Genomic DNA, 217,280 nt, shown 5'->3' on the forward strand with positions numbered 1-217,280 from the left:
ATAGTACACTACCATTTATTTGCCAGAAGTGTCTGAAAAATTCAGGGAAACCAATTGCAGAAAACGAAGCATTCTCCACCACGACAATGTGAGCTCTCACACATCAGTTCAAACAAAAACGTTTTTGAATAGTTAAAACATCGAATTTATGGGTTATCCGCAGTACAGTCCTCTTTGGCACCCAAGGATTTCTTCTTATTCCCACAGATCAAAAATAAATTGCGAGGCCAACGTTTTTCTACACTGAAGAAGCGATTAATGCGTTCAAATCACTTTTTGGAGGTACCTCAATCGGAATGGAAAAAATGCTTCCACAATTGGTGATTTTTCAAACTTGTAGACAATTCTTTAAGAAAAGAATATTTCCTATAGAATATAAATATATCTATCTATATTCGGAATTTGTACGACTTTCATTTAGCTACGTTTCGTCAAGGTAATAAATGGGTCTCTGTTTGATGGATCTAGGTAATTACTTCTCCATCTTACAATATAATTGAATTCTATTAAAATACTCTTTCTATTTCTTTTCACGTATCTAAAAAAATATGTCTTAGGACATAACATGAAATAAATAAAGGAGTTTTCAATTCATATAAAAATTAGTATAATTTATGATTTACTTGAAATTTATTTCTTTCATAATTTTGTGTAATGATTAACGATAACTTTGTGTTAAATTTGGGTATTTTTCTTATTTCATCTACAATTTAATTCAAAGTTTCATTTTTAAAAAGAAACTATGAACTATGCGTCAATCATATTTTTTTTGTATTGCCGAAGGTTTCTACAATTCCTTAACGACCTCTACGATGGTTGGAGAAACAATTATTCCTGTATTTCTATATTCTTTAAATAATTCGAAAGACAGTCGATCTAGCAACTCCTTAAAAAATTAGATTGGTATCCGTTAATTTCGTACTAAAGTGCTATTTTTGATGACTCATCCATTGTTTCTACAGTTTTGAACACAATGGCATTTACCTTTGTGTCTGGTCATCATTAGAGATTGGTTTATACAAATTCAAAATGTTTTGCTTCTCTGTAGCCGATAAGTGACCTAAGATTACAGAGTTCCTTTTTTGGGAGGCAAATGATGTCTGCTAGTACTTGGAATATTATCCGAGTCCATTTTCAAATTAGTCCTGACAAGAACTGTTTTTATATTTTAATAAAAGAATAACAAGAGCGCAAGAAAGAACAAAATAAACACTATTTGTTTGCAATTTATACAATTATCAATGATAATACATGTTGTGTTGTGTAAAACCGGCAGCAATTTTACCAATCAGAAATCTACAAGATTGCCAACCTAAATACAAATCAGTCCTCCTAGTTTAAAAACGGGGTATAGCACATGCCCATAGACAGATCATAAGGATTCTTTTTGTTGTAGTTGCTGCTGGACTGAAGGTATAACTCAGATATTGCCACTAAATAATGCAGGTCTGATTGATAATTAAATGTTAAAAAATTAAATCAATAAAGATTCTACTCTACAAACCATTACATATTTTGGTAACAATGTTAAAAACTTCACCAAACTTTTGTATACTGTATTTCAGACATTGTTATTTTTATTGTTTCAGCCACACAAAAAATGAGATATGAAATAATGCACATACCTTAAGAAATAATTTGGGCCTTTACCATTATATTCTCTCATGATGCTGATCTGTGCCGGAGTTATTAAAAAAACACAGTATAATGAGTATTTGTTTGTAGCATTTAAAAATATCTTTTGTCTAGAAAACCCAAAACTATCTTTTCTGCTCGTATTGTATTGTTCAATTCTTATTTTTTGATGAGGGAAGTCATTAAGCTAACGCAAAAAGAATCTTCCAAGAAAAAATTAATTTTCAGGATACATTTTGTAATATTCACAGTAATAGCTTTGATAGTACATTTTAACACAATGTTTTTCCATCGCAAATTTCAAGATGACAGGAGAACATAGATTTAATTTTTTATCTCCTTCGCATTGTAGGAATATATTGCAAGAGTATTACAACACTGTTCTTATTAATGAGTAATAGAGTTGGCCAAAAAACGATTTTTTTGGAATATATTTCTTTGATTTGAGCTCCTTTCGGCAAAAAAAACTTTTTTATAGCAAATGGTCAATATGATATTGTAATTCAACGACATCGGTGGTTATAAATGTACACGTGACTAAAGTATTTATCATTTAAGAAAATTTGTTTTTTTTTTACTAAAATAGTGGACAACCAATAAATAGATCTGGATGTTTACAAGGAAAAATAATTCAGGTGCTTAATTTGGGGTTAAAGATCTTCCGGCGGGTTTACGATAGAATTTCAGGAAAATATATTAGTTATGAAACACAATTTATGTAGAAATTCAAGGACTATTTTCCAAATATTTATATTACAGAATAGTGTGCTCACTCGCAGACTGAGATCTATAAATATGGAGTTTTCCAATTTCAAATAATGATTTATTTAATGTACAGTAAATATACAAATGAAATGAAAACTGTATAGTTATACAACATATTGATTTCTTTTCATTAAAATTTAATACTTATATTCATACCTGGAAGAAATTCGAGCAAAATCGCCCGCTAAACTTCCAAATTTGATTAATTTTTAAAATAATTGTGTGAACTGGTTCGCATCACAAGGTATTTTGAGTATTTATTTCAATAATTGACTATAAACCTAAACTTTCTGTAAAAATGTACTATTTGATTTTGATCATTAGATGTCGTCAATTTTTTATATTTTAATGGTATACCTAGAATTTTTTTTCATTACAGTACTCAGTCTAATAAAGTACAATAAATAAATAACAAAATAAATATTTAATTTTGACATTTTAAAAAACATATTATTAATTTGAGATTTTTGGAGTTGGAGGCTTTGCATGGCTTCCACAACTGATTTATTTTTTTAGTAGACCAAACTATAGTTTTATAACCTAAATTGATAATTATTTGATACTTGTTATGAAATAAATGTATTCTTATATTTATATATATTTAACATATTTTACCAATGTATTTCTATTTAAATGTGGAAAAAATTAGATTCACCATATTAATTAGTGCTGAAGGAATCAAGCTCCATTGATAGTTTCTTATTAAATGCCTAAGAAAATTTGAAAAACGAAACAATGAGCAAAAATTATATCCATTATTATTAACACTTATAAACGGATAATTGGTTTGAAGTGGTGAAAACCAGTAAAAAGATTATTTCCTTCAGTCTGTAAAGACGAGAGCTTGGTTATCGAAACGCGCGTTAGACAGTATAATTGTGAATTTTGGTGTAGTGGTAGTGTAAATAGTGTGTTCAGCACAAAGATTATTAATATTTTCTAATTGTATGAAGAAAAAGAATAGAGATACAGTACAACTTTGATGAATCTTGAATGAGAAAGGTTTTCCTTAAAAATTTTGACAAGCGGATGAAAACATAGCAGTGATTATTGGTATATATTGGTCCAGAATTGGATGTATACTAATTTCTAGAGTTGATAGTTTGATCAAAAATCGGGGTATTATAATAAAATCACTTTTTTCTGAATCTGATAAAAAAGGATAAACGATGCTTTAAAGAAATGAAAAGAGAAAATGTTTCCTTCAAATATCTACCTGTAGGTTTTAATAACAGAGTTTATATTTCTTGATAATAAATTTAATGTTACCAACTACCACAAGCAGAGTAGTTTTTCAAGGTAAATGAGGGTTACATCATATTTTTTTCAATTTCGATTAAGTCAAAATCATTTATTTTCATAATCCTTTTCCAGACTTTTCTATGCAACAAGGTGCTCTTATAATAATTCTATAGATATCCCTGTTTTCTATTCAATTCAATACATTCACTTTTAAGGTAATCAAACATTTGTTTTGGTTATTCTCACTTACCATAGAAAATTACCCTGTATTCATATGGGATAGGGTAGGAGATAACATAAAATTAATTATCCAAAAACCTTAAAGTCACTCCCAAAATATGAACTCATTAATCATTGAAAGGTTATATATATATATATATATATATATATATATATATATATATATATATATATATTATATTAATGCATCTAAATGTTTTTGATTTTAGGTCTCTCCTGTTTCAAATTAGTTTTTTTTGATACTTTTTAAAATTATAAATTTTGACGTTTCGACTTTTCTTTAAGTCTTTATATATATATATATATATATATATATATATATATATATATATATATATATATATATATATGGGTGGGTGTGTGTGTGTATATATATAATACATTTCTTTGAAAGAGAAATAATAAAAATATAAAAATAATGAACAAATATGAGGTGTTCTCTTTGTACATAAATTTCGTCATTTCGTCCAGTTCTATGCTTCTTCCAAAACGCCACATTATTGTTTGTGAATTGTATCTTGTTTTTGTGATGTATTGTATTGTAACACACCTTACTACTTCTTCACACCGTAGAATATACCAAATAATCAGACGGAATGGATCAATTGCGATTGTCATACTCAAAAATATTTCAGACACGAAAGAATATAATGAGAATTTTTTTAAACCTCTGAACAAGTATAGTATTGTTACACTCTCTTTTGTTCTCGAGTTTTTAGTTGCACGTAGGCAATAAGAATTGTTTAAGTATGGTTTTGAAAGTTAGAATATCGATATTTTAGTCACTCGAAAACACATTTTTTTGGTGCCTATTTACTGACAGTTATATGTGATTAAATATCCAATAAATTACCAGAGAAATTACTAAAGTTCTTAATATTGTATGCCATATTCTGTTTAATTTTTTCAAAATATAATAAAAAACTACTTCTTATAACATTCTAAAATTCGAATAAACTGAGAAATAAATCAAATCTGTGATCATATTCTGAACCATGAGAATATAATTCGATGGCAAGGGATTCAATGTCGCATAAGCACCGAAGGTTATCTTCTAAAACAAATTTGAACAGCAAATATAGAAAACCAATTTATTGGATTCATTAAACTCATTCTCAATGAGTTTATATCAATTTTTTCTCGAATTGGGCCAAATAAGTGAAAAATTTTTTGCATTCTGACATGTAGAAAAGAATCTTTTAATACCTATTTTTCGAGCTTTTATGAATTCAGTAACGTTTTTAAACCAGTTGTCCATTCAAATTAAAATGAATTTGTTAAATACGACAGTTACAATTACTGTTTTTTGTAATGAAATACCTTATGAAGTAACTAACAATTCTTGTTTTTGATCCTTAACCACTTTTTCAAAACTGTTATAGGATTCGTAGCATTTGTGATATAGAAATAAATAGTATCAAAGTTTTAACTAAAAATTTTTATGTGAATTTTAATAATTTGATCATGGAAATTTTATTTGAAAAATATTAGAAAGAGGTTAAATCTTTTTTTTTAGTCAGAGACAATTACCTTGTGTCAATTAATCTAGGAAGTGTTCCACTTCTGGCATCTGAATATGACTACTTCACGCAACAAATAATCCTCCAGTGCGGGGTAAGCAGGAGTTCAAAATTTGTAATTTCTTCTCGATAATGGTACAAAGTGAAAGTCAAAACGTCTTAAAATACAAATTTCAACCATATATGTTGTTCTTTGTAGAACTGTCTTATCCTGACAAAACATGAACATACTTTCCAAAAGCTCAGTTCTATTTGAAATTTTAATGCCATTACAGTTTTACCGCCGACATACTCTATTATTAATAAAAAAGACTTTGAAATCATCAAAAATGTCTTCATATAAAGAAATGGTATATAATTGTATTAAAAATTTCATCTTCAATTTACAATAATAAGGATTTTGTAAAAAAATCAATATAAAGAAAATAAACTTATAGAATAAATTATAATTTTTATATTGCCAACTACACTTTTGACTAGTTTCCTAACCAAATGTGTCATCCTTTGACTATTTTGAAAGTGCATTCATAATACCTTAGGAAGGAACCAGATCTTTTTGAAAAATATTTATACACTTTTCATTTATTCATAGTCATACAGGTGGTGTCATGGTTAAGGACTTTCATGAATTATGATGTAAGCTTTGATTCATGACTGGTCGGCCTTCAAGTTTACTATAATCCAAGTAGAATTCTTTCGCGACTTTTCGCCAATTTTGGGCATCGAAAAAGTAGTAAGTCCCCCGTTCGTACGTCGATGTCTTTTCCATTAAAACCATCCCTGGTACTTGCATTATCCAAACTTTTTCCTCTGTGTGATACCTCCACTGTCGACTGTAGCTGAAAAAAAATTGAATTATCTAAAATATTTCAAAATACCTACATTGATTTATTAAATTTGAGTTTTCACTTCAAAAAAAGACAGAAATAATTTAAATATCTAAATTTCAGTTATGTTCACTGAATTTGTATCGCTTATATGAAGATATACAAAATTTACACAAAGCAAAGTATTCTCTTATTTATATTTATAATTGAGCTTAATGAACAAACAAAATCCAAAGAGGAGGTCCAAATATTCAAGGAAAAAATCGATATATAAAAATTTTTATAAGAATCTAAAAAAATATCAAGAAAACCTATTATGTCATTATTTATCGATAAAAAATTGAGTTTTACAAAAGCTTCAGCACCAAAGTGCTTCATATTACCGTTGACAACAACGTAAGTATTTTAGTATTCAGAATGTGGCAAATTAAACATGAACACTAAAATATACTAACTTTAATATATTCCGAGCTTTCTATTACTTATGTATTCATCGTCTGGGAAATAATTAATTAAGCTTTGCGGCAGTTTTAAATTGTGTAATTTCTTACAAAAAACATTAAATTCATAGGTTCGAAAATTCAATAATCAAATTGGCGCTTGATTTAATATTTTGACAAGAAATTACGATGATGTATACATAAGTTATCGAAAAAAGCTCGGAATATATTGTTATTGTTATGTATATGTTAGATGAAAACAAGATTAATTAAAAAATATCCCCATGTGACTTTTTTGTGGTTCTCGATTTTTTTAATTTTCTTTTTTACTATAAAATTATTCAAATTTTTGTTTGATTAACTGCATTTGATGTAATTTCATGGTTTTTTAATACAGTTTTATTTTTTTTCGTATAGATGATATTTTAATCTGTTTGTTAAATTTTGACATTTCTTTCCTACATATACAGCATCAGATAGTTAAATAGCTGTATCATCCATCCTAATCACTGTTTTTTTGTGTCATAGTTTGGCTTTTACTAAAATTATGAAAACAGACAAGATAATATTTGTGACACATATTTATATGACCTTTAGGTCTTGAAACTGAATAATGATTCGCATTAATAATACTCAAATTACTCTCGAAATTTGTTGTTCATGTTACCAATTAATAATTATAGTAAAACTGAGGTAATGGATGGCTTAATGGATACTGTAGAAGCTTACTATTTAGGGTACAATTCCTGTCTCTGTTCTGGCAGAAATATTTTCTAATTATAATTGAACTAGAAATTATTTTCGAATACCTACGTGTGTGAATACATATTGAGTTGTAATTATTAGTACTGCCTAATGGGTCTTAAAACGATGTTGGGTTTACATTTTTAAATGATTAACATAAATTCTGAAATATAACGCATATTTTTAAAGTGGAATATTTTTATTCCGCCTTCAGCAGGATCCGCACCACGTTGTTTTACCATCCTATAGCATAGTATTTTTTGTCAAGATATCGAAGTTTGGATCGATAATGATTCGTTATAAATATTGTATTGCACCAAAATGTGTCAACATCACTATTCCTGCATCAAATAAAGTATTTTTAAGTATCCATAAGGGAGAAAAATTACGGAAAAATGGTGTGATGCAATGAAAAGGGACAGTAAAAGGAATACTGTTTTATCAAGTACAATTAATGGGTTTTCTTGTGAAGATCATTTTGAGGTGAGTAGGTACTTTCATTTTTTAAATAAAATTTACGATGCAGAGTAGCTTGATGTATTATTAACAATAGTGTAGTTTTGAGGTGTTACCTGTGATTTGATTTTTTTGTTTTTTTACATTGGCGTGGCCTCCGTACCTGAATATTGTTAAGGAAAAAAAAAGAGCACCATAGGTTTTTCAGAACTGACACATTTTTAAAATTTACGTTAAGTATATAGCAAATTTAACCTCTACAGAATTTTTAAATGAAAAATAAAATCGGTCTGATTTTCATGACGAAATAAAATAAAACTACATACTATTATAACTTTTAGAAAATAATAGTATTTCCCTATCTCATTTTAACTATTTTGTATTGAAAATTAGATAGTCGAATTTGCTTCAAATATCTTTCTTTGGGAGGTTGGAGAAAACTACTAGCTTACTCTAAGTGACCTTTTATTAATAGTAACGCCAACTTCCATTCTTACTATTCACTCAGGTTCATAGTACTTATGAAAGAATATTTTCTATTAATTGTAATAATCTTGAATAAATATGATATAACAATAATACTAATGTCTAAAGTGGAACCCTCTTACTATCTATATACAAATAAATATAAATAGTTGATATTTAATACGAGACTTTTGGTGTATTTTTACACGTCGAATTGCATGGTATTCTTATTTAGAAATGCTTTGTAAATATAATGTAATCTAGGACGATTGGATTAATATAAATCTCATGGATCATATCACAATACCTTTGCAGTTGATCTAATTAACAGAAACATACCAATTTTTCCAATTTGAACTTTTGATTCTATTAATTAATATATGCAGTTCTACACACAGCAAAAATAATCCATATGCAGTTATTAAAAAATAACTTACAGTTCGGAGGCAGCTGCTATTTGAAGTACATCACCGACATTATTGTAAAACATAAAAAATAACAAGTCATCTTTATATCGACTTAATTGCATCGACGCCAGCTTATCCCTAAAACCAAAAATTCCATTAGATACAAAAAACATTAAATTTAATGTGATAGAGCTGATAGTACATCCAAACATATTTCTTTCAAATATCTTCCCAATGATTTTGTTTACAGAATTCATATCTGATTGTAATGATTAAAAATATTATGATCAATAATTTAATATTTTCTGGGTGAATCTTCTCTTATACTTCTTGTCTAATGTTAATTTCATTTGAGGTTATGATATTTACATGTATGCCAGTGGCTGGGCCCAGAATGTTTTCTTAAATTCTTCTATTATTTTCTAATGAACTCTTAACATAGCTACACGGTTGTATTTCCATCCTCCAGTTTGTATTAATTTCAGAATGCCATCTCCTGAGACTGTCAGGATAGACGCTAATAAGCGTCTGAAAAAATGTCCTGTGTATCCTTTAACATTAGGTAGATCCAGGTATTAAACAATCTCTGCTGGTAATTTTTCAATGGTATTTGTGTCCACGGGTTATAGTCACATTTTCCATTATAATATCGCACAAAAAATTTGTCGTGTTTTACAGCGGGAGGTCTAATATTTCTATACTTTTTGAGAAGGTCAACAAGATTGATATCAGCAATATATCCAGCAGTGAACACAACATAACGCAAATAACGTGTACTTTGTTTTCTGGGATTGTAATTTTAGAAAAGTTGCCTTCATCAAATACGTCTTCTTCTCGTAGGAACGTCAGTTCAGCCTTCCTGCAGGCTTCCACAATCCCTATTATCATTGCGACCTAAGGAACAGATTTATTTAATAATTTATGACATATAAATCTTTCTACATTTTTTGGGATGGTATCCTGCTGACCGGTTTTTCAGCCAAGCCAAAAGCATAGTGTACTTCTTGAATATGGACATTTTTGCGGACAGTGAGTTCAGATCTCAACATTGAATATGTAATAATGTTTTTAAATTTTCAAAATAAGCAAGTAGCACGTTTTCGTTGATGTTCGGGCCTGAATTTCACATTCACGTTTATTATAATTTATGTAAAATTTCAAATTTGCTAATTTGCAAAACGTGAATATCATTGTTAAATAAGCAAAATAGTAATATTACCTTATCGCGTGATTTATAAGATATTCAGGAGGTACGTGAAAATCTATATCTTGCGGCCGGCATGGGTGCTCCGCCCAGGGTCCAGCGAAAGTGGGATACAAATTGTCGGGTGAATTGAGATTCAGTCCTAGCGCAGTTAAATCTTGGCCCAGCGCTAGTGACACAAGATTTGGATCAGTCTCAGCTGCCCTGATAAAGGTTAATAAGCCGACTATACCGAATTGATCGTTAACCATACTTCCTGGAATATTCGTTACTCTACCATCGGGTGATGTTTGGATACCTAAAACAAAAAAAGTTGTTTTCAATATTTTCATGGATATTGAATGTAATAAACATTTTAAATCAGATCGAATGGGCAACTAAGCGCAACGTAGTGATTAACCAGTTTCTGTTCAGCAAAATTGTCTGTCATTTTTGGAATGTAAGCAACTTTAAGAATCATATTAATCGATTTATTTTTTCCTAATAATTTTTTTAGGTTAGTTACTTGTAGAATACAGAGTTTCAAAGTTTTGACCATAGATTAATACTGTAGATAAAAGTTGTTGATGGGGATTTAGTTTAAACAAATTATCTAATAGAAAACGAAAACCATATATGTATGTAGCACCCGTGATGTAAATATATTATAAATAAATATATAAATATAAATATATTTATAATAAAGTTTCCAACCAGATTTTTGTTTATTTTTAGTATTTAGCGATCGCACGTCCGCTTTCAATTAGCAGCATTGCATTCCTATATAACTAACACAACTGAATATAATCAAATTGTACTGAACACACTGTTTACACTCCTAATATCACCAACAGTTCCAGAAATTCCAACTTAATAATCATATTGATCCGAAGTTATATTTTTACATATAATATTAAAAATAAATTGTTATTTGTTGTACTCTTAATCAAGTAATTTAAATAAATGATTTAACCTTATAAAGCGGGCTCTACAGTCACTTACCATAAATTATCCGCAAAAGAATTGAACAACGAATGAAGAATATTTACAACATCAACGGCAGATGGCCTACATTGAGCTTCATTTTATATTTCAAAATACAAGCTTTTTATAACAGAAAATTGTTAAATTTTCTCAAAGCTCAAATAAAAACAAATTTTATCATATCCACTACAATTTTAGGATAAATAATTTAAAACCGTTGACAATTAAGAAATGTTTTGAAATCTTTTTCATTTTTCATATTGGGAACATTTTTGTAGCATATTGCTTGATAATTATTGATATATACTGAAAATAATTTTTTATTTCATTTTCGAGTTTTATTAAATAATGATCATTACAATATTTATTGTTATATTTGTTACCAAAGCGAGTTTAAATAAGTTTATCTCTTAGATAAATACTGGAGATACATACTACTAACTTGAAGTTTATTCAACTTTTATATCGGATGTTAATTAATACTAGTTGATAAAAAACATCATTGTAAGTTGATTTAAATCCAAATAGATACGAAATGATATTAGTATACCATTAGTATACCACAGTCTATAATGTTTGAAATTAAAAAAAATCCTAATAGACAAAAGATACAGTTTTGTTTAGGTCCAATTAACGAAACTTAGAGGACTATTATTTCAAACTTAACTAAACTCGGTAACTTTGATGAATTATCGGTGTTACTTGGATATTTAGAGACATTTTAAATCTATTCACTGTTAGCAACAAATGATTAAATTGAAACGAAATTCGGGAACCTTTAAAAGGCTACAGGGACTATCGACACCTCCTAGAAGTTCTCGACACGAGTCTGGGTAAACGGAGGAGATAGGAGAGTTAGTTATCCACACTCTCCATTTACTCTATATTCAGACCGTCACGTCCTTTGACTGGCGTTCAAAAATCTACACGGAGCGGAGCGACAGGGAGCCTACGCAAGTGAAAGCAAGCTCACCGCCCAAACTCTAGCATTCGTGTTCCTCCTTATAACTTGGTAGAGAATGTGAATGGAACATAATATTGTAATAAAGAAGAATAAAAGCTTAGAATGTTAACACTGAGAAGAAAACATTCCATACACCTAACCGTATATGTTATGGGTCATTATACAACATGCTAAAAATTCTGGTGTATTGACTAAAATAAATAGCGAGGAAAAGTGGAAAATAAGGGTGAATTGGACACTTCATTAACAGGTAATGGTCTTCAAATTTAATGTATACAGTGTTACGAATCAAATCCGCATTATATTGAAAATTATTTGTGTAACTAACAAAAAAATATCCTTTGATGACTTTAGTTTCAATTTTTTGAATATTTAGTAATAAATAGTATAGCTTATAACTGATATATTTTGAAGAATAGAAGTGAAATGATTTATTTGTTACAGGTGTTTCAATAAAAATTATATTGAAAGAAAAATTTCAGAAGGTTAGTACCTGCTCGATACAAACGGTGAATTAAGCTTTTAATCTTTCAAAAAACGAGTCGAAAGGGCACCCGTTACATCTCTACCCCAATATCAAATTGGCGAATAGTACGAGGGTTGTTACTTAAGTTTTGAGATATGGCGATACTGATGTGAATATGTTAAATTTGACATTGCCATCGTAAGTTTGACATTGTTAATGGTGGACGTATTCAGAACGTGTAGGCATACGAGTGCTATTTAAGATGTTTACAGATATTTGGAACATTCACCTCGGTCAAATAAATGGAATTAAATTACGAACATTTTCGTGCGTTTATTTTTTATGACTTACGACGTGGATTGAACCAACAGCAGTGTGCCGATCATCTCGCTACGACTTTTGGTAATGAGGCACCAAATCCATCGACCGTATTATCTAGTAGAAAATGAATATCATATATGTATGTAGCACCCATGATGTAAATATTTTATTCAAATTTCCAACCAGATTGTTGTTTATTTGTAGTATTTATCGATCGCACGTGTCGGAGGCATACTTGGTCAATAGTTCCACTCGCATATATTCAACATTGCATGAACATTTGGCTGACAAAAATATTTGTTCGCGTTGGATACCACATAATTTGACAATCGCTCAAAAAAGGTGTCGATTGGTGCACATAAATGCTGAAAAATTTAATCCCAGTGCTTCAAAAGACGTCTAAAGGATCGTGACAAGCGACGAATCATGGATCTATGTATATGAACACGAAACTAAACAACAATGGGTCTTTCAAGACGAGCTAAATCGGTTTTTTCGGAATAACAGGACATGTTGCCACCGTTCCATTAGAGCTTCGTAGAACGGCCAAATTTGAATGGTATACCAGCATTTGTTTTCCAGAAGACGGATCATTCTCCATCACAATGTAAGCTCTCACACATCAGTTCAAACTAAATGTTTTTGAAAAGTAATAACATCGAATTGGTGGATCATCCGTCGTACAGTCCTTGTTTGACACCCAATGATTTCTTCTTATTCCCGCAGATCAAAAATTAATTTAAAGGTCAACGTTTTTCTATACGTGACGAAGCGTACAAATCACATGTTTTGGAGGTACCTCAATCGGAATGGAAAAAATGCTTCGTAAATTGGTTCAAATACAAATGTATTGATATTAATGGGGAATATTTTGAAAAATAATAAAGTTATATCCAATTATAAATATTTGTTTTCATTTATCTACCTCAAATCATCAGTAGCAGCCCTCGTATACGATTTTCATAAAACATAAAAGTTTGTGCCAAGAAATTAAAACTTGAAGATGATTTGAATCCTGTCAGAAACCTGAAGATTTATTTCTATTGCTTGTTTGATATTTGAATCAGGTACCAAAACTTTATGCTGAGTTGGAAATGCTTGAATAGAAGCTAACTAAAGATGGTTAGCTAATTAGTTAATTAAGTTTCTAGATGGTGGGAAATGAAGGTTAACACATTGGGCCTCAGGCCGCCGAGTGAACCAAGAGCAATCAAGATCGAGGTTGCCCTTATTAAACTACCTAAGTTTCATCAGTGTTTATAATCTTAGATATGAGAGCGAAACAAAACACCAATGGCTCTTCTCAGACGAGTAAACCCAAGAAAAGTTGTTAGCGGGAAAAAACATCAAAGAAAATGGTCCCCTGTTACATCGAATTTGTCAAGCGACAACAATGGCATAAGAGAAACTATTTCGGTATATTTTGGAATTTCAAATAAGCAAAAGAAGAGGCGAATCATTGATTATTTATTGATATATGATATCAGATACTTTCAATGGAATCAAAGGATTTGTTTAACAATTCATTCATTCGAAAATATAAATAACTGATTATATGCAGGCAGTTTCAAATTATTAAATTTATTTCAAAACAATCGGTTTTATGCTTCGAGAACTACCAAACTAACTATGTGAAATATTGGAGCTTGTCGCGTTGAAAAAAAAATTCTCTTACCTGATTTTGACCCGCTTTTATCTCCTTCTTTCGAATTAACACCATCTCCTGCACCACTACTCACTCCTTTATCCCCTGAGGTATTACTGCCAGGAGATGCACCTTCTCTATTTTGTGTACCAGGTAAGGCAGGAAAGTCTTCAGATGACATGGTGAACTCACTCGCTTCCGAAGTGGGTTGCTTCACCATACCTACATAGGGTTTACCACCAGGCATCGGACTTGGTTGGGGAACGTTATCACCAGAATTTCTGTTTGTTAATGAAGGAAATTCGCTAAGGTCTAAGAGAGATGGAGTGTTCGTATCACCAGAACCAAAAACGGAATTAAAGGAACTATAACCTCCTAAGGTACTCATGTGACCCATTTGATTAGAATTTCTAGAAGATAAATAAGATTATGATAACAAAGCATCTACGTTAAACATATAGTTTGGATTGAAACGGATACAATGACGTTTTGAAAAATTTTGATTAATAATAAAGCCGTGTTTGAAATAATTTTCCAAAAAAAAATTGTATTGGTTAACTAATTTCTTATTATAATTGTTCTTTTTGCAGTACTTGTACTAATATTGATTATGATTATTATTAATAAGATGTATTCTGAGCTATGAAATTACTTTCGGTATTACCGGGTTTTTTTGCCTAATATATGAAATTTGTTGCAGTTACGTATTTAGATGAAATTCGATCTTTACCCGATAATTTTTGTGTAAGTTATATAAAATATACAGATAAATAAATATATGGAACATTGAAAATGGTTTATGGCCAAAATATGATGAATCATTCCAATATGCTTCGTTAAAATATTCAGATGTGAGTTTAAAATTTATACTTGGTTTTAAAATATCCAATATTTCAAAACCAAGTATAAATTTTATATATATAATAGTACATTTGCATACTCTAGAAGTACGAAACCAAAGGTTAATTGTAATAATTTCCAAAATAATGAAGACTCGATATAAAAAAAAAGATAAACGACATTTTTTCTTACTTCACTCATTTAGATCATTAAATTTATATAAATTTTCGACTTCGAATTTCAGACGTTTGCTTACTAGGTAGAAGAAAATTGTTATTAAGTACGTAAAGTCTTATACGACGTTAATTATAGAAAATGCATACATCAGGATTGTTCCAAATAAAATATTAATTAAAAAAATGAGCTCTGAATATTCACAGATGTTTTAATGCCCTCCATACGGATCCCCCAACAAAGCGAAAAAATGATTTGGTTAAAAAATCTTGAAAAACAAGCAGAAATTGTGGTGGACAATGGAATTTGGAAATAAATTTGTACATATTTTTTTACATCTTAATTTAAAAAAAATGCTTATCAGATATTCACCTTAGAAACTAATTTATGATCATTTATGATCCAAATGATTTTTCTTTGTTGAACGAATAAGTATCAAACAAATAAGGAGAGGAAAAGATGGTATACCGGTATACCAACTTTTGCAAATGACTATCTGCAAACAAGTGAAATTGCTCTTAACTACAATCACACGTGCGCACGCTTATCGTCTCAAATTATTTGCGCTTCATGCCAAACGGTTTAGTATTGAAAAAAATTGGCTGCAAGTGGAACTTGCTCGGTAGTCAGTAAATTGAATGAACGACAATACAGAAATTTCTGTCAAGATAGAAAAATGTTAGACAGTTGTGGTGAAACGTAAAGGTTATGCTTACTATGCTCTTTGATTTTAATAACATATTAGTCAATTAGTACTATCTACAAATTCAACGCCGTTTGCCAGAACCAAACCGAAAAAACCGATTTATTGAAAAACAATTCATATCTTTTGCACTACGATAATGCATGTGCTCCCCCTAACCAATAAAAATTCACAACAATTTGAATGACAATCATACTTTGGACATATTCTTAAATTGTATTTTGACCATAATTTTAGACTCCGATGATGGAAACATAAGACTCCGAAAGCTTGGAATATGTATTGTTGACGGGCCACAGGATCTCAGCTGTTTCCAAGACATCGCCGAGGACATCTTCAGTTCGACTACTTATGAATGAAGAACTGAGCAATGGACTAAAATACTTTTCATGGATGAGTCGCGATTTTGACGACCTGTTTTACCCGATAGCCTTCATACTTTCGAATTGCACTTCAAGAATTAGTTACAAGCCTTATTGATTCCATGCAACATCGAATGAATGCAGTAATTTTGGCTTAGAAAGATATTAAATATTAGATTAAAACTTAAGTATCTTTCGATGATTATTCTAATCCTTTCCAATGTAATTTATTGTATTCCTTTTACTCCGCTTCAGACCCACTTCTCCAAGAAAGTTAACACATTTCTACCAAATTTTAAAAGAAAGATTATTTAACCTCTGCAAACCACCGATTTACCGCACATATGACTTATAAAGGGTCTCGAACGAGACAGACACCGCAACGTAGAGACGTTTTTTCCCATAAGAACTGTCCATATAGGTGTATTATATATATGCTTGTCAATATTCCGTTAAAAGACGACAGCAAATAAATATCTTTCGATTTTGTTTGTAGGCGTCTGATGGTGATACCCATCGTTCTGATACTGATGTATCCACCAATTCTTTGTGAATTGGCATCTGCATTTTATGTACCAAAATTTACTCTGGCATAATGAGATATGACTGTACAATTAGAGATTTTTTATAGATGGTCTATGGTAACATGTCTCTATATAATAAGTTCCATAATATACATAATAAGTAACAACGTAGGGTGATGATAAATAATTGTTTGCTGGATCAGGGGCGCAGAAAGGGAACAGGCTTCTTGTGTAGGTTTTACTAGTCAAAAATTAAAAACCCGCATTTCTTTAGACAAAAGTGATGATATTAATTTCCAACAGAATTTCTTTAGCGAAACATGCGGTAGACAAAGCCCATTTTATAGATTTTTATTAAGTCAGTATTCGTCTCACATATCTCAAGAGCAAAATATCTATAACAAACAAGTGAACATAATAAATTTAACAACTTCTTGTTTCTTAAACTTTCCAGTTTAAGATTTTGATATTGATAGAAAGAAGACACAGTAATGAATAATACATACTAAAAACAAGTGGTATTGGTAACCAAGGGACACAAAAGAATTTTTTGTATAACTGCCATTAAAAGTCAATATTGTTAAAAGTGGAAGCGTGTTGAAATAGTTATTTTCCTAACAAGAGCGGAAAGTGATACTTTCTCGCACGCGACTGCAGTTGTCAAGTTTGACTGCAAGCGGTCAAGTGCGGGAAAGACACTTTACGCATGAGTTAGGAACATTATTTTTTCTACGACCGTATATACAAAAAAGTATACCAACCCATTTTTCAAAAATTATTTTATTCCAACAAACATAATAATATACAAAACTTTAACTAAAAACTACTAATTATTATAAGTATTAATATTGAAAACACAATTTGTTGTATTCTGTAGACTAGTAAGAATTGCCGGTCCAGTGGAGTTATTTGGTTTCAACTGGAAGGTAGATGACGTCGATGAGGATGGCATCGGTTGCAGGTCGCATAAAGATGACGATGTCGGCAACGGTTTTAAGTCATTTGGCAGGTAACAGTTCGGAATTAGTTTCATTTGCAGCCTTCAAAATGGCTTCGGGAAGTTCTTCGTCGGATGAATCCATTAATATTATTGTAAGGATTCGGTTTAATGTGGTTTAATTTAGAAGAAGATTGCACTTATTCGGTCACTTCCAAGACGTTTTGAACAACTTTGACGTTTTAGTAACAATTACAAGGTTATATAAAAAATATCTGTATTATTTCATATTTTCAAAAAATTAAAAATGCTACAAAAAGCTAGAAAAAGTTTAAATTTTATTTGATGGACTATTTCGTAAATATTTATTTACATGTAGTAACAATAGTTATAATCTCAGAAGTAAAAAACTATCTAATAAGGTCAAAATTTGTATAATTTTACTTTCCCGCACTAGTGCGGGAAAGTGACACTTTCAAAACTAAAATGCGTGCGGTAAAGTGGGTTAAAACGCACGGTCGTAGAAAAAATATTTTTAACACAGTTTTGTGATTATTTGAACATAGAAATGCATTTTGAAGGTTAATTAAAATAGGGGAGTTATACAAAAAAAATTGTATGACATTTGTGTTAGAAGTGTTCGTGAAATTGTTCAAGTATTCATAAACTGTTTCACTCACAAAATAAAACATAACTTTAAACACTCATACCATAAATAACTAGGCTGATTATTGAGAAGTAAGAAATTGGTAGCAATATTTAGAAAAAAATTTGTAGATTAGGATTAACAGAAGACAAGTGAATGAAAGAGAAGAATTGGAAACCTGGAATGAAAGTACATAGGAGAAAGGGGTGTCGGTAGACAAGAAATTTGTCTAATAAACTGTTAATTGGAAAGTAAGTTAATACTTTGATTTGAAATTTATTTTATTTTATATACTTGTTAGTAACAAGTGTGTAACATAGTCTTTTTTCGATGAATGTGAATATTACATGATTGTCAATATTTTTTCTACTACCGAAAGTTTTATCAAAGTACAAAAGTGTAATAGTAATTTTTTTACGCACTATTTAGTAATAGTATATTGTGCAACAAGTGGAAAAAGTACTTTTCCTACATATTGCACACCATACTTTTTCTACAACTGCACAAATTGAAATAATAAAAGTAATGGAAATTAATTTTTATTTTTATGATTAGTAAAACCAAATTAATACTTAGTAGCCTCTTAACTGTTAAATAATATTCAATTATTAGCAACGTTAATTTTATTTTTAATAGACTCTTCTACGCATCCTTCTGCCATGGTACTGGATTGCCATCCTCCATGGCGCTTCAAAGATAATTTGTCCCCTGCATTTTTTAAAATTGTTGCCGAAAAACGTCTGAAGTAGTGGCCTGTGTATAGCCTGTGTCTTAGCCATACTACCGAATTTGTTAATGCCAACTACCTGTCTACATTTTCCGTGCTGGTAATTTAAAAAGAAACGTTTTTCTAGCAAATCAATTGGTCGAAGAGCAGCATATTTTTTATATATCTGATAAAATTCCCCCGTTACTGTGAACATTCTTGGCTTTTTTGTTTTCGTGTTATCTAATTTCACAAGTAAAGCTGAATTTAAATCTTCCAAATTATCTAAATATTGAAATTTTGAATTTCAAGCGGACACACAATCATCCACTGCACCATTGACCATTGATTTAAATGTATTGGTTAAAAGTACAAATATCTATCTACCATAATTTGAAATAGAATTTTTAATTATTATTTGATTCTTTTATCTACTAAAATACTCTGCAAATGGGCTGCTGTCAATATGTTTTTTGGGGACGTAATTGTAGGACTTTTCAAAAATGAACGTAATTTCTGATACGTGGATATATCGATGCTATTTTTTATAGTGATAGTACTTCGCAACATTGAATATTGTGACCAAAGTGTAGACGCCTTTGAAGTTTTCGACAACTTTTCAAAGTATACCAAAAATACAGTTTCCGAAAAAGATCTGTTTTTTGTATTCCTTCTCCATTCCACAAATTTCTCGTATGCTAATTAATATTTTTTTCTTCAAATTTCCGGTAACAAATGTAAAGTTACTTTCGCTGCTTTTTTCGGTATCTCTGGCGGAGTATTATCAAAATCGTCACTACTGTCATACATATTATTAGTCGAATTTTTCGAAGAAAAATTAGACTATTACGATAGGTATGACTAGAAGAAAAATGGGGGGCACATCATTTTTCCCATGTTTTGAGACCTCCTGAACACGATTATGATGGTTTTTCGAATGTCTGTTGCTATGGGTCCGATTTGGTTCAAAATTAGCATACATGGCTTTTTTGACGGCGAATTGATGTTATTAAAGTTTGGTTGAAAACAAATGAATATTTCGAGTGGTAGCAGTGCAAAAAAGTGGTTTTTGACCTTTGCTCACCTCTGCAGTTCAAACGAAAAGCGACTAAAAAATGAAATTTCACATGTAGGTTCAATTAGTTGCGAGATGATTTCCTGTCTAAGGTCGAAACCTTCCATCTCCACCCCTCTCCATTTTATGGTCATTTTTGTTATATTTTCTAATTTTTTGGCCAGATAAAGTTTAACTAAAGGGTTCGAACTTCGCATGCAAGTAGGGGTGATGTTGAAGAATTGTCTTTCTCAAGTTCAAAGTTTTCTTCTTCAGTACTTCTAGCACAAAAAGCCCGAAATCATTTTGATCGTTGTAATTGTTGAACTAGACCGCCTCCTATTTAATGAATAATACGAGTATGATCGTTGCTAGGGTGATTTTTTTTACTTCCCATTTTCGAAATTTCTTGTCATTATGACAAATTTTTCTTTGTTGTCAATTGGAATTGAACAAGAGGGTTCGAGACCACCGGGTCTATAGAAATTATGAATTTTCATTCGAGAGAGAGAGAGTTAACTTGTGAAATGAAAAGTTATTGAGGAATAGCAAATTTTCCATATAAAGAAATAAGATTGAAAATTGATATCATTTCCAAGAAATTCATTTTATAGAAAGATTTGTTTGTGTAGTTAAATTCTTCATTTGACGAAAAATTCGACTTTCGTGATGGAGCTCTGCTGCTCACGGCTTTTTTATTATAAATTGGTATAATTATGTCCTAAGAATTTAAAAAACTTCTATAATCCGACAGTTGTGTCAACTATTTAAAGTTGACAATAGCCAACTAAGTTTTCAACGATATTTGTTGATTCTCCATATAAATTTATGTGGTGTGGGCAAAGTGCTGTGAGAAATAATATTTCTCACAGTGTGAGCAAAACGTGGTTTTGAAATTTAAGTTACTAGTGCGTTTAATTTTTCCTTACAAGAAACTATAACACTTCTATTGATCCCTAATAAAACATATTATATATTGAATAATATTTTGAGAATTTTAATCAAAATTAGAACAAATTAATAAAACATTAGATGATTTCAATAATTAACAATACTAATATTAAAGTTTTGCAATTATTAAATTTTATGTTCGATATCTTCGAAAAACCAAAAAATTGGATGGGAGCGACTTGAACCCGGGACCTCCCGAGTGTGAGTCTCTCACTTTAGCTATTACGCTAGGGAACCTTTAATAATAATTTTTTTACTTACCAATACGTAAAGTGAAGTGTGTCTTTACAGTGTGTAGTTTACACATGGTAGTAGAGAAAATTATTATTAAAATGTCAGCCCGTAATGTCACCAGATATGTCAGTGAAATGTGAAATTAGACATCAGTTTATCTATCTTGAAAATTTTTTAATTCTTGTTTATCTTTAGCTAATAATAATTCAATTTGTTGTAAACAACTCATGCCATTCATTGTTAATTTTTGGTTATATTTATCTTGAGATGATATTTTTGTTTTAAAAATCAAATTCGTGCTTGTGTAAAGCAGTTGATGAATTTTTAGTAAACTTGTTCCGTATTTTAGTTTTTAATTATTGCATAGTAATTTTTTTTTAAATTTTGTTAATAACAGGGGAGAGGTTAGCGTATCCTCTGATTTTTTACATACGGTGACGTTGTGTTTAGATAAGATATATTTCAGTTTTTTTTATTATTGACTAGTGTAAGGTACAACGGTATATGATTTATTTTTTTCTTGGTTTGGATTTGTTTGAAAATTTGCTATTTAGTTATTATTATTGTGAAATCCATATAGACGTTGTTAAATGATTCAATTATTTTAAGAATGTTATTTACAAAATTATAAAACAAAACTAAGGATACAAAAAATCACATGGTGTATATTCCATACTATCTTATAATATATACTAATATTTTTTGTAAACCTGAAATATTGATAAGGTACGAAAATTAATGAAAAACCGGTATGAATCAATTTTCACATCGTAAACAAGAAAAAATTAGCTAGTCGTTTCAATTCCGGGAATACTAGCTTACCATATTTTGGGATCTGGAGTTGGGTCGAGAACTTTCAATATATTAAATGCTTGTTCTTTTATGTACATTATAGTTGCCACTGACGGTCATAATAGAAAAATATTTATCATTGTTGATATTATTGTCCTTACTAGTATGTAATTTCGAATGGTGTTGCGGGTTGAGGACACAAAATAAAACCGTCCAAGAATTTTTTAAAATGCCAATGTTTCGATCTTTTATTTGATCTTTATCAAGGCTAAAAATATATGGTACATAATAACTGAAACGTTGATGAAAATAAACAAGTAAACAAAAAAATGTGAAATTAACAGTAAAACAAACACACATACACAAATAGTGTATCAATATAAATATCTATAACATGTATATATAAACGAATAGGACACACTGCATCTAAGACAAACTATATAACATAAACAAACAAGAACATTGTTAAATAAAACAACAGAACAATGAAAATGTTATTTAGAGAAACCAATACATACACATATAATTAAAACCTATGCAAATAACATACCTTTTTAAATTATTAGACGTTAGTCAAAAGATAAAATACCTAACCTAAAATACTTATATACAAATTCCGCACGAAGAGATAATTCTCCTGTTAAGATACATCTATCAGTAAAATACTTGCAAATATTTTCTAATAATAACAAAAGCATTAACGGTAGAAACTGTTGGAATTATTCTAATAATTATTACCATCCAATACTAGTCCGGTCATAGTGGGTTGTCTTATAAACATTCAAAAGATGGTTATATTGAACCCCGAGATTGGCCACATCCGCACGGTTATTAACTGTATCATTCAGTTTTAAGTATATCATTTCGCTGATAGTTCTTTTTGCATTTTTATGTTCTTTATCTAGAATTTTCACATCATCAAAATTAAAAATGTGACAATCGGTGGAATAATGTTGAGCCAGAGCTGTTTTATCTTTTTTGTTCTTATTATGTTCTCCACAATCATATTCATTCTGGTATATTCTGGATTTCAAGTACTGTTTAAAGGGTAGAAAATATTTATACAACATTGATGTTGTCACCTTCTATATAGTCTCAATTAGATAAGATACAATTGTGCTATCGGTTTTTCCAATCCTTGTAACACTTCAAATCATTTAGAATTTAGCCATTAGCCCTTTCGTATGCTTTTAGTATCATGTATGCTTATAAAACTACTATCCTTCAACATTTCCTTTGTTTTGGAAAATAGGAAAACCTTTACGTTTTATAAGACTTGTCGAGACTTTATCCCTTTTGGCGAGTCCGAATGACTCCACGGGGAATATTAAGTTTTAGTTAGAATATCGTATCCATCTTTCGTAAAACACGTGATTCTGTATCGTCGTTGATTTTATTTGTTGACATATAAGCACCTTCCATTAGCTGCTAATTTTATTTAAAATTCATATTTCAAAACAAACTTAGTTTTTACATGTTTCATTCACAAAAACATTCTAATAAATCCATGGTATGAACCTATTGATCATCAACAATTGATTGTGATCGGATGATTTTTCATTAAGATTAATTTCAGTTTTACCACGATTTTATCGGTTGTTGATGTGCTAGGTCGTCCAAGGCTTTCGTCACCATTATCTTGAAAGCTTTCATTTACCTACATACTAAATGCAAATTCGCTATAGGCTTTTGAGCACCCTCTAATTCTTCAAAAACAAAACATATATTTGTATAATAAAAAAAATTTAAATACAGCTAAGTTCGCAAATTATAAAAATTCTTTTTTTTTCTGAACATATCTCGTCGATTCATTCACCCACAAGCTATTGTTTTGAAAAACATGCCAAAAATTTTAATTGAAAAAAAAATTTCATATTACGTATATATTGACTTGTTGAGGGATTTTTCCTATGTATTCATAATTACGTAGAAAATGAATTTAAACCGTTACTTCACTAGCCCATTGTATATATTTACTTACGATATCATCTATTTTCCATAACACTGCTTGTTTTGATTTGTGTGCTTGAGATATTTATAAAGCTAATGTTCTACAAATCACTCGTTTAACAAATTTATTAATTTCATATAAAGTAAATATCTCGTTAAAAAATCAATTATCGGCTACAATTACGATTTACATTTTAATATTCGGAAATATTCTGGGACGAATGTTAGGAAAATATTTTTGAATATTTATTGCATGATTCGATTAAATTGTTGGAATTTCGTTTAAAAAGGTGTACTGAATGGATAAATATTGACATGTACGTATTAATCTTAATTATATGTCAACTCAGATGGGTAGTTCGTACCATTTAGGGAAATATGTTCTTTACGTGTTTACGTGAAAAGTAACTCACATAAATACAGCCTAGAAATTAAGGCAAAAACTAATACTAAAAATTCATATAGTATGAAGTTACAAGTTTATATAAAATGTATGCAATAAACTTAATTTTAGCGGTATTATGTGAAACAGGTAGATTTTTATTTTTAAATTGACAATTTAAAGTATGATAATATTATCCCCCTCCTTAATAAGAAAGGGGATCGTTTGGCACCTTATTGGAAAGAAATTTTAACCTCCTGTTCAGCAATATAAAGTTTTTTTTAAATTTGTTGCAATCATAACTGAAAAATTAATTTCTATAATGTAAAATTTTGATGTCACAATCACAAAACTTTACATGGAATGAAAATAATAATGTCGCATAATATTTAGAATGTATTTTGCAATGTACTTACAATTAAATGTTCAAAATTAAAAATTACTTTCGTTATCCTATATTTTAAATCAGCAAGATTGTCTGGTCTATTGAAATATACTTTAGAAATAATAAGATATTTTCGTATCTGTTCTGCTAAACATCAGGAAAAAATTTTTGAAAATACTAAAATATTAGTCAAAAAGCCAAATAAACAATTGATATGAATCTAGTAGGCTGCTGTCATTTAGGTATTTAAAGTTACTAAAAGACGTCAGTATAATATTTGTGCGCGTATTTAATTTAATTACGGCTCATTTGTCTGAGACTCAAAGAATAGTCATTTTAATTATGATTAGTTGTGGTAATAAAACAAAAGCAAAAGAGATATTGTCAACTTTTTAATAATAAATACTCTGGTCAACACGTTTCGTAGTCTACAGTTAGCAGAATTAAAAAAATATGTTTCGTGAAACTGGAAATGGAAAAAATTATTGAAAAACCATGTAGAAATGTTCAATTTACTGATGAAAAAAAGTTACATGTAGGTACATTTAGATATTGAGGAAAATCCGCATAAAACAACTCGAGAACTTGCCGCCGACAATGATGTAAGTAAATCATCTATTTTGAGAGTTTTGCATAAAGAAAAGTACCACTCTTACAAAGTTTAGTTGGTTCAGGAAATAAATGAAGATAATCCTGATAGAAGACAAGAATTCTGTAAATTGATGATGGACAGAATGAACACAGATTCATAAACGAAATACTTTTTTCTGATGATGCGACGTTTCATTCAAACGGAACACTTTACAAACAAAATTGTAAATATTGAAGGAGAGAAAATCCTCACTGAATGTGTGAGACTCATACTCAATATCCTAAAAAAGTGAACGTTTGGGCTGATATCATAAACAATAAAATTATTGGAGGTTTTTTTTTGAGGACACTGTTAATGGTGAGGTTTATCTAGATTTTTTGATTATCTTCTTAGTACCTACATTAAAAAGCCTTTTTCCTGATGTTCATCATCCAAATGAGATAGATCAATCTATTTACTACCAACATGACGGAGCTCCACTGCACGTACAGTTACATATTATTTAAACGAGGTTTTTCCCAGCAAGTGGATTCGAAGAGGTGGAGCGATCGAATGACCGGGTAGATCCCCCGATTTGACTTTTGGTCATTTTGAACATTTAATTTAATTGTAAGTACATTGCAAAATACATTCTAAATATTATGCGACATTGTTATCTTTATTATACGTAAAGTTTTGTGATAAGGACACTATCACAATTTTACATCTTAAAATCAATTTTGTTAGTTATGATTGCACCAAATTAAAAAAAAAAACTTTATATTGCTTAACAGAGGACTGAAATCCCTTTCTAACAAAGTGCCACACGACCCCCCTTCTTTTTTTGAAATTTTCGAGGGAGTGCTGGAGGGGGATAATATTTTCAAACTGTAAATTGTTAATTTAAAAATAAAAATCTACCTGTTCCAGGTTTTTTGTTCTGTTTGTACTTATACATTCTACGATGATGAGGATAAACCATTTAAATAACCATACTTTAAACTTCGCTAAACGTTACAAAGGTGTAGATAAAATTGTGAACCAATATTCTACACGAAAGATTTGCATTTGCAATACATGACCAACTGCCATTTTTGGCCTATTATTAGATATTGCTTGTATTTTATGGAGATATTCTAAACCGAATGACCAATGACACTAACTTTTACTTCAACTAGGAAAACCGATTACAGAAAATGTCACATTAGATATAATAATCTAGGATACTTGAGCAACACAGTAAAACGATGTATGCGGGACATTTTTACTAACTTGGGTCCCAATTTAAACACAAAAACTCAGACTTGTAAGTGGGCGTTGTCGCGGAAGTCGGATGATGTCGAGGAAGTAAAGGTTATAAATCTATGTAATTTTGTGAAATGGGTCAAAGTTCGTATGCACACATTGGGTAAAAGTAAAGATTTTTTCGCCATGGGAAGTATTTAGGGTTGTTGCATTTTGTTGCCTTTCTAAGTTAGAGGTTCTCTATATTCATGTTCCTAGCCCCTAAATTTTCGCACGAGCACATTAAAATCAATTTTTGATTTATACTCGTGTTTATATTCCACAGTTTAGTTTCTTTTCTATATTTTTCATTCTAATGTAGTCACTATAATTCATTATTTTACTGTTTTGCCTTTGCTTTCATCTTCCTTTATCATTTGTTTGTCAACACCTATTATTTTACTTTGCTTTATTTTCTATTAAACCATACTTTATTAAAAAAAAAAAAATTCAGGAATTTAGAGTTTAATTTAATTTAATATCCATTATATTGGATCATATTAACCTGAAGGATACAAACATTACAAAGAGAAATTTGTGGGAAATAGAGCAACTTATCGAATATTTTTAACAATAGAATAAAATTTTCGAGTTCTAATGATCTAAATATAGGATTATAAATATGTTAGAAATATATTGAACATTACAAAATAATAAATTAAAAAAAATTGAATTATAAGGCGATTCGAACGACGTGAATATAAACATTTGTAAATTCTAGGTTACTACTATAACTTTTTAACGACATCAAAGGATGACCCCAATAGCCTGCCATAAACAACAATTCGAGCTAAACCTCTACTCACAATTAGACCGTCTCAATTTATTGTATCTAGAGATCGAAGATAAACTAAACCTTCTGATATGACTAAGTTGGTGATATTCATACTGAACCACTATTAACACTACCACTACACCAAAATTCACAATTACACGCCTGACGTACGTTTCGATAATTAAGTTATCGTCTTCAGAGACTGAAGCTGTATGTTCAATATTACTGAATTAAACTACCTATACGAGGATTGTTTGAAAAGTTTCCGACCTAACACAGAAGTAAGAGTTTGTTCCATAATCTTTTTCATTTTTCAACATGGTTCTCGTCTGATAAAAATATTTCTACTGTAAAAGCAACTGTAAGATTCGTTGTATTCTCCTGTTATTTTACCTTTTTGATAGACGATGAACATAATCCAATGAATATACCAAAAAAACGGTCGAAAACTTTTCGGGCCCATGAAACCGTCTTTGCCTTTTTCGGAGCAAATTGGACCTTTGCAATATACTGTCTTGACTGTTTTTTGCTTCAAGAGTGCAGTAGGCGAATCAGGTTTCACCTACTAGTTCTAGTTATGAAGTGAGCAAACGCGACACCTAACACGTGGATAGTTTACGCATGCATTATTCTTTAGTAAGTATATGGCAAATATTTGATATTCCGATAGCCTGTTCTATATCTCTAGCCTTGAAACGACAGTCGCTCAATAACATTTGGTGAATTCTTTCGATGATATCGCTGATTGCCGCAGTTTGTAGCCGTCTACCTGATACGACCGCGTTTGGCTCCGTATACTATTGTCTAACTCCTTTTTCATTTTTGTATGGGTATTGCCTTTCCAATTAGATGGAATAGTCGTCGAGTTTCTGTTCGTTGAAATCTCTACTTTCTGATGGTGTAAGAAATTTTATCATCACCATGATAAATTTCTTAGAAAAGACAAAAAAAATCGAAAAAAAAAACTGGCATCTGGAAACTTTCTTTGATCATTATATACAGTTTTTAGATATTTATGAAATTTTTAGACTCTCAATTATTCATGTTCTTCTATGTAACATGGAATTCCACGTTTTTCTATATATAAATTTAGAGAGAAATAAAAAATCAAAAACTTGGTTTTTTGAATTTTTCACATAAATTTTAAGGTTATGTGAAAAAAGTTTAAATACAAAAGTTATAGGTCTTTTGCCATTCAACTAGCGTAGAAATTGTAGTTTCGCTGGGAATCGAGATAAATCGTTTTTTATTTTTTATAACTTACCCTCTCTCCCGACCTGAGAATAAAATTAATACAAAGTTAAAAGTATCTAGTCATGTGTGAATCATCACATTTGAATTTCACAAAACGGTTATACTTCTGAAACAATACATTGAATCAAATAGTAAAGGAGGCAGAAATCAAAATCAATTAAAATTCTGAAAACTTTTGTGAAGTGAATTGGAAGTTGAAATTATGAAAGAATAATATTTCTCAAAAATATAGGAATATTCATTTCTAACAAAAATTTTATTGGTTTTTTATGGATCATTAAGAAAGAAGTGAGTGAAATTAGTGTGCAGCTTATAGTTTTTCAAATGGGCAAGTAGTAAAAATGAAAAGAAGGAAGGAAAAGGCCAGTTCTTTGAACAACTCGAGTTTTATTTCTTAATTACCCACTATTATGTTTATAAATATGCCTGAAACGGATTTGTCAGGAGAGAGACGCTTGGAAAAAATAGTTAAAATATATTATTGATGTTAAAATGATGGAGTCCCTCGTCTCCAGCAAACAATAAAATAAATAAAACAATTGAAAACCACGTTTTTATGGGGCCTAAAAAAAATTAAATAAGCAAAGAAAAAAAAATCAAATAAATGAAAAATTTTTCAAAGATTACATTTTTATAACGTTTAAAAAGGAAAAAAAAATAAAATTTTTGTTTTTGAATCTACCGAAACCTTCAATGCTTTTTACCTGCTACAATCCGATTGGAAATATTGAATTTTATATGATTAATTGACCATATAATGGTACAATTGTAGTTATCATATTGATAGATAGAGAAATGCCAGTCGCATTGTGGCACCATCTTCATCATTAAATTTTAGGACAATTTCCTCATTTTCAGTCCTCATACTTTTTTGTCTAACATGAAATACGATCCTGTGAATACACATAAAGTGGCCTAATAATTCGACGGAAAATCCATTTATCATCCAAACACCCGTAGCTTTTATCGTTTTATCACCATCGCTCCAGCCACCCAGTTTCTGTTCCCTTTTAATTAGTTGCCCGTCCTCCAAATTTGCTTCGATCTTCTTTGTTGCTTCGAACAGTCACCTTTGGACGTTTTCCGTTCTGGAGCTCCCCGCAGCTTCTAGTCTCTTTTCCAATTCATCCCTGGTATCCTCAAGATCTTGTTCAATTCTCTTGCTTCTTTGATTATCAAGTGCTTTATTTACCCTTAAGCATCAATTTATCTACTGCTTCGTCATTCAACACTAAAACGTAATGTTTTTCGGGTAAACGTGCGTAGATAAAATTGTATAAGTTAATTTTATTAATTCTTCAGAAATATTTAGAACTTAGTTCATGGCTACCCAATAATAAAGGGAATCGCCCGCCATATTTTATAGTTTCCATTATATTAAAATAAGACTTTCGACTTTTGATGGCGTGCAGCTGTGTATTCGTCACACTAGTTTTAACTACATTTAGTTTTGACCGGAGCCGGTGCGGTTGTCTATCCACAATATAAATTTCATATTAGTAATCTGATTGTGACACCGAAAAAATTTAACATTCTGTAAATTCATAAAAAAATTTCTCCTTTCGTCATGCAAACAATTGCTCGATACGAAATTTCATTTTTGCCTCTAAAAATTGGTTAAATATCTGGTCAAATGTTCAGGCAGACAAACTAAATCTGTATGTTTTGGCAAAATATGGACCGTTTATTTTGAAAGTGGTGTGAGTTCATTTTTCTTGATCGAGAAAGGTTTGCATATCAATTATATGACGTCTGACAATCTTTCTATTGTTTATCAATAGGTACTTTGGTTATATAAATTTGTTTTAGAGGCACTTTACTGAACTAATGTATACTTACATCTGCTGCAAATGTAGCTAAAGTACTTTCACCATTAGAGCATTGTAAAAATCGTTTAATTTCAATTTGGAAAAATCTAATATCATTTTAATTACTTAATCCAACGATACACAATTTATATATATAAAATAGAAGTAGTATTTCCAATTACACTGTCAAACTTATAAGATATTTTAATGGGATTTATGTATGCTCTTTAAGTGGCAGCACACCGGGCGTATATTAGGTAATAACTCCTTTAAAGGCGAGTTTTTCAAATTTTAGCAGTGTTTCAGGAAGTGTCATTATATATAATAGATTTAAATATTTGTCCTTCATATTTTATGTAATAAAGTACACTTTTGAGATTCTCATACATATTAAGTTTGTTGTCCAGTAAATAGTGAAAACTCTTGTTGAACATTTCGCTTATACTCGTAATATGTGATTGATCCACTCATTAACTGAACTCAATTTATTCACCTTGCATTATATTATTATACCGATTATAAATTTATACTTTTACTAAACAATATCGGAATATCTAGCTCACTAAATTTTTTACTATAGCGATTCATTTTTCTATGTATATCTTTCGAAGTATTTTCACGAGTTTTTAGGATACGATCAATTCTGCAGTAGATTTATAGGTGTATCTCTTTTAATACACGAATTATTTATACGCCTTCTTTTGACAAATTTACATTGAACATTACAATAAAGATTATACATTTTGCTTATTAAAATCACCTATATTTCAAAAATTATCAAAAATTTTTATGTCATGTTTAACAAACACGTTCTTTACATTTCTATGAACAATTACAATTTCCACATTGAAATTTTTTGCTGGAATTTATCTCTTTTTGTAAAGTACACTTGTCTATTATTTTGCATAATTTTGTCTATTTGTTACAAACATTTTTCCTAATTTTGTTCGGAAGAAACTAGTCAGTAATAATATTGTAATTTGATGAAGATTCTATCTCTATCCTCTTCTCTTTTCATTCTTCAATTTGTTATTCATAGTGAAATTATCTTCATCCTCTAAATATAAGATTACTCTTTGTGTTATATTCATCGCCCTATTAACTGTATGAATATTTATAATTAAATAAATAAATATTTTTTAAGACAAACAAAAATTTGTAATCTAAATTAGCAACTCTTGACACGTAATATAAAACAAATGTCAAATAACAGGCTACTGGTTGGCAACCATCTGTAATGCCACCTCAATTAATTACACCACTTTCATAGTCAATGATTATAAAATTTTATTTACTGATCAGTGCTAAGTTATACAAAACATGGTATTTTTTAAGAAAGTAAACAAGAACTAGTTATACCTGAAAAATTTGGATTAAATTAAGCATGGATTATGTTATATGACATTTTTTCCAGAAATAGACTAGCGTGGGTATTTTATGGAAATTAATCAAAATTTCATAAAAGGAATCTCATAATAAATATAAACAGCTTTCAGATAAAAATAGAAGTTTCAAATGAAACAAATAGCAAAGTTATAGCAAATAATATGGGAGAAAACCTGTGGTTTCACTACAGTACGTGGTTTTCAGCATGCTAACTTTAATATTTACGAAACTCAATTAGATTTTTATGTATAGGGTAGGATAATAAATATAACCAGCTTTAAAACGAAAAAAATAACCTTTCATTAGTTTCTTCTTTGATGGTAATTTCAAAATCTAAGTTCATACATAATACAAACTGCTGTTTTTTATTCTAATCACAATTTTATTTTTGGTATTATTTTAGATTTTCCAACTAACTTCGCTATATTTCCAAATATTTCTACAACTATTAAAATATATTAATGTATGTTTAATTCTGCATGTGCTATTGTATTCATGTATCTTTACACTAAAATGTGTAATATTATACAGTATACACTTATTTTTATGTTTGTGACATGTTTATATCTTATAATTTTATATGCAAAAATGAATAGCACATTTCTTGAGCTTATTGGTATTTAATTCTATTTTTTTGAGGATTGATTAAAATTATCATTCATGGGTAAGTCATCCCAATCACCTATTTGAAGCACCCATAAATCTCAAAGCCCCCAACTACTTATTAAATGTTCTCACATTTTTGGATCTAGCTAAAATCATTTGTAATTTGTGTTAAGCATTCACTTTCTCAAATACTTCATTTTAATATACAATTCTTAATTCTCCAGAGCTATTTTGTCTCTTCAATTGTTTTTTCCTTAATTTTCCCTTATAATGTTGTGTGGTGAGTGTTGTTATGGTCATATATCAAGTAATAAATATTTCATAATTTAGCAAAAGGAACTCATACAAACTAAAATATGAACATTTTTTCCCTTTTCAACATATTTACTATCAAAATCTAAATATTTGTTATATCGTTACACCAGTTTTTCATAATAAACGGTTTTATTTTATTATCTATTTTTGTGATTTACAGATTTTACCTACTAAAGATATAACTATTTATTTGATAATAATTTATAAAGGAATACTATGAAATTGACCGGGCTATTACAGTTGCCTTAATTAAATAAATGCTCCAAAATAATAAATTTTTGCGACTTTTCCAAAACCAATTCCATTAAAGTAATATTAAAAGATAGTGAACAATAAACATTATTCAGAGCTTACTTATAGTCTTCTATTGTCAAATGATTAAAAATTGAGTTATTACTTAGGGTAATCAGTGATGTTTAACAATAAAAATTCAATCTTGTAGAGGAAATCGAGTAGATCTATGAGTCATACTGACACAGACCATAATTTTACGTTTAAAATAAGACCCTACTACCTTTTTTAACAATTTTTGGGCACTTTTCAATCACACTCTCGTTCACTTGGTTTCTTCGATTCCGAATATTTTAATAGTGCGGTGGCTTTCGTTTCGTTTTGGTCAATTTTTTATTTAATTTAATATATTCAATAATTACTATTCTCAGATTAATTTAGTGGACGTTCGTAAACAATAATTTGTCTAGGCAGTGGATTAAGTTACTTGACAGTAAGGTATGTAACAATAAGTTTTAAATAAAATAAAGTTTGATTTATAGTCAAGTTATAGTCAATATACTTCAGCTGTTACTTCAAATGGTTTAAAAAATGGGTATATGAATTTTGTATATTAAAATAAAAAAAAATAATTGGAAAGTAATTTTTTTTTAATTTTCATATTCACTTTTAAATGTTAAAATGTATGTTCATTAATTCTTGCAATCTTTTGTTTCAGACAAATTCTGAAGCTCGACAATAGTGTATATCAATTTATGAAAATAGAAAAAGAACAGAATACCCTAAATCTCTGATCGCCTCGAAAAACCCTCGAAAACCTTCAACTTTCAAAGGATCAATGATGAATTTGAGGAATTTGTTTCATAATAGAAAGCCTATCATGAAAAGAATCTTCAAATCAGTAAAAAATGGGATAAATTTTACTGGCAAATTTGATTCGTTTAAAAGATTAAATTGGTTAAAAGAATAGGATTCAAATGAAAAAAAAAAACTAAAGATAACAGGAAAGTTTTAACGGAGAAATTATTCATAGAAACAAAAAGAATTGAATAGTTAAGAAAGTTACGAAAATATATAAAAAAGTCGCTCAGCTAATTCATACCTAGGCGCTTACAATTTTTAAATTGGGAATGCAAGCCCGAGACTATCACGACGATATGAGCAATACAAATTTTGTTTAGTGGTTGGAACAAAAATTAATTACTAATGCTCAAAAAATACGTTCTGGTATTGGGAAAGGATAGTAGTGACAGTGAAAGTGAATTTTAATATAATGGAGCCGACGACGATGACGACTTAAAATGCAAGCCCATCGTGAGCACTGTTATGTTTTTACTTTAATTTCAGCTTTTATTATTTAATTAATTATTATTAATATTTTCCATTCTCTATAAGAACAAACTCGTTTCGTTGAGATTGTATCATGTATGTTACCAAGAAGTTTAGATCATTTAGTGCAATATAAATTAATATCAGAATCTAGAATAAAATTTGATATTTAGTTATTGGTGTAATAATACTAAATAAACAAGGTCTTCTTCACACACTAATGCGTACAGAATTTTTTAGCACTAGTGCGTGGAATAGATTTTTTATTTTCTATAGTAATGGACAACACCTACAGTAAGTAGAAAAATAATGTATGAAACTTTTCTGTAAAGACCTTTTTTTGGAATCATGTGGAAGCACATTCGGTTTGGTGTATGGAAAAATATTCATATTGGTAAAAAAATTTAATTTCAACTTAAACTTTTATCTCCAATTCTAATCATGAACTGGAGATTAAATTTTTATCTTAGATAGTGTGTAATATAAGCTTAAGGCTGTAATAATCTAAATGATTTGTGAATAATAAATAAATCAATGTTTTAAATTCTATTTTTAAATAACATTATAATCTAATTTTTAACCCGCTTCTCCTGGGCTATAAGATGCAAACCCATTTTATGGTAACTTCAAACGGACATTTTCAGGCCTCACTTTAATAATTCTGTGCATTCTTGCCATTTAGTTTTGCACAACTATTTCCAAGATTATAGCTCAAGACGTTTTCCAATACCTCTACTCATATCAAGAATACTTTACAATAACTTCAATCAAGCATCTGTAGAGCTTGTTTTCAGTCCTCGCTTTTGGCCATAGCCAAGGCGCAAAAATTTTCAAGGTCACATATTAATTAAGTCAAATACTTGCTAACACTTGAAACCCTTTAGTTGAACTACTTTGATATGTAAAAATAAATAGAAGTGTAGAAAAGAGCGCCAAACAGTAGTATTTACAACATTTAGAAATAATTATCTTAAATAATGATATTAATAAACTCAAACTGCACTTTTTGTTATCGTAATTATGTTACCCTAGCAATTAAATATAATATCATTTGTAATTACTTTGTAAACATATTATTTTGTAACAAAATAAAATATAAATTACCTAATGAGAAACAATAAACTGGATTTCATATTTATATAAATGAATATAATAAATTATACTAAGAATACGTGAAATATGTAATATACAGGGACATATTTAATTTACCTTCAGTTGATATTCACAAGATAGTCGGCTATAAAAAATTAAATAAAGAAACAGAATCTAGAAACTTACTCAATTCTTCCTTCCACAATCCCAGATTCACCATTTGCCTTAAATCTAATATTTTTAGATGCCCTAAAGTTTGTATTATTTTCAAGTTATAACAAGCTAAATAACACTTTCAAATGGTGCATAAATTTGTGAAACATTAATTCAATTAACACTATATGGAAAACCAAATATCAACAAACTGGAACTATATCAAAGATATATAAAGCTGTTATAAAACCTTCACTGCCAGATAAACCCAAAATCCTCTATTAGATATAAAGCAAAGTGAAAACAGAGAAACATTATGGGGTCCATATTTATGAATGGATTGTAAATAGAAACCAAAAATTGAATACACAAAAATTGAATGGTCTGAAAAAACATTGTCAGAATCAAAAAAAATATGTTTGAATCCACAATTGCAAGAGCAAAGTAGTGAGTGTGAATTTATGACACTAGTTTGGAACAAACAGTTCAGTCAAATGTAGTGAATAACTTATGATTATTTTTAATAGAACTTTTTTTGAATTTATTTTATTATCTATATATGAATCTATATATACATTTAGGAAAGTAATTGTTTTCTACATTGAAGAACAGTAAGCCAACATTTCGAATCATGAAATTTGAAATAATAGGTGTAAATAGATATGATGATTATTTAATTATTTATCTTCTAAAAATTAGGTTAGGTGTTGTTGTAGGTAATCTCCTGATTACTATAGTTGTCAACGTCAAGTCATATTTTGATAAAAATTGAAATATGTTGAAATATCCATATTTTTGCTTTTGTAAATAACTAATTTTAAATCAGATGAAACCTATAATCAAGATGATTTATTAATAAAAAATATATACTGACTACAATTTCACATTAGTATTCTTAGTTAAATAGTAGAGTAGTTGTTTTACTTTTATTTCTTCTGCTGTTATTATAATTATAAAATCTGCCTAGTAGTGCATATATTTGGATAGTTGATTGTAAAATATCATCAAAGCTGCTTTATTTAATTCATATTCTAGAAGACAATTCTTCAATGTTTCAATCTCGCCAGATTGACAGTTTTTGTTTTCTGTTAATTAAAAATTTTACATGTAAGGCAATGTCCTGACCTTATTCTCCTGAGTGTTCTCATAAATTTTCTATTGCTTCCCTCATGGAACCAAGGTTTGTTTTTTACTCTGGGCTGAATAATGGTATATATTCATCCACCAGCACTGTGTTTACCAATGTTCTTTTAATTTTGTTTTTATTTGCATGTGTCTTATATATATATATATATATATATATATATATATATATATATATATATATATATATATATATATATATATATATATATATGTATATATATATATATATGTATATATATATATATATATATATATATATATATATATATGTATATATATATATATATGTATATATATATATATATATATATATATTATTTTTTGTTTTGTTTTGTTTTTGCAAAGATTTTATTTTTTGGTATTCCACAATGTCCTATCTTCAGATCCTTATTAACATTTGTCAAACGTCTGAAAAGTTCCCAGATATTTGTAGCAATATGTTGTGAATTTGCATAGAATATTGTTTCATTACTGCAATTTTGCTGACAGTAAAAATAAAAAATATATTATGTTCAAACTCTATACAGTATTCCAGTGCTTGTTTAATTCCCATAATTTCTGTATTTTAAATTTAGACTAAGCAGGGGACAGCCTACTTTCTTATTAAAGCATTAACCATCTGTAAAAATTAGTTCATAGTCCTCCCATTTTCTGCGTGGTAAATAGTAACAAATTCTAAGATAAGGAGAATTTTCATTTTCAAAAATGTTGCCTACATAGCTGTTTACCCAGTTATAGCTGTCTAATACGATAGGTATTTTTTTCTTTCCCAAGATATGTACAAATTGTCTGAATTTTTCTTGCTATTGTTTATTCATATATATCTCTTCTTATGTCTAGTAGTGGTTCTGCTCATTCAACTTTTGATACGTTTAATGGAATGCTATTCAGAGCACCAGTAGATTGTCTTAAACATTGGTTTTTAATTTTTTCTCTTTTTTGGATCAATATAGTACTACCTTATTCCATTATTCATCTTATAAATGATTTTTAAAATATTAAGTAACCTAATATTTGAGTTAGTACCCCATTTATGATGACTGAAAACGTTTATGCGTTTATTGCATTTTCCCGTTATTTGTTTATTTGATCATTCCAATTCAATTTTTTGTATAAAATGATAAGTACTTCAGTATGTTACAAATTATTTTTATGTAAATTGTAGGTCTCTGGAAAGTAACAAAATTGGGATATCTAAAAATGACAACAGAAATACATAAAAAGAAACATTTGTTTTATAAAAGCATATACATTGTTTTAGAGAAATAAACATCTAAAATGTATTAACACTTGTTGCAGGTCCTCATATTGTGAACATGTTTTTAAAAGGAGTATTCCTAAAAGTCTTGGATAAATTTTACATGAATCTCTCAATTCTTTTTCATTCATATCAGATCAGTTCTTATTCTTCTTAGTTCATGCCAAGTATTATTGTTGTGTTGATTTGTAAACAATTCTGGCATGAAATAAGTATTTATCAGTTATTTATCAGTAGTTATCAAATACCTTTGGTAACAATAGAATTCTAAAAGATCTGATACCTTTAACATATATTTGTGAGAATGTTTAGGTTATTTGATAAAATGAATATATTCCTTTTTATTTGTTAGCTATACAATAGGATTGGCTTGAGCATATTTACATAGTGACACCGATCTAAAATATTTAACACTATTATTTATTGTCATTGTAGACCTCAATATTTATCAATTATAAGTATTTCTAGTAATTCTAGTTCAACATTTTTAAATATAAATACTATCAGGATAATTATTTTTTTTCTTTAAATTGAGAGTAATATCTCTACTTGGTGCAATATTGAATCCTTATGTGATTGTTATTTACAAAAAGTATACATCGAAAAAATTCAACAATGTTAAATGTTAGCAAAAATTCCATGTTTAAATTTCGACCCATAAGTAAATATTTATTTTAAATAATTACAGAAAATAGCGACAACAATTTTTTTAATGCATAGACAAAACTTACAATATTGAATTTTTAACTGTAATATATATTAGCAATATTTACCCCATTGAAGCTAAGTTTCTCCTTTCCGAAGGTGCTCTTTGTCCAAACACTGGGGTAACATGTCCTGACATAGAATTACTACCAAAACTAACACTTGTTCTGCCAATATTGCCTCCTCCAATGTTCCTTGTGAAATTTAAATTCGCCATGTTACCTTTGGAGTAAATTACATTCAAGCATAACGAAAATAAAAAAGTTTTTTGATTTATATGCACAAAACCTTGTAGGAACTACTAGCACAAAAAAGATATAACTAATTCTTCCTAATGTTCTTCGACTAACTTCCAATTTTAAAAACAAACGAACTATTGAGAATATTCTCAGAATAAAATACTTGTAGAAATAATGATTTTAACTAAAGAATGAAAGTCTAAACACAATATTTTTACAAATTGTTTGTTAAGATGTTATTGTCTTCAACAATACGCGATAATGGATCCATCAGATTCAAATGTCACTTATGATATGACAATTGACATAATTATATTAAAGCAGTTTTTAGTAATTGAATTAAATTTGTTATTTTTTTGTCGTTACTTTTTGTTAATTGCTAACATTTCAAAAGCTACGGTGACTTAATGAACCAATAATAACAATTAATTAGATTAGATTAGTGATGGCTGAAATTTTTGAGCATAAGCAAATTTATTACATTATGAACGGTAGTGAATTTGTAAGCAATTGAAAAATTTTATAATGTGCACCTCTAGTAAAACAATACATAATTCTATATTGCAAATGGGTGCCATGATATAAAATGAAAACTGTTGAATTGACAAAAACAATACTATTGAGTTTTTTCTTTATTCAAAAAATTCAATAAAATTCAGTTTGAATTAGCTGGTCTGGAAAAATTATGTAGACGAAGCTAGAAAATAATTGAATTTCTAAATATTATCTTAAAATCTACAAAAAAATCATTTACAATAACTCCATTACTCTTCATCATTAGAAAATGCCTCACTAATTTTACTTCACTTTAGTCATTGTCAGTTTCTACAATGCTGCCAATACAATATTATGAATTTATAAACAATGATTTTTTTAATAATTGTTTGGAAGCGTCAGCAATTCAAGAGATAACAAGGGCTTGCATTCTTAAAAATTAGTGGCTTATATATATTTGTAACACTTATTGTAAAGAAAAGTAATATGTTTTTATAATATTTATAATACATATTATATACCTGCCTCCATCTAAAGGTAATTTTAATTAATTGCTTTAATCAGGAAATTGTATGTCCTTGAAGACGTTTATATATTCATAAGATTTCAGTAGATAATTGAAGTGGGTTTTTACAATAATCTATTTATAATTACCAATAATTTATATCTACAGGTATCAAGAAGAGGTTCACCTGTCCTATAAACTTGATAACAAAATGTTATTATCAGGAAGAGCCTTGCATTATGTTTTCAAAATACCAAATAGAAAGGAATCTATGAGATTCTATTTAAATGTTTTGGGAATGAAATTACTTAGACATGAAGAGTTTTCAGAAGGATGTGAAGCTACATGTAATGGGTGAGAAAGGCTATAACTCAATTATTTTAAAGGTTTATTTGAACTACTCAGTTACAAATTGATATTGTAATTTCAGGACATCAATCCTATAATTCCGAAATTATGACCACAAATATTTTCTTTCTTTAAGAAAAGTATACCTGTCATATAATTAATGTTGATAAAATAATTAAAGGTCAGAAGTATTTAAGTGTAAACTCTTGTTCTATGTAAAATACTCGAGAAATTTCAAAGTAATTTCTTATCAGAAAAATTAACTACCAAATAAAGATCTTCAAGTTTGTATACATTATAATTCGTTCTTCTTTTCTAATATATTTCTAAAACCATTATGGTTTTTAGATAACATACAATTTTAAAATTTAGGTATATTTTGCATCTACTAGAACAATAAGAAAATATGAGAACAAAATCACTTTTGCCTAAAAAGTAAACTGTATCTGAATTAATATTAACTGTATAGTAACAAGTTTTTCAAGAGGGATTTCACTGCAATACAATTGCTAGGGTGATTAATAATTGACAAAAGTTTCATTAAAGGTTAAAGCAAAGCCAAAGCAATCTTATTATTTTTAAATATAGTCTCAGAGCTAATGAGGCTGTTATTATAAATTTGTTTTTTCCTAGTTTCTATTGTAATACTATTATTAAATTTACATTATCTATCACGTCTGAATTCTGTTTTTTTCAAAGTTTTTCTGTGTGGTTTGTTTTCCTTTCTTAGCTTTCTGCTGTGTTCTCTGAACTGCCTGGATGTACTTAATTGAAAAGTAATGTATCTTTTTGACAATGCTACTTGTGTGTAAGGAACAGAATGAAACCCAGTATTTAACTATGCACAGATTGATTTTGAGACAAATGACTGAAAATATTGGTTATAACTGATCTTTGAGGCATGAACCTATGTTAGCTATTTGGGATTTATTGATGTGTTACAGTATAAATTTTGTGAAGATTGTTCCCATTATCTTTTAAATACAGCTAGTTAAACTCACAAGCCAGTAGTTTGTAGGGTTGGGTTTGTCACCTTTTTCATATATGGTTGTGGTGATAGCTCATTTCCAGCTATTGGATACCCCAACTTCACTTATTGAGCTGTTTTAGATGAGTAGCACATGTTTAAATAAGTAAGGGTGGCATTCTTAACTATTTCTGATTTAAGTGTCTATAGAATCCTTTACATTTTCTTCTGTAAATATGATTGTAGTAATACTGTTTTTGATCCTATCAAAATATTGAAGTATAAGTGGTTGGTTAAGTGGTGTATACTTCTCCAAACTGACCATCAATCTCTTTTAATCCTTTAATATCTCTTAGTGTGATTTTAGAATACTTACATTTCAGTGTTCTTTTCATAAACATATGAAATGTTTTTATTGCCATTATCTAAGAGATCTATATCGTATGCTTTTCTGGATTTACATAACGTTAAACTATTGTTTTGAACACAATAAACTGCATAGTAGTTTTTTGGTAACCTGCATGGATTCCACTGTTTACTTGGCTTTTAGCTTATTTTCTTACACATTCGAGAAGTATAGTTATCATTTACTTTATTTATCATATCCATTGAATACAAAATCTGGGTCATATTGAGAAACTATTGTTCACTCCTTTATTTTTCAAATATATGTCCAACAGCTTTGATTGAGAAGTCAAAATTATGGGAGAATTAAGACATAGGGGTAATTAATGTCACGACCTATCCAATCCTTTATGAATATATATTTATTTATTTAAGTAAAAAATAAGCACAAGAGGGTAATCTCTATTACACTCGATTAGTTCTAGTGGTGCTTGCCGCGTGGAGATGCCTGTAGATATTGAACTTGACTTCTGTAGGTTGTATTCTTCGGGAAAGATGTACCTTGTTAGCTGATTCCACAGGTTACACAGGCAAAGAATTGAGTCCTGATAAATTACGTTCTGGGCGTCTGCAGGTGAAATAGGTGTTCATGAGTCACGTTTGCCTAGGTTTAGGTGGTATTATGTTGTACAGCTCGGAAGAGCATCTGCTGTAGTAGTATTGGTAAAACAGAATCAGGTCGGCAACCTTTCTTCTATGCTCTAAGCTGTCCAAGTATGGATCTACCAAAACTACTCAAATATAAATGTGTTAGAATTGGTGACATTTTATAGTCCTTTGAAAAAGTAAGATTGTCAATTCACCCTTTTAAAGGATTGTAGATCTCTTATTAACAACATTTCAAAAAATTTTAGAATGAAGTATTTTTGATCTATTAGCTGTAGAAATTGATGTACATAAATCTGGACTACTTTGTATAGTCTATAAAAAAATTACTTGCATTTGCATAGATTACTATAATATAAATATTTTCAGACCCTATGACGGAAGATGGAGCAAAACAATGGTTGGATATGGACCTGAAGATAATCACTTTGTCATAGAATTAACATATAATTATGGCATTTCTAACTATAATAGAGGAAATGATTTTGCAAAGATTTCAATAAGAGACAAAGAAATTTTACAAAGAGCCATTGAACAGAAGTGGCCTGTAGAAAATGGAAATGTTGTAGTCGCACCAGGTGGATACCGTTTTGAGATTATTGATGAGCATCAACCAATTGACAGAGGTAAAATGTTTTTATTGTGAAGAGTTACAAATATTTTTTCAATCATTTGTAAATTGTATCTAATTTCTTACCTTATTATATTAACCTATAATGATTTTGTTTTCAACATATTTTTACTTATGTTTATCCTCATGTGGGAATAAATTTAAAAATTTAGACACACGTTATATTGCCTTATATCAAATTAATTTATACACTTTATTTAAATTACACAATATTTAATATGTTAAGCAAAATATCAATTAATTCACATTCGCCATTCTCGAACCGAATTCTTATTCTTCATGAGGATTTGAATAATTTACTCTACTCCACTGTTGACTGTTTTTTAAACTTGTAATCGAAAGTATTAATTTATATAATGAGGATTAAACAAGAATGTACTTTTCTGAGAAAAAACTACGCCTTTTAAATGAAGTTCATCTTAGGAACCATTTCTACATTTTTCTGTGGTATTTTAGAATATCGCGTTGTTTTATGCTAGATTCCATCACATGGTCTTGAAAACTTCATAGCATACATCACATTTGGAGGATTGATTTTGACCATGTAGAAAAAGTACCACAAATTTTGTTTTGAGTTTGTGTTTTGTCAGGAATGTCATTTATGGAGTTTTTAGTCTGATAAAGACATTAATATTAGTAACTTAATTGGAAAAACTTCTTTTGCAAGCCTTGTACATTGTTAATAACATACATGTTAAAATTTTATTGTTGGATACATTTTTTCACAATTTTACATTATTTTTATGTATTCTATGATTATGACTGACAGGTGCTCTTTAAAACGGACATCAATATAGTAGTAGTAGAACCCCTGGAAGTCTTATCACGTGACTCGATCTATTTATCAAACACATATTTTCTACGTATCTTATGGGACTAGTACTGGTTATAAGGGTAAAAAATGACGCATAATTAAATATGTTTTTCTCGATTTCTTTATTATTATTCCATATCAAACTTTTTGTTTATTAATTTTTGATAATATTTTTTTTTGTTGATACGGTGAAAATGATAGCCTCCCACTGCGCTGGAATAATCTCGATTTTGGTAAATTTTCTACTTCATCAAAAAAATATGAAATCACTTGTTTAACGGCCAACAATGTTGAGTTTAATGAAAACCTTTCAAGACCTGGAGTATTGCTAAAATGAACTGAAAAGAAAATGTATATGTCATTATTGAATTGTTCCAATATGTATATGGAAAGAGGCATTGGAAAAATTTAATGCAAATGTTGGGATAATTATGTTAGACACACCAAAAAATAATTGAAAACTGGTTTATTCGAGAATGAAATTTGGTGAATATAGATATTGAACTTGTGAAAGACAGCTCAGGTCCCGAATCGGGTGAACTCTAAAGCAAAATTTGCTGCTGCAATTTCACAGTCTTAGTCAAATATTCTGCTATCAACATTACATGAGTATAAATCTTCTAAGCCCCTAATATAAATTAGTTTATAAAGTGTAATTTTGATTTAGTTAAGAGGATACAGAGTTAATAGCTTAAATATTATGTTATTTTTGTGAACTACATAAATATGTACCTACTTATATAAAATCCTCGTTATTCTGCACAAAATCAGCTCTCCAGTGATAAGCTGACCTAGCTAATATTAATTTTGTTTTTTTAATTTATTCAACCAGTATATCAATATTTTTATCAAACGAGTTATGCTGAATATGTTGATGCTAACCATATTAATAAAATTCAAACAACTAAAAAAAATGAATTTATTTTTTACTTGCCAATTCGTAAAAGGCCGACCTTTGGAATATTAGTCATAACGATTATTTGTTCACTGAGCTCACAAAAATTTTTATTTGATTCAGATGAATATTGGTGCTGACGTATTAGTCATGTGATGGAAGGCCTCCACCTTTTTCTACCAGTGATAGAATTAGGCTTACTGCTGCACTAGGCAGCGTTCGATGCTCTTTTTTCATAAAATGGACTTCATTAATTTTTGATATATTATATATTTTTATTTGAAAATAACTTTATACTATTGAAATATAATTTTTGAGTATGATGGATAGATAAGTTGTAAATCTCAGCAACATACATAATATGTTTTTTAATATTAATCAATTTTATTTTCCTGGCTTTTGTCCGGGCAAAGCCTCGAGTATATCATTGAAATTAATTTCTTGGACTAGTTGAACTTCAATAGACAGTAATGCAAGAGCATTAAGTTTATATTGGCCCATTCATAGGCGGATCCAGCTTTGGCGCTAGGAGGGGGTCACATAGTCGTGGTCAAGTCAAGAACTTATAATTTAATTTTGATAACAATAGATACAAGTAAAAAGTAGGTATTTTATTAATGTACGTAAGTACTGTACTTAAAAATATTTATTCTTTATTGTACACTTGAAAAACTTAACACATAATAAATTGTACATATACACGTTCTCTTGAAGACATCCAGAAAAGCACTACCACGCAAGGAATGAGGCAACCTATTTATATTCCATAACCGTGGTGAATAATGTGTCATAACATCTAGAGGTATGTTGAGGAATATGACGCACAACTCCGCAAAAGTGAAGAGGTGGTACGACAAGGGTTTCCAACAAACAAAATAGAAACAGACAAAATAAATATATTTAAATAACAAAATCAATTTTTCTTTTACGTCTTCTCCCGATACGTGGTATTGCGTCATTTACATCAATGGGTACGTTTTTCTGAACGTGGAGAAGTACCAGTTCGGTTAGGCAATCTTCAACCATTGAAAATCTTAGCCACGATTTAATTCTGCACAACGCAGAGAAAGACGTTTCTGCTGTCGCTACACTGACAGGTAGTCCTGGAGATCACTTATTATTGAATGTAGAAGAGGGATGTATATAGCTCTGTGAAAATACTCTCAGCAGATTGAGCAGGTTGGTTATTGGCTCTATGTATTTGTTTTGATACTATTCTGGGGCATTTAATTTCTATATCTAGCTGCTCAGCCACTTCTTTGGCCTCTTCAAAAAGCTGTCGGTAGATTACGTCTACATTTTATATAAATAAAATCATTATGCTCAATTAGTGGTCCACCTAAGTCCTGGAACCAGCTCGGGGGGGGGGTCATGACCCCCGTGACCCTCCTTGGATCTGCCTTTGGGCCCATTCTTGTGCGTAAATATGTTTTTACTCTTTTTATGGTGTGAAAAGATCTTCCTTTTGAACCAATTGTAGTCGGGATATCAAAGAAATTTGGATAAACATCTCGAAGACTTCGTGAATGCAATACATTGCATATTTTTTGTACATAGCGTACATCTTCTATTTTTGCTAAGGAATATTTCTCTTAATAATGGAAATAAATAACTTCATTGGATTTTTTATGCAGAATTTCCAAGAATGCTCTCTCTACAAGGACGCCAGGGGATTCATGTTTATTGTAGATGGTTAGTGAGGTATCTACTATGGGAATGTTTTTTATCCAAGGGGGAGAAGAAGGCAAAGAAAGTGGAAAGGTCAACGAGAGGCTGCTATTTTGGAGTAGAGGTGCGAGCAATTGAGGGATTGAATTTACAATTGTTCGTGAGTTAGTACGTACGGAAGTGGTGGTAAGTAGCGAATGGACAGGATTAGAAGGATTGGAAGATACTTTAACAGCATATGACAGGAGAAGAGATGGTCGTCTTAAGGATAGTGGTGGCTCATTAGCTTAACATTGACACTAGCGGCGGGGCTTGAGCGAAAGGCACCGAGGCAAAGGCGAAGAGCGGTGGTGTGTACAGAGTTCAATAAATCAGTTTTAGACTTGGAAGCCGACATATAGATAAAACAACCATAGTCAAGCTTTGAGCGTATGAGAGCTCTGGAAACTCGTAGCAGTATATATATATATATATATATATATATATATATATATATATATATATATATATATATATATATAATTTTTTAATTTACTTCAAAAATGGTCAAAAATTCCGTATACTGTTGAATATTTTATTTAAAATTATAGTTTGTACAATTTTGTACCCCCAACTCGGAATGTTATTACTCCTAAGTAAAGTCTCTGTTATTATATTAATTCCAGAGGCTGACGGTTAATTCATATAAGTTCAATTTTCTGACTCCATTTTAGTATACATTCTATTAGAAACGTTAGTATTATTTTTATTATTATCACACTGTTCTCGTGCACGATTTTCAGCGTGCGAATTCTTTGAGCTGCATTTCTTTCTACTCTTTGTTCGACTGATTCATGAGCTCTTTCAACACGTGCACATCGAGTCTTCTTGCTTCGGGCATTAAGGTTGGATTTTTTGGGTGGCATTTTACTATATTTTACTTTTAAAAGTGAATGAATTTCGCTGTTCTCTGAATAACTGTAACTTAGAGGTAAAAAAAAATATTCGAAGTAATGTATGCAATGAAGGCAAAATGAAGAATGATTTGAAAGAAGCTACGTTAAGTGGTATAGGCAAAAGAAAACATATATAGTGTATAGTTTAAGGAAATACATCACATTAAAGTGTGGCGCCATCTATGACAAAGGACATCTATGAGATTCCAGACTTATGGAAACTACGATTAATAACAACAATCAACGTTGATGATCAGTTTATTATCAATTATTAATTATTGAGACCATTAATTTAAATAATAACTATCATATCATTCAAGTTGAACCAAATTACATATATATGCCAACTTTCATGAATATCAGTTGACTCGTTCTTGAGTTCATTCGGAACATACAAACAGACACTGAATTTTTATATAAAGATTAATTTAAAATTATTTATAATATTATTTGCATTTCAGATCCAGTAGAATCAGTAACTCTAAACGTATCTAATTTGAAAAGCTCTCTGGATTACTGGAATGGAATTTTGGGTTTGAAAATTTTCAAACGTGGTGATAAATCAGCACTAATTGGTTTTAAAGATAATGAAGCGAAATTAGGATTGCAAGAGATAGGTAAGACAATAGACAAGTATATTTTAGGTGTATGATATTACATCTATTTACATTCTTAAAACTAATTTCATATATCAGCAATATATTTCTTATGTTATATTAACAATTTAGTTCAGTACAGTACTTTCCATAATTTTGTCATCAAAAGTTTTCAAGGGTACTAGTGTGTAATCACGAGTAAAATGTAGGTTTTTTCATGTTTTAAGATTTATAAAATGTATTGATGTAAATCATGACATTCAACTTTAGTCCATCAAAGCTGTAACGAGGAGCTAAATTTGGTGTATTCTAACAATTTAATATATCTTTTATTGGTCAAGTTAATACTAACTTTTCTGTCTCTCTATGTCCATCTGCTCTAAGAGCTATTTGGAAATAATGCTCTTTGCTTCAATTTTATATTATTGTTTTGTTTTCTCCCGAAGGAGAAGCTGCTACCTAATTGATTGATTTTTAGCATTATAGGAAATGTATGGAATCTCATTTCTGATTTCATTTTGGACAATAGCATTCTTTATTTAAATGAATATAAGAAATTTCTCATGTAAATTGAAAGGAAAATTTGATCTGATCAATTACATCCAAGAAGCTGTATTAAATTGAGGTCATCAAGGCTGTTAGCTGGCAATACGATTGTTGGATTTTAAAGTCTTTAAGGTAATTTTGGACAACCTTTGTGATATGACGACCGGTGTTCATGAACAAAGAGACATTTTTCTCATATATGGAGAGTAAAAGGTATGATTGGTATTTCTAATCAACAATATACCAGTGAGTATCAAGGTGACCTCTTTCAATGATCATGCTTGTGTGGACCTCCATTTGTCAACTTTTCTTTCACTCTTATGTATCCGGAATAAAGCCACAACACAAAATCTTGGCAAAGTGCAGGTGATCAGTTGAAAAGTTGATAAAACTTGATCCTAATTTTCGTCACTTACATGTCCACAGCGCCGGTCTTGGTCTTCTTTGACTTCTTTCTATCTTTTTTTTTCCTAAATAGATGGCACTGAATAAAGCCAAAAAGCCAGTCAAATTATTTATGTATTGCTAAGGCTTTTTTAACGCTGTATTTTAATTAAATTGTCACTTATTTATTTTATCGATACAAATTTGTAACCTTTTAATTAATTTTATTGTGGTGTTTCCTGATTTATATATTTTTAATTTTTTTTATTTTGTCATCTTTTCATCATTATTCTTTATGACATTTTTCTCCTTTTTACTGTTATTCTCTTTCATTATTTTTTAAAAATTTCGACAATGGCCTTTTTTTTATCATTTTTCAATCTTCCTGTATTTTCTACTCAGGTGTACACACTTAGATTTAAACTTGTCGTCATGAATGTATTAAAAACTAGTTTTTTTGTACTGGGCTTTTGGTGTAACGTATTCATTTCTATAATTGGAAGTAGACATTCCAATATATGTTGAGAATCAACGATTTCATCACAAAAGCAAAATTTGTTATCTAATAAATCAATTTTGTTCTTACATTGATGTAAAGAGGGTATGATTACTTCTCAGACAGCTGATTGTTCCAATAAATAGTCTATGTGTGAAATGGCTATATAATATTTTCCATTATCACTTTGTAAGTAAGCTTGCTACCAATCTTATGTTCTCCTAGTAATTGTATATATATATATATATATATATATATATATATATATATATATATATATATATATATATAGTTTTTTCTACAACGATAACTTCAGATTCTGTAGCTTCTTTTACTAAAGGTGTGCACAATATCTCACATCTAAGCCTGATGGCTAAGTTGGTTGTGTGATGGTCCTTGTAACAGATGATTTCATATAACCTGTATATAATTCACTGGAAATGAGTTGATAACACTGGATAAGCGTAAAAATATGAAATATCTATATATCACTGAAAATGTTAAGTGACTCCTTCAGTAACATGAATTATCCAGTGTTGATAAAAATTTTGAGGTCATAAAAAGCAGTTTTAATAAAGATGTTTTGGTAAATATGGTCAAAAATGGTCGAGAATAAAGTTCACGAACTGCAATATGTAATAAAAAAAAACTGCTATTGTACCCCTGTTAATATAGGCGTCCTTAAAAAATTCTAGTTCTAAAGTTATTATGATCAAACTCAAAGATTCAACTCAAACTAACTATATATTGCAACAAATAAATTAAGATCTTGACTTGGTAAAAATTAAGAATATACGAGATGGTGACGTGATCGTTGGGAGCACGACAAATGAAGAAATTGGGAAGCTTAAAGGCTTGCAAATGAGGAATCATCTTTGTCTATTAAAGAACTTTGTTCAATTTATCCCCTAATAAGGATCTCTGAACTGATAGAGAAGCACGGACCTGATAGCATACTTTTTCCTGTTCTGTTATATACCATACCTCCTAGAAAAAAAGAATAAGATTTTTCAAGCAATCATGTAATATGGGATGTCAACTTATGTTAACGATTTAGTTGTCTATTTGTTTTTCAACATGATTTTACTTATATACAGTTGAAATATAAAAATTAATAGCTATAACAAAAGTAAAATCCACGAAAAATGTGTTTCACTTACCTGAAATTCAATTTAAAAGAAGGCACACTTTCACTTTACCGATTTTAAAACGGTAAACAGCGTATTGTACACTGCTTCTTCGAGCATTACGGGAGCTAAGTCCTTTGGTTGTAACTGATAGTTTGTTGTCAAGTTGTAAAGTGTAGGGAAACGAGCGCGCCGGCACGCTCTTCGTCATTGGTGAAGGGAAAGGATAATGTGCCGGCACGCGTACCTTCAGTGGGTAAGGAATCGAAGAGCGCGTCGGCACGCTCTCCGTCTTTAATGGGATTTCCAGCATTTATTATAAATCGTATTACATTTTACATCTTTACTGTTTCCCACTGAATTTATTTAAAAAAGTATAAATGACTTTGTTTACTATTTTCTCTTCAGCTATTGGTTTTGGGAAAAAATTTAGGAATAAAAAATATTTTTAAATAAAATAAGGATTTTAAGTATTAATTTTATTTCATAAAAAACATTTTTATATGAATTAAAGGGTGTAGTAATTTACGAGTGCAAGAAAATAACAGAATGTCAAGTTTCCAGCTTTACTGAAATTTTAGAAAAAAAAAACTCAATTTTAGTCATTACTTCCAATCTTCCGAATACGTATGTAATCATCGTCTGGGACAGAAATTATAATCAAGTATAATATAAAAATGTATATGTGGTATAAAAAATTATATGTTGTATAAAAGTATAACAATAATAGAAATTGAGAATTGCGGCGTTATAAATTTGGTTATTTCTTTTAAAAACCATTCAAAATAACGCTTGATAGAAATATTAAGCTTATTGATCCTGGTTGCTATCGAAATCGTTGTTAATTTTCATTGGTTAGATTATGAATAACATTCAATTTTTATAGACTAGGTTGTTATGAATGGAGCTGAATATTTATTGGTTTGATTATTAATGACACTAAATTTTATTAGTAAAGTTGAAATTCATAGGTTAGTTAAGGTTATTTGGTTGCCGATTGCGTTGAATTACTTTCATATAATTTGTTTTTCAAAACCACAAAAAAATATTCATAAAGTTAATCAAATCAGTTTTTTTATTAATACATTGATCATTTTAGATAATATATGTTGTTTCCAAAAATAAGCGTTAGGAAATTTATTGGCTAGAGTTTTATCTTTTTATCATATTTGAATCATTTAGAATTGATGGAAATGAAAAAGCTACATTTTATTAAATTATTTATTTCCATTTACAGGTAAAGCTATCGACCGGGGCCAAGCATTCGGACGTATCGCATTTTCGATTCCATATAAAGAACAAGAACCACTGGCAAAGAAAGTTGATGAAAAAAAATGTACTGTTTTAACTCCTCTTACTGTTCTACCAACACCTGGAAAATCTGATGTCCGGGTTTTAATTTTGGCTGATCCTGATGGTCATGAAATATGCTTTGTAGATGATGAGGGTTTTAGACAACTGTCACAACCAGACTATGAAAGTGAAAAAATACTTAACATTCAAATGAACAAGGACCAATTTGATAAATCAAAGTGAGCGCGTATTTACATTACAATAAGTTTAAAATAATATATACACATACTATATTCTTATGTTACATGGTTTTGGAGGTATAATAAACGTTTATTTAATAATTTGTTTCTAATATATGTTGACTAGTTAGAACTACAACTAGAATATTGGGGAGTGCAGCAAATTTGAAAATAAGAATTCTTAACTAAACTATAATTCCAAGCTTTCGGTAAATGTTCTTTCCATCATCAGGGAAACTACAATATAGAATGAAAATCATGAGACTTAATCATCATGATCCAAAACATATCTGAAAAAGAAAAAATATATGGATTCTAAAATGAATTTGAAAAATCTTTAGTTATGTAAGTAAATGGATTACGTTCAATTTTAGGATGGTTTCCTAGATATTGTATTACTACGTTAGCTCATGATTGTTGAATGGTGCACGTGATAAATAATTCAAATTAATTTTGAATCTCAATATCGCTTAATTAATTAAAACATGTAAAAACATTTAAAATATGTGAGAATATGGATAAAATACCAAATTAACTGAATAAAATTAATTAACCTTTTTCCCAAAATAATGTGCTGTAAATATTTCACAATTATAAAATAAGATTAAAATTAAAATGGATTGCCGGTTCCGGAACTATGGTAGTGACATTTGGCCTTCTTTGAGGGAGGATGTTGACTATGACAATATTTTTTACAAAACACAATTTAAAACAGCTGCAAATTTTAATTCTTTCTCAGACAATGATTACATGAGTATACGAAATCTCCGAATATATTAGATGTAGCACACTGCGCGGAAATCTATCCGCGGTTAGGATTAAGAACAAAACAACTATGTTCATAGGTTGAACCGCGTGAGAATTTTGAAAATTCTCAATGTTTCGGCTCCCAATTTGAAGCCATTATCAAGAGAAGGGTGGGAATATGCTGGTTATTCGTTCACTGGTAAGAAGTGATCCGATTCCGTGGTCTCATCTGCCCACTCCATGCAGTGAAACACCTTTTTTTTTTCGTTGATTGCAAGGTCTCACTCTGCATACTCCTTAGAATTTCAACGAGGAAATGAGAAGCTGAAACCAAAAAAATATAAAATGAGTAATATAGAATTAAAATGTAATATAGTTACCATCGAAAACAAAGGTGGACACTAACACTATCACTGCTGCTGAGTTGGCTCAAGACTGGTGAAATTCGAAGGAGTGGGTAGATTGATGCCATGACACTTCAGGTAAATATGGAGTTGGTTGGTTTTATAGATTAGATTATGAACGACATTGAATTTTTATAAGCTAGATTATGAAAGACAAGAAATGTTTTAAGCTTAGATTATGAATTACATTAAATTTTTATAGGTTAGGTTGTTTTACTGATGAATTTTTGTAGAATTTGTTTTTTCATGGGTATTTTTTGACGTTATTTTCTATTGTAAACACTTTGACCGATTTATAAGACATGGAATGGCCTTCATAGAAAACGATTTCGGTAAGTGAGCATCTGTCAAGTTATCATTTTGGTGGCGCTGTTATGAGAGTTTATTCGATTGGTTATTGACCTCTAAGATTAACCAATTTATTTTTGTTACAATTTGAACCAGGAATTTCATAAACTATTTTGGGGAATTTATTGGGTGGTATTTTATCTTTTATTTTACTGAAAGTCGATTGAACTATGTGGTATTGTGTATTTGATAATTTTATATAAAATCTTTTGAAAATATAGGTAGGATATGGAATATAAGTTTTTATGTAGTTGATAGAGTATTTTCAGGTTCTTTTAATGTTCTGTTTTGAATCATATCAATTAATATTTTATTAGAAAATTAAAATGCTACAATGCTCATTTACTACTTCCCCCATGATGAATACATAGTTATTCGAAAGCTTAGAATATATATTAAAAGGAGTATTTACTCTTTTAAGTATGTATTCATCATTGGGGACTGGAGTTATAGCCAAAGTATAGTGTAAAATAGGTACCTTGTACATGAGTATAAAAAATTCCTTACATTAATAAATCGAGAATTGTGACATCTCAATTTTGTTTAATATATTAATTTCAAATATCCCAAAATACAACATATGACACTAGACATAAATTTTGAGTTTGTTAAATTTTTAGATTTCATTTGTTTTTGAAACTAAAAACGGCTCTGTTAAGTCGTTATAAATCTAGGACTAAATAAGAAAGTTTACATAACTAAACCTATTAGAATGTATTTTTTTCGTCACAAATTACCGGATATCTCACTTTATAGAATGTGAACAAACAACGTAATAATAAATAATGTGATTTTTTTCTGGTGCACATCACTTATAAGGTGAATAAAATGTGAGTAGCTTCTTAAGTTTGAAAACATTATAAGCACATCAGAAACTGACCACAAAAATTATAGGGAAAAAATATATCATTAATATATCATTTAATAAGTGATTAATAATTAACTTAATTAGTTTGCATTCGCTAAGTCTTTTTTATAATGAATTAATTGTACATTTTGTTTATTGAAAGTATAGTTTAATGATCGAATAAGAATGGTTACATATTCTCTTCTTTACAACCATAGATCAACCAGATTTTACAACTACCCTAACCGATAGAGATCCCCTCCTACATCTAAGTGTCAGAGATGTAACTCCCACTTGTTTTATAATATGTACTGCATATATTTGTCTCTGTCCTTGAGAAACAATGACGAATATGTTCTTATGGCAAAAATTAAGATTAAGAAAACTACATATGATAAGATCTTGGGTTTTTATTAACAATATTCTATAATAATTTTTTGAATGAAGTTATTGAATGTCTCTCATTACTAAATGTTAATTGGATATTTAAATATTTTCTTTTCTTTGGGAACTTTTGCATTATAATCACTATAAACTCTACTCGATTATTATCATCTATAACCTAAAATTCCTCAGCAGGAGACTCTTCCTCAGGAAGTAGTATTCGACCTCAGTTAAACTATATAAATAACCGGTACTCAGATGGGGTGAACAATTAATATTAAATTGGATGCCACCAGCTTTTTAACAAACGATTAATAAAAAAAGGCGGAAAAGCTGAAAACACTTCAACACTGAACACACTGAAAACTTCGCATTAACTGTGTATCCGAAAGAACACAACGTCTATGTATTAAATATAAGGGTGGGACTTATCTATCCGGGATAGTTGCATCCTTCAACTAGATTCCCAGATGTTGGAGTGAATTGAATTTGTAGTCTGGTGGTTGGATCCTTGGTTGTTGAAACTCCCAACCTGGCAGCTGTAGAACTGCGGGGAAAAATGAAATGAGGAATGAAGAAATAACAGATTTTAACAAAATGTGCTTCGTTCGTTTATTCGTTCTGTACCCCAAATAAATAGAAAATACGAATTTATATGATAACTATCATATAAAATTTGCTTAAAACAAAAGGAAAGAAAAAATTACCAGCGAATATAAAGATTAAAATTACCACAAATTTCCTAAAATTTATTTTGATAGTTGTATTGTAGATATGCAGAAGAAGAAGTCGAATCAATTTCAAGGTTTTATTGAATTTCTCGAATGCAGTGGAAGTTCAATAACAAATTAATTTCTTCAAAAATTCGAATGTTAGAATGAATAAATTCGAAGTGACTGTGCCACAAAACGTGATCAAAGGAATATTCAAAATGTTTGAAGACAAACGTAACAAGTTGATGTTACACATCATACAAAATTTTAAAATATATATGATAATAGGAATCAGGTATGGAGGTAGCTGTGGCAGTGATAGTACTAAGAAAATTCTATAGAAGGGGCTTAAAGAAAGGATATATAGGTATTTTGCTTTAACCTGTACACTGTGAGAAATTTCTTGGGCAATTTTAAAAAAAAAATGTGTGGTAATAATTATATTCAGTTTGAGACAATCACAAAGCATTTTATACAATGTACTAAGCAGTAATAGAAAATTTGATTAGTAATTTTATTTATCATAAAGATACTAAGTAAAATTACTATACCACTCAATTAATTTGAAATTAGTTTGGAAAATGAAAATATTTTTTTAAATTACGATACAATGATCGACTGTCTTTCTCTGACCAGCTATAATGTAATAGGAAATCTTACGGAAAAATGATGAATAGCTCCGTATAAATACTATTCAAGTAAGATTTATACTCAAAGATCATAAAATTACACCTCATCTTAGTAAATTTTCTCAATTGTCTAAGAAAATTACTAAAACTGTATTATAATTTGAATTTGAGCACACTGAATAATAATTTTAACCATTATATACTTAGCAACATAATAGTAATTTTACAAAATTGTTTTAATAGTAATGTAATAGGTTAGGCGGATGTAAATTTGCTATGTGTATATATGTTTCTAAATGTTCTTGATTTTAAGTCTCTTCTGTTTCAAAATTGGTTTGAAAAGACAGATAAAAATTGACGTTTCGAATAAATTGAATAATTGTAAGTCAATGTGTATCAATATATATATATATATATATATATATATATATATATATATATATATATATATATATATATATTACGAGCGGTTACTTATTAGGAAGGTGGCAAGGAAACACCAAAATGGACTAACTTCAATATATTTTCCGAGCTTTCGAATATTTATGTATTTATCGTCTGGGAAATAATTAATTAAAATTTTCGGTACTTTTGGATAGTATTAATGCTTGTATAAGAACGAAAATGCTATAAATGATAAAAACGACCTAAATAATTTAAGTAAAATTTATGACTCTATTTTTAAAATTTTAATACAACTACAAATAATTTGATTGATGGCTGCTACATATTTTTGAGTTGTGAAATTATTTTTTCCTGTTAAAATCGAATTCTATTTTGATATTGATGATGTAGGTGATCTAATGATTAATACGCAAATTGTCAGTGCCAAATCATATTTTGATAAAGATTGAAAGTAGTATAATATATAAATTTCTTCAATTTCTTAATTCTTACACCTTTTCTATATGTTTATATTTCTAAATCGTCTTAATTTTAGGTCTCTTCTGTTTTAAAATTAGTTTTTATCATAATTTTTGAAAGAAAGATAAAAATTTGACGTTTCGACTACTTTAAGTCTTTATCAAAATATGATTTGACACTGACAATTTGCGTATTTATATTAATCAATAGATCACTTACACCATGAATATCAAAATAAACATAAACTCAAAATAGAAAACTGCTTTAAGAAGAAAAATTAATTTTGCCTTATTTTTTACATCTCAAAAATATGTAGCAGAACTTGAATCAAATTATTTGTAGTTTTATTAGAATTTACAAAATAGAGCTATAAATTTTACTTAAATTATTTAGATTTTATCATTTATAGCTTTTTCGTTTTCATGAATGTGAACCATTTCTAAAAATTCTCTTTTTCGTGTATTAGATTCCGTTCCTAGAATTTATGTTTTTTGGTATTTCATGGTTCATAAATGCAATTTAGTCTATTTTCTAAATATTGAGAGGTCTGTCCTATGTACACAGCGTCACAATTAGTTGAAGTCACTTGATACATAATATTACTTCTCTAGTTTTTTGGTGTTATAAATTTTGATTCAGTGAAATATTTGGATAACTTATTATGTCCTTTATGACTTACACTAATATCATGGTTATTGAAATTATTCGATAGTTGTTGGGAAAACTACTACCGCTATATCTAGGCGGTAGTAGGTAGTATATCTATATCTAGGGTACTTATTGGATTCTGATTTGATGAAGGTTTTTTCCCTTTTTAAACAATGCCATATCACATTTACTGAATGTATGCAAACTAAAATGTTCATTTTTCGGAAGGCAAAATTTTTTCTCAACTTTTGAAGAATAGATTTGTGTATTAACATTACCTCTGTCAACTTTTTAAAAGAAAATGTCTTCTTGGTGTTATTGGAAGCGTTTATTTAATTATAAAATTTAGGTTTTCTCTTATAATGATGGCAATTCTCCTGTTTCGATTCTTTTATAGCTGTTGCGATAACTAGAACACCAGCATCATCTCTCGTTTGGTCAGTTCTAATATTTAACCTCTCACACTTTTCAAAAAGCGTACTAATAAGTTTCTTATTATTATATCATTTTAACAAAAGCTGATCTGGGGTTTATTGAGTTCAAACACTCGTCCATGTATAGACTTAATATAAAAAAGTCGTACTACAGGGTACGTTTTAAAGTTATATAAACCAATGAAATATTGACAAACATTATGATTATGCTTAACTTAGTTCGAACGCTATAACCAGTGCCGAACCAAGGGTATCCGCCGCCCGGGTGCAAGAACAAAATATGCCGTCCTATTAGCGTACCTAGTCGAAACTTGATTAGTGAGGCGAGATATGAAATAAAAGTCGTGTCTATCTAGCAAATGTGTCTAGATCTTATTGGAGATAGGAGTAGTTGGATAATTCAATGCCGATTTTGAGGTGTATGTATGACACACCTACAGTTGACATTTTAGATTGGGAAAATTAATAAAAACATTTTTTTGCATGATGCGGGTTCTGTTATTTTTTTTTTGCCGCACAGTGTTAGTGCCGCCACCCGGGTGCCATGCACCCCCGGCACGGCTCGGCCCTGGCTATAACTTTTCTGACCTTTGATTTTCAATAATCTCAATCTAATCTAATCTCAACTCTAAAACCCTAAAAGAAAGTTTCCACCAAAAATCAGCCTATTATTTCGTATTTCGAAGCTAATCGTTAATGAGTGATTATTATGTCACGAGTAGTCAATGAGCCAATTTTCCTACCTATACCAAACGATTCGAAATTCGGGAGTCTCACAAAAAGATATGTTTGTTATTAGTAAAAAAAAGTTTTATTTTGTAGCAAAAATAATAGGAAAAATATTACGTAGTAACACTCTCTTACCCTCAAAAATTACCCTGGGTTTGTATGGAACGGGGTAGGGGGCTATAATTTTTTATGGTATTTTCTTACAATCTCTACTTAATATGAATACCACAACCAAACAGTTTGGCAGATATTCGAAAAAAAAAAGGTTTTCAATTCACTGTTTTCAGGGTTTACAACTTTCTTATTATTCAGTTTTATGAAATAGTGTAGATAGTTTAATTATTTTTATTTTTGGAAGTATTAGATAATTAGATAAGATTAGATTATATGAGCTGATTGTAAATCTACTTCGCTAACACTTTGACCTATTGATCTATTGTGTACCCCGGACTGTTCACCAGTCAGGCAGTAACGACTTTGCAAAGTGAGCTATCTATCGGGGGACTATACAGCTTACCTCTTCTGGCTATAAAAAGCTTGAATGTAAGTACAGTAGTTTTGGTTTATGGATTGTCTCGCATTCAAAAAGGAGGTTTCCTTTGGTTCTTTACCGAAATGAGCTTTCTGTGTTCAATGAAAGGGCCTTTTCAGAATAATTGGTGGAATAGGATAGAAATCTTTTCGATTGTTTCAGACCAAGGGTCTTATTCCATATTTCTGATTTCTTCTCATTTTTCCAATTCTTTATGACCATGACTTGATGACTTCTTGGGAAGCATATGAAATGTTGTAGTACTATCAAAGGAATAGTCCCACTTTTTTCATCAGATGATCGGATTGTTTATTGCCGTTGTTCATTGCTATCGATTTGTTGTTTATAGTTTTTGATAAGGCATAGTTTGGAAGACATGGTGTACGTGATTATATCTATGGGCGACTTACTTTCCTTTAGAATGCTGAGATGCCCAGTCAGGTTGCCGGGCTTCATGTTCTCTTCCTTGTATGCCTTTATTACCCACTTTGTTGCTTAACTTTCTATGAAGGTCTTCGAAGGGGACAAGTCTAAAATGACTTGTAGTGTTACTGTGCTACTTTGCAACTTATCTAAGGTTATTTCCTCAATTTTGGTTTTTGTACTTGGCCACCATATGAAAGCTGCAGAGCTTTTGATAAGCTGCACAATGGATTTGTACATCCAGTTCGTCATTTTGGTTTTTAAGCCCCATGTTCCTCCGACTATTCCACAGCAGTTGTAAAAAGCACTTCATGCCTTATGGCTTACTACTTGAAGACGTTGTTTCCATGTTTTCCTCGGATTGAATATAGGGTGTAGTCTGGTTAGTGCAGTGGATAACAATATGGCTCGGTCTGAAGCTAGTAGTTAGCTGGAGTAATTCTTTTCATCACACATGGAATGATAAAGAAACGGTATTTTTATTCTCTTTGAAAGTTTGAAACAAATATTTGATAATTCGCAATATTGACGGGTTTTTAAAACGTTTCAAAACTATACAATCATAAGTAAATAGAACTGTCATTGCTTGAAATTTGAAATTCCATAGGTGACCTGATTTATTGTATAATAATAACTACAACTCCAACATAATGAAGTCATTATTTAATCAGGTAAAGAAATGAAATTGAAGACGTACAATGTACCTCATTTATCTATCAAGAACAGTTAAAATAGATCAGTTTTGTGTAATAGCAGTAGAAAAAGGTTGTTATCCACATAGAAAGTATCTATCTATCAAGATTTCATTCAATTGCTTTGAAACTTAGTTTATCAGTTTCAATTCTAAGTATAACTTCGATCAGATTAAACTGATAACCACTACCGATCACATGAATCATCAAGGTCAATTCTTGTTGACAATTATTCTGGATATTGTCGGTCTGTCTTTGTTGCGAACTTGACATTTGCTAATTGATTGCGAATTTATATGTTATTCAGATTTATATAATTATCTAAATAGTTTTAAGTTGACAGTGATTAAGTGTTTGTCAGTTGTCGAGATATACGAAATGGATGATCATTTAGGTATGTAATATATATTTATTGTAAACTTAACCTCATTGTTAGGTGGTGCTTCATGTTTTTTCGAATGGGAGACATAAGCTGTTTATTTTTGTATTTTTCTACACATTTTTTCTTCTCCGTTTTAAAGAATAATATGGTTTATATGATTATGACAATAATTTATTAAATCGAATCATATTCATGTTGTAAATTGAAACTATCTGTTGAAAATGGTCTCAAAGGATTGTTCTTAAACGATTTCGACGTTTTGAACTAATAAAACCTTAGTCTACATTATTTTTTATTGTATATGAATAGAAATAAAATATGAATTCACACGCGGTTCCAATACAAATGATATTATAGGTAGAATGAGTCTATGTGAAAATATTGTGTTCAACTATCTAGAGTAAAGATAAAAAGTCTTAAGATTATATCCTATCAAATGAATAATAGTTCAAGTTGCAATATAAGATTCAGTGTTTAAATATAAGTCCCTTCCTTGTTTATTAAAGTTTCATGTTTCTATGAAAAGTAGTTTCTTTAAAATATCAAAATATGTTTGCTACCTCTAGTAGCATCGATAAATAATGATTTAAAGAGAATCACCTAGTATTTTATTTATCAAAATGCATTTATTAATTGATAATTGCATCTGCTTGTCTGTATTTTCAAAATTAATGTTTATTCTACAAAGATATTAATTATTAATAAACATTTTTATTTTCCTTTGTGTTTGTTGATAAATTTTTATAACCTTGATTGTATTGTCTACATACATGTTAAATTAAAGCAATTTAGCAAGATAATCAAATATAAATTAAAAACACTACATCTAATACTAGAACAAATGAAGATGGTTCAAAGTCAATTATACCATTCAAAAAATTAAAATGTTTACCACTACCTTTGAACTATATTTTATACACACTAATAACATACTTGTTATTCAGAATGTAGGGAACAAACTTCAAACTATTTAAGGCTTCCTGACTCATTTTTAGGAGTGGTAGTTCCTGTTATTGGTTTTAGTTAGGAGTTGAATCTTACTTTTTTCAAAGAATCCAAGCATTTCACATAATAAACATTTTATCTTTTGTTACTGATAAAAATATGAAAACACTTACAAAAGTCAAATTTTCCTTGTAATAAAAAATAATCCACAAATAAAATTGTGTTATATTTGTGAGGTTAAATGAAATAGTTCATTAACTTGATACATTTTTTAAGGAATTGTTATAAATGTCATGGTGACCTTAAACTATCCAATTTTTATCAAAACAAATATATTAAATAAAACATGTTTCAAATGCAAAAACAAAGTATTTAAAAACTGTAATATATAATATGAAAGTATAAATATCATTTTTTTAATGTAAATTTAAATGTAAATGTCCCTACTCTTCTTTTGACTGGATTCAATTGAACTTGTTAATATATATCTTTGGTATCATCAATCAATCTATCCCATTTTAAAAAATTATTTGGGAAACACGGTAAGTAATGCAATCCTAATTTTGAACATACTTCTGTCCAAAACTTACAAATCTATCAAATAACAACTATGTTTCGTTGACATGGCCGTAGGCCACCATTTATTCTTCACGAATTTTGAATCCGCAAAGACTGAACTTGATATCTGAAAATATGCTTGAATAATTTTTCATAGGGTCTATACTTTGACACTGTTACCTTGTAAAATAAATCCACCCACACTTTCTCTGTTGTTGGATATATTTAGTAATTAATGGGACTAATCACTGATATTTTTCATTACTAGGTAAGGGGCATTTTAAAGTCTTCATAGGGGCCTTTATTGTTGGATGAGATCCATTGCTCATAGCATGAAATTTTATTGAAAGCTTGTATTCACTACTAACGATATTATTTTTTACCTGTATAATTCACATTTAATGTACATATAAAATTCTAAAAGAAAAAATACCATAAATCCTGGATGAAGCATGGTTTTGTAGAACTAAATTGAATCTAGGCAATAAAATAAAATTTCCAAACAGAGAATTAGTCATTATGTGATAAAGTGAATTGTTACAATTCAAGTGATAAAGAATTCATGTCTTTTTCTTGAGGTTTTATTATGTATTTGCAAGATTTTACTTTGAAGGAATTGGTTATTGGTTTCCGATTAGTGCATTCATGTTTTGAATAAGAATGATGGGTACGCAAATTTTCAATATAAATTAGCTCGCTGTTTGGTTTTAATTCCAATCAGCATGAACTGCCACGGCAATATATGGAATTAATTGGAATGTCAGTGGCGCCATCTGGCTAAAATTGGCGTACCCATCATTCTTCTTCGAAATATAAATCCACCACGACTTTGCAACGGAACTATCAGCCAACAAAATGATTAACAATGTTATCGAGGTAACAATTTCGACTAGAAAATTCAAATGTGAAGACGTACTGTTACTTAGACTGAAACGGCTATATATGAAATTTATTGGAATGACAGTGGCCCCATTTTATAATAAATTTCTCTTAATTTAAAACTAATGTCCAAAAAATGTACAGTAGAAAAAAAATAGCAATGTTGTGCACCATATTTGCCCTGGCTCTAAATGATTTTTTCAATAGTTACAGTGATAATTCAAAAAATACTTCCTCCGGTAACTCGATTGGCCAGGTTTTTTGCAGCCAGTTCTCGCTCTATTAGGACTTACAATTATGTATCCAAAGATACCTATTCTTTATTGGAACGTTTCGTGTTATGTATAAACTGTTTAACGGATGAAAAACGTTATAAACATATCGCGTGCGAATACACGACGGGAAATATTAGTACAGTATAAATAACGGAAGTAGATATCCCAGTATTGTTTCTTGAGGACCTCCACTCGTTAATCATTAATTTTATTGTTCACAAAGTTTAATTTTTGGTTAATGATTATTTAGGCTGACCAATAAAAAATATGAACTTTCCTTTTTATTCCTGTTAAAAGCATGTTGTAACAATCAGTGTCAAATGTCTTAACCAAGTCTAATACTATAACTTATTTAGTGTCTTTTATTATATTTCTAATATATATATTAGACACAGTTGGTGTTGCTGCAGGTTTAGAACTACATGAAACACAAAAATCTTTCTATATTAAAAGCTCAAAGATCAATTCATCATCAAACAAAGTATAAATTTGCATGACATAATCAACATTTCTCGTTAAACCAAAATTTGAATCTATTTCAAGTTTTGAAATTTTGGAAATTTCTTCTTATTATGATATTCATTAATTTTCTTGTTCCGATATCCAGGTAAATGTAAATTTGCTCTCACAATACTCTGTAGATTAATTTAATAACAATAACTCTTATCTGTTTCCTATTCTCTTGACATTGCGTCTGTCAGTGCTCCTCTCAATATAAATGAACTTAGATTTAGAACATGTCTATATGTCTGCTCCCAAATCTGAAACAAATATATTTCCGATCGCAAAACCGCTCTTCGCCTCTGTCTTGGTGCCTTCCGCTCTAGCCCCGGTGCCACGATAATCCTTTCTCTTTTTATATTTGGCTTCAGTACTCTCTAATCCCGTTCACTCATTTCTTAATATGATGACTTTCCTTCTTACTATCTCACTAACGACTATTAATTGTGTTCCTCATTTACCCGCATCTTTCCTTAAAAATAACAACTTTTCTATTTCTCCGCTTCTTCTACCGTCTCCTACTTGGATCAAAAATAATCTTATAATCAATTCTTCATCCACCATTTACAATAAACATGAATTTCCTAGCAACATTGTAAAAAAAATTTCATAAAAAATCTTTCAATTTAATCCTTTATACTGATGCCTACAGCTGGCGTTTTCTGTTTATTTTCGACATGTAGTCCCACTGGCGAGCCATAAAGTTTCTTGATGCGATCTATGGAGCAACAATATAGGGGCTGCACTTTACAACATCACCTTTCCCTGAATTTTTTTAAGTAGACAGAAGGTATCACAATAGGAAGAAATCGTATTACTAATATTAAAATTACACATAGTTATTTGATGTCTCTAGAGAACCGTTATTATCATTCTATTATGACTCAAACATATACTCACCGACAGCTGATAATACTTTATCTCTTACAAACACTTTTATACGAACTGAATACACTGTTTAAACCATCACTACACCAACACTCACAATTACACTGTCTGACGCGCATTTCGATAACCAAGTTATCGTCTTCAAAGACTGAAGGTAAATTAAAACCTAATCCCTTGACTTACCTGTTTTATACTAAATAAATATACCAATAAAGTTTCTCCCGCGAAAATTAATTCCATCGGGAAAAAACTCCTTGGCGGGAATCTTCACATTCATTCCTTGGCTACTAAACTATAGAGTGGTCTGTAAGGAATTGGCCCTTTGCCCCTATTTAAGCTACTCTCACATCTAGCAATTTCAATGCTTTCAAATGCATCCAACAATTTATTAAAGGATACGTTTTTTAACAATTTTACATTATTAATATTTATGTCATGATTATTACTGGCAGGTTGATCGGCAATACCTGATTTTCCGGTCCGTCACAATCATCACAGCTTACTTCATATATATCATTTTTTTCCAAATTTGGTATTTTATCGTTAGAATTGCCCAACAATTGTTTCAATGTATTGTTGGATTTATAAACCAATTTGAAACCCGCTCTGCTAAATGCAATGTGATCGGCAATATCTGATTTATCGGTCCGTCCATATTTCAAATGAGCTATGAGATCTTTAAACCGGACAATAACTGATCTCTTAGTCTGCCCAATATACTCTCAATCACCACAGCCAATTTCATATATACCACTCTTTTCCAAATTTGGTATTTTATCCTTAGGATTGCCGTAAAATTGTATTGTTGGATTTATAAACCAATTTAAAACCTACTCTACTAAATATTCCTTGGATTGAAAAGAATCAGACCCAATTTTCTAGTTTTTCATTTTGGACTTGGAAAAAAGTGGTTTCACATAGAGATTTCTTAAACCTATGACGATTGGATGATTAACTCCATTGTATAAAAGAACCAAAGAAAGAATTTGGGTAAAAAGAGATAATCTTCATAGACTCAGAAAGTGCAAATGACATAAGATGCACCTATTTGTTCCATTGTTTTTTAAAATGTACCTTCTCAGTTGATAATTTTTGACAATATATTCTTCAATATATTTTATTATACCTCTGTATATTTAACCAGCAGAATCTAATCGAGCTCCAATATTGGTTGATCCTAATAATGCATATTCCATGCAACTATGGAGATGATTTTTGGAGCTTTTTTTTATTTTAAAAGTTGATTGCTCTAGATCGATGACCCTTATTTCTGTCCAAACTTCATCGCCACCAAAAAATAAACAGGGAAAATATTTTTCGTTACAGGCACAAATCCAATCATTGTTGGTATTTTGGGTAAACATTCGTATGTAGCTTTTTCCTCGACTTAGAATAGTTTTTTTGTATAATAATATTTGGTAGTGGCCTGGCTACGTTTTGTTTTTTTTTTTATATTTTTATTATGCATATTTAAAAAATCTCTAGGTATTTATTAAATTAAAATCAACTTCCACACTGAATGGAATCGCACAAACTCTATTGTAGTAGTTGTTTAAATGGCCTAAAAGAAACGCGGCTATCACATAATTGTAAATAACACGTAATATTTATTAATATTCCATTCTGAAATGGAAATTCTTGTACAAGGTTAATTCTATTACTTTACGCCCAAGCTGACTATATGTATTTTTTAGCGACAAGTGGATTAATAAAAATTACAACAATTACTTTGTTCATTGTATTCATTACTCATTAATTAAATGAAAAAGTGTTTTTGTTAATAGGTTACACTTTATCCTTGGAAGTACAAATTTAAAAATTATTGCTTAGCAAGGATAATTGGTGTATAATATATCTAGAAAATGTTGATTCCTGTGTCCAATGTCAATTTAAGAAGTAGCTCTAATTAAGTTCCAGCAACCAAATACAACTTCGAGTATGCTTTCATGGAATAAATGAAAGAAAGATCCGGGGAAAGATATTTGAATCAATACTGATATAAGAACGATCAAATACGACTCAAACAAAATCTAAAAAACATTAATCAACGACTTTTTGCAAACCATTATAAGGCTTACCTCTTTGAAATAAGAAGCTGTTCAACAAATATTTGATGTGAAAGTAGCTATTGAAAATTAGAATTTTGACGACGAAATTGCTTTAACCCAACAAACAGAGTGTTTTCAGGTGATCCTGTCTCTAGGATAGATAGAAAACTGAAAAATATTTGGGGTTTGCTCAGTAAAAAAATTTCGTAACGCTATCCGTATTCGAGATAAAGGGCGTTGAAAGAAATTATACACATTTTTTATTATTTTACCGCAACTACTGGCAACACTTTGATTTAAAAATTATGAACTAATAACTGATGTTGGTATGAAGTATTCAATTCAAATCAAATCAAAATATTCCGAAAACGGTACACAGTATCAAGTTTTATCAAGAGTACTTTTTTGGTGTAAAATTAAATGATGTTCAAGTTCACTTGAAATTTTGCTTAATAAATCTAATATTGAAAAAATTATGTTCAATACTAGTCGGTACGAACCGTGTCACTAGTGCCCTCTATAAGAGTCAGACATAAAAACAAATTCATCTGATGAGTCAACTTCCAAAACATATTCGTGTAAAATTTCAATACAATGTTGCCAGTAGTTGCGGCAAAATTGTAGAAAATGTGTATTTTTTTATCTTGAATAGGGATGACGTTACGAATATTTTTTACTGAGTAAACCCCGAATATTTTTCAGTTTTTCATATACTCTAGAGACGGGATCACCTTATTTGAAACTCCTTGTATATCGAATCCTAGTGCAACAAAATTTCAGTGTCACAGAAATGGACTGCACGGGTTAATGTGGAGTGTACCCAATATTTTGGTTAATCCCATGGATAGATGAGGATGTAAATAATACACTTCTAATATTTCTTCATAAGTCGGAAACTGATTTCGTAGGGCATGGAATTGCCTTTCTATTATCTTCTAAACAGTTCACAAAGGGTTTTCATAGACACCATTTTGCTGGAACCAGACGTTTTCAACGTTTAGAACTTTAGTCTTGATGTAGATTTTTAAAATTATATCAACATATCGAGGGGAGGTTACAGTTGTCGATCAGTAAATGGCTAGGTACTCACAACAATTACACGTCGATTCTGAAAATATGTTAGCAGTGGTCACCAAACCACCTTTCGAAATTTTGTGTTTCCTGTGCCACCCTGTATAATATCAATATGCATTGAATTCTGTACCAGTATAGGCTCCACAAGAAACCACAGAATCTAAAGATAAAAACAAATAAAAGTATCGAAATTAACGCTTTATATGGTATTAGTACCTTTACAAATATGATTCATTTACAACCAAGTTTGCCTTGTACATCTATATAATCCTCGATATATTGCAATAATAATGATGTATATGTTTTATTAACATTATATGATTTAATAACGTGAACGATCTCATTAACCAGTCTACTTTAAATCATTAGTTTTAACATCAATCATTCATTGATTCGGAGAGTTCTGGATCGTGCCTTTTTCTTGGACCGTGTACTAATTTCAGAGTTGTAGTGTCTGGATTTTTGTTTTTATGTTTTATATTACTATTGTGGGATCTTTCTAATTCTGTCCTGTCGACGACACGAATGCGCGCTGCCACGTACGTACGACAATTTCAAAATAAAAAAATATACCTGAAATGTAACGATTAGAACGGACGTTTCTTTAGATTTGAAGTACGAAGTGTTTGTGAAAAAATTAATCACGTGGTTTTTGAAATTCGCATCGATTGGTCGTCGATGTATAAACGTATTTTGCGACACATGTGCTGACGTTTATTTGAATTTATCGCGCGATTTTTTATTTTGGAACAATATGGATCGATCTATGTACGGAAAATTTGTTCCTGGTACTTTACACCCTTATCAGTGTTCTATTAAGAGAGGAACACCTCCAGGATGTAAGTTTACGTCAATATTTATCTTTATCATTTTTATAATCCACATTTTCTAATGGATGGGTAAAAGTAAAGTTTATATTTATATTAGGTAATATTCGTATCAAATTTTATTAAATTGTTATCATATATTAAGGACTTCGGAAAATTCGAATTATGAAAAAAATCTAAACCGTGTTTTGAAGATTTCTAAAATATTTATTTGTAATGTTTAATCCCTTGCTGTATGTAGTAACTAACATTTCACATAATAAAAATTCATAATATATTCTGCAAAACGTATTTTTTGATCTTTGACATTTGAATGAAAAAGTTGAATATTTCAATTTAAATAGATTTTAGAATGTTCAATATAATTTAGAAAATGTAATCACATAAGAAAAATTTTAGAGGAAAAACCGGATATGTATATTTTTCAATTTGGAAACAACTCTTCTCTGCAATAATGTGTAGATCAATTATATATTTTAATTAATACGAAGACATGGTTTTTATAACCGAGGCACTAACTGAATTTATATGGTCATCTTAAAATTATTTTTATATTGTTACTCGATTTAAAAAAAATGTTACTATAAATCGATACAATTCAATTACAAATATGCCATTATTATTCTCGATCTTTTGCAATTTACTTTTAGATAATCTTTTAATCAACGATTCTTCAAAATATAAGGCTTGGTAAAAAGTAAATATTGACATTTATATTTCGCACATGTAGATAATAACAATTTCATTACCTCTCTTACCTCTCAAATAGTGGACATGGAAACAACGAGCATTTCTTTTTGTCCTTAAAAACACCAGTACCGATAATTCTATTTGGAATGTCAAATATCATTAAACTTTACATTGAATTTTCAAACTAGAATATTTTTCTTTTCTCAAAACACAGCAAGACGTTTCAGAATGATCGGGCAAACTCGTTTAGTAGTTTCCTTCGGGCAGAATTTTCATTTTGTTCTTTCCATTGAAGATTGGGAACTTATCATAGCATACTTCTAAATGTTTTATCACCAATTCCAATTGATAATCATATTTAAATTATTTGTTTCCTAAAAACATTTTGAAAGATAGCTCTTTCAAGTAATCTACAAAATTAGTATTGAGTCACAGTGAAAAAAACATTGAAAATTAAATGTCAGCGAGATTGATATCAGTATCTTTGCCACTTATAGCCAAGGATTAAACAGGTCAAACACCAGCATAAAGTTTGTCAGACGTGACGAAGTGATTGGGTCGCTTACATCTTCAAATAATTAATAAGAAGATGAAGGAACGTCGTGTTACTGAAGTCACAAAAGAATGCATAATCGAAAAAGAGAAAAAGGCTCTCTTCCAAAGCTTTAAAAGACCTGGAGATGGTCGGAAAGCCAAAAAAATGTTATTTATTGATTAAACAGGATACCATCCTGAGGTAGTGCATCAAAATCGATGCCATTAGCTGGTGACTAATGGCAATGGAAAATAAAATTTTCACTTGAAGGCTGATTTTACTTCAATTAAAAAAAAACTGCTTAAAAAATGTATACGGCATCAACACAAAAAATGCAAAATAGTATTTTTGAGATATTCTTCCATAACTTTTATTGTTCCAACATAGTTCAAGTACTACCCAACCGTACTATCCAACGAGTACAATTGAGACCCTAAATGTTCTTACAACTGTAATTATGATCTATATATAATTTTTTTCTTATTTTTTTTAACTTCCAAATGTTTGGGATAATTAGAAAATAATACAGTCTTTTTTCCCGTCATAAAATGATCGAGTGAACTAGGAAGTACGTCAGCTGAATTTTCAGAGGACAAATAAAGACGTAGACAACACAACTGAATCACTTATTTCTTTTCAAAAAGCGTAATTGCAGATTTGCGCTTTTTAAATATTAAACTTCCACATTATATGCCGATTCCCATCATATTGTTGAAACTTGACTAATTTATCCACTTGAGATGTATAGTTTCATAAATAGATTTCGCACAATATGCGATGATTTCAAGAAGCCCATTAAAAAGTGGTTGCCTAAAAAAATCGTAGCGTGATACACAAAGTATTTTGCATAAACTTTCCAAGGAAATGCCGTTATGTTTCATTTACTTATGTAATTATTAGATCTTTATATCTCGTGCCCATAAATTTGTGGGTTGTTTGGAAGAATTGAGTTGGCTAGTATTATTCTTTAATTCTGTCTCCACTAGTTTCTTCTCATATTTTTTTTCTTGGATATAACTTTAAATACCTGTTTAACTAGACTTTTTCCTGCTATTAGTTGTAAGTTGCCGAATTATCTTAGTTGCTCTTGCCTTCCGTATTAATTCAATTTCTGTTTTTCGTTGCATAGTGTTTGTGTTTTTATTTGTCATTGGCCTTGTTTCTGTCACATATGGAAATATCGGTGTTATCCCTTTTCTCCCGAGGAATATATTTTTTGTACTATTAAACATTCTTTTTCTGCTAAAAAAGTTTTCTTCTCGCTATTTCCTCCATCAATTTTTCAACGTTTTCCAAGCCAGCTACTTATATTGGAAGATCAGTTGTAGAATGAGAAATCGGTAATCAGAGCAATGCTTATTCTCTTCAGTTTTCCCATTAGAAGCAAAGTACAGGGTGCGGCAGCATAACTTCCTTTTTTCAAAAGTTAATAAAACTTATTGTATGAATCAGAAAATTTTTATTCGTTTTTTATAATACAGGCACATACATAAAGTTTTGTTTTACTGAGTTTTGAAGATCAAATCAGTTAGGTGACGTCCCCCATTCTCCATACACTGAGTAAACCGATTTCTGGCGTTTGTCATGACTCTTGCCAGCATAGCAGGCGTTATGTTGGCAATTTCTTCCTGGATGTTCGTCTTCAAATCTTGTAGGGTCCTTGGACGGTTCACATACACACGGGATTTCAAAAAACCCCATAGGAAATAATCACAAGGGGTCAAATCGGGAGAGCGGGCTGGCCACTCCAAATCGCCCCTAATTGAGATAAGGCGCTCTGGGAAGTGTTCCCTCAAAACAGCCATCGATGTTCTTGAAGTGTGTGCCGTTGCTCCGTCTTGTTGGAACCAAGTGTCCCCTAAGTCCAACTCATCTAGCCGTAGGAAAAAAAATTCCTGTAACATGTTTACATACCGGTGCGAATTCACTGTCACTGTGACTTCATTTTCCTCAAAGAACCAGGGACCAATAATTCCACGTGAGTAAATTGCACACCACACTGTGACTTTAGGTGAATGCAAAGGCCGTTGATGCAATTGTCGAGGATTGGTATCAGCCCAGTAACGCATGTTTTGTTTGTTTACGGATCCACACAAATGAAAATGGGCTTCATCACTAAAAAAAACAATAGCGTCCTCAGGAACGACTTCCAGAAAAACCTCACACGCGTTCCTCCGAGAATTGAAGTCACGTTCAGAAAGTTCCTGCACAATTGCCATCTTGTATGGATGAAAATGAAGATCATCATGAAGTATTCTCCTCACAGAACGATCGGAAAGTCCAAGGGCAGACGCATGTTTGCGCGCAGAACGCCGTGGTGATCGCAACACTGAAGTTCTAACTAACTCAATGTTCTCCGGTGATCTAATGGGCCGAGGGACTCCAGTTCTTCGTCTTGTCACACTTGCAGTTTGTCTGAACGTAGTGACCCACGTAACAATTGATTTCCGGTCCGGGACAGGGGCCAAGGGGGCTAAATTAAAGCGATTCCGAAAGGCGCGCTGGGTTGCGATCACAGAACATCCGCTCGAAAAGTAAACCTCAACGGCAAACGCACGCTCCTCACTGTTCCAACGCATGATGGCGACTGAACTGTGCCGGGACAAAACTTTATAGTCCCCCCTCTCGAACGAGACCACTAGCACTCCGTTACGACATCTACCGACTAAATGGCGAACTTTTTAAAAAAGGAAGTTATGCTGCCGCACCCTGTATATTCAATTCCATATAAATCCTGAAGAACAGGTTTTTTATTCTCTTATTTATTTTTATTTGATGTAGTTTTCTTTATCAGTAATTTCTGCGTTCATAAAATTGATTTTGAATTAACTATTAATTTTAAATTCCAAATAATGTTGTTAATGATGCATCATCAATCAAAATAGAATGATTCCTGGTTCTATTTCCATCGTAAAAGCTATAACATTACATTGTTAGTAATACGCTTTATAATTTTCTCATTCCTACTACAAATATAGTTAAGTAGTAAAATTGATGAATAGACAAGTTTAATGTTAATAATAAAATTGTTCATGTTAAACCTCACGTTTCTCTAATTATAGAACTTGAAAATATCTTTCGGAATGTAATTGTTTTCCAACCTGCCACAACTTATGTGAATAATACAGGGTGTAGCAGGTGAATTTTTGCTTTTTAATTTAGTGGGATTGTCGTCGAAAAAAACTTAGTAAAGAAAATGGCTTTTTATAATCAACTTTATCCAAAGAGAACGAACAGAAATTTTTATTATTATTTTCCATATATGTAATACTTCTATATGCACAGTTTCTATGTGGATGCTGTTCTGACTAAGGAAGACAGAATGAAAACTACATCTCTACCCTCCGGGAGCTTCAGTTAGTTCTGCGCATCTTTTGGGCGCATGGATCATGCGCAGTATAGATAAAGTGTTTCGAACGAGAGAGAAAATGAATACTGTCGGCACCGTAACGTAGACGTTTCTTCCCATAAGAATTGTCCATAGAGGAGTATTACATATATGTTATTTTCTGTCATGTGACAGAAAACCAATTAATACACGTTATGATAGTCTGCTTTTTAACAATGGCGGCGTGAATAAAATTGTTCGGTTACAAGGTAATATTTGAAACTCGCCTTATTTCTAACAATTCTAGTGAAATGACAAATGAACAACAATTACAACTACAGTCTAAAATAAAATATATAATATGTCCCATAACAATTATACGATTTTTTAAATGGAAAACGCAATATTTGCTAACATATTTATATTCTAAAATGTAAAATTAGGTGAACTTTGGATGAGGTTTTATGCACTTAGGTTTTGTTATTCTTGAAATATTGCAATGTGACAAGTTGACGTGAAATGTTCACAACAGTGATTTATCTTAATAAGATCAAATTCCAACAAACATCTGTATTTTCAATACATTGATTTAGATGTCTTTTATAGTTCATAAAGGTTTTCTATACCTATATCTGACCCAAGTTTATAAATTTTTATAACAAGATATTTTTTACCTATTACTAATGTTTTTTCAAAACGTTTTCTGTATATTTCAGACAGATTTCCTAATCGCAACAAAGGGCTGTTGTTTGTGAGTCTCGGACAAATAAGCCATAATCAAATTTAATACGCGCATAAAGATACTGATGTCTTTTGGTAACTTCAAATAACTAAATAACAGCAGCCTACTAGATTCATATCAATTGTTTATTTGGCTTTTTGACGAATATTTTAGTATCTTCAAAAATTTTTTTTCTGATGTTCAGCAGAACAGATACGAAAATATCGGATTATTTCTAAAGTATATTTCTATAGACCAGATAGTACTGCTGATTTAAAAGTTAGGATAACGGAAGAAATTAACAAAATAACCCTTGAAGTCATACAAAATGTTGTTCCAAAATTCCAAAATCACCTCGATTATTGCCAAGAAATGAATGGTGGTCATTTTTAAAATTTAATTTAATTGTAAAGTACATTGAAAAATACATTCTAAATATATATTATCTGACATTGTTATCATCATTCTACTTAAAGTTTTGTGTTAGAGATATTATCAAAATTTTACATCTTAAAAATTAATTTTCTCAGTTATGATTGCACCAAATTAAAAAAAAAAGTTTATATTGCTGAACAGAGGACTAAAATTCATTTTCAACAGGGTGCCACACAACCCACTTATTTAAAATTTTCGAGGAGGTGCTTATAATTATATATAATATGTTCATACTGTAATTTGTAAATTTAAAAATAAAAATCGACCTGTTTTAGGTTTTTTTCACATAGTACATAATGCTAAAATTGAATTTATTCCATTCATATACTAACTACATATAGAAAAAAGTAAACCAACAAAAGTAAAATATTTGTATGTAAATTGGAAGAGGACTTTGCTAACTTTTTTGTTGTGGGATTGTAACAATCATTCACCAAAGTGTAACCTTTTTATATTATATTCCGAGCTTCTGATTACTAATTTCAGATTCTTATTATGAATATATGAGTATATATATTAACATTTTGGTGTTTGATTGACACAATCCTACATAAAAACCGTCCATAAACGAGTTGGCAAAGACTTTGCTCCAATTAACATACAAATATGGGATATTTTCAAACCATAATAACTTATTCTAAATTGCACATAATTTATCAATTATTGAGATATTCCGTACTAAATCGAAGGTCTCTCATATTTTGATATTTAGGATTTTTTTTATTGATTGACACAGTTCACACATTTTCACTGTAATTATAAATAATATTATTCAAATAGTAGTACTGTCAATGCCATACATTTTAAAAGGAAAATCATTAGTACAGAAACATCAAGATATACTCCAGATTTCAACATACGAGATCTAAATACAAAGAAAATTAATCGGTAAAAATGGAATGTTTTTTGACAAGATATCAATCCGAAAAAAGCGAAAACATGATCTGCCCTTGCGTACTTTCAACCTCATGAAGAATATACCATGTAAGGAAAAGCTTTATTAGCGTGTACAAAAAGTTGTATATGTAAATTCCGAACGGACTTGACCTACATGTGAATTGACACACATAGGAATTTGTTAATTCATTATAATTGGTGTGTAACATGCAGGGCCGAATTTAGAAAAGGGCATTTGGGGCTACATTTAAGATCATTGTCGTTTTAGATTATATTTATGTTTGTTTGTTAAAAGAATCTGTTTGGTTTCACAATTATTTATTAAAAAACTCGAGTTGAAAAAAATTAAAGGTCCTCCACTCCTTTGTTGCCCCGATGCCTCCAGAGATGTAAATTCGTTCGGCAAAAAAATTTAATTAGAATAATTGATAGTTATAGAATAGAACAAGGAAGACAGTTTGAGGTAACTGAGGCGAATGAAGGAAACTCAAATTTATTACAATTCCACCTTAAACATTCATTTACCATTGAAACGACATTTGGATTAGAATTTCAATAATAATGAAAATGATGTCCATTTACACATCCATTTTTATGAAAATTTAACTCATCTGCAAAGAGCATAAATCAAAAAAAATTCTATGGAAATTGTTTTTGTATTGGCCTCATTCACACTTTTCTTTGAAAATCACGATCAAGCAACTATTGATGGAATTGGATATGACAGGGATGTGTTTTATGTTTTTAAGGATTTTTTGCTACTTTTTTTTTTCGTATTTCACCTCATCGGTGCTATTGAAACGGTCCATTAGTTTTTCAAATGCTCTTTTGCTGGACGTTGAGGAAATCCTTAATTTTAGATGCATGCAAACAAATTTGTTTGCATTAAGTCATTTTGAGTAAAAATTTTTACACTATTCATCATAAATATTTCTCGCTTTTTTGAAGAAAACTATAAAATAGAGGCAACAATTACTGCTACTTCTAAAAAATTAAATATTCAAATATAAGAGACTGACTTGACTATGTAAGTAATAACCCTGTTTTAATAAACTTCAAATATAGAGAATGTTTAACGAAAATTGTAGTTATATCTTATATAAGATACAGGATGTTTCATTTAAAAGAATAAAGAACAGTGAAGAATAGAGTTTCCGTCTACCTTGTATAAAAAATAAACACGGAGTTATTGCATTATGCAACTCTGGCAGGTTGAATGGTTGAATAAATCTTTTTTCTCTTACAGTGACTTTGTATAACGTAACAGAACCTCATTTCAAAAGCTTAAAAAGTGTGAAACATTTAAAAAATCGTACAAAATTTGAAATATGAACCTTAAATACGTCTATTATTTTCCTAAATATTTTTTTAATTAACCCATATACGGAAGTTTGTCGTAAGATTTGTATAATGATGATAATAATCAAATAGCGAAAATGTTATCACAGATGTTCTTACTTTTTGATCCATAATTGGCTTAAAAATCACAGAGTTGAACTTAATATAACGAGCGAAGATAATTTCTGTAAAATTAAATACAAAGATTAATTTGTTGCTCAAGTTTTTATTTGTTACTTAAAAACTGGAGTAAAAGTTACATAGCATTTTTTGACGAAAGTTACTCATAGAGATAAAAAATATTTGACAGAAAAAGTTGTCAAGACCATTTTTTCTTATTTCTTGTCTTTGTTTCCATAGTATAGATACAATACATACCAAATATACCTTAAGGAAATGTTTCCTTTTCAGTTCTGTAAGAATCCCTTGAAAATTTCTTATTATTTTTGATGGGAACGTACTGTAGATTTATTCGCATATTTGTGTTAACCTATCATGTTTGATTTTAACAAAAATTCTTGAAACATTCCTTTTTTCACATTTTGCTTCGCAATTTTGTAAAGAGTAGTCTGAGAAGTATTTGTCAAAAAGATTGTTCCTCGATTAAAAAGTCTGTTAAAAGGAGTTAAAATCACTTTTCAACATCTTTTGATAGATGCTAGCTAGCCATCTCTTTTCAATTATTTGGCTTCTAGTAGGACGTTTACCGAATCTGAAAATCGACTTGTTGATGGTCGATCTTGAAGCCACGTTTGCCACATACTTTATTGTTCACAAAACTTTTATTTAAGAATAATTTGACTTTTAATACACTGCATATTTCCACAGTTCACCACTAACTACTGACTGTCAACCGAAAACCAAAAGCTAAAAGTACCTACCTGATGATTATAGAAAAAATATTTCGAATTATGTATAATTTTTACGTTCATCATTTTCTCAGTATTATACGATTTAATGACCGCTTTTATTAAATTGCAAGGGATTAATTTTTTGTGTAATGCTGCTGTTTATCTATACTTTTGAATGATTCACCGATTCTGAAAATAAAATATTCTAATGCGGACCTGGACAAGTTGTTTATTGTTCAGTGCGCAGTGGGGCGTCTCTTATCTCTATTTATAAAGATAATATATTCGCCTTTTGATGACTGGTATTATATATATAAACAGTAAACTCGACAGATCTTCTTTTATATAAAATAAAAGCCTTTCTTTTGATTCTTTTTTCCTCAATAGCTGTTCCTTTTTTATTAATAAAATCATTTTTATTCACGGATAAAGATGAAGGATAAGAAGATTCGATAAATTTAATTGCACAATAAACTTTTTAAATTATGTTTATTTAAAATATTTGTCATAGACTTTCAAAAGTAGTGTAGTTATAAACTTTACTAAGTGAAAATCTTCTTGCTCAACAGGTGCAAGTCAAAATCTAAAACGACACAAGAAGATTCCAATTTACATAGTGGAAAATCACCACGATGTTATCCCTTTCATATATAGAAACATAGGATCAAAACATTTACCTTTGGAAGGATCTATTTTGATACATTTTGATTCGCATCCAGATATGTTGATACCAACAAATATGCCAGCAGATGATGTGTTTCATAAAGAAAAACTGTACAAGAGTCTCGATATAGCAAATTGGATCATGCCGGCAGTTTACGCTGGTCATTTTGATCACGTCATTTGGATTAAACCACCATGGGCTCATCAAATAGAAGATTCTAGTCAGAGCTTCAACATAGGAAAGGATAAAGTGGAAGGAACGATACGTTTAGATTGCAAGGAAACGTACTTTTTGTCTGAATGTTTGTATTCCAATTTAAGAGATTTGGAAAATGTGAAAACAGTTAAATTAGATGTTTTTACGTTAGGAAACACGTTACAAAATTTATCAGATGATCTTAATAAACTACGTTCATCAATTTCGAAGTCAGATGCTCGTGTAGTTTTGGACATAGATCTGGACTTCTTCAGTACAGGAAATCCCTTTAATAGAATTTATGAAAAAGCCGACCTTTACAACCAACTTAAAGACATTTATTTCTTTAAACCACCGGAAGAAAAAAAAGATAACATTATATCTGAAGTTGTTAATAAAAGAAAAATACAGATATCACAACTTTACAATATATTTAAATATTTAAATGATAATAGACGTATGCCAGAAGAAGATCAGTCGTCTGAATTGTGGAAGAAGGTAGATTCCATGAGAAATATTATGCTGGCACATTACGGAGATGATGAAATAGACTGGCTGTTAATTCATGATGCGGGTTGTACATGCGACGAATCTGGTTTACCCGATCATATTTCTACTATAGAAGAACTTCAAGTTTTGTTTAGCTGTTTCAAAAATCTCTTAGATGTATTGCCTAAAAATCCTACAATAATTACGATATCCAGATCAACTGAAGACGATTACACGCCATTTGAAAATGTGGAGTTGATACAAAATAAAGTACTCGAACTGTTAAATGAAACATTTCAGTGTGATGAACCTGTTTTAGATTACCTATCAACAATTAGTAATTGAGTCTGATATAAATATCGATTTATTTTCTGTATATGTCTGCATATGCCACTTTTACGCTCGTTTGCAAAATCGGACTGCCTGATCGATTTATGTCTTTGTTTACCTACTATCAATTATTTTAAAACTTATTTATAGTTTTACTAGATTATAAATTTAAAAGTAGGATTTAGGATTTCTGTGTTAATGTATAAACAATGTATTCAAAATTGCACTATTCTAAAAATTTACACACAAATCCATAAAAAATGTCAATGAGATTGTTATTAGTAGCTAAAAGTAGCGTTTTCCTAGATAAAATTTGAAGAATACTCCATTAAAAAAAATATTAAATGTAAAATAGAAAACTCGGAGCTAGAAGAAAAATAGAGAAAACAATATATAAACTTTCGTCTAATCTTTATACTTAGAATCGTCAGGCGCTTTATCACAATCACTATCGTCATCAGTCATCATATATCACCACTAACATTGATAATGACTAGTTTAATGTCTAATCTCCTTCAAGAGTAATACAAACGTTCAAATGCGACTCTAACTTCTCGTTGCCGTGCTTGTAGACGGATTTGTCTTTTGTCTCAAAATAGGCTTCAGCATCAGAGCAATTGCTCCTTAAAATGAGCTAAATTCCTTACCGGCGAGCATTTTGTTGAGATCAGCGAATAGCCAGTAGTCACTGGGGGGTCAGATCTGGACTATGCGGTGGATGAGAAAGCAATTCGAAGTGTAACTCGTTCAATTTAACCATAGTTGCCATCGAATCGGTGCATTGTCGTGGTGAAACAGTGTTTTTTTTCTTCGACATATGATTTTGGATTTTTGCATCCAAACGATCCAACAACTCTATGTAGAATTAGTTATTGTCTATCTGTTCTTTTGGAGATAGTCGATGAAAAATATTCCATGCGCATCCCAAAATACTGAAGTCATAACCTTCCCAGTTGTCTGTTGTGCCTTTGGACGGTTCGGACGGGGTTCACCGGCTGCAGTCCACTCAGTTATCATGTATAAACATGGCTAAACACTGCTCTGAATTATCAACGCGTTGTTTGTTTTTGATCCATCGTGAGTAAACGCGGCACCCACTGTGAAAAAAGCTTTTTCATTGTCAAATTTTCCTGATATGTGAAATTACCATTAAATATAGACAATTTGTGGATTTTGACGTTTTCTGGACTAACCACCCCAATAGGACGACCAGAATGTTCTCCATCATCGGTCTCTACACGATCAAATTTAAACTCAGCAAACCAATAACAAATAGTTGTTCTTTTTGATGGAGCAGAGTCCGGATAACACTATTAAAGCAATTACTGAGCTTGTACAGTATTTTTTTCATCAAGAAGCAATGATAAATTAACATACGAAATTGTTCTGATTCTATTGTTTTAAAAATAACAAAAGTAGCTTCACTTAAAAGCTGTCACTTTTTTCTCACTATTCGAAATGTCATGACATTTTACACATAATCCAAAAAAATTAGTATGTCATAAACGTCATATCAATTTATTTTATGGTATTTATGGTAGCGCCAACTGTGTGTCAGTCACACCACTTATTGATGTAATATATTCACCAAAAATCTCTATTCGACAAAGGTATTATTTTTTTAAAATGAGATAGAGCAAGCTGCTGCGATGGGCACTAAGCGAAAATGTTTCAAACATTCTTTATATCTAATCTTCGCGAACATGGGCTAAATGATGAAACCTTATTTAAACAAGCTTGAGGCCAAACAGCCGTGTGACCATGATGTTATGTAGAATGCACCCAATGAAATTAAAATTTTAATTGTGTTATTATTTAATGAATAATGTTTGTTAAATAGTATGAATGAAATTTTGAAGATGCATTCGTGGCTTATTTACAATTGTTTCGAAAATGTAGCTCTGACTACCGCATCTTGTATAAAATGGAATAAAAACATTTATCAAGGTATCTAGGAGCCTTGAATACAAGTATAAAAACGGGAATTTCGCAGAGCTAGGAAAAACCGGGGATTCGAAGGAAATTTTCTAATAAACCAGAAATTTTCGGTAATTTTGAGGGAGCCCACCAGGCATAGCAAGTTGGTGTTGATATAGCTCTAATACATTCCGACTTATCTCGAAAATCGCATCATCTAGTCGAAACATGTTGAATCTTCCTTGTAACTGACCTCTCGGGTTCACGTATCTATTGTTGCCTAACTTAAGACCATCTTACAATTTGTTCAACGACAGTCCTTCCAGACGAGGAATGTTCTTATCCGTTCCCTCCGAAATTTTTTTTCAGTACGACAGCTAGAAAACATACCTGTCAAATCACTATATCACTTGAAAAAATTCATATCTTCTTTGCAAAACACGAATCAGAGGCCATCATGTGAAAGCTGTAAAAACCTAGAATAGTTTTTGGATAATAAACTACTATTGGCTGAATTAGCATTCTTTCACTTTGTACCTGAAGAAAGAAAGACTGTTTGAAAATTTCCATAGCGATTGGCCTCTAATTCCATTCTTTATGAAGACCTGATTTCGATTCTGAATAACTTATGAGGCGATACTGCAGGCAAAATTCTTCAAAGTACTCCTATTTATAAAATAGGCATTTTTAGATAAGATGCCAATGGTTTATTCTGTAACCTCAAAAAAGTGCAAGGTATTGATTTAGGGTATGCCGCAAGAATGGCTTTGAAAATATGTATTCGATTCAAAGATAAGGACATGTTGATCATTCGCAAGGATTATAAAAACTTTTTGATGTAAACGGTTTGCAAACTTTTGGAAAAATGCTCCTTAGCATTCAAATTGATTAGAGCAATAAGTTTCCTTAATCCCAGTAAGACTGGTAACGATCCAGAATGATCCGTGCAACTGATGTCTGAAGCATTTGATATTTTGTCGAAAGTAAACACATGCAACGCCACTACATTGAAAGAAGCAGACATGGCTTTTGGAGATATTATTCTGACAAATGGGATCACTCTAAATAATATTAAAAATTATTCCAGATGTGATAGAGTAGATGAGTTTTGGACTGAGGAGATTTTTGTTGCAAATTCGCTTATAGGCCAAAGACTGAAAAATGTGGATATTTCAAAATTTATGATATTCTCGATGAGGAATGCCAACTCAATAGATATAGCGCAGCACAAAAAGACAAAAACTTGCTGAGAACTAAAAAGAGGAAACTAGTAAAAAAGAAAGAAAAACTGGAAACAAAAAAGAAACATCCTTGACGACTCTTAAAAACAGCTTGCAGTAATGGAGTTAGAATTAGTTAAATGGTTGTTTTACAATACTTGTGTTTTCTAAAATAAATATTAAATTTATTGATTTATTGGAAGGATCTTAAATATAGTACAGTTAGTGAAACACACAATTGAAATTACTATTATTTATGATGTTACCAAGTGAAAAGGTTTTTTACGTTGATTCAAATTTATTATATACATCCACGGATTATAAAGTTAGATTATTACGTCTAATCTAGTATAATAACCCATTCTATCTATAGATAGATATCAATCAATGCATGCAAAGAAAATTCAAAAAAATAAAATTACTTCCTCACCGTGACAACATATTACTACTAGAAGTTGAATATATGAAGAAGAGATGAAATTTTCATCTTAACTGTGTAACAAAGAGTAATTTGTAAAAATATGTGGTGTAGCAATATGTCAACCCACGAGATCATCATTTAGATTAGTACGTAAATAATACTTTGTATTTATCTGTTACATAATTCATTTATTTTTTATAATCACACGTTTGTACATGATTTATTTTGCCGCGCAAAAATAAATAATGCAGTCGATCATTTTACTTATCTATAAATTTTTCACATTATGTATGAAACAAATATTCCTATTCATTTACATAACTAATCCAAGTCCGTAGGAGTTATCCTTGATGTACATTTTGGGAAATCTCTCTTGAATTGTTTTATTTTAGTTTTGTATCTCGCTGTGCACCTGTTATTATTTTCAAAGTATAGTAAAAAATTTGTGTTTTTGTATTGTGTATGTGAGTGCAGTGATGTTATTTGTTTTTAAATTTGGCGAAGTAATGTCTGCATATAACGTCTTTCATTGGAAATTGCAATTGACAGATGTGACACCGACTTGTTTTCCAAAACTATTTCCCACCTACCACAAATTTTATAAAAAATATCATATAAGCTGAATTTTCTTATACAAATTTATTATTTTTCACTACTAGTTAACATTTTTTTTCCCTGGTTGATTTTCCCCTATTTATATTAATATACACTCCTGAAAACAACTGTTTGTACTTTTATCGAGAGTGAATTATGAAAAGTTATAAAAGTATTAGATAAAACAGTTTGTAACAAGTATATTTTTCCATACTGTGTGAATTGATCGCCTGATTAAAAAGGTGACAACAGTAAGAATAGAGATAAATCTTCTAGAAGTACGTGAGATCACATATACATCGGAACTATTATTAATAGAACAAGGAAAGACAATTTTGAGGAGTCAAAAAATGTTAAAATCCGTTCAGTCAACCCGGAGTAATTTATGTTTAAAGGAAAATGCATGAAATTTACACATTTTTTATGATATCTCGAAATACGAAAAATATGTCGACATGCGGTTTTTGCCATTCTGTTGCTAATTTCGTCGACTTTTATATTCCTCAATCAAAACTGCATGTTTCTATCAACATTTTTCAAGAATAGCTAGCCCTCTAGCGTATTCGTTACTCATTAGGTTGTTTCGAAATTATAACTCTTACATTGGTAGACAGGAGCTCTCTTCAAAAAGTTTGCATAGATCGGTTAAGTAGAACTGGAATAACAGGCGTTTTTTCATAATAAAGTTCCCGGTTCCCCCCACCTCTTATTTGAAGAGATAGACTAAAACTTGTAAAATCAAATATACGCTGAATTTCTTGAAGAATACGATAATCATAATTTAAATGCATCTTAATTAGGCAAAATTATTAATTTTATAATTTTTGGTATTTAATTACGTCCTCTGGCGGTGACCTATAACTCTGTAAATAATTTCCAAGTTTTTCTCGAGGTCACTTTTGTTATAAATTTTTTTTCCCGATGCAATTTTATATATTGCTTGGTAGACTAGTATGATACGTAGAATTAGTTGTTTTAACAGTGGACACGTTCTTCTTGCTATGGAAGTTTTTCGTCTCCTTCTATAGCTCATCTTAAACCATAAACATACCTGGTATATTACTAGTCCCATTTTTCATACACTTTCAATTCTTTCTCATAATAAGATGTGACATTTCAAACATTAATCATAATTCATCACATCAATTTCTATTTTTGAGAGTGAAGGAATTTGGTAATCATCCGTTGTAGTATTAGTCTTTTGATATACAATGTGACTAACATGAAGTTTCATTCATATTTTTATAATCGTTAATTTTTCATTTCTGAAAGTTTTGGCACCCAAATACTCATTAATTGGAATTTGATTAATTGGAATTTGAAGGACTTTGACCATCTAAAATATTTGTTACTACCATCACTAGCTTAAAGAACGATCCACACATATCCGTGACGTGACATACCGTGAATAAGATTTTGCTCGATTCACTTTTCCATATTTCCTGAGTGAACATCATTTTTGTAATATGAGATTCTCATGGAGTTGGTTCGTGATTGACTAGTTCTTTACAATATGAAGGACCTCAAGCTGTCACGTTGCCGTTCATGTTTGAACACGCACCGTATTTCTCCCTTTAGTTTACTAAGAATTACGTCAGAAGATATTTTTTTCCACTGAAGGTCACGGCTACCTTCAGTCTCTGAAGACGATAACTTGGTTATCGAAACGCATGTCAGACAATGTAATTTTGAGTGTTCAATTATGTGCACAAAAGTATAGATAAGGCATTGGAATGATTGGAAAGGCCTATATGGGCAACACTTACATTGTAATGAGGTTATATAGGTTGTTTGGCTGGTCTGGCTATATGATTACAGAGCTAATATTCTGGAACCGCTCTGATTGTGCTCGAAAAAATTGGATTGGCTAAAGAAGGAGGAGGGATGTCGACAGGCGGATTATTTAATTTTGCAACTTGAGTGTAACTTTATGTATACCTTCATTTCTGTTAATGTAGTCAATTAAAAAAATCTGTTAGTTACAATATTTATGAGATCCAACCATTTGAAAAATATATTGGTTTCATGCAAACATTATAAAGGGGTATTCCTGAATCACCTAGTATATTTAAAAAAAATAGAGCTCTAAATTTTGCTCCATTAAAGTTCTGCCTCCATTAAAATTTTCAGTAAAAATTGTTAACAACAAATGCTATTTTTAAGGCAATGACTTTACCCTAGAAATATAAATAAATTTTGTCCTTGATTAAATCATACTTAATTGAAATCATCCACAGTTTTTCTACTATTTTGTCAAGGTGGTAGTATTTGAACAATTAATTTCTCTCTTTCAATTTTCTGTTATATGTAAACAGCCACCTGTATTTATGTAATAACTAGGTGGAGTGGAAGAAAATCCGCATTGAACTATTTTTAGTCGGTGTCAGTATCTGTCTTGCCAAAAACTAGAACATAGGTTAGTCATAACCGGGATCTTCCATCAGTTCCATTTAATTAGTTTGCATTAATACAAAAAATTCTGATTTTCGTGTTATTTTTGGTGTTTTGCAAGAGAATAAAAACAACGAGATACCGTCCGGAATTGAAAGTGTGAAGTGAGTACATTTGACCAGTGAAAGAAGCGTTAACATGAGTACAAAATTGCGCGTGCGTACTCCGTCGCCCAAAACTGTCACTTTCGATCCTTCGCCTCCTACGACTTTGGAGAGGAAACCGAGAAAATTAATATTCAAAAATCATGCTGAATGGGAACAGTATCTTTGTAAGTTAAATGATTGTGTTGAGGGATTGAATAAAGCAACGATTCTAGAAAAACATATTTTAAAACATTTAAAATTAGCTTCTTTACTGTTTTGATAACTGTTTAGTTGAATTCAGTCTCTCTCTTCTTTAGAAATAGAATTTAGAACCATTGTATATTTTAAGAACATTCGCATACTATAATTAATAACATTAGAGTAATGGTTATTTAAAACACTAATCAGAAAATATTGCTAGTACTTTGTATATAAGCGTTTGTTTTTTTCTTAACTAGTTTACTCGAGCTGCATAGAATATTTTTTATTGTAAAGTGTGAATTTTCATTGAAGGAAAACGCTACCCAATGGCATCTACGGCAAAATTATTAAAAGAAATTGACATTAGTCCGCATACAAAACGCATTCAACTCTAAAAAATAATGGGAGAAGTGGCTATTTTGAGGAATACCGAATTTTATGCATATGTTTTGCTTTTTAATTCACATTTCTTTATTGGTGTGACCTCCGTTCAAAATTATGTTTTGGTGTACTAATGTGTCATTCTAGTAAAAAAAATTGTTTTCATACATTCTCGTCATATTAGAACATGTAGATACTATTTAGCGAACGGAATTGGTGGGTTGTTGATAAACAAGTGCATGCATTTCAATTACTTTTTTTCTCTAACGGCGTATGTAAATGTATTGATTTTAACTGATGTAGAGTTTGGACCCGATTTTATGAAAATTACTCCTAGACTTCCTCTGCAAAACAGTATTCTATTAAAAACTAGACAACGGAAAAAACTACTGGTATTTCTCTTATCAACCAATCTCAAATTTCATAAATTAATTAGCTCTCAACACTAATTAATGATACTCTAATAAGACATCTTTCATAATACCAATGTCGAATTGTATTTATTTCACCTAAAAAGTAAGCAAATTTTAATTGTGACCTATTAAATGAACCCCATCTCTTTTAAAATGTCCGAGTTTCCATCTTAATATTTCGACATATTATAACGATTAACTTTTGTAATATTCCATATTTCCCTAAATTTTGATAATTAGAAATGGGGAGGGAAATGAGTATTAGTGGGTTATTTCAAGAGATATCAAAAAAAGTTATTGAGAAAAACTAGAGATATCGTTAAGTCCATATTTTAAAAATTTCTATACAGAGTCTTGTGTAACTCCGTTAAGAATCAAAAATATGATTTTTAAACTGAGACTCCCTATATATTTTCCCGAATTTGGATGGATTATATTTTTTAGAAACTTTTGATTTAACATTTTGTTACGTTATACGGTCATTTAAGAGGTATGGAACGTTTATTAAAGAAAAAAATTGTGTTCAACCTAACAGAGTTTTGTATTATAAAACAATATCTATCTTATATATTTATATTTCGAGAAGTTGAACTTTTCATGTTCTTTCTTTTTTTAAATTGAACACCCTGTATTTTATGCAACATCAATTTTTTCAAACATTCCCTTTACAAAAGTTCATGGGAACAGAGTTATTTTGTACTATTTATTATTCTTAACCATAACCAATATTAATCTATTACGTTTTCTCTGCATTTCCTAGTAATAAATAAATATTTCCGTCGACCATGTATTTACATCCATTATTAATGTTCTAAAAATCATTCAAAATCAGAAATTATTGACACCCATTAATGCATGATTTTCTGTTAATGAAAATCAAAACGAAACAACGTGAAGCTAAAACGTTGTTCGCTGTCATTAGTGGTTTATGTTTATAATTGTGAAATTTCGTGGTGATTAATAAATAAAATGAAAGTTTTAAGCTGTTTTTCTCCATTTTAGAAAAATATGGTCCACAGAATAGTATTGTAACCAACTCTTACTCAAGTGTTAAAATACACTGTATCTCAGCTATTATTAAAGATATAGACATGCGATTTCGCGACCCTGTATAACTTTTTTGTTAAACTTTTAAAGAACAAACAGAAATTTTCCAACTACTTTTGTTACTGAAATACAAGGCAAAAAAATATTTTCACTTTTGGAGTATGTTATAATTTCTCAGGTCTTGTATAAGATACATAAAAGTCAGTGGCACATTTAAAAAAAATTTTATTCACTGTTCTTAAGATTGGTTACAAATTTGGTATTTTTTAAATGGACCACCCTGTATTTGTCAACATAAAATTTTTGCAATTTTTTTCTGAATACTTTGATGTATTACAACCTAATCTTCAATACATTTCAGCTCCAAAAAATCCATATTTATGTTTGTTTATTTAATAGTAGGCCATAAATTCTTTCACAAATAATTTGTTAAAACGAATTTGAACCTATTTATTTAATTATATTCTAAATAAAACTCAAAATATCACTCTTTAACATAAACTTAAAAATGTTGAAAACAAAAAGAATATATTTAAACATTAAAAACTATAATTAAAATAATCAAATTAGAAAATTAAGTATAAAAATAAAAAAAAACATATAAATCTAATAAAATTATTCAAGCTGTCGTTCATTTTGTCTTATACATAAACCACATACAGTTTCAATTCGCCTTAATGAGGTTGTCTTTATGTTTCTGAATGTTTTTTCGGTTGATGCTTGGAATCCATCTATATTACTATGCGGATTTGCATAAATCTTATTTTTTAAGTAAGACCATTCTTAAGTCTATAATACTTAAGTCCGGTGAACTCGGGGGCCATCTGATTGGCTCGTGTGTGACAATCTAGTGACTACCAAAATAAGCACTTAAATATTCTCTAATTACCCTTGAATTATGAGCGGGCGCTCCATCTTACTGGAAATGTATCTGATCTGGCATATTATTTTGTAATATATTTAGGTATCGTTGGGCATTTAAGCTACCCTCAAAAATTGTATATATAATTTTACTATCCAATACAAAACATGAAAAACTAAAACCAAATCGGCCTTGTTGCTGACGTTGAAAAGTACTATGTTGGTTTTCTTGATACCAATGTCTTATATTTTGCCTATTAAATATGACGCTGCTGCTTATATGGGATTCGACAGACAAAATTACCTTTCTTGCAAAATCCGGTTCTTCATTAGTTTTGGTTAAAAAACAATTTGAAAATTCCAATCGTTTAAATGTATAGTCAGATGCAATTCTTGAACAATATTTACCTTATACGGTTTAAATTTATGCTTTTTTAAAATTTTTCCACTATTGAATTTGAAACTCCTATCTCTTCCTCTATTTTTCTACAGGAAATTTGGGGTTTTCTTTCCACACACTCTAAAATATTAATTTCGACAGTTTCATTTCTTTCAACATTAGGATGATTAGCTGACATCTTTCTGAAAACCTAATAAGATCTTTTTTATTTTTTCACTTTTGTAACAAAATCAAATAAACCGATTGTTTACCTATTTAAATATAATTGCAGCCTGCTTCTACATTTTCGTTAAAAAGGTTTTATAATATACTTTTGAAAATTTTTAAATTCCCGTCAGCCATCATTATTGATTAATTTGTATTGCCTCTGTTTGTGACTTTCCATATGTTTCCATATGTGCAATAAACAAAACATTTTTTTATGCATGCGTGAAGGAATTCATGGCCTACTATTAAATAAACAAACACAAATATGGAATTTTCTGATTTCTGAAGCTAAAATTTATTGACGATTAGGTTGTGATACATCAATGTATGTATGCAAAAATTTTACGTAAAATATACAGGTTGTTCCATTTAAAAAATATCAAGTTTGTGCCCCAAAATCACGCCACTGACTTTTATGTAAAAATATCTATTACAACCAGTTTTCATTTTTTTTCTATCTTATACAGGTCCTGAGAAATTATAACATCTCTAAAAGTGAACATTTTTGTTTTCACCTTGTATTTCAGGAACAAGAGTAGTTGAAATATTTCTGTTTGTAGCTTTAAAGTTTTACAAAAAAGTGATACAAGGTCATGAAAACCGCATGTCTATATCTTTAATAATAGCTGAGGTACAGTGCAGTCTCAACCAAAATGGGACACAGTGAAGGCTATTGTACTTGTTGGTTAAATAACTATTAATAAACTTTATTCTTAACAAAAAATTTCCAAAAGTATAATTCGAATGGTAATATTGAAGGGTTCACAGTTAATATCAATATCTAATTCTCTCTATCATATCTTCTGTCGGGGAAGTTTAAACCCAAAAGAAAGTATTTTGAAAAGTAATCCGATACACATTAATTTTTTCAAATGTAGAATCATCTAACGGCAAAAGATCGCCTCTAATAACTCGATCGTAAACAAAGTTCTATTTGGAACCTAAACATTTAAAAATGGCTATGTGACGTCTCCACTAAAGTGGCGGATTTCTCAGATATACTTTCGTTTTTTTTCACCTGAAATTATATTATTATGGAACCTCTCTATTATTATTTAAAATTGATAGTCGATTGTATAATTTTATTAATTACCCGCTCGCTAAACTAGTTAATACAAAAATATTAATTAAAGTTTGAAAACTTATTAAAATATCTTGAAATACTGACTAGGAGATAATTCAGTTTCAAATTTTATGTGAAGCGTTTTGATACGTAGCGTTTAACATAAAGACGGTTTTTGGTTTAAATTTTTCATGGCAAATCCGTTCAAATATGATATATAATACCAAACGCTCGAAATGGGTGAAATCTTGGTCAAGATATATTAGCGACGGGGACCTTAATTAGCCACCAAACACCCAGATTGCTGTAATATTGATAAAATCTAAATTATGAATCACGTGAACAGTGATGTAAGAATAGAAACTTATATTTAGCACGTTATGTTTATTTTAAAAATCGAATTGTCCAAACGTTTTGTTCCAAAAATAAATAAGTTAATAGCAACGAGAAAATATTGATTCTAGGTGCACTGTGTAATGTTATTGAATGATTTTTCTCATTTATTCCATATATTGTAGCTGAAATTATATGAAATATTATAACGAGTAATATTTTTTTATAAAATCCTATAATCCAAGTGTAGTATTGAGTTTTCTCCTGATACATTAAGCTAAAACGCTGATATTGTAGCTATTCCACTTTCCTGCTCTTTTTATCATTTCATACAGGGCTACAAGCTGACTGAACTTTAAGCTGAGATTATTATGAATCATATACTAGTGTTCTTCGATTGCACTCATCGTCCATCTTCATCTATCAATCTCCTTGTAGGTTCTAACCTTAAGTTGTTCTGAAATGATTGTATCATCAAAATACATTTGTTTCAGAACGGATTCCCAAAGCTGTGAACAAACCACGAGATTAGTAAACGTGTAATTAAATCATGTATAACCTTTATATTCACCATGAGTCCAAAGGATAGTAGTGCTGATTTAGCGACATTAAGACTATTGACTGATTAACTTTTTCTACTGTTTCTAATAATATTGCTTTTTGTATGTTCTTGTTTGATGGTTAATGTACTGCAATGTTTCACGGATCATGGTTCGAGAATAAAATTTAAGTTAATTTCACACTTAAACCTTAATTACTCCACGATTATCACACTAATTACAACGCAACTCTTCACTAACTATTACCTTCTCATCATCTTCTATAAAAGTTTCCACTACATTAAATTATGATTGACGCCGTCAGATGGCATATGCTACACCAATGCATTGGCTATATATTCTAGACAAGTCTGGTTCTATGTTTTCTGATATTTTCTGTAATGTCTTGTATCTATTATTGCATCTTCCATAACTATTATGAATCCTTCATTTTCCAAGAAGAGCTCTTCAGCTCTAAACTATTTATATGATACTTTATTTGTGTTTGTTTGCCATGTGACTGTTTTTTCTTGTGTAGTTAGTATTATTTGTATGTTATATGATACATTATCGATACCAATGTTTGTTTTACTAGTACTATTAATTTATGTAATGGTGGAGTCTTGTTAAGAAAGTAGTGCTGCAGAATTTTCTCTGCCATCCAGAGTTTCTGTGCCATTAATCTTCTTCCCCCTTCTGATCGTGCTAAATTAGTATGTTGATTTTCAGTAGCAGTTTGATTCTGGTCCCCTTTAAATATTCCTGTGGTTGTGAGTTGAGATTGAACTATGGCGATATTACTGGGTTTTGGTTCTTGGTTTATGTTTGTTGAATTGTATTGTGAGTGATCTGCGTAGCTTTTATTACCAGAATTTTTGTAAGTGGTATTCCACGGACATTCCACGTATATGTTATATTGACAATAATTGAAAGATTTCTGTAGTTATGATATGGCTTACTTTTTCTGTATATATCTGAAATTTTATTTGTTGGAATCATAGTAAATCATGTACTCTTTTTAATACTTATATTAATTAATCGAAAATTGAGGTGTTACAAAATCTTCTCTTTTAGCCCTCTAACAGTAAGGTGAATTATCCTGACATACACGTGTATGAGACCCCACCCTCCAAAAATCGATTTTTCGAGGTAAAATAAAAAATTAATAATGGGAAAAAATTTTATTGTCAAATAAATACATAATATTTGTTACAACAATTTTATTTTTATAGTTAATAATTAAGTAGTTTTGAAAATTAATTACAAAAAAATACTTTAATAGAAATATTATCTATAAAATTATCTAAAACATAGTAAAAATAAATTGTGATTAACTAGAAACTGTTTTAGATATTCTAAAGATAGGAACTAAATGAGAAACATCTCTTACTAATTGTATAAAATAATTATAGTATCAGCAGTTTCGAAATATAAAGGACAAGTGCAACGGAATACCGGAGGTCCATAGGTTGCTGAGAACATTTCGTCTAAACTGAGCATAGAATTTTTTAGGACACCACTCATGAAGAGAAGGCCCATCAACCCTTTTATTTCAACGCTATCTGTTGGTGAAGGAAACCACTGGACCGTATTGTACCCGATTGCACTTTAAATCACCTTACCACTTCAATTAACGTTTCATTTCAAAGTGGCACATTTCCCAATTGCCTTAAGACGGCTATAATTATACCTCTGCACAAAGGAGGAGATAAAAAACAAGCGTCGAATTATCGCCCAATTGCACTCCTTTCCACGTTATCTAAGTTCATAGAAAGATTGGTCAAAAAGAAGCTTCTATTATTTCTGTTTAAATATAAACTACTTACCACCCACCAATTTGGGTTTTTAAGCAACAAATGCACAAATGATGCTATTTTCTCTCTCCTTAATAATGTGTACGCTATTGATTGTGTTAATCATTAAATTTTAATTAACAAATTGCAGTACTATGGTTTCAGGGAAACACCTCTCGCATGGTTTAAGTCATACCTTATCAACAGAAGTCAGCTTGTAATGGTTGATACAGCGATGTCATCTTGCAAGCCAATAGAATGTGGGTGCCCCAAGGCTCAGTACTAGGCCCTATTTTAATTCTTCTATTTATAAACGACATCGCCTATCTAGACATCAGTGGTAAAATATGTCTATTTGCAGACGACACTAGTCGCATCTCCGATACGCCCTTCTCTTCTGCATCTCAATTTGAGCGAATCTTCAAACTACAGAAGAGAGCTGTTAAATATTTACTCGGACTAAACAGCACTGCAGGGACTTCTTTAATAGATTAAAGTTTCTGACTCTTCCTTCCTTATTCTATCCACGTTCAGAATTAGTTAAGTGCTCAATATTTTACCATGCAAAAAAGTGCACAATCACTTACCAATTCATTTACTAATTATTACCTATAATTTAGTTATGGTTCTATTCTATATATTGAAATTTTATTCCATTTGTTTTATCTTTAGTTATTTTCATGTTTGTTTTTTAGTTTTTATAATAATGTAGGGTTCGGATTGAAAGGGTAGCTGAAGGTCACTCGCCAGACTGACGTGACCACCTCGGCGGTCTCGGGACAACTGGCTGGTAGGGTAGCTGAGAACCAGAGCGCTCTCAGAAAAGAGGTCGGACAGTTATAAACAAAACAGATTCCCTGGGGTCATCAAATTAATTCGATTTAAAAATCAATATTCAAATTTTCAAAATCTGAAAGATATGCACAGATTAGGCTAAGGTTACTTAAATCAGTTTTTTATTAATTTTGAGCAGCGTGTGTTGTTTCTAAAAATAGACATTTTTGAATTTGTTCTCAGTTGTCAAAACATTGGCAGAATTATAATCCATAGAATGAAGTTGATCATAAAAAACGTATGAGGCAAGCGAGCATCTGTCAGGGTATAATTTGCTGTCACTTATGTGAGACGTTATCCGATTGGTGAGAGACCTCCAAGAATAACCAATGTTTTGTTATCACAATTTAAATAAGGAATTTCATGAACTAAGTCATTTAATTTATTGGTTGGTGTTCTTTTATTTTAGTGAAATTGGATTGAAGTGTCAAATTTTGTTTGTAAACATAAATTATATTGTTGGAAGATTCAGAAAAGTTTAGGAATAACTGATTTTATATATGATAAAGGTGTATAAATAGGTAAGATAGTGATGTCCGATTTAGTATGGCTCATTCGACTGAAGTCACTGTCAGACGTATCATATAAAATTCGTTTCAAAAGATATAAGGATATGAGTTTTCATCTGTTTGATTAAGTTAATATTAGTGTCACGTAAGTGGTAATGGACCAGTATAATTAAAATTTTATAGTCTTCGATTCTAATAAATTTGGTTTCAAGAAAAGGTAACCAATGTTCAGCATTCTCTCTAGTTAATTTATACAAATAAACAAACTGTATAGATAAAATTCTATCATCTCCGAGGCTCGTTTTTTTCAACCTCCGATTGCTTCGTGCAGACGCTATGCGGACAGAAGAAAGCGAGCATGCGCTGTTGGTGACTGAGAAGCTCTCGCACTACACATTTTGCCATTGTTGACATTCAGGCGTCAGTCGGCGTTGTGCTACAGCCACGTAAACATGTCCATTATTATTGATACTCCCGCCAAGTGTAAATTGCGAAGTGTGATTCAGTTTCTACAGGCTGAAGGCCATAGTCTGCCGAAATCCATCGGAGAATGAGTCTTGTGTATGAGAAAAATTTCATGTTTAAAGATGGCCGTAATTATATGCATGATGAAGGGGGCCAAGGACGCAAATTTGTCCTTTCAGATGACGATGACTTGGTTTAACGAGATGACACCTACCTATCATATCTGCCTAGCATCTCCCTATCCTCCCGATAGGGGACTTACGGGTTTATTATTATCATTTTTGCACTACTCAGCTTAGAGCTGGTGACATTTACTTATCCAAAATACAAAGTTTCAAAAGGATTAGGCTTAGTTCACATAATAAACTTGCGTACTGTGTGGTATCCAATATCACAGTCTTCTGGATATCGAATGTCGACGAAGGTGTTTTTTGGTAATATCAGTTTGGTAGGGTCTTAGACACGATGCCCGTTGCTGATATAATAACTGGGATGATCTCCACATTTTCGCTGGCCAATTACGAGATCTGCGTACTTGGCCAGTTTCTCCTAATGTTTATTCATAATATTGTGAGTGTTCATTATAGCTAATTCAAGGAGGACTGAAATGACTTTAAAAATTGTCGAGCACCTTTTACGACTGGTAGTTGTATTACGGTGTATAAGTATTGAGAAAACCAAACTTGTTGGCTAGTTTCGGAGGATTGTTTGCACACTTGATTATGCCGGTGCAGATAGTCAGTATTATTTTATTAATTTATTTATTTACATACTACAAGCATATGTTGAATGGTCTCTGATGTTTGCTGACACTTTCTGCATTTTATCCTGAATAGCCACCATGAAGCCCTCGGTCTCTGGAAAGAGAGTTGCGCTAGCAAGCCATCTGTTTGGAGCTTCTTCATCAATAGACGGCAAGCTAAGGTCGTGATGATGTCAACCGTGTAATGCCTTTTGTGACCATTGTTCCAGCTTCTTTGTGTCTAATCCTAACTTGAAGGTCAAATTCAGGTGTGATATATATATGGATATAATCATCATTATTGTGCGTGTTAACCTCTGAATACCATTAGCTTCGTTTCCGTTCACTTCAGGATTCCAAAAGAGTACGTTAGAATAAACACGGCATAGGTGTGACCTGGTCTAAGATATTTGCATTTAATTCAGACTTCATAAGTGATTTCATTCTTTTACTGTATTGATCCGGTATCCTGACTTTTGCCTGGTTGTAGTCCAATAACCCAGCTTGTTGTAATCCTAGGTATTTGGTTTCTCCCTTTTCCATTGCCTGTATGATATCTTTAGAGTCCATAACAGGTTGTTCTTTGCACCCTTGGTGATCTTTTTGCAACCTTTCTGCTTCTCCACTAATATGATATTTTCCTCGACGAGCCTATAAATTTTGTTAGCTATACAAGCTGTAAATGTGGGGAGACACGTGATTGGTCTGTACTAGGTGGGGTCATCTGTTTGGTAGCAAGGGTGTGGAACCCAGTATTATTATTATTATTACATCTAAGGTCTTATTCGTAATTAACAAATGCACACAAAACATATAATATTTAGTTTAAGTATGGTGTCAAGTAATCTCTATTTATATCGTATTTCAATATGCTGGATGTGGTTATTAGATATCCACGATTTAGGTGAAGTTCAAAGGATGTTCAGTTTATAATGAAAATGTTCCTATATATAGAGGTCCCTACGGATTAAGAGATCTGAATTGGTATTATATCAGAATTATTGCTATGTATTCCATACCAATGTTTTCAAGTTTTCAATCTTTTTGTTATTTTGTAAGGTTTTATGATATAATTATTTTCGTTAACTCTAATACAAAACTTTCCATTTGTCGCTGCAATTGCATCATGTAGATTGTTGATTAACATTAACTCACTTATATTATCATCTTATTAATTTCGTTTCATTGATTATTTAACGACGTAGATCTTACATAAATTTTACATTCTATGAACATTTGAACATAATGGTAGATATCAAAATATTTATGATTTGCTTAACTGTAAAATAAATATATTTTGTAATAGCGGGACCAACTCCACTTGATTTCTTAGTTTGTTGATGTGATTTATTTATGTAACAAGGTCAAACATTTCACATTACACTGGTAGACAAAAAAGTTTCTTGCTATAACTTTTAGCTGAATAGCATAAGAATCTATCTAAATAAGAAAATGGCCCAAAAAAAATCAAATCACATAAAGATTTTTTTTACACGAAAAAAACCACACATAGAACAGTTACGTTCAATATTTATTGCAAAAATGACCTCACAGGTTCTTAACGATGAGTATCTACTCTATTTGTGAAAGTGTTATTGAACTAACACATATCAAAATGAAAAATATTTATATTTTCCCTTTTATGGGTGGACAAAACTTCTTCAAAAACCAGCAGTATACATCCATCGTAGATGGATCTCATCGCTCTTGGTACTGAATTTCCATTGTTCTGATATTTTGGTGGAATCTTTCACGTTGCTTGTCACTAAAAGCGCCAAACTTCTGAGAAAAAAAAGGGAATGAAGAAAATAAATTTTTCATTACAATCGGCAGCAAAACGGTTTATAGGAATTTAAATTTTGACTAACTGTTCGTAGTTTGCATCCATATTGTTGCCCAAAAATAATCTCCTTACGACACTTAGAATGAGTTCTTAATCCATAGTCTTCACAAAGTTGTTCAAGTTGAATGTGATAAAAATACGATAACTTTTAAATTACCACATATCTGCCACTAGTAGGATTGAAATCTGTTTTATGTAACAGGTTTCTTTTATTTTCACTGAATGGACAACCCATATAGATGGTTTTGAATTCTCATTATGTAATTATGGAAATTCCTGCATCAAATTAAGAAATAATGTTCACTCCCCGTATAAAATTCAGTAAATAACTAACAAACTGTCAGTCCACTTGGACTCTATTTACCAATGAAAACACACAATTTCTTCGAAATATTCAGGCTAGACATTAACATCGCTTCATAAAATTTATTTAATTCATAAATTTATTTAAATAAATAGAAATATGGCGTTCTTTAGGCCATGCGCGACTGAAGACAATGAAATTGCACAATGTAATGAGAATAAAGACAGTTATGAATTTAATAATAAAGATTTAGATATACAAACACAACAAGTTATTTTAAATATATTCGTATATTTAAAAAAGGAAAATAATCAGCAATCTGCTAATGCAATCATAATAAGAATTGCTGAATTAACTAGATTAAAAACTTTTCCATTTATCGAGTAGTCATAAAAGGGGTTGCTATGGATCATTCACAGAACCGAAAAACATGTAAAGAAAAACTGAAATCAGTTGACAAAGCTAATCAAGATTTTATAAGTGGGACAAAAGGTAACAAATTATCCAGAATACAATTGTATCAGTTTAGAAATATTGCATCAAGTTTTGTCAGCATGTGGTTTTAAACACAAAAAACTGAATAAACTGATGGCAATAACCGAGTCGACAAGGAGAGTTCGATGGCGACAAGATTATTTGCGTCAGATTAAGGACTACCGAAGTTCTAATAGACACATAATTTATCTAGATGTAACATGGTTTGACAGTCACGATGTAGTAAATTTCGGTAAAAAAAACTGTGCAGCTGATTATCATGAAGATATGACAGCAGAGTTATTTGAAAAGTGGTTTAATCAACAGCTTTTACCTAACATTCCACCACAGTCAGTGGTCAGACAACGCATCCTATCACTCGTGGCAACTCCTTAAGATACCAAATAGTGGTAGTAATAAAGCTCAAATTTTAGCATTTATGTCTAAAAAAATATTCCTATTCCTGTCAGCAATCGTAAAAAAGGCCGAGCAAACAAAGAATTGCTCACTGTTATTAAAGATCTAAAGTTAGAGGCAATTTATTATATTGACAAGCTGTGCAAAGAACAGGGCCATTCTCTTCTCAGAATACCTCCTTACTATTGCATATTTAACCCTATAGAGTTAAAATGGGGAAAGGTGAAATCAGAATTACGAAAATGTAATCAGTCTCCAAAACTGAGTAAAGAGGTTGTAGAACTCGTTCTAGCAGCAGACCGCTAAGAGCTTTGAAAAAACTGTTTGAACCTGTTACCAAAAAAGAAGATGAGTACAAGGTATCATCCTCTTTACAACCCATCATAATTCAATCAAACGATGATTCTACTTTTGACGATTCTTACTACCATTTTATTTATAAAAATACTTTGGAATTGAAATGGTTTTTTTCTTTTTGTTTTATTTGCAAATAATTTAGTTTATTTTATGGTTTTTGCTTTGAAACTTCCAGTCTGGTACCTTGTTTAAACCAAACTCCCTTACAGACAGGTTCCTTTTTGCTTGTTTATTTACGTTTTATAATTTAATATCGAATGATTTTTTCTCCAGTTCCAAGTAGGACTACATTTAAGTGCATCTGTCTAAATAACGGCGTATAATGCCGTCCAACTAATAATGGTTCGATTGCCTTTCAACGAATACATTCTCGCATAAGATATACAAATTTTTAAAAGTATTTATAAAAATAATGAATTTATAAAATGAGATATCTACGCTTATGGTAGATCAAAGAAAACTGTCGGCAAAGGTTTTTATATAATTTTCTATAATCTGCAACTGACATTGGAAGAACTATGAGTCTGCATTGTGTGAAATAGGTCTTATGGCCGATCACAAATTAGGAGACTCGATCTCATGCTTTTTTGCAAAAGGTATACTTCGTCTCTTCCCTCCCAACCACCGAACTAATGCTACGACACAGACATCAGAGCCTACTATCTGTCTTGATCTCTGATTTCCAACAGCAAAATACATGAAATAATTCCTTTTCACATTTCCAAAAAATGGTGTGGCTTGTAACTTGACTATAAATTCTCCACCAATAATAAAACATATAAAATAAGCAAAATAACTATATCATTGTTTCTCCTTATAAATAAAGGACAATTTAATAACCTCTCATAAAATTTACTCCCTGTGATTAAAAAAGAATGTAAAGAACATATTGAATAGTGCTATAAATTAGGAATTCATGATTATTTTCTCTATTGTTTGGAAGGTGTTATTACTATTACTATACTACAGAGTTGTAGAATTTGTACCGTATGTCAAGTAACAATTCGTTTCTGATTTCTGTGGCTTTAAAAACATTTCTATCGGAATAATGAATGACGATAGTGGTAAGGCCGCTTGACATGATGCAATACAGCGTGCAATGCAATGCAAGACGCAATATTTCTTGATCAAATGAATGCGCAGATGAAGTTCATCTTGTTTCATGCAAGATCTTGACAGTATCAGTTTTCGTAAAATTTAGTTATTCTTATTGTTAAACTAGGTACAAATTAAATAACATTAGAGGTTAGGAATTAGTTTACTTTTACTGTTTACAGAGACTTGCATGCAATTTTTTGCACGTTGTATTGCATTATTGTTAGCGGCCTTTATCCTTTTTTTATTTCTGACACAAGGTTCTTCTTTATTCAAATTAATTGATAATTTTTTTATTACAGATGCCCTACTTGCCGATCTTCAGAATACAGTTTCTGGTTCGGGTGTAACTAATTATTCTGGGTACTCACAAAGAAATATACGTAATTCTCCAGATAGAGATGATCATACAACGAAAACAGAAACATATTCATTAAAATCAGCAGTAAGTATTTCACAATAATTGATTACGCTTCCTTTCATTTATTGGATAATATTTTTACTAGGCTTCACTAATATTTTTCAACTAAAAATGTCTGGAATAAAGAGAATAATGTGTGATTAGATATTTATTTTCGTTTAAGATAATTTACTTCCTATGAAATTATACTATGAGCAGGCATATTTACTTCTATTTCCATAAAAAGGCACTTTTTTGAAAAATTGACATTTAAACATCAACCTCTTTACCTCGCATGTATATGTTTAGTTTTTGTCTTGTCTTTTTTCTTTGGTTAATTTTTTGAGTCTTTGGCTCTATCTGAATCATTGCACAAAGGAGAAGGAAGTGTTGTCAAACGTTATTTTATTTAAATGCAACCGCAAAACATGAATATTTTTTCACAAAATTCAGAAAATAAGATGACAGAAGCAAAACTTGATCTGGAAATAAAAATAAGTTGTTGAAGGATGCATATAGTACTGAAATAATCAGTATACAAATTAAAATTAAAACAGCTCCCCACAGAAGACCAAAGCGTAAACATCAACATTATTAGAATTATATCAACATATTATTATGTTGCCAAGACACTAGTCAATTTATTATATGGATGAATAAATTGTTTCCCACAAAATTATATATATTATATCAGCAAAACAGATATTCCGGGGTAAACAAAATTATGGAGTCAATATTTTTTATATATAATATATATATATATATATATATATATATATATATATATATATATATAATCATAGACAAAGCTTATTTTTTTGTGCACATACGAGAGCCGTTTTTTTCAACCTCCGATAGGCTATAAACACAAGAAAAGTTCATATAAAACAATAATTTTATTACCAAAAGATTGGTTAGGTTACTGTTACATTTCGACATAATCACCGAAGAGATTGAGACATTTGTCATATCTGTGGACAAGCTTTTCAATACCCTCTTCAAAGAAAGTTGCCGCCAATGAATAAAATAGAGTACAAAAGATACCTTTAAACTTCTGAAAATTCCGTAGACAAAGCAGTAATGGCGAATCTGAGGTTTTCTTTAACCCTTCTGTTAACTCGGTGAACTAGGTCATCTGTAACGCCAGATTTGCGTCCTTGGTCCCCTTTATCATACATGTCATTACGGCCATCTTTAAGTTTTCCCCATCCACACAACTCATTTCTCGGATGGATTTCTGCAGCACTATGGCCTTCAGCCTGTAGAAAACAAATCAATGTCAACAATCGCGGAGTGTGTAGAGCGAGAGCTTAGCAGTCGCCTACGGTGCATGTTCGCTTCCTTCTGCCCGTGTAGCGTCTGCACGGAGCGATCGGAGGTTGTAAAAAAACGGCCCTCGTAATTTGGCAATAGCTTGAGAACATAGAATTACCTATTTGAACTTTGGTAGGTCTGTCAACTATTTCGTATTCGTCATCGTTGAACATATTATGTCATAATTAACTAACCAAATCAGAATCATAATATTGTTATCCCAAACAGTTTACCAGCTTAAGAAGTTGATATGAACTCTATATATTAAGTAATTGCGACCATTTCTATCAATTTTTTTAGTTTATACTGTTTATTTTATACCACCAAAATGATATTTTTTGTTGTTTATTAAGTGGTATTCATTAAAAAATTATTGAGTATTGTCGGGATAAGAGATATTTAGAATAATATTACAATGTTCTATATGCCGTATTTTATGTATGCATCCATTATTTCCTGTCTATTGAATACCTCAATAATTTTGTAAATATATCAATTCACTGATAATTGAGAGATACCCAAACAATAATGATTATAGTTCCTCAAATATCAATTGCAGATTATAAAACCCCTTCCCGACAATTTTGTTTGATTTATCTACCATAGGCGTAGATACTTCATTTTATAAATTTATTGTTTTTATGAATAATTTTAAAAATATGTATATCTTATGCGAGAAAGTATACGTTAAAAGGCAATCGAATCATTATAAATTGGACGGCATTATACGCCGTTGTTTAGACAGATGCTCTTAATTGTATTCTTACTTGGAAAAAATCATTATTATACCTTGGTAATTTGCTATTTCCTGTCTATTGAATATCTCAATAATTTCGTAAATACATAAACTCACTGATGATTGAGAGATACCCAAACAATAATGATTATAGTTCCTCAAATATCAATTGCAGATAATAAAACCCCTTCCCGACAATTTTGTTTGATTTATCTACCATAGGCGTAGATACTTCATTTTATAAATTTATTGTTTTTATGTATAATTTTAAAAATATGTATATCTTATGCGAAAAAGTATACGTTAAAAGGCAATGGAATCATTATAAATTGGACGGCATTATACGCCGTTATTTAGACAGATGCAATTAATTGTAGTCTTATTTAGAAAAAATCATTATTATACCTTGTAAATTTGCTACAACTGAATATTAAATTATAAAACGTGAATAGACGAGCAAAAAGGAACCTGCCTGTAAGGGAATTTCGTTTAAACAGGGTACCAGACGTTAACTGAACCCTTTTTACCCCTTTCATTCGTTTTTTTTTCTGGAAAACGAAATTTCAAACCAGAAACCATGGAGGAAAATAAATTCTTTTCAAACAAAACAAAAGAAAAAAATTCAATTCCAAAATATCTTTATAAATAACAATGGTAGTCTATAGTAGAGTATGACCTTGTTCTTTGCACAGCTTGCCAATATAATAAATTTTGTCTAACTTTAGACCTTTAACAACAGTAAGCAATTCTTTGTTTGTTCGGCCTTTTTTACGATCTCTGACATTTGAGCTTTGTTACTACTACTATTTGGTATCTTAAAGACTTGCCGCGAGTGGTAGGATGTGTTCTCCATAACGATTACTGATTGTCAACTGATTTCAATTTTTTTTTACACGTTTTTCGGTTCTGTGAATGATCCACAACAACCCCTGTCGTGACTACTCGATAAATGAAAAAATTATTCACTCTATTTAAATCAAAATTCTCATTATGTTTGCATTATCAGATTGCTGAATATTTTCCTTTTTTAAATATTCGAATATATTTGAAATAACTTGCTGGGTTTGTATATATAAATCTTTATTATTAAATTCATTACTGTCTTTATTCTTACTACACTGTGCAATTTTATTGTCTTCATTGCCTAAAGAACGCCATATTTCTATTTATTTAAAGAATTTTAGCATTTTAGCCACGCTAATGCTTATCGCAGACTTTCTAGCGGGAATATTTTTGTACATATAGCTTCGGCCAATAGAAATGCATTTATGTTTACGATTCGATGTTTTGATTGGTAAACAGTTGAGATTATGAGTCCGCGTGGACTGACGGTTTGTTAGATGTTTACCGAATTTTATACGGGGAGTAAACATTATTTTTCATTTCTTAATTTGGTATAAGAGCCATGCGTATTTATGAAATATTGATTGTTCCTCACATAACTATTTTCTGAAATTGATATTGGAAAAACTATAATAAGAGGTGCTAATTGTGCAAAGTTTCAAATAAATCCAACGCTTCGAAGTACGTAAAAATAGACCTTAAAGATTCCGTTAAATACATACATGCTAAGCTAATGTAATCGTGTTTAATAAGTCCAAGGTTTTGTAGCGGTTGTTAATAAATAGCCCATGATCCTCAGCTTCATATAAAAGACATTGGAATATTTTGTTGTATGCATGAATCAACAAATTGGTGTATATAATTGTTAATGAATTTTAAAACATCTAAAAATCTCTCCTTCGCCTATTTCTCGTGGAAAATTAATAAAAAATAAAATATGGAGCTACGGACAAATAACATAATTTTCATATATCTATTTATACTACATTGGATAAAAGTTGGGGAATTACGATCTATTTTAAGAACTGTTGTGAGAGCGACATCTGTACAGAACTATAGAATTTTCTCATAATGCAGGGATCTAGACAATGTGCGTAATTAGAATTATTCACGCAACATTAACTAGATGTCTCGAAGATTAGGAGTATATTTACTATTGAATATATTTTAGCGTTCATCTGTTTCAACATGTACTTAAAATACTTCCAATATATTTATTCTGGGACGATGGCGATGTAACTGCATTATATAATCTATACAAGATATTTTTGGTTTTAATTTGAAAATGGAACTGTTTGTATATTGTCTATTTCACATTGGTTTTAGCAACTTCCAAAATTAAGAATATATGAATATATATTAATAAATATTATATATTTTTTTGTGATTTTTCTAACAGTTTGACACAATTGAATACTAAAAAGTGTAATATAGCTAAGATTCATTTTTTTAATTTTACACTCGCAATATTTTATGATAATGATAAATTAATAGTAAATAATATTAAAAAGATATCGTGTAACACACTTAAATTTGGAGACATCCTATATGACTGGAAATATACATATATGTATCTATCCTATTCTATCCTATCTATCCACTGGTTTTCCTAGATAGCTTTGTCTTTCATATTTTCTTCAATTGGTTGCTTCCAGGTTTTTGAGGATCTTCCTAGTCTTCTTCTATTCTGAGATTGATACATCAATGCTTTCTTTGGCCACCTGTTCTGTTCCATCCTCATCACACGTCCCTACCGGAGCACTTTCTTAGTATGAAGTAGTATATACTCGACCTGTTCTTCGTTGTATATCTTCATCCCGTATATGCTCTGTTCTGGATATCCTACACGATTTTCTTAAATAGTCCATTTCCACAGTTTCTATATTTTTTTCCTGTCCTATCTCTTAGATGCCAGCACTACATCCATACGGTAAAATAGTTTCCACTATGACTTTGTATATTGTCATACTTGTGTTTAGGTTAATTTTTTCTGACCTTGTTGCACTCTATTTATTATATCGTATTTTGTTGTTTCATCTTCCAAAATTGTGCTTCCTACGTATTTGAATTCTCTACATCGTCTAACCCTATTTATGTGCAGATCTCCTTGTATGCTTTATATCGGCAGATATTCTGTTTTTGATATACAAAGTCTGGCTATTAAATAACGAAAAAGGGTTTTGTTATAAAAATTATTCTACATTCCAATGCTTCCCTTCAGTATACTTCCCTCCCCTCGCCACACACCTTTCCATATGTTTTTTACCATTGATCGAAGCAGTGCTAGAAGTCTTCTTTGGTGAGGGCCTTTAGGAGCTCTGCCGTTTTTTGCTTTACCGCTTCCATCGACTTAAATCGGGCTTCGGCAATCATCCCGATGCTCATTCGACGATCTGCACACACAATTTGATTGATTTTGTCACTGTTTCCGGTGTCGAAACAGTCACAGGGCGACCTGGGCGCTGGTCATCTTCAGTGCTCTCTCGGCCCTCACTAAAGCGCTTACACCACTTAAAATCACGCGAATGAGAGAGAATTGTCCTCATAGGCCCTATGCAACAACGGAAACGTATTTTAGGTCGTGCATAGACAAGATATTTAGATACCCAACGCATTACTCGATTTTTACCCCACCCGTCTAGGGCGCCCTCTAGGCGCGCAGTCTCGTTATTTAATAGCTAGACGTCGTATTTATATTCAAACACCATTTTTCATATTCGTTGTCCAACTTTCTCAGCATATAATCTGCTTCGTCCTCGTCGTCAGCTATAATAACTTGGTTGTCTGCGAAAAATAGAGTTGTTAAGCACTTATTCTCTATCTCAACTCAGAGCTTCCTGAATGTGTATTTTAATTAATGTTGGTAATAAACTTAACCCTTGTCGCAAACCTTTCGAACGCGAAAATGGTTTTGATAGGGCATTTCCCAACTTGACTGCACCTTTTGACTTTCTGAATAGCCCCAACATAAACATTGCTGATGTCAGATTTCGTTAATATATTAAAAAGCGGTTTCAACGATCGTAGGTCTTTTTGAGATCAATAAATAAGAGGTGAGTATCATCTTAATAAAATTCAAAAATCAGTTTTCAAAATGACAAGTAACATCATGAAGTTTGTTGATTCTTGTTATTATTCAAATTGTTCTGAATTTTTATTGGTTAATTTATGAATGATATCTAATTTTCACATATTAGATTAGGTTAGTGATGATTGTTGTAGAAATATGGTTTTATTTCGAGCTTTCGAATAACAATGTATTCATCATTATCATCAAAAAGTTTCTTAAAAGAGCTTACTGAAACAGTGCTCATAGATAGTGCACAGAAGATAGGAAAATTCATAATTCTAGGTATTCTAGCTTCATTTCCTAACTGTAGAAATGAAGGTAACTTTCCACTCCGTGTGGCAGGAGATTAAATTAGAATTTTTATTGATAACATAAATGTTTATTTTACTTCGCTCTTATTTGCTTGTTCCGATAACCATTCATTTTAGTATCGCAATAAGAACGTTTTTCTTTTTAAATTTAACCTCGAATATTAGTCACCTTTCGTTCTTAAATTCCTTTAATTTCCAAACGATCGCATCCCATGTGGGAGTAAGAAACATATTTACACAGCTGCGAGTTATTTTAGTTTTTGGGATTTATTTTTATATATTACATTATTATTGATATTTTGGAAGTTACTTTAGAATTTATGTAAACTCGTACATGATTTTTTAACATATTCAAATTTTCACCTTTTAGCCACCTGTTTGAGTAAATCAACAGGTTGATGCAGTGCTAATAAATAGAGGTGCCTGATAAGATGTTTCAATCATACCCTATAAGTAGTAGTTGGAAAATTTAATCGTTGCCACTTTCCCAATAACACACCGCTCATAATATAGCTGGCAAACACTTCTTTACAATTCTTTACACTTTATATATATATATATATATATATATATATATATATATATATATATATATATATATATATACACATAACAACAAAAATGTTGTTATACAATTTTTAGTAGTTGTTTTTGATTCGAATAACGTTCAATAAATTGACTTCTAAGTCCCATGTGTCGCATTAGAAAATACTTTAGTATAGTATAAAAACAACAAACGCGCTTGCATTTTTTATATAAAACAAATTCTATATAAAAAAACAAATAGGATTTCACAGAAAAAATTAAAAATATGAAAATTCCTAACGAATGTGGGAATTTATTTCGTTAGACGTAGTTTCTTTATATACTAATGTTCCTATTACAATTGTGAAAAATATATTAATGAAAAATGGGACAAAATTGAAAATTGAAGAATTGAGGATATTAAAAGTTGAAACGAAATAAATTATACAATGATTAAAATAGAAAATAAAAATAATATGCTTACCATCGAGAACCCTGTTATAATAATAACATTGTCACTGATAGTCTTGAGCTAACATATATAACTGGGAATTGTGTTTTAAAAAACATTAGATTCATTAACTTCAAATAAAATTCAATATTCAAATTGACGCTTGATATTTCTACATATATTGGTACTTGATACATCATAATGAGATTGGTTGATTGAGCGTCGGAAACTATTCAACACTGAGAAACAGAAAAATCAAATTATCTCACCACTCCTTATGGGAACCATTAGGATTTTTTAAATCATATAGTTAAGTGATTCAAAGTGTACCTTATTTATGATTACGCACTCAAACTCCATAAACGTATCAACTCCAATTACAATAAAAAGCCGTGAGCAGCAGAGCTCCATCACGAAAGTCGAATTTTTCGTCGAATGAGAATTTAACTAGTACACAAACAAATATTTCCATAAAATGAATTTCTTGGAAATGATATCAATTCTCAATCTTATTTCTTTATATGGAAAATTTGCTATTTCACAAGTTAACTCTCTCTCTCTCTCGAATGAAAATTCATAATTTCAATAGACCCGGTGGTCTCGAACCCTCTTGTTCAATTCCAATTGACAACAAAGAAAAAATTGTCATAATGACAAGAAATTTCGAAAATGGGAAGTAAAAAAAATCACCCACGATCATACTCGTATTATTCATTAAATAGGAGGCGGTCTAATTCAACAATTACAACGATCAAAATGATTTCGGGCGTTTTGTGCTAGAAGAACTGAAGAAGAAAACTTTGAACTTGAGAAAGACAATTCTTCAACATCACCCCTACTTGCATGCGAAGATCGAACCCTCTAGTTAAACTTTTTCTGGCCAAAAAATAAGAAAATATAACAAAAATGACCATAAAATGGAGGGGGGTGGAAGTTTCGACCTTAGACAGGAAATCATCTCGCAACTATTTGAACCTACATGTGAAATTTCATTTTTCAGTCGCTTTTCATTTGACCTGCAGAGGTGAGCAAAGGTCAAAAACCACTTTTTTGCACTGCGACCCCTCGAACATTTGTTTTCAACCAAACTCTAATAACATCAATCCGCTGCCAAAAAAGCCATGTATGCTAATTTTGAACCAAATCGGACTCATAGCAATTGCTCAAGAGACGAAAATAAGAATTGTAGCTTAAACAGATACATATATATATATATATATATATATATATATATATATATATATATATATATATATATATATATATATATATATAAACTACAGACATTTGAAAAACCATCATAATCGTGTTCAGGAGGTCTCAAAACATGGGAAAAATGATGTGCCCCCCATTTTTCTTCTAGTCATGCCTACCGTAATAGTCTAATTTTTCCTTGAAAAATTCGACTAATAATGTGACTGTAAACGACCATAAATATTCTTATCTACTGATTTTATAATTATTTATAGTTACTATTTTATACAAGATTGAGTATTTAAGGTAGTTTATACGCTGATACTGGGCTCCTAATAGTTTGATATTCGTCAAGTAAGCTATCCATATTATTGAAACCAACTATATTTTTTTTACTTAATAAATAGCTTTTTACGAAGTTTTGAATTTATTCAACTGGCGCAGTCAAATTGGATTTCCAAAATTGTCGTGTATCGAACGTAACAATTTCGTTTCAACGGTTGATTGAAAATCGAACCCAGTGTCGCAATTTGTTAGTAGAGGTGTTCGCAATGGAGTATTTCTTAAAAATGGAGAATTACAATTATATTTTATCATTAACTGACCACATAAATCTAATTTGTTCCAAATTTGACAAGGTTGATAATTATTTAATCTAATTCTAAATTTTTATCTATATCTCAGCACATACGTATAATTGTTCCTTTTATTGGTACTAATAAATAAAATTCACTAACCTTCAGTTCACAAACAACTCCCCATGTACTAACTTACTCGTTACCAGCAAATAATATCATTTGATACTAATTAATAATTCAGGAACCAATCGACAAACTTCTTCCTTCTCGAACACTTCTAGACTCAAGAGACAAGACATAAAAGATAGGAGAGCTTCACTCACTTTATTTTCGTTTCTATAGTTTCGCATCTTCTGTCCAGTTATAACAATCTAATGTTTTATAAAAACCATGAACATTGATATAATCATAAATTTAACCGATTTTTTTAAAATATAAATATAAGTATGTTTGATTCACCGTTTCTCCTAATAGTTAACATATATAATTACATAATTTTTCCGTATTTTAAATGTTTATTTAATACATAATTTATAATTTATTCATAGTAGATGAATCTAGTGAATGTTATAATTAACTTAACTATATTTTTACAACTTAAATTACTTATTAAACATATGCAACCCTTTATATTTTTTCGCATTCAACATAACTTTTTTTAGATAAACTCGTTTAAATTGTTTTCTTCGAAATTATAAATTGATGCCTTATATAACAAAATCTATCAAAATTCTGAGAGCTGCTTAAATATATGAAAAGATCAATTTCTGTTTTATGGTTATGCCAATTTGACATTTGACATTCTCAATATCATCAGTTTAAATAATTTTAAAATGACATATTTTTTCAATTTTTTAGACGCCTTTGATATAGTTTTGTTAATAAATTATCTTGATTTTAGGTATTTCTCAATTAAAACTTCGTTTAAAAGCATAAAATATTGAACGTTTCAATCTATTGCGGTCTTTATCAAAATATAATTTGACATTGACAATTTTCATAATTATCAAGTCAACAGATCGTCTACAACAAGAATATGAATTGAATCAAGATCTTATGATTTTCAATGACATTTTTATTAAATGATATAATTTATCAACAAAAACTATATATACATACAATTTCTTCAATTTCTTAATTCTTAAATCTTGTGTTTGTTGCTAAATCGTCTTGATTTTAGATCTCTTTTAAAAACTAATAAAATTAAGCAAATTTTGAATGTTGAATTTTCAGATAGGTCTGTCAGCGAGGTTTTCCATTCTGCTTGCTTTTTATAGCTGAATCATAACAACGACCTGTTGATCATAATTCAACAGGTGGTCTAACTTAAAAATTTAACCTTCAAATCAATGTTGCATAGTTTATTGTTACAACCTTTCTCCGTTTGTACATAGTCATTCGATTTTCATCAAAACCAAATTAGAATAGATTGTTTCTGTATTTCAAAAATAACTCGAAGCTACGTGTTCAGATAATATCGTTTTGTGAGTTGTATTTAGTTAAAGCAAACCGTATTTGGCTCGACCGATTCCGGATTTTACTAAAAGACACCTATAGAATAATATAATATTGAAAAGATTGCGTTGGAGCGAGACAGATGATGAGATGGGCGAAGTGGGAAGATTCAAAAACAAGCGGCGGGACGAAACGAATTTTGCGCTCGTTACTATTTTCAATATGTTGAAAAACATTCGTTTTTATATCGCGTGCAGGGAAATGAGTAAATTCAAAATACAAATTAATTCATATAAAATAAATGTTCTGGTAAAATTTCGAAATATTCACTAATAAATTAGTCAAAAAAAAAATAGTTGAAATTCATTTTATATTAACACCCGATCATATAAAAATTAATTGAATAATTTCTATTGTTTAATAGGAGGGTTCAGATCGTACATTTTTCACATATTAATATCATTAATATAAATAATTAAATAATGCAGAACCAATGATTTCCTATATTTGATTCCCCATATATTCCCTGTATAAAAAAGTTTCAAAATAAATGTTTGATTCTACATTGATTTTCAATCTCTTCAGTTACGTCATCAAGGTAAATGCTCACTCTTTTGAGCATATGAAGTATATATCTACAACAATTGTAATATGCGAAACATTTGGTTATGCATAAAAATACGGTGGACTACTGATTAGATATATTTGAAAATACAGCTAATGTAACAAAATCCCTACTATGTGATTCAGAATAATTGTAGGACTTTATGGAAATTATTAACAGGTTAACCCAATCATAATCTGAAAGTTCGAAAACTAACCCAAATCATGGAAACTGATTGAATTAATCGGATCGTAGTCATATGATAGGATACTTTCTACTCTCATAGACACCGGAAAGACCCTGGCAGAATAATGATTGATTTTTCAGAAAAATCGCACGTAGTTATCTCCGTTTATATCTGTACTGCCGGAAAAAGTTTATTAAATGATCTCAAAAAAGTTAAGGAAATAAGCAAAATTGAGCTCTCGAAAAACGTATACTTTTGGCAGAAAAATGAAAGCTTTTAAATAAATCTATGAGTAAATAGCTTTATTTGAATTTGTACCATCTAATTATGTCAAATCATTTATTTGCACCTCTCTAAAAACCGAGAAAGCAACTATTTTTTAAGGGCGGTTCAGGTGGTCCAATGGTCGTACCTTCTGCGCGTGTACAGTAGAAAATCTTGATTCTATCAGAAAATTTATTCAATTTAATAAAATCACAGACAATTCACTTTGTTTATTAATTAGTAGTTATTATCATTAACTAATTTACCCTTTCAGGTGAAGAAGAGAAAGCATTAAAGTAACAATCGTTCTAAAAAATTATTATCCTTACAGAAAAATTTAGATTGTAATGAAAAAATCCTTATAGTCATTTCATTTGTTATATAATCACTTCAATCTTGTGGTAAAGTTATAAATAAAAGATTTTAATAAATAACTACATTCAGCAGTCTCATTGAATACTCAAGAATAAACCAATCGACTTTTTGATTATCTTCTTGCATTGTTGTTCATGTTTGCCAATGTTTTCAGAAAATACCTAAATCACACAGTAAATTTGCAAGTAACCCACATAGCCATGTCAACTACAGTTTGATGCGGTTATATTTTTCTACCCTTACGTTTATTATTAAGTGAAATATTTTGACTATATTGCCCAGTAAAAGCTGGAAATAATGAGTATAGAGGATTTATGAACTATGAAATTAAGAATATATTAGAAAATGAGGATACAGTAAACACAATTACAGCAAAAAGAATATAATGGTAAGGGCACATTAAAAGAATGGAAAAACGGCAGGGAGGAAGGAAAATCACGGAATGAGACCGAGACCGAGAAAAGATTGTCTGGTAGACCAAAAAATAGATGAGAAGATCAGATTGTGCAAGATATGGAAAATCTGGAAGTACGTGACTGGAACAAACAGATGCAGGACAGAGAAAAATGGAGAACAATAGTCGAGGCTCCAAGAATATGTGATAAGCTGCAATTACATAGTGTAAAATGTGGGCTGACCACCCACAAAAAATACAGAGTCAAAAGAGCTCAATTTTGAGCGGCTACGGCAATTATCAATAGAATGTATAGCCTATATACATTTATATATATATATATATATATATATATATATATATATATATATATATATATATATATATATAGTATGTACTGAACATTGATTACGGAATAACAGAATAAGAAATCAGTAACCCATACAGAAAACCCCACAGTTGACAAAGGGGCCAAACCTGGGCTAGTCCTGAGAAGCCTATCTTCGGCGTACCTGTATTGGCCCATGTGTGGGCCAGGCTACTTAACTCAGTTTCGGCCATATCAATGATTACCCAAGCTCGGGCCAAGGTTGGGATACCCAGCCTTAGTCATTCATTGGGGATCCAAGCTTCGGCGGTTCGGTCACATACGGCGTGGTTCGAGTATGTTCACCCAACACCCCGTCGGCAGCCATACTTTTGCTTATTATGGGTCTGATCAATCCGATCTCTAGTTTATTTTGTGTGTTTCTTATCACACTTTTTATTATTTATTACTATTAAAAGTAACCATGTCTGATGCGTATCTTCGAGTTCAAAGATAGAGTGCATTGAATAGAGAAAAAAACTAACTCAATTGTGTTACCATCACAGTTCTCAACTATCGCGAGCAAAATCTCTTACAAGACAAAATACTCGTCGTTCATAATAAATTATAATGTAATTATTATAATAAGAATTCAAATAATCAAGGTGACTTTAGCTAAATTCAAAAGCTAGCTACTTTATTACTAAAAATGTAAAATTAATCAATGTGTTGAACGGGACTCTTAGTTTTCTGTATAATGTATTTTTCTCATTAGTAAATCATCAAGTTACCGGATGTCATTTCTTGGCAGATTTGCCAAATATTATAAACAGAACCGTTGTTTATGTTTGAGTCTGTCATTTTTGTTACAGTATTGTGTAGTTTAACTAGACAATTCCATTTGCCTTTGTTTTTATTCGAATTTATCCTCAAGGAAGAATTTTGAAGAAGGCAGTTACCACGGGCAAAGGCAATGAATTTTTGGTTTTAGGATCATTTGTTACGAAGCCGAACACAAACATCAGAAAAATTGCTAGACATACAGGTTTAGAGACATGAATCAATAAAAAAATTCTAGACTTTTTCTTGATGATCCTTGATCGAGTTACCACCATAAGAAAAAATGTTATCAAATTAATTACACAAGAGTTAATTCGTAGAATTATGTATAATTTACATAAGAACGACAGGGTTTCGGCAATAGCAGATTGTACATTATTACACTTACACCAATGCAATACCATACCATAACTTGCGTCAAGTTTTGGAAAATGGTGACACAAACAACATTAGTAAATACTAAAGGACTTATTACACATACATTAAAAGTTACCGACTTCAATGTGAATACGTCAGCATTTATTAATATAATTTGGGTAATATATTTGCACATGCGTTGAGAGATTCTCAATAAAATTTTACCTTTTCTGTATGCTTCGATGTTTGCCGTAGCTAAAATTCACGAATTGGTTGATCATTCAACCTATTTACAAGAACTTGCCCCCAACGACTTTTTCCTGTTTCTTAACCCTAAAGTGTCACTTGCAGAAGAAAGATGTTCATTAAGACCGCTTGACATGATGCAAGATAACGTGCAAGAAATTGCATGCAATTTATTACAAGATGAAGATATTGCATATAGAAATATTACACGTCGCTTGATATTATACAAGTCCCTTGCCATTAGATCTTGGTTGCCACCAATTAAGAGATATATGCTTTATTGTTAAAAAATTGTTACAATTTGTAGATGAAAGCTTGTGAAAACTTAGAAACAAACATACAAATAACTAAACATATAGATATATACAGAAAAAAACCCACAATGAGTAACAAAATTATAGGTAATTGTAATAGATAATAATTAGTATATAAGTCCATAGCAAAAATTAAACCAGTATGTAGCATATTATTATTAGAATAGATGTCGTTTACAGAGTAGAAGGTCCTTTCCAGTAAATGTGCCTTCAAATTATTGCGGAATGCGGGAAAAGTATATATTGATTTGATTTCAATTGATAAGTGATTGTGCATTTTTTTGCATTGTAAAATATTGAGCCCTTAACCTAAGAATTTTACGGATTCAACCAATGGTGGTGTTATTTAATAAAAAAGGCAGTAATGTATTTAATATTTTGTGGCGGTTTTAAAATGAAAATAACAAAGCTAGGTGAAGTAAACAAGTAAAAAGTGATTAGTGCATATCTGGCAATAATTGCTTTTGGAGTCTGATGGACAGAGAAGAGCACCCGGGCGATGGTGAGGCAGGCCCTGGCTAGATAGAACAAGGGGAAACATGAGTTTATCTATAGATTTACACGAGGAAACATACAAAAATTATTTAAGAATGGATGAAGAAAGATTTGAAAAACTCCTAAGGAAAATATATAAAATAGCTAAGAAATCATCGACGGTCAAATCAGAGACTCATTTGTCTTTAGAATTGCAACTTTCACGCAAAAAATGGGACCAAACCGATAATGTTGCAAGTGTGAGATCTTGCATGAAACAATCAGTTGATTTTCAACTGAGCATGCTTTTGATCAAGAAATATTGCGTCTTGCATTGCATTGCATCATGTCAAGCGGCCTTTAGACATAGAAGTTATCAAATAGGTACATAAACACCTTCTTTGGGAGGATAAATTCGACAAATGTTTGTTGGAAGAGTTAAAAAGGTTAAAGCATCGTCGTAAAAAGTGTATAGATGTCTCCATTCTTTGTTAGGTCGGGGGTGGTGGACACTATTAACCACAAGGGTCTTTTTATGAGAAATAATATTGAAGTGGAATTGATTTGGACCATACTTTGGTGTCGCAAATAGCGTTTAGAATTTTGATAACAGTGTCAAACTAAAACCACACAAGAACGAAACAAAAATATTTTTATCAAACTGATTATCGTTTACCACCAACGCGACTCTTTTGAACTCAACTAACTGGAAGAACGGATTTTTTAAACTAATGGAGATTTGTTCAACAACATTACGTTACAAATAAAACTAATTGAAACATTCTAAGAATAATTATTTTTTTCACGACTAAAATACAAAACTGCTGTACGTTAATTATTCTTGATAGACCAACACATTTATTGTATGTCTTCAATTTCATTTTCTTACCTGATTAAATAATGATTTCATTGTGTTCCAATTGTAGTTTTATTATCTAATAAATCTCCTTTAGAATGTCAAATTTCAAGTAATGGCATCTCAGTGTTTGCTAACATTCTGTTTCATAACTGTAACAATGTTACCGTCAATATTGTAAATAAGAGAATATTTGTTTCAAACTTCCTAAAAAGAATGAAAATGCCATTTCTTTGTTATTCAATGTCTAATTGATATTTTTATTATACTTAAATGCAAATTTTGAATGACATTAGATTTGAAGTTTATGTTATTTGTTAAATTATTTTGCTATTATCTATTAAAGCCGTAGAAAAAGTATAGTGTATAACTCGCATGGGAATGCTAGTTTTCCACTAGTATGATTCATACTCGTGGGATATAACTATCATTCCTTGCTCGTTGAACAGTATACTATTATTTGCATCATCACAACATTTGTTACCCCATTATTATCCCTTACGTATGCAGTATTATCTACTGATTTCAGATAACATTGCAATCAATCCCACTTTTTCGCAGATGTTAAATTTACAGATGAAGCCAACTTCTCAAGACATGTGAAGTTTCATAAAAACCTCATTGCAGTGATCGTAGTTTATATAAGTTTTTCCAAACCGCTGGATCGCATGAGTATCCTCACACTGGCCTCCAAGGTTATCTGGATTTTAGTGTGTGGGGTTATTCAAAATTATTCCCTTAACCTTTATTTTAAAGCTTGATGCACATTTTGAACATTTACTTTGAAATGTTTATTACGCATAATTATATGAACTTTAAAAAGTGAATCACTCACAATAATTTTTCAGGTCACTTACTAAACACCTCATATAATACGTATCTCAATAAAGTACATGTTGCTTTTGTCCAAATTAAAAAAAAAATCTTCAAAACACATGTTCGTCTGCTTCAAAAGAATGTTACGATTAAAATTAAGTTAAAAATAACATAGAATGATGTTATTATATTATTTTTGGAAGACTTTTCGAGGCAGTCTCAAAATTTAATGCCACTATTTTAATGTATAAAATCAATGTAATGCTTCTTGATTTTTTTTTCATGAAACATGATGTTTTACGTAAATGTTTACATAATATTTTAGGAATATATGCGAACCATATCAAGGCAGCAATCACTGAGGTCTATTGGCGCGTACTTTACAATTGTGTGAATAAAAACAATTTGCTTGTTATCCTTTCTGTGGAACTAAAAACACTACTTATTTGTCCATTATTCACCTTAACCTATTAGCCTTGGAAATGATATAATAAATAAATTTTTTGAACGCTCTTTTTTTAATTGATTCATATTCTTAATAAATTTCATGAAAAATAGTTAATACATGATCCAACATTACATTTGTTAACTCACTTCTTACTGTGGATGTATAACTATTAACTGCAAATTTCTTTCTTAGACCTTTAGGGGTTGTAATAATATGATCACATTATACGCATAAGCAAACATTGTTATTAAATCTGAAATTACTGCTATTATCAAAACAATTGTGTATCTCTCAAATCTATTTTATATAAGCATCGGAAGTGTTAGGATTAGCACATTTTATCAGAATAATACCCAATAATCATCAGAAGGTTCTGCATTTTGGTCAAAAAGTATTTGAACAATAATATTTGATCACAACACCACGCCAGCAACATCTGTGTCTACCATTACAGAAAATTTTTCTTGTTTTTTATCTTCGTCTAAACAATCTCTTTCAGACGCACCAACAAAATATGCCACCCTAATAGCGTTCCTAGTCGAAATTTGATTAGTGAGACGGGATACGAGGTAAATTTCTAGTCTAGTTTAGTCGGATAGAAAAGTGCCTATTAATATATTCTGTCGTTTTTGCGGCAAGCGGCTTATTTCTTATTATTACCTATTTATTATCTTTTTTACGCTGCCCGATTCGCCCGAATGTGGTATTATTATAATAATAATAAGATAACAATATTTCGGAGAAATATCAAAGAAAGGCACTTTGCGACTAAATATTTTTTGCATGATGCGGTTTTGCTATTTTTTTTAGAGATATTTTGCCTTTTACCGCCCCGTGTTAGTGCCGCCCGGGTGACATCCACCCCTTGCACTCCCGGCACGACTCGGCTTTGTTTAAAACATTGATACCATATGAAATGGTCTAAACGATTCATGTCGGGTAATCTCTTGAACAAGTTCTCCTGAAATTATCTTGTGGCATCAAATATTGTTGGTTTGGATATTGTCACCGTCTAAAGGTTTAAAATGACGTCTGTCTAAATTAATACGTTTAGCCCCGGGTGGCATCAAAGTGATGCCTCACTACCATATGCTAGAGGACCGCGTGGAATGTTCTGCCACGCGACATGAATGTTATTGAGATAGCGTGCGAATAACGTGATGTCTCATAGCAATGTTATTTAAATGGAATTAAAAAGAGTGCGGTCCAACGACTACATTGCTAGTTGGGGGTTGTATATAGCTATCTTTATAGGGAATTTGAAGCCTTGTAAACTAGGGATAGTGAAAATATGACGAAATATATGGAAAACGTTTATTATTACCGGTCCGAAGCTAATATAAACTTACTACTAAATTCCAAAAAAGATTTTATTGAAAAAAAGATATTTTAGTTTATACGGTTAGCCTTATGTTCCTCAAAAAATCAAGACGCATAAGAGTTATGTTTACAAATACTTCACTGATATTTGGATCTAGGTGATTTGTTTTGAGCTTCTTTTCTACCACATTGATCCTTGATTTTCCTGTAACACACCACACATCTATTTTTTTAGATTCAATCAAAATATGAGGCTAGAAATCTTCAGTACCCTGCAAACTTGTGTCACTATTACTGTCAATATCAATTAGCTTCAGAGCTACTTGCTAATTTTCGGTACCACTTCATACCCCGCCTCAAAGAATGAGAATATGCTTTTAGCTGGTGTGATAAATCAATAAAAGCCTTTGATTCATGATCGTCCACAATTGCAAGTATTTTTTCGATATCCTTACCTCTTTGACGGAATGTTTTTCTTTCATCTGTATGTTTTGGTGTTAGAACTACCACATCTCTCTTATCGTGCCATTTTATTATCACAACCGCAGTATTACTTTCTAGAGCAAATAACTCATTTTATTCAATTTTTTCCCAACAACTTCAGTTTTCTATTTGGTTACAACTAAGTGTGTGTGACGTTTTAGCAATTCGTGTGCCGGAATTACGCTTATATAATAATTAACTGTGAAAAGCATTCTACTACTATCTAGGAGATTTCCTGCATGATGCATTACAACATTGAATGATGAATTTTTATTTAACTCGTTAGTGCCTTTTCTGCAATAAATTTTGAGATTGTAAGTATATCTATTTTTTAAACAGTGTTTGCACAGTTTTATTCCTAACTTGTTTCTTTTGTTTTAACATACTGCTTAAATTTTAGACGTCCACAAAACAACCATCGTCTCATCAATAGAAATATTTTTTCCAGGGTTAGTAATAATTTGAAATATTTCAGTGTGCTTCTATCTATCAAATTCTTCATCGCCGTTTTCGATAGCAGTATCGTTGTTATTGTCACATGTTTTTTATATTGTTTTCAAGAAGATTATTTGTACTCCAGTAATCTCATAGTTGTTCTTTGACTAGACCTATTCAAATAATAATTACGAAGAATTTTTCTACTTCTTTCTTGTCTGTAGATTTTCAAGGCATGGGTTTGAATTTTTTGTATGGTCTTTTTTGGATTAACTTTTGTTGCGCATATGTATTTTTCTCATAAACTATATAGCTTATAATATCGTCAGTCAGAAATAACTTTATAATAATAATAACAATATAATAAATAAGGTCATAGTTTATTCTCAGAGAAGGGAAATCTTTCCAAATTGGAACCATCTACTGTCTTCCATTCGATATGTGGAGTGCAGGAATCTTTTTCCGGATTACAGTTGTCATCAGATTCATTTTCAAATTCGGCAATAACAGCCCCAGTTTTTCTTAATAAGGATGCATCTTAAAAAATTATTACATCTTAAAGTAAATAACTAACAGACGACCAATGTCTATGGGACTGAGGTTGACCGAAATCGAAGCAGAGTTAGGTTGCGACAGCCTATCTCTGCCTTGATATTGGTCAACCTGCCTCCCATAAGCATCGTTCCTCTCTTAGTTAGTTACTTCATGATTATATACATTTGTAGAAAAACAACATTAAATAAACTTACGGTCTCAATCAGATCAGACAGATTATTTTCGCTAATGTTCACTTGATTGAACGATTCACTGGGTCCAGCGGTTTCTTCTTTACGTGAAGGTGTTTTTTTTTCGACCGTTTTCGAAGCTGCTCTACTAATATAGAATAATCTGATTTACTTCCTCCATCAAGAATATATTCATCTGCTGTTATATCCTCGTCAGACATAAGCTCGTCCTATAATTGCTGAAGTCGTTGTTGATCTTTCTCATACGATCCCATGGCGCACCTCTTTTACGAATAGCTAATGTCGTACTGATCACCACTGAACTGAGAACCGAATACCGGCTAAAAACTCGGCGGCGCGAACACGAATAAACACGATTTTTCCGAGGCAATACATTGGTGCCACATTGTCCATATGACTAAATTCTGTTTTCTATACCGCGAGGCATGAACGCAATGTTTAATTTTTTTTCCAAAAAAAACCTAATGATCGTATTTTTTTTAAATTTTAGATACGGGAGCAAGAGTTCATGTCAATGTTAACTGAAAATAGAAAAATCTAGGGCCGGTCTAAGAGAACCAATTTTTTTTGTAATACCGGTGCTTAACGTGTTAAAAGATAATTGAAATGCTTATATGGAACCTCTCATTTCCTTACTAAGTAATTCAAACACGCCAGACAACAAGTTTCCTTAAATTAAAAAGACCAACTAATTTGTCACAATTTTTCCCGTCCATAACCAAAATTTTGTTAATATTGGATGTGGAATTTTCAAAGCTGAATAGGGAAGGAAGAATCAGAATATTTAATCTTTTGAGGAAGGCCCTGTTGTTTAGTTCGAGTAAATATCTAACAGCTCTTTTGTAGTTTGAAGATTCGCTCAAATTGAGTCGCACCACACGTACCCCAGAAGGGAAGGGCATATCGGAGATGCGACTCAATGAGGGCATAATAGACCGTTAAGGAGGTGGATAAGTTCAGTTCTTTGGAAACTGATCCCAGCGCAAAACAGGAGGAACTTCATTTTTTAGATAAGGCAATATGTAACTCTGCTAAAACTACGGGCATTAAGAAGAATTTGTGTAAGTTAGTATTAGCATCAGGGACATATGAAAGCGGATCATGAGAAGGAGTTATAGAATTTGTTAAATGTTTGGTTACATTCACAAAGTAATTATTGAGGTTATCAGGTGAAGTAGAGATTATGTTCGATGAAGAAGGCTTATTTCTTAAATCATTCACATTCATCTTAGGCAGCTTTTATTTTTAAGTTTCCTACAATGGCAAAAAAGTCTTGTATATATATATATATATATATATATATATATATATATATATATATATATATAAAATATATAATAAATTTCGATCGTAATTTCCCATAATTATTCCAGCAAACTTTTCACATTTATCGAAACATCATCTTATAACTTTTGAACCAACATTAGGTTAATTGCACACACACGATTTTGGAAGGCCGATTTTATCACTTTTCCCAGCGATGCTCAATAAGTTCGATACCGGTTTTATAATGAGATTCGTCAAACTCCTCAAAATAGCCATTAACTGCCGACTGACCTCTTCATTATTTGAAAATATTTGACCTTATTTTCAAGTCAAGGAACAATAAATAATCCGAGGAGGCTAAATCTCACGAAAAGGGTACATTAGTTATTAATTAAAAATTTAATTCATCAATTTCGGCCATTAACGGATGTGTGAGCTGGTGCATTCTCTTGATGAAATAGCGTTTTCTCTCTCTTGCTTGATTACTTCACTCAAACGTTGCAATAAGTTCGCATAATATTCGCCGCTGGTAGTTTTTCCTTTTTCAAGATAATCGATGAGAATAATCCCACGCGCATCCCAAAAAACCGACGCCATGACCTTGCCTGCAGGTGGAAGGGTCTTTGCCTTCATTAGAGCTGGTTCTCCCTTTTCAGTTTCAGTTTCGGATGTGAAGTGATGGTCAGACGTTTTATCCATGGTTATAAAACGGCGCAAAAATTTAGATTTATTTCTATGAAACATTGCGAAATGTTGGACGGAAACGCTGTTTTTGTTCCGTTGCGAGCAAATGCGGCACCTATCTTGTGTACAGCTTTCTCATGTCCAAATTTTCAGTTAATATGCGATGTACAGCACTTTTTGAAATGCCTACTATATTTCCTACTAGCGCTTTTTCAGTCGACCACCATCCAGTACCGCTTTGTGAATTTACTTCAACATTTCTGGAGTCATCACCTCATTTGGTCGAGATGCTGGTCTTCTCTGCTACTCAATATTTTACTGTTGATAACGAAGGAGCTGTCTCACCCAGAGTAGAATCTAGTTCAGCTTTTATATTGGTTGAGATAACGCCGTCCAAATAAAAGTATTGTATCAAATAACGATGGCCAATTTTTTCTATATTTACAAATTCACTGAAAACGTTCACTATCGATGGCTACCAACAAATACTAAAAAATGTGGGGTCTTCAAACTTGAAATATATGCATGCTTTATAATACAGTGGTATTTTTTAAGCAACTACCGCCACCTCTGGGACCATTCTCGTTTTAGGTAATAACAGTTAGCTTGAAATACTGTTATTTGACACGAAATAATGGAAGAGAACTAATAAAGTTATGAGTATTATAATTTAATATTGAGAAAATTATAATAATTAATTTTTGTTTACATGTTTTTTAATCATATAATATCATTTAATACACCTACGAGTGTATCCCGTAATAAAATGAACTCGCATATACATTCGTTCTAGATTCCAAATGAGTAGTTCTAGTGAATTGTTTATAAAAAGATATAATACATGAATTATAATCGTTGTAAACAAATTTTTGGATATTGATTACTTCATCATTTTAAATTTTAATCTAGCCGGTTTTCGGTATATTACGACAAAAGCAGTTCCATGTAATTCCTATCTTTTTAATGTAACTGAACTGCAAGGTTATATAGATCGATAACATTTTGCTAAATGATTAATTTTATTGTAGCTTTAGCGATAGAGGTAATATTCAGTGTCTGAAGAGAATAACTTAATTATCGAAAGAAGCAGAACACAGGGTAATTGAGAGTGTAGGTTTATTGGTTCTTAGTTCTTTCAACATAATGTCTCAATGATTTCAGAAATTCTATATTGAATACAACTTATGGCTTATTAAATTTTAACAGTATTTTGAACAGTAATAGGAAGATGCGTTCGAAGCCTTGCCAAAAAATATATAGGTATTTAATTAATGAAAACATTGGAAAAGAAGTAAAAACATTGCTTTGATTTCGGGAAATGATAAAAATCGACCATTCGAAATAAAAGATATATCCAGTGAATCATTAACCAAAACCACAAGTCTTCATCTATGTAAAAGTCATAATTCCAGAAAAAAGATAATACATTATATTATCACACATGATACTACGAATATGATTAATCATATTTTTCATATATTACACATGTTGAAATTCACGTGCTTTCCAATTGTTACAGGGAACTTACGGTAAAGTTCCACCGAATTCCGGCAATAGAAGTCCAAGTTACGGCTTAACCGGGAGCGGTGCTCACAGTTCAGGTTCGTCAACAATGGAAAAAAGACCATTCAATAACAACTTAGATGAATTAGATTCTTTGCTACAGGATTTAAGTAATAGCCGACATAATGGGACGGGTAAGTAAAATTAAATCTTGAATATATAAGAATGATCTCTGGAGAATCTATTCGTTGCCTCTTAATTCCGAGATATCATTTGTGCTATAATGAATAGGATAGTAAAACGTTTTTTAATAATACTGCTACTGATTATTTTGGAATATTTACAATTTTGGATATTGGCTCTAATTAGTAACTAACTGCGTTTTGTACATTTGTGGTGTATACAGGTAACATGGATTTGACTTTGTTTTCTCTAGTAAGAAAAAATCCACAGATGTCTCTAACATCTTCTATGCAAACATTTCATTCAAATTTTAAGCCAGTTTGCCTTTTATTTCTCGTAGATTTGTAGTCTTTTCGGTTTAACTTTTTTAGATTTAATTTTTAGAGGGAGTGAGAGTCCAAGTGGTCGTGGTGAAGAATGATTGGTTTCTCTGATTTGCTCGATCACGTCTGGCAAACAAATAGTGGTATATGTCCAATTATCCCGAAAAAAAAAATAGGCGACCTTTTGGTTCAAAATGCTTCGTGCACGAACAACTTTTGTTGGATTTGGCTCGTCTTGAAAGAAGACGATACAGTCGATTGTTGTCCAGTTTCGAGTTCATATGCAAAGATGAATGATTTATTTACGTCTTTTGAAACTCCGCAATTGATTTTTTTCGTTGGATCAATCGACACTTGTTTTTTTGAGCCATTGTCAAATTATGTAATCTTAAATGTATGCAAGTGGAACTAATGCCCAAGTATACCTTAATCTCACGGTATATCACATGACGATCTTGCAATATCCGTTTATGCACACCGTCGATATTTTATGGCATACCAGCGGATTTTGAACAAGTGCCACCATGATTGAATTCAGAAAACTAGCAAAATACGGTGGTTTGAAATGGTGCTTCATTACTAAATGTTTGGTCTATTGATATTGGTTTAATCCACGTCGAAAATTATAGAAAACATCGCACGAAAATGTTCGCCTTGCACCACACATTGTTCCCTGATATTAGTGTTCCTGATTAGTCATGTTCATCGCTTGGCTGACCTGGCAGAATTTGTGTAGTTGTCTCTGTAGGTCTTCCTGCGTTTCCTCGAAAATAGCTGCATCGTTGGCGTAGCATACAATGCTGATTCTTTTATTCTGTCCCATTCGGTACCCAAATTTAGTGATGATACTTCCTCTATAATTCTGTCTATTAAGAAATTGAACAGAATTGGGCTGAGGCTGTCGCCCTGCCTGATGCCTCTTGGTGTTGGTATCTCTTCCGTTTAAGTGTTTTTTGCCTTTACTTTGGTTGTGTTGTTCGTATTGAGACTGCGGACTGTTCTTACGATGGTGTCTGGCGTTTCTTTCGATATCAATATATTTATGATGTATGGAGAGGCGGACCCTATCAAAAGCCTTGGTCAAATCGATGAGGCAGACATACGCTGGTGTATTAAATTCGATCGATGTTTCTTTTAGTTGTTTAATAATGAATATGGCGTCGGTCGTGGATCTATTTCGTCTGAAACCTTGTTGTTCTTCCCTGTTCGTTATTTGTTTTTCAAGTATTGCCCTTAAAATGCTAGTGAAGAGTTTCATGCTTGTGTTCAGCAGCGATATGCCCTTGTAGTTGTCTGGGTGCGTCTTCTGTCCCCTATTAAATATAGGAATAGTTATATTTTTGTGCCATTCCATGGGTATTTCCGATCTCTAAAATTTTTATAGAGAATTTCTAAATGTTTTCCTAGCTCGGGACCGGAATATTCTAGAAGTTCGTTTGGGACAAGGTTTTTCTGTTTTTCAGTTTTCAGTTTTTTTATTTTTATCATTACATCTTTTTCGTTCACTGATATTTGATGATTTGTCGCGTAGTTTTCTATGCTTATGGCTTCTTCGATGTTAAGTTTCCGGAAGTATTTTTCCCATACATTTTTGGTGACTCCTTTCGTTTGCACAAATTCGTTTGTTGGCTGTTTCCTGTTCTTGAGCATCTTGCACACCTTCTTCTTCTGTGCTTCATATAGGTCATGATCTATGTCGCTTGTAAATTTTGCCCAGTAATCTCGTTTTATGGCTTTGATTCTTGTATTGATTCTATTTCTCTCTTCTGTATATTTGGAGTGATTCTCTGGTGTTAGTGAGCTCCTGTATATAAGGTAGGATTTCTTCTTCTGTTGCGAAAGTTTTTTAACTTTGCCACAGAACCAGGGTTTTTTGCTGTTATTGGTCCCATTTATGTGAACTTTTCTTCTACCAATAGATTCTTCTGCTGCTTCTATGATACATAATTTGATTTTGTTTCAGCGTCTCTCCACATCGCACTCCAGGGTATTAAGTCCTTTCCTTATTTGTTAGTCGGTTTTCATATAGGCTTCTCGTGCTATCATCTATCAGTGATTCAATGTTGTATACATATATGTAATACTTATGGAGTGTAGAGAAGGAGGAACGTCTCTGGGTTAAAAAATGTGAGCTGATTTTTGATGGGTAAATAGGTGGCGCTGATTATAGAGGGTATTCGCTTGAATTTTAAGCGCTGATTTGAAAATAACTGTATAGTAATGCTTTAAATAATGCACCGTGATAATGAAATTAGTAGTATTAAAATAATGAAACGATTAAAAAAACAGAATCTCGTTAAATTAACTTTATTATTTAGCTATTTATTTGGTTTAGATAATACATATATTCTAATATGAAAAAAAAGTAGAATCATGTAACAATAATGAAATAGTATAAAAAAACATTTTGGTTGATTAAAATAAAATATTGAATTTTACCCGTAACTAATATAATAATTATAGCGAATTAGATCAATAAAAATAATAGAATAATAAAAAAAATATTTCGGTTCATAAAAATAAAATATTGAACTTCATTAGCAACTAATATAATAGTTATAGTCATATAAAAATATCAATAAGAATAATAAAATAATTGAAAATAAAACATTTTGGTTCATAGAAATAAAATATTGAACTCTATCCGCAACAAATATAATAATTATAGTTTTGTTAAAATATCATTGGTAATTAGCTTATGCAAGCAGGTACAGAAATATATCAAGTTCTTAATAAAAAATAAAAATCTAATAAGATATTAAGGATTGCACAGCTTTTCACATGAATATAATCAAACGTCAGTCACAACTTTGATAATTTCTTATACAGTAAGTGTTTAACTTCAGATCTCAATCCCATAGTACAATCAGCGCCACGTATTATCCCTACAGAATTCAGACCATATTTTAAACGTACCGTCCATAAGAGACGTTCCTCCTTCTCTACACTCCATAGTAATACTCTTATATGGACAGTTGGTGTGGGTTGTGTGTGTTGATTTTTTTCTCTCGTTCGAGATACTTTATTTATACCGTGAATGCTTGAGCATGTGCAGAACCAAGCTGGAACTTCGGAGGATAGAGAAATCGTTGCCATTCTGTCTTCTTAAGTCGGAAAAGCTTTCACTTATAGAAACTGTCCATATAGAAGTATTACATATATTTAATCAATTTTCTATTTCTTACTATCCACCTTCACCATTATCATCGATACTTTTAGCACTAATAATATAATATTTTCTTTTTAAGTTTAGTTTTCGAAAAGCAATCAGGTAAACTAAACTTATTTGTGTCAACATCTTTTTTTAATTTATTAATACATGTTTTTTAAAAATAGTATCTTTTCCTGTGCAACTTTTCTTCCATACACCAACTTTCATACTTGGCATAGATTTTTTCGTATATGCATTTAGACTTTTCAGGCATTCATCCAGCATTTGTGCAATAAGTTAAATTTTCGGATTTTGATATTAAACTATAAAGTATTAATGGACACTATTATAATAATCGTTATTATAAAATCTGTTATTGTGAATTGATTATTTTCTTTCCAGAAAATATGAATGGCAGCCATTACAATGGGTCTATGCGTGATTCTGGAGCTCGCAGTCCTTCAAATTATTCTAGACCATCCAGTGCCCAAAGTACTTTGAACAGACCATCTGTTGATAGTTTATTGGAAGAATTAAATTCTGGGTGAGTACCGCTCTTCTTTTAAGGAATCTCCCGATCATTACTGCTTACTACAACATTATACGTACGTTATTATTACATTAATAAACTACCAACTCTCTAGTCCTATCTAAGATAGAGGCGTTAATACATTTTTTGTACCTCTGGTTCATAATACACTTATTGAAAAAATATAATCATGATAAATTCCATTATGTTACTGATTTTCGTTACGATACACATAGAATCAAGTTACCTTTTATTAAAAATATATCTTATACCATATTATCTAATTTAAAATCAATTGAATTAAATTTTATTATGAGAGAGAGTGATAGGTAACGAAAAATTTTCATGCACGCATTAGAAAGAGTATATTATCGAAAAAGTACAAGAACTTTATGAACAATTTATGGATTGGAAACACACAAAATTCTAATAGGTTATTTTGAAGAATTACAAAAAAAAATGATACCATCATCCGTTTGAACTAATTATTCAAATATCAAATCAACTTGAAGCATATTATAGACATTAAAATATCCCATACATGATGAAATTGAGGGCTGAAAATAATCACCTAATAATTTTGAATTGATTTGAAAATACAAATATTAATCTAACTATCAGTTCCACAACCATTTGAACAGAATCAATAAATAATACATATCAAAGGGAGTAGAAAAAATTAAGTTGCAACTTTCATGTGAAACGGCTCTTTTCTCAACGTCTATCGTTACTTAAAATACTATTAAATTACTTTTAACCTTGAAAACTCACACTTAGAAATTTTCCAAAAAATATTGAGATTTTGCACTGTTTGATAAGACAAGACAATGAAAAACAAAAACAAATTTTCAATTCAAATAAAAAGGTTTTTATCTTTTTTCTATATGAATTTGAGAAATGTGTCCTAAGCATAATAAATAAATAATTATAGAAAAATACAATTTGCTATTAGTTTTTCTAAACTAATCTAAAAAAAATGTCCAGGCTGTAGAAAACTACTTCCCTGTACAATATTCAGATACTTATTTTATTTTCAATACGCTCAAATATTTTATTTTCGAAAATTATGTATTTCCACAAAATTTTGTGAAAAAATTCAGAAAATCTCGGACAATGAAATAAAATGAAAACTTTGGAGTAGGAACTTTGGCTCAATTTTTTATATTCCTGCAGATATGTCTTTACAAGAAAGAAAAATGAAACACAGATTTACCGAGGGCTATCTAGAAAAAAAAATCAATTAGTTCAAAATAATAGGTAAAAATTTAACGTAAAATCAAGATAAATCATCACGAAAAAAAATTATATATACACTTTCTCGTTGAAAGATTTCTATTTTTCTTTGTAATCTGTTTTTATAACGTATTCATTTCACAGTTTGTAGTAAATATGTCTCAAAATAAATAATTGTAACTGAAATATTTTCTTGATGGCACATCTGTATAAAAAAATAATAAACACCTGTCGTGTTTGCAAATTGGATTTTTTCAAAATAAGATTTCAAACGTTTTTAGAACATGAAACATGCTTTGCGTTAAGTTATAGTTTAACGCTGAAATTATCCACCTCTTTGATTCGATGTATGTACACTATTATCAGAACTAGGTTAAATAGTAAGGTTAATAATATGGAAAATAATTTTTATTAAACTCTCTGTGTTATCATCTCGAAATACATAAATATTACCATCTGAAATTATACAGGCTTATATCTCTCGAAAATTTGCACACATATAAAGCAGTAATTTATTAATTATACCGGATCGAATATTACAACGTGATAAATAATCCATAGAATGATAGTTTTTTTCATAGCTTAATAAATATTTATAGAACTATCCTTTTAAAGTGGAATACAAATAAATGAGTTATTATTATATAACAGGAAATGTATCAAATGGACAGTGCTCTATAGCCCTTTTACTCACGTAACAATTACAGAATATACAATATGCTCCATTATTAGGACTATTTTTTATATTTAATGGTTCGTTAATGCATATTGAGATGGGAGGTCTTATGAAAAATTAATTTCTCTTATTAGAACAAATTTCTATTTTGATTTTATTCTTATTTTGATGTTCATGATGTAGGTGATCTATTGATTAATATAGATACGCAAATTGTCAGTGTCAACGACAATATTTTGCTAAAGACTCAAAATTAGTCGAAACGTCAATTTTCATCTATCTTTTAGGAAATATTATAAAACTAATTTTGAAATAGAAGAGAACTAAAATCAATAATATTTATAAACATAAACATATCAAAAGAAAGATTAAAGAAATTTATATAAATTTCTATGATTTCTTATTTCTTAGACCTTCTTGTTTTTTGGATTTCAAAGTTTAGAGGGTAGAAGGAATAAGTTCTATGTTCAACCTTCCTCTTTAAATCTGATTGTTGTAAAAATTCTTATTTCAAAAAGGAAGTTTGGGGTAAATGTCAGATGATTTCCAAAATTAGTCTCGATTCCAATGACTGGTAGGAATTGATTTGATCAACCAATCTATATCTACATCTAGGATTCGAATAAGGCCCAAAACAAAGTGGTAGCATTATTTTCTCCTGGAACATGTAAGATCAAATCATGGCTTTGCATAGACGGTGTGGTTCTAATATAGAACTTTCGTAAGTTTAGAGTGTATTGAATATTCTTCAGAATTACGGTCATTAATCACACCTAGCTTATACAGGAAGAGATGAGCTTGGTTTTGATTGGTTAGATCATTTGATTGTGAACAGAGAAACTAAATATAAAATGTGTGTAATATCTAAAAATGTAACAATTTACTTATGTAAGAAATGCAACTTTTCACTTCACCCGTATTGTTTTTCGGCTACCATCAACTATAAAATATAAATTTTTGATGTTTGGAGGAACACTTTGAGAAATATACTAGTAAAAAAACTTTTTTAAATCAGCCTGTAGATTAATAAATTTGTAACGTTTCGATTGATGAAAATAATTTCAAATCTATTTGATTTTATTTTGATAATTTAAATCCAGAATTGCTCGGTAGAAATTACTCCTCAAGTGGTTGGGAGCAACTGTAGTTGCTTGGGCTAACTCTATTAATGGTTTATTTACTAATCCCATCTCATATATTTTAGAAAACATTAGATATAACAACATTTATCACAACACAATTCTTAACTAATTTATGTAATTTTTATCATTGTTAAAATATTTATTTATATATTGTATTTACCATAATTTCAGTCCCAGATGATGAATTCATAAATATTCGAAAGCTTGGAGTATATTAGAGTTAGTATACATTGGTGTTTAATTTTTCCACAATCCCACTACGAAATGTACTCTGTATCTGAGCTTTTTAATACTTAAGCATTTATCATCGGGGACTGAAGTAATGGTCAAAGTATAATATAAAAATGTGTATAAAAGTATAACAATATTAAAAATTACTGTCATTAATTAATTGAAAATTGTGGTATCTCGAAATTAATTTTTTCTTTTAGAAAGATTTTTAAATTTGAATATTGATTGTTGAATTATATGAATGAACTGTCGTAAATTTTAAAATATGTTCATAACACCAAATTATGAGATATTAATTCAATCAATTGGAATAATTATGTTAATAAGTAATATAAAAATTAGTTCTCGCTCTTTATCAAATAGTTTGAAGGTTGCCAAATGTTTTTCACGAAAACTATTAGGCGAGTTTTAAAGGTAAATTGATGTTAGCAATGTGTTTCGTGTCAAATTAAACTATACACAATTTGCCAAAAAAACTCCATCAATAGAAAAAAAGTTGATGTATACCAACACGCAGAAAAGTAGACGATATAAGGAAAATATAACATAAAAATATAGTGAGAAACTATACTCTCGTCATTTTAATTCTGCTACCATTTTAGGTAGCATTTCAATAATAATTCATTTGGTGAAAATTGCCAAATTTGGATATTCAATTTTTTAGAACATCCTTATTTCGAGTAGATTAATTAGTAGACAACGATCAAAAATATGATGTCACAAATTTTTTTCTATTTTATTTAACAAACTGCGCTAGGGGTATGCAAGTGAATATAGTTTTCTCTGAAGATTTGCATGACTTCCGTTTGTGCTCTTTGTCTATTTCAATCAACACATGTCATTTTCCAGTTTCTTCCTTTCCAATTGACAAGGAATCAAAATTTTGTATTTTTCAAACAACTTTATACGCCTTATATAAATAGCCTTTAAAATGACATTGTAACTATATATTAACAATTACACCATATCTATAAATTTGACATTCTGTTTATTATTCTTGTATGTAGAAAACCGCGAATCATCATAAAAGTGAGGATCTAGTGAATTTAACACAGCCATTCCTTCCAAATATTATCAAAATTTTTCCCTACTGTTTTTTTCAATATCCACACATCTATTTTGTCGCATAAAAGTGTTTAATTAGTAATTAGAACCTTCTGAAATATCTCTAATTAAACTTAATGCAATACGTGTTACATCTGGTGATCTAGTGGACTAACTAACTAAATGCACATCATATTGTTTAACTGCCCATGAAATTATTTGGAAATATAATTACCCAAGAATATCTAATAGAAACAGTACGCGGATTGTATTTTTGTAAATTGCTAACAACATGTAATTGCAGTCGACTGTCTGATTGAAACTTATTTTCAAACACCGCATTTAATATATTTTTGATTTGTCTAAAAATATCCAAACTGGCTATTGGTAGTTCTCATTATAAAACGAGAAAAGAATTATAATTATTGTTTTTCTTTGTGAATAATTTACTACTATTTTCAATGAACACAAAAATAATAACTTATTGCAATAAATAAAATTGCGGTTAGTTAGAACATTAGAAAAATTGCTAGTGGGATGTGCTCTGAAGGATAAACTACACGCTAGAACTGGAAATAGTTTTTCACTTAATGCGTTGTTATTAGGGTTGTTCCAACTTGTTAATCTGGTCTGTTCTTGAATCGGTTATTGGAAGTGTTCAAACGATATTTTCCCGCAATCTCCGGTTATTGTTCTATACTTATCCAAAAAATCCATTATGATTACACCATGACAATCCCAAAAAACTGAAGCAAGAACTTTTCCAGCAGATTTTTGGACACGAAACTTCTTAGGTCTTGGAGAACCAGAGTGTCGCCATTCCATCGATTATTGTTGCTTTGTTTCTGGATCGTAGAAATGTACCCAAGTCTCATCCATAGTAACAATTCGGTTTAAGAAGTCTACATCGTTTTCAAATCGAACACTGATCGAACGCGATGCTTCTACCCTTGCACGCTTTTGGTCAACATTCAAACATTTGGGAATCCATTTTGCAGCAATTTTTCTCATGTCCAAATTGACGTGAACTATACATATAATGAACGCGTTCGTATGAAATATTCAGTGCTTCAGATATCCGTTTTAGCCCAATTCGATGGTCTGATAAAATCATGTCATGAACTGCATCGATATTAACGGGGACTGGCCTTCCTGATCGGTCATCATCTTCAATGGAAAATTTATCTCTTTTGAAGCTTGCAGTCCAATTTTTCACGGACGCATACAAAGGATATTGATCACCAAGGGTATTAAGCATATCTTCGTAATTCTGCTTACCTCTTAACCCTTTTAAATACAGATACTTGATGATGGCTCGCTACTGCAATTTTTCGATTTTCACAATTTCAGTGGACATCTTTTTTCTTTTAATTTATTGCGTAACTTTGGTTTACTTTTTTGACGTCAAACTTTACACTGACACTTCTAATAAGTTATTGTTCGTTACTATCGTAACGCAATATTTTGTTTATGCATGGAACTGATCTAGGATAATTAGATATCAATACTTCCTCGTATGTAATACTTGTATGGACAGTTTCTATAAGTGAAAGTTGTTTCGACGAAGGAAGACGGAATGGCAACTATTTCTCTATCTTCCTTGTCGGCACCGTAACGTTTTTTCCCATATCAAGTGTCCATATAGGAATATTACATATGTGATTGTAACAGAAAACAGAATCGTTCGTATAACGGTAACTTCCCTGTTGGAATACGTTATCTCAATTGCGCAGAATCGTCACCATATTAAGGACGATTTTTTGATAAGTTGGAACAAACCTATTATCTGCTGAATAATACTAATGTTCATTAGACCTTATAGAGTTAATATGGGCCAACGTAAAATCACAATTACAAAACTGGAATAAACTACAAAATTGAGTGAAAACTATTGTGTTGATTGCTCATAAACAATTCCCGAATCTGCTAGGTTCAACATTTCATGTATTTCTGTTTTTCATACGTGTACCAACCTACAATATATTGTTGGGATTCGTACAAAGAATGTTTTAACAGAGCCTCATTGTAGAAAGGTAATTTTTTCTACGCGTTTTCTCATGTAATATTTACTTGTACCATGAAAAAAGTTCCAGATGTCATTAAATATATAAAGATGATATGGAGTATCTTATTTTGAAAATACTTGCATACTCAATATTGATATACTATGCATAACGTACAATTATTCGACAGCCAAACATACTTCATCGCTTATGTTATATTCTCTCAAATTATAAAAACACTTAAATTAATAATCACAGTCTACTAAACTCATTTGATGTCGCTTTTAAACTTTTAGAACTGTGCATGTAAGAGAGAGCTTTCCATCTGTTCCACAAGAATACTTTTCAGCAATATAAAAGATTGTTTTCTAAAAACTGACACTACAGTGCGTTATTGCTACTAACTACGTATTTTTTTGAAAATTGTCCAAACAAAAGACCTTTCTAGTAATTTACTTATTGAATCTTCAAATAATATAAATTTGCAGTCACTTTTATGGTAATTACTTGATGTACAAGGGCTGTTAGACATAATCTTTTAGTTTAGTAAAATACGCATTTGTATCTGCCGTCACGTCTTCACACTACCAACTTATTTTTTTTTTTAAGTGGAGGAACCTAAAGTAGTCAGAGGAAGTCAGATCAGGTAAATTTGGTGGACGACGTAGTTCTGCTGAGGACAAAGCTCAAACATTTATTTTTTACGATTTTAATTTATACAGTCCAGTACAACTGTCCAAGAAATTATTTGAAATTATAATTTAGAATATCTTGAAGAAACAATAGCAAGCAGACTGTATTTTGCTGAAAAAAATGGAAATGCAGTCATGCCGTTTAATTCTAAATACTAGTTCAGAGAGTCTCCAATTTCATCAAACTATCCAAAAAATAATCTTTTGGAAACAACACAAAATACGCGTCTATCTTTGGCACAACCTCTTTATTTGTGTGAAAAGGATTTTTCTGCAACAATAGCGGACTAATGGGCATGTGCATCAGTAAATATATATATATATATATATATACATATATATATATATATATATATATATATATATATATATATATCATATATAATATCATATATAATATTATTTATATAATAATATTAGCCAATTATCGTTTAGCATCGTTCTAAATAATCGATAAAGATTATTAATTTATAGATTTTAACATCCATTTTATAAATTATAATAAAATTAATAAAATTGAACATTTTAATAGCGTGTATCAAACTATTTTTAAATGTTCTAATATACTTTATAACTAGCCTAGTTATCAAGATACCGAAAACTTATATTTAGAGTTTTATGATGACTCATAATATTTTTACACTGGATGAAACTGGACCGAAAACGTATTTGATAGAGGTTAATATTTACAATGAATTATCCTAATAATCATTTACAGGTGGATGAAATATAAATGTGAGCATTATGTCGGAGGCTATGTGTTTATTGAGCAAAGAATAGTTATTTTAATAAGATTAAAATCTCAAGATTAAAATAAGTTTAATCTTGAAACATATTTAATTTAAATAAACAAGTACAAAATTGTTTTAAATTTTGTACTTGTTTTTCATAACTCAAATGATGATTTCGTGTATTTGGACACAAAAAAATTAAACACTATAAAGTTGTTGGATATTAGATTTATTATAATTAATTAGCAGAATGTTCGAAAAAATAGCTTCCTTTAACCAAATTAGTAATTTTCAAACTTTTTTCTCTATCGTATGTTTATTGAATTTTGATGAATTAGACCATAAACATTGAATGGTATTGGTAATTGCTATTGGTAGTTATTTTTTGGGAATACAAAAATAAAACTATGTTCAAAATTGCAAGGCATTTCTGCAAGTGAAAACATTTTATTAATTTTCATTCTCATTTTCTTATTTGAAATTTACTTTTTTTAGAGACGTTATTTACGCTGGTCCTAAGAAAGTTGTTATAACAGTGAAAGAAACCAAAACTGAAACGGGTTACCCTGGTGAAACTGAATTACTTTCTTCTCATGTAACTCATACTGCAGCATCTACAGCAACTAGGGAACTTGATGATTTAATGGCTAGTTTGTCAAATATTAAGGTGAGTTAATTGTTAATAGTTTTCGAAATTAAACGTAACGTATTATTGCTCATCTTTGAATTTAGGAAGTTTGTAAAATAGAATTTATTATTAGGAAAATATAGAAGGGTGTAGAAAAATAAAAGTTGTAGTCGGTATATTCTGTATATTTTGTTTCACAACTGTTTGAGTTATTTTCTTATCATATTCAACTGGAGATATTAATATCTTGAACCATTCCATATAAAAATCAACGAAATATATTTGTGGCATATTCACCTCTCAAGAAAATAAAAATGTTCTAGTAAAAAATTGAACGTAACATAAATTGAATATATTTATTATTCTTCTAGTAAAAAAATAAAATTCGAAAGTAAATTTCATATATTTGCTATTTTTACTGAAAGTAACAACGGAAAATTAATTTTTATATTTTGCCGACTCCACATATTTTAGGTGAGGTAAACCTCAATATCGACGTTAATTTCTACTGAAAATAATGGGTCATGTATGTTTTATAATTTAAACAATAGAAATGAGAACAGGGTTTCATATTGTTCTTTTAATTTTCAATATTGGTTTTGATTTATTCTATAGTTTTTATTTCAATATTTGATTGCATTAGAAGTATATGAGTACGTTAAAAAATATTGAATTTTTAAAATCCCAATAATATGTTGCCAGTATTTTTCTATCGTAACGATTTTGAGAAGTAAATGAAAGATTTATGTACTCAGTATTTGGATATATCCAGCTTAATTATTAAGTGTTTACCACAAACGTGCAGAGTATTATCAACGTAAGTTACCTAGTAAAATCTTTAAATATATCACTAAAAGTACAAAAGTACAAAAAGTAAAAAATTCCTTGAAATTTTACAATGTATAATTATTTGTACTCACTACTCTGAAATGATTCATTTGGGCATTATCGTGTTTATTATTGCTTTTTCAAAAATATCTACTGATTTAGGATCATTATTTATCATAGTTTGAGTATTTGGTACTATATGGTAGAGATATAATCATTTTCGCTACTTAGGATTACTTCTCCGTTATTTTTCATCTTTCTCAGCGCCTCGAAAATCTCTACATTTGCCAATTAAAATATACTTAGTCTCTTCCGTTATTATTGAATAATAAGACCCTTCATTTTTTTGTAAATCCTTCTATTTTTCTTTCTTATCTAGTTTTTCCTATCTCTGTTTGAATTCGTTCAGAATCATTATGCTTAAGACTACAGCTCTCAAATATTTTGCAAGGTTCGAGTTTTGTATATACACTTTGTCTATATTTTATAGATGTCTTATTGAAATGTTTGATTGAACTATTCTACTTCATTTATCCATTGCCGGAAAATTATTTTTTTTACTTTACAATCAAAGAAGTATATTTTTTACGTGAAAAGTAATATTTAATTTAATACATTTATTTCTGAAATGCGTTTATTGGAAGATTTGAAGATATATGTATATATATATATATATATATATATATATATATATATATATATATATATATATATATATATATATATCAATTATTTAGTTTACAAAAGAAATAAATTTACACAATTTACATAAGAGACAATCGGTAGTTATGGCATTTATACTCCGTACTATTCCTTCTTTGAATTTTTAACAATGTATTCAACACGCTTCTATTATAATTTGTGACATAATCTGAAGTTTTAAACGTTCCCGAAATAACCGACTACTGTCTAACAACGAAATACGTCGTATACATCTCATTACTTTAAACCACAAGAGCAAAAAAGAGGCACACTAGGAACATACTCAAATCCATGACCCTGTACAAAAAATGGCCAGGCGCACGTATAAAAGTGGGGAGGAGACGTGGGACTTGTTTAACTTCGTTGAGAAATAAAATAGGCCACAAGGCATCAGTTTAATATTCATCACCTAAAGAAGCGGTCAGTCGAGAAGTTTTTTGTTTGAAAAATTATTCGTTAATTCAATTTTTTACAGGTGAACCAGGGACCTCAGCATTCTACGGTTTCCGAATCGCAGTACGCTCGTCCTATTAAGGCTACTCAAACCCAGAGTGCCCCTCCACCACCAAGGGAGAATTTGGATTCTATGCTAGGAAATCTCCAAGCAGACATGAGTCGTCAAGGAGTCAACACTAGCCAAAAGGGATGCTGCAACGCCTGCGATAAACCCATCGTTGGACAAGTCATCACCGCATTGGGTAAAACATGGCATCCAGAGCATTTCACTTGTGCTCATTGTAATCAAGAACTAGGTACTAGAAACTTCTTCGAAAGAGAAGCAAAACCCTATTGCGAACCCGACTATCACAATTTATTCAGCCCCAGATGTGCCTACTGTAACGGACCTATCTTAGATGTACGTCTAACCAACAGTCACTGTAGTAACTTCCGTCTGGAATACAACATAAATCGTTTGAGTGCATATTTACAAATTATCATCAGTGAATATTTCAAAGTGAATACAAAATCTTCAGATAAAATAATTTCATTTATTTAGGTTATTGTGTCACTACATGGTCACAATTTCACAGAATTTATCAAGGTGCATAATTCAATAGTTTTTAGTAAAGTAATAACTAAACTAAAAATTCAACATTTAGAACAAATATCTGATGATATATTTGTTAAATAGGCACTAATACCTAAATGATTATTATTTTTATGAAATTTCTTTTGTTTAGAAATGCGTTACAGCTCTGGAAAAAACTTGGCATATGGATCACTTCTTTTGTGCTCAATGTGGCAAACAATTCGGAGAAGAAGGCTTCCACGAACGTGAGGGGAAACCCTATTGTCGTGATGACTATTTCGATATGTTTGCTCCGAAATGTGGAGCTTGCAATCGCGCTATTATGGAAAATTATATCTCAGCTCTAAACGCCCAATGGCATCCTGATTGTTTCGTATGTAGAGTAAGTATTTTTAAGTAATAAAAGGATAAATTCATACCTATTAATTTATATGTGTAAAATTATTATGAATTATTAGGATTGCAAGTTACCAGTCCAAGGAAAATCCTTTTATGCTGTAGAAGGTAAACCTGTTTGCCCAGGATGTATTGGAGCTGAAGAAGAAGAGGACGAATAAATGCCCCTACCCTTGAAATATGCCATTTCTCTCTCTCTCTCTCTCTCTCTCTTATATACTCTCTTAAATATGACCTCCCAAAAATCCCGAATTTTATTGTATAAAATATATCGTTTGTATTTTATTTTAATAAAGTCGAAATAAAATTTAAAAAAAACAAACACAAAAAAGACATCAATGAAAAAATTCGAAAAAGGGACCACAAGTAATTAGCACAAATGATGGCTGTGCCGTAACATTCTGTGATTTATCAGTTTATTTATCCACTGTTTGGAAAGAATTTAATCAGTTTGTTGTGATTTCAGTAGCCAAGCTATTTTCAGAATGTCGACACTGAAATCTATTTTATTTTAAAAGTGTAGTTTTGTGTATGATGCTTGTGATTTCTTTCTCGTCTATGAAAAGTTGAAAATAAAATAATGATTAGTACAAGCAGGTGCATATTTTCTTTACTTGAAGGAGACACGTACGTGTAATGTCTGAGAACATAGGCGTAACAAATATGATGGTTTTATAGTAAATTTTCTATATTAGTTGCACGCAGAAAATTGATAATTCATTAGTATGAATATTTTCAACTGCGATGGATGACTGCAATAGAGATAATCATAGCCCGCCATAATCTAGTGTTTGTCAAACTAATATGACACTGGCTTTGTCCAATGCCACATCAACTTCAGTCTGATGAAGTATATTGATAATCTTTAAATTCGAATTTTTGGAATCATTGGTGTTATTCACACTGAACACACTATTTACACAACCATTACACCAACACTCAAAATTACACTGTCTGACTCGCGTGTAAACAGTGTGTTCCGTATTGATGATTATTGTCTGATCATGTGTAGAATCGAACTTATTTTTTTTATGTGAAAAGCAAGCACAAGAGTGTAAACCCATTTACCATCGAATAATTCGAGTTGTGCCTGCCTTGTGGAGATACCTGTGGATATTGTTCTTGCTCTTCTGTAGGTTGTACTGTTCGGGGAATACGTGCCCTGGTAGCTGACTCCACAGGCTTATACTTCTCTAAGGAAAGGAGTCCCGATATATTAGCGCTCTGGGCGTCTGTAGGCAAACTCGGTGTTCATGAGCCACATCTGTCTGTCTTGTAAAAACTGCTTATACTAGACAGCTCGGAAGAGCATTTGCCGTGGTAGTATTGGTAAAACAAAGCCTCCTTCTATTGTCTAAGTTGTTTTTGTTTCTTGTCAAGTCTGGATCACCTATAAGTCAAATTGATCTCTTTCTTATTGAGTCGAGCATCCTCAGGGTATATTTGGGAGCCAAGCACCAAATGTAACGAAATTGTATTGTAATATAAAATGATGAAATAGAATGTCCTTACTGGCTTATTTTAACCAATCAGTCACTTCAATAAAAATGGAGAATAACTTATTTGAATAAAAATAATTAATTATATAGATTGGAAATCGAATAATGATACACAGTCCTTCTTTTAAGAATATAAAAATAAAAATATGCTCTGGAAACACAGAGCCTCCGTCATAATATATAATTTCTAGGTTCGTGGTTGTAAGAAAATATATATATATATATATATATATATATATATATATATATATATATATATATATATATATATATATATATATATATATATAACTTTTTACAGCAACTGCACAGCAAATATAAAAGTAACAACTAATATGAATTGCATATTAGTTGGATATGAGTATCCTTCATCTGTAACTGTTTAAATGTTTTCATTTGCTACTAATACCTAACCTAACCTAAAACTTCAATAGCTAGTGTTAATAAACAAGTAGTGAAGTGATGAAGTAGATGAAGTAAATCTGTGAAAGAGTAGAATATAGAATATTGGGTATCTTCTTGGGTTAGTCACTTCTAAAAGTAAAAAATTAATTTTTCAATTAATGTTGCTGGTAGGTATAGTTACTAAAAGATACCTTCCATCACAATATCACCACTGCTAGATGGTTGATAAATTCCTTCATCTTATTTCTAGTGAACATAAGTCTACAGATTGATGATTTTATTATATAACTGCTGGTAATCGTTTTGTGATCTGAATTTTCATCTTATAATAAATATATTAATACTTTGATACTCTTCAATAATTTCAGAAATTTATCTTGATTTTAAGTATATCTGTTTACCTTTGATTTAACATACGTTTTTGCCATTTTTTTATTTATTTAATTTTGTTTACCAAAATGCTAGTGGTCTCCAATTTAATATTTATTATTCACCCTTTCCCATTATTATACAATGGATAATGAGGCCGAATATCACTGAGGAAATATTTCCAGGTAGGAATTTAATGTTATAATTAGCTTAGTTTTTACTCTCTGTTTATGAAACTATTCGCACTGAAATGAAAAAAATTTGAGTTATCCTGTCATGATATAAAATAATTTTGTTATAACGAACTATTGCTAGTCTGAATCTCATAAAATTAAACTAATTAGAACATTCGCAGAAGCATAATAGATTCCAAATGCCAACGTTTCGATTTTCTTTTTGATCCTTAACAATGCTAAAAATATATGGTACTTTATAACTAAAACGTTGATGAAGATAAACAAGTAAACAAAAAGTTGTCAAATTAGAAGGATACACTACATTTAAGACAAACTATATGACATAGAAAAACAAGAACATTGTTGTATAAAACAAAAGAATGAAAAAGTTATTTAAAGAAACTGAGACATACACATATAATTAAAACCTATGCAAATAACATACCTTTTTAAATTATTAGACGTCATTCAAAAGATAAAATACATATATACATTTTCCGGACAAAGAGAATTCTCCTCCTCTTCTAATTTCATAATTTTTTGTTTACTTGTTTATCTTCATCTACGTTTGAGTTATAATGGCTTTAGTCTTACCAAAAACCAAATAAAAGATCGAAACGTTGGCATTTCAAAAACTTTTGAACTGTTTTATTTTGAGTCCTAAACCCCCAACACCATTCAAAATTACATACTAGGAAGGACAATCATATCAACAATGACATTTGTTGTGATATTAAATATATTTTGAAGTTAAATATATATTATTTCTAACTTTATACCTAGAGTTTATATATTGTGCCAATTTTGAAACACAACTTTTTCAGACATCTTCTTACAAAAATTGCTGTACTATCTTGCTGTTTACAATGTATAATTTTTGAAGGTGTCAGAAAAAGTCAAGTTACTTTCATCTTTTCACATAAAAGCCTGTGATGGTTTATATCTATCTTATAAAAAGGCGACCATGTACAAGGTAATTAGAATTCTAAGCTTCATCCTACTTAACTTAAATATGTTACTTATCTCAAGCTTTCTTCACAGGACCAGATACATGATCCGGAGCTTCTTCTTCTTCAAGTAGAATTAGTATTAGGCACTATTAGTATTAGGAACTTTTTAAGTGATCGAGTCCTGTAAGAATCCACTCCTTTTCCTAGTTTTTACTAATTCCCAAATTCCCAGAAATGATCCAAAAATATTTTTTCTAGATTGATGAGTTTACCGTGATATTCCCATAAAAGCTATAATAGAGTATGTTAACAATTTTTATTTGAACTACAGAATTTATTTGTTGTAGTTTTATAATAGGTATTTCATGCAGTGAAAAGAATATATAATAAAATTAGGTTATCCACCTCTGTTGCCTAAAATAAGAGCTCACATCCAATAAGTTTATGTAAGAATTTATGGTATATTTGATAAATGAACTTTTAAACTGTGTATTAATTTCAAATCAAAGTTTCTAAAATATAAACTATTTAAGTAAATACTTAATCGTTTCAGGACTGCAGACAACCTTTCATTGGGGGCTCTTTCTTCGATCACGAGGGTCAGCCGTATTGTGAGACGCACTACCATCTTAAAAGAGGTTCGCTGTGTGCTGGATGCCACAAACCTATTTCAGGTCGATGTGTAACAGCCATGTTTAAAAAATTCCATCCGGAACATTTTGTATGCGCTTTTTGTCTCAAACAATTGAATAAGGGTACATTTAAAGAACAAAATGATAAACCATATTGCCATACATGTTTTGAAAAATTGTTTGGTTAGAAAGTCTATTTTTGTATATTTGTAAAGGAAGTTATTCCAATATATTTTCAATATTTTTATAACAACATCATATAATTGATAAGTGAATTGTAATATGTGGTAACTTTAGCAAATCACAAATTAGCTTAGATCGGTCTTTTCTGTAGCAATATTTTTGTTATCCAATATTTCTGTAGTCTCTCAACATGTACTAGCTATCTAATTGTGTATCCCATAATAAACATACCCATTCCAGGCTCCTTCAAATCTTTATCAGTTCTTCTCCATCCATTCCTTCTTCCCCTATCTGTCTACCAACTCTCTTGTTCTTCTGCATATTTTGGCTTTCAGCTCTAACTCTTCTACTTTTGTTTTTTATATTAATATCCAAATATTCATAGATATATAAAATTGCAAACCCACTTGAACTTATATTATTTGTCTCTGTTTTTTTATAAAGGATAATGATCCTGTATTTTCTTCATTTCAAAACCTCTTGTCTCATTTTTTTAAGTATACATTCAACCTGTTATAAAATATAATACATTATAGTTTTAGTATATTTTAAATGTGAATATATTGGGGTAATTTTTTTATTATATTGACGGTTTCATTGGTTTAAATACATGCTAATCAATTAATAGGGGTCTAAAGTAAATTTTTTAAAATAATTGCTGAACAAATTCAAATAATCTTCAATATTCTTGTTTTTAATGTAGATTTTAATTCTATCATTTTTTTCGTTGAAAGAAGAGTAATATCAAGAAAAGAAATTATCAGCATATTATTAAAATATAAATATTACTCTCAGTAATACAACATAAAGGAATAATTATTATTTTTTCTGCTTTTTTGATATTTGTATGTCTTTAATTATGATATTAAACTATTTGTTGAAATTCTTGTATTTATTTCTTGCTCTTAATCAGCAATCAATTTAAAACAGTCAAAATTGAAATAATACCAACATTTATTCCAATTCTATTGTAATTTTTTTAATTTATTTACAATTTTATTCTTTTGATTATGTTGACTGTTCTCATACACTATTCATTTTCTATTTTCCCAAAATCATTAATTAACAAAAAATTGGAAAAATATTAATTGGATGAATATCAATACCTTACACACACATAAATTTTTAATTGCAATAAAATTCACTTCATGAACACTAAATCTTGGACAATTTTAAAAATGGATCTTAATATAATTTCATCTATTCAGTACACATCTATTTGAAATATTTGGTTTACTAAATATTCGAAAACACTATCATAGCTATCATCATCATTTGTTTAAATATGATATGAACCAGCCAATTTTTTGAATCAAGTTCTTTTGGCCAGGATTACCAATAAATAAACATTAAGTACGTATTTATATCAGTCATGTCAATAATGTTATTCCCTAGTTGTAATATTCAAAAATTTTTTTGTTCCAACACAATAAATTGTTTTATTCTGATTTATTTCCTCATAATCCTGAGTGTACAATTCCTTGTAGTTCTAAATAATTAATTTTTTTTTGTTTTTGTATTTTTGTTCATAAACTCGAAAGCAGTAAAAGTTGTCGTTAAATGCGAATTTGGATAGAAAAATTAAAACATGTATTAATGAGTTTTATCAATTTACTACAGTGCCATAAGATCTGTACATATCTTGAAAGGTCTCTTTAGAAAAATACCTTCATATTTATATTTCTCAACCATTGACTGTCAACACTTATATTTTCCCAACTCATTTTCAACCCTTGAACCTACTATATTAACTAGGACTCAAGATTTTGTTTCATTTTTTACTTTTTAGTATACATTTATAAAGTGGTTATTTCAAAATATATTATTTGCTGATAATTTCCTATTCCTAATGTTTACACTATGTATCATAAGATCCTCATATTGTGATTTTTAAAATCATCCTATAAATATCAAATATAAGCAAAAATAAGAATTAATAACAACTTTGAAAACGTTTGCATCTTCTCATAAAATCATTTTGATTATTTTCAATGTATTGCATTGCAGATAACTTTAATGTCAATAGTAATTTCTAAATATTGATATTTTTATTAATGTCCTATACATGGTTTCAGTGACAATTTGCTTACGTTTTTTAAATGTATCATCATAAATTTAGTGAATATTTTATATCATGATCAATTAATGTCAATTGCTGGTGAATATTTTCCTATATTGAACATGTTATTAAATAGCCATTGTCCTGAGAATATATATTTTACTTATCTAGTTCGAAAGAAAAACGAAATTAAAATTTTACGATACGACCTACTAATCATAATAAAAAGTGTGTCCAAATTAACATTCTTATTAAAGTATTGCAATGGTACTTATTTTATGTATATTTTGGATAATAACAATGCTAGTAAAATTTGTGAACATACAAAAAATATATTATTTTGTTTGAAATATTTATAATTCATATACATTCGTAACGAAGCTAAAGTGTAATAACGTTATTTTTATCAGTTCCTGGTATATAGGAAATCTCAGTATATTCGCATATTACAAAGTATTGATTTTTACATAGAGCTTTCTCATTCTAAAATCAATACTTTGTAGGACTGAAAATTCCCTGTAATAGCTATAGAGAAGATTTTAATCGAAATAATCATATGATTTCCTTGATACTCATCAGAAGCCAATTCATAATTTACTATTGTGATGAAAAAATATTCAGAAGTGTTGAATATTTCGCATTAGGTGTTTAACACTTTTTGACATTAGATGATACTTCTCTTTTTAGTAGTAAAATCCATCCTAGATTAATGTTAATTACTCTTTTTGTTGAAGTTTTAAAAGCTAACTTGTATTTTTAACATTAAGATGGTTTTATTCTGAAACACAATTGGTAAGCATAGAGAGTTTACCCAACTGTAACGTCATTTTATTATTTATAATGCTTAAGCTACTAACATTGTTTTTCCCCTAGATTCATAGTGTTATTTCACAATATATTTGTCTTCTTTATTACCTATAAACGAAATTAATTTCTTGTAACATTAACGTAGGTACCTACTAATAGTTGTTTTTCATATTTTATTATATTACCGAACAATTAATTAACTCAGAAATAATTTTATTCTTAACAATTGATCATATTATAAAACGATTATCTGTAATTGCTTGAATCAAACAACATTTTGGGCGAGTTATTTTCCATGTATCTCATTTATTGCTTGTTTCTATATTAAATAATGCTAAAACTTGTTAGCATAAATATTTTTAATATAAAGGTGAGTTTAGTATGACCACAGATTTCAATTATGGATTTCAAATCATCAAGTTCCGTTGAGAGATGGATATTCCTCTTTATAACATTCAATTATGTAGCACATGATTGTGATAAATTATATTGTGTCATATATTAACAGTTGAGAAGCTCCAATGCGCCTCTGATAACAATGGTTTGCCAAGTTGCATAGTGGAGACGGTCATAAAGAAGGGTAGTAAATAGAAATGAAAAATATTTATTTGGACATGTGAGGTATTGAGAGATGTTGAGTGCGCCCTAAAAATTTGCCATTCAAAATACGGTGGATTCAGAAGTTCATAACAAAATTTTTTAGAATGCAGAATGCAAACACAAAATTTCAAGAACCAAATATAAAAAATTAAAGTATGAGATATTCTTTTGACAAAAAAATTGAATAAAATTGTCAGAAATGCTTTTTGATTTTAATCATTATCTTCAAGTATGTGTAAGTGTTAAATATAAAAGAAAGATCGAGGGAGTAAAGGGGCGTGGAATGTCAATACATACTTCACTGCATCTATACATACTAAACTTTGTCAATGAAATTGAATCGCACAGTTAGTTGTGATTCTCATACATCCCTACGATATGCTTAAATTGCCAGATGATTGAAATTGATACTTAATTGATGCTCTCTAGTAGTTAAATGGTTTTTGGGAAACTATGGCCTATCACCTGATTGCGGATCCTAACCTAGAACGAGATTTTGATCACAATATTGCTTTAAATTTTTTATGGAAATTTCAAATATACATGATCTACACAAACTTTTGATTTCTATTACTTTTTCCGTGGATCAATTTTTCCATGATATTTATTCGGCTGCATGATATATTCTAGATGTGTAATAATTGATTTTGAACGAATTATAAATACATATTTTGCACTAAAGTTTAATACCAATAATATATTTTTATGTTGAAAAGTCTATAACTATAAAAACCATAAACCTTAGTCCACTTGATGATATTTTATACTGTAAGTGACTGCCTACGTGTACAATTCTTTAGAAAATTTTTATATATTATAGGGGAAGCCCAGGCAAGATGAATATGTTAAGGCTAATAAAAAAAACACTAAAATGTCTGATCAACAATAGTCTTTTTATTTTTAATTTGTACTTTGGTAAATTATCTTTGGAAATTACAAATAAAAACTTTGAAACTTGGACAAAGCTTACATAAATTTTTGATTACAAAAAACTGTCTATTATCCGTTTTTCCCGATCCCCCAGGGTAAAACGGATACACCTCCTGGGCAAAAAGGATAAGTAATGCAATTGGTGTTTTAGTATTCATACTCATCACAGTACTAGCTACCTGATCCGACATAACAAGTACAGTTCTCGTGAGCCCATCTCTTGCACTGGTTGCACTCTATCCAATCTTTGGTAGGTGGTTCAATATATACTTCTAATCACACTAAACAGAAGTAAGACTTCTAGGTTGTTGTATGTTTAGTTTTGCTGAGACCTGCTAACTCTGCTTGTTTGGTCTATTTAACCTTCTATTTTTTAAATTTTTCACCACTGATTTTTGCCTTTTGTGTTTTCGATTTGTTATCGGAGTAGCCATGGTCGGTATTGGGTCTGATATGTAACGTTCTAAGGCTTTGTTTCTCTAATAGAAATGGAATGTTTTCAGATGGTGAGCTAGCTGATTTTCTATTTTGATCACATTGAGGCACAGGTGTAGTAGAACTCTCGGACTCTTTTTCCATAAGAATTTCGGATATATTTATAAGTTAAAGCGTTGACGTTGATGATCTAGCTATGGGATAGTCATTTGAATTAGTTAATGGATCATTTGAACAGTGAGTCTCTACATTTGTTGTTGGAGCGTCAGTCATTTTAGATAAAAATGCAATACTAGAGACAGCCATTGTTGACAAACCATCAGTATTCCTGGGTGACTTTTTGAAACGTATTCAAGTCTTGCTGAAAATACTTTTTTTAATGGTCCATAGAAAGCCACGTCTAATGGTTGCATGTAGTGTGTGGTGCAAATGATAAAAATATAGTGTTATTTTTTGACACAAACTCTAAAGCTGGATAGAATTTGTGCGATTCATGTTTATCAAGCAAGAAAAGAACTTTTCTGTTCACACTTAAACGAATCTTTTCCTCAAAAAATTGCAACCAGCTTAAAGAAGCTTCCCCATGGATCTAGCCGTTATCTGTGACGGTAGCTTGTGACCCTTCGTTTTCGAGCGAAAATAATAAGGTGGTATAAATGTACCTGCTGCATTACAGCAGCATATAACAGTAGTTAGCTGACCCCTTTCCATACTACTTATGACGCCGACTTATCTCTTTTCTTTCATAGACAGGACCTGTATACCAGTTTGATCGAGTATTCCTCTTACTATGCATCTTACCCGGGCTTTCTCCTAGAAGGACTCAACAAACTTCCCGCTTTTTCTCCTTTTATAGGAGTACTGCAGCACTAAATAAACTGTGTGTTAAGAAGGAAGAAGAGTGCATAAAATTTAATTAAGGAAATAAATTATATCAGATAACGATATTTCTTTAGAAACTATTTCAAATTTCGAAATTAATATAATAAATTTTATAATTTACTGTGACATTCATTGACGATCGGCTTTCTGGATTTTACAGTCAGTCATTCTACGATTGCTTTATATAGTTCAAACCATTTCCAGCAAATATTTTCATAATTTAAAAAAATAGCAAAACATACTTATCAACATCTGTAAAACGAAATGTACTGTTATTTAATAATGTAATACTCGTCAAATTTGAATCTGGTACTTTCACAGTTAATACTACTTAATTTTTTCTGCAGAAATGGAAGTATAATTCTATGTTTGATAAAAATGATGAATCCAGTGCTTAAAATGTATTTTAGAAACCGCAGATTTGTTATTACATTTTCAAAATAATTTGTTATTAATTAAATACTTTATAATAGATTGACAATTTTTTCTAACTCGTATTTTTAAAAATGTAGCCATTTTAAATGCTTACTTATCATGATATGGGCGAGTAAAAATTATGAATTGAATAACATTGTCTCATTTATTACCTTTTTGAAGACACGACTTAGATAATCGTATGCCCATGATCACTTCACCAATTAGACAGCGGCTTATTGGTCGTACAATAGCAAAAGTTCAAAACTCTGAACATCTGTAGTCCACATATCGTTTGATAGAATTGAACGTTTTACATTGAACTCATTTTGAATCTTTGTAAGTATGAACTTTACAATTAATGTAGTTGACAACTCCCCATATAAAAGACAGCTTGATATTTAGTATGTAATATTAATGAAAGCTAGTATTATTGCTGTATACAGAATAATAGTCCAAATACTTGGCACGCGACGCTTATTTGCTTCCTTGTATACTAGTGTTACTTATAGATATGGAATATCGTTGACTTTTAAACTTTTAAGACCGATCTTCATTAGATAAACATGTATTGATTTAACTTCAAATTCAATTCATTTATTACAAAAGGTTGTCTATATCTTTCTTGCTGAAATATTTAGTCCTGGTTTCTAATGATTATTTTACATGGTGAATTTTCTATTAAATAAATACCTATAAGGGCTTCCATTTAAGTTTCTAGTTCACATTTTTTATCAATTTTCCTTCGATTGGAATTATTAACAAAAATTGATTTATCTTCGAAATAATTTCATTGTGATTTTTTCTTATTTCAATATTCCTATCTTGATAATTTGGGTTATTTCACCCTAACAATATGCTGTCTTCACACCCATAATTATGTTTATCTTCTAAATGGCTATGATGTTGAAAAATATTGCCGCCAGTACAAATTTCATGTTGAGGTAAGTTTAAATACATTGTTACGTATTATGATTCAACTTTCGATGGAAATGGAAAACATATAAAACATATTAAATAAGTACCTTCCTAAACGTACTATTTGGCCTAGTTAATACACCTACTGTCTTTCAGTCAGCTATTAATAAGATTTTTGATTTACTCTGTTTTAAATATGCAATTGCATAATATGTTGAGAGGAGCTAAATCAGAGATCCACTGAGATGCAAGTGAGGTTGGTTTATCAGGAAGATTTTCACAGCGGTAGCAGGATAAAACCTTGAAGCCTGTTCAATGATTTGGAAAAATTACCATGAACGTGGAGCAGAAATAGCACTCGTACGAGTTTGAAACTTTGGCAATGGTATGTTTATAATTTATTTAATTGGAATGGAATGTCATACCTTGATAAAACGAGTCTTAGCGCCCAGATCTGCACGCTGGTGGATTTCAATGTAACAATTTGACTTTGTTATTGAATATCTGACAGGAATCAAAAAAACCACGTTGATGCTCTCAGCAGAATTAATGAGACTGATGACTGCATTCTTACAGTACAATTGCATGAGAAAAATGCAAGATACTTATAACTTATCGATTTATCATGATAACTCAGGCCATGTTGCCCTTGAGAAAACTATGGAAATGTCTCAACTTCATAGAGAAAATAGCAGTCCCGATGCACACGATTCACATGAATCACCTTGGATCATTTGTAGCTAGCAAAAACAAATACCTAATTGTACACATACACCGGTGCGCTTGTGAGCAAGCACTTGCCATCTATAAGTATAATTATTGAAAAAAAATAGAAATTGTATTTGTTATTTTGTGATTTACGATAATCATTTACCATATTTTAAATTAATTTTTTCCTTTCGGCCGCAGGGTCTTATTCACTACTTAGCCAAGTTTTGTTTTTGGAAACCAAAGTACCTGTTTCTCATAATAGAAAGTACAATATTTTAAAAGAAAATAATAACAGGTCAATTCGTTTTTGGCAATTATTTTGCACGTAATTTATACTTATAAAATACATGGGTGGGGATTTAGAAAGATAGATTTTGATGCACAGAAACATAATATCGAGGGTCGGCATGTCTAATATACCTTCGAAACAGTCGGATAACGTTCATTTACTCGGATTTTATTGTCAACCGCGCGATAAGTTCAAAAATATCTTTTTTAATACATTTAATCATATATACTTAACAAACTTTAATGTACTGATTCATTGACAACCATTGAGTATTCTTCTATATAGTCTTCTTCTTTTTCGTAACCAGTCTCGTTATTTAACCAGACCTCGTATAAAGAATTTTAATGCTACTTAATGGTTGTCAATGATTTAGTACATTAACATTAACGTTTGTTGACTGTATATGATTAAATGTATTAAAAAAGGAATTTTTGAAATTACCACGCGGTCGACAATAACTTCCGGGTAAATGAACGTTATCGACCTATTTTTTTTCGTCTTTTTTAAGTTTTGTAGATTAATTTCGATCCAATACATTGTATATGTATGTATTCGATAAATTGATTATCATTTGTGAAAAAATTCTTTCTAAGCATCATACATTTTTATATAAATTCTACCCATGTATTTTAAAGTAGAAATTACGTGCTAAATAATTTTTAAAAATTCATTATATTTTTGTATGCAGGCAAAATTGGGTTTCGTAGCTTAGATCTAGGGTAGTATTATTTGCTCACTAAATATCATTCATGGATCTGATCCATAGAATATTTAATCGGCCGGCTCTTGTACTAATAGATTGTCTAAAACAATAACCGATTGGTAGAGCTTCAAACTCCAACTTAAGAAATCTATCACACTCTAACCTAATTATATTCCTCGACCAAGGGTGATATTTACCTCAAAGAGATGAAAAAAAGGAAACTGATGAATTTACTATCAATCTTGATGCCTAGCAGATGGAAATAAACTAATGAATGCAATCAGGAACTCAAAAGAGAGATACAAAAGTACAGTAGTATAGTGGCTACTCAAGCAAATTAACAAATGATATCAAAACTAGAAAACAACGAAAAGATTTAAAAGATCAATTTTGCATAATCCACCAATTGAAAATACAGATGGTACATGCACAATAAACAATATACAAACGTGATTAGATTTGGAGTATACCTTGAAACAACTTTCCAACGATATGAAGGCGAAGATAATCTAGATTGGAATAATATTATGCACAAGGAAGGCGACGTTGTACTTACTACCTACTTAAAGGAAGTAGTAATGGAAAGAAAATAATAATCCTAAGAAAGCTACGAGCTATGATTCAATTACAGGGTGAAGCAAAGATTAAACCAAATTTTCTTATTAATGCATGTTTAAAAATAGGGTGTAGTTATTCACAAGCTCTTGTGTATAAATAGTAAGCAATTTATTGACAATAAAGCATTGTTCTCTGAGATAAACCTATATGATAAAGCTACATTTATAAGTTTTCCCTGCTTGGGAGTCATTTTCATCACTGATATTTTCCATATGTTTTAAACATATTTAACTCTTAAATTAGGAGGACTATTTTAGGAAACCTGAATCACACTATTGGAAATCACTAGGAAAGATTCTGGATTGGAAGCGAGGACATTAAATACTAGTCATATTAAAATTATACACTCTGGAAATAATGAAATACAAACTGAAGAATAATTATCCTATATGCACACGTAAAAAAGCGAATGCATATTATTGAAAACAAAAAAAAAAAAATAAAACAAATTGTGAAATTAAATTTATAAAGAATTTCAATTTCGGGGTCTACGTTTATTAAAAGGTTAATAAGAATTGTCAAATTTGATTGCACGGGAAGTCTTAAAAACTTTTGTATTTATTGGTGAAATAAATTTTAAAACAATTATAATATTCTGGTCTATTTTTTAATATATAGCCTATTACAGTTAACCCTAAGTACTGAAAACAGTAACTTCAGTACTTAGAAATCAGATGTGATATAAAAATAGTTTAATCATGAGCTGTTTGCATAATTTAAAATAAATTTAAAAACATTATTGGTAACGAATAAACATTTTACAGTACCTATATAACTATTGATTATATTGTCTGTAGAAACACTGAATAAATTTATATAAAGTTATAAATAAATTATTCACTGAGAATCTGCATCACTTAAGAAAGAAATAATTATCGGTTCTATAAGATCATCCACACTCATAAGCTTGCATTAGAAGATTATTTACATCTTTTTGTTTAAAAGTAGTATACAATAATATGGTAGCAACATAAGTACAATTTTATAATTTGTGTGCCATTTTATGGGTAACACATGAATTATTCCTTTCATATATAAATTACTATAATTTGTGGATTGATTAAAATTTCTTTCTTTCATAACTTTATGTAATTATGAATGAGAATTTGGGCCAAATCTGGACATTTTCTATTACTGTTAAAATTTTATTTAAAGTTGGTGTTTCTTTAAAAAAATATGAACAATGCATCGAATTATATTTTTTGTTGTATCGTCCAAGGTTTCTACAATTTTTTACGCATTGGAACTCCTAAAATATGAGGTTTATCTATACAAATTCACAATGTTTTGCTTCTCTGTAGACAATAAGTGGCCTAAAATTACAGAGCTCCTCTTTTGGGGAGCGCTTGATGTCGGCCAGTACTTGGAGTATTATCTGAGTCTATTTTTAAATTAGTCCTGACAAGAACTGTTGTCATATTTTAACAAAACAATAACAAGAACGCAAGAAAGAACAAAATGAACAATATCTGTTTACAATTTATAGAATTGTCAATCACAATATATGTCAAAAGTGCTGTGTAAAACCGGCAACGATTTGACCAATCAGGAATTTACAGAATTGTCAACATAAATTCAAATCAGTCCTCCTACTTTAAAATCGGGGTATTCAAAACAAACAAACAAACAAATAACTAAACGGATACATAAATAAAATCTAAATATAAAGTATAGGCACACACAAAAATATAATAATTACGGTATAACCTTTTGAAATGAAAATTTTGTCAAAATTTTTATATGTAATACCTGTGAATAAACCAGTTAATAACAATCAATATACGGCAATTCTAAAATATGCAAAATTTTTTATTACAAATCAATATTAATATTAAACCAGTGTGTTGAATTAAATATTTTTATTGTTTATAAATATAAATGTGCTTATAAATGTTTAGTACATGTGCAATGAAAGTTTTTTAAAGTACAGATGATTTCATTGAGTTTTTATAAATAAAATACCATATTAAATATGTAGCAGCCATCAATTAAATTATTCGTAGCTGCTTTAAAATTTATAAGATAGAACTATAAATTTTATTTAAATTGTTTGTTTGTTATATTTGAGCGATTTAAAAAAAATTCCTTATTTCTTGTATTTGATAACGATTTAAGAACGCTTGAATTCTTATTATCGAATGTATGTTTTTCCACATTCCCCAATTTTTTTCATTGTATTGATGACATTTCAATCTATGGTATGTGATATCTAATATTACACTTTTGTTTTGGGCGTTTCAGATTTTATTTTGAAATATTTATCATAATTAATGGAATAATTCGATAGTTGTTGGAAAGTCCTTGTACATAACGCAAAGAAAAAGTATTTATGTTTTGATGTTTAAGTTCTGTTTTGTTTTTTAATTGATTATAGTATCATAAAATCTTATCTTTATCTACATCATCCGATAACGTTTATCTTTCTTGACTTGCGCGAATCGAATTCAATGTAAAATTTGTATTGAATTTATGAATGACACCTCAAAATGAAAACCCTTCTATGAGTCAACTCAGGAAACTATGAAACCATGAATAACTATAGTGAGACGTTGTATAAGAATAAGGATAATGTTAACTGAATGATTTGGAATTTTTTTGATTGATAATATGAGACGTTTTGTGAGAGATTTCACAGACGCTTTTTGTTGTTCCAAATCCAATTGCAATAACAACAATAATTAAAATATTTGTTATAATAGAATCTAGTTTCTTACGGTAAAAACAAAAATCAATTATAATTCGAGGAGCAATCAAAAATTTCTAATAATTTATTACAATAACTCTCATATTCTTCTATCCCAAGAGTGGATGAGATCCAGCGAAAGAGATATAAATGAAGGCTGAAAAAGTTACAAGATGAAAATGAATCACCGCGGGAAGAGAAAAACGAGAAGAGAGTCTGAATCATGTAGGCAGGCACAAATAAAATCTGAAAAACAAAGATTACTTCGTGGCGATGAGATGTATAAAGCTTTTCAATCTGATTTGTTTATAAAATCGGAAGATAAAACTTACGCAGAAATAATGAGAATAGTTAAAGATACGATTAATCCTTGTGCAATATGAGCAGATGTAAAAGATGTACATAAAATTAAAAATGGAGACCTAATGGTTAAAATCAGACAGACAAAGCGGAAATCCTTAAGAATGAGATAAAAGACAAAATTACAAACGCTATAGTATCGATGTTAGTCTCTAAGAAGGTGATTCATATCAAAGGTATGGATTAGCTCACAACTATACCAGACATGAGGATAGCAATCTCGAAAATAGATATCGATCGATCAAAATCTGCTAGACATAAGACCTCTACGGCCCAAATGAAGGTAATGCAAATGAGCTTCTGGAAATGGAATCTCTGAAGGTAGGATGCATAGACTGTCGGATCGTTGAGAGACAAAATGATAATAGATGTTTCAAATGCTGGGAGTACGGGCACAATAAAACAGAGTGCAAGGGACCCAAGGGACGGCAAGTAGAGGTTGTACTAGATGCAAAGAAGACGTTTTGGAAGAGAATTATAACACCCAAAATAACTACAGAAGAAAATTAAAACGAAAATAATATAAATAAACACAAATAGAAATCTTAGAGCATAAGATATAGCGATCGCCACTGCAAGAAAAGAAAAAATTAGCATACTGTTTGTTTGATAAGGAAATTGACACGGCAATAAACATCCTGGATAGAAACCTAACAGTTAAATGCCTGGAAAATGGGTATGGATTTACGGTTTCTATCTAAAAAAGTATCATAATTAAGAACTTCAATGGAAAATTTTCTCAATGGGGAATAAGTTACACAGACGAAGGGGATAAGCTATAGTGAAATGAATTGAGGATACGACCTCTTTTTTCAAAACCAAAGTTCGTCAATCATCGATATAACGTTATCAAACAGTGATGTTATGATTATAAACTGGTACTTGAGTGATAGAGAGACGCTTAGCGATCATAATTAAATTATATTTTACGTACATGAGAGCATCAAACCCAACAAGCTAACTGAGAAAGCAAGAGACAATGGGTGGAATCTTAGGAAGCTGGATGACAATAGTCTAAGACAAATAGTCTCTAAAACTACAACAAACACACCAACACCAGACCCAAAAAATTTTTATGAAATACTATCTACTATATGCAACGCTTCGATGCCTAAAAGATCCACTCAAGGGGTATCCCGGCATATTGGTCGCAGTTAAAAAATCACAATGTGATATTGGGAACGTGGCAACGAAACATCAAAGTGGACTAAATTTAATATATTTTCCGAGCTTTCGAATACTTATGTATTCATCATTTGGAAAATAATTAACTAAGATTTTCGGTGGTTTTGGATAGTGTTAGTGCTTGTATAAATTTTCAAACTCATAGAATCCAAAATTCAATATTATATATATATATATATATATATATATATATATATATATATATATATATATATTTCGCAAATTCAAGCATTTTTTTTGTCAAAGCCATTGATCAGATAAATCAATATTTCATCAAGTTGTAGGGTTTAATAAAGTAGAGGAAGGATTTTTTTTATTATTATTATTAATCTTGATTGTATGTTTTCACAGGCACTAGTTACCGTCGAGATTCGTAGGTTTTTAAGTTTTAATAAATATTGTATTTCTTCGATGATCTTCGATATAATTGGTAAATAAGGGTGAATTCCAGTAATTTGGGGATATGTGAGAACATGAGTGAGAATAGAAATAGTGAGACGAATATTAACAGGAAACGGCACAATTCTGCACCCGAAGAAAAATCCATGCATTATGGTAGTGTTATCACAGAAGTTTTCGAAGGAATTATATATAAATAACTAAAACAATGGATATTAATATTAATACTAATAAAGATGCTAGGACTAGAGGAAGAAAATACATTAAATTAGACGATACAACCAACATGTCATTCGTACAGTACATGAATTTTTTATACCAAGGAATATCAACTGTGAAATAAATTGTTCTCTTTTTTCAATTTAATGAAAATCTTCCAGACAAATATAGACGTTACGTACGAGATGAACTCTATTTTATTTATGGCATTTAAAGAGATAGAGTAAAGATGAAATTATTTTATTGCGAAAATATTTGAATGAATAGCAGGGTTTCGAAGAGAGGGTATTGGTTGAGACTCGGTGGAGGAAGTTAAAACGCATTCGTATCCAAAATGAGTAAATTAATGAGGAGCGTTATGAAAAAGATTGGTTACTGTTATGAATAAGACGGAACACCTGATACCACTACCGGCGTATAGACCACTCGACAATCTCCAACGGAGAAAAGCCCATTACAAATTGGCTTGCTAAGAACAATATTAAATTCAATGAACCAATTTTCATAATCTAATTACGAAACTTAGCGCGATATTATAAATAAATGAAATATGTTAAACCTAGTAGAACTCAAATAAAGGACGTGTAAAGGAAAATTCCAAATAACAAGAAGTGAAAAATTTGCTTAGAGGTGCTGTCAACAATGTAACCTCACAGTCGTGAATAAAATGTAGAGAACATGTAGTGAAAGAAGAGAACAGAATACGTGGAATTTTGATAGATAATTGAAATGCAATTACCATTGAAACATGCATATAATCGAACTGAATATAATACAGATTTATTAGAACTAACAAATCATGACCACGCGAATTCTTCAAGGCTCATAATGATACAAATTAACATGGTAAAAACATTTACGTAGGCTGGGCAAGTTTACCTGTTTTCTGATTAAGTGAATAAATACAGAAACGGGTTTTGAGAAGTCGCCTGCTCTCGATCAACCTCGTAACTGCACATACATTCTATAATATACAAAGGAGAAACATGCGAAGATGGGACACTGACTAGATATATGTAACCGTTATTTTCATTGTTTTTATTTTGATAAGCTAAAATGTTGGGGAATAGTTGTTTGATGTTTCTACCAATTCATTTTAATAAGAATTATAGAAAATCGAAATTTTCCGAAATGGACCACTTCATTTAGTCCTATGAAGGAATAAAACCAAATGTTTTCGTCAATTCATAGTTCATCAAATATAAGTTGTCAGACTTTGTTTTTGTTTGCACCTTTGAGAATTATATTTCAGAGTTATCTCATGATTAGCATAAGACTCTTTAAATAGGTCGTATGTTATATTTTTTTCGAGAGTATTTACAGATCTATTTTATAAATTTGAATACAGTTACGAATAATTTGACTGATAGCTGCTACATATTTTCGAAAAATCAATTTTTGATGTTGAACAGATTACAAATTTAATTTTATTTTTATTTTGATATTCATGATGTAGATGTTCTATTAATTAATATAAAAACGTCATTTGTCCGTGTCAAGTCATATTTTGAGATAAAGACCGCAACATGTCGTAACGTAAAATTTTTATTTGTCTTTAAAAAATCTCCCCGAGAAGCCGATCTCCACAAATTAATTACCCCTCCCTCCAATAATATACTTCCCAAGCGCTACAAAACCTCTAAACCCGCGAACAGGTCTCCTATAATTACAAGGTCCAGGCGACTACCTCCAGTTAGATCAAGACCGACAGTAAAGTGTTAGTGTATATAATAAGAATTGTAAAGAAGTCTTTGCCAGCTAATTTCGAGTGGTTTCTTATTGGAAACGTGGCAATGAAATGTTGATAAAGAAATAAACGTCAAATTTTATCTATCTTCATCTTATTTAAAAACTAATTTTGAAAAAGAAGAGACCTAAAATCAAGAATATTTAGAAACATTTAAAGAAATGAAAGAAATATATATTGTGATAAATAAAAAAGTTTTTAACAAAAAAAATGACGGAGAAACTGATGACAAAAACCTTATAACAAAAACAATGAGTCTTACATCAAAAATTCACTCCTTGGCAATCACTAAAGATTTTAATGATATGGTACTACCAATTACCACATTTTCTTTTAGATTTAGATGTAATATACCTTTTTATTAATGTTCCCTCAAATATATGTCTAACAGCCCTACAGCACAAATTAAATAAGTGAAGATTGCAAACTTAGTGAAGAAACTCTATTAGAGTTAATTACAATCATTTTTTCAAATTAATAAATATTAATAAAAATAATATATTTTTCTTTTAATAATAAAAATCATCAACGAATGTTAGGAGCACCAATTCAATATCTTCTATCTTAGAAGATTATGTAATAGATTATATTTTGTACTTCTTTTTATATCTGTTTTGCCCTCAAACTATTCTCCATCAAAGAATATGTGAATGATATAATTCTATCCCTTCTGTATAATAAAACTGATCATTCACTGTTTTACTTCAATAGTTTCGATTCTGATATTCAATCCAGCTTTGAAACGGTTATTTTCAAATGTCTGTGCCAACCTCTATGTTTATACTAATAACAATTTTCTGATTAACGTTTATTGTACATTATAAATTTATACGCTAGCAGATATCAACTGTGTTCTTCCAAAATGATTGTTTTTATTGACTGCAATTGAAAATAGATAATCTATTGATAATAATACTGTGTGGTTAACGAGAATGGCTCGACTTCTATCATAAAATATCACAAAATCAGTATTTTGTTAAGTGAAAGTTACGTACTTAGCAGGCACCACGGAGGAAGGTTACAACGAATGAGTCTTTATTCAGTAGAAATCAGTGAAAAACCAGCAATGTAGTAACTATATTATGCGGCTTAAATGTTTATAAGGCTTGTATTAGTGTAACCAAAAATGGACCTTGGTGCCCATTCGAGAAATAATTCTGTATCCAGCATAGTTTCAAAGAACTCAACTCGTTATTGGAAAAATCGTCGACGAAATGTAGGTGATTTGGTGACAATTGCGTCAAATTCCAAAGTATATCTCAATTGTGTCAATGATAATACTGATATAAATAGTACTGTGGTTAATGATTGTGTAAGTTATGATTGCTGTGATACTGATTATAGTGAAGTTAGTAATTCTATAAGAAAGGCCAAGGACTTGCCAAAATTTAAAAATAGAATATTTGAGGACAGCATTGAAAGTCAAGAAATATCTTTCTATGTCGGTATGTATACCCTTTTTTCACTTTTGGATAGATTTATATCTACCTTATGAAATAAGAAAACGCCCGTGTGTAAATAATATTAGTAGCGAACCCCGCAAACTTTGAGTCAATAATTTTTGATTAGTTTTATCATGTTTATTTTTCACCCTCTCTTATCAGAGAATATCACACTTATGAACATAAAATAATTCTACAATTGTATTTATGAATAAAAGAGTTAAACAATAAAACAACTTATGTAATTAATTATTAAATCAAGTACACACAATGAAAACAACAGAAATGTCCAGAGACCAGAATGAGATTTTACTTAATGTGATGGAAGTACCTAACTGTTTTTACTCACAAGTGAAAAATATATTTATAATATTTTCATTCGATGACATTCGAAAGTCACATACATTCGAAAACATATTTGCAATTATCAATTGTCAATTTCTAATTTTATAGTTACATACTTTGCTTTTAAGTGTCTATGTTTTCATCAACATTAATGTAATAGGTAATAATTTCTATGAATTTAATATGTGCTGATGTTTCTTAAAAGTTGAATGCAAACATTAAAGCAAAAGAAATGAGAAATAAACAAAAAAATCACTAACAAGACAAATTTTTTAAAGTATAACTAATATTTTGTTGAACATACTTCAAATTTGAGAATAAAATATAACAAATTGAAGATTGCATTAGTGCTGTATTATAATATGAATCCGATGTTATAAAAAACTAAAATTCGCAACTGCGATTTAACAGTCGAAGCGAGCTGATCGGTACTCTGCTGTTGGTTTAATCCTCGTCGAAAGTCATAGAAAATCATCGCATGAAAATGTTGCGATTTAATTCCATTTTGTGACCAAACTCAATGTTTCAAGTACCTGGAATCAACTTAAATAGAATTCTATACTCTATACTATTAATTTTATAATAAAATAGTAGTGAATGTTTGATTATAGAATATTACTGAAAAGTAGGTAATGTAATAAAAAAAATAAAATAGTATTATCAAATCATGAAACATAAAAACAACTGGGGTTAAATTTTATGTGTCCAAAAAATACCACATACATACTCCAAATTTAGTATATCATAATATAACCTTCCAGGTATAAATTGTTTACTGCGTTTTTCATTGACTTCATAAGCGTTCACTGTGGAATGGATAATTTTTTTACTAAATTTGGAAGCTATAATGTATTTTTCAGAAAAAAACTATTTATGTTTGATTATCGCTATCATATACTGTTTACAATTTGTGCACAATAATTAGGATTGTTAACACCAAGCTTCTTAAATTTAAAAACATATGCTCTACATGAAGACCACTTGTTTCTATATTTTCAAATTCAAACGTTTTTTAAGGTTTGTCTTAACAATTCTGGCATTATTTTGATTCCTATAACATACAAACCTTTTCTTTTCCTCAAGTGGGGGGTGATTTAGTATTTTTATGATACATTTTTCTGCTAAAATGGTTCACACTGACCAAATCAAATAGAAACACATTTTTTGTTAAATACTTTATAATTTTTACAATTGCTATGAAATTTTGTGATATATAGAAGAGATTTAAGTGAAAAAAAATTGTTTCCATATTTATTTTGTCTTATGTATGGAAGGGTAAGAGACAAAACCAAGATTTATTCAATTTCAAAATTTCGTAATATATTGGCAAAATAAATATCACAAATTACAGTTATTTTGATCATACTTGCATTATTTTAATTCTGAGGTACATTTTTGTTATAACGGTTACTGATGGTTTCTAAAACTGAATCATTAATTAATTATAGTTCCATCTGGGTTCAATCTTTTTAATTCTTAATGTTTAAGTAGTTGAATTCTGTGCGGTTCAAAACTCTATAATTTCATTATTATATCGTGTATTCATTTGTTGAACTGCCGATTGTCTAATTCCAAGTCTTTTAGAGTGCAATATCAGTGTCTATCAGCTGAATTTACAGAAAAAATAGGAATACGAAACTCTATTATCAAAATAAATTTTGAAAAAAAAGGAAATAGAATATTAATTACTAGCTCATTCGTGTAAAAATGTTGTTGAACTCAGTGTAAAGTTATAAATTTCCTCTAAATTACCAACATTGAGACAAAATGTAATTATTTATGTTGAAGCAAACATCAATATACTATTAATGTATTTATATTTATTTGTGTTAACTGTTTTCAGGTGAATTATGCAAACTGAGCTAATATTCTGTGAACATATATAATGAGTATTAATAAAATTGGTAGTTATTTCAGAATGCGGTTGACAAACATTTATCATTAAGAATATAATATTCCGTAATGTTAACTTGAAAATATTACAGCCGAACGCCATATTGAAACTCAACAAAGCATATTATTTTTATTCATGTTGAGCACACACACACACACACACACACACACCACAAACACACCACAAACACACCACAAACACACCACAAACACACCACACACACACCACATACACACACACACACACACACACACACACACACACACACACACACACGATCGCGTGCATGGAAAAGCCCATGCCGCTAAGCATACACCCTTGGATAAAATCCACGGATGGATGCGAAGAAGGATATTCCACCACCCCCTGTTATTCCGACATGTCTCCATTCTCGTTCCGGTCGCGGGTTTGCCCATAGTCTCCTTCCTCTTTCTTAAGTTTTATAGGAGATTCGGGAGTATTTTCTTTTTGAACAGCCTATTGGATATACACCCTTGTCTTCGCGGTTGTCTTGTCGTCGTAATGTGTGTGTCTGTTTTCGCCGCCTTGGGTAAACCCTTTGCAATCTTCTTCGGCAAGAAAAGATCTGATCCGAGTTGTCCTTCGCATTCTTTAAGGCTGTCCCCGATGTATAACTCGGCACATGCTTATGAAATGGTGTGTGGTTTTGTGTGTCCTGTGTTTATTTTGTATTTTATATAATTTTTTACTAACCTATCTTAACCTAACTTAACCTATCGATCTAGTTGTCTTCTCGATCTCCTGTGTTTCCTATAGTCGTTTTTGGTGTACTTGATGAGTTTTCTTAATTCCTCCTTAGAATGTGTTGCCAGCTCCTCGAATAGCTTTTCTGCCTGTTGTCCATGATATATAATACTTTTTGCGCTCCTGTTTCTCCGTATAGTACTTCGTTTCTTGTCCAGAGGACATTCCATGCTTGTATCAGCGTTATGTTCTCTCTGGCCTGTTCTTTTTTCAGTTCGATTTGCATGTTTGTCGCCATGCAACCGAGGCATACGTCATAATGGATATTATTGTACTCCTAATAAATCTGAGTTTTGTTTAAGTCTTCAGCTTGCTTTTTCTTCTGATTAATCCGCATAGTCGTGCTCTTACTTCTTTTTCACTTGATCGTTGAAAATGAGACCTCAATCCAACGTTACGATTAATTATTTGGCCTTTTTTATCTTCGTCGTTGATTTTTATTTTCCGTTCGGGTCCGTGGCTCGTAGAGAACGGCTCAGCTTTTCTCATAGTTAACTTTCATTTTCCATGTTTTACACCATTCTCTATCTCATTTGCGGCGATTTGGCGTCTTTTCACCTTAATGCACCTCGTTGCTATTGCGGTATTGTTCGGATATAGCGCTGTTATGTGTTCTCTGTTTTTGGTTACGAAAAAGGGTTTTATCATAAAAATTATTGTATATTTGTATATTGTATATTCTGCCGTTTTTTGCTTTATCGCTTCCATCGATTCAAATCGGGTCCTTTCCAAAGCATATCTTTTCCTAACCTTTCTAACCTTTCAAGGAAATCTGAACAGACCTGATGACGCGAGATATTTTGGCCAGGAGTCAGATTTTTTGGCATCAACTTCGCACTGACTTTTGTCATGAGTAATTGCTCGTATAAAATTTCTCTAACCGTTTCTTTATTGGCGTTTACAGCCTCGGCAATCATCCGTATACTCATTCGAGGATCAGCACGCAAAATTTGGTTGATTTTGGTTACTGTTTCTGGAGTTGGAATGGTGTTGTTGGAGTTGGAGTGGTGTAAGCACTAAAACGCTTACACCACTCAAAAACACGTCCACGAGTTAGATAATTATCCCCATAGGCCTCTTGCAACAATTTATAGTAACCCAGTAGGAGTTTTTTTTTTTCAATTTAATGAGAATTTTGAGATTGATACTTGCTCCTGTTTTTCGTCACAGATGGTTTCGGCACGACTAAAAACACGTTCGTTCTAAACCGCTACTGCATCAATACTATAATAGTGACGGAAACGTGTTTTGGGACGTGCATAAACAAGATATCTAGATACCCAACGCACTACTCGTGTTCTACCTTACTTGACTAGGGGGCCCTCTAGGCGCGCATTATCGTTATTTAATAGCCAGACCTCGTATATGTTGTACAACATCGGTGATCATACCGCTCCTTGCAGTACTGCCTGTACCGCCTGCTCTCTGATTTCTCGTTTGCAGCCTTCACCTGAAACTTCCTCTCTTTGAGGTACGTGTTTAGAAGTATTATGAGCGATTTAGTATATCCTTTGAAAAGGATGCTAAACTCGATTGAAAGCTTTGCTTATGTCTAGGAAGATTACTCTTGTGGATTCTTTCTGGTTAAAACCTTGAGTAATATATTCAGGTAGTCTTAAAACTTGCTGTTCGGTGCTGTGGTTTCTCCTAAAGCCGAAGTGTTCTGCGGGTAGTTTATTCAGAACTCTTGGTATCCTCAGTTTCACTCTCTCTGCGATTTTACTCATGGCAGGTAGCAAACTTATCGGTTTCTTGTTTTGCAGAGAAACCGGATCTTTTCCTGGTTTTTCCAGATGATATTTGTTTGTTTCCATTTCAAAGGGAAGTGTTTTATCCTCAACATGTCGTTTATGATGTTCGAAAACTATGCTACATCTTCTTTCGGCATGTTTTTTGAGCGCTTTGTCATCATTGTTTCGAATCTTAATCTTCATAAAATCTGGTTTCATCATTGCAAAAAGTGTTACTTAGACTACAAATTGTGAAGAGTGGTCCCAAATAAATTTTGTACGTATATTTTAATTTTATTATTAATATTAAAACAAGAAAATTTTTACAAATCTTAGATGTTAAAAGTACTGATCAGAGACACGATTTCTTCGATTATTGGAAGTATAGAAATTATACGATTCCCATGACAACTCATCTGAAATATTTTAGCTGCGGTCCTGTCAAAGTTTTAGATAGATAGTTACTGCTAGAATGTTGTTTTTATGTACTTATACCTTTAATCTTCCACTAGTTTACATAGGTCTAAATTATTGTTTGTTGACTCACTCTCGTCATATCAGAATATGTAGACACTTTTTGACGAACGGAACTCGTGTTGATAAAAAAGTGCATCATGCAAATTAAGCACCATACTTTTTATAAAGTATGCTAAAAATGTATTGATTTAACTGTATTTTTAGCAAGAATCAAGAATCGTTGTTCTATAATCATTTACTTTTTTTCTGTTGCTCATTATAATTATGGCTATCATACTTTGCTATTAGGTATTGTAATTGTCTACAGCATAGCCTGCTCACATCCCGAAGAAAACCATATAAAATATTATTTTTTGTTTTTGTGCACTAGGTGCATTAGGTGCATTAGGGGTACAAGTACAAGATAAATATTCCACCACAAAATGGCTTTAATTGAAATTAAGTGTGATAGATTCAGTTTTTTTTGTAGAAAACTGATTTAATACATATTTCTGTTGAAACTTAGAAGCCAAAATCTGATTTTTTTATTCGAACTGAAGATTACCATAGTTCCTGTGCTGAAAAGATGAGCTTATACATATTAGAGTAGAAACACCAGATCCTAACAATGATTCATGATACTACTCATATGACATTAACATCTAAGTAATCAAATAACAAACTTTTATAGCGATCGTTTGAAACAACATAATTTGTCACTTGTGCTTGAAAGTAGTTCTGTAATTATCAATGAAAAAAAAAAGATTCGCAGACAGTTTAAAAGTGGTAACTTTTTATCAAAATTTGAAGAGGATGGCGATGATGATCGGAGAACTAATAATAAAAATTTTATGGGCGTTGAGCAAATAATAACGATAGATTAGGCAATTATTTTAAAAAAATGTTGAAAACGTACTTAGCTAGATAAAATTGACAAAGTAGAAAAAACGTAGCTGTGAATGTTTTCTTACTATTACTAATATGGCGATAAAAAACAAGCGATTCTGAATCTGCAGCACCGTCTTCTTTGCAAATAGAGAAGAAATGTTTATTATATTTATTTGAGAACCATTTTGTACCCAATTTCTAGAGACACTTGGTAGTTTTTGATCAAATCAAAAGCAATAATATCCGATAAACTTGAGTTGTGTGAACAAAATTTAATCAGAAAAGAATATTCGAAGTTTCCGGTTTATCATCAGTCTCTGAAGCCGATAACTTGGTTATCGAAACACGCGGCAGACAGTGTAATTATGAGTGTTGGTGTAAACAATGTGTTTAGTATGAATATAGGAATTTATAAATTGCTAGTGAATAATAAATCCATATAATATTACAGTCATGGAAGAGGCGTGATTTAGCAAGAAAAGTCGATGAGTCGATTACCATCAGCACAGAGGAGGAACTCAGAAGAGGTTCTAGATTTTTCGCTTTGATTCGATTGTATTTAATCAGCTTCTAACACAATTTCAGTTGATGCTGAATACTAGTTAAATCAATGTTCGTTTGAATGATCTCGTCCTCTAGTTATAATTTTAATTTATAAAACCATCGAACAAATCGTAAGATGAATCATTCTGACAATATGAAATCTACCATATAAGGCCAGACAATTAATAAGAGAATAGAGAAATAATTTGACAATTTGATCTAAACAAATTACTAAGAAATTAGTAGTAACTCTTACTGATATTAAGCATCTAATTCATAATTTTTCAATCTTAGTTAAATCTTTCAAGCTCAAATTACTAGCAAACTTTTCTTTTTTCATAAATATGAATTTAATTTTAAGTTTCGCCTTCAAACAAACAAACATGCTCACAAGAACCGTACAATAATTGGTCATGAAAGTTTTAGCCGCTGGGTACAACGATAAACATAAACTGCTTATTATATTTTCTCCCAATTTTCATTTACTTTCTTTCATTGGCATAATATTCGATAGCTTGAATCAAGCAACTCAAATAAATAATCATCTAACTTAAATATGTCGATCCCAGAGAAAAGCGTATTGAGTCAAGAAATTGACTTTTGAAGGAAAAGCATTTGAAAAGATAATACATTTGTTAACATGGTTGTGCTAATAAATATGTCTTTTTCGTTTTTGTTCCTTGGCCCAAATTTAAAACTTGATATTTGCGGAGAATGATAATTTAATTACTTCTGAGTAGGTATAAGAATTAAAAACTTTGTAAGGAATATTGAAACACTCTTCCGTAAAAATGTCTAGAAAACGGGTATGAAACGGTTGTCAAAAAGTTATTTTTCACAAGTGTTTCCTTTTTCTGTAATTTCCTCATTTGTGCTGATAGTGATCGACTCTACTTGCTCATTGGCTTCCTACACGACAGTGATATTGTATGAATTAATGATGCACTGAGCAATTTGAAAATTTACCAACCTTTGGCAAATGCACCCAAGTGAATGACAATTGATAACATTTTGGTAATTTTGACAGATACGGAAACTGCGAATATTTTGTATTGTTTAAATTTTGTTTATATGTTTACCACTTTTGATTTAATTAAGTTGAGATCGTCATCACATTCAAATTATTCAAATTTTTATATTTTTACAGTATTTGAAAACGATTAAAGAATAGCTGAGAAATCTTGCCTCTTAAAGGCAAGCCCAGAATTAACATTGTATATAATCCACAGCTACCTTCATATAACTGGGCAAATTACCGAGAGATAAAGTGTACTTTGGAATGTTTTTATTAGCATTCACGTGAGCTATAAAACTACTATGAGTACTATCCATACAAGGAGCCTCATCAGTTGAAATAGAAACCATGTTTCATGAATCAGCTTTGTACCTGGTTTCAATAATGGTATATATTGTAACACGTCAATAAATAAATAATCAATATCTTACATAGATGATGAAGCAAATATCGATCCCATCATGATTTAGTGCCTTTGTCTTTTTGTCAGCATGTAGTAGTTCAAACTCTCTGTATTTTTTGGTGCCTACCGTCATGAAACTCTCAGAAACCCTGCAAAGAAATAAGAAATTGTGGAAGCTACTTAAGTTAAAAATAATAATTTAGAGTAAAGTAGTTTCAATAATTTTCATATAATGATACATTAGTAGACGAGTGTAAAATCATTCAAGCTATAACGCCTTTAAAACGCAAATTAACATTTTAAGCTCATATAAAATATCACTTTGGACTTGAAATTGGTCATAGTTTCGTTTGTGTTAAACAACGAAAGACTGCACTCGTTATCTAACACTCATTATTTTGCTTGAACTTGTGCATCCTTATTGACTTGTTGATTTTTAAAACTATTTAAAAAACGAAAATAATATTCCTAATACAACACTAATTTTTATAAAGTTGGTACACATAACACAACTTATACCGTTTCTTGAAAGTTCCAAATAAGAACTTGCATACTTGTTTCAAAATATTTTGTAATTTCTAAAGCAGTTTTTATTATTGAAAAAATTTAATTAGGGAAAATAAAGACTTCAAATTTTTCTCATTAATTAAATTGATACATGAAGCTCTCTACAGGTATATGATCTATCTGTTTTCTATACAATTCGCCTTCAACAGAATAACAATCCAAAGGTAACATTAAAAAAAATAATATCCTGATTTGTTTGTAGCATCCAGACATATTTAGAGCGTGTTCTGACAACAATACAAAGTTCTATCTTGACAATATTTAGTAAAATAAATTTTCTGACGAAAGTTGTTTATGAAAGCCGAATAGTTCAGACGTTATTAGTTATTGCGAGTTCATTTACTTATGTTAAGAGGATTAAAATGCACCAAGGTCGAATACCTCAGAATTATTACCAAGTTAGCGATTTTAAAAGGCGTACGATTATAGCTTATCGAAATGTTGGTTTATCATATCTCGAAATTTCTCGTTATATTAGTTGCCCTGTAGTAGTAGATCACTTATGTTTAGGCAAATTAAGATAAAGGAATATGAAGAAGACCAACTGTTTAACTAAGGTTCGCTACCGATCAAGATAAACGCTTCAGATAGCTAGTGCTGCTATATCGATTCGCTATCATTCATTTAAAGATAAAGATAGACCGGATGCTATCATCGTAAACGGACTCTCTTTGCTTACCGTCCACGGTTAGTTTTTCTTTGCACAAAGTACTACGGTCGTAATATAGCATTTAGCAATTTATCTGTGCGGTCATAAATTATCTTTGTGGGGATGGTTTAATATTGAGATATTAGGGCATGGAGTCTACAAGTTCTTCAGCGAGACAATTCACGTACATATATCGCCGATCAAACTATGAAGTTTGTCCAAGAAGATTAATTAACATTAATGATTTTTTGTTGCCATTCCAGTCACCATATTTGAATTTCATCAGATATGTGTATGGGATATGATGAGGCGAAGCTTGTCCAATCTGCACCACATGCTATAAACTCCGGCATCGACCATCTCCTTTTGTTACATTTCATTTTTGATGTAAAGCTAATAGCCATTTTTGTATAATGTCATAGAATATATTTAACACCATAGAGTTGCATAATTAGTACAAAACTGTAATAGTAAAGAAGAAGTGAATATTCTAGCAATCACTATAAACAAATTTCAATATAATCATGTCTATAATTAAGTAGGTAATTCCACTGTGTATGCAACACATAAACTTTTAGCAGTTACTTTGCATGTAAATTGAACTGTACGAGATCAAAATTCAGAATTTGAATAAGTAGTTTATTCATCCATTATCTTATTGTAGAGGAGATAACGTTAAAATAAATTGGAAGCTAGAATTGAAGTGTCAGAGTCCTTGCAATGTGCTAAAAATTCAAAAGTATAATATTTATTCATAAAAGAAAGAAAATATTAGTTTTAATCGAGTGTATCTACAGTGTATGCATAAGTAATGCATAAACTTATATAACTTAAATAAACAGTAATTTTAATTTACTATTTTATGTATACGACACAAAAATTTTTGAAGTGGAACATTATTTTCTTTTTAGAATCTCCAGATTTCCCTTAATATACTGATAGTAAAGTGTGTGACAAGTTAATTTGTTGGGTAGACAAAAGTGCACTCTGGCAGCTTGCATTCTGATGCTAATCTGTAGAGATCGGATACTTGGGAGTGCCCCTAGGGTAGACTTCGATGTTGACCTTGCCCCTGTTACTCCTTCAGTATCAGTTATTCTGTACTTAATATTCTGTTGCCCCACGTATCAGCAACAAGGTTGCCACCAGGTACCTGCATCCCCTTTACTAATGGGACCTCCAGCAGAGTTTACTGCCTGGGAGGAACCATACATATTCGCACTTTTTGCTACACTTCTGTTTTCCGCTTCAGCCGCTCCAAAGTTTTGTTTATTAGAGGGTTATGGACGCCTTCACTATCTTTAGTAGGTAGCGTCGGCTACCTACCGGATGTGTTCTATGATATATGCTGTTTTACTAATGACCATTTCTTATAATAAATATGGTTTTTCATATCACTCGTGCGGCCAATTGAGTTATGATATAATTATCTCAAATAGTTTTAATAACATCTAAGAGCAGTGAAAGTTAGAAATGAAAGGTAGCTGCCACACAATTTATGGGCCATTGATTTTATCGAATCGATATATTTTTTTATGAATTGTTTATCAAACTACGCTTCCATGATAGTTAATGGATATGAGAATATTTTGAAAATTATTCAAATTATAGTTAATGATATGCAATGAAAGTGATTCGCATTATTTATCACACATTTAAATACTCCAACTAAGAGATACTTTATGGGAACTGAATTTCTTTTTTATATTAATTGTAAAATGTATGATCCATTCAATTTATTATGTTTCTCATATATGATCACGATAACCTTGAGATAATCAGTTATATTTCGAGTTTTAACTATTCATGTTCTTTCTGTTTGAACAGCTCTTACCGATATTTAACATTAACACTTGTATAACTTTATATATGTTTAGTCAATTTCAAAACTAGTTTGAGTTAAGCTCAGATTTACTTGTTTTGGATGCAAATGTTATGACCTTATTCCTTTCTCAGTTTTGTACTTTATTATAAGAGATCCAAAGTCAATAGATGACTTTAGATTATATTTGAAATCAAGAGTATCGAAGATTTTTGTTATTTGGGGAGTCATCAAGTCGGTTAATTCTACGATTTCGATGATATTTGACCAGTATATCTGGAAATAGGTGAATGCATTTTTAACATTCTGCCTTTTACAGAATCTACAATTGTCAGTGGTTTTTATTTTTATTCTCAGGTATTCGTTCAAGTGACAGTGATATTGGAAAAATATATTATTACGTTTTGAGTTCTATTTTAATAAAATACGATAGACACGATAACGTATTTACACCTCATTTTTATCATGATATATTTGGAAGGCCTAATGTTAAATAATGACAAATGAGTTCAAAAAGGGTTTGTTATACCAATAGTATAACGAATTTATTTCGGGGTTTTGTTAGTAGTTGAGTCTACTTCTAGTTGTTGTAAGAGGATTCCTTCATTAGGTCTTTAGCAGCTGGAAAATTCAATACTGTTACCTATAACCTATAAAATTTTCTTAAACATTGTGAAAATCGAAAGGAATTAAATAGATCAATGAGGTTACCTGTGGTATGGTGGTTCATATATGTTTAATTATCAGCATAGGTTGGGGTCATTTTTCATCCAATTAATCCTCATATTTATTGAAACGTGTGGAACCGTTAGTGATATTCCTTTTGAATACACTGCTGACTGCTACTACTACACAAACATCCACAATAAAATTGTTTAACGCTCGTTTGGGTAAACAAGTTATTGTCTTCAGAGACTAAAGGTAAACTTAGTAACTTGAGCTAACTAAATATACTGAATATTTGCGCCTTGAACCTGTTCCATCGTTCTAAACAAAAACGATTTTTCTGTAAGTTCATTTTTTAAATGAGCTAGTTTAAACCCGACATTAACAGACCTTTTAGTTTGCCTATCATACTTTTTATTACCATCATTCCAGCTAGTATTATGAATACATATTTTCCAAATCTAGTAATTAAAGATGTTTTTCAATCCTCCTATATAAACAGGATGGAATGGTATCAAAACAAATGGTTCCAGATTTTTGTTTCAATTTTGGAAAATGGTGCTTTCAAACAAAGGTTTCTTAAACCTATGAGGGGTAAGAAATGGAAAAAAATGTAATAGGCTAGAATTTTTTTATTTAAGAGAAACATCTCTACAAGCAGGTACCTCTCGCTTGATTCTACATTACATTCAACATAAAATAGCCATTTTTTGCTACATCGTCATTAATTTTCCACTTAACATTGAAAGGTACAATAAGAATAGGACTTCTATTAAGGATGGGGCTGAACTTGATAATTAAGGTGAGAAGATTGGAGATACGTTGATTATTGGACATAAAAGATTTAAAAATCTCATTGTGAAACCACTTTTTTCTAAAATAAAAAAAAAAACAGTAAAAATTTACTCTGGTACTTTTAAGTCTTGTTGAATGATGCTTACGATGAAGTGCTAGATCTTGAAAGGAGTTTTACGGAGTATTTACGGAATTAACTGTGATGATTGTGATAAGAAGCAAGCAAGCAAGCAAGCAAACTAAGAAGTCTAAGAAGTTTGGTTTGAAATTACTTATTTAAAATAAAGACGGTCACAAACATCGGGTATTACCCGGCACACTATCAGTCATAATCATGGAATAAATATAAATAATGTAAAATTGTATCCATTGATACATTTGAAAGTATTGAGATTGTTAAATGTAAGAATAGTGTGAATAGGGACGAAAGGCCTATACCTTACCTTTCCGCTACTCTACACTTTATTAGTTTATGAATGAACATGAAATATCGAACCGAAGTGGTTGTTCCTGGTGCAGATGTTTTTCGTGAAAAGAGGTTCCTGGGTGGAAATGATCCAAAAAATTACGTTACGTTTACATTTACGTAAAATGAGGAATAATAATCGTGCGATATGGAATGTCCAGAAGTATATATTCTACAAAAATGTTATCACCAAGTTAGAGGAATAAATTGTTAATATTTACCAAAATATTACCAAAGAATTGAGATTTTATGTTTATGTTGAGCTAAATATGAAACTGAATAAAATAGTAATCCAATTATCAATTGGGCGGAACTGATACAAAAACTGCGATCCTGTGTGCATAACTTACTGAACGACTATGATTTATGCCACCAACTCGAACATTTTTTATGTACTAAACATATTGTTCTCTTATCTATCTGTTGTTTTCTAATTAATCTGAATTTTCTATTTTCTCCAGTTAGTAACTTCCCGTATCTTCCCGTCTACATAACCTGTGATTAATGATTCAATCTGCATTTCCATACTTCCATTTCTAAAGAAGGGTTGAGAGTTAACAATTTGTTAGTATTGTTTTATCACTATATATTACATCCTCGTTACACATTCTTATCATTCGATGAAATAATTTGATAATTATGTACGATGACGTCTGTTATTTGAGATAGTAGATTATACAGCAAAACAGTAAATTAATAACACACGACCGTATTTTAATGTAAAAGATTTCATCATTATTTCGATTTTTGGTTATGAAATTTTTCGTCATAATGAATGATGAATCATATCTGGAAATTAACTACATCTAGAATACAAAGTATAAATAGCTCACACTTATACATTAGAAAATAGAAATTGGAATGATACATATGCTGGTTCATTTTGAATTGATCAGGAAAAATGGGAATCAGTTATCTCAAGTGAAGATCTAATTTCTCATATTTTCAAACTTTTTCTATTTACGTCATTGACATTTAAAAAATGAGAGAGCATGAAAAATAAATGATGTAGTAGTAACACTTTTATTATTGTTTCTACATAAATACAGATAAATTACTAGTGATTAACATCAATTCCAGGTAATTCAATAGGTTAACTGTTAGATAAATTATCACTACATTAAGTGTTAAAATAAAATATTTTTGGTCTTTCATAGTTTATAGGTTAAGAAATGTCTCAAAAAAACACTTTACAAGTCCTTGTAAAAACGAAAGATGTAGGTAACTACATTGATTCCCATTGTCTAAATTTATTCCAGTAGCTCTTTATCTGGCCTATCCATTTACTCATGTTGAACGCTCCCTTCTATGTCTACAAAAACTTCCACTGCAAATCCTTCATCCTCCATCTGGGCTGCCGTACTAGTATTTATTAAACAAAATAAAGACTGTTGCTCTTGAAACAGTCAAGCGATTCACTTTTTCTGTGGCCAAAAGTAGTTTCATCTTATGTAGAATAAGACGCATCAACTATGCATCATATCATAGACTTTCATGAAATAAAAGAAACACAATCTTTGTTTATCTCAAAAATTTCAAAAAAGTAATGGAGAATTATACAAAAATTTAGGGGATTAGCTACTCAAACTAAGTTAACAACAACAAAGAATGATTAATTTGTCTCAGCGAATTCTACTCGTATTTAACAATATCAATCATGTATAAATCATTTAGTTCTGCACAGTGTCTTGAAATGGATTCTAATTAAATTCCAAGTCAAAGTTTTTATATTATGAAAATTTATCGGCTACTAACTAAGAAATTCGATCATACATCTAGAATTCTAAATGATAACTCTTTTAGCCAATTGCAGCTCAAATTACTTTTTAGATAATGCCTGAATGCAGAAAATTTCAGATTTTGATTGTAAAAAACCAAAACATTCCTGCAAGTTAGCTTAAATATATTAGAAAAGCAAAATTAACAAAATAATTTCAGTTCACTTAAATAGTGTATAACCATTGGCACCTCTAAATTCATATTTTCGTCTACTTTATTTTTTTAAATTTTACTAGAACAGTCAGAAATATCAAATAGCGAGTTATTCGGTCTGTTAGGACTTATGACACCTTGACATACTTCCTCTCCTCTGCAGAAGGATCACTCCTTCTATCTTTCCACCACTGCTAATTCTTTATTCCGTTTAACAAATAAGGAGGTTAAAAATAGATTACAATATTGTTGAAGCTAAACTTTTTAAAAAAATGTCTCGTACGTTGTCCTCCACATATCTCAGACTTACCATTTAGAAGATGACACTAGGTATGAATTGGCAATTGATTAGAAAAGATATTCCGTATTTAGGCTAGTAAAAAAATGGTATCATTTACAAAAAACGTTAAAAAATATTTGATATATAAAGGAATCGCATAAATAGTAAGGATACTTTCACATAATGCGATTTTTACTTTATTAAGACGATGGATCACATATCAATAATAAACCGACTATTTTATTTCACGTAACTGGTCACTCCATAATTATCTTCTATCTATCATTTATTGGTTTTTCATTGGTGTTTGTCTTCTTTTTCATTCCCGGAAACTTGCTATTTAAAAGGACTCATGGTTTACCACATTGTCATAATTAACCAAAAATCCCCTCTTTCAGGTTTTTCTTTGCTCATCACCCCTATAAATTCCAGTATATCTTGGTTCAAAATTGTTCCTTCTTGTACGACCCCTGATCACAGTACATCCTTTAATGCCTATGGTTTTACTTTTCAATTCTCATAGTCATAGACGTAACTTTTATCTTCAGTAACAATTTGCCACTAAAATCTAGATGATAAAATGATAAAAGGGATACGTCGTGTCGGCTCAGAATTTGATCACGATCGGTTAGATTAGTTATTTAGAAGGAATGTATTTGCTATATTTGATACAAAGAAACAGATCATTGTTATTTATTTCAGTGACAAACCGCTTGAACGAGTCCCTAATTTATTATGAGAAATCAATTGCTTTCCGCGGAGCTGTGAAAGACATTTGGGCTTTGATTTCCAAATTCAGTACTTTTATATTGTTCGTACAAACCCCGCAGTTCCCGCATGGGTAACCCCTTAATATTGATCCTATGTAATACCTACAGGATTACCGACTGGATTTCCTAGTGACTATCATAGTAACTCATACAACTTGTAAACAGCCTTTGAAGTCCCTATATAATCTTCATAGGTAGATTTTAACATTTCGTAAGTTTCTCTGGTACCTTTTTCCACATTAAAGCAGCTATAATCGTAGACTACCAATCCGGAACGGATACAAACTTCGCAATACTTATCACTAATAATCACATAATATTCAAGTTTCAAATCAAGATCGTTTGTTATGAACGAAAGGATTTATAGTTTTAATCACTAATTATATATTTCGGGTTCAAAGTCAAACCTCATGGTATAACAAGCATTCATGTTTATTGTTTATAAACAGTAGATTATTAATATTATATTACTATTATTATATTATTATTACTACGTCATCATCAATATTGACTAATATTAGAAATTGAATATATTCAATCTAATCAAAGAATTACGCTATAATCTATTAATATTCTTCGGTGCTTTCTAAATCATCTCAGTGAATTAGGTGAAACAATTTTTCTACGAATTGATTTCATTGTATAACATTCCAATTTTTTTAATGATGCACATTTTCAGGTGTGGTTTGTATTTTCACTTTATATACTCTTCTACACTACAAAATAATTGTCTCATAATAAAAAGAACTTTCACTGTCATTTAGTAGTTTATAACCAGAAAAAAAGGGTTATTATTTTAAACTTTGATATATATATTTGTGTTATTGTAAATTTTGAGGCTGATTTTTGAGAGTAATGAATTTAAAATTTTATGAAATTAATTCCCCGATGATGATATATATCTGATATATAAAATTCTCGTGTCGCGGTGTTTGTAATTGAACTCCTCCGATTCTCATGAAATTTTTTGTTCATATCGGGTAGGTGTGAGAATCGAACATCTATTTTTCTTCCCCCTAAATATTAAAGGTAGTCCACCCTTAATTTTCAACCTTTTACGATCAATCCCAATTTTTTATGTGTTAATTATAAACTTCAATTTTTTAGCAAGATTTTTATTTTTTTTGTCATGACTTAGAATAAAAAATATTATATTACTCTGAATTTTTCACACCTTTTCGTTCAACCAGTATTTTTCCATCGCGATTTTTTTTTAAGGGATACTAGTTGATACGTGCCCCGGTTTATTCAAATCAAATAGTTTGGGTTGTGTATATACAGTCAATCCAAGACAGACTGAGTGGTTTTATCTCCGACTGTTGTTAGTTAATGTCACCGGACCATTATCATTTCAAAATAAACGCAAAGTAGATGGACAACAGTATCCAACGTGTAAAGATGCATGCCTTGCACTAGGCTTGCTAGAAGACGGCAATCATTGGAACAGTATGCTTGCTGAAGCAGCATTAAACTGCACAGGAACACAAATTCGTCTACTATATGCTATAGTGCTGACAACGTGTTTCCCGTTCCGAGCACAAATGTTGTGAAACAATCACAAAGATTCAATGACTGATGATATATTGTATCGACATCGTATAAGGTACAACGATCTAACGATATCATTCAGCGATGCAATGTATAATGAAGCTTTGAATGCTATCCAGGATCATTGCATTGCTATTGCGAATTTACCGATCAATCATTTTGGTATGAGCTCAACGAATCGAAGTGCTTCTGATTCATTCAACACAGATATGAATCGTGAACTACATTACGATACTGTAGAAATGGCAGGCATTGTTAATCGTAATGTTCCACTACTAAATTATGAGCAAAAAATTGTTTACGACCGCATTATGCTGGTAGTTTCGGCAGGAGAATTCTTTTTTTGGATGCACCAGGTGGAACTGGAAAACGTTCCTTATTTCGGTACTTCTTGCCGAGATACGATCAAAAAATGGCATCGCATTGGCCGTTGCATCTTCTGGCATTGCAGCAACTTTATGAGATGGAGGCAGAATAGCTCATTCAGCATTTAAGCTGCCATTGGACATTCAAAAAAATTCAGATACAGTGTGCAACATAAAAAAACAATCGTCTATGGCCACAGTGCTGAAACAATGTAAAATTATTATCTGGGATGAATGCATTATGGCACATAGGACATAAAGGATAAACAAAACAACAATAAACTATTTGGCTGCACTTTGTTACTTCTTTCAGGTGATTTTATACAAACACTTCCCGTTATTCCACGTTCAACGTACGCTGATGAAATCAACGCTTACTTAAAATCATCGCGACTGTGGTGGAAAAAGTACAATTGACAGTGAACATGCGCGTTTAAATGCTTCAGGATCCATCCGCCAAAACAACTGATAGATATTGGCGATAGGAAAGTTGCTGTGCACAAAAATACTGGATGATACATAATACTCTCATCGATAACATATTACCCGATGTACACACACAATATGAAAATCATAAGGGGCTGTCAGAAAGAGCAATTTTGGACGTCAATGGGTTAAATTTAAAGATACAAAAGTTGTTGCTTGGGGACTTGGGAAAACCATCCACTTTGTTTGTGTTGGCTAAAGACGGACTAAACAAGAACATTGTACATTCTATTGCGCTGAGAGATTAATCTTATATAAGTTAGTTATATATATATATATATATATATATATATATATATATATATATATATATATATATATATATATATATATATATACGAGGCATATTTTTTAAGTAAGTATCGTTTTGGAATTGAAAAAAGATGTGCAAAGATATCGCAATAATTTTATTTTTACATGAAAGCCTGTTCCTTAATCTACTTTTCTACATAATTTCCGTGAGTATTGAGGCTTTTCTGTCCCAAAAAACTGTGCACATGACTTTTCGGGCAGAAATTGTTCGCTAAAACTTCACTTTTTTGGGTGATGATGAATGTCGCCATTCCATGGATTGTTGTTTCGATTCTGGTGTGACGTAGGCTACCCATCTTTCGTCACCAGTAACAATTTGGTCTAAAAAATCTTCATCTTCATTGTGGTACCGCGCAAGGAAAGTCAATGCACTGCCCACTCCGTTCTTAATCATGCACATTTGTGCGGCCATCTTTAAATGCTCTCATCCATTTCTTTACCATTCCATCACTCATAATGTTTTGTCCGTAAACTTCACAGATCTCACGATGAATATCGATCGGTTTTACGCCTTTAGCACTAAGAAATCGTATAACAGCCCGTACTTCACAATCGGCGGGACTCACGATTTTCGGAGGCATCTTAAACACTCAGTAAACAACGTATACAATGAAGAATCAAACTGTAATGGAGTCAATGCGTAGACGAGAGATGTAGGTAACCAGCGCGCATGTGCGGAATGCCGACCTTGGGGTTTCGGCGGCAGAATCGCAAAACGGTACTTACTTAAAAAATATGCCTCGCATATATTTCTTCAATTTTTTATTTCTTAGACCTTTTGATTAGATGCATATATATATATATTTATATATATTTGGATAATCTAAGAGATGTAACCTCGATATTATATTTCACTTTCTTTATGATCGTTTATCAACTAATAGCTAATAGTTTCTAAAATGACATATTTTCTTTGTTTCACTAATGTACATGGTATTTAGTCACGTTCTGGCAAAGTGTCTCGTTGTTAGCGTACTACATAATACCAAAGACTGCAAATTCTGTGTACACAACATGCACGTGTTTATATTTACATCTGATATTTCTTTTGTGCAATATAAAAATAATAAGATGATTTACTTGATAAAACATTGATTCATAGAGAGAGTGGCCTCAAGAAGGTAATATTATATATATATATATATATATATATATATATATATATATATATATATATATATATATAGCAACTGTTTGGAATGTGACAAGTACGTGATTTCAAAAGTAGCTCTCATTTCTATGCATGTAGATATTTTTTCGCTATCCTTTCATAAAAAATAAAATATTGAATAGTGGCTGGTTTGTTTGAGCGTTTTAATTCTAAATTATTTAATATTATGGATACTGAAAAACAGTGGTTAGGTTAGGTTAGGTTAGATAGTAACCATAGAAAAAAACCATCAGTCTATTCTACTGGCCTAATAAGCAGGGTTCGTAAGTTCAAATGTAAAAACTCTGGCAAGCTTTGTACTTCCAAGACAATCCAATACGTCTAAAGAAATAAACTTATATGTAAATGCAAATAAATGATATCTTCCCCATAGAATATGGGTTTGGTTTCTACAAAATAATCTGAATTTATCATATTACCCATTAGGATTTGGGGATTGTCTGAACTAACCGGTAAATTTGATAAATATGAAATAATTTATCATATTCACCAAATACAGTGGTGATTATAATCACCGATTTATCATTTTTACTGTAACATATACGAGTATACTGAATATAAACATTAAATTTACAAATAGATATTAGTTAAGATCTGAGGATAGAGAGTGTATTTCGTCATTAAGACGGCGAGAATGTATTAACAAGGATATAGTAAAAACTGATTGATTGTCATAAACTTTATACTTTCAGTTAAAATGTTAACTTCGTTACTAACATTGATACGACATGATATCATGGCATAATTTGTATTTTTTAATTATTTTATCCTTTTTAACACGAATTGATTTTGTCATATTTCTCTTTTTTGGTTCCCCAATTACACTTACTTTTTCTGACAATAGAGCCTTTATGTTCCATTTATTCCAATATCCATATTCTCACTCTGTCGTACAAATTTTGTCATTTTTACTTTCTTAACCAAAATGTTATAAAATATTTCAACAAATATCTATCTAATATTCATTCTACGAAACTTTAGTGCTTCACTGATTTTTAAGTATTATATCATTAATATTTCGAGCTTTGTATTTACTGTTATCACAAAATTATTCTTGGCTTTATTATTAAAATGCAACACTTCCATCAAATATGTAATGATTGAATAGGTCTTCATTGTATGTTTTTCTTCCAATTTCAGATGTAAACAGTGATGATGAAGACACCGATGATATTCCGGAATACGAAATAGTAGAATACGATTCATTTGATACCGAATCTGAATCTGATTATCACAATATTACTGATGTAAGTAAATGAATTACCACATTTTTCAACTATATCTGAATATTCTTTATTTAAGATTTTTAAGAAATACAAAATGAGAAGTTTTGAAGTCGTTTAATTGAAATAAGTAAAATTATAATATTTTATAAAATGATGAAAACAGTGTTTCTGTTGTTTATAAGTATAGGATGTAAATACCTTGAACGGAATTACCTTGGCTTGAAATAACACTATCTAATTAAATCTAAATGGTATGATTTAATTTTTTTAGTGAATTGTATGAATCAAAAAATGTAATGTGGTATGCGTCTATAATGAAAGCTAGTACGATTTTTATACTTTATAAAGTTTTCATCAATGTAACTTTTATTCTAGATTTCCCGCATCTCTCAATAGTAACTTTTTTGTGATCTTTGGTTATGTTTTCTTTCCTGGAATTAACTTTATACCAATTGAATAAATTATACCCGAAAAGTATAATGTCTCTGAAAAATGTCACAGCAATGATATATTTATATTTATTATCAAAAAATTGTATTAAAAGAAATTAATACTAATAACTAAAGAAAAAAAATAAATAAACTTAGGTATATGAAAATGATTTTGTGATTGCAGCGGTTAACTACGTCTAGCATTTGGTTGTTGTTTGTGGTTGGTGATGATGTATAAACATTATTTATTTAAACGCTTTTATTATTATTGTATCTAGAAAGTGATGAAGCTACAAAGATAATTAATTGATGGAATATAAAAAATACAAACGAGTACTAGGTCGATTAGTATGTTACAATAGAGAGCGTTATTAATCTATTTTTTCTTTAAAGCAAATCACATAAATATTTTATACAATCAAACTTGTGAAGTGTTGCTAGTATATTTGAATATATCTGTGCATTTGAAATGTCAATGAAAAGTGTTATATAGTTGCCAATTCATCTCCTAGATTGCCAAAAAAAATTTTCCGACAAAAAGCTGCACTCCTTTATTACCCCAATGTCTCAAAACTATGTGATAATTTAAAATATCAAAAATAAAAAAATTATTATAATCTTTGGTTCATAAAATCTTTAAGTATTAAAGAATTATTGATTACAAGTACCTAGAAATATAATGAAAATACAATAGTAAGATCATTAATTACAGAGTTTATACGTTTCGTAACGTATTGTGTTAAAAAGGGTGGATCAATCAGAATAATTGGTACAGCAACTTCTAAACTAAATTTTTGATCACTCGATTATACAAATAAGAACTTTTACTATAATAAACTGATTCTCCGTTAAGTTTAAATCATAATTAGCTGCTAATATTTAACGTTATATGTGTTAGCAAATTGTAAAGTATTTCTTCTGAGAAATATAAGTAAATTGCTCCATTTAATTTGTTTTGCAAAATGTATAGTCCATCTATCTTTTACAATATCCACCCCATAAATTTGCTGATACCTTACTTTGAAACTGGTTTTGACGTATATAATGAGCTCTATCTAAGGTAAATCTGTTAAACTGCAACATTAGTTATAGCAAAACTCTCTATACAATATTATTTATGTTATTTAATTATTTGCCTATAGTTTGCGTGTTTAGAGACATTCGTGAAAACTATTATTCAACAGTGCTTCTCTCATACGTACTATTTTAGTTTTTCTTTGTTTTTTTTGAAATTTCCTTTTAATTATAATATCAACGCTCTAAATTTTTCACTCTATGTTACTATTTTTTTCACTACAGCTGCATTTGTGATGATACTCGTATTATGTGCTTTACCAAACAATATAAATGGAGGGTTCTTGAATAAACCTTTGTGAGAAACTCAAACTTTCTTTTTTAATTCATACTTTGCCTTTTTATTTCAAAGTTATCATAAATTGTAATTATTCATTCATTTCAATAGTATAAAAATAATTAATTAATAATTAATAATTATAAAAAAGTATTGCAACTTCTCTGTTATTTCGAAAATTAAGTTAATGTTAAGTTAATGACTTTGTGTTACATAATTGACTAATACATAATAGTTTTGAATTGATTAATACTTCAATTATCAAAAGGCTATTACCTAAGTGTAAATTATGGTCGATGTCGACTATCGACTACCCGTCTTCATTAGCAACCATCTTTTTAAAAGTACTATAATGCTGCTATAATACTAGATGAAATTTTAACGTAACCGGTAGTCCCTCTGAAAAATCGCATAAAATGTTTTTTACCTTGAGAACCTCCAATTTCTCGTGGAATCACTCAACATAAACTGAACAATACTTCGTAAAATATAATACAATGTAATTTTTAATGTCACAAGCAATAACTCTCAAGTTCATTTCCATTTACTCGTGTAGGTATTTTTAACAAAGTATTCAACAATATCCTGATTGCCAACAAAGCATTATTTGTTTGCTCCATTTCATACCAAAATAGCTCAAATATATAATCAATTGTTCCTCGATATTTATTATCTATCTTGGCGTTAATATTCAATTTTAAATTGTATCCACTTTTGTTTCAAATAGTCAACACTTTTATCTCCATTAAAACTCAAGTCTCACAGTGGAATATAAATATGCAATTATCAGAAAACAAATGTAATCTTTGTGTAAAATGGATATTATATCAACTTTAAGATCATTATTGATTTGTTTAATTTGTTTTCCAACTTAAGAAGCTCGGTTAGGTTCAATTTTTCTATTTGTAGAAGTATCATTATCTGCATATACCTCCTATTAACAATATGTTTGACTATCGGAGTAAATTTTTAAACCTTAAAAATAAGAAGCATTTCCTCTATTATTAACGGGAATTTTATTTCTGTTTTGTTCCTATAATATTTCTTATTAGGAAATTGCATTAGAATCACTATATTATTTGTCAAATCAAGGTCAAACGTTTGAAAATTTGAACAGATAATATGTCAAGAGATTTTTGGTACTCCAGGGTGCTCCATTTATATTGTTATATTATATATTATATTATTTCTCGTGACCCCCATTATTGATTATATGTGTAATATGGAAAAAATTTAAAGGAATTTCTTAGTGATACATTCCAATAAAATTTAATTTTCCTTGTGAGGTTGAATAACTGAGTGATTTAATATAGGAATGTTATAAACAATTGGATTGGAGTTATAAATACAAATGTATTTATGAAAACTAAAAACATGACAAACACGTGGTAATACTTATGTTGAGTCAGTTTCTTTGCGCTTGAGTTTCTAATCACCTATTTAATATTATTTCATTTATTCAAATATTGCTTTGAATATTTTTTGCTCGCAACTTTAATACAGCGAAATGAGACTAGCAAAGGAAAAATACAGTGAAATATTTTATTAGAAACAAAGTGAAACGATGGCATAAAATTTGACTGAATCTTCCTAAAAGTACTGTTGTAGAAGGGCAAGAAGGCCGAAAAAAGAGTTTTCAGTTTTCTTTGACACGAACTATGATCACACTATGATCACAATCATGACTAAAATCACGTCCAGTATTAGTGTAGACTAGTACTTTAGTTGAATTCCCAGGCTTATTAACACTGGTCAAATTATTTTTGTAATTGAACAAAAATTAAATTTTTCTTTCTGAATCAATTGAAGGAGGTTTATTCTGAAAATGATTTTCCTGATAAATTTGTGAAAGAACGCATTAACGTAACCTTTAACTGTAAAGATAACAAGTAGTTGGTTTTTTTATTAAAAATTCTTTGTTATAAACAATTGCTTACATACGAGTTCTCCTTTATTTGTTAGTATTATTATCTGCATACATTTCTCCTTTGTTTGCAATTTCGTTATAAATAGAATATTATTCCTTTATGTATATTCAATTGTCCTTCTCTTATGCATTTTCTTTTTCAATAGAATGCTTTGATATCTATAATTAGTCGTGCTATTAGTTGTTCACTATACAATTTAGGTGGAGACATTAAGAATACCAGATTATCCATGTTTTGAAAGTTATTTACTTGAGTTTTTTCCACATCTTGAAATATGAGTTTTAATATTAATCTCCTGAACTTTGTTGACAACTTGACAAAATATGAATGAGTGAATATTGTCGAAGTAGTTATAAAATTACTTTATTACAATTTCTTCAATATTATTATATGATATAGATCATAATCGGATTAGAGAAAGACACTTTTCGACATCTGATATAATCATAGACTTAACTTTATTCATTTTAGTTTCAGCAAGAAGAATCGCTTCATGATGTGACCAATAATCCGTTGCCACCTGAACCTGTTAATATAGATACAAATGGATTCGATAAATTCACAAAAAATTTAAGTAGATTCAAGAAGAATTTTTCTCGAGACATAACAAAGTCCTTGAGAAGATTTTCCAAAAAAATTCATCAAACTGATATAGATGATTCAAAAAGTAAGTATTAACGCCATTAATCAATATTCTAATAGAACGCCTTTAATATTGAATACGTGTTCAATTTCGTAAATGAGAATCCATGACAAAGTAAATAAATAATGTTAATTTCGGTTATAAATCAAAGGAACATATTTTGTCATTGGATATTGGAAGACAACTAAACATAATATGATATATAACATTAATGGCCTGTAAGACATCGAGAACAATAAGAATTATCAAATATTCATTTGATTAATTATTTTTGACGGTTGGTCACTTTAGCATTTATTATGGACCGTATTGTAGTCATGTATCTTTCCTCAATATTCACTTATTACCCGACTGCCAGGAAGGGTTATGTTTTTCTTTATTAACTTGTATCGCCAGAACCGCTTAACGGATTTTCACATTTGAGGTATCGTTAGATTCGTTTCATTCGCCCAAGTGTTCTTAGATAGGAGACATTTAAAAAAAACCAAAATGGCGGATTTTGGACGCCATGTTGTGAGGTAAAAAATTTTTTTTTACTACCAAGCATATCGAGTTGGGTATAAAAATGAAGGATTTTAAACACTGATTGTAAATATGTATATAACTTGCAGTTTTAATATTGAATGGAACGATAAAAAATAGCTAATTAAAATAATTCAGACCTGTGCGAATAAATGGCACTACTAGGTTTTTAAAACGCGGTATCGTTGTGTTCTCTTAATATTACTTATTATGAAGCATCGATCAGCGCGCAACAAACAATTCGGATAGATGGCGCCACTAGGTTTTTAAAACTCGGTATCGTTGTGACTTCTTGTTATCTAAGACTAATATATTTACTACGAGGACGGACCTACGTTGTTACTATAATTATAATTGTCTTGTGCGATTTAAATATCTTCATTATTGTGAGTTGCCCCAAAATATGAGGCAAGCTGGAGATACAACTTTTGTGGACATATTAAACAGTCTTCGCGTTAGAGAACTTACAATGCAGCAGTTATCTATCATAGAAAACCGCAGAGTACCGTTCATAGGGCCATTTGACGATGGAGAAGCTGTCAGAATTTTCCCAACAACTAGACTGGTTGATGCATATAACGCGACTTTGACAGAAAAGTTAGAAAAGCTCACAAAAGTATACACTGTTAGTGTTGTAGACATCTCATTGGATCCTAAAACATATTCCACGAGAGGAATACTTACCTGAAGATCCCAATAAAACAGGTGGCATACCAAACCAACTCAAATTAGGTGTAGGCTCTCGAGCTATGCTAAGACGGAACATCAATGTTAACCATGGGCTGGTTAACGGTGCTATGGGTGTTATCCGACGAATAGATTGGCCAGCATTACGCAGAGAGCAGTTGGAGCCGGGAGAACTGCCACAAGCAGTATTTGTGGAGTTCGATAACCCAAATATAACAGGAAACCGACCTGGTATTGGAGTCCGGATAGAGCCTTGTGCTACAGAATTTGATGCTTTACGTGGTAAAGGCAAGATCGAGCGACGAATGCTTCCTTTAATTTTATGCTGAGCAGTGACGGTGTATAAATTACAAGGCACAACTTTAGACCGAGCAGTTGTAGATTTAAGTAGAAACTTATTTGCAAAAAGTCAAGCTTACGTTGCTTTGAGCAGAGTGAAGACTCTCACCGGACTTGTTATTAGTTCTATTGACCCTAAAAAATTGCTTAATCAACCACATGACATAAACTCATTCAAGGAATTAATCCGGTTACGTAATCTTAACTGAAAAGACATAAATAAAATAATAATTAAAAAAAAAACAAATAACTCGCCTGCATGGATAACTACAATTAAAAATCAACTGAAAACATTGAAACAAGATGAAAATTCAATGATAAGGTATTTTAAAAAAATAATGATTAGGTACTTAACACCAGAAACATAAATTGAAACACTACCAAACCAATGTACCTGCATATTGTACACTTAGAAATATCAACACGGTAGTTTTTTCACTTTTTTGCAACATTATAAACAGAATGCAGTCGGAGGCATGAAATTGAATGCTATAATAAAATGATAAATTATTATCTCTTTGTGCATGCCTCCGAATGTAATTATAATCCTAACCTAACCTAACCTAACCATAATTTGTTCAAAAAATTACCAAGGAATGATTATGCAAAATTTAGAAAATAGAATAAACGGTCACAAATATAATAAAATACCTTACACAAACACGAACAAAATGGAAAACATGAATTTGATTTTAAAAACACAAAAATTTGGCGGTTGCTTGATAAAACATTTTTGTAACGCCATCCGTATTAAAGTTAAGGAGTATTGAATGAAAATTTAGTTATATACTCTGTAAGTATTGGCGTATAAAATGTGTTTTAGAGAAGGAAGTGGATCGACTGTCAACGATTATTCCAAGCGAATCTATTAGTGGGGCTTCTAAGAACTATTGGAATGAAAGTTCGAAAATCGATGATACAAAACCTGGTAGTTTATTAAGTAGAATTAGACGTAGTGTATCACTTTCAGCATCAGTTACGAATCTAACTAGTTATTTCGAAGCTCTTAATAACACCGAAAACCAAAGAAGAAGTGTTTTTTATTTACCAGATCCTGTTGGGAACGAAAATGAAAAGACTGAAGATAAATCCAATTCTTCTCCTCCTATATCTTCGATTAGTTCTAGTAAAACTAAATTAGTGAGACCAAAATTGCCACCACCTCCAGTCCCTCCAAAGGACGCAGGTAAGACTTTTTAGTATAAATATTTTCATACTCACAATTCCTCAAATTTTTACATCATCTTTGCCTGATCAACAGGACATTAAATATAACTTAATGACCTAAAATTTAATGCGATGACTAGATGTAGACTAATATAAACTTCAGACTAATACTATTAAAGTTTTTTCAATTACTTGGCCTATTATGTGAAGGTTGGGCATTGTTGCGGAAAGATCGAGTTCAATCTCAATTTCATTTGTCTCTCTTTTAAAACTTGTTCTGTGTTATTTTGACTTGCGATAAGTATACTACCTTGAATGATCAAATAAGATTTTCAGTTGGTGAAGGTGGAAGTAAATTTTATGAATTATTTATAGATCGTTATAATTTTTTGTCAATAAATAGATTGATTCAAAATAGTGGTTAACTATGTAATTTATTTTTCAAATCTTAGATTAAAATATTTTAATGGAGACCAAAATAAGTCGAATCGTCAATAATTTTAGCTGTTTTTAAAACTAATTTTCTATTGAATGAGACCTAATCGCAATGAAAATGTCTAGAAATACGAAATTTATATTATATATATATATATATATATATATATATATATATATATATATATATATATATATAAATGCATCTAGATGTTCTGAAATTTTAGATCTCTTCTGTTAAAAATTATTTTTTGATAATTTTTAAAAGACTTAAAGAAAAGTCGAAACGTCAAAATTTAACGTTCTTTCAGTTTTGAGTTTGATTCTTTGGAACGGCAGTAACGCAATGAATGGATATTCCATTCTTTTTTCGATATGTAGATGATTGCGTTACTGCCGTTCCAAAGAATCAAACTGAAAACATAAATAAAAAATTCAATTTTTATCATAAAAAAACTTCACAATCTAAATGGAAGAAAATAATAAAACCAATTTTCTTGATATCACATTACATAAAATGAACAATGACATAAGAACAGAATGGTATACGAAACCAACTTGGTCCTCAAGATATTTAAACTTCAGTTCGTTTCATCCTATATCACAAAAAAAAGATAAGTAATAATGAGTTTGGCTGATAGATCTATTCAACTATCATATCCTGAATTTAGATGCTTAGCTATTCAAAAAGCAAAAACTACTTTGAAAGAAAATAATTATCCGGAAAAAATGATAAATAACATATTCAATACAATCAATTGAAAAACAAAACAGAAATAAAACAAAGACATAAAACATTTTTCCTTACTATATATTCACGGACTTATTATAAGTCATAAAGGACATAACACATTATCCAATTATTGCATTAAATTAAAATCTAAAACACGAAAAAACAAAAGAAGTATCTTGTGCCTTGTATTAATTATGACGCTGTTTACATAGAGCAGAAATCTCAGTATTCAGAAAATAGACTAAGAGGTCATACATACGATAAAAAAATAGAACTGCATCAACCAACCATGAAATATCAAAAAAATATAAATTCAATTATAAAGATTCAAAAATTCTTGAAACGGAATCTAATACACGAAAAAGAGAAGTTTTAGAAATGGTTCACATTCATGAGAACGAAAAAGCTATAAATGATAAAAAAGACCTAAATAATTTACGTAAAATTTATAGATTTCACATGAATAATTTTTCTTATTAGAACAAAGTTCTATTTTGATTTTATTCTTATTTTGACATTCATGATGAAGGTGGTCTATTGATTTATATAAATACGCAAATTGTCAGTGTCAATATCATAATTTGATAAAGACATAAAATTAGTCGAAACGTCAATTTTTATCTGTCTTTTGAGAATAATTGAAAAAAAACTAATTTTGAAACAAACGAGACCTAAAATCAAGAACATTTAGAAACATAAACATATCGAAAGGTCTGAGAAATAAGAAATTAAACAGTTTTTACAGTTATATGGAACACAAAGTTTAATGGATGGTCTTAGTACTTTATTCTACTTCTATAGGGACCATCCGGTATAGTTTGCACATAGTTTGAATCAATTTGCCCTCTTTTGTTGAATAAAGTTGAAATTATTGTTTTCACTACCAATTCTTTCTTCTTTGATTTCTTTTTCAGTTTTCACATATAACATAATTACAAATATTCCTCTATGATGCTTCTGGGTACATAACAGTATTTTTATCTTCTTCTTTTCCCTTACTTACTCTTCTCTTGTGACCAATCTTTCTGTGAGATTTCTCTAAAAATATATACTGCTCAGTACACACTGGTAAAAAAGGTTTTTTTTTTCGCTAAACTATATAAGTGACCGTTCAAAAATACACTTGCCAACTAAATGTTTATCCGCGGTTAAATTCAATTATCTACTCATAAATTTTAAATTTACCATACAAACACCATTAAAAAACTAACTGCACGTGAGTAGTTTGCAAAACCATTTTGAGAGGTTACATATTCAATTATTATTCAATTGGTGAAAGTGTATTGCAAAAATACGCATTTGACGCCACGTCGCAAAATGCAAATTTTTGCATTATGCTGTTATTATATATTATCCAAAAACACGTCAATTTATGTTGGAAGGGGCAAGCATTATGGCTTATTTAAACTTACTGGAAAAGCCACCCCCTCACCCCTAGCAGCATCCTCTTTATTTTTTTAAATTACTTGTCATATTTTTTATGTAAAATTTGGATACTCCTCTTTGAGCTGATTTCAAAAATGTATAATACTTGTAGGTTAAAGTGATTAGTTTATGAGATAAACAATTCTTCTTTTAAGAGCACAAATTTTACTTATTATTTACTTTCACCTTATTTGCCTGTACTAAAATGGGTTGTACAACAGTTCAAACCCTTTAATCTTTTTAACTGTGCTATTTATTCTACTTAAAAAATCCAAACAGCAAAAAACTATACTTTTTATTAAAGTTTGACATTGTCAACTAGAATTTGTAGTCACTATTAATAGTGTAATTTGATACATTATTTATTTTGTTTCTCTGAAATGGTTTACTCTTTGCAAGAAAGAATTGAAATTGTAGGTTTATACTACCAAAATAATAATTGTGCAAGAGCTGCTGCTAGAGTATTTAACGAATTACATGACGGAAGACATGCAACTCATAAGTATGTAATTCAACTGATGGAGAAATTTACCACAACAGGGTCTGTTTGCAATAAAGTGCATAAGCGAGAGGGACTCGTAAATAACGAAGCAATCCAAGTGGCAATTTTAGGGCAAGTCAGCTTAGAGGCTCAACAACCCCAATCGTTGTCAACAATAAGTAGAGCGATCGGTGTTTCATCTTCTACAGTTTTCCGAGTTCTACATAAATTCAAGTACCACCCATACAAAGTTAAGTTGGTGCACGAGTTGAATAAAGATGATTTTGATCGTCGTCTAGAGTTTTGCGAATCAATGACGCAAATTATCAATAACAATCCACAATTGTTAAACAATATTTGCTTTTCTGATGAATGCTCATGGTCATTAAATGGCTTAGTAAGTAGGCATAATTGTAGATATTGGGCTGAAAGTGATCCACATATTTTGCGTGAATTCCATACACAACATCCCAAAAAGTTAAACGTTTGGTGTGGTATCCTAGGTGACCACATTGTCGGACTTTTCTTCATCAACGGAAATTTAAATGGTGAATCATATCTTGAGTTACTCAGGGTAGGGGTTGACCCACGTATTACAACAATAATAGAAAATGATGATAACCATTCCGAAGATTTACTGGTATTTCAACAAGACGGAGCTCCCCCACACTATGCTATGCCTGTCCGACAATTTTTAAACGAAACATTCCCCGCTCGTTGGATAGGTAGAATGGGGCAGATGATGGAGTGGCCACCTAGGTCACCGGATTTAACACCCCTAGACTTCTTTTTATGGGGGTATTTAAAAACAAAAGTTTATGCTACCCAACCAGAATCTCTGGATGATTTACGAGAGAGGATAGAAAATGAATGTCGACAATTAAATCCAGCCGTATTAAGCAATGTCAGAGAGGCATTTCAAAATAGATTATACCATTGTATGGAAGTGAATGGTACTCATTTTGAACACTTATTGTAACTTCATAATAAATAGCACAGTTAAAAAGATTAAAGAGTTTGAACTGTTGTACAACCCATTTTAGTACAGGCAAATAAGGTGAAAGTAAATAATAAGTAAAATTTGTGTTCTTAAAAGAAAAATTGTTTATCTCATAAACTAACCACTTTAACCTACAAGTATTATACATTTTTGAAATCAGCTCAAAGAGGAGTATCCAAATTTTACATAAAAAATATGAAAAGTAATTTAAAAAAATAAAAGGGATGCTGCTAGGGGTGAGGGGGTGGCTTTTCCAGTAAATTTAAATAAGTCGTAATGCTTGCCCCTTCCAACATAAATTGACGTGTTTTTGGATTTTTTCTAAATACCAGTATTACAAAAGTTATTAAAGGTGGATACTTTTATCTGAAAAGCACTGTATATATTTTCGGTGATTTTTGATATTGTTTATGCTTGTAAAAATTTTAAGCTCGTAGAATTCAAAATTCAATATTCAAATTGAAGTTGATAGAAATTTTGATTTTTCAATTAATCAAAATTTCTATCAACGTCCTATTTCGGTCTTTGATTATTAATCAATATATTACCTACAACATAAATATCAAAAGAAAAATAGGTTTTAAACACAAATATTAATTCAAAAATATGTAACAGTCATCAAACAAAATTTATAAAATAGAACTACAACAACATTCCTTGTTAATACCTCGATAATCTATCAAAATATGTATAATCTACTTTTCCCCTTGAATATAATAATATATTATATGCATAATATATTATGCCTTTAAATGCCTTGAAATGCTCTTGATTTTATCTCTCTTCTTGTTTTAAAATTTGTTATTTTTACATAAGACCTAACATAAATATATATTTGTCTATTTATTTTCCTTATTTTCAAATTAAATTCAAATTAAATAAAAATGGCTATTGAAACTTAGGTCTCGTGGCTGTATTATATAATTCACAATAATCAGAATATGTATGTTTGACTTGCTATAGTCTTAACTGATAAAATTTTTTACTTACAGTAATAGAAAAAATACTGAAAGAAAAAGAAGCAAAGAAGAATATAGACAAGTCTCCGATTTCAAAAAATAATACTCACAATAATGAAACTAGTCGAACCTCTTGGTATACTGAGATAGGTTTATACTCAAAATCTACAAATGTAATGGAAGAACGCGAAAGGTCTATAACAAAAGTCGATACTGTACAGACAGAGACAATGGCGCAGACAACGAAATTTTCAAGGTATGTTGAAATAAATGTTAGGTATAATACAGATAACAAGTTTTCTTTTGAATCAAATATATACATCATAGCACATTCAATTCTTTTCAAAAACATTTGGTGGTGAAAAATTAAGTGAAAAAATAATTGTATTAATTAGACCCTGACAGTTACATAGGATGTTTGTCGTATTTTTGTCCTTCATTCAACAGTCAGGCAGTCGGAATCAGCTGAAGTATTGGGAATTATTCAACAAACAGTTTAAAGTGGTGCTTCATTCCACTACATGTTCGCACCATGTCCAGAGATTAAATGCAGCTCTACCCCCTTTTCAAGAAAACTAATGTTTTTTCTTCTAATTTATCCGAAATGTATGTAATTTTCTTTACACGAATTTATTTATAGACTTTACTTAACCTACATAATCAATCAATTCACATTCCTAATACTTTTGAGTTCCTAGTGGACAAATATGTATACAGATAAGTTTTTATGGAATGTTCTGAATTTATGTTCTTGCCAAAATTTGAAGACTAGAAATGTTTTATTAGATAAGAGTGACTTCGAGGCCTAGACGAGTATATAATTTTGAACAACATCGATAGAAGCGTGTAAATGTAGATTGAGAAGGGAAATCTAAAGAACTTCAATAGTTCTTTCTATTTCATAATTCAGAATTAAGTCAGGGACCGTTCACATCAATCATGTTATATTTTATCGTCTATTTCACACTATGGTTGATATATTCAATTGATGTCAGAAAAACTGTACCATTAGTTGTCTGTTACTTGCAGTGATAAATTACTTATTATGATTTTTCATTATATTATAGTGTTATAGAAGAGTTAAATGTCAAATTAAATAAAAACAATACTAACGAGCCAAGTAGTGTTATGCAAAACAATTTTGAAACCGAAAGTAATTACAACAATCAGAGCATGTACAGCTACAACAGCAATGATTCAAAGAAAGATGATTCTTCCGTAACTTATTCTTCTCATGATGTACAGTTCTTTGAGGATGAACCATTATATCAATTCTACGATGCTGCTGTTTTTGAAGTAAGTAAAAACATATTAACAGAATTGATAGCTATTCAGAATAATCAATCACAACTTATTTTTTTTTTGAAGAATAGTAATAATCATATATGATTTCAGTCTGCATGTGATGGAGATACGTCTTCTGAACCAGATTCTGATATTTATGAAGATATAATGGATGAGACTAACGAAAATTACATTTCTTCATCAACCTTAACAGAGAACTTGGAAGAATCAATAAATTTAGGAAACAAAACAATTACCTTTACCAGAAGTCTTTGGTGTGAAATCCCCGAAGTAATGAAATCTTCTGTTCTAAGTAAGTTCTGTCCTAATGTATTAATACGATATATGAATTATACTTAACTAGTGAAAAGTGCAAATGGCAGTATTTATATTTGCATATTAATAATAAAAGATTTATGAAACTATAATTGGTAAAATACACCTATTTCATTATTTTTTGGCTAATAGATTTGAGATTCTGACACACAGTTACTGGACAAGCTACCTATTCCAAGAAAAATGCCAAATAACATATTGAAAAAAGAATGATAAACAAATGTTATTGTTACGTATATAGATACACATAATACATTTTCAGCATGATAGTGACCTCTTGCTGTCGTCCCTTGTGTTCAAATATTTTAGACGTTTTTCTATCAAGATAGCCTCTTAAATTTAGTTGGAATTTCTGAAACCGTTAATGACATTCTCACTAAACACAATATTTACTACTTCCACTATACTGACAATTACACCTACGCGCGTTTCTATAGCCAAGTTATCGGTATCAGAGACAGGAAATGAATAGTATATTCAGTTTGGAGCAAACTGCGTTAATGTTTTTGGATTTTTCAAAAGGTGTGCATGGTATTGACGAAAGTTGAGCAAAAGTGTAAGAAATCTCGAAATTTCTAACAAACACTGAATGTTTCTTTGTCCAGACGGCCATAAGTCCATTGAAATAATTTATTTATGATCCTATCCTTAAGAATTACGTATGTCCATATTGTTTTTCACACTCATTATATCGCAAACCTGACTAAACGTTTTCTTATTGTCCAGTCCCATCACTTGCATCACTTAGATGACAATCGATTTTTTATCAGACAAACTAATATTGATTATAAACGGCTAAAAATAATTTCAAATCGAAAGGGTATCTATATATTTTTAACTTCAACTTTATTATCCTCTACCATTGATAATTTAATACAAATATCCCTTCTTCACAACAAAGAAGTGGTAGATTTTTCAAATCCTATGTCAATCGCGTTATTTTCAAATCTCAGTATCAATTCCTCTACATAATCAGATTTATTTGTCAATGATTAAATCAACGTATCTTTAATGTCTGTTAGAAATTTCTATATTTCTACTGTTTGGCTTAATATTGTGGGCACAAATTAAGTTCAAATTGATATCTCCTAACTTATTTCCTTTCAATGTGGAATAATTTGAAAATATATTATAATAGTAAGGTGTGTATATTATTCAAATAAAGGGAACGATAGGAATAGATTACCATCAACATGAAAACATCTTCTTCCTTTATCCGTGTTTATCAATGTCACCTGTCCTTCTTCCAATGTGACCTGTATCAGAATAATTATATTTTATTCCAAGTCTTCCCATGATAAAGAAATCCCAACATCTATTACCATCCTCTCAAAAACGCGCGTCTAAACAATAAATCTACCAAAAGATCTTTTGTACCTGCAAGATTCAGACGCTGAGCCCATTTTACTAATTACGACTGTTTACAGGTACGCTCAGTACTCAACAAAAAAAGCTGCAGGAAGCTAAATTCGAAATAATTACTTCCGAAGCTTCATACTTACATTCACTCAATGTCTTAGTAGATCACTTTGAAAAGAACTTCAGAAAATCTAATATTGTAAACGAAGATGAATTTGATATCCTCTTTGGAAACATTAAATCAGGTGAGATTTACAATGGCTTCATAACCACTATAATTATAACTTAGAACATATTCAAATAATTATCATTGGAATCATGTGTAGGATGGGCAGAAAATTTTATTGTAACAGTTTTACTTGTAACTGAGTTGAAATAAAAACATAAATATTTTATATGTTTTTTAGTAAGAGCTTGTTCGAAAAAAATTTTACATGATTTCGAAAAATGTTGGCAAAACAACGTTCTATTAGATGGTCTTTGTGATCTGGTACAAAAACATGCTGAAGAAAATTTTCATGTATACATACCATATTGCGAAAATCAAATTGTAATTAATGAAATGCTCAATAAGTTAAGGTAAGTTTTTTATATACATAGTTCATATGGTTTATAGTAGGATAGTGGGCCAAGGTTTTTTTTATTAATTTCAAATAAAAAATTCACTGTTAATAGCAAGAAGAATCAACAATTTTCATATTTATGACAAGTTTCATTCTGAATATTGTATTTTGAAACGCATGAATTTAGTAATTTATACACCACAATTCTCGATTCATTAATTTAATTTATTTTCAATATTGTTATACTTTTAAGCAATGTACATATTTTTACATTGTACTTTGACTATATTTTCAGTCCGCGATAATGATGATGAATAAATATTGAAAAGAGTAAATTTTGGTGCTTAATTTCCACAATCCCAGCAAAAATATTACGTTCATGTATTAAATGATTTGATGTATCTAAAATTTTTTTCAGGGAAAGGCCCGACTTTTTAGCATTTTTAAGTCAGTTAGAATCTAGTCCGTCTTGCCAATTTCTATCTTTATACTCATTTTTAATGTTACCGATGCAGAGGATAACAAGGTGGCCACTACTAGTAGATGCGATTTTAAAAAGACTCTCTGAATCTGATCCAGAATACCTCACGTGCCAATATGCTTTAGCAACTTTAAATAAGGTATATTTACCTTGTAACCTGTAATCTATATATTTTTAATTTAATTATAAATATGATTTTAGACTGTTACTCAATGCAATGAAGCTGCAAGGAAAAAAGAACAAGAAATAGATCTTAAGAAAATTTCCGAATCATTAGAATTCGATCAACATGTACCTTCAATCGAAATAAATGTAAAAGGTAGGCATATCATTAGAACAGGCTCAATGATATGTTACAAACAAAAAAATGAAGATACTCGAATGACATTTGGGAGGCGATTTAGCAAAATTACTTTGTACTTATTTTTGTTTAGTGATTTGTTTGTCGTCAGTAAGAAGAAGAGGTAAGTAAATAAGTATCAGTTTTGCTCTTTTGTTGATACAAAAGTTTCTCGATCATAATTTAATATAAAAATATAACAGTATCTCTTGGAAAAATCTAATGTAATAGTTTCATAATTTCGATTTATTTTAAATTCACGTAATTATTTCTTATCTTGAGGAATAAATGAGATACTAAAGATATGTTTTCTTCTCACTAAAATTTACTCATACTAACAAAACTAGTTTGTATAAAATATACTGTGCACTAAGTCTGTGGTTTTAGTTCTCCTTACTGACATTGTTATTTTCTATTAGGGCAACATACTGAATTATGTCAGTTCAAAAAAGTAATTGTCGCTCAAAGATTATGGAAACTTTTTAAACTAGTATTCAAGCGGTGATATCCTCAAATATAGTGTTGGTTCAGTTGGAAATAATTCTGAAACCATAATTTTTTGTTCTCTTTGTGATTTTTTATCAAGAATTGATTAATATAACAAATATTTTTATTCATATAACGATATATTAGAGAAAATCATTGTCGTATTAAGACATAATAGTGGATAAAATAAATTATTTAGTTTGTTTTCAATAACTCCCATTCATTAATGAGCTCCAACATTTTTAGCGACTCTTTATACACTGTGTTGCATTATTGCCACAGAAATTTAATAGAATTGAGAAGTGTGGACTTATTTCCTGTTCTCAAGAAAAAAGATATCCAAAATAAAAATCTTCTGTATTTGTCAATTTTGGAAAATCAGGATAAGAAGGTCGTCAACTTGGTGAGTATTATTGTATTTGAAATAATGATGAGACTAAACAAACTTTTCCATTTTTAAAAACATTCAAAATAATCGCTTATATATTGAACAATTATAGTGATAAATATTCGACTTTACATTCTATAATATAAAAATTGCAATATTGATAATAAGGTGATTAATTCACGTCTTAAGTTAGTCCCTCCATCATAATATGATAATAAAGGACGAGAAAAAATTCTCTAAAATATATACCTAGATCAATGTTCATTATAATCAAACATATTTATGAAAAACTATTCACGAAAAAAGCAATGTAAAATATGCAACAATATAATGGTAATTAATATTCCGAATCCAATTATTCATATACAAACAAAGGATATTTAGTACATATTTTGGTTGCATATAATAAATTAGTTCAATTACCAATTTTTTACAATGTTTGGACCTGTCAATCAGTATGTTGTATAATGTTCATACAAATAGTCGTTATAGTTGATTTTCTGAAATACACAATGTCACTTAATGGATATTTTTATAAGATGTGTAAAGTTGTCCATTATCATTTTGTAGAAATCATTGATCTGAAATTTTAAACAGAAAGATTACCGTCTTTTCATTCAAAGTTTATAAAATATTATTATTTAGGAAAGACAGTAAGTTCTAGTGAAATCATTCAATATGGCCTTTTCAATTGAAATGCACAAGATTCAAATATTGAAAATGATATCAAAATGCAAGTACTATTATAAATTTAAAAAAATCTTCGAATCTCTACCAGGCAGAAATTTATTGAAGTTGAAAGGAGCTATTTGTAAGTTACAAGAATTCTTGAATTTTAAAAGCACATAAAATCCTCCAGGAATTGCTTCAAGATAATTCTAAAAAAAACAGCAGCTTTGCGAACAAAATATGGTCGACTTTGCCACAAACTACGTTTGTTGTGGAGATCAGTCTGATTTCTCTGATGAATCTACTTTTATATTAAATGGTTCGGTAAATAGACAGAGATGTCGGATGTGATTCCAGTTTGGATGGGAAATGGCCATATTAAAGTCCCACAATCCTAGCCCTGTACATACTAAAGTCCCATATAATGGTATTCACTTCGAACAATGCTTTCCCGTCTTCATTTCTCAACTCCTGTTTGTGAGTAATAGATAGATAGACGGGGACCCTTTAGATAGCCATCGATATCTCCAGATTACAATACTTGCAGATATTTTCATGAGGGCACTTGAAAAGTGCAATTGAGAAATTAGTGTCGATTGATTTTACCCCAAGTTTTTCGAAATGATCAAAATGAATTTCAATGCCATGTAGAATATTGTCAAATATTTAACGGGCAAATGAAACATTTGCTTGATTTGATGATCAAATGTTACTATTTAACAAAATCAACGATGATATTGTCTTTCTAATTTAAACCTGTATACATTGTTATTGTATGTGAAAATCACGATTGAAACTAAGTATTTTTTCTAAAAAAATAATATTTGTAATATTAGTTATATTTCAAATTAAAGATTTGTTGTGGCTAATGTATTCCTCCGTCTCTTATGATTGCAGTTTCACAGTCAATTTCTTCAAATATTATATTGGCGCTGGTTCCACAATAGGGCTTTGGTACCCTTAACGGTGATTGAGCCTGTTTTTAGCAGGTTTATGAGCTGTCTAATTTCCTTCCTTCCACTGAACATTGGTACTACTATAGGGTGACTATGTTGTTCTTGCCTGGTTCATTAAATATAGCTAAGTATTCTGAAATCACGTTGGAAATGATTACAATAGAACTCTCCTGCTAGGGTATCTGACATGGTTATTATTAGTGGCCTTCTATAGTTCATATTGATACTGAGTTGAGTGCATATCCCAATTGCGTAGATTTCCACTTGAACCTGCTTAGAGATGTTTCGAACTCTTAGAATGTTTAGTTCGAGGTCCATATATTCCTTTCTTCGTTTCCAAACTACCCGTGTACTTTTTAATTATATGTTTTCTTGTTAGTTATGGTATTTTGATTCCATTTTTATTGTTACTATCTTTTGTATGGAATTTCTTCAAGAAGTGATACTTTGTCCTCATTCTATCACATGGCATGTTTAAAGACTCCTCTAACTTAGCCTGTATATCATTTTTTTGACATTTTTTCCATTACTATAGCAGAAATACGATTACTTCCTGTAAGACATATGCAGGCAACCTTTTGAATTATGGAGAGATTTGTACAAGAATTCCACATCAAGTTACTTCTCCATTGGGACATCCTCTGGTTGTACTGTTGGAAATGTTCTCTTTCTCAATTTCTGTTTCATTTAGTCTAGTGGAGATGAGCTAGTATATCCACATGGATATTTTACTCTCTACTATCTTTGCCTTTTATGGCAGCTTCGTCTAGAGTATATGTAATCTCTTCTCAGGAATAGAGGATGTCTCTTCTATTTACGGTGTCTTACTAGCCTTAGTACTTCAGGACATGGTGTTAGCCTATCTCCTGCAAAGGCTATTACTATTCCCATATTCTCACTCTCGTTTTCGGAGCGTACTCCCATAGGAACCAGGGTTTGAGTTAAGTATTTTGAAAGATAAGTTCTCGGTTTATCAACACGATTTTATATATTTATATTAAAAACTTGAAGGGTTTCGATTGCCCCTAGTCCTTATTCATTTATATTCCCCAATAACTGTAACAATCACCCCTTATGTCTCTTTAGCATGAGAATCAACACGAGCGACTTCAATGCTCTTAATCATACTTACCAGTATGGGTGCTGTCACCTCCCCTTTTGGACTTTGTGCTGAGTCGTCGAGGTAGTATCTCTTCCATGAGTATATGCCTCTTCCCTGAGAATCGGAAATTTACTATCCTCAAAGAGTTTAAAGATGGGAAGGATTTCTGAACGTGAACCTATAATAGCTAAATCACCCGTTCCCCTTTATTCGCTGGCAAGATAGGTTGCCTACAGTTCCTTTCAAGATTTGGATGGAAGTGATATTACATTACGTAGAACAAGGTTATCCAGCCCAGGTCCAATTAAGGTGACAATTTTACTAGAGATGTCCAGTATAAGCGCCTCCAACAATGTAACGGAAGATAATTCCATCATTTAAGAGGACAATAGCTTTATTTGAAAATCGATCTTGTATTCTCACTATGCCCTTCTGTGTTTTAATGTGCATTGTCTTGAACTGGGAAAACTTTTTTAATTCCAAAATTGAAATAAATAGATTACAATAAATACAGATGTCAGTATCTTTTTGAAACTATATGATTTTCCTCAGCCTATTGAAGTATTATTTCACTACTTTTCTGTAAAAAGTAATCAAATCGTTACATTTAGCTTTTTAGAGGATTTTTCAATTATCTGTTCTAAAATTATTTTTCATCCCACTCAACAAATTCAAATCCATACGGGAAGGTTAAGTCATAACATTAGAAGCAGCTCGTGGATTTGGTCTGCTTTATAGCTCATGGAATATTGAAACAGAACCACCAAATACAAGTTCATATTTTTTTCCATTATTGCGATGGTACTAAATACTTGAAAATGTTGAAATATTTTAATTTATAGTAGAAGAGACTGTGAACTGTTGATTATAGGAGAACAGCCAGTGAGCTGTTGAACATTTCCTTTATTAGTAGAAAGTGTGGGATGGAATTATCCGATTGCCTCTTATGAAACAGGAATAGTACAGCAAAAATGGACGGAATAGCGTTAAACGTAAAGCGCTTTTCTTCCATTAGTAAACTTGCGTGTTCAATAATTTTCTGCCTGGGAATAAACCGACAAACTTTTATTAATTTTATCTATTCGGCATGCATCAACCTGTTACTTCAGTGGAGAAAGATCTATTGATTTCGTCATATTCTTCCACCTTATCTTTCCTAAATTTCAGAATAATTGCATTCTTTTTATTAAATATTCATGTTGTACTAGTTGAGACCGAGCCATAAATAAGTAATAATTAGCTAGGACATCAAATACGTATTTTACGTGAACAGTTTTATACCGCATAAAAAAAGGTGTTTGGGATCTTTCAGCGAAATGAAAATAGTCAAGTAATTGGTAGAATATTTTTTTTTTTAGAAGAATCGAAAAATGTCGGTGTTACACGGCATACATTTAGTCGATAGTCTACCTCCCGTCAGATACTCTGAAGCCCATGATTTTTTTCAAATTATCTTGGTTACAATTTTGCCCCATTCCTTCCAATCGAACGATTCTTAGTTTTTGAGAACTTCTTTGACATGGAGCATCTTCTTAATGGAAAATTCCACTTCTTTAAATTTCAAATAAATAGTTGCTCGTAATTTACAAACAAGAAATGATCGATGACACCATCGTACATATTTGTGAGTTTAAACCACACGTTACCCTTTAGTGAATCATATATTATTTTTTTTTCGATCAACACAAACTCAAACTATTTTTCTGGGCTATACTGAATTAGTAACAAAATAATTTCTTTTTCCAGTTACTATCGGCATTAACAGAAACTGACAAAGAACGATGGATCGAAGCTTTCAGTCCTCCAAAGTCTGAAAATCCCGATGAAACTTTGTATGAGTGCTGGGATTGTCCCCAAGTGACGGCAATGCATAACTACAATGCCTGTCAGCCTGACGAATTGTCCTTATCTAGAGGAGATGTAATGAATGTCTTAAGAAAAATGACAGATGGTGAGTGATAAGTATTTTATAATCCAGAAAAATAGTTCGAACTTCATAATAATGAACATTTTACATGACATTTCTTATTATATTCTTTCAGTGGCAATATGAGATTGATTGTCTATTAATTTTTCAGGCTGGTATCAGGGCGAACGCTTACGTGATGGTCAAACAGGTTGGTTTCCTGCCAATTACACAGTAGAAATTATAAATCCCCATGTTCGAGCTAGAAACTTGAAACAACGTTACAAATTACTCGCTTTTTCCGAAAATTATTTAAAAACGTGAAATACCTATCTAGTTATATTTTTTATACTTATGTACCTTGTTTGTTACCTTTCACATTTAGTCAAATAAATGATAAATTTAATACATTGCTTTCATTATAAATTGTCTATGCAGAGACACCACTTTTTATAAAGAGAAAACTGCTGGCCTATCCTTAACATCCGTAACCTAATTTCTTCGCTCTTTATCTGTTGTTTTTTCTCAGTTACCATAACTATTGCGGACAATAGTTCAGAGCTATCATAGATATAATAGAAAAATAAATACATTGCTGAATATAAGAAAGGAGGTTATATGTTTATTGATAAGAAGTTATCCGATTCCGTGGTCTCAATCCCCATACGCTACGCAACGAATTACCTCTGTAAAAGATGAGAAACAATGAAAACGATTAAAATAGGATAAAAGAGAATACGCTTACCATCAAGAACACCGTGGACTCTAGCACTATCACTGTAGGTTTTGAGTCAACTGGTGATCTAGCCGTCTGGACCGTATAAATACAGGGGACCTATTAAGGGACTTTGTCTATTTGGGGAAAGTATATTATTGGCGGGAACGTCAACAAATATGTGGAGCTCATCTTCTCGGAGGGTTCTAAAGAAAATTTTATAATAACACTGGTCTACAAAAAAATAAATTTTTTTTACCAACACAAAAATGAATAGCATATTATAATAAAATGGACCTATACAAATAGGAAAATATTTATTTAAAAATGATTTCACGTTTTTTATATCGTATATATTGACAATTTTTATAATTTACATCTAATGAACATGCCTCACATGTATTAAAAACAAAAAATCACTTTCAATATCAAGTAGCAGAGAATGTAGCATTTCTTTTTCTAAAGGTCGTAATTTTTGTCTCTTTTGCTAACAAGTTCCATTCGTTAAGACGGGAAGTAAGTTCAAACTATTACTTGGAGTAAAAATAGGGGCGGTGCATTGTTCTTCGGAGCTTCCCGTTGATACGTTGTCTCCAATATTTTGCGGATGTAAACGCAATCGGTACTGGTAAATCTTCGTTATGGGGAACAGGTCGTATAAGCAGACAACAAATTTGGATACTAGATCTTGTGCTTTCCTTTTTTAGAATAACCTTCAGTCTTTGTAAGACAAAAATAGCAGTCTTTAAAATGGTTAATAGGTGCCCGCCATACAATTGGAATTGCAAAGGGCATGATTTTTTTCCCCATTTACCCACTGCACCAATGACACTCTACAACTAACACAGCACGCGTGGGGGGGCACTGCTTGTCTTGGTCCAATTAAAGTACCAAAGTATTTCAAATAAGCTTTTTTCACGTTTTCGGAAAATGCTCTGGCTTGAGATTTCATCATAAATATACAGCAAAATTTGTCATAAGTTTTGCAACTGCGGCGCGTTTCACTCGACATATTCGTCTTTAAAGTCACTTTTTACACTATGAACAGAGAACCTCTCACTAAGAAATTCCATAGAATACTAATTTTTAATGTTATTCTTATGTTTATTATTCTAAATAATACAGTTCAGGTATTTTTTCGGTCATAAAATTTACCGATATTAACCGCCCCTTTATAAAATTACCTACCTGCTAATGAATACAGGGATAAATAAACTATTGAAAAGTGGTTAAGGCTTAATAAATATTTTTTTTTATTATTGGACGGGTATTTCCATTTTAAAAATAAAGGTCTCGCCTGTGTTACGAAAATCTTGTCGGCCAGTGAATCGGTATTGATGCAGGTCCAGTTGCATCGGAAAGGCGTATGAAGGAGGCGTATGAAGGAGATGCTTCCAGGTTGGCGGTAATCTCTAGCTATCGTCCTTTGTCTCAAACAGTTTGGACGATAGCTTATCGAATTATTTTGGTATTGTGAGGCGATGGTCTTATTGAAATCTATTGCGTTCGGTATAAACGCGAATAAGTAACAAACCACAAGTGTTCCTTTGCTCTGACAGAAATACGTCGATTTGTTTGGCATATGTAGAGGCAGGGGTAATCTAAGCAAGAGACTTCATGCACTCCAAGGTGTTAATTAGAAATTTTATCGTTTGCAGATCTGAGTGGGTAGTAGAATTTTGTTGAGGATTATGCAAATACAGTGGGGTTTTAATACTCTACATATTTCGACTGTGACACCTTTAATATAAGGAGAGGATATTTTCAATCGATTTTCTATAGCAAAGGTAGAAGAGTGGATGCTCCTAGAAGTTTGGAATTTGCTGTGAACATTCTGAATCAATTTTTGTTTGTGTCTGGTACAAGTTAAGCAATGGCAGAAGTAAGTTTAGCCGGATAGTGATGGGACTGAGCATTGAGAGAAGGGTTGGTGTGAGTAGGTTTGCGCTAGTAGGAGTAGGAGCAATCGCCAAATTTTAGCATCAATTAATATAATCCGACTTCAGGGTCTATGTCAGTGGGTTCGTGAAATAGATTAAAAGGTCATCAATACAATAAGAAAAAGAGAACTGTATTTAAAACCATGGAATATAAAAAACACATTCAATTATGAAAATTTGAAAATTAAAGGGAACGAGGTAAATGATATTCAAAGATGTCTTAGGAACTGATGTACAATGATACTATAAATTTCGGCTTTGGATATTTTCTGTCATACATACGAGCTGCCGAAACAAGTGTAACAAGAATTTTTCATTCCTTTAATGTCTTTCTTTAAGGTGGACCAGTTATATAGTTTTTAAGGTGAGTTTTCACATTTGTTCAGGCCTATCTTTGAAAATTATAATTTTTTTGGTTTTAGCGGCTTTTGATTTATTTATTATAGCTTATCCAAAGCACTTTCAAATCATTTTAGAAACGCCCCGTATAATAATTTTAACCTATAATTAATGATTAATTAAAAGATGAGCTTTCTTCTGAAAACGCACTGGAGATAAAATATAGTTCCTATTATTGTTCGTCTTACCTCATTTGTGGTTGATTATTTTACTCCTGTCCCATACAGCGCAAATTGGCTCACCGATTTCTATGGGAGCTTGAGAAATTGGCGAGAGTAGTAAAAGTTGATAGCTGTGTGAAGGCTATATATAGATTGAAAAGATGGTTTGTTGTAGTTGGATCCCATCACGTTTTTTAGTTTCCGGTGTATTCATGTAGCAACTAATTAATTCAAAAATATTCTTGTTTCCTCTTCCTTTTAGAAATCGGGCAATCCTGTCCATAAGAGCTTTAATGGAAAAAGAAAACAAAAACCTATTACACCGTGATCATATTGAATCTTATTCGTCTTGCAAATCTAGTTTCTTCTTTTGAGTACAATTCAGATACGAGTAAATCGGGGTGATTGATTCTATTTAAATATTCCTTAGAATGACATGGTGGGTATCGCATTTTTCACCCTTTTTATTTTAAAAGTCTCACGGTTGTGGCTTACTTAATTGTTAAGGGCTTTTTGGTTTTGTAGAGCGAATTTATATTGTGCAGGCGCTTGTGGTTTCAACTTAATTTGTTAAGGTTTTGACTACCACTGGTGATTAATGCTCATATATGTTTATTGATTACTGTTCGCTCGACATATCTCATGGCTGCTTCCATTTATACCTATATATTTAATATTGAAAAACTGCACACTCTGTATAATCAGTGTCTTTTGAAAATAATATTATCTATAACTCTCTGAACTGCGAAATGACTGTATTTTAGTACTAGTAATATTCGGACACATAGTTACAATGTACTGTAAAAGCTTGAGGGATATCTTCTTCGGCCATTTCTATCTGATGAAAACCACTGTCTAAATCTGTATGTCTATGTATCACTGTCTGAATAGAACATTGAGTTATTTGTATTTCTTCAATTCAATTTTAAACAAAATAATATTTTTCTGAGATTTAAAGTGAGTTTTTGTAAACTGTTCTCTAGTCTTTCGTATAGAGACAGCAAATTCAAATATATCAAAGCAAATATGTCACTGATAAATTTTACAATTACTGTTGAATAATAATATGATATATAATAAAATGAGATAACATAACTTATGAATGCAATCCAATGAACAGATGCTTATATGATTTGTAACGTTTGCAGGACTCAAATTTTGAAGAAACGTTAGAATATAATCTCATTAAAATTTTTATTAGTGCTTTAACAAAAAATATTTCAATTTCTTTTATAAAAATATTCTCTTATGCTAAACATTTTGAATACCATATTAACTATAAAACTAAAAAATATTGAAGAAATATTTCAAAGATTATTCTATTGAATTAATTTGATTAAACAAAAAAATCGAGTTGATTTGTGTGTGTGAAATTTGAATTGAAATTAATATCTTCAGATTGCATTGATGAAAACTATTTAGCAAATCAGGTTTTGAATTTCACCAATATCGGTGGCAATTATTATTGGTTGTAGTTATATGTGGGTGTTATATATTCCCAAAAAAAAATAAGTATAAGAATCAATAATTTCCAACAATATTATGATTACTAATACTAGGAATAGGAAGGCGTTGTCGGTCTTAATTGCCTAGGCAGTTTATATACAGTACCCATTGTTACCCTTGTCCTGGAAATCCTAGGACCTTCAAAATTGGAGAATCTTCCAAGTGTCGTTGGCTTTGAGGCAAGCTTCTACACTATGTCAAATCATAGGATACTCCGGGCGAGCGTCTCTGTCGGTGAGGTACCTGTACTAGCACACTCTGTAATTACGCCTACCAGAATTTTTGCTCCCCATGTCCTTAGTATTTACGCTTCCCATTCGAAGGAGCTTTATTTCCGATTACGAGAAATTTTAATCAAATTACGACGTCAAAGATCATCGTCGCCTTAGAGTGTAAGCCTGCTAAATCCATTTTTGGTATCAAAAGTAGTATGGATACCATTCGAAAGAAAAGAAGATGCCCTATTGTCCAAGAAAAACCGTTACTCTATATCAAGACAATATCAAGAGTGAAACTGCTAAATCCATACGATTTAAATTTTTGCGGCTAAATCTAGCGTTATCGCCATTTTGTACTTAGTCTTTGTCACTTGGTGCTCTTAATGATTAACGGGTTTTGTGTTTATTTCCAGTTGTGTGAATAATTCATGGATTATTGAACACAGGTAGTACCTTTAATATCTTTGTAGTTTTATTTGTGTGAGGTTTATCGATTATTAAGTGAAAAATGTATTTTGAAATCCTAACTGTAAGGGTTTGCTATCCTGCGATTTTCTTAAAACTACTTTTAACATTTTTGGTGTTTTTGTAAGCTGTACTTAGCAAATTTACCGGATTTTAAGTAAAAGAAGAGGAACAGTCTAGAATTAATTTGCATAATTGATTATTGTTTCCGTTTAATTGAATTATTCACTTAAAACTTTACTCGCTTTACATTTCCAAAAATTCATTGATAGATATACGTCAAAAAACCAACTCAGTTACAAAATAGCTTATAAAATAGTAGAAACTCAACTGTTTTCCTCAATGTGTAGGTTTTTATTCAAAATTGTGCTAAATAGTTTCACTACTTTTTTGTTTTTTCCTAACAATTAAAAATTTTAAGATTTTTTTTCACTTTTCTCTGAAAACATCTTAAAACATCTTAAAGTTAGTCTTACTACTCTACGGCGACTTATACAAAATGCAGAATTAACATTGATGTACATTTGAAACAAAAATTAATGAAAATAGTGCAAGCAGATAGGGAAACGAGTAGATATATGTGCTGCTATTAATAAACATTAAATCTCATTTTATACCCAAATTTGCAAAAGCTTCGCTCTATGCTAATTGTTTTTACCTGTATTAAATTCATAAGTATGACCTTTTATTTATATTATACAGTTCAATAGCTTTAATTGATAGGAAAAATTGGTAGAATTAATCTCTCTATCAGGTAAATTTGATATTTCTTTGCATCAACAAGTATTTAACACTTGCGTGCAATGAAAACATGAAAAATTCTAGTTATATAAAAAAACACTTTTGCAACGATATTTATGCAAAAACAGCCTATATTACATAATATATAGTTATTGTAATGACCCACCGTATATTTTCTCCTATTAGCTCAATCTTTCAGAGAAGTTTTCATGAATTTTGAATTATTATTCAATATTTAATAATTTTTGTAGTTGACTCAAAATGTCAAATTAAATGAGAAAATCACAATAATGAGTCTATTCTTATAGTCGAAAGTAGATTATGGGCAATAAAAAAATCTAAACGATTACTATAAATTCTTGAGTCATAACTTATCTGTCTTGGGAAATCGTAAAATCGATATTGTACGTATAAAACATACGTATCTTCTTTGGATACGAAAATCATATAATATTATGCTTAAAATTTTCTCATTCGATTTAAAATTATTCAACATCTCTCTCTCTCTCTGTCTATTCTAATCTTTTGCTTTTAGTCCGGTCAAATTAGACCAAAAAATAAGAGTGAAGCTATATAAATTCCTACCAAGCTGAGCAGATTCAAAAAATTGTAAAAGTTGTAATCGTCATAATATGCACGTTTCCACGCCACATATGAGGTTTCCCCTTTTTCAATCGTTATATCTCAAAAACGGTGGCTCATAGTAAAAAAGTATTCATACATTTTTTGTAGATAATTTTATGATCTATAATTTTTATCTGAGGTATTTTTATGATACAACTTACCGTTTTGCTAAAAATCGCAAAAAACTAATTTTTTTAACCTTACCGATTTTCAGCTTGGTGGGAATTTATGTAGCTTCAAATGTCTAAATTGGCCGGACTATTTCATCACATAAACACAATCAGTTTATCATCACTGACACTTTTTTATATAGCAAGGTTTTAGAGTGAAGGATAAATTTATTTGCATCATATAAAATCTCAACACATAGAAAACCACACAATAGTTAAATACTCCTTCGCCTGGTAAATAATTATCCCTGGAGATAAAAGGACTAATTAGTGATAAAAGCATTTCCAGATCTCAAATCAGCAATATAGCATTGTATGATAATCTGTTTTAACACACTTCTTTCATATAAAAGTTGTTAGAGCCGTTATTTCCCTAACGGTCCAAATCGTTAGGTGAATAATTTGATGTTTCTATGTAGTTACACATATAACAATTAATTAGTAGATTTTAATTGCATTCATAAACAGATATAAAATAAATTATTTTGACTTCCGATTTTTTTGATGAAGTTTTATTCATAGAACATTCTTTTTGGATCAAGAATAATCTCGTCATCATTTTCGGCTTACCAACTAGCCTAAGCTCTTATAGAAACATAAATTGATATATGTAGGTATTAGTTGTGATTAATAATGGAGTACAGTTGCAGATAGATTACTGCTGACTCACTTGGCTAGAGGTATCTCTTCAGAAATTGATTTGGTATGACCAAAAACATGGAACAAAGTTTTTTGAACAATTTTATTTTTCATCTGGCAATACACTGGATATGAATAGACGCAGTACAGGACTTACCCTAATCCCAGAATGTGGATCTGGAAAAATGAACTTCAAATCAGAGATAGGGGTTGATTATATTCAATCATGGGAATGGAGCTTCTTAATAACGTGGTAATTTTACAGGGATTATAATTTGGAATATTGGTAGGATCTTGTGTTAACCGGACATGACCCTTTGTGCCACTTCCGTGGATCTATGAGTGCGGATTTGAACTTGCTCTTATGCTCCTAATACGTTTCATCCCTTTGTTCGCATGATTAGTTACCAAGTATATTTGTTAATAGATATACAACATCGAGAGATAAACAACGAAAGTAGAAAAATATTGCTCACTTCTTTTGCGACCCTAATACTTTATGATATACGAATGAATTTTTGAGTAACTAAAGCATCATCAAAAAATGTAAGCTCTATTAGAATGAAATAGAAATAGAAGTACCGACAATTATTATACTAGATTTTTAACATTAGAGAGAGCAAATTGTCTCTAATAAACGAGAAACCCTCCGAAACACTTTTTTCCTGATTTTTTCAGTAAAATAATTTGCAATTTACAGTTTTTTATCAAAATTGGTAATAATGTATGAAATTCCAATATTGATTGGTCGAGAAAAGTTTTTCGTTATTGAACATAATATGAAGATAAAATTAATAAAGGATTATGAATACAAAAATTTAGGTGAAGAATCGACAAAATTTTCTATTTTTTAGGAAAACGTTAGGTTTTTCACTTTATTGCATACATTATTCTTTTGAAATGAATATTTCTTAATTTCCGAACCACCGAACCAAGCGAGATTGGCTTCAAACTCCTATTTCATTGTAAAAATAATACAACAATCTGATAAAATGTTACCACGAACAAACGTCAAGGTTGAATGTACACTCAATAAATTATCACTTCTATGAATATTATAGATAATGTGACGAGAGATACATATTATATATATATATATATATATATATATATATATATATATATATGAAATAAATTTCTTTAATTTCCTATTTCTTAGATATATTAATGCATCTAAGTGTTCTGGATTTTAGGTCTCTTCTGTTTAAAAATTACTTTTTTTGATCATTTTTAAAAGAAAGATAAATTTTGACGTTTCTACTTTTCTTTAAGTCTTTATCAGAATATTTTTATGTTCTTTTATTCTGATAAAGACTTAAAGAAAAGTAGAAACGTCAAAATTTATCTTTCTTTTAAAAATTATGAAAAAAAACTAATTTTTAAACAGAAGAGACCTAAAATCAAGAACATTTAGATGCATTAATATATCTAAGAAATAAGAAATTAAAGAAATATGTATATATATATATATATATATATATATATATATATATATATATATATATATATATATATATATATTAAATGTTCTTGATGTTAGGTCTCTATTGTTGCAAAATTAATTTTTTTAATATTTTTTTAAATTTTTAAAAGAAAGATAAATATTGACGTTTCGGCTAATTTTAAGTCTTTATCAAAATATGATATTCACACTGACAATTTGCGTATTTATATTAACCAATAGATCATTTTCATCATGAATTTCAAAATAAAAATAAAATCAAAATAGAAATTTGTTCTAATAAGAAAAAATAATTTTTCCTTAGTTCTTACATGTAAGGTTAATGTATTATGACCTTTATGACTTATACTAATATCATATTTATGGAAACAATTCGATAATTGTTGGGAAAGTCTTTGTACATATGGCAAGGAAAAATGTTTTCTTTTTTTGTTTTTTAATTGATTGTAGTATCTGTTTATCTTTTCTTGAATATAATAACGCGTCAGCGAGTTCCCTTTTCTTTCGTTCTTAAGATCTGCCTAAAAAATTAATCTTACCAAACATGCTTTGATACGACATGCCTATTATGGATAGTGAAAAAAATATATTTGATTAGTGAGAGATTACTTAAAAGCATATAGATTGGATAAAGGTTTTCTTTTTCGGACTTTAATTTCAATGGAATCAATTGGCTCATCCACAGCTTCATAATTGGACATTGTGAAGCCTTTTCTCAAAAGTCAATAGAATTCCACAGCTGCTATATTTTATGAATCCGTTGGCTCTTGCTATACATTCATTAAAGCCTGTTTCCCTAAATTTCTGGATCCCGTTACAAAAATTGCGCAAATTGTCGATAGCGACTTTGAGGGAATTGCATTTAAACAAGCCTGATGATATGGTAATAGCATATTTTCACTCATTGTGATGTGTGAAGAGTAAAGGAGATATAATTATTCATTGTTATGGTTATAGGATGTTAAAAATTTGAGATAACTAAATAGCAAGAGGTGCAATTGGGGTGTTTATTAATGCTACAATTTGTCTAGTTGATGATGTTTTCATGAATTTTTGATAAAGAATAGTATTAGATCCTTAGTAAGTTTTTCACACTATGTATTATTGTCCATCTTTTTCTAGATAAATCTTAATAGTGCTCTCACTCCATTATAACGGTGATTATTACTTTTGTCAGATGGTATGACTATCAAAATTAGATTGTCTTTCGAAAAATTTTTTGATTTTACAGTTGCCTAAATATAGAAGATTGTTTAGATTCATGAATATAGTTAGTTGAGATGTTAATTATTTTGGCTATAACCATATTTCTTTCTTGTTCATTTTGTTTAAGAGAGGATATGTGAACAATATTGGCTAGCATAAATTTAAATGGAATATACTCAGAAATTATAGGTATAATACTACATTCAGGACCTAGTAATAGAAACTGCCTATAATTCAAATATTCTTATCCAATTCTCTTGGGATTTGAGAACTGAGTTAGTTTTTTTTTTAATAAAATTATTAAGTTCATTCTCTTGTTTGCTTTTAATTTGATGAAATAATTTACTATGAGTAAATTGCTGACTGGTAGAAAAATTTTCAAAAATAAACTCATCAATTACATAAATTATTTGTTTTTTCAATTTTAAAAGAATTTCCAAATTTGAATCAATTACACGTAGAAGTCTATGTATTATCGATCAAATAATTATTTTTGGTTTCTTGTTTCTAACGTATGGATATTTTTTTATATGTCAGATTTATTTTGTAGAAAACTAGAAAAAACGTTTTTTACATTTTTCGGCATTTTGACTTTCTGACCATGATTTTAAATTTTTATTCGCGTTTTGACAATAAATTCGTTAGGTGTTTTGAAAGTACTCAATATTTGTATACCTATGTAAATTCGAATTAAGACTTTGCCAACGAGATAATGAATGTGATTGATCTGGAATTGTGGCAATGGCATATCAAATTATATTTTTTTCAACATATTTCGATTTTTGATTACCTAAGTTAGTTAAAGCATTATCATTTTTTTATTGTAATGATGACTTTTTAATCTTCTTTTCAAATATTGAGATGTCTGTTATATGTAAACAGTGTCACAGTCAAAACAAGGTAACTTGATACACAATATTACTTTTTTGGTTTTTGAGTGTTTCAGATTTTAGTTTGGTTAAATATTAAAATCCTCCCCCCCCCAGAACAAACGATCCCTTCTCAACAAGATGTTTTTTTTGAGTTTGAGGATCTTATGTGTTACGAATATTTCAGTTTCATCTGTGGAAGATTTACCAATTACCGCTACAAAATTTTAACAATGGAATAGGCGAACTCAAAAAGCAAGATACTACCTGAACGAGCATACACGGTAAACACTGTCGTTACTTTTAGATACTTGTTTTCAAGACTCTACTATTATAGCAGGAAGCAAGCCCTACAAGGTGGTTGGAAAGCCTCAGCAGAGATTTCGTGGGATTGTCTGCCAAATCTTTACGTCAGAGAAGATGGCAATGTAGCGTTGAAGTATAGAACTCGTATTTATCTTTCGCCTATATTTACCTCTTAAACCTAGGGATGTAGTGAAAATAAGTACACATCAAGACATAAGATTATATATTGAAATAAACGTGATAATAATAAAAACTGAGAAATAAAACTGGATCCATATAGTTTAGTGATAAAAGCTGTAGGTATCGGTGAGGTTAAGTGATAACATATCAGTACGAAGCGCTACCCTAAAAATAACTGGTGTTGCCAGATTTCAAGTTTAGAGTAAAAATGAAAGAAATGAAAAGTGAATTTGCATTTTGAGAAGTGAGTTCGACTTTGAGAGGTTGATTCGGTCGTCCCATTTTCCGTGAATAATTAAACATTTAAAATGTTGGACACCGACGATACCTCATGTGACGATAGGAATAGTAGAAAAAGAACGTCCGAAGATGAAATTTTTGACAAAAGTAAAAAAAATTGTCAAGAACTTATCGAAAAACACAGGAAATGGATACGAAACTTATCAATAAAAGTAAAATGAGGGAAGACGCGAAATAATACAAAAAGACTTAAGAGGAAATAATAGAGAAAACACGAAAATGTGGCATCAAAGCAACAAATACAAGAAATGAATAAAACAAAAGATAATATAAAAAAATTTGGAATAATTAACACAAAAATTTTTTAAATGATATAGAAGGAACAAGTAAGATACACAAAAATTTACGATGATATTAGCACAAGAGGAAGAAATATATAAAAGAAAATTAGACAAAATTCAAGGGAGGAAGGAGCAAGAGGCATAAATGTGAAAATAGGTTTTTAGAATTTAATAATCAATGAAAATAAATAGGTATTGAATGAGGAGACAGAACTATTTGAGGAAAATTGTAGAGAAGATTACTACCAAAAAAACTAACTATAGGCATAGGCTTTAGTTCATCAAATTGAATTCAACTGAGTTAGCATATTTTATGTTTATAAAACATATTTTGAAGGGAGTTGCATCCCTACTTCGTTGAGTTTACCTAGTCTTGAATAAAAAAAAATTAAAAGGTGTGTCATATTTGTTCGATTACCTTAGATTGAATGAAAAAGACTATATATATATATATATATATATATATATATATATATATATATGTATATATATATATATATATATATATATATATATGTTTTCGTTTAAATTTTCAATTTTTCGTATGACTATATATTTATAAAAATTTACTTTATATAATATAAACATTATATTATATACAAAAGTGCGGCCAGTATAATAAAGATACACCTCATTGTTTATCATGGAATACATACAAGCATTTTGATAACTTTTCAATGGTTTGATTTTTTCGTCGCCTCTACCTGAATGAGAAGTTATACACTGATACGATCTGGTTAACAGCTTTTACAGTTATGAAAAACATGTGAATTTGCTGAAGTAGAAATTAGAAAATATACTCAAGTTTTTTACCAAATATTTGATTGGTAGAGTATATTTATG

General features: G+C 30.5%; 5 protein-coding genes across 10 annotated transcripts; 4 read left to right on the top strand and 1 right to left on the bottom strand.

Annotated features, from left to right (window-relative positions):
- Positions 1-4,189: 4,189 nt before the first annotated feature.
- LOC130444271 (CCR4-NOT transcription complex subunit 2) lies at positions 4,190-39,390 on the bottom strand. Its single transcript, XM_056779340.1, has 5 exons — positions 38,926-39,390; positions 14,335-14,714; positions 9,961-10,243; positions 8,772-8,879; positions 4,190-6,241 (listed from the first exon to the last, which is right to left on the bottom strand). The coding sequence occupies exons 1-5, from the start codon at positions 39,072-39,074 to the stop codon at positions 6,025-6,027; spliced, it is 1,137 nt and encodes a 378-aa protein (XP_056635318.1). The 5' UTR covers positions 39,075-39,390; the 3' UTR covers positions 4,190-6,024.
- A 523-nt stretch (positions 39,391-39,913) lies between these two features.
- Positions 39,914-52,148, top strand: LOC130444529 (glyoxalase domain-containing protein 4). Its single transcript, XM_056779719.1, has 5 exons — positions 39,914-40,128; positions 40,265-40,450; positions 42,792-43,048; positions 47,827-47,982; positions 51,752-52,148. Exons 2-5 carry the CDS (start codon positions 40,308-40,310, stop codon positions 52,048-52,050), a joined length of 855 nt encoding a protein of 284 aa, XP_056635697.1. The 5' UTR covers positions 39,914-40,128; positions 40,265-40,307; the 3' UTR covers positions 52,051-52,148.
- An 8,355-nt stretch (positions 52,149-60,503) lies between these two features.
- Positions 60,504-81,280, top strand: LOC130444528 (UPF0489 protein C5orf22 homolog). Its single transcript, XM_056779718.1, has 2 exons — positions 60,504-60,834; positions 78,182-81,280. The coding sequence occupies exons 1-2, from the start codon at positions 60,819-60,821 to the stop codon at positions 79,303-79,305; spliced, it is 1,140 nt and encodes a 379-aa protein (XP_056635696.1). The 5' UTR covers positions 60,504-60,818; the 3' UTR covers positions 79,306-81,280.
- LOC130444527 (paxillin) lies at positions 68,306-144,672 on the top strand. Of its 6 annotated transcripts, none has more exons than XM_056779712.1 (9): positions 83,177-83,351; positions 85,783-86,164; positions 100,560-100,702; positions 124,070-124,247; positions 128,113-128,254; positions 136,487-136,658; positions 138,625-139,005; positions 139,331-139,561; positions 143,528-144,672. In XM_056779712.1, exons 2-9 carry the CDS (start codon positions 86,032-86,034, stop codon positions 143,792-143,794), a joined length of 1,647 nt encoding a protein of 548 aa, XP_056635690.1. In that variant the 5' UTR covers positions 83,177-83,351; positions 85,783-86,031; the 3' UTR covers positions 143,795-144,672. The 6 variants fall into 6 exon arrangements, with proteins under 6 accessions (XP_056635693.1, XP_056635690.1, XP_056635691.1 ...); XM_056779713.1 differs by having other exon boundaries at positions 83,234-83,351; positions 85,758-86,164; XM_056779714.1 differs by having other exon boundaries at positions 83,239-83,351; positions 85,955-86,164.
- Positions 144,673-160,538: 15,866 nt separating this feature from the next.
- On the top strand, positions 160,539-204,661 carry LOC130443738 (rho guanine nucleotide exchange factor 26). Its single transcript, XM_056778513.1, has 14 exons — positions 160,539-161,193; positions 182,199-182,305; positions 186,466-186,661; positions 189,009-189,371; positions 194,419-194,641; positions 195,453-195,681; positions 195,781-195,982; positions 197,433-197,609; positions 197,772-197,943; positions 198,346-198,547; positions 198,610-198,872; positions 199,481-199,637; positions 204,096-204,300; positions 204,428-204,661. Exons 1-14 carry the CDS (start codon positions 160,875-160,877, stop codon positions 204,577-204,579), a joined length of 2,967 nt encoding a protein of 988 aa, XP_056634491.1. The 5' UTR covers positions 160,539-160,874; the 3' UTR covers positions 204,580-204,661.
- Positions 204,662-217,280: the final 12,619 nt, after the last annotated feature.

The sequence above is a fragment of the Diorhabda sublineata genome, chromosome 5 (assembly GCF_026230105.1).
Source record: "Diorhabda sublineata isolate icDioSubl1.1 chromosome 5, icDioSubl1.1, whole genome shotgun sequence".
In the NCBI taxonomy this organism is placed as follows: Eukaryota; Metazoa; Arthropoda; class Insecta; order Coleoptera; family Chrysomelidae; genus Diorhabda; species Diorhabda sublineata.

Excerpts from the sequence above, each read along its gene's own strand:
- LOC130444271 (XM_056779340.1), bottom strand. The coding sequence starts at position 39,074 with ATGGCGAATTTAAATTTCACAAGGAACATTGGAGGAGGCAATATTGGC. Across the intron at positions 8,880-9,960 it reads CTTATAAATCACGCGATAAG|GGATAAGCTGGCGTCGATGC; the intron begins GTAATATTACTA and ends TTTTGGTTTTAG. Across the intron at positions 6,242-8,771 it reads ATAGCAGCTGCCTCCGAACT|CTACAGTCGACAGTGGAGGT; the intron begins GTAAGTTATTTT and ends ATTTTTTTTCAG.
- LOC130444529 (XM_056779719.1), top strand. The coding sequence starts at position 40,308 with ATGTTATTATCAGGAAGAGCCTTGCATTATGTTTTCAAAATACCAAAT. Across the intron at positions 43,049-47,826 it reads GCATCAACCAATTGACAGAG|ATCCAGTAGAATCAGTAACT; the intron begins GTAAAATGTTTT and ends TTTGCATTTCAG. Across the intron at positions 47,983-51,751 it reads ATTAGGATTGCAAGAGATAG|GTAAAGCTATCGACCGGGGC; the intron begins GTAAGACAATAG and ends TTCCATTTACAG.
- LOC130444527 (XM_056779712.1), top strand. The coding sequence starts at position 86,032 with ATGAGTACAAAATTGCGCGTGCGTACTCCGTCGCCCAAAACTGTCACT. Across the intron at positions 86,165-100,559 it reads TGAATGGGAACAGTATCTTT|ATGCCCTACTTGCCGATCTT; the intron begins GTAAGTTAAATG and ends TTTTTATTACAG. Across the intron at positions 136,659-138,624 it reads CTAGTTTGTCAAATATTAAG|GTGAACCAGGGACCTCAGCA; the intron begins GTGAGTTAATTG and ends AATTTTTTACAG.
- LOC130443738 (XM_056778513.1), top strand. The coding sequence starts at position 160,875 with ATGGACCTTGGTGCCCATTCGAGAAATAATTCTGTATCCAGCATAGTT. Across the intron at positions 161,194-182,198 it reads AGAAATATCTTTCTATGTCG|ATGTAAACAGTGATGATGAA; the intron begins GTATGTATACCC and ends TTCCAATTTCAG. Across the intron at positions 198,873-199,480 it reads GTCGTCAGTAAGAAGAAGAG|CGACTCTTTATACACTGTGT; the intron begins GTAAGTAAATAA and ends CAACATTTTTAG.